We start from the raw sequence: 234980 nt of genomic DNA, 5'->3' as shown, positions 1-234980 counted from the left end.
CCCGTATTTACATTTACTATGTTACGTCTAGTCTATGAGACCAGGCTGGGCCTACATACTATCAAATCAAATGTTATTGTCACATACAAATACTTAGCAGATGTTATTGCAGGTGTAGCAAAATGCTTGTGTTCCTAGCTCCAACAGTGCAGTAAGTGAGTACAACAACGAGTACCCTTCCTACACCGTAATTCCACTGCACCTGTCTAAATACAGGATGTAAAGTGGTGCCAAACATGAAAGTGATGCAAAACTGGAAATGTAAACTACAGATGGGTCGATTTATACGTTCTACTCCTAAAGTGGCCTACTGGACACGTCACTGCACCTGTCTGCCACTCAATCAAACTAAGAATAAGGACCTCGATTAAGAAAAACTGATACAATATCAAACGTTCCAATCTCAGCCGTTCGAGTGGAATAGGGCCTACAACTACCCCCACTATTTCACCAGCTAGGCCACATTTATTTGGGGGAAATAACTGTATAGCGAATCCTGAGAATTAGTTATATCTTGTTCAGTAGGTTAATATTCTTATTCTTTCTCATAGTATGCTAGTATGTAGGGCACCAGGAGAAACTATCGAAGTCCACTTGATGCAAGCGTAACTAAATTAGCTAAAGATCATTCACGAGCTGGAGTTGCTCCTCCAAATAGCAAGTTGGTTGTCCAATGAGAATCCGCTTAGTTATTTTAAACTATTAACTCAAATATCACATGGTATAAACTTGAAACATAAATGAACTACGCAAGAACAGGATATGCGTATGTTATACCTCTTTTGGAATAAAATACAAGAACTTGTGTGATACGTTTTTTCTTTTACGTGAAATGGTAACCTACTCAATAGCATTCACTAACGCTTTTGTGGCGCTATTACGTGTTACTCGTCGCGAGACAGCGTTCCTTTACGAAAAAGAAACAGAGGGCAAGCAACAAAGCATTCGTTCAACTAAAAAGCAGACAAATTGACTTAATAACATAGACATCTGAAATGGATGACTGTCCGGTAGTTCGTTACACAACAAAATACATTATAATTGTGCTTTGAAATTCTTTGCAAACGGTGTTTTTATTGTATAACAGAGGCGTAAAGCTTAGCGCAAGTTAGAATCAGCCCCTTTACGCACTACGTTCAATGCCCTCCAATAGCAAGGCACTTATAAAATATCACCCAACTCCTAGAATATGGATATATGAACAAAACGATTGCTCAGCGACTGCTTTCCTTCGACTAAAATGCGAATACACTTGATCTAAAACAACAATATTAATCAAATAATAAAGAGAGTAGCAGAGATGAAAATGAAAGTTCTTATAATAATAGAAAGATCCCGAGATGTTCTTACCCTCCTCTTTTACTCACTTGAGCAGCAGCCAACCCTGCTCTTCTCACACAAATTATTTAAATAAATATTTACAAACACCGTAGTACTTCTTCACCGAAAAACGCCCAGAGCGTGTATTTATCCACTTAATATCCAAATACACTCCATTGCATATGATGTGATTTTCCCGATAATTTTTCCCACTATTTAATTTGAGTATAAAGAGAAAAACTGAGATACAGAACAAGAACTCTTCGTCAATCTCATTCACCCCCCTATCCTGAGCACATTGCACATCAATGCGCGTAGGAAGAGTGAGCGAGAACGGGGCAGGGAAAACTAAGGGGCACTTAGCAGAAAACAAGTCACAAATGGCTCTGATTGATTTAATAATATAATTAAAGTATTAAATCGTTTCAGTATATTGTGATTATATGCATAAATACAGATTAAATCGCATTTAGTAGAGGAACTACTTTATGTGACGGTGCGGCGAATTTATTTCACTTTGCCTAAGGAACGGAGGTGATATGCCTCCATTGCCTAGGAAAAAAACCCGGATGTAGACTTGATGAAACGCTTCGTATGTAAAGTAACAGACCACTTTCACGAATTGTCGGACACAATTACCCCAACTCTTTGCAATGATATATCACATTCAGGAGCTTTGATCATAGTCAGACAGACAAAGACGTACAAATCAGACATTGTTACTTACAAATGTGAATAAATGTGCTGTTAGAATAATTGAGGTTGATAATGATGTAAGACTTGACCAAACTATCTGACATCAATAGGCGCGGATCGGGTGCGTGGCCTATTGCTGTCAGTAGTATAGTATGGTCAAATACATGTATATAGCAAAAGCCTTCAGAAAGTATTCACACCCCTTGACTTTTTCCATATATTGTTGGGTTACTGATTGAATTTAAAATGGATTACATTTGTGCCACTAATCTACACACAATACCCCATATTGTCAAAGTGGAATTATGTTTCTGAAACCCCTTTGTTATGGCAAGCCTAAATACGTTTAGGAGTAAAAATGTGCTTCATAAGTCACATAATAAGTTGCATGGATTCACTCCGTGTGCAATAATAGTGGTTAACATGATTTTTGAATGATTACCCCATTGCTGTACCCCACACACATATTATTATCTGTAAGGTCCCTCAGTCGAGTAGTGAACTTCAAGCACAGATTCAACCACAAAGACCAAGGAGGTTTTCCAATGCCTCGCAAAAAGGTCACCTATTGGTAGATTAAAACTTTATTAAATATATTCACATAAAAAATTATTGATTAAAACACACTGTTTTGCAATGAAGGTCTACAGTAGCCTCAACAGCACTCTGTAGGGTAACACCATTGTGTAGCCGGAGGACAGCTAGTTTTTGTCCTCCTCTGCATACATTGACTTCAATACGAAACCTAGGAGGCTCACAGTTCTCACCCCCATCCATAGACTTACACAGTAATTATGACAACTTCCAGAGGAAGTCCTCCAACCTATCAGAGCTCTTGCAGCATGAACTGACGTGTTGTCCACCTAATCAAAGGATCAGATAATTAATCTAGTACTGAGAGTATAAACTACAGCTAGCTAGCACTGCAGTGCATAAAATGTGTGAGTAGTTGACTCAAAGAGAAAGAAAGACGATAGTTGAACAGTTTGGAACAAATTAATGCATTTAAAAATGGAAGGAGAAGCAAGAGAGAGAGAGAGCGAGAGCTATACTTCGTACTATTTTCTTTTTTACTTTCACTTAGCTAGCGAATGCAGCTAGCTAGTTTAGCCTACTCAAACACGCATCTCAAACAGAGAGGGATGCTACAGTATGTTAGCTAGCTAGCTATGGCTATCCATCACTGGAACACTATCAAGTCAAGGTACGTTTTGGTTTTATACATTTATTGCCACCTGGGCCCGTTGATGTAACTGCTCAATTTTAACGGGTTTACTGACGCCGTTATTTATTTTTCTTCTTTTTAAAAAAAAATTATTATTATTTTTATTTTTTTTAAATTTTATCCCATTTTCTCCCCAATTTTCGTGGTATCCAATCGCTAGTAATTACTATCTTGTCTCATCGCTACAACTCCCGTACGGGCTCGGGAGAGACGAAGGTTGAAAGCCATGCGTCCTCCGAAGCAGAACCCAACCAAGCCGCACTGCTTCTTAACACAGCGCGCCTCCAACCCGGAAGCCAGCCGCACCAATGTGTCGGAGGAAACACCGTGTACCTGGCCCCCTTGGTTAGCACGCACTGCGCCCGGCCCACCACAGGAGTCGCTGGAGCGCGATGAGACAAGGATATCCCTACCGGCCAAACCCTCCCTAACCCGGACGACGCTATGCCAATTGTGCGTCGCCCCACGGACCTCCCGGTCGCGGCCGGCTGCGACAGAGCCTGGGCGCGAACCCAGAGACTCTGGTGGCGCAGTTAGCACTGCGATGCAGTGCCCTAGACCACTGCGCCACCCGGGAGGCCTTTCTTCTTATTTTTTATACATTTTTCGTCATATCCAATTACGATCTTGTCTCATTGCTGCAACTCCCCAATGGGCTCCCGAGGGGCGAAGGTCGAGTCATGCATCCTCCAAAACATGACCCGCCAAACCGCGCTCCTTAACACCTGCCCGGTTACCCCCGAAGCCAGCCGCACCAATGTGTCAGAGGAAACACCATTCAACTGACGACTGAAGTCAACCTGCAGGCGCCCAGCCCACCACAAAGAGTTGCTAGAGCGCTATGAGCCAAGTAAAGCCCCGCCCGGCCAAACTCTCCCCTAACCCGGATTACGCTGGGCCAATTGTGCGCAGCCCAATGAGTTTCCCAGTCACGTCGGTTGTGATACAGCCTGGGATCAAATCTGGGTCTGTAGGGATGCCTCAAGCACTGCAATGAAGTGCCCTAGACCACTGTGCCACTTGGGAGGCCACTAACGCGTTATTTCTAGTAGCTATGTTGACTTTGACGTTAGTTGTTTTTGTCTGGTCACAGACAGCTGATGAGTTGTGCACTAAAGTCCTATGGAATGCTTTCAACACCTTGTAGAGTCCGTGTCCCGACGAATTTAGGCTATTCTAAGGGCAAAATATGGGGGTGCAACTCAATATTAGGAAGGTGTTTTGAACCAAAATTCATATACTATCTTAATCTATCAGACAGATTGAGTTTTGTGACCAAGGTGATTCCAATATTGTTTGTTTAAATCTATTAAAAGTAGAGAACTTTACAGACCATGAGTGGTCTTGTTGCACTACATGTAACTACGAAATGAATAAGGGGTCCTTATGGTACAGTATAGCTGACCCTGCTCATTCCTGATTGATTTAGGATTTTAGACAAATCTCCAGACACATCTTTTAGGAATCACATTTTCGAGATAATTATTAAAGTCACAGAGGGCTATTGCAAGAAACTATGTACATAAGATTATTTTTCAGTTAATAATCATTATTGCCAGTTTTAAGCATTTTAAACTTTGCTCCGGACAAGGGCATTTCCAGGCATAGAGCCAACATGAATAATATTGAAAGTATTTTGAAAATTCCCAAAACAAATATTTTCCATTATCAAATTCCCCTAAATGTACATTTTAAGCTCAAATAATGCAAGAAAATTAATCATTTTCAACTATAAAAATACATTTCCCTGCTGGAGAAGGATTTTCCCGACTTTCAAGAATCTCTGAACAAATGTTCTGCTTTTCTACAAATTTTGCCATGAGGCTGAGAGGAAATGTTGCAGTTTTAAAGCAAATTCATTTTTGGGGGTTGGGGGCCCTTAAGGTCGTGGGCACCCCCGCCTTACGGGAATTGAATGCCAGGACAGGCCAATATATAACAGGCCCGTCCTACAGCCTAGATTAAACTACACAGTAGCCCCTATCACACAATTAGTCAGAAAACATGCCTACAAAAGAAAATATGCCAATTTACTTGAAAGCAAAGGATTAAGACATATTAATCATATCCACAAAACATGTGGATATTATCATATTCAACATCTGCAAATTCTAGAGTGAAATACTTTGAATTCCAGATACATTGTATTTTGTTGGAACACCTTGAAAATAATCGATCCATTCTTCTCAAAATGTCAATGTTTGTATGCTAAAAGGGTGTGTATATTTTCCCGTAGGCTAACATGCAAGTTGGGTATTCTAGTTTTATTTTAAAAATCCTGTTCACACAATATGGAAATTACTATTGTGATTAAGTAATATATGATGTTTGAACATTATGAATGAGACAAGTTTGTATTTGAAAGATGTACCATACTTTTAGAGGTACTCTTTCATAAGGACAATAGGCAAACAATTACCTGATAAAAAAGTTATATTTTGGCCTATTTTGTTGTCCACAAATGGCAATTATTTTTACTCTGTTGTCTTGTTCAAGAAAGGTTAGCCTCGGACTTGAGTCAACGAGATGGGATTGGAAGGATTGCAACACAAGACTTATGCAGTCTTATAAGATATTGACCTGTTGAAATTATCAATCATATGCGTTATGTTGGAGATTGGATTGTCCACAGTGAGTGCCTGCAGCATGGTTATTGTGTACACCCGTAGTAGTTCTCTTTTTCTTTGACCTCCGATTTGGCACAGAGCACTCTAAATGCACAACATCTCATGGCTGTAGACTAAAGTCTGTTCGCTCTTTGGGTTTGAGATTGATCTTGCAGCCACTTCAGCAGTGCTCATCAAAAGTGCTACTGTGGCCCTGACATCTCCTTTGTGAGCCAATGTATCCACCACTGTAACAGCCAGAGAGTGGTGATGATTAGTGCAGACACAGCATGCCTATGGACAGAATCTGCACAAGTAGAACCTATAGGGCACAGGTGTCAAACTCATTCCACGGAGGGCCAAGAAGTGTTTGCAGGTTTTCACTCCTTCCTTGTACTTTATTGATGAATTAAGGTCACTAATTAGTAAGGAACCCCACACCTGGTTGTCTAGGGTTTAATTCAAAGGAAAAAACAAAAACCTGCAGACACTCGGCCCTCCATGGAATGAGTTTGACACCCCTGCTATAGGGATCACTGAAGACAGTCTTGTGTAGCCTACTGATGCAAGAGCAGGGTGCTCAGTTGGTATAAAATCACATCAGATCTTGACCCTGGCCTGCGGCATAGTAGGGTTTATGAAGAAAGGTAAAATGTACTCAATGTACTCCGCAACTACAATTTAGGACACTAACATGTATTATATGTCATGTACGAATGGCTTAAAATACAGTATGATGCAAAATAGTGGCACACAATATGACAGGGTTAGGCAACTACATTCAGCCGTGGGCCGATTTATGTCAGAGCCGATGTTCGGGGGGGCGGGGGGGGGGGGGGGGGGGAGGGGGGGTTGATATTGAAATAAAAACAGCTGCATTGGGAATTTAATCATTTATAGATGCAGTGCTATGTGAAATATAAAGTTTAGTTATCATCGCATAATATAAGTGTACCTATTGCAAAACTTATTGTGTGGTAAACATGCATAGAGGCAACTCTTTCACAAAAGCAGCAGTTTTGGGATCTCAGCAAGGTCACAGCAACAATCAGGTGAGTGAGTCACAGAGTATAGTACAGCCCTCAGCTCAGAGTCACTCTAATGACATAGACTGTTTCAAATAGTGCCTTCAGAAAGTATTCAAACCACTTGACTTTTTCCACATTTTGCTGTTTTACAGCCTGAATTTAAAATGGATTAAAATGAGATTTTTTTTGTCACTGATCTATGCACAATACCCCATAGTGTCAACGTGGAATTTTGTTTGCAGAACATTTTAGAAATTAATTTAAAAAATTTAAGCTGAAATGTCAACAAGTATTAAAAAAAACACACGCTGTTTTTATATTGTCTTTTAAGTATTCTATTTGTCATGGCAAGCCTAAATAAATTCAGGAATAAAAGTGTGCTTAACAAATCGCATAATAAGTTGCATGGACTCATTCTGTGTTTAATAACAATGGTCAACATGATTTTTGAATAACTACCCCATCTCTATAACCCACACATACAATTATCTATGGGGTTCCTCAATCGAGTAATGAATTTCAAGCACAAATTCAACCAGGGAGGTTTTTCAATGACTCGCAAAGAAGGGCACCAATTGTAGATGCGTAAAAAAAAGCAGACATGGAATATCCCTTTGAACAAGTTATTAATTAGGCTATGGATAGTGTATCAATACACCCAATCACTACAAAGATCCTTTCTAACTCAGGTGCAAGAGAGGAAGGAAACTGCTATGAGGCCAATGGGGATTTTATAACGGTTACAGAGTTTAATGGTTGTGATAGGAGAAAACTGAGGATGGATCAACAACGTTGTAGTTACTCCACAATACTAACCTAAATGACAGAGTGAAAAGAAGAAAGCCTTTTTTCCTATCACAGCCATTAAACTCTGTAAACTGTTTTAAAGTCACCATAGGCCTCATGGTGAAATCCCAGAGCAGTTTCCTTCCTCTTCGGCAACTGAGTTTGGAAGGACGCCTGTATCTTTCTAGTGACTGGGTGTATTGACACACCATCCAAAGTGGAATTAATAACTTCATCATGCTCAAATTGATATTCAATGTCTGCTTTTTTTTTACCCATCTACCAATATGTGTCGTTCTTTGTGTTAGGGTTGTGTACGGAGGCGAAGTCAGGTGCAGGAGATCAGAGTGTAGTAAACAGACGCACTTTAATTCCAGTCCAAAAACGACAGCACATAAAAACATAAAGGTGCCAAAAACACGGAACATAACAAAAGTATAGCGCCTGAACAATATCCACATAACAATAAACAATTACACACTAAATACATGCAGTTGATTATGGAATGAAAACCAGGTGTGTATGGAACAAGACAAAACAAATGGATATATGAAAAATGGAGCGGCGATGGCTAGAATGCCGGTGACGTCGATCGCCGAACGCCGCCCGAACAAGGAGAGGAGCCGACTCCGGCGGAAGTCGTGACACTTTGCAAGACATTGGAAAACCTCCCTGGTCTTTGTGGTTGAATCTGCATTTGAAATTCACTATTCGACTGAGGGACCTTACAGATAATTGTATGTGTGGTGTACAGAGATGAGGTCGTCAATAAAAAATCATGTTAAAAACTATTATTGCACACATACTGAGTCCATGCAACTTATTATGTGACTTGTTAAGCACATTTTTACTCCTGATTTTAGGCTTGCCATAACGAAGGAGTTGAATACTTCTTGACTCAAGACATATCAGCTTAAATTGTTTTATTAATTTGTAAACATTTAAGAAATATATGGATATATTTTAACATTGTGGGGTACTGTGTGTGGGTACTGTAAAGCATTATAAACTTTATTAATATATTTCATTTGTATTTCATAGTCAAACATATCAGAGAACAATGGCTTCATACTCTCATAGATACATGCCCTCACTAACGAAAAGGCACTTGAGTGTTCTAATGAAGCTGTTCAGATACAGAAGTGCCCCTATTATGTGCTTTAATGATGGAGAAAGGAAGTGAGAGGCCAATCCCCAGCTCTGGGTCCTATCAAATCGCTCATGCCCTTTTCTCTTCTCCACAGATTCCTATCTACACAGGAGAGAGTAGTTAAAATCTCAGTCACGGCAAAATGCACACCTGAGAGAAATGACAGGTCTCTCACAGCTATATCAGTAATCTCACAGGAGCTCAGCTGCTGTCTTCTTTTCTCTGTCCTTTAACCATGTTATCACCAAGTTATTAAACCATTATTTCTACTCTTACAGTTGAGGGTGGTTTTAAATGTTTGTTCTGTAGATAAAGCAATGGAGTTACATTTTCTGCACCGTGCAGTTTTCACACTGAGAAATGTCTCTACTAGTATTTATAATAATTCAGTGACATGTTTTGAGACTATGTGTGGGTACGTGAGCGCATCCGCTGTCAGTCCGGGGATGCTGTATCTTTGTGGTTGTGTGATTGAGGGTGAAGATGTGATAAACGTGAGGATATGTATTGTTGAGTTGCAAAGGAAATGTATGACAATCCTTGAAATATTTTCCTTCTCGAGTATAGACAGTCAGTCAATCAGATATATACTGTAAGTCAGTGAGACTTTGAAACATTACTGTTGATTGATTGTTTTGTGCTACAGAATATTCACTTCTGAGTTCAGCTCATCATTGCAGAGCGTTGAAAAGGCCACTAGTGGGTAGTAATGCAAAGGCTATTACTTAGAAGAGTATAAGTCAAGGGCCCATTTTAGAGCAATGACTTTCTTTTAAGTTTTCAAAGTATGGCTTTGCCATTACTTCCAGTTACTTTTTTCAATCAGTCAAACAATCAAATGTATTTATAAAGCCCTTTTTACATCAGCAGATGTCACAAAGTGCTATACAGAAACCAAGCCAAAAACCCCACACAGCAAGCAATGCAGATGTAGAAACACGGTGACTAGGAAAAACTCCCTGGAAAGGCAGGAGCCTAGCAAGAAACCTAGAGAGGAACCAGCCTCTGAGGGGTGTCCAATCCTCTTCTGGCTGTGCTTGGTGGAGATAGAACATGGCCATTAAGGCCAGATTGTTCTTCAAGATGTTCAAACATTCATAGATGACCAGCAGGGTAATTCAGAGGTCGAGACAGCAGGTGCGGTAGAGAGAGAGAGAGAGAGAGCGAGAGAGAGAGAGTCAAAAACAGCAGGTCCGAGTAGCACGTCCGGTGAACAGGTCAGGGTTCCATAGCCGCAGGTAGAACAGTTGAAACTGGAGCAGCAGCACGACCAGGTGGACTGAATTAAAGGGAGCACACTTAAATTCACACAGGACACCAGATAAGACAGGAGAATTACACCAGATATAACAGACTGATCCTAGCCCCCCGGCACATAGACTATTGCAGCATAGATACTGGAGGCTGAGATGGGGGGGGTTGGGGTCACTGTGGCCCCATCCGACGATACCCCCGGACAGGGCCAACCAGGCAGGATATAACCCCACCCACTTTGCCAAAGCACAGCCCTTACACCACTAGAAGGATATCAACAGACCACCAACTTACTATCCTGAGACAAGAGTTTAGCCCACGAAGATCTCCCCTTACACCACGAGCCCGAGGGGACGCAAAACCGGACAGGAAGATCGCATTTGTGACTCAACCCACTCAAGTGACACACCCCTCCTAGGGACGGCATGGAAGAGCACTAGTAAGCCAGTGACTCAGCCCCTGTAATAGGGTCAGAGGCAAAGAATCCCAGTGGAGAGAGGGGAGCCGGCCAGGCAGAGACAGAAAGGACGTTTCGTCTCTCCAGTGCCTTGCTGTTCACCTTCACACTCCTGGGCCAGACTACACTCAATCGTAGGACCTACTGAAGAGATGAGTCTTCAGTAAAGACTTAAAGATCGAGAACGAGTCTGCGTCTCTCACATCGATAGGCAGACCATTCCATAAAAATGGAGCTCAATCATATTTAATGTATGGTCCCTATATTATTTGTTATTCCTGTTTCAGTTCTTTTGTAGTCCTGGCTTCACTTATATTTTTAATATTTTGCATTATTATTTATGTATGTTGTAGCCTATGTCTATGCCGTCGTACAGTATTCACCATTATAACTGACCCACAGAATTGATTTTACATGTTCATGAATGAGTTCAATAAGTCCTTTTAATCAATAACCTCTGCTGCTGGTTTCCATTCTTCATCTGTTATAACTTTGATGATATGCCTATTGATTTTCAGGCCAAGTGCTTGTTTTCGTTCATAGGATCTTTAAGTTATTGATGTAATCTTTCAAGTAGCAGCACACAAATATCCACCTCTCAAGTTTGCTGGTTGTGAAGATGCAGTACTGTACATTCACTGTGGATGGAGCCATACTCCCATCTACATGGTCTTGGCTCAATTAACTTGTTTTCACATCTTCTTTTTTACCAGACTGAGCAGAGATGAATGAAAAGTCATGAAAAGTAATTCATTTGGCCTAATAATTTCTCTGGCTGAGCAGTTAAACAAACATCCAAATAGTCAGGCCAATGTTCAACTTGATGTTTGAATTAATATCTCTGCATCTTCATCCAGTTTCAATAAGATTAAAACATGACTTGAAACAAGCCGATGGGCTCGCAAACTTTTTCTTCAGCCATTAATCAACATGTCAACATTCAACTTTAATCAGGATATTTCCTTCATAATGAGATATTCCAAGAAAAGCACATGTTCAAACTAAGAACTATGTTTTTATATGAACTTTGCAAGAAATGGTGACACACTGTCACCAAGTTGTATATCTGGCAGGTTTTATAACATCTTCTTGTATGTCAGGCCTTCAGAAAACGCTAGTCGTTACAATGCTTATAATCTCTTCTTGGTCTTTTGAAGGGGATTTAAACTGAAAGATTGTACCTGTGGATGGAAGGGAGTAAATATCCTTGAACTCTTCAGTAAACTGAATTACATCTGGGTGGATTGGTATGACCACACAATGAGGACGGAGAGCTTCAATTCCCAGACCCAAGGCCCCCTGCTTGCATTTGATCCGTAGCTCACCCTAGGATACAGCTTTCCTTTGTTCCTTTTCAAACGTCACTGACTTCCACACACTTTCAACTTCCAAACACTATCATCCAAACAAACATAATCATATATTTTACTTGCCTGTAGTGTAAACTTACGGTGTGACTCATCTTTGTGGTCACAAAAGACGGAGATGCCTATCACTCATGCTGCAGTATTCTCCATGGTATGGTCTTATGAGCAGAATGAGACAATTTGGTCTCTGAGACAGGTTGAGATGGAGAGACAAAAAGAGAAAATCTTCTACATTGGATTAGACTATTCTTCAGAGTATGGCATATTAAACTGCTGGAGATTTTCAGGTAAAAATAATACACGTTTTCTGTATAAAATATTAGACAATTCAAAGCACTCATACAATTTGCACAACCTGGTATGATTTTTGCACGACTCGTTGTGAGGCATACTTTTAAGTGATGTAAGACTCTCAAGATTTAATAGTCTCAACATTCAGCAAATTTAAGCATGCAATTCAAAGCTTGTACTTCCTCTTTTATGTTTAGAACAAAAAAAGTAGGCTTGTTAAAACGAGACCTCAATAAAAATACTATTTTACAAGTTTTCTTTTTAAACTTCACATGGGAAGCCCTGGTGTGTAGTGGGTTTGTGGGCGGTCCTCAGTAACGCTTTCGAGTCAGAAGCTCAGCATGTCATACACACAAACATATTATAGTGGGTGTCAGATACACTGTGGAAATTCTGTGAAACTCTTAATAACAAAAAATTCTACGCAACTCATGTAGACTGTGTATGATGCAACAGCGTGTAAGAATATCTCTCCCCTTCCATTCTCTGATACTTTCTTTAACTTGACGCCATGTTAAGTCAAAGAAACCCAGCCTCGAGCTGCCCAGTGACGCGAGCCTACCATACGAGCTAAATGCCTTCTATGCTAGCTTTGTGGCTAGCAACACTGAACCATGCATGAGAACACCAGACAACTGTGTGATCACGCTCTCCGTAGTCAATGTGAGTAAGACCTTTAAACTGGTTAACATTCACAAGGCAGAGCCAGACGGATTACCAGGACGCGTACTCAGAGCATGCGCAGACCAGCTGGCTAGTGTCTTCAATTACATTTTCAACCTCTCCCTGACCCAGTCCCTATGCCCAAGAATGCAGAGGTACTGCAGCTTGTCTAAAAAACTATCGCCCCATAGCACTCACATCTGTAGCCATGAAATGCTTTGAAAGGCTGGTCATGGCTCACATCAACACCATCATCCCAGACACCCTGGACTGACTCCAATTTGCATACCGCCCCAACAGATCCACAGATGATGCAATCTATATTGCACTCCACACCGCCCTTTCCCACCAGGACAAAATGAATCTACGTGATGACACTGTTCATTGACTACAGCTCAGCGTTCAACACCATAGTGCCCACGAAGCTCATCACTAAGCTAAGGACCCTGGGACTGAACACCTCCCTCTGCAACTGGATCCTGGACTTCCTGACGGGCCACTCCCAGGTGGTGAGGGTAGGCAACAACACATCCGCCACGTTGACCCTCAACACGAGGGCCACTCAGGGGTGTGTGCTTAGTCCTCTCCTGTACTCCCTGCTCACCCACGACTGTGTGGCCATGCACGACTCCAACACCATCATTAAGTTTGCAGACGACACAACGTTGGTAGGCCTGATCACCGACAACGATGCGACAGCCTATAGGGAGGAGGTCAGAGACCTACTCGTAGTGTAGTGCCAGGAAAACAACCTCTCCCTCAACGTCAGCAAGACAAAGGAGCTGATCGTGCACTATAGGAAACAGAGGGCCGAGCACACCCCAAATCACATCTACGGGGCTGTATTGGAGCGGGTCGAGAGCGTCAAGTTCCTCTGTGTCCACATTACTATGGACCTATCATGGTCCAAACACACCAATACAGTTGTGAAGAGGGCACGACAACACCTCTTCCTCCTCAGGAGAAAAGATTTGGCATGGGTCCTCAGAACCTCAAAAAGTTCTACAGCTGCACCATTGAGAGCATCTTAACTGGCTGCATCACCGCTTCGTATGGCAACTGGCATCCGACCATAAGGCGCTACAGAGGGTAGTGAGTATGGGCCAGTGCATCAATGGGGCCGAGCTCCCTGCCATCTATGACCTATATACCAGGCGGTGTCAAAGGAAGGCCCTAAAAATTGTCATAGACTCCAGCCACCCAAATCATAGACTGTTCTCTCTGCTACCGCATTGCAACCGGTACCGGAGCGCCAAGTCTGGGACAAAAAGGCTCCTGAACAGCTTCTACCCCCAAGCCATACGACTGCTGAATAGTTAATAAAATGGGTACCCTGATTATTTACATTGAACCCATTTTTATTTGCACTGACTCTCTTGCACCAGCTCTATGCACACTCACTGGACTCTATCCACACACTCACACATACTACACTGACACATACACACACTATATACGTTCACACACACACAAAAAACACACACACATGCATATTGACACCACACGCACACACACACACACACACACACACACACACACACACACACACACACACACACACACACACACACACACACACACACACACACACACACACACACACACACACACACACTTCCTAGTCACTTTACCTCAATTACCTCAACTATCTCGTACCCCCTGACTCGATACCAGTACTCTAGTATATAGTCTCGTTGTTTTATTGCAAAACAAAAACATACTTTTTAACTATGCGTTGTTGGGAAAGGGCTTGTATGTAAGCATTTCACGATAAAGTCTACACCTTGTAACAAATACAATTTGATTTGATTTTTCATGTTATGTCTCTTTTGCCGTTGTCCATCTAAATTGTCTATCCTTTCCCTCACTAGCGTTCTCTCCATCAGGCTGTATTGCTCTCTCCAGATGTAGCCCAGACATGCTGCTCTGGAGGTCCTGGTCTGGAGTTCACTGAGAGAGAAATAGGGAGAGAGAGAGTGAGAGAGAGACTGTAGCTGGCTGGCTGCCTAGTGGAGCTGGTACTGTGGGGGAGGGACAGACTGCATCCACAGGAATGACAGCATATGGAACCTCCTCATCAATCACGTGCTATCCCTGATGTTGTTTCCCATCTCATCTCCACTGAAAGCATATACTGTTTATACTGTATATACGGTCTCTGTTTTAGTACATTGTGAATAGGTTGGATATACACTGAGTGTAGAACACATTAATATTGAGTTGCAACCCATTTTGCCCTCAGAACACCCTCAATTCGTCGGGGCATGGATTCTACAAGGTGTCGAATGCGTTCCACATCGATGCTGCCCCTGTTGACTCCAATGCTTTCCACAGTTGTGTCAAGTTGGCTGGATGTCCTTTGGGTGGTGGACCATTCTTGATACACACGGAAAACCGTTGAGCGTGAAAGAACCCAGAGAGAGAAAAATACTGAGAGAGAATTGCAGTTCTTGACACAAACCGGAGCTTTCACCTCGATTCACCTGGTCATTCTATGTCATGGAAAGAGCAGGTCTTCATAATATTTTGTACACTCTGTGTATAGTACTTCAGAAGTATACATTTTCTTTAGGCATAGGTCCTCATAATACACTGTCAGTCACGGCATCGAAACAAACAAAAAAACACAATGCATGACATGCCTTACTCTTCTCTGCTTTGTTGTGGTTGTCAGTCATGAGTCAGCCCCATCTAAACGTTAGAATCAGCAAACCCTTACCTCATCCACCAGTGAGATCAATGTGAAGTTGAACCACTGCCTCATCAGGGAGAGAAGTTGGGGCCAACCACGAAGTACCACGCCCCGGCCAGTCTCTGGGATGGATATAATTATTGATACACCGGGGGGAGGAGAGGATGGTTGGATGGAATCTACAGCCTCGCCCTTTGCCTCAGCCTCCCCAGACAGGCAGACAGAGTGACCCTGAGGCTTGCTATAAATACCCCACTTATTACTGGGTGGCGATGGGGCTATGGCCAGAAGGCTCTCATTTAGGCTTTTCCAAGACCAAAATAAAAAGAAACACTTGAGGAGAGAACCTCTGAACCTAAGTCTGGGAATAACTTCAGTGGGGGGTGGACTACCAAACCGAACGTTCCCCTCAAACAATGGGATAAAGGAGCTACCTGGATGCCTTCCAGGCAGTGGTTTGATTCGTGGTTTGTCAGTCTTCTCTGTGTTAGGCTTCCAAGCTACACAAACCATGTCATTCTTTCCTCTGTTCCCAGTGCTGTCGTTGTTGAAGTCAACTAAAGGGAATGGAAGAGTTCTGAATGCAATACTCTAAAACAGCCACCAGCAGTTACGTTCTCCTGGAATTCTATCTTTCTTTGGTCTGTATAACCAATAGAAATAGACTGCCAGTGCCAGGCTTTCAACAATGACAGAGATCAAAAGTTGTGCCTCTCACTAAACAATATCATATCGACATGCAGACTACATAAAGAAATTGATTTTTGTAAAAAAAAAGATGTTTCAAATCCCAGCTCTAATAGGGCACGGAGGACAAGCGCTTTGTTATTGAAAAAAGGCTTGGTTAATAAGCGTCTCTCTGACCACAGCATGTCCAAGTCAGTGTGACGTCAGTCTGGTGAGTCATCTCTTGTCAAGAGTGTGAGAGCAGGTCTCTTACGAACAAGATATGCTATTAAAATGAATAGGCTGCAGGTGATTCAGGGGACTATAATCAGCCTCAATGTGGACACACTCTGCTAAGAGGAATCACATGGGTTTGAATGAACTCACAAAACCTCACACCCCTGCTTTATAGAGTTGATCTGTGAGGCAGAAGGCTATTGACATGCTCAAAAATAACAAGCAACAACAAAATAAAATACACTACATGACCAAAAGTATGTGGACACCTGCTCATTGAACATCTCATTCCAAAATCATGGGCATTAATATAGAGTTGGTCCCCTCTTTGCTGCTATAACAGCCTCCATTCTTCTGGGAAGGCTTCCCACTAGATGTTGGAACATTCCTGCGGGGACTTCCATTCAGCCACAAGAGCATTAGTGAGACTGGGCACTGATATTGGGCGATTAGGCCTGGCTCGCAGTCGGCGTGCCAATTCATTCCAAAGGTGTTCGATGGGGTTGAGGTCAGGGCTTTGTGCAGGCCAGTCAAGTTCTTCCACACCGATCTCGACAAACCATTTCTGTATGGACCTTGCTTTGTGCACAGGGGCATTGTCATGCTGAAACAGGAAAGGGCCTTCCCCAAACTGTTGCCACAAAGTTGAAAGCACAGAATTGTCTAGAATGTCATTGTATGCTGTAGTGTTAAGATTTCCCTTCAATGTAACTAAGGGGCCTAGCCCAAACCATGAAAAACAGCCTCAGACCATTTTTCCTCCTCCCCTAAACTCTATAGTTGGCACTATGCATTCAGGCAGGTAGTGTTCTCCTGGCCTAGATTGTCCCGTCAGACTGCCAGATGGTGAAACGTGATTCATCACTCCAGAGAACGCGTTTCCATTGCTCCAGAGTCCAATGGCAGCGAACTTTACACCACTCCAGCCGACGCTTGGCATTGCCCATTGCGCTTCGTGATCTTAAGCATGAAAACCCATTTCATGAAGCTCCAGACGAACAGTTCTTGTGCTGACGTTGCTTCCAGAGGCAGTTTGGAATTCGGTAGTGAGTGTTGCAACCTAGGACAGATGATTTTTATGGTCTACCTTGTGTGGTCTACCACTTTGTGGCTGAGCCGTTGTTGCTCCTAGATGTTTCGCCTTCACAATAACAGCACTTACAGTTGACTTGGGCAACTCCAGCAGGGCAGAAATATGACAAACTGACTTGGAATGGTGGCATCCTATGAAGGTGCCACTTTGAAAGTCACTGAGCTCTTCAGTAAGGCCATTCTGCTGCCTATGTTTGTCTATGGAGATTGCATGGCTGTGCGCTCGACTTTATATACCTGTCAGCAACGGGTGTGGCTGAAATAGACGAATCCACTAATTTAAAGGGGTGTCAACATACCTTTGTATATACTGTATAGTGTATCTTTATATCTAGTTTAAAAGGTATATTTAGCTTGTCTCCCTCTCCACTGTATATGATTTTATTGGCAACCGCTTAGCTCACTGCTGACAAGCTTGGTGGTGTAAAGTGTATTTCCAATGCAGCATTTACTGGTAAGCCACAGACATACAGTTGTTCTGTCCATAAACATTTGCTGCATTACATATTTATTGTATTTCCATTGGTTTAATTCTGTGCTATATATATCCTCAGTAGAATTTTGGGCAATAGTACACATCATATGGTCCAAGCTACAATGGTTATATTATCACCAACATAAATGCCCAGCCTCTGACGTACATGATAAGTACATTGATTCAACGTTCGTTGTCCATAAACATCAAGTCTCAGTGAGTTAGCTGTATTGACTCAACTAAAGGGTTCAGAGCGGGGAGGCAGAGGCAACATTTTCCGATCTGATCACCATAATGCGTCTCTGTTCTATCACACAGGAAACAGGAAAGGAAAGGTCACCGCTTCACAACGTGTGTGATCAGATGGGTGACTCATCCGCCGCTAGTATCCCTGTGAATATAGAAACAGAGGTTTGTTATGGTCCGTTTTTGAATGAAAACGATGCAGGATGTGACAGCATCATAGACTAAGGCTTGCAACCTCACGTCACCTCCAAAGCAATTTTCAGAAACATGACAAAAAATGCTGATGAATATCTTGTGCATTACCTTGTATTCAAAGGGATACACCTAGCAAAATACCTGTATCAAAACAGTTCTGAGGATCTATTCAGCCCTGGGTGAACTAAGAAGATCTGGGTTTAGGCTATGAAGATGTACAGTACTGTATGTGTGCATTATCTTTGTGAGAGGAAAAATGATGTCCATGCTTACAGTACTGATGAAAGCTTGCTTGGGGGGTTTGGGTGGTGGTTAGGTAATTGTCTTGCCTCTGGCCCCCTCACTGGTCTGGTCTATACCCTGAGCAACACGATGCTGTGCTGAGGATCAGTCAAATCCAGCTAAAAATAAGAACAAGTTATTACTCCTGAGCTTTCACAGGAACAAGAGCAAAAGCTGAGACCAGACAGAGCAGGTCCCTGAACAGAGATCAAAACTGTTCGATACAGACCCTTCAGCTTGCCCAAAGGGTGGAGTGTATTACGTCTATGAGCGATGGAGGTGGACAGACTACAGGGCTCTGTGATTGATTAGACACAGTACGTTAGCTCAGGCAGGGCGCCTGGAAGGAAAGAGCCAAACATTTAGCCTGGGATCAGGCTGTGTGACATGGCCTCATGAACAAGGTGTTGTCCAGGTGCTATGACCTCTTGTGTTGTTCTCCCCGACCACGCACAACATCCTCACCACTGTGCTCCTGTAGTAACTACAAAAAGTGGGCAAGGTGGCGGGAGTGGTCTTGTCATGTATGCTCCTTACATAACCTGACCTTGGTGCAGACTGTAGACGATTTGTTGGCAATGGTTTTGAAGGAGCTCTTTTGAGGCCTATTCCAGCTGGCCTGTGCAGTGAGCACCCATCCAAGACCTTGATTACCATAGGATGCATCCAGTCACTCACACATCGCCTTGCTTCATCTGGCAGTTTCACTCTGCTGCTCAGTTTCCTTTAGAGAACAGGTCATGGATCTCTGGATCCTGACCATCTTCTTTTACTGTCTGTGCTCACACACCATAAGCCCCTTCTCTCAAACAAAAGCTTTTCTTTAAATGAAAATGTTGTATTTCTTGGACACAGATGTTGCTACAAAACAAATTGTTTTGTTTGTCCCCATGTTGTCCGAAATCTGGAGCACATTTTCTAAACCTTTTTATGTCAATTTCATCAATTCAGGACAGCACATGGGGAAACGGAATTGCAGAGTCTGTGAGTTTTTTATTGAGGTTAAATATAGTTTGAGAATATTTGTTTGGTGCAATATTCAAGAGATGGAGAAATGTCCTTTATGACATAAAGACAGGTAGAGAGTAGTCAGGGCAGTGGTGCAATCCAATGCCAATCTGATATAGAACTGACCTGAAGCTTTCCCTTGTGTGTTCAAACAGACAAAAAATGTGTATCTCAGTATTGTTTTCAAAATCTGACATGTAAGAAAATGTCATTGGATATGTCACATCCAATACAGGAAAAAGGGAGTAAATCACTATGCTAGATACAAATATGAGTAATTCATAGTAAAATGAAATATGGAGGAAAACACCAAATCTGGCGACTTTTGCTGGGTGGGAAGTAGAAATCGTGAGGGGAATTAACCTCAAGCTACTGTAACAAATGAGATTATACGCACATTACCTTCCAAGTGGTAAAAATATTCTTCAGGAAAATAAGAATAAAATGTTGACTCAGTGGGGAATCTGGGAGTATGTTATGGTCTCGAAAACAGGATTTTACGCATGGAAAGAAAAAAACATTGAATCTCATTCCATGTTTGTGTGTAATTTGAAGTGGTTCCATTTGTTATTGGTGTCACACCCTGATCTGTTTCACCAGTCTTTGTGCTTGTCGCCACCCCACTCCAGGTGTCGCTCATCTTCCCCATGATCCCCTGTGTATTTATACCTGTGTTCTCTGATTGTCTGTTCTAGTTCGTTTTGTTCATGAAACCTACTGTACCAGCGTTTGTTCCCCTGCTCCTGTCTGTTTCTTGCCCCTGTTTCCTAATCCTTCCCGGGTTTTGACCCTACTGCCTGACCTGACCCTGAGCCAGCCTGCTGTTCTATACCTTGCCCCACCTCACTGGATTATTGACCCCTGCCTGCCCTGACCCTGAGACTACCTGTCGTTCTGGACCCTCCGCACCTTCTCTGGATTACTGACCCCTGCTTGCCTTTGACCTGCCGTTCGCCTGCCCCTTTATTAGAAATAAACGTTTGTTTCTTCGACACATTCTGCATCTGGGTCATACCTGAAACGTGATAGTACGAACTGGCACTGACTGACCCAGCAGACTCGGTCCAGCTCCGCAACACCCTCTCCTCCCAAGGAGCCTCCATTGGAAGGGACGAGGAGTTGCTTCGTGGTCTTATGGAAGGGTTCCAGACCATGGCCGAACGCCACAACCAAGCATTGAACATATTGCTGGAGCAATTCCGTGGGTTGCCTACTATGCAGCCTACCACGACGGTAACCTCCCAGCCCCTCAGTAACCCGGCTGTTAGCAGTAACCCGGCTGTTAACCCGGGAACCCCGCTTACCTCCCCCTGGAGCGCTTCGATAGAGAGTCGGGCACCTGTCGGACGTTTCTCGCTCACTGTTCACTCATCATCGAGCTGCAGCCCTCCTCCTTCCCCTCGGATCACTCTAAGATAGCGTACCTCATCACGCTGATGTCCGGGAGGGCTCTCGCCTGGGCTACGGCAGTATGGGAACAACAGTCGGCCGTATGCTTCAGTCTTTAGGAGTTTGTGGCAGAGGTAACGGAGGTTTTCGATGCTCCATTGTCCGGGAGAGAGGCCACTCTGAGTACCTGGTCATGCCCTTTGGCCTTACCAACGCCCCTGCTGTGTTCCAGGCTCTGGTTAATGATGTTCTCTGTGACATGTTGAACCGGTTCGTCTTCGTCTACCTTGATGACATCCTCGTCTTCTCCCGCTCCACCCAAGAACACGTGCTCCACATCTGACAGGTTCTCCAATGCCTCCTGGAGAACCAGCTTTTTGTAAAGTCAGAGAAGTGCAAATTCCATTGCTCCACCATCCCCATTCTGGGATACATCATCGCTGCAGGGAGCGTACAGATGGATCCCGGGAAGGTGAGAGTGGTGGTGGATTGGCCCCAGCCTATGTCCAGAGTACAGCTGGAGCGTTTCCTGGGTTTCGCCAACTTTTATCCCTGCTTTATCTGGGGCTACAGCACCCTGGCTTAGTAACCCGGCTGTGTCTGCACTCACCTCTGCTGACCGTTCCGGGATCTCAAACACCACTTCACCACAGCTCCCATCTTGGTTCATCCTGACCCGTCCCGCCAGCTCGTGTTGGAGGCCGATGCTTCAGATGCCGGAGTGGGGGCTGTCCTGTCCCAGCGGTCTTCCCTGGATCTCAAGTTGCATCCCTGCGCCTTCTTCTCCCACCGCCTCAACACCACGGAGAGGAACTCCGATGTGGGGAATCGTGAGCTTCTCGCGTGAAGATGGCGTTGGAGGAGTGGAGGCACTGGCTGGAGGGGACGGAACATCCATTCATTGTGTGGACTGACCACAAGAACCTGGAATATCTCCGCACCGCCAAGGGCCTCAATTCCAACCAGGCTAGGTGGCCCCTACTGTTCACCCTGTTCAACTTCTCACTCTCCTACCGGCCAGGATCCAAGAATGTCAAGCCGGATGCGTTATAGCCCCACGACTGCTACCCTGGATCTTGAGACCATCCTTCCCACCTCGTGCATGGCGACGGCACTCAGCTGGGGAATAGGGAAGCAGGTTCGGGAGGCGCAGCCTGACGCGGTCCACTCCACGGTCCTGGAGTGGGTCCACTACTCCAGGCTTGCCTGCCACCCGGGCTCCCGTCGGACCCTGGCTTTTGTGCGACAAAGCTTTTGGTGATCTGCCATGGTTCCTGACGTCTCCGCATTCATAGCCGCTTGCATGGTCTGTGCACAGAACAAGACTCCTTGGCAAACTCTGGCTAAACTCCTCCAAACTCTGCTTGTCCCTCACCATCCCTGGTCTCACATGTCCCTGGACTTTGTCGCGGGTCTCCCCCCGTCTGATGGCAACACTGCCATCCTGACCGTTGTGGATCGGTTTTCCAAAGCCGCCCACTTCATTCCTCTCCCCAAGCTACCCTCTGCCAAAGAGACGGCCCAGCTCACGGTGCAGCACGTCTTCCGGATCCATGGACTGCCAGTTGACATGGTCTCCGACCGGGGTCCTCAGTTCTCGTCCCGGTTCTGGAAGGCGTTCTGCACCCTCATTGGGTCATCGGCCAGCCTGTCCTCCGGGTTCCACCCCCCGTCCAAAGGCCAGTCAGAGCGAGCCAACCAGGAACTTGAGACTACTGTGCTCTGCCTGGTCTCCACCAACCCCAGCCCCTGGAGCTAGCAGCTGGTGTGGGTCGAATACACCCGCAACACGCTTCCCTGCCTATCACCTTTTGAGTGTTCCCTGGGGTATCAGCCCCCGCTCTTCCCTGAGTAGGAAGAAGAGGTCGGCAAATCTTCTGCCCGGATGTTTGTCCGCCGCTGTCATGGTACCTGGAGGAGAGCCCGGTCGGCCCTCCTCAAGACCACCTCCAGGTATCGACGACAAGCGGATCACCATGGGGACCCCAGCTCCCCGGTATCATCTCAGGCAGAAGGTATGGCTGTCCACCCGGATCTGCCCCTCTGGGTGTAATCCCGCAAACTCTCCCCTGTGGCTGGGATCACGGATTGTCCTGGGTTTGTGGCTGTCTAGATCCCTGCTGCTTGTTGTTTTCATTTTTCCCATGACCTGCCCTGTCTGGATCTGCGAGTAGTAACAGCGTAACCTACGTTGCTAGCTACCATGACAAAAACCAAAGCCGGCGGGAGTACCATTGAGGAAAGTGGTGTCTCTATCACACATGAAGGATATTTTAAACGAACAAAAAGAGACCTGCAAGCAGTTGTTACAATAACAAGAAAATAGCTTCAAGTGTTTTGTCCAAATATTTGTGATTCTACTAATAAAATAATGGATGACCTGACCAGAGAGGTCCAGGACCTGAAGAACAGTTTGCAGTTCTCCCAGGGTCAGCTCGATGAGTTGAAACAGGAGAACGGCAAGATGACAGCAATCTGTAAGTCCTTGAGAGAGGACATCAGTTCTGTGTGTAAATCCATGATAACAATGACAGATAAATCTCGAGGGACAATCAAGGCGGAACAACATGGTTGTGGATGGAATTGCAGAATCTCCACATGAAACCTGGATGGAGTCTGAGGACAAATTGAGGGAAATTATCTCTGAGAAATTGAAGATGGACCACAGGAAGATTGAGGTGGAGCGCGCCCACAGGACTGGAAAACCCACCACTGACCCAGGTGATTGGCCCAGGCCAATAGTGGTCAAGTTCCTGAGGTTCAAGGACAAGGTAGCTGTTCTGGAAAGAGCCAAGAACTTGAGAGGAACATATATCTTCCGCAATGAGGACTATCCTTAAGCTGTGCGCCAGAAGAGGAAAGAACTGATCCCAGCCATGAAAGCTGCCAGAGTGCGTGTGGACATTGCTTACATCTGCTGTGACAGGCTCATTGTCCACCCTCCCTCCCAGAAGCCTGGAAGGGATGAGAGAGCCAAGCATATGGGTTTGTAGCTTCAACCTCGCAGCGCACACACACACACACACACACACACACACACACACACACACACACACACACACACACACACACACACACACACACACACACACACACACACACACACACACACACACACACCAATTGATTAATGGAATGCTGAATGTATATTTTTTTATCTTGCTTTGTTTGCTCTTTTCAGTATTATGTATATCTCTGATAAGCTACCCAGGAAAGGGCTGAAAATATACCATATTAATATATGTAGCCTTAGAAATAAGGTTCATGAAATCAATAAAATCAGATAACATTCATATATTAGCCATTTCTGAGTCTCACTTAGGTAACTAATTTGATGATAGATCAGTAGCAATACAAGGATATAACATCTATAGAAGAGACAGAAATGCTTATGGGGGAGGTGTTGCTGTATATATTCAGAGCCATATCCCTGTAATGCTTAGAGAAGATCTTGTGTCAAGTGTTATTGAAGTGTTGTGGTTGCAGGTTCACTTGGCACATCTAAATCCTTTTTTTTGGGGGTGTTGCTATAGGCCACCAAGTGCTAACAGTCAGTATCTAAATAATATGTGTGAAATGCTTGATAGTGTATGTGATGTAAACAGAGAGGTAAACTTTCTTGGAGACCTGAATATTGACTGGTTTTCATCAAGCTGTCCGCTCAAGAGTGAGCTTCTTACTGTAACCAGTGCCTGTAATCTGGTTCAGGTTATTAATCAACCTTCCAGGGTCTTTACAAACACTACAAGAACACGATCATCCACATGTAGCGATCACATTTTACTAGTGCTGTAGAACTTTGTTCTAAAGCTGTATCTGTACCCATTGGATGCAGTGATCACAATATAGAGGCTATATCCTATAAGCCAAAGTTCCAACAGCTGGGGCAAAAACAGTGTATAAGAGATCATACAAAAGATTTTGCTGCGTCTCATGTGAATGATGTTAAAAATATTTTTTGGACTGATGTGATGAATGAGGAGTATCCAGACGCTGCACTTGATGAATTTATGAAATTGCTTCTTCAAATTATTGATAAACATGCACCTGTTAAGAAACTGACTGTTAGAACTGTTAAGGTTCCATGGCTTGATGAGGAATTGAAAAACTGTATGGTTGAAAGAGATGGGCAAAAGAAGTGGTTAATAAGTCTGGCTGCACATCTGACTGGCTTACTTACTGCAAATTGAGAAATTATGTGACTAAACTCAACAAAAAGAAGAGTAAACTTTATTATGAAGCCAAGATCAATGATATAAAGAATGATAGAACAAAACTTTGGAATACTTTAAATGAAATTATGGGGAGAAAGACACATTCCACTCAGCTTATACGTCACAAAACCATTTGATGTTGCCAATTATTTTAATGGTTATTTCATTGGCAAAGTGGGCAAACTTAGGCAGGAAATGCCAACAATGAAGAGTGAGCAATTGTATTCATGCATAAAGAAAAGCATTGCAAGTTTGAATTTTCTAAAGTAAGTGTGGGAGAGGTTAAAAAATTATTATTTTCGATTTTTTGTCAATAATGACAAACCTCCTGGCATTGACAACTTAGATGGAAAGCTACTGAGGATGGTAGCTGACTCTATAGCCACTCCTATCTGTCATATTTTCTATGTGAGCCTAGAGGAAAGTATTTGTCCTCAGGCCTGGAGGGAAGCCAAAGTGTGGTAAAGTGGCCTTTACTGGTTCTAACAGCAGACCTATAAGCTTGCTGCCAGCTCTTAGCAAACTGTTGGAAAAAATTGCTAATTGCTAATTGCTATGCTATTTCTCTGTAAACAAATTAACAACAGACTTTCAGCATGCTTACAGAGAAGGACACTCAACATGTAATGCACTGACACAAATGACTGATGATTGGTTGAAATAAATCGATAATAAGAAGATTGTGGGAGCTGTACTGTTAGATTTCAGTGCAGCCTTTGATATTATTGACCATGACCTGTTGTTGAAAACAGTTATGTGCTATGGCTTTTCAACCTCTGCCATAATGTGGATTCCGAGCTATCTATCTAATAGAACTCAAAGGTTTTTCTTTAATGGAAGCTTCTCTAATGTCAAACATGTAAAGTGTGGTGTACCGCAGGGCAGCTCTCTAGGCCCTCTACTCTTTTCCATTTTTACCAATGACCTGCCACTGGCGTTAAACAAAGCATGTATGTGATGATTCAACCATATACGCATCAGCAACTACAACTAATGAAGTCACTGAAACCTTTAACAAAGAGTTGCAGTCTGTTTTGGAATGGGTGGCCAGTAATAAACTGGTGCTGAACATCTCATCTCTAAACATCTCATCTCTAAGAGCATTGTATTTGGTACAAATCATTCCTTAAGTGCTAGACCTCAGCTGAATCTGGTAATTAATGGTGTGGCTGTTGAACAAGTTGAGGAGACTAAATTACTTGGCGTCACCTTAGAGTGTAAATGGTCATGGTCAAACATATAGATCCAATGGTTGTAAAGATGGGGAGAACCGTATTAAAAACCGTATTAAAGAGATGCTCTGTTTTTTTGACACCACACTCCAAAAGCAAGTTCTGCAGGCTCTAGTTTTGTCTAAACTTGATTATTGTCCGGTCCTGTGGTTCAGTGCTGCAAGGAAAGACCTAGTTAAGCTGCAGCTGGCCCAGAACAGAGCGGCACGTTTTGTTCTTATTTGTAATCAGAGGGCTGATATAAATACTATTCATGCCAGTCTCTCTTGGCTAAGAGTTGAGGAGAGACTGACTGAATCACTTCTTCTTTTTATAAGAAACATTAATGTGTTGAAAATCCCAAATAGTTTGCATAGTCAACTTACACACAACTCTGACACACACACTTATCCCACCAGACATGCCACCAGGGGTCTTTTCACAGTCCGCAAATCCAGAACAAATTCAAGAAAGCATACAGTATTATATAGAGCCCTTATTGCATGGAACTTCCATCTCATTTTGCTCAAATAAACAGCAAACCTGGTTTCAAAAAGCAACACCTCGCAGCACAACGCCTCTCCCCTATTTGACCTAGATAGTTTGTTTTTATGCATTGATATGTAGGCTACGTGTGCCTTTTTAAAAAATGTATCTAGTTCTGTCCTTGAGCTGTTCTTGTCTATTGCTGTTCTGTATTATGTCATTCTGTATTATGTTTCATGTTATGTGTGGACCCTAGGAAGAGTAGCTGCTGCTTTTGCAACAGCTAATGGGGATCCTAATAAAATACCAAATACCCGGTTTATCGGCCCGTTTCCCATCTCCAAAGTCATTAGCCCCTCTGCTGTTTGTCTTCTGTTGCTCCGTACCCTTCGTATACATCCCACCTTTCATGTGACCAGAGTTAAACTCATGTCTCACAGCCCTTTGTCTCCTGTGCCCTGACCCTGAGACTGCCTGCCATTCTGTACCCTTTGCACCTTCTCTGGATTACTGACCCCTGCCTGACTTTGACCTGTCGTTTGCCTGCCCCTGTATTAGAAATAAACGTTTGTTTCTTCGACACTGTCTGCATCTGGGTCATACCTAAAATGTGATAATCGACTCATTAAAAGCCTATTCAATGCATGTTGTCTTGTAAAACAACATAACCCCGATTTGACCTAAATTCTTAAAACACATGACGTTTCGGAAATTATTACTCCAATTATCTCAAGAAAACATAGAACGAAAATGGACACAATAACGGTTCTTAGCCATTATGATATGATTGTTTACTGAAAGTATACACCTCAGTTGGTGTTTTTTTTCATTAAAAAAAGACAATATATTTAGCTATATAAAGATATATTTACAGTTATTTCACACCTGACAACAAAAGCATATGGCAAATATTGTCCGTCATTCACTAGATTCACTCTATGTTCATTCATCCACCATGCTAAATCTGTTACCATGGCATCCGAAAGGCTGGTGTCTGGAAAGCAGAGTATAGTGTTCCCGTAATGACAGCGGAGCCATCTCAGTCAGAACTGGATGCTACCAGAGTAAGTGGTGAGTCATTCAGGGTCGTAGTTTTATCAGGAGTCCATCCCCTTGAAAACAAAAAAAGGTAAAGCAATGACATTGATAATAGTGCCAGTTCTTATGCAGTCAAAAGGTGCCTGCAAACTTCAAAGTTCTAGTTAGACCCTTGGTTGATATGACGTCATTGCTTTGTACTTTGGTTATGTACATCGCGCCAAAAAATCGGAGCAAGTGATGGTCAAACATGAGTGTGGGGGTAGATACCTTACAGGACTTATGGATCCATGCGAATGGTCAGACATTCTGACCTTCAAAAATGTACATTGGCCTAGTAAAGCCACCATTGTAAATTGGCTACCAGGATCAATTGGGCATTGTCATTGGATCTACCTCTCAGATAAACCTGTCAAATCAGACATGACTGTTTCTGTACATACCTTGGCAGTATACAGTAGAAGCAATTTCTCCTTATCTTGTGTTTCAAAATGATAATAATTACAACAGATACAGAGGCACAGTATTAGTAAAGGTTATGTAATATAATGTATCACAATCTAAGGTGTCAACCCAGCTTCATCACATTTCCCCTGCTAGGAAAATATCAGGTAACTTCATGATGAAATCAGTTCTGCCTCAAATTATTCCCTTTGGAAGTGTTCCTTGGTAAGCCCTTTGTTGTATTTTTGCCGTTGTTGTAGAAAACCTGTCCTACTTTTCTCTGTTTTCTGCAGCGTGGAGACCTACCTGAACTGAAATCAGCTCTCTGTTGTTGCTCAGCCTCTGGGTAGCTTCAGAGACATAAAGGTCAACGTGTTCAGAGCTGAGGGGCACATTATTTGGAGGGGTGGGATACACCTGTCCTCTCCAGTGACCCTCTTTCACTGTGATAATGATAATGGGATGGGTGTAGTTGACAGGCTCTTTTCCTCTCTTACTGGGATCAGAGGAAAATGCGGGACAGGCAGCCTATTGAAATATTGGACTACATTGATCAGTATCAGGACTCCTGAGGTTTTAGCTGTAGAGGGCGTGTTACACAGGTGTGCTTTGTCTACCAGAATCCATGACAGTACAGGGATATTGTTACTTTCCTCCTGCACATAATTGCTTTTGTGACTCCTCTCGTTTCTTTCCACCAGGCCCTGTCATCATGTTCCAGAGAGTTCTTACTGGTAAGTACTCTCTCACCCTGTATATATACAGGTTATTGTTCTATACATGTTCTTCAGTATGCAAGAAAGAGGCTTAATGGTTTGCTCATTGGAAGTATAAGAACAAGTCACTGTACAGTACACAATGGCATACATGTTACATAAGGGTTTCCTCCCCAGAGTAAACTACATAGATGTGCCATTGAGAAGAGGCAACAGAATGTGTTGTACTTTTGATTTAGATGGCTGGTTTTGGGTGTCAGTATATTATAGGAGTAATTCATATTTTATTGTATTTTATTCTTCAGTCCTTTCGGGTTTCATGTTTTCATTTAGTGGTAATTTCAGAAACCTCTGAAACAATGGGTACAATTAAAGGACTTCTGGACAGTACGAGCATTTGATTTACAACTTTCTGATGCGCATGTGTGTGCGCTGACAGGATGGGTGCAACTGAAAGTAATCTGTAGCTTGCTTGAACTCAATTGGGAAGCCAAGTTGTACCCGGTTACACCACATACGACAGTATAATCACAACCCACTCTCTGTGCAGCCCTGTCATTACGGGCCAGAGAGCGACATCAAGTGCTACTCTCTTCTGAAAGGCAGTGATCATACGCTGTCTCTACATGAGTAACTGCTCTCCACACTCTATGTCACTAAATCACTCTTTGAGTCCCACTTTTTGCTATCCCGGTGCTTCTCGAGTTGAAATCCTTGTAAATGTCTCAGTTGGACAATACCCCTCTTCATCCGTCATCGATACCCTCTAGAGATAGAACCTCTAATTGGACATACATATTAAAGACCACCACGACAGGGACAGGTAATGAGTGTTGTTAATGGAGAGGATTTCACACACTGATGCCATCTGGTTTGTCACGTACATGGGTGTCATGCACCCTCTCTTATTCATGCATTGCTCTTTTGTCTTTCTCAATAAGTTAGGGATTAATCTTTCGTGGACGTGACAAACATTTGCGCAAATTTTACTTCTGGGTAACCGAGATTAGGTAGGGAATATACTTAGTGGCCAGGCTAACAGAGTTGGCAGATGATACAGCCACAAAAGGGACATAAATGGAATAATATTGGATGGCAATCCCTAAACAATATTCCGCATGGCTCTAGCTTTGGCTTACCATTCATTCTGTGAAATAAGAAGAACACAGAAGATCATTGAGGACAGTCAGTTATCTTTGGTAGGAGTCAAAGTACTGGCAGCAATCAGGCGACATAAAAATGTGCTCCATGGCAGCAATGCAGTTTATTAAGCTCTTTTGTCAATAGGAGAATAAGTAGTATCTATTGCTCACCCTTTCACAGTCCAACCCCTCTGTGCCTCTCTCTCTTTCAATCCTCCTTTATAATAATATATTACATGTGATAATCACAGGTGTCTGTTTCACAGAGTTAAGTTTCCACCCGCAGTTATGTAAGAGGCCGTTTGTAATTACATAATGCTTTGTCTGCGGTGGAGACAAAAGGGGAAAAGCTGAGGGAGATGCACTGTGGGTATGAAGAGGTGAGACCTTTAATCTTCTTGGTCTTGGTATTCAAGCCACACTGTGAACAAAGCAGTGAGGTGTGTGGACAAATAGTAATGTTGTGGCAGACATGTTGTCATGTTTTATGCTACGTTCCACTATTCACCTCGTATTTGCATTTTACCAAGGTAGCGCTTGGTGAAATTCGAACTACATAGTAATTACATAATAACTAAGCTTTTGTTTGTCTGGGGTTCACAAAAACCAGCACTGCTTAGTACCATTGTGCACCAGCTACTGTAGTTGATTGCAATTGAATTCCTCATAGTCCAGACCTGGGGATTCTATCCTTGCTGTAGCCTGCAATAGCATCATCAGCATTGGACGTAATTGTCATTATGTAGCATGACAATGGTTCCACCTTCCTGCTGCTCAGTCTATAAACCCCCATGATTACATGACATTGTACATTCAGTCATACAGTTCCAAACTCTTTCATCTTACAGTTAACCAGTGTTGACAACTTTGCATTTGATGTCATATGTCACCTTTGCATTTGATGGTAATTTCGGCAAAATCTGGTCAAGGAAACTTCAGGGGATTTATGGTACATTTCTAACCAGCCATCATCTGTAGTGGGATGGAGTTTACAACCGTACAGGGCGGACGTAAGAGCTGTGGAGAGGCTTCAGAGAGGCAGTAAAAAGGCCTGAGGCAGCCATTTGAAGCAGCGTTAACAGCCCCCTCCTACCAGGTGTTTTCATTGCTATGGCATTTTGTTTTAACTATCATTAGCTACAAGAGTGAGAGGAAGCTATGGTATACCTGAAGTATTTAATGTATGGCCTGACACATGAAAGGACTGGGAATATGATGTATGACGTATGAAGCCCAGTGCACATTGGTGAAATTTGTGTTCAGTTTCACTCCAAGCCACGTTCTCTCATCTTGTCTTGTTGCTACTTTCATCTTGTCCTGTTTTAGTCACACTTTCATCGTGTCTTGTTGCTACAAAGAGTAATTGGTGAGAATATATGGCAGTGAGAGTCGTGCTGTCCTGTATAATGACAAAATAGCTATGTTCCTAGACAAAGACAAAATGAAGAAATCTAACAGTGTCCTCATCTCATCTCTGGTCCTGCTGCTTTCCACCAAATGTTGCCCCTGTCTGTATTCTAATTGACCAGGGAATTATAGGTAATCACTGAGCTACTTGAAGCCACTCTTACTCTCGACAAGCGATGGCTTCATCAGACCCGGGTGAGGAGTCATTTCCAGTTAGAATGGGCTCCTAATTAGGGATAATAAGCTCACTTCAAGAAATACAGAACTGTCAGCTTTAACTGTTCCTGTCCCTCCTCATCTAATTGACTTATTTTAGAGGGGCACTTGCATAAATACCAGGCGAGTCTTGAACAAGATCACTGCTTTTTAAAACAGCCACTGTTACAGCTGCCGGTCTGGAGCAAAAAATAAACAAATGGTCAAATGACAGAAAGTGAGTGGTGCGTAAGTGATTACTAATTATGTCCCCCTGTTAGCATGTCAAAAAGGTAAGGAGAGACAGGTAAACACGAAGCAGAAATTCAATATGACCTGCCTTAGGCCACATATCACAGGATTTTGTGAAATTTCTGAGGATTTAACACAGAAATTAATTATATCAGTGGGTGTTAACTTCTCTGCGCTACGAATCCCGTTAGCGGGATCACTTTCCTAAACAACCGCTAGAATTGCAGGGCACCAAATGCAAAAATATTACTAAAAATATTTATAATCTTATAATCATGCAAGTGAAATATACCAAAACACAGCTTAGCTTGTTGTTAATCCACCTATCGTGTCAGATTTTGAAAATATACTTTACAGCGAAAGAAATCCAAGCTTTTGTGAGTGTAGCAATCAATGCTACAACAGCTAGCCCCAAATTAGCATGGTCACGAAAGTCAGAAAAGCAATAAAATTAATCGCTTACCTTTGATAATCTTCGGATGTTTGCACTCACGAGACTCCCAGTTACACAACAAATGTTCTTTTTGTTCGATAAATATTACTTTTATCACAAAAAAACGCCATTTGGGTTGCGCATTATGTTCAGAAAACCAACGCCTTGTTCCGTTCGACAAATTCCAAAAAGTATCCGTAATGTTTCAACCGGATCATAACCTATTCATTAAGAGACAAAAGGAAAATGGAGAGCTCCTCTCGCGCGCGCAGTAACTATTCGGAGGACACCTGACTACTTTTGATAAATCACGCTCATTTTTCAAAATAAAAGCCTGAAACTATGTCTATAGCCTGGTCACAGCCTGATGAAGCCATTGGAAAAGGAATCTGGTTAATACCCCTTTAAATGGAAGAAAGACGGTCCAGGAAACACAGATTTAAAAAATATATATCACGTCCGGGTTAGATTTTCTCAGGTTTTCGTCTGCAGAATACGTTTTGTTATACTCACAGACAATATTTTGACCGTTTTGGAAACTTTGGAGTGTTTTCTATCCTAATCTGTAAATTATATGCATATTCTACGATCTGGGCCAGAGAAAATGTCTGTTTACCTTGGGAACGTTATTTAAAGAAAAAGAAAAATTCTGACCCCTAGCGCTAAGAAGTTTAAACAGTACTCATTACAATGTAAGCATACTACCAAATATACACTGAAAACCTGGGGGATAGCCTACTTGACAAAACAAGGGTTCAGAAATACAGCTGCAGGTTGCATTCTGTTCATATGCTGGTTTGAAATGACCTAATATCACACCACGCGCAGTTAACAGCACCTTCACACAAAAGAATGAGTGTGATGTATCATGGGGCAGGTTTTTACAAATTAGGGCACATAAACAGTCCCTGAAGGAGGGGACAGAGAGTGGAATGGTAACATTAGCTGAGGATCTGGAGGAAATGGTGGAGAGAAAGAACCACATGAATGGGAATATTTTCTCTGTCCACTTGAAGTGCTGTTAAAGACCATTGCATAAAAATATTCATTATTGCTCTCTCTTGAAAACCACCAGAGCTGCATAAAGATCCAGATCATCTGTTTACAGTGACACTGTGATTTGTTTGACTGAGTAATAACAGGCTTAGTGTTCCATCCCCTCAGTGGAGGTGGTAAAATCAGGTAACCAGGTGTGAACTGAATCCCGCCCAGTGATCAGAGACTACAATCAGCTCGGTGCAAGAAGTGAGAAGTGTCATTGTCAATCGTCTCTCAAGATAAATGTGTTCTTCAATTCATGTCTTTAAGTCCTGCAAAATAGGAGGTCATTATCACGCAACTAGGCAACTCATTTTAGCCTGTGATCAGTCAAGGATGTTATCCAACTCAATCAAACTAACTCTCACACTTTCTGGTTATGGTAGTGGATCTGAACCTGACGCCCTGCTGCGTAAATTAAGCCTGGCTGTGAGCTGAGACAGCTCGGTTCACCACAGCACTATACCAGAGTAGCATCCTCTGGCTGACACACTCAGCCAGCCACACTACACCACTCCTCTCATGACGCACGCACACACACACACACACACACACACACACACACACACACACACACACACACACACACACACACACACACACACACACACACACACACACACACACACACACACACACACACACACACACACACACACACACACACAGTCAGTCAGTATATCACTGCAGTCAAGAACACACTGCTGCATCAGGCCAGACAAGGACAGCAGGGCGTCCAAAACCTCAAATCCACACTCTCGGTCAGTTAAGATGTCTCTATCATTCTGATGTATTTACTATATACATAGTACTGTATACTGTAAGAAGGTGCACATAAGAGACATTAGAATAAGTATGCTCTTTATTAAATGTATGAATCACCTCACTGCATATCGGAGTTCCTATTGAGTGTAACAGTGCAGCGCATGCAGTATTTTAATGTTTCACGATAAAAGGAAATGTTAGGGAATGAACGTTATTTATAATAAGGGTTACATGGAGAAAATCAGACTTCTCTGAAATGAAAATGGATGGCCCTCCATTCAACAAAATATATTTGACCTAAACCATCCCTGAACGCTTGAAAAAAAACAAGTGACCCTCCCCTATACAGCCCCACATTGGAGGTGTCACAATACACATAAAACCTAGCAGTCAAACAGGGAAATGGTTCCAATCGTTTTTCCACCAATCATTTTTCCCATAGAGAATTTTCAAAATACTTAAAATAAGGCCTGTGTTTCGTGTAGGCTTACTCTGGCGTGACATTTCGAAAAGCATGTAAATCTCTCTCGGACAAGGTGACTTTTACAAATATATTCGGCTCAATTTACTCTCAGATTCAAAAATGCTAATTCACATCAAAATAGACATCATGCAAGACTACAAATCCCTGCAAGGTCCTGCACGTCATCTCTAGCTGACACCTTTGCTAACAGGTATTGTGTAAATGTAAAACTTGCACAAGACAGTTCACAGAATTGTCAATTGAAAGAAATGTAGCCAATTTATTCATTACAAAATTGTGCTAACATCAGAGGGTTAATCCAGAGATTCTTACTTTTGCCTCGATTTGGCAGTCTCATCCAGATCATCATGGCATTTTTTGTTTTTTATGATAGCCACATTAGCATCTAATTAGCATTTCTTTTTGGCGGGGTACATACAGGCAAATATATTTATAGTCACCAGATTTACATGGTTATCAGAAAAATGAATGATGGAAAAATGATTGGAACCATTTATTGTTTGACTGCTAGGTTTTATGGGTATTTTGACTCATACTGTGGTACTCTATACCCAAAATAATAATTAAAACCAAGCGGATAGCAGAGAACATGTCTTCCTTTTGCCCACACTTCTTGGACAGGCAACAGGGCTGCGGGCCAGAAGGTTGTGGGTTCACAGACCACCGTGGACAAGAGTAGGGGTGGAAAGAGCCCCTTTATAGTAAAAGCATTGCATGAATATATTATATTGTATTTGCAGGTGCGAGAAAAAAATTGCTTTTATAAACATTTCTTGCAATTCTACGTAATATTCCATATTAGCGGACATTGCAGGCTAAGAATGGACAAAGAGATAGGCCTATGTGTTATCATCTTATCATATTTCTCCAAATGCCAAATCAGTGTGTCTTTTTTGCAATGAAACTGTCCCTGTTTGCAAATAATTAAACCTGAGACTTAATTTAGGAATCTGAGCATGGTACTTTCAAAAGTTAGGCCTACCTTTCCACCCTAGGCAGAGTAGGCCTACCAACTTAGAAAAATGTAAGCTTTAACTGCTGGCTTCTCTTCTTCACTGGCTTCACCCAACGAGAGAAGGTTACACGTGTGTCCCTAAAAGCTGTCTGGGTTTAAACACCTTCTGTTGTAAAGGAAGTGAATAGCTTTAATCAATTGATAGTGACATAATTAGATTACCTCACAAGCAAAGTCAGCCTCTGAATGTCAAAGAAACAAAACAATGATATCCCCATGTGCATCAGTGTCACCACTTTGCCAGGTATTCTACAGTGTCACGATCGTCGTAAGGATTGGACCAAGGTGCAGCGTGGTAGGGGTACATTTAATTTAATTTAAATGAACACCAAACAAAAACAACAAGATACTGAACGAAACGTGACACTACTGGTGTGCACACAGGCAACTAACTGTAGACAAGATCCCACGAAACACAAAGGGGAAATGGCTGCCTAAATATGATCCCCAATCAGAGACAACGATAAACAGCTGTCTCTGATTGGGAAACAAACCAGGCCAACATAAACCATAAATCACCTAGATGACCCACCCTATTCACTATCACGCCCCAACCAACAGAGAATAGACAGCTCTCTATGGTCAGGGTGTTACATACAGCTTGTTTCTAGCATAAGCATTGTGGACCAAGGCAGTTATAGATCAATCAATATAATCGGATCCGTTTTATTTTCTTCCAAATGTTCTTATATCTTTAACTGTAATTTTCTCGAATAAAAGGTATGCCTATTAGGCCTCCTGAGTGGCGCAGCGGTCTAAGGCACTGCATCACAGTTTTGCAGCGTCACTACAGCCTGGGGTTTGATCCCGGCTGTGACCGGGAGTGTGACCGGGAGTCCCATAGGGCAGGGCATAATTGGCCCAGCGTCGGGAGGGTTTGGCCGGCGGAGGGGAGGGGGCTTTACTTCTCATTGCGCTCTAGCAACTCCTTGTGGCGGGGCGGGCGCCTGCAGGCTGACTTCAGTTGAACAGTGTTTCCTCCGACACATTGGTGCAGCTGGTTAAGTGAGCGGGTGTTAAGAAGTGCGGTTTGGCGGGTCATGTTTCGGAGGATGCATGACTTGACCTTCAATTCTCCCGAGCCCGTTGGGGAGTTGCAGCAATGAGACAAGGTCATCACCTTCACCATCACCAAGATCATAATCATGAAATTGGGGACAAAAACAGGGGTAAAAATTTAAAGGAAGGCCCATCTCATACCACCTCAATTCAAGTCTTGGTTTTAACTTAACAGCCCTTCACTGACATCGAGGTAGGCTATTTAAAGAGTGCATGGTGGGTGGAGGAATTGACCAACAATTCTATGGATATAGCAGTCCATAGCCTAATTTTGTCTGTCAAACAGGTAGGCCTACCTATTTTCTTAAATAGGAAGAAATAGGCTGTCGTTAGTAAAGTCTAATTAAATGAGGATGGTTGAAATGAATTATACCTACTCAAATGTATCTACTTTCAGCCCCATGAGCTGTCCATTTCCAATTGATTGTGTTTCAGCACCACAATGTAAGTTACTCAAATCTGGCTTACTGTGGGGTCATTTACTCTGATAAATACATCATGAGAAAGAAACATATTGTATTTAATAAATTAATTATAGTAGTAGCAATCTATCAAAGTTTACCTCCGGTCCTCCTCATCTTCGCGTTCTCCTCAAACTGAACAGAACAGAACATAGACTATAGGCCAGTCCGTGCAAAATATGTTTTTGGACTAGGCCTAATCAAAAATGATTTTCCTCCAGGTAATCATTCTGTAAATATCAATCGGTCCATTTTTTATCCAGCAGCATACCACCCTGCATCCCATGCTGGCTTTCCTCTGAAGCTAAGCAGGGTTGGTCCTTGTTGGTCTCTGGATGGGAGACCAGATGCTGCTGTAAGTGGTGTTGGGGGGTCAGTAGGAGGCACTCTTTCCTCTGGTCTAAAAAAAAATATCAAAATTCCCAGGGAAGTGATTAGGGACATTTCCCTGTGTAGGGTACTCTCTTTCAGATGGGATGTCCTGACTCTCTGTAGTCACTAAATATCCCATGGCACTTATTGTAGGGGTGTCAACCCTGGTGTCCTGACTCAATTCCCAATCTGGCCCTCATACCTTCATGGTCACCTAATCATCCCCAGCTTCCAATTGGCTTATTCATCCCCCTGTAACTCTTCCCCAGGTCATTGCTCTAAATGAGAATGTGTTCTCAGTCAACTTATCTGATTTTTTTACATGTTGGGGTCATTATTGTGATACATGTGTTATAACTGCTAATGCTGTGAGATGACCTTCACAGAGATACACCTGAAGTTTTTTAATTGGAGATTTGCACTTTCTACATGCCACTCAAAATACCCCAAAAGCTATGAGAAGAGTCAGAGATTACCGAGGCTACTGCTTCTTTAAAAATAAAAAAGAGGCGGGGATGAGTGCAGAGAAAGTGGGATGGTACCATCATGAATATTAATCAGGTGATTTGTTCCTTAGAGACAGAGCGCAGCTGGATGTCACTGATTTGATTGAACTAGAGGACACCTCGCATCATAACAACGCATATAAAATCTAAAATCATATCTTAATAAGCACAACAACCTATTGAGTCGCGGGATGCATAACAAAATCATAGTTGTATAAGAGACAGCTCAGAACAGAGTAGCCTAAAACAGCTGTTGTCATCGGTTTTTAACATTTTTAACTATTTACCTTCTATTGCTTTTGTGAAAAATATTTTATCATAGAGTTTAATTATAGCAATTGCACTTATGGACACCATTCTGGACAATTTCGCCCCGGATAAACTTTTCCCCAGTGCCAACCTGTTGGACCTTGAGGATTTGAATGAAGGGGATTTTCTCAACAATGTGGTACGTGCAGATGTTATTTTTTCTATTCTACATATTATCAACACTTATCTTTACGCACACAGTGATTGACAAACTGTAATGCAGCGTAAATCGTGTGTCGCTGTTGTTCCCAAGATGTTTAAAATATATTATTCGGCTTGTATGCCCATAGCCTATGCAATTAATGCTTCAATGTCTACAGTGTCAGCAGTGTTCTTCTGTCTCGACTGTGATAGATGTGTTAATTACGCTGTAATAAACTGATTTATGGATGAATTAAGCTGTGAGACTACACTGCAAATATCCAATGCGCGTCAGAGAAAGTTGCTGGGTTCGTCACATGCGTGTCTGCAACGATTACGAAAGATAAACAGCCGGCATGTAGGCTATTGCTGTTTAATTTGCTCAGCTGTGTAATTCAGCAAATTCTCTTTCCCAATCGTGCCGGACCTAAAGTGGGCGTGTTAGCTGGAGTTGATCCTGCTCATGCATCCGGCTTCAGTGCATTTGTAAAGACTGTTGTGACGTATGTGAAAACTATCACACTTTTATGATGGCCCTCAATAAATGACTCTGATCCAATTGAAGAGAATATTCCTCATTTATTAGTTAAGTTAAATATTCAGCACATTACACACAGGGATCAAGAGCACATGTCACTGGAAAATGACAAACTGTACCAAGACTAAACAAACCCACCACAAAGAGATGGAGTACATCATTGTTACTAGGTGGTGGAAGACTGGACCAGCCAATGGGCTATTGGAGAAATGGTGAGCAATCTTGAAAGGATCCCATTAGGATTTGAATGTTCCATGATTACTCATTCTTCTGAGGAGAGAGTGGTGGTGGTTTGTATCTTCAACTACTCCCCAATGGGTCAACATTTCATCTAATCCAAACACCTATTGGACATAAAGAAGTGTAACTGGAAATGCTTCACACAGATGAATGGGAAATCATGTGACATAATGGCATTCACACTGAATCAGCACATCAGCTCAGCTAGTCATGCACTTGGTACACTTGAGGATGAGGGTGTTCTCAATGGGGATTTGACAGACTTATAATAGACTCAGATGTCCCTCCACATTCTCCCAGCTGTGAGGGTATGTATCAAGCCTGGCCCCTGGCCCTCAATGGCTTGATTGTGGTTGGGGGATTTCTAGGGGACAGAGACAGGGAGGAGAGGACCAGTCTGTCATTGGTGTGAATGCGTTCAGATTCTAGCAACTGACTGCCGTCTCAGTGCTGTGTGAGAGTGAATGGGGGCCTGTGTGTGTGTGTGTGCTGCGTGCACCCCTCACCGGTCTGCCGCTGCTTCCCCCTGCACAGCCCTCTGTTGAAGCCCATCTGTAGGCAGAAGTGATGAGGCTCAGCCCGGGGCCTCTTCAGTGAAAGAACCCTTTTATGCCTTTAAAAATTACAACAAAATTACACACTGACAGCCTTGGAGGAAGGGTGGGGGGAGGGGGGGGGGGCAAGTAATAGGCGGTGTTTGTTTTACCAACTATTATGGGGGTTTAAATATAGGTGGGTCATTTAAGGATTTCAACTGTTTAGGTTTCTGTGTGCTACTTTTTTATTTATAGCTTGGAGTTAGAATTTCAATGGCTGCCTTGGGGTTTTCGTATGCTGCCTTTGATGACCCTCTTGCCAAGCTCTTACCCTACATTTTAGGTAATTGCATGGGTGGGTAAATCAGATAAGCTGCAGGCTATTGTGTAGCTTTTAAGATGAGAGTGTGGCCACATTAACTAGGATGCCCATGGGTGGAGATTTGCATATTCTTATGATACGACTTTCAGAAATGTGTCAGAGGGTGTTCATTCCTTTTAAATGGATTACAGACTGTAATGAGTGCGCAGGTTATCTTCATATTTGGCTGGTCTGGTCAATCCCACTTTATTTGAATGATAAGAGAAATTCCTGTCGGATAAAAAGTCAGTAGCATACTGTAGTTGACTGCAGAAGTTAAATATTCACTTATATGGATGCACAGAATAGAACTGCACCTGCAAGTGCTGCATTGCAAGTGTGTGTCTGTGTGTCTGTGTGGAAGAGGGGGGATCCCAGCTGGCAGGTGACTGGCCGACATGCCTGTGTCCCACACATGCCAGCAGCTAGTTCTGCTCATAGGTGATGGAGCGTGACTGGGCATGCCATAAAACTCCAGCAAGTCGAGGCCTTGCTGTCGAGACACACTAATGTAGAGTGGGGGTGGAAAGGAGTTTTTGGCAGGGGGAGGAGGTAAAGGGACCAGCTAGCTGCATTCCTTCCCACTAGGTTCCTACAGGGACTCATTGCGCTGAGCTTTCTACTGCTGTTTTTGGAGCCAGTCCATAATGGATGGCTATGACAAAGTTATGTAATATTTTGAAAATTCATGTATGCATGCAAAAGAAACCAGTCTACCAAATGGCAGGCCATTGGCTCTTAGTTCTTCACAATCATTTACACTTTCTGCTACATGTGTTCTCCGCTAAGGAGAACATGCTACAAACTTCCACTTTCAAGTGGTCAATAAGGTGATTCTACTCTATAACTTGATCAGGTGTGAGGTGAGGTAGTTTGATTTATACACTCTGCTATCAATCAAGCATTGAACTAATTCAGACGAAATGCTAGTATATAATAGTGTATCAGTCAGTGATTAGCTTTATTGCAGCCTAAGTTGCTTAAATCAAGAGGACATTGAATTTCCTGAGTGGCCTAGTTACAGTTTTGACTTAAATCGGCTTAAAATCTATGGCAAGACTTGAAAATTGCTATCTAGCAATGATCAACAACCAACTTGACAGAGCTTGAAAAAAATATATAAGAATAATGGGCAAATATTGTACAATCCAGGTTTGCAAAGCTCTTAGAGACTTACCCAGAAAGACTCACAGCTGTAATCGCTGCCAAATATGTTTCTAACATGTATTGACTCAAGGAGTTGAATACTTATCTAATCAAAATATATTCATATTTTATTTTCCATGAATACAATTTTTGGGGGAATTTTTCTTCCACTTTGACATTGCAGAGACATTGTAGATCTTTGACAAAAAATGACAATTAAATCCATTTTAATCCCACTTTGAAAAAATCTAAGGGTATGAATACTTTTTGAAGGCACTGTACTGTATATACCAGGGCTGCCCAACCCTCTTCCTGGAGATCTACCGTCCTGTGGCTTTTCAGTCCAACCCTAATTTAACATACCTGATTCTACTAATTAGCTGCTCAACAAGACCTTAACTAGCCGAATCAGAACTGCTAAATTAGGGTTGGACTGAATACCTACAGGACAGTAGATCTCCAGAAAGAGGGTTGGGCAGCCCTGGTATATACTGATGTGTGTCTGTCATGGAAGGATCAATAAAGAGATACGTGACAAACTAAGATGTCTTGAGAAAGATTAAGCATTCAAGGTGCTAGTGTCAGCCCTTCAACTTTGTCTCTGAGGTGAATATCAAAGGCGTGGTGGTGCCTTTCAGTCAAGTGCGGAGCACACACCCTGGAAATAAGCTCTAACCTGCGGTAGTTGCAGGCTGTGATCAATTTAGAAAGCATATACTGTCAAACCAGTCAGTATTTTATCTTTGGTGATGGTGCGTGTCTCTTATATTGTCCTCACTGAATTGTTAAAAATGCCGGTCATTCTTGTTTTGTTTTTTTAAGTATACCCATGTCTATTGCTCTTAGAAGAAAAAAATCTGTAGGCCCATGAAAATGTGGATTATAGAACATCTTAGAACTAGAAATGTTGTGTTTTCTATCAATATACATTTGAAAAAGATTTCTGAAATAGTATATTGATTTAGACATCTGAGTAATAGGAGCTTCCACAAATGTTGAACTGGACCAAGTTCTGGTGAGCCTATAGCCTATTTTCAGGGAAGTTCTCATGTACTTTATCTTATATCGACATGAGTATTTCCTTCACCCATTTCCTTCTCATCACATCCTTGAAGGTATCCGTTTGTTTATCATCTTGTAATAAGAGGATAATGCCCATTGTAGTTGAAGTACCCACCCATCCTCCAAGCTTACAAAGAGTCATATATCTGCAGCATTATATCAATCTGTTGCAGGTTATTTTCACACTGGTATGACATTTTAATTCACATTATAAATGTTATCCTTGTGGTTTCCGACTAGCCTATATGGTACTAAATGGAACTGTGAGTTGTTTGGCTTATTGAGTGTCCAGAGACAAGTAGATGTGTCTATTTAATCTATTTTATTTTGTATGAAAGGCTGGTGGGCAGTTCTGTCAGTCTGTAAATCAGTCCTCTGTTGTAGTCTCTGGCAACCAGCTCTGTAAATGAAACAGCAGAACAGAAGAAGCCAGACTTAATCTGGAACACATTGTTAGGATGGAGCGTTCAGGGATAGATTTCAGGGAGAGGCTTTCAGGAGACATAGCAGGGACAGTTCTAGGCAAGTCTTTTTGTCATATCCACCTACACATCTCTATTGGAGCAGTAGGACTGGCTGTACCTGTCAGACTAAACCTGTCTGAAAATCCACTTTCCATATAAGTAACCAAATGAATTCAATTAGCTATGTGTAGACCTTGCCGTGAAATACTTACTTACAAGCCCTTAACAAACAGTGCAGTTCAAGAAATTAAGAAAATATTTACCAAATAAACAAAAGTAAAAAAGAATAAAAAGTAACACAATAAATATCAATAACGAGGCTATATACAGGGGGTACTGTTACTGAGTCAATGTGCGGGGATACAGGTTAGTTACAGGTTAGTCACAATGTTACAGGTTAGTCACAGGTAGGTCACAATGTGACAGGTTAGTCACAATGTTCGGGGATACAGGTTAGTCACAGGTTAGTCACCTTTGAATGACTGTCACACTGATATGAATTGGATTCAAATATAACAGTTGGATTCCTGTTCCCTGACCCATTTCAACCACAGTTCATTCATACCTTGCCTCGCTGGTTCTCTCAGACCGAGTCAACATTGTAGACTGGTGTTAACCTTTGCTGGAACAAGGCTGTAAATTCTTTCAAAGCTTCCAATGGTTCCTCTTAAGGATCCGCCCTTTTTTAAATTTTCCCCTAAAATGACATACCCAAATCTAACTGCCTGTAGCTCAGGTCCTGAAGCAAGGATATGCATATTCTTGGTACCATTTGAAAGGAAACACTTTGAAGTTTGTGGAAATGTGAAAGTAATGTCGGAGAAAATAACACAATAGATCTGGTAAAAGATAATACAAAGAAAAAAACAACCGTTCTTTTGTATTTTATTTGTAACATCATCTTTGAAACGCAAGAGAAAGGCCATAATTTATTATTCCATCCCAGGTGCAATTCAGAGTGTGGCCACTAGATGGCAGCAGTGTATGTGCAAGGTTTTAGACTGATCCAATGAACCATTGCATTTCTGTTCCAAATTTGTATCAAGACTGCCCAAATGTGCCTAATTTGTTTAGTAATAACTTTTCATGTTCAAAATTGTGCACTCTCCTCAAACAATAGCATGGTATTTTTTCACTGTAATAGCTACTGTAAATTGGACAGTGCAGTTAGATTAACAAGAATTTTTAAGATTTCTGCCAATATCAGATATGTCTATGTCCTGGGAAATTTTCTTGATACTTACAACCTCATGCTAATCGCATTAGCCTATGTTAGCTCAACCGTCCCGTGGACGGGACACCGATCCCAAAGAATATTTATTTTTAAGAAGATAGTACTTGAAGTTCAGACTAGTCAATTAAGTGTACTAAGGTCCATTATTAGTCTCAGGACCGGCTGTGAGAACCGGCTGTGAGAAATTGTCATTGTCTTGAGTGGGAGTCAATGGGAAAAGCAGCAACTAAATTACACACTGCAAGACCAAGCTGAGCACAGGAAGTTGGGGACAAACAGTCAGAGAGAGAATGGTTGGGACTGTGAGTTTGCAAGCTGGAGAAAGTATTGAGAAGTGATTAAAGTGACTTTGGTTTTGCAGTCCATTTGGTTGGGCACAGATGCCACAGCAAAGTAGAACTCCAGACTCTCAGGACCCTGGAGCTTCAGTGAGAAGGTGATCCCCCCCCCCCCCCCCCCTCAACAATAATATTTTCTGGGCTTCCTCTAATCTATCACAGACTCTAAATGAATCCAAACAATCCCTTAAAGGTCAGGAAACCAGTCAGAGTGACACACAGAAGCCTGTCTCTAGTGGTTGTGGTTTTCAAACCCCTCTGCTTGCTAAAGAAAGCATCTGCACTGGAATTAAGAAACCAGGCCTTTCCACTCAGGGAATGTGGGGGATGGGAGCTCATGGGTCTACTCTATACTTTAGGGTGCTCCCTCGCTGCTCATGCAGAGGGAAATTCAGGCCATGGGACTGCTGACTGCTGCCTCAACACTAGATGAATAAATTAAATGTTGGGCTCAGTGAGGAGCAGGAGTCAGTGAGTGTCAAGTCTGGTTGATTTGAGAGCTTTGGAAAAACCAGTGATTACATGCATAATACAGTATGTCAAGCAGTATGTAAATTGTGTTTAATACACATATGTTGTTTTGTTGGACATCATTGTAATTCTGATTTAAACGGAAGCGCTACTTCCAAATGTCTTCCTCAAACAGCAGGTAGTAGGTGAGAATCAGGGGATACATTCAAAACCTCCCTGTACCTTTATCCTAAGGGCTTCAGGTGTGTACACTTTAGCATTATGCACATCAATTGTAAGTCGTTAAAAGCATCAGACCCATATCAGGCTCATCTTGTAGCATCTGGTCCAATTTGGGAGCCAGCGGCAATGTGACAAGCGAAGACATGTGACCAGGCCCTTAAAGTTGCAGATGTGAACATTTGGATGCAGCAGTCTCAAGTCCAAATGTTTGCACGCAACTTAAGAGGTTTTCAATGGAGGTCAGATTAGGTCAAGCTGTCAACTTTATGGATCACAGCTGATTTGAACGCGCTGATTTCAAGCTTTTCGCTTGGAATTTCCTCCTCTCTTGTACTAATGTAGCGTGTGTCCTCTAGATATTCTTCCTGCATGTCAAACTTAACATAGTCCAGATCATAACAGTCATATTGTGCTCATCTTTTCTGTTGATTTTCAGTTTTTAACTGCATCTTTAAGCACAATTCTTCAAATAATAATTGTTCTTATAAGAACAAACTGTATTAACTGCTGCTTCTATTCTTTATCTTCTCACAGCAACAAGGGCAAATCTCCACAGAGCAGCCACATTTGAACTGCATAACAGCCATTCCGGCAGATCTGAGAGTCTAGCAGCTTTCTTGGCTTGGGTCCCCGGCCCAAACTTTTATTGGCCGATTTATTTTTCCTTTTACAAACGCACATTTTCTCCTGCTGCTGAGCTTCTCCATGCAAACCTTGCACTCCAGTTTTCCTTCTTGCAAGCGCCTGGCTAATTTGCATGCGTTGCTCTGATTGGTCACAGAGCTGACAGTTTTTGTATCACCACAAGCTATGCTGAGAAACACATTGGTATTACTATGAGCTGCTTGACTTCAGTGCAGCGTTTACTATGTCTACTGCATAGACATTTATTTATGCTCTCTTTTCACCAAATGTGATACTGTGTGCCAGGAGAGAGTGCAATACTTGATATGATTATGCCTCGCTAGAAATAAAAGCACCACTTCAATGACAAGAGGGTAGGCTTAAAGGGCTTATGTAGTGTGTGGTAGAATGTCTAGATTGTTTCAGATAGATATGGTAATGTTCCACCCCTTCTGAACAAGCCAAACAAAACACTTTCCTTGTTTCCAAATCAGTTAGTACGATACTCCCAAGAATTCTGTACATTTATCCCTGTGCCTGTGGTTTCTAAAAATACAATATTTGGTTTCCAAATCCATAACTGCAGTGGGAGCTAACATATTTGGCATCTATTATCATAGTTTGCTTTAAAGGGCAAAGCGTTTAAACGGGCTGCTAGGTATCTGCACAGACAATGCTCCGGAGCCTGATTGCTCAGGCAGTGATGTAGAGTAGGGAATCGAGTTACTCTGGAACATTTTAACCTCTTCGGTTCCCTATAGCATAGTGGTCTATCTTTCTCTCTCTCAGCCGCAGAGAGTTTTAATGAGAGGTCTTCCAGAAAGAGTAGCACCCAGCAGCCCTTCCCCCTCTATGGGGCTTCCTGTCTGTCCAGACCTGTACCAGCTGCCCCAGCTGGAGAGATGGGCCGGCGAGGGCTGAGGGAACATCTGGGGCAGCAGAAAGGGTCTTTTCTCCACCCCAGACAGGGAAGATATGATTCCCTCAAGGTGCTTAAGTGTGTTTCTCTTCCCATCCCATTCTGACAGACCTCTGTAATTATTGTCTGCCATCGTTACCACTAAAATGATAGACGAGAGAAGAACTTGAGTGCCAAAACTATAATGAATTCTCATTACCTGTTTGCTGTTCAAAAAGCAAGCTTTCTCTGTCTCATTCTAAGCGGAGAATTAAAATATTCCCTCAGTCATTATGCATGCAAGTACCGTCCTGGTATGACTTGGTGTACTTCAAAGCCTGCTGTCTGGTGCTCTAGCCAAAACATAATTAGCAATCTAGAGAAAATGTCATATGAGGGGCAACTCCCAAAGAATCTGTGATCTTTTTGGCTTTCCGGCTTACATTTCTAGTGGGTTCATGTGCAAACAATCGTCATAGTAACTCCACCAAGAAAAAGTGTAATGTTATTTTTACTCCGTCCCAAGTATGACCCAAATTCAGTAACTGGGTCTCTTTAAAAGACTATTTAAGTGCCACGAGGGAGAAAAGGCCCCTGTCTGCCTCTGAAATTCTACATCTTGGTCTCTGGGATGCTGAGGAGAAGGCCATATGTGAAACTTTTGAGGGATTGCATCATCATCACCACCACAGACTGAACCAGAGTACCGAGAAACTCTACCATGGGAGCATGCGTTTAAATTATATTGTGTCGACTTCATTAAATAGTTTTCAATTTGTTTGTGTATTTGTTCATTTTCAAAAGGAGCTAACTCCCCAAACCAAATTTCAAATTTGCTTAGGAAATTCTGCCAGTGTTCAAACCGAATGAGGCTACAGCCTGCTGCCTGCAAAAACCAACCATTTATCTGTGTAATATACACATTGTGATTGTGTTTGTCTTTTCCAACCACCATAATGGCCACCTTCTTCTTGGCTTGGCAGTGAAACATATCACTCAGTTCAGTCTGGATTATCTCGGGCCGCAAGCACATCCGCCGCACACGGTGCACAACAGGAACCTCCTGCTGTAGATGAAAGGGTCTGGGTGGGACTGTTTATCCTGTTGCGCACTCAGCCATAGTGGTTAGTGTGCCTGCTGACGGCAATGGTGTTGCATCAAGTAAATAAGCCGGATCATCTAGTATTGCCAGTGTGCCTTTCTTTATTAAGCATACACTGCTCTCGACCGACATCAGCTCTATTTAATGGTGTTTGATATCCGGTTAAGTTTTGTGTACATAGATAATGTAGGAGCAAACTAAGGAGAGTGAGCCTTTTATATACTTCCTTGCACTTTATCCAAATCCTTATCATGAGAACATGACAAGTAGGGTGAATGTGTAGTACTGTTTGGAATTGACTCACCTCCACTAACAAGATCATTTCATCTGTTAGGCCTAAATACTATCAGCAAATGTAGATATTTTGTCTGTATGATGATACCGCCTTCCGTGGGAACACACAGATGGCCAGGGCTTGATCTATGTTGGTTTTCCTGTCACAGAATTCACAATGTTTAGGCGTGTGAGAGGCCCAGCAGATAGTGAAATGGGGATGTCTTTGGTGCTGTGGGCGGCGTACACTGTGTTTTGTTTGACGGCTGTGCAGCTCTCATGCCTGGGTTACAGGTCACACCTAAGACACTCCCCTCTACAGCAAACAAACTGCCCCACAGGTCGCTGTACTGTGAATAGTTGCGCGCGTCTCATACTTGTAAAGCTATGCAACTTACGTACATTGGTGAGGGACATGAAAAACTTTAATCACTTTGGTAAGAGATGGAGTGATGGTGCCTCTGGAATTCTCTTCACTGTGATTAATGTCAACCTACCTTCAAAAGCCATACCCAGAAGCAAGCGTTTATGTGCAATTGATGTAATTAAAGATGTAGATGTGTTCAAATGAAACACAGATCTCCACAAGTTTTCTTATTTCCAGGATGATTCAACATGTCTCAACATGTCCGTGATGGTGATGTCCTTCAATGCGAATCATATAGCCATTCGGGCTCTGGATTGACTAATACAGTCATTGTATTGACTCCACAGTGCCGCTGCCATCTATGGGGTTTTCTATTATTTCTGATCTGTAATTAAATGCATTTTTCCCCCAACCAGATAATGGGCCTGAAATAATCTGCGTTCTTCACATTACGTTTACTGTTGTAACAATGCATTTTATAACAGCTCTAGCTATTATAAACTCCCTTGATTGTATTTCCCCTCTGCATATCATGGATGATAAAAAGTCCTGTTACACATCTGGGAAAACGAGTGGAGCCTGCTGGCCTGTTTTTAATTACAGCTAGTCATGTTGGTCATTGTGCCTGACATGCAATTAGTGGTATGTGTTGTTGGGATTCATTAGGCATAGCTGGTTTGAGAGGAGGTGGAGTGTAGAGAAAGTGAATGTGAACTGGTCTGTGATGTGGAATACAAGGGTTATCTAGAACACTACAGCCAGAGTACCAGACTGTGTCCCTAGGGATTTTAATGGAGCTGTTCTGATTCTGCACACCAGCAGTGACTCACTGTCTGCTAGCTAAACAAAAGTAGTGGAAAAACTGAAGCATGCACTGGTGCCCTAATGCATAGAACCCAAGGACTGCATGTGTGAAATGGTACGACTCATAATTCCAAGAGCAGGTCTACATTTGTATATTTTGGTATGGGATTCGATTACATGATTTTCTGATTAAAGGCGGTTCGATGTGATGAATGTTTGTTGGTGATTTTGTTTTTGCAGCACTTCTCGGAGCAGATGGAGGACTTCTCCAACGAGCTGTTCAGCAGCTTCTTTGATGACCACCTCCTGGCCGACAGGAACCCACTGCTGGACATGGAGATGGACCCACCCAACCCTGACATCCAGCAAGAACACAGCTACTCCCTGAGTGGAGACTCTGCCCCCCAGAGCCCCTCCATGTCCATCAAAATGGATGAGGAAGCAGGTATGAAAAGCATTATTTTTGGTCCTTCTTCCTTGATCTTGTTCATCATGGGTTAACCTCCTCCCAGAACCCCCCCCCCCCCCCCCCCCCAAAATTAACAAGAAGCAATGCATCTACAGCACAATGCCTTGGCTAAATTTTACTTCAGGACAAAAACAAGAGATCCACCGACACGACTGCTAGGTGTACAAGGTCTATAGTTTGATAGTAGTGTAAGTCCTGCGTCACTAGAATAGCTATATCAGATCTGTGTCCGCGCTCTCCGCTCCTGCCCTATCTCCTGACGCTCCCGTGCCGCACAGAGAACCCATCCAAAGGAGCCGAGCTCACATAGTACACTCCCAGCCAAGCCCTGCCCACCCTGGAGGAATCAAGGAAGCAAGTCAGGGAATTCCAGGCAGTCAGCCAACACACACACAAACACACACACATCATGTGGCTTCTGCAGCCCTTGCAATGACTCCAAGCTGCAAATGTTTCTCCTTTATTTCCCTTGTGCTCGGGGCCAAGGAAAAGAAGAGCCATAAATAAAAAAGGAGATCTGCTGGGGGGGGGGGGCAACCCTTTCTGAGAGCCAAGGCAGACGGACAACTGCCTTGGCTCTCAGAAACGGTTGCGTCACAAGGCTTAGGGTAGACTGAATGCATGACATTGGACTAAACAGTGTGTTAAAAACCACAGTCTCACACATGGAAATCACTGTTAAATCACTGGCCCAAAAAAGTATACACAGATCCCCAGTAAGATGTATGGAACAATGGATGAAATCCACAAATGGATGGAATCTAATGAAATCGATTCATATAGGACCATGGCCACACACATTCCTTCCACTGAATGTCAACATGAGAGTGTGCATGTAGATGCACAGCACTACCATAGCAGTCAAGTTCACAAACTGTCGACAGAGCAGAGGCACCCAGAGAGCCCTGCTGCCAACGCAGATTTGATTCCCCATCCCCTTTGCACCAATCACTGTGAAATGCCCATTTTTAAAGAGGTTGGCTGTTTAAAGGGGGTGTCTAGCTGCTTTACTGCTCTCCACCTAGGTGTAATGTGTGGAGATCAAACTGCCATTCCCTCTCATAACCTGGCTAATGAGCTCCCAGGCCTTGCCCCAATCCACTCAGATGCTGAGTGAGGGGAGTCCGACTAACTGTACTGACCTGCCTGTAAACTTCAAAGGCAACCCTGATGCTTTCTCAGGGCCACAACACATGGTCTCATGGGTATGGGCAGGCTGTAGCCATGACATCCCATGAGATGTGAGCTACTGTCTAGATACTGTACATAAAATGACCTGGATGCTCTGTTGGTTTGCATTAATTATTTGTGATGACATACCAGTTACAGTTAGTGGTGTCCTTGGTCGCATTCATTCAGTGCATCCTGTTGCTTCCCTGATGGAATCCTCCCATAGAAAAGCCAAGGCCTCATCATAATATATTGCAAGCCATGACTTGTTGATGTAGAATCCAAGGGAAAGTTGTTACTACTGTAAAATAAGTATTTGCAATATTTCACTCATCTTACAGTCCATTATTTATTGTGTTTGTGGACAATTTAGAATGTTGCCAAGGTTGCCTATACAGTAGACTTTGCTGAGTGGATTGAAGATTTTGATGCCACTTCGGGTTTCCCCCATGGGGTAAAGTCTGTGGACATAAAACCCCAGTGGGGGAGGGATTTACACCCTCCCTGTAATCAGTCTCCCACTGCTCCCTTTCCCCTCCTCGCCATGGGAATCTCGCCCACACCCCAACCTGTCTTCTGTTAAGGAGCACAACTTGAAAGCTTGCTTACTACCTTTTTATAAGCCTCTGTAATGTTTTATCGATCCAATCGGGGTGCCAGCAAACAAATGAGGGAAAAACCAGGCTGCTAACGAGGACCACTGGTTGTGAGTGCTTTTACTCCTGACTTTGAAACTGCAGGACGGCCCCTCTTCAGGAGAGGCTTTGTACTCACTGGCCTCTCACTGTTTGCCATCTTCACAGAGGTTATTAACGGAGGAGGAAACTCATTTCGGAGGCAGAAAGTCCTCGAAGTTTAAGCTATTGGCTTTCACAATCAGCTGCTTCGCGTTAGCCCTGGACCATAAAGACGATCCATTCTGTAGATGTGCGTCACACCTGCTGCTTTAATGTACACTGATCTGTCATCCAATCTTGCTCACCTCTAGTAGTATCCCAAGGGTGTCCCTTTGAAATACACAGGGGGGCTTCTTGGTTTGATACTCTACTTCACGTAGCGTACTAGTTATGTAATGATATCCCTTGAGACATACAACTAATTAGTTTACCATGTCTTCTTTTTTTTCTCCCCAGAGTTTGAAGGAATGTGGTCTTTCAGCCAGGACCTGACGGCCATCCTGGTAAAGCAGGAGCCTGATCAACAGGCAGAGCCTTCCTCTACAGTCCGCTCCATGGGGAACTCATGCTTCCAGCCTCTCAACCTCGCCCCACCACCTCACAGGAGCTCATCGGGGGACACAGTAAGAAACTGCAGCCATAGAAACTATCACCTAGAACCTATCCTGATCCATTACCAGGGAAAGCATTTTTCCTGCGTGTCAAGAGCTATGGAAGACTAAGCCTCTTTATAAGCCATAGGGATCTCTCTTGGCTTTCTCCTCTTCGACTAAAACTTGAGCTGTTTGAAGGACATCTATGAATTTGGAATTTGGAGTCTAGTGTCTTGCAGGAACGGTAACCTAAAATCAAATTTTTGACACAAAATGTAGGTCAAAATGTGATTATTAAAAGGAAAAGAAACTGAGTTTGTAAGTGGAGGAAATAAACCATTCACACAGTGCACCCCTACAGGACCAGCACTGTGACTCATGCATCATTGTCCATGGAAGTAATTCATGGTTTGTGGGGCTGAGGTGGGGCTTAGCAGTCAGATGTGAACCCCAGCACAGCTATTACCAGTTATCACTGGTTACCAGGCCTCTAGCCCAGCACACATTACTACAGTACCGGTTCTTTTCACAATAGTTATTTTAGTTTGAACATCTTCAAATTCATAGGATATTTAATGTTCTGTGAATATTTAGGATTAGGGCATGGTCATCCGATTTGTTCCAGCTGTAAGAATGAACTATATAAGTCTCAAATGGTGAGTGTCCTGGCTAAATGGTCCTCAGTTGGATCCCTTCCAAGAACCATTGGTGGAGATGGATTCCCTTTCTTCAGTTATATAAATAGTTTTGAACTGTCTTCAGCTGTGTTTACTGTCAGAACCACTTGGAATGTCTCTTGTCCTATACAAATACTAGAATGTTAATAATACTCTTATTCCAGGGCTCCAAAGAGTTGAACCTCAACCCCACACCTGCAATCAAAGATGAACCCAGAGAGGTCAACCAGTTCCTCAACATCCCTTCAGGTGAGAACCATGACAATAAGCAAGATTACATTAAGGCATTCAAACATCCTTAAGGGCTTATGTATCCAGCTGTTCTAAGAAAGGTTGGATTTTAAGTTACCATTCATTCCATTATGTAGATGCCTCAGTTTCTTTTGAGACCTTTACACACTCAAAGACCCACCTCTCATCTTAAAGGTCATGTGCAGGTGTCAAAAGGCGCTTACCTCCAGTTGATTCCGCCATAGTGCCTTTCTACGAGTGTGTTATTTACACGGGGGGGGGTAGAAAAACCTGTCATGAAGCGTGCGTCACAGTGACTCACTACAGTGTATTCCTGATGACACATCAGTCTTCCAGACAGTGGTCTGCATGTTCTTTCTCTCTCTTATTCAGCTGAATTAGTCCATCTTTGTTAAAGTGAATGGCTAGGCTGTGGTAGATAGGAAGAGCAATTACTGCAAGCAAGTGTGACACATAATGATGTATAATGTGCTCTTTTCCTAATAGGTATTTCACTATGCAACACTATTAGTGATGGCTCATTTCAGATATGAAGTGTTTCCAATTATAACCTGCTAGCTTTTCTTTTCCCATTTTTCGCTTACACACACGAGACGAGACTGCCTCTGTTCATTCATGTAGTGTTTTTCTGATCTAATTGCTAATGAAGTTAGACGGAAAAGCCAATTGAGGCGCAAATCTGCAAGTATATTATTAGAGCAGTGGTGCTGGTGATTGAGCGCTCTTTTTTGGGGCGTTGATCTAACCAGCTAAGTAAGATTCTGTTCCCTCTCTTTTTCTATCCCTTCCTCAAGTATGGCAATATTTTTTTGTTCTGCACATTAATGCCTTTTTCGATGTACCAAGACACTATCTGGCATTTGCATTTTCAATATTTCTGTCTGGAGCAGCAGATCTCTCAATCCTTTTAAAGAGTGTATCAGAGAGACAAGGAAGGGCTACCCTCAGCTACAGAGGGATTCAACTGGAGTAGAAGCTAGAACTGACCAGATACACCTGTAGAGATACAGCTGGACCTGTTCAGCCACCAGCCTGCAGATTACAGTATCCCAGTTAAAGAGACACTTTTACTGGTTCAGGGGCAGAGATGGCCTTCATGGTGCAGAGGAATACCTCCATATAAGACTGAATCCCATCTGGTTGACCATAAATCTTATTTTCAATAACCACAGCCAGCAGCACCACATGTCCAGTCTAGCCCTGCCTCCCTTCGCAGAGCGCAGTCTGAACAATAACGTCTGCATTGTGTCTGCCTCTGCCTTTAACAAAGTCCACTTTCTCCCATTCTTCGCCTTCCTATCCAGTAATAACAGAATAAAACCTGGGTCCTGTGTACTCTGGACTCACACCAAACTAAATCCATGGGTCATACCAGCATGGGTCTGGCCTGGTGTTTGGGAACTATGTTGGGGGAAATTCTGCCTGGCACAGATATCTTAAGAAAACACAGTCCTCACTCCATCCCTGTCTGAGCTCAGTTCAGATACTTACACAGAGGCTACTGCTGACAAGTGGATGGGAGGATGGGATCAAGCAATAAAAATAAGAGCAGGCACTGGCTGCCTTACTTACTGGAATTAAGCGGTCTCTCTGTTTGAACTGACTCTGTCCAGGAAGTCATTTGCCATTTTAATTATGGATGTCTTGGCAAAACTGACCGTTTTATGAGGTCTGGATTTGCACCGCTGCTTTCCACTGTTTAAGTTAAATTAACTATTTTCAGCTCGATCCCACACGACAGATGAAGTCAGACTTTTGTCCCCTCTGTCTCATTATACAGTGACTGTATATCATCATGAGGTTAGATGGGCAAAGGCTTTGAGCATATGGGTCATGTTGCAAGTGATGCATTTCATAACCATTGGAACCCTATTTTCTGCCCCCCCCCCCCCCCCCCCCACACACACAGATGATCAGCTGCAGCTCCCGCCCACCCCTCCCAGCAGCCATGGCAGTGACAGTGATGGATCCCAGAGCCCACACTCCATGCCCCCTTCCAGCCCAGCCCGCCTACAGGCCCGCTCCTCCGCTGCCATATCCTCCTCACCCCTCCTTACCGCCCCACACGTAAGTACTGAGGCCGTCCCACTCGCCACACCCCCCAGCAGCGTACCGTTTGCCTTTTGGTAATGGTGCCAACCAGAGCGAAAGTGAATTTTCTTTGTACATCAAGCTGTTTGTAAGTAACAGGAACTATGTTTATGTTAATACTGAGTCTGTGAGTGTGTGTGAGTGAGAGTGAATGTCAGTGAGTGCATGTGAGTCAGTGTATGTGCGTGCACATGCAGTATTACAGTATCTAAGCCCATGGCTGATCTATGGTTTGCCTTTCCTGATGACTTTGGGCTGTGCTGTGGATGGTTCCCTATCAGTGAAGGAGGTTCCCCCGGCCTAGCTCCAAGCCCTTCCCGTCAGTAGAGTCAGAGCCACCCACGATGAGTTGGGCTGCAGACAAACCCAGCTGCTGGACATATTAGGAGTTCATTTCCACATCCTCACACTAACCCTGACCGCCACCCTAGTCTAGTCTCTTCATTAGGAGCTGCCCTGGTGTACAGATATAATACACACAGCACCTCAGATTCTCCAATTCATAACCAATTCATAAAAAGAGTCCTTATTTCTCCACAGAAGCTACAGGGCACTTCAGGGCCCCTGATGCTGACAGAGGAGGAGAAACGCACCCTGATCGCTGAAGGTTACCCCGTACCCAACAAGCTGCCCCTCACCAAGACCGAGGAGAAGGCACTGAAGAGGGTTCGCAGGAAAATAAAAAATAAGGTACCCACTCTTACATCCTGGAAAGTAAAATGTAGATTCAGTCAAAAAAAGCTGTACGATTTGCTTCCAGAAAATGTGTAAACCTATTTGTACTTTTAAAAACTTTTTTACCTGTAATCTCAAAGTAGTGTTTCAGCAATATTAATATTTTAATATCCTCCCTTTTATCATATGAGCTGTTATTGATTTGGGGACCCCTCTCTCCCTTCTCTGTCTAGATATCTGCCCAGGAGAGTCGCAGGAAGAAGAAGGAGTACGTGGAGTGCCTGGAGAAAAAGTAAAAGCAGGACACTCTCCCCTTTCTTGTCTGCCAACTTTTTTCCTCCTCTCTCATCGTCATTCCTGTTCTCCACTTTTTTCATTTCTCCACTCCTTCATTGTTTGATTGTTCCTTAGCTAATGCCAATGGCGTTTGTCCATTAAAGCATGCGGTCACACAAGGCCATCTGAGTCACACACAATCACTTAATCCACTCCAGCAAAGGCCTCTGTAGACCACTGTTCCTTACCAGGAAAATCCCTGACTTTCCATCCATGGTCATTGTTGTTTTTTTAGTTCATATTTAAGACCTAAATACATTACAGAGTTACTATAGCATTACCATTATGCCTCCTATGACCGCAGACTGTGTTGTGTTAGCATCCAATATTCAAGCACTGCATTTCAATAGCCCATGTTGTCTGTGATTATCAAGAATGTATATTCCAAATTGTCAGATAGCCAGTCAAACAGCCTAATTATCCAGCACAGCAAGCATTTGTGTCACTCTTCTATTTTGTTCTATGTGCAGATCGAATGTATGGATGTGACTTTGTGTCTTACAGGGTGGAGAACTACACGTCTGAGAACAGTGACCTGTGGAAGAAGGTGGAAACACTGGAGAGTGCAAACAGGTGAGCCATGACTTTGAGTGACAGACTTTATGTGTCTGAGTGTGTGCGTGTGTGAGCATGCTCTGAGTGATCCTAGACACATCCCTGAACCACCAGTTTCAAGCAAGCCTTGGATAACATTTTTCTATTCATGATAGCTGTCTGTGATTTGACTGCTTCTCAGCAGTGACTACGACAGCCTTCATTAGGTGGGGACATTTTCCCAGTGTTGACCATTGTGCAAGTGCAAGTGATTGGGCTCAATAAAAGGCATCACAGACTACACAGACTCTAAAGGCATCACAGACTGTGCCAGCCTCTAATTTACAATAGGCATTTAAAGTTGCTTGGATCAAAGTAACAGCGTGACAGTATACCTCTCCCTAATTACAGTACAGAGTGAACCATCTCAAAAAGTGCTCACTCAAATCTGCCTCATAATAATTTGAGGCCCGAGAAGGAAACCACAGGCTGACTCAGCTCCTAGCAGGCAGTCCAAATGGAACACACAGGAGCCAGCTAGCAACAACGTGTGGGGCGCGTGTTCCAACAGCATATGCCTTGCCTTGGCTGGTAAAGAGGGGACAAAATGAGCTTATCTGTCAATGCGAGATGGCAGCCCAACAAGCAATCTGTTGTCCTAATGTACTCAAGTAAAAAAAATGTGTTTACTAGTGATGTATGCATCTCGCATACAGTTAGCTGGATGCTAAGTGCTTGCTGTACTTTAAATTATAACGTCCTGAAAGGTTTGGTTCATGAGGAGGGCCAAGGTTGCTCTTGAGAAGTTGAAGGAGTCACAGAGTCACTCATGCACATGTTTCCCAGTCAAGATCGACTCGTGTTTTTTCCTTTTCTTTTACACAGTCTATTTTAGTCCCTTGGGAGCAATATGGTTTATAGATCACAACTGTGCAAGCACTGACCAACCATGATTCAATTCAAACGTGATGATGCAATGGACATTCCTCATATGGGACGTTAATGTTCCGTTTCCAGAGTTTCCATGAGAATTTTCCTGTTAAGATTTGACCCAAAAATTATAATCACCTTCATATCCAAATGGACCATTACATGAAGCTCTTCTTCTATCAGAATTTACTGTATTTTCAGTCTCTGGTATTAACAGCATGCAAATTGTTATTGTGCATCTGGGGTATCCCAAAGGACCAATATAAAGTCAGTATAGCTGTTTGCATGTATTTGAACTTTATACTAGTGTTATAGTCACATATTGTGGTTATGGCAAATAGTTTCATGGTGTTTGGGTTATGTGAAGGCTAAGGTCTTTTCTACCATTAGTGGAAGACATGCTCCCTCTCGTGGTGAAAATATGAAAGCTCACCAGGTTTCATTTCTTATTGCAGCCTGACCCAATACTCACGCTTGTCTAACATACAGTAATTCATGTCTAAAAAGAGAGAGAGAGAGAGAGAGAGAGAGAGAGAGAGAGAGAGAGAGAGAGAGAGAGAGAGAGAGAGAGAGAGAGAGAGAGAGAGAGAGAGAGAGAGAGAGAGAGAGAGAGAGAGAGAGAGAGAGAGAGAGAGAGAGAGAGAGAGAGAGAGAGAGAGAGAGAGAGAGAGAGAGAGAGAGAGAGTCCGAGTGGGCGTCTGCATTGCTTGTGGTTTTGAATTGCTTTCTATTTGGGCAAAGCTTGTATTTTGTGGTGAGGGGGAGGGACTGGGAGAGCATGGTTCACACACTAGAAATACAGACGTCTTACATAATTTCCAGCTCTAATTCCTCAATGTGTTATCCTCACATTATCCTTTTTCTCAGAGATGAACTTCAATGTCCTGGATGCTCAGGAGAGCCAGACAATCATGATTGTTTTTGTAATTGTTTATTTTATGTTAAATCTTAGTTGACTTTGTACTCACTCTAAAGTCACGGAAATAGCCAGATGGAGAGGGATTATTTTTGGGATTTACAATACATTTCTGTGAAAATTCACTGTCAGTCATCTGTGTGTGTTTGTGTGTGTAACGGTGCTTGCTTTGTGTTATCCGACAGCTGGAGTTAAACTGGATCATTGTAATGACTGACAGTCATTAGATTCTGCTCTTCTGGAGAACGTTTTAAGTTCACATGAGGATCATTATTGTAGATTCTGTAAGTGAATACAGTTGTATTATTAGTCAATCTGAAACATGTATTATCTGCCTCCTCTCTCCAGAACTCTACTCCAGCAGCTCCAGAAACTCCAGGCCCTGGTCACAGGAAAAGTTCCCCAATCCTACAAAATGGCCTCAACGCAAACAGGAACATGCCTTATGGTACTTTGCATACTATTTATTCTCATACACACATGCACCAGACATGCAAAATCCCATAAAAAAGTGGGGTTTTTCTGTGCTCCCCACTGACCTAAGATACTGTGTATTTAGTGTTCCTTGGACTGGATAGTCATGCCTGTTAAAAAGGGAAAACGACTGCTTTGTTTGTGAAACGACTCACAGCAATGTACAGGGACACTGGCTTGTGGCCTGGCCTACTCTACTATAACACACTGAGGCGACCCCATGAACTCAAACTGGCAAAAGCCTTCTCAGCTGGAGAACAGAACCTCACTAGCACACTGTTCTCATGTCGCTCATGTTGACCATGTGCTTTTGTTGATGGTTTCTGGTTCCCTCCCGCCAGGTGGTGGCGCTGTGCTTTTTCCTGGTGCTGGGCTCCCTTGTGCCTTGTCTGCCTGAGCTCTCCTCCCTGTCCCAAACCGTGAAGTCCTCCTCGCCCCTCCCCTCGGCTGATGTCTACACAGCCAGCCAGGGTATGTCCCCTACCCCTCACCTGTCACCTAGAACAGAGTTTCAGGAAACTCGGTCCTGGGGCCCCTCATGGGTGCACGTTTTGGTTTTTGCCCTAGCACTACACAGCTGATTAGAATAATCAACGCTTGATGGTGACTTGGTTATTTGAATCAGCTGTGTAATGCTAGGGAGAAAAAAACTAAACGTGCAGGGCCAAGTTTGGGAAACCCTGACTTAGAATAGTCTACCATCTACAGCATGAGAAACACAAAGCCTTTAGTTTGTTGTCCCATACATATCACATATTTTCAGGTCACATGTTGCTTGCCTACCAGCATTTCCAGAAATAATGTCAAAGGGAACATCGTGTAGTTGAATTAGACGTCAATGTGGCATTACATCTTATCTTGTAGTATTTCAAAAGCAACAGACTCAGGCGAGTATGTTAGCTGAAATCACAATATCCTTCCTTCTATTATAATATTCAGCTTAATGACCACAAAATGGAAATCATACATGGACCTACTGGCTACTCAGAATTGGTGGGTGAGGGCTGGGTTGCTTTAGAAACCCAAAGTCAGCATGGCACAGGAAGCTGTAATGAGTTGTTCTCCCTGTAAAACTCACATGATCGTCACACACCTGCTGAATAAAGATGACCGTCCTGCTCAAAACCATTCCGTTCTTCAAAAGAAACCTACTTTTTACTGTTTGTTTTTCATTTTTTACAATATAGGAATGGTTCTATGTTCCTTTGTAGTGTTTGGAGGATCAAGGCAGTGATTAACATCCTCTATTTATCTCTGTCTGTGTCTGTTTAGTCCGCTCCCGCAGCCTACTCTTCTACGACGAGAGCTCCTCGTTGGAGGACGGTCACGGGGGCTTCCTGAAGATGCAGGGGGACGGCTCGGAGGGGGCGCCCCTCGACTACACCGAGGACCGGTCGGCACATGACAGCCACGGAGGCGAACACGAGAACACCAAGTACCTCAGCAAGGCTCACTCCGATCCGGTGGACTACAACGGGACCGGCGCCCAGTTCCTCCAAGAAGAGTCGCAGTACCACAAAATGTAAACTGAGGCCAGACAAGTAGGGCTGTAGACTCTGTCTCCATCTTTGTTAATGAGAAGATTCTCACAAATTGCTCTTCAGAACAAGGGACTAATTATTTTATCAGTGCTCCTTGTAATTACTCAAACATCAACAAGAAGAATGTATTTTAATTAATGTGATTGTTAGGTTACCAGAGTTTGTTGTGATACTGATGGACTATTTCTCCCCTCCACAGAGAGCCAAACCCCGAAGGAGAGGAGTACTTTTAACCTTTAGGGGCGGAGCTGCCAAAAACACACGGCTCTCCAGACTTACCCATGTGGATGTGTAGTGACACTACGGCGCCCCCTAGTGTGCCATCCCCAACCCACCTCTCCCTGCACTCCCTGACCTCCTGCAGTAGCTCCCTGGCCTTCCTGTTCCGTCTCATTCCCTGAAGTCCCACCTGATAGAGAGGATGAAGAGGGTATGTGAAGAAGATAGAAATGACGGGCAACTCCAATCAAAGCTCCACAGCCACTTTTCATCTTTGACTGCCGTGTTTGACTGGAGGCAGAAGCAGGGAGTGAGAGGAGTTTGAATTTAGTAACTTGTTGAAACCTCTGTGTGCTATGTGTGTCTGTCTGCACGTTCAACTGGGTGAGTGTGGTTGCAGTGCTTCTGTGCAGATGAAGTGCTCCTCAGATTCCATCACACTGTTGCTTTTTCAAGGACTTCCACAAATATTTAGAACACGGGGTACTTCAGGTGAAGGGTGATCTATAGCGGATCTATAGCAAATTGGATAGGAGGGTGGGGGGATAGGGATGTGGGGTGGTGGGGGGGGGGGGGGGGGGGGGGGGGATTTATAATTCCAGTTGTTCTGTTATAGAAATTCCCTCTCCTACTTCACAATTGGTCATGCAAATATTTGAATAGATACTTTCCAAAGATTGTCCTCTATTACCTTTCGCTTAAAGCGCTTAAAATGCACTCTATTGCCTCATGCTAGAATTATACATCTTTCAAAGGCATTTATTTTCCATTTGACCACATTTTGTCCCATAATGTTTAAGCTTGTATATGCATTGCACTTTTTTTGTCTTCAGGTCGACCTTGCAAGCTAATGGGCATAAGTGCCTTCAAACTCTTTCAGTTTTTGTATTCTCACGCCATCCACATGGGGTTGTTCATTTGATTATTTGACTCTTTATGCAAACTAAATCATATGTAATATATACGTATTATTGGCATCAAAAAAGAGCATATTTATTTTATGCAAAAAAATATTGTGAACTTTTCTTTTTATGAATATCAATTATGATGTAATGTTTACATGATCTTGTTGTCTTAACTGTTACACAGTTTGTCTGTTTTTGTATTTATTTCTGTATCAAGAAAGTTTTGTATATATTGAAAAAACATGAACAGGGACAATCAGTGTAAATACATACCAAGGGTGTACAATACTTCCTCACTGGAGCAAAGCCTTCTCTAGTCCAAAAGACTCAAAACTGCCCATCTTTACAAAAATAGTCAATACACTACCAAGAGAATACATTTTCTCCACCAAAAAAATGAATGAATATCATCATTATGCCAAAAGTCCATTCAGCCCTAATGTCATTGTGAATGTGAAAATAGAGTATATTTTAAATTGAATATCAAAGTTCAGAATCCACTGGGGGTAAAAAAAAAATCACATCACGATTTACAGTAGTGCCCCAAAAAACTGTTCACTCTAAAGAACACTATTCTGTTGATAATGCTTCTAAAAAACAGTCACTCCGGCAGCAAAATAATACAAAAATCTTTTCATGCAGAGTTTTTTGTTGTGAAGAACCTTGTTACATTGAATAGAATATATTCTGGTGTTCCCTCCTCTTCCTGCTGTGTTGTTTGAGGGCGAGAGAGGGAGAGAGAGATTGTGTAAGGAGTGCGTGGGGCGGCCCACTGACACTAAATGAGATTGCGTAATGCTAGGTAGGAGGGTTTGAGTAGACGGCCCAGGCTCTGTGGAGGAGGCATGGAGGATCTGAGTCAGCCAGTGGCCTTGGAGTCTGAGCTTAACGTCCAGTATGTTGCTTTTCATAGATTTCACTTGCTTACTCACAACTGTGGCTTGTCTGTGTATGTTCAGGGGAGGCCAGACTCACAATCCTTCCATGTAATTAATTTTTTTATTTTAATTAATTTTACTCTAACATGTCATTAGATTTGCATTATTCATTTTCTGTCAAATGGTTTGTAAAATCACTACCTACCCTATTAATCAGAACCATATCATTTCTTAGTCGGTTTTGTTTCCTAGTTGTCGCCTGTCATATATCTTAGTGCACATTACCTGACAAATGTAGAGTTGGTTAACTGAGTACACTGATAATGTGTGTATATTGAAAATGTAGATTGCTTCCTGTCAAGATACTGTTTGTCTATGTTTGTCCTTTCGTTTGATTAATAGATGTGTAGCTAAGGTTCAACCAGATGCTCCGGAAGCTGTCCAGCCCTCACCCACTTGCCTTCTATAAACACACCTTTTACTGATCAAATGGTTGCTTAGTTGTCCCAACCCACCCCAGCCCCCTCTACCCTACCTGCTCCACCATCTTTAGGTTGTCTTAAAGCAGTACCTGGTATAAATGACTGCTACTCTATATTCTATAATCTGTCCAATGTGCTGATCTTGAACAGGCTCTCTGATGACTGTGACAACACGAAACCATTGGGATCATGCATAACACAGTAAATCAAGTCAGACTGAGTTATCTGGTTGAACCAGGGTCAATCTTTTGTAATTTGTCCCCCAAATGTGTGGTAAAAAACCTGCTTCAAAACCTGCGTGAGGGATTTTACAAGGCTATTATAATTCAAAGTGAAATGATGCAAATCTTACCAAACATTCCATGTGTTTGTTGGCGTTCATAATGTGTGCCCTTTTGTACATAAGACAAAGTGAATGCTTTTGCTGTAAATAAGGGGATGTATTTTTGTATTTGAAATGTATTTTGGTATTCACCTGGCGCCTTTGGGAAGGAACTGGCCAGTTGCTGACCTTTCACACTGTGGCTGTACAAGTAAATTGCATGTATTTCTGGGTAAGCCACAGGAGCCTTTCTGTATTGCCTTTCTGTATCAGTCTCTTTAATAGTAGTGTTAGTAAGTAGAGTTAGTATCAAGCAAAATATAAAAAATTGCATCAGCATAACACCGTCTCCTTCGTTACTGTGTCTCTGTGCCCTGATATCATTGAGAAATGCATTCGGCGCAATCATTTGCATTCATTGCAATCTAGTTTTTGTGCCTAGTGGTTGTTATATCATTGGGAAGTGCAGGCAAGCTTTATTCTCAGTATCGCCACAAGAGGTCGGACTTTGTTAGTCCATCCATTTTGGCTAACCTGATTCTAACCGCATCATCCCTCAAAAAGTAGACCACGGTTTGCTTTCTTAACTGAATCATAAAACACTAACACACAAGCACTTACCCAAGTGGCTGTCTCCACTGTATTATATCAGAACCTAGCGTAGGTGTTTGTTTGGTATCAATATCGAAATATGAATAGAAAATCAGGTCACTTACTCCCTGGAAACATAATCACAGCTTTAAAACGTGTGAGAGCTTGGAACAAGCCACTAAATCCAGAGGTGGTGAGCCAGTTCAATCACAAGTATTCACTGCCAATCCAGTGGCAGAATATCACGTAAACGTGACAGAAACCTAAATGTTTATATACCCCCTTCAAATAAAGTGTTGGTGTAATTTAGGGACCAGGGTATAGTATTGTGCATAGGACGGCTTGAAACTGCACATTTGTCATAGATAGCACACACTTTTTTTTGTTGCTATATTTTTTATTTCATAAACACATCGCTTCCATTGAGTAGGAAACAGAATGTCCTCTTTCCGCCTTGTTTACCGCCTATATATCAACTACATGTCAGTGTAATAACTCACTCTTTCGATTAGAAAAGGGGAAAGGGCTTTGTCCCAATTGCGTTTACCATGCAGTTTTATGTAATCCTCGTACAGTCCTTGCCTTAATCTCTGTATAAAGGCCAGAGAATGGTCTTTCGTTTCAGTTTTTGCATCCTCATGTTTAGGCGTTGCTCTCCTGTGTGAATCTTAATATAGCTGTTTGTTTTGCACATATAAAAAAGCCTCCTATGCCTGATATATGACAGTGAAGTATTTAGATTGATCAGTTTGCTCTGAGCATTTGCTCTGTTTTATGGAGAAGAATATTGAATGTATTATTTGTTACCATGATAGTATGCAACAGCTTTGTCCTGTGATGGGGTATTTGATTCAGGACTCAAGACTGGGCTGCTGTGGCGAAGAGCAGACAATTATAAAGACTGGAAAAACCTGGCTGTCTGAGTTCCTAGTCCTCTCATTTCCATGGCAATGTCAATTCACAGTCTAACCTAGTTACCTCTTCTTCATCCAGCACAAACCACCTGAGCACACTTCTCACCACAGTACAATACAATGATTCTTTGTAAAAAAACAACAACTAAAAAAACAGACTCTCTAGATTGAATATGCACTGCATGAAACGTCTAGTATGAATAATGGAAATTGTGGAGTGCATTCTTTGGACTGGACTAGCAGTGACACACTGAATAAATAAATGTTCAGCTTCACTCCAGCTCCCAATATATCACAAACCGAGGTAAGTAGTAGAGATTATTCCACTATCTTCGCATGCTGAAGAGTCTCTTGATAAACACCTTTCTCATATAGCTAAAACCTAATGTCTTATCTAAATAAATTAAAACAGCGTTTAATCTGCTCCATTACATTTCCAAGGAAGTCGATTCAAACTGTCACTAAATCGACTGTCACTAGTCATTTACATGCCCCAAATGCTTTGCATATACAGTCAAATTAATTTTTGTATTTATTTGTATTTAGTCTGTTATTTAAGTCAGGGCTCTATACAGAGGTGTGGCTCCCTCCTATTGACTTTGGGTGGTGGAGCAACTGTTCCATCCAAGCTGTAATGTAAATTAACTGTATGCATATGCATGCCTGATTACATGACTATATGTTTGGAGAGTTACATTGTCTATGGCGGGTACATGATACTTTATATACATGCACATTATTTATATGTTTTTATTTAACATTTATTTAACTAGGCAAGTCAGTTAAGAACAAATTCTTATTGACAATGACGGCCTACCCAGGCCAAACCCTAACCCGGATGACGCTAACCCGTGGGAAATTGAGAGATTAAAGGACGTACATTCATGTAGTGTTTTCCACATACATACATACCTGACATGATATCTGCTTTAGTTCACTGTGATAATAGTGAACTGGTGGTGGTGCTCTCAGATGCCAACCATTAGCCAGCGTCTTGGTCTGCCACCAGAAGATCACACAGTGAATTTAGAGTAATTCCCTTTTAACCTCCTCCTATCCTACATACGATCCTTAGCTGGAGTAATCGACCGCAGCCTAACGCCCCCATAAACTGACCTTATAGCTGTGCTCTGTGCCGCATGGATTGTGGGTATTAGAACAAAGTTATCTGTTCCTGTCCACATTCAACTGTCCCCTTTTGATAAACTAAAACATGTTCTTGCCTATTTGTAAGTAATATTTTAACTCCCTGGTTAGGAAAAATGGTGGCATAAAATTCAGGCATATTTCATCTTGTGGCTGTGATGGTCTGACTCACTGGGTAACACCAGGTCACATACTGTATAACAAGAGCCCAGAAGAGGTCAGACATTGATTGCCCCAGTTCCAGTGTAACCGTTTTCATAACCATCATTGTTGTACTAATCATTCAAATAGTTCTAAATTGCAGTGGGTCCAACAACTAATTAGGCCTATACTATAGTCTACCTATAACAAAATGCTCAAAATAACCCAATCAATTGCAAATGATCTCATGGCACTGTTTTGGTGTAGTTTTCCTTTGGGTCATTTGTGTAGGGCAGCTTCCTGTTTCCTAAGGAATTGTATTAACCAGTACAACCAGTTTTACAGCCCTTTGTAAGAACGATTTGATAAATGGCTTAAAGTAGGCTATATTGTGTGTAGCATACCATGGTTGACTAACATAAGGTTATACAGGTTAATCATCACTCAGGCCTTTTCAAAGTATTGTTTGAGTTAGGCCACCACAGTGACGTAGTCTTCCTAATAAAAAAGCAAACGGCCAACTGTGAACAATGCAATGGATCAATGTGGTAACATACCCAATTGAAGAAGAGTAGCCTATAGGCCTAATTGCATGTTTGGTTCACTGGAAAATAGAAAGTAGGCTGGAACAATTCCAGTTTAACCTCCAATCTTTTATTTGATTGGAAGTATTTTTATTTTCTCAGAAAGAGTTTACAGAGGTACCGCCCGACGCCCGTGAATGCAGAAGCCAGGGGAGAGACGAGTGTGTTGTGAACAACATAAGCACGAGCAACAATAGTGGAATCGGAGGTTTGCCTTCTAAGTCCTCCATTGAAACTGATGCAAACTGATACAAATATTTAAATCATGCCACAATTGTACTACATAATGCTAAGCCAGGTTGGAATGTTGTTATTTCAATTTAACGAAAGACAATAGTTAATTAATTTGACACCAAATAGTAAAAATCTGTTGAAATCGCACTGTGGATGTATAGACTCCAGGATTTCCTGAATGCAAACATTCTAATAGTTTGACTAATTACAGTTTATGTGTCAAAACAAGCATAGAAAATGTAGAGAATCTTGTACCATCTAAACTGCAGTGAAATATCGTTTCAATAGCCAAAAATATTGTATTTTCAGCTGTTTGAAGCTGGTGTACAACACTGAAAGTAAAAACGGGAAGCATAGAAATAGAGCACATAGAACAGATCTACAGCTTCTTAGACTTGCTTTCAATGAGAATGGCAGATCTGCCTACACACAGGTCTATGTGAATTTAGTCATGTCCATTACGAAAAAAGATTGCAGTCAGAGTGCACTAAAAACGAACAGTTTTTTTACTACAGTAATTTTGCTGTGTAATTGCAGTTACAGTGCAGTATAACGGCAGTTCAACTGCAGTTATTCTGCAATTACAGCATCCAAAATGCCACAGTCGACTGCAGTTACTGCACATTTACTTGTATCTTTTTTTGTAAGGGGTCGCTCAAAAAGTTACATATTGCAGCTTTAAATAGGGTATCAGCCTACTCAGTGACACTCACAGAACACAGCTAGTGTCAAATCTCTTATTGCAGGACTATTGACTATACATCCACAGTGATTTCAACTGAAATCTTTTTTTTGTCTTTTGTATAATTTATACAACAACACTCCAACTTTGTTTAACATTATTTTGTACAATTGTGTCATGATTCCACTATTGTCATCCCTTTGCATCAGTTTCAATCCGGGACATTTATTTTGAAGGCGAACCGCATATTCCACTTTTGTTTGATCACGCTAACGTTATTCACTACCCCACGTGTGGTTACGCGCAGAGATCAGAGACATGAGAGAGCCGCACAGCAGTAAAACCGGGTTCTACTAGTTATCACAACCGCAGAGTCATAATTGGCTATATTGTAAAAATTCATGATATAACAAAAAAATAGCTTTTTGTTCTTTATTTAAACGTAGGGTTAAGCATACGCTTAGAAGTGTGGTTAAGGTTAGGTTTAAGAAGAAGAAAAAAAATAGGCGGAGTTTATAATATTGTGGCTGTGGTAACTAGTGACGACCCTGTAAACCTATAGGTTTTCCTTCTTCGCGTGAATACTGGCGACTACAACTAGGTATATTCTGCCTAACAAAGTCAGTATCTGTAACCATATTTGTCACATTACAAGACGAGTCATAGTTTTGCTTTGGACTTCCAGTGTTGGAAACAAGCTTTTTTTTTTTAGGTTGCCGCGCTCCACAGTTACTACACAGCACGGTGTCGATGGCTGAGGCACCGGATACCGGGGACCGTATAGTCCATAGCTCTACGGATTCACCCACGGCGATACTGGTGCCACCAACCTTAGAAGAACTGGCTGAGGAGGAGGACGTTTTCCTGCCCGAAATGGTATCACCTTGTCCAGTCTTCAAGACGGGAGATTGTCCAGGAAAAGTGTCAACGCGGTTGGAAGGTGCGGGGGCATTGACAGCGGATACCTGCTTCCTCACTATTAGGAAGCAGGTATCATACAGGTAACGTTAGTACATTTTGAATTTATCCCCACTTCCTATCCCAAACCCGCACGATATTTCATATAACTACTTCAACTGGCTACCAGATGTCTGAAGTTTTCTCAATTGCAACTTGTGAAAATAAACATCACCTGCAGCCATGGGTGGGTATAATTTGTGGAACGTTCCAACAGGAATCTGTCACAAAAGTACAAGGTTGCCAACAAACAACGCATACAAAGTAGCATGATCAATTCAACTAGCTGACGAATAGGCATCAACTCACCACGTAGCTTGTTCTTGATAGTTGTCCATAGGCTACCAGAGTGAGGACAGACATTTTCAGGGAATAAACGTGGTGAATGAAAAACTGAAAACTCCCTACCTGGTATCTCATTCTGCCGCTATACAACTTTGTATGCGTTGTTTGTTGACAACCTTGTCATTTACGAAGTTTTTGGAACAGATTCCTGTTGGAACGTTCCACAAATTATACCCACCCTGCAGCCATCACTATCTTAGTGTGGCAGCTACTGTAGCCTATTTGTAGGCAAGACAACATGTGTTCATGTGAGCTGACACTCCATTTTAATATGGTTCTTCATCTACTAGATAGGCCTACATTAAAGTTATCATTAGGCTACATAATCCACTATAGCATCATATAGCAAAAGCAATATCACATCTGTCATCAAGGCCATCATAATGTTCATTATCCACACTGATGGGTATCATTATTACTAAAAGCACCTGCTGATGTCCTATGGTGTATAGTAAATACATGCTCATTCATGTCATGAATGGGGATATCAAGAAAACATACTTCTGTGTCCTCCTCAGTCATAACATAGACCTCACCCCATTAATTGCTGAGTTTTTGGATTAAATACGCCATCCTTCATAATCTCAGACTAGGGTTTTAGGACTGCACGTCTTGCTGCTTATTAGAATCTGGGCTGTTTCAGCTGGTTTATAGTGTTGTAAATTTGGCTGGCTGCCCGCAGGCTATTGACTGTTTCCTGACCCTGTTTGTTGCAACTCAGTCTGCTGTGCAAGTGAATGACATGACAGAGCAAGCAACATGAGGCAGTGATTCACAGAATGACCTTTGACCATGACCCCTTACACATGACCCTTGGACACGTTTTATTAAACATTCACACAGACATTACTACCACACGCTGTTACATTTTTACATGTTAGGCATTTAGCATACACTCTTTTCCAGAGCGACTTATAGTTGGCGCATTCATCTTAAAATAGCTAGGTGGGACAACCACATATCACAGTCACAGTAAGTACATTTTCCCTCAATAAAGTAGCAATCAGAAAAGTCAGTTCTAGAAGGGGGGAGGGGAGTAATGTGAGCGTGTTAGTTCACCAAAGCTAAACATAGAAAAAATAGGATTTGGCTACAGTACAGGATTTGGCATACAGGATGGTTTTGACTGATATACAGCATATAATCTGTCATTGTATAACATCCAGTAGACCACGTCATACAAAATATTTGGTTTGCAATGAGACTGTTAGTGTAGTTTTTTTCTTCTCCACAATCCCAACTATTTGTAGCTTGATTGTAGAGGATGGCACAATTGTCTGTGCCCCTGACTGACTCACATTCCATCTTTTTCGTTTTATGTAAGAATTCGAGGGACTCTTTCTGTGCAGGCTGTGTAGAATGATGTGACTCTGGTCCCTGGGTGTTGGTTATTGAGAGTCTGTCACTGCCAGCGGATGCTGTGATGTGTTCGTGGCTCTTATGTAACGGAAGGAGAAGCAGCAGCTGCAGCAGTAAGGGATCAGGAGTGTTTTTTTGCATTGTAAATAAGAGGCACTTATGAAAGGGGCTTAGTGAGCAGAGCCCTGGGCTGGCTGCATCCACTGGCTGACTGGCTGGTCCATAGAGGCCTGATGATGCTGGATGGTTAAGACTGGCCTGGCAGTGAGTGAGGCTGAGGCCATGTCAGTCTGGCTACATAAACACAGATTACCCATCTCTTTCCTTGGTGTCTGTGACTAAGAGCGTCAATATAGTGACTCAAACAACAAGGCCTGGGGTAGTGAGCTCATGTGTGATTCAGATGTTATTAAAGACCAAACAGCACCTGCAGCAGGGGGACAATGATGACAGTTAAGGAGATAAGTTATTGCGAAATGTTATGTGCATCCATTCTAAAAAATTGTGCCCCCCTCATCCGCCTATCAGAATCGAGTATTCACCAAAGCTGTTGTATAATTGCATAGTAATGATAACTACCTTTTTTTGTTTTGTTTTTGATTAATAATGCTATTTTATGTTCCTGGCAATTTTTCCCCAGTCCCACAAAAAAACACAACAAAGCGCCTATGCATAGTCCTCACTCTGTCACTCGGAAACATTCTAGTGTCTGCCTGCCAGCTGAAAATCTTTGCCAGTGCGTGTGTAGGCTATATACCTGCCCATCCCCCTCCGAAGTATAGGCTACTGTAGCTTACTGATGTTACAAGTGGGATTCAGAAATTAGAGAGATTTTTAGAGAAGAATGGATTCACTTTTTTTTACTGCTAGTTAAGGATACTCTAGTTATCACATTTCACGTTATATTTATTAACTACAAAAAGATAAGACGTGTGTTATTTTAATTCTAGTGCTGCTCTGCACACATAAGCTTGTTAGCTAGCTAGCTCTGGTCCAACGTAAGCCAACTCTCGGAAGTTCAAAGACATTAAAAGTTCCTTCATAGAAGCCGCTCCTGCGTAGGTATAATTCTGTGGGCCTAATTCATATAATGCATGTCATAACAAGATGCCCAGTGCTTCAAGCCTCCTCCTCCACCCTCTCTTGCTCTCTCCCACCCGCAAAATTTCAGTCGCATCTCGCACCCTACACTTGTCTGTCCAATGCATGTAATCAACTGTATAGCTTGGCCGCTCCATGGCATGGTGAAGTAATTTAATGTCGAGCCAAATGTCAATATATATATATATATTTCAGTGATTTAGAAAGGAATGATATAAACCATTACTTTTTTGGGGGTTCGAACCGGTTCAGAACTTTATTTTGCTGGTCGGAACAGTAGAATGGAGCAACAACAAAAAATTATGGTTCTGTTCAGAACGAAACGATTGGAAAATAATCTCAGAAAATAATCCCAACCCCTGATTTTATAGTAACAGTCCTGATCATTTGGACCGCCAGGCATTCCGCTGTCTGAATGCTGAATTGTTATAGGTTGTTATTTGAAGCAGACTCACAGACTCAGACAAGTGCATGCTCTTCTATCCAGCAGATTAAAACTGTGGGAAATCAAAAAGTTACAAAATGCACACATCCACAAATGGCAGCAAATTTGAAGTCCCAAGTTTTCTCACAATCTTTATACTAGGATGAATTAGTCCTAGTTTCCCAGACAAATGGAAAGAAACCTATTTCATCTCAATGGGATTAACCTGGTAAATAAATGATGCCATGCAGTGTAAGTAAGGGTAAAGGATGACTGAGAGGTTACAAATTCATCCCTTCAATTTGATACTAAATAGAGGGAACCTGTGGCATACTATATTGTCTGATGGAGGAGAGCTTTGGTGATCTCTTACTGTATATGCAAATAAACTGTGCGGATTTTTTTTAATGAGAAGCTGGGGCCAGTTGTACTGTTAGATGGGCCAGTTACATTAGACTTTATTGTTGTCATATCGTTTTCTTCACTGCATTGCAGGCATTAGCAGGCAAAAGACCCCCCCCCCCCCCCCCCCCAGAACCGCTAGTGCCCGTAGCTACGCACGACCTAACATTTAAGACCACATTTTTTACACCCAACTGGTGCAACCGGCCCTGCAGATGATTCGCAGAGACCTATGATATATTGTATTCTGTGGAGACAGTGTTGACCTACGTAGATAATACGCGTCCAATACCGGACCAGATCCATCCTCAATGAAATGAGCCAGCACCAGCTGTGCCTCCCTCTGTAAAGCCTGCACGACGACGTGCACCACACGTCCTATTGAAATGCATAATGACATTAAAGCCACCAGGCCTCTCAGAAAAACAGATAATACCCTTTGTACTCCTTTCCTGAGTCTTTGCATGTTATAAAGATTAAGGAAATTGTCATCCCGTCATTGAGTTTGGGACACTCAGTGTTGACACAAAATCTAATTTAAAAGGCTGTATTGACACTGAACAAACAGACAAGGCTAATTTCAGCTCATTTTAGGTCCTCTGTCTCTGAGTCGTACGCCTATAAGGTAGGTCCTTATGGCTCTACTGACACTCTCTGGTTAAGGTTGTTTGTGGTTTGATTGAGGGAGATGCAGGGCTACAGCCTCTCTAATGAAGGGAACGAACTGTCTCGTCTGGACTCCCCATCGACCACTGGCACTAATGGATGCTGATCGTAAACCCTCCTCTACAGAGTTATTTGTAATTACCCGCATTCAAATCTATTTAGAAAGCCCTTGTTTCATCAGCTGATATCTCAAAGTGCTGTACAGAAACCCAGCCTAAAACCCCAAACAGCAAGCAATGCAGGTGTAGATTTAGCAAATTACTTGTGATTATTATGCTGCACACCATTACTAACATGGTACATTTCTATTTAAACAACAAAAGAACTGTGTCGGAAAAATAGGTGTGGGCTAGACAGAGGTACGTATGTCACATATCTCTGACCACCACAGGTTGTTGTTCTCTGACCATGACTCTCTCACAACTCAATACACAAGCTTGAAAGGTTCCGGTGGCCTATTTTATTCTGCCAGGGCTCTGAATTGTCTGATTCTACAAAGGCTGTCTGTGGGAGTCATTTATTATTTCTCACAGTCAAGTAATCTGGTTTTCCAGGAAGTGTCTGCAGCCATAAAGGACCAGTTAATACTGTAATAATATTTAAGCAACAGGCCATTGTCTGTTCAAGCTCAAAATCAATACCTGCTCTATGGCAGTGTTTCCCAACCCTGGTTCTCGAGCACCCCCAACAGTACACAGTTTCGTTGTAGCTCTTGACAAATACCTCATTCAACTCATTGAGGGCTTGATGATTAGTTGACAAGTGGAATCAGGTTTGCTTGTCCAGGGTTGGGAAACACTACTCTGTGGAAACAAAAGTTCTTAGAGAACATTGGGGAGCAGCTGGTATGCAACTCTCAACCTCATCATGAATGACTCAACTCAGGCCAGAGCTTTGTTTGCTGTGGACTAGATAGGTTGGTATGTGAGAGTATTCAGGCCAGCCGCTCCCAGACTACAATTGAAAAGGAAATGACAGCTGACAATGAAAGGATGTCCGGTTGTCATGACGCGCCTAAGCAATCAATGCACCATTCAATCGAATCAAATTGTGTCTGTCAAATGTGCGCCGGATACAACAAGTGCAGACTTTACTGTGAAATGCTAACGTACGAGCCCTTCGCCAACAATGCAGAGTAAGAAAGTTGCTAAATTAGAAAGGAAATAGTAACATAATAAAATAACAATAACGAGGCTATATACAAGCAGTATCAGTACCGAGTCAATGTGCAGGGGTACGAGGTAGAGGTAAATTATGTCAAATGTATATGTACGTAGGGTTAAAAAATGACTAAGAAATCAGGATGGATAATAAACAGAGTAGCAGCAGCATATGTGAAGAGGGTGAAAGTGTGTCTGGGCGAGAATTTGACAGGGTGCAAATAACGACGAGCAGAGGAAGAGACTGAGCAACTCAATTTGGACTCACTGACTGGCCTCTCATTTCCTGTGTTAAAAGTGAGATATGCCTGGGGAGCGGAGTACCGCTTTGTACCACTCCAGCTGAGTTACAGCTCAGCTTCCTCAGGAAGAGAAATTGAGACTGAGAAATATCGAGGCAAAAGAAGACTAGAAGACTAAATGTATATGGACCACCAAAGTATGCACTACCAATGGGCTTCAGAGTGATATAAGGATCACCAGAAGATAATGGTTGTGAGCGTTCGTTAATTGAGACAAACTGGTCTGCCAATGTGGCCTTCCATTTCCTTCTCGCTGCCTCTGCACCTTTCCATAGCTGCTAAGAGAGCATTTTGTTTTTCGGAGTGCTGCCCTCTCCAACTCTTTACTGTTGAACAAAAAGGTGATGTGATGTTCAACGCGGTTTATTTGTAATGTAAATAATGTGTGGGGGAAGTGTACGGCTTCTCCATGGGGAATCAACATTCAAATTAACAAGAAAAATGTGATAGACAAAAGAGAGGGAGAGAGTGTGTTCTCTGATCATGTGGATTATGTTAAATGTTGTTATTGATGTTACCTGGCAACTGATAATTGACCTTTGACTGTTGGCCCACCTCTGGCTGAAATTCTGCTCTGAATGTAGATGTAGTCGAGCAGCATTCAGTGCAGTACATCGCATCTAGTGCAGCAGTTATTCTATAGGTCTAGCTATGATAATGGCGCCGGAGGAGAGGGCTGCCATTTTACGGTCCCCTAACCAATTGTGTTTTTTTGAGTTATTTGTAACTTATTTTGTACATAATGTTTCTGCCACCGTCTCTTATGACCGAAAAGAGCTTCTACATATCAGGACAGCAGTTACTCACCCCGTACTGGAAGAAGATTTTTTGTTTTTCTTTAACGAGTTGGACGCGAAGGATTTACTCACTCCAGACACCCGACAAGGCCCTCATCCCCGTCATTCGCAGTAGAAAGAGACAGATATCGGAGATGTATGTCTGGGTGCCTTGTAAGGATCCGACGGCGAGTGTGTAATCTGCCTTTACCATTGGTCCTATTAGCCAACGTACAATCATTGGATAATAAAATAGACGAACTACGAGCATGTATATTTCCTACCAACGGGACATTAAAAACTGTAATATCTTATGTTTCACCAAGTCGTGGCTGAACGATGACATAAATAACATACAGCTGGTGGGTTTTACCCTTTTTCGGCAGGATAGAACAGCAGCCTCTGGTAAGACAAGGGGTGGCGGTCTATGTATATTTGTAAACAGCTGGTGCACGAGATTTAAGGAAGTCTCTAGGTTTTGCTCGCCTGAGGTAGAGTATCTCATGATAAGCTGTAGATCACACTATTTACCAAGAGAGTTTTCATCTATATTCTTTGTAGCTGTCTATTTACCACCACAAACCAATGCTGGCACTAAGACCACACTCAATGAGCTGTATATGGCCATAAGCAAACAGGAAAAAGCTCATCCAGAGGCGGCGTTCCTAGTGGTCAAAAAGTGGTCAGATGAAGCAGATGCTAAGCTACAGGACTGTTTTTCTAGCACAGACTGGAATATCTTCCGGCATTCTTCCGATGGCATTGAGGAGTACACCACATCAGTCACTGGCTTCATCAATAAGTGCATCGATGATGTCGTCCCGACAGTGACTGTACATACATACTCCAACCAGAAGCCATGGATTACAGGCAACATTCGCCTTGAGCTAAAGGGTAGAGCTGCCGCTTTCAAGGAGCGGGACTGTAACCCGGAAGCTTATATGAAATCCTGCTATGCCCCCCGACGAACCGTCAAACAGGCAAAGTGTCAATACAGGACTCGTACTACACTGACTCCAATGCTCATCGGATGTGGCAGGGCTTGCAAACTTTTACAGACCACAAAGGGAAGCACAGTGCTACCCAGTGACATGAGCCTACCAGACGAGCTAAATGACTTCTATTCTCGTTTCGAGGAAAGTAACACTGAAACATGCATGAGAGCATCAACTGTTCCGGACGACTGTGTGATCATGTTCTTCGTAGCCGATGTGAGTAAGACCTTTAAACAGGTCAACATTCACAAGTTCGCAGGGCCAGACGGCTTACCAGGACGTGTACTCTGAGCATGCGCTGACCAACTGGCAAGTGTCTTCACTGACATTTTCAACCTCTCCCTGTCCGAGTCTGTAATGCCAACATGTTTCAAGCACACCACCATAGTCCCTGTGCCCAAGAACACTAAGGCAACCTGCCTAAATGACTACAGACCCGTAGCACAGAAATCTGTAGCCATGAAGTGCTTTGAAAGGCTGGTCATGGCTCACATCAACACCATTATCCCAGAAACCCTAGACCCACTCCAAATTGCATACCGCCCCAACAGATCCACAGATGATGCCGTCTCTATTGCACTCCACACTGCCCTTTCCCACCTAGATAAAAGGAACACCTATGTGAGAATGCTATTCATTGACTACAGCTCAGCGTTCAAGATCATAGCGCCCTCAAAGCTCATCACTAAGCTAAGGATCCTGGGACTCCCTCTGCAACTGGATCCTGGACTTTCTGAATGGCCGCAGGAGGTAAGGGTAGGTAATAACACATCTGTCACGCTGATCCTCAACACGGGGGCCCCTCGGGTGTGTGCTCAGTCCCCTCCTGTACTCCCTGTTCACTCAGGACTGCAGGGCCAGGCACGACTCCAACACCGTCATTAAGTTTGCCGATGACACAACAGTGGTAGGGAGGAGGTCAGAGACCTGGCCGTGTGGTGCCAGGATAACAACCTCTCTCTCAACGTGATAAAGACAAAGGAGATGATTGTGGACTACAAGAAAAGGAGGACCGATGTGGCAAAATGGCTTAAGGACAACAAAGTCAGGATATTGGAGTGGCCATCACAATCCTATAGAAAATTTGTGGGCAGAGTGAAAAAGCATGTGCGATCAAGGATGCCTACAAACCTGACTCAGTTACACCAGCTCTGTCAGGAGGAATGGGCCAAAATTCACCCAACTTATTGTGGGAAGCTTGTGGAAGGCTACCCGAGTCAATGTGCGGGGGCACCGGTTAGTTGAGGTAATTGAGGTAATATGTACAGTTGAAGTCGGAAGTTTACATACACCTTAGCCAAATAAATTTAAACTAAGTTTTTCACAATTCCTGACATTTAATCCTAGTAAAAATTCCCTGTTTTAGGTCAGTTAGGATCACCACTTTTATTTTGAGAATGTGAATGGTGTTGATGTGAGTTTGACACAAGTTAAACAATTTAAAGGCAATGCTACCAAATACTAAATTAGTGTATATAAACTTCTGACCCACTGGGAATGTGATGAAAGACATTAAAGCTGAAATAAATCATTCTCTCTACTATTATTCTGACATTTCACACTCTCAAAATAAAGTGGTGATCCTAACTGACGTAAGACAGGGAATTTTTACTAGGATTAAATGTCAGGAATTGTAAAAAACGTAGTTTAAATTTATTTGGCTAAGGTGTATGTAAACTTCCGATTTCAACTGTACATATTACTTCAATTACCTCAACTAACCGGTGCCCCCGCACATTGATTCTGTACCGATTACCCTGTATATAGCCTCACAATTGTTTTTTTTACTGCTCCTCTTTGATAATTTTTTTATTATCTTTTTACTTATCTATTTTTTTACTTAACCAACAATGCAGTTAAGAAAAATAAGTGTTAAGGGCTTGTAAATAAGCATTTCACTGTAAGGTCTGCACCTGTTGTATTCGGCGCATTTGACAAATGACATTTGATTATTACTAAATCTACAATATCAGTGAGTGACAGGAGAGCCCATCTGGTTTGCACTGCTGTCACTGAACCATGGCAGATCGATCAGTCATTCTTCCAGGTTTCTTATAATAGAGATGTACCTGTCGTGTCAGACCGCCCTAGCATTTGGGGAAACTTTAATATCACACCTAATGGTCTCATGCCTCTGTCCTAAAGATACCTACTGGCCTACTGTGTATAAGAACATGTCAGTTCTACTGTATGACCACCCTATCCCGTGCTGCCTGAAATGAAACCAGAAAGGGATGAGGATAGAGAGAGCGTGGGCACACTCTCAAACCCCACTGCTGAGTGGGCTTCAGTTTTGACTGCACAACTCTCATTTGGATAGGTGAGTGGAGAGAGAGAAAAGGCCTAGCTGCTGAAGCGTGCCCACACACGGAACACCCATTCTTGGCAGAGGTCCAGGTTTACCTTGAGGGGATGTTTTTGTATTGTCGGCACAGTGAGTACACTACGGAGAAATAATCACAGAACAACTGACTTTAGTGAAACAGCCGTAGTATCTCTCTCTGCTCTCAGGATTAGACTACAGTGAATTACATGAAGCGTTGTCCTAGCAAGTGTTCTGTGTTTTTCTACCAATGAACCCGATTTTTCTGGGCATCCATCTCAGTTCTGTTCTAATGGCAGATGAATCACAGGCGGCTGCTGTAACTGCACTGAAGCGCCGTCTTCGGGTGTTATCGACTGTGTTTAGGACATTGCATTCGCAGTAGACAGTTTGTACAAGTCTTAATCGATGTAGCTGCATATCCAGATCTACAACCTCCAAGCTTTATAGAATACCAGCTCTGTAGGTTTGGCTGGTTGAGGAAACATAAAAGACTTGGAACATGAAGCGTTGACTTAATTTTGAGACCGTTTCACTCTTCAAACAGAAATCGGTCATCGTCTCGTTTCCCCTCCTCCACAAAGGGATCAATAAATGATGAATCCATCTGTTTTTATAAGTTGTCTTTACAGTGTTTTTCTGCAGGACTAGGAAGCTCTGGGTTGTTCTAGGAAAAATGTCCTTTCTATGTGAAGCGTTGACGTAATGTGCCCAGGTAGGAAGCAGCTGTGGTTCAGCTCCTCATTAGAAAGTCTCAGGGATATTCCGCCGTATAACTCCGACTCGGCAGATTTCTCTACTGCTATAGTTTCACCCTCCAAAGTGCGGTCTCGCCTCATGCATTACACATCCCACCCAGTTACTTATTCTGCGTAATGTTCTTTCAGCTGCCGTACAGCATACTTACCCACCACTTGTAATGTACCACTTTATTGAAGACTTGCACCTGGTGGTGTTCAGTAAGGTGTTGTGTCTCTCTGGTCCTCTCTGCCACTGAAGAAGTTGTCACATAACAGTAAGTGTTGGACTCAGTGGGAGGTTAATGTGCCGCTGGGTCAGATCGCTGGCCTTCGATCAGGACCCAGCTTGCAGCGCCCCAGGACGCCGAGACGCCTGATGAGACCGAGTCTGGTTGACAGGTAAAAGCAATTGCCAATCTGAGAGACGGAAGTCTGCCTCAGACAAAGTGGATTGGTTTATTCGTGACCATGGAGATGAGGGTTTGACAGGAAGATCCTTGAAAAGGAAAAGGTGCAGCGTTCGCTCACCATTAAAAACACACTTTAAAAAAAATCGAAGCAACTATTAAAAGCTTGACGCTTCGGCTTTCGTCAATGTCCTTCAAAGGTGACAGAAAGAGACACTTTCTAATAGGAGAGGTGTGTTAGACCAAAATGATGGAGGCTACACACAGCCATGTTTTAGGGCCATGTGTTATTTTCTTCCATGAACTATGTTGGAAATTGCCGGTCCTTTTGGTGATGGGTCTGATTATCAGATTTGTTCTGCTCACTAGGTGGGTGATCCAGTCTGCTGCTTGTTCTGCTTCAGCAGGTCATTGGCTGCAACTGGAATGTAATGAGCTAGGCCTATTGAAAGATTTGGGTATGGCAGAGTGTAGTTTAGTTCTTGCTGATTGGATTGGAATAGTACAAGAGAGCTCGGAGTGTTCTAATATGGAACATTGATTGGCAGCATGGCCCTTCGTATTCAACAAAATATGGGACATTTTTATTCAAGATTCTCTCGGAAACAAGATGACACATGTAGGGTCTTATCCTATCATGAAATTGGTGACCCCCCACACACCTTAGCGTGGTCCCAGTTCTGTTTGGGCTTTCTTGCCAGCACCTATGGTCGTTGTCATTGCCGAAGCTTGTTTGTCCATGGGTGGAGAGGATATTACAATCCCCTCTAGTGGATATAGTTTGAAAGACATGAAATATCCTGAAGTGGCCCTGAAGTGTTAATTTGTTGAGTGACAATGGTCACCTGTGCTTTTAAACCAGACATGCACTGTGCATTTAAAATGTGTAGGTTTTAAGTACTTCAAGGCCTTATCTTTTTTTTTTCAGACTAAATGAGTCTGTGTATAAATGCACAGGGCCAATAATGAGAGAGAGGAACAGGTAGACATGGAGTGGGGTAGAAAAGGGAGGGAGAGTGATTCTCTTTCATCAGGAGAACATAAGAGACAGAGCAGAACCCTTTGGTCGGCTGAAATTGGCCAAATAGAGATGAAAGTCTAGGCCAAAACGCGCGTGTATCATGTCTAGCTAACCAAAGAGACTGTACAGAGAAACAGAATGGAGAGCCATCCTGCAGGACAGGCATCACTCCACCTTCCCACGTCATCTCATCTTTGATCATCTACACGTGTGTGTGTGCTGCATGTATTAATTCAGTAATTTCGCAATGTTGGTGGATTTTCTGTCACCCGTAATACATTTCATCAAAGGGATTCATTACACGTGATATCTACCACCATGTACATGTCTGCATTCCTTGCTGGTGTTAAAATCAGCCTGGTGGCGGTGTGAGTTTGAACTTTGCCTCCCACGCACTGCCGCATCAACCCAAAGAGAAGTTAGCTCTGTACTGTACTAAAAGCAGAACCATACAGCCACTCAACTAAAACAGAACACTGTGTCTTGTCTCGAAAGGTTTGATAAACTGCTAAAAGTGGCACATGGCAGAATGTCAGTTCACAGACCGAGAGCCTGACGTGACTCTAAGGTCAGTGACTCAACAACAAATAATCGATCCATTTCTAAACCCCTCTGGCAGTAGGGCTTGAATGCACAGCACCGTACAGTCAGAGAGGGAGTCAGAGAGTTCAGACTGGTATTTCTTTTCGCAGCAGGGGTCTGAGTGGCACTTGGCTCAATGCAGCTATCTCTCTGTGGTCTATGTGACTGCTAACCTATCTCATGGTTCCTCACTTTAACCCCCTATAAAATTCAGTCAGCGTTTCTCAAGAAGCCGGCATATAAATATCCTGCAGCCCTGAGCTTCACACACTTAAACAGCTCTGACACTTCAGTTGAAGTAGCATAAGGTCTTTCGTAACACATCCCCATGAAATTTTTCTGATGGTAACGTCTGATGGTAGAAAGCTCCGAGAATAAGGGATTATGTCAGTTGCTATGCCATGGACAACTACACGTTACGAAGAGCTACTGTGTTTCATGCTGACAATAGTATGTGACAGACCATCTCTAATATACACTGAACAAAAATATATAAACGCAACATGTAAAGTGTTGATCCAATATTTAATGAGCTGAAATATAACACCCCAGAAAATTCCATACGCACAAAAAGCTTATTTCTCTAAAATTGCACACATTTTGTTTACATCCCTGTTAGTGAGCATTCCTACTTTGCCAAGATCCACCTGACGGGTGTGGCATCTCAAGAAGCTGATTAAACGGCATGATCAGTACACAGGTGCACCTTGTGCTGGGGACAATAAAAGGCCACTCTACAATGCCACAGATGTTTTGAGGGAGTGTGTAATTGGCATGCTGATGGTAGGAATATACACCAGAGCTGTTGTCAGAGAATTTAATGTTCATTTCTCTACCAATGTCATTTTACAGAATTTGGCAGTATATCCAACTAGCCTCTCAACTAGCCTCCCAACCACAGACCACGTGTGACCATGCCATCCCAGGACCTCCACATTCGGCTTCTTCACCTGCGGGATCGTCTGAGACCAGCCACCCGGACAGCTGATGAACTGTCAGAAACCGTCTCCGGGAAGCTGTGTGCTCGTTGTCCTCACCAGGATCTTGACCTGACTGCAGTTCAGCGTCGTAACCAACTTCTTCAGTGGGCAAAATCTCACCTTCGATGGCCACTGGCACGCTAAAGAAGGGTGTTCTTCACGGATGAATCCCGGGTTCAACTGTACAGCGCAGATGGCAGACAGCGTGTTTGGCGTCGTGTGGGGAGTGGTTTGCTGATGTCAACGTTGTGAACAGAGTGCTCCATGGTGGCAGTGGGGTTATTGTATGGGCAGGCATAAGCTACGGACAACGAACACAATTGCATTTTATCTATGGCAATTTGAATGGACAGAGATACCGTAATGAGATCCTGAGGCCCATTGTCATGATATTCCAGCGCTGCCATCACCTCATGTTTCAGCACGATAATACACGGTCCCATGTCGCAAGGATCTGTACACAATTCCTGTAAGCTGAAAAAGTCCCAGTTATTGCTTGGCCTGCATACTCACCAGACATATCACCCATTGACCATGTTGGGATACTCTGGATCGACGTGTATGACAGCGTTCCAGTTCCCGCCAATATCCAGCAACTTCGCACAGCCATTGAAGAGGAGTGGGACAACATTCCACAGGCCACAATCAACAGCCTGATCAACTCTATGCGAAGGAGATGTTGCGCTGCATGAGGTAAATTGTGGTCACACCAGATACTGACTGGCTTTCTGACCCACGCCCCTACCTTTTTTATAAAGGTATCTGTGACCAACAGATGCATATCTGTATTCCCAGTCATGTGAAATCCATAGATTAGGGCCTAATGAATTCATTTCAATTTATTGATTTCCTTATATAAACTGTAACTCGGTAAAATCTTTGAAATTGTTGCATGTTACGTTATTACATTTTTGTTTAGTGTAGCTATACCCCCAATCGTTCAAAACCTAGAGGCAAACTACTCTTTTTGTCTCAACCGCTTTAGCGGACATTGGATGTTACTCGCATAACCACGGATCGATGACCTAAGTGACATTCACCTGACTACATAAAACAAATATATTTCAAATGTCCACCGCGGGCTACTGTTAACCTGCTGCCCGGGACGGATCTAGTCTGGTGGGCGTATTTGGCTCAGGCCTGATCTATATGATGAGAAGGGACAGCCTGATGCCTTAACTCTAATTTCAGACTGAAGTGATAAGAGACCAGATGGTCACCATGACAGATGTCGGTCTTAGCTTTTTTTCTCTTTCTATATTCTGCATGTCCTCTGTCTGTATCTGTCACTCACACTTCCTCCTTTCTGTTTCTGTCTTTTCTGTTTGTCTGTCTCTGTCCATCTCGCTCTCGCATACTCTTATTCACGCTGTCTTTTACAGCAATCCCTTTTCACATGTAAGGTTGTGCAGCAGGCCCGGTCTGCTCTGCTCCTTGTCTTTCTGCTCACACAGCGCTACACTATCAGCCAGGAATGCAAGCTAAATCAAGGAGGCTGGGAGACAAACGGAGATATCTCTCCCCTCCGTCCTCTCACTTCCAACTGTTTATTGTTGTAATCCGTGTGCCAAGCAATAAGTGAAATTCAACGGAACTTGTCTGCCCGTTAGCTTTTACAATTACGATGCTGTCCAATCCGTGAACAACACTGAGGTCAATAGTCTAGGCATACTGTAACTCCGTAGATATGACAGGTACTGTAGGATTCAAGGCTTTACTTTTTATTGCTACATGCTGTATAATGTTTCTCATTGCCCTCCCCATCAACTATCAAAGATGAACATTGGGGGTAGGGGGAATCTCCTCCAGCTGTCTAAAAATAGCCTTTTTTCTTTTTTTTCTTTCTTCCCCTCTCTCGGTCTTTCTCTTTTTCTTTCTTTCTTTCTCTTTCTTTCTTTCTCATTTTTCTTTCTTTCTTTCTTTCTTTCTCAATCTCTCACCCTCACTGGTTTATGTCACAAGCCACGAGGAAGTCATGAAACAGGAAGTGGGCAGAAGTGGATGGGGGGGGGGAGAGAAATAAGATAGTCCTGAGAGACCGACCGACATCAGCACAGTTGTCAGTTGGACTGGAGCTCTGTAACTCGTTGCCAGGTTTGTGTTGTGGGACTGACAGGCTGACACAGGATAAGGAAGCCCGCTCTTTAGTGAGCCACCACAAAGGAAGCCAGAGAGGGGACAAAGGACTGGATATGTGGGGTCACCGGGGGAAGTGGGACGTCCCTCCAACCCCTCCGCTTGCCCCCACTCACAGGTAGTGGTGTGTGCTCTTTACTTCTCTTGGTATGTTGGTCACAAACCACTAATGGCTAGAACGTGGTGTGAAACCTAGACTATGGAAACATTTCTCTATATTCTTGGTTTGATTTGTTCCATGGGACTTTCAGTTTAGTATGTCTAAGAGTGTACTCCGTAAAGCTTTACTTGGGTTATAGATGCTGAACACTAAGATGGCTTGTGAACGGGTGTTGGAGATCATTTTTATTTTCTGTGTTGTGTCGAACTTAGAAATGTAGTTTTGGCGTGTCCACTTATAAAGATCTTGGCCATCGACCAGTATGGGATTCATTTATGAAATATAACAGAGCTGTATAAGATTCTAGAAAGTTGTCCGTTGGCCAGCGAATTTGACTGGGATGAACCGAGTGAAGACTAAATGTCATGAGATGCTGAAGTTGTGCTGTTTTAGGATGATGCTGCTTGTATGACAGCGGGCAATAGTCAAGGTCTGGATATTTGTCTTGTTCTGGAAGAATTAGCATTTTATAGTCCTCATTTCTGCCACATCTGAAATGTGCAACATCTGACTTTCTGCTCATTTAAATCGGATGCACAATTCTCTATTAAAAAAAAGATGTATATCGTAACATTCACACTTTTTTGGGGGGTATATTATCCCCGTTTTGTCTTAAGGCTTTTCACTCATCTTACAATGTATCCACATGATATTTTTTAGTACATGAGTGTGGGTCATTGATTCACCCCTGGGGGGATTAACGCAGTTGCACCACATCCCCATGGGGTGGCGCCCTAAACCTCTACCTGTTTTGTACCGTATCTCCATCTGCTTATCTGTCTGTCTCACTGTCTGGGTTTCTGTTTAGTCATGCAGTCATCCATCATCCGTGTTATAACTGCTGTTCTTTTCACTGTATGTCCTTCTGCCTCAAATATTGTGTACCTTAACTAGAGACAATATAGAGGAAATTCACTATTTTATACAGTGGGCCTATAGTGTGAAGCTTTCTCTATCTGTGACTATTCCTTTCTTGGAATAGAAGTTCCTATTCTCTTTGAGCTGTTGCGGGTCCTCTACTTTTGACAGTTGAAACCATGCTGTGTGTTGCTGTTTGGATGCTTCTCCCACATGTAACACAGCTTAGGGGTATACTAAAAAGGAGGATCAATGAGTTAGCCAACTAACTTCGATAAACAGCCAGAAATAACTACTACAAAAAAAAACAAGCTCAACATAGATATGTATTTTTGGTTGTTTAAGTCAATTAGACCATGCCCATTTCTTAAAAATAAAAAGTTATTTCCAAATATTTAGGCAAGTTAGCTAATTGATCCTGCTTTGTAGTATACCCCTCTGATGGAAAGAAATGGGACCAAAACAAAAGCGAATGGAAGAAAAGCAGGAAGTACCTTGCCGTTCGTGGTTCAGTCGTAAAGTGAGTACAACTCCCCCGCTGGTGACATCACTTCCTTCCTGTCAAGTTAGTAGAAAGTGACAACAGGACAGCTAGAGGGGCCATGCTGCTGCTAGTGCCCTAAGCTGCCCAGGAATGTGGAATTTTCAGGTAGACCTAAAATAGAGGCCTGCCAATCCCGTCATGCTTATCTATTTACTTGTTGACAGATCAGCCACTTTGCTGTCTGTGGACTCTGCACCCCTTGTATTTACTGTATGGCCACAATGTTGTAGCCATGCGGTGGCCTGATGACTGTTTCAAGTGGGAAATACGGATTTTATTCAATCTGCACAGTAAAGGTTGTCTGCTCAGTGCTCAGTATGAGGCCTTCTCCCTCAACCCCACAGGTCCTGGTGCTCCCCAATAATCTGTCTGCTTCTTTACATTCCGCTGTTCCTCCTCACCTGTAGAGTCCTGTCCCAGTCTACCTCTACCTCTCTACTACCACTCCAATGCTCCCCCTCTCACCCTGGGATATACTAGCCTCTGCATGAATTGCAGCTCTGTTTGGCCCCTTCTCCCAGTCCCAACCGCTAATAGATCTCGCCAGCTTGTAGTCCTAAAAAAAACGGAAATGAGTTAGCATTTTCTACCTCTGGTTCGTTGGCCATTCCTATGGGGGAAAGAATGGGGTTTTGGGATGAACACCGAAAATAAGGTCTGAGGTTATGAGACGTCAGTTAACAGGACGTTTTTTATGAATTATGAAGCCTTTATGTGCTTGTTTTGATTACTTAAATGCTTAAATATTCACAAACGTGTGACGTTAGCTGATGGAGATGATCTCCTAGAACCAAATGTGTAATATGTCTTAAGCCTGTGTTAACCACAGACCTTCTGCGTTTCATCCAAAAACCCTACAAAAATCCTATTAATTTCCCCCTAGTCTTTGGCCAACGAGCCATGACGGAGTTAGCCTCCTTTTTAGTGCCTATAAAAACACTGCATTACTAATGCTCTCATTGGTCAGCTAATCTAATGACCAACCAACCACATCTACTGAGATCCCAATCACAGATCCTTCTATAATCTAAAGTACTGCTGTCTCGTAGTTTGATAAGATTTTCCCAGTGATCCTCCGGAGCAGGTTTTCATGTCCAATCAATTGAATTTACCGCGGGTGGACTCCAAGTTATAGAAACATCTCAAGGATGATCAGTGGAAACAGGATGCACCTGAGCTCAATTTCGAGTCTCACAGCAAAGGGTCTGAATACTTACGTAAATAATATATTTCTGTTTTAATTTTTAATAAATTGGCAAACATTTCAAAACTTTTTGTTCGCTTTGTCATTATGGGATATTGTGTGTAGATTGAGGAAAAAATGCATTTAATCCGTTTTAGAATAAGGCTGGAATGTAACGACGTGGAAAAAGTCAAGCGGTCTGAATCCTTTCCCGAATGCACTGTCATAAAATATTGACCAACTATAAAATATTGCTGTGACATTGACCTACGATGATGTTAGTTACAAAGAGATTGCAAAGCGGACAGAAGACACTTGCTGTTTGAATCACAGGGGATGAAAGGTCTCTCCACAGAAACAGCCCACCCCCATAATGTAATCGGGGTGTGACGTGGCCCCAGATGGCAAGGCACTCCAGAACCCCATATCCTGGATCTAACGCTTCCTAATTGATCCTGTTAACTGCAGTGTGGTCCGTTAGGCTGAGACTGTGCCTGGTGTGACCAGTGCTGGGGGGGCAGCAGAGCGGGGAGGGGACGATCAGAGCCTCTTAAGCCTGGACCTGCTGCTTATCGGTGAGGTTCCTCTTCTCCAGCTCTCGATGGCGTGACTCACATTGACACAAAAACTCTCAATTGCACATGTAGTAATATATGTGCAGTGGTAACATCAACCGTTGTCTTGCTTGGTAGCCTATGTCTGGCTTAGTAACGTGGTAGTTGCTTGAGGATCTTGTAGGAATCTTGTGTCTTTCCTCACTGTTGTTTTGTGACTAATAGGTTGTCTGGTGGACTAACTGGAGCCCTGTATCCAGCCCTGTCTGTGTGACGCTCCCATCTCTCTTCCTCCCCGTGGCATGATGCATTATTGATGCAGAGGGCGCTCTAAAACCTGGTGATTGATTCGCTTGATTAGAAAGGGGAGCAGGACGAGGAGCTAACTGGTTTGTGACGTGGCATTTGGTGTGGATTTGATCCCCAAGTATGAAGCCGCACGTACACCTTCTAGAGATGGCGAGTCTGATGAAAACCCTATTTTTACCTGGTTTATTTGAAGGATATTCCCATTTGAGGACAAATAAATCCTATTTTCTGCCCAGCAGACACAGAGGAGCCTGTTGCAGGGATCCTTTGATGGTGTCAGTCCAGGGTCTCCTTTGCCTGATCATTTTGGTGACTCATATCCATATATGATGGTGGGTGGACACTTTCCTCTGGCTATCTCAATCTGGTGCTCATGTAATAGAGGCGGGAAATCACTATTTGTGTGTGAGAGAGGGGGGGGGGGAGAGAGGACTCCCCAGCTGAGGCTGTTACTTCATAGACGCCACAGTTGACATTTTCTAATTAGACAGAGTAAAGTTTGTGCTATAACCGTTATCAGCTGACTCGGGGGCCTGGATGAAGGAACAGCAGTGTTGCCGCATTGCACTCTATAGTGTGCGTTTTTTAAGCCATACCGAGTGGATGGCGTGGGCTTTCTATCCGTCTTTTATGTAATGTTTGAGTAGGCTGGCAACTGAACATGCTGCAGAGCTTGGTGCCAAAGCTGGAAACTCTTATCCACACAGAAAAAGTGAGCAATCGACTGGATCAACAAATGGAACATAGACATCACACACACACACACACACGCGCCCCGTCCATCTAGATTCTCTCCACATCTGTCTGTCTCTGATATTTTTGTGAGTGAGGCGGAGCAACTTGGCGACTGAGCGAGAACAAGGAGACTGGCTGTGTCAGTGGGAAGTGTCTAGCACAATACTCACACTTCCACACTGACTAGTCAAGCAGGCACAGGGAGTTTGTCGTACTCCCACACCACACAGGGCTTATGGTGGAGTGTTCTGGGCTCTGCTTCTTCGCACCCTCCTTCTCCCTGTCTCTCATGTATTTCTAATGAAACACCGGAGGGGAGAGAGAGAGAGAGAGAGCAGTGAGTGGAGAGTAGAAGCTACACACTGAAAGACAGGAAAAACAAGCAGGCAGCTGAATAGGCACCTAATCTTGGGGTCCTATGAGTGTCTCTTCTGGATTTGACACTTCCTGGACTGTTGCAGTCCTGAGAGAGGGAGCTGTGTGAGTGCATAATTGAGCGTGAGCAGCAGGGAGAGCAGTACGGGCAGCAGAGGATCAGGGAAACAGGAGACAGAGGTTCTCAAAGGAGGGGGGATGTGAAGTGAGAGAAGGAGCAGAGGAGAGGGGAGGAAAAAAGGAATGAAGGAAACCACAAATCTTAAGAAACAACCTCTGCTTCAAGCCAATGGATCAAGGACTCCGGGATTGAAATCTGCAGCAGGACGTGTGCTGGTGGAAGTGTGCTGTTGGAACTTGAGGGAAAGAGAAGGGGAGAGAAAAAAGAATAATACAGGACATAGCTCAAAGGATTACCTCTCCCTCCGGCAGAATGGGACGCTTACTCCACATGGAGGCTAATCAGGACCTGGGAGCCTGAGTGTCTCTCTCTGACTTTTCTCTTCTCTGTTATCTTGTTTGGTCTAAGGAAGGTGGGAGCGACTGAGGTAAGCCCGGTAGAGCTCCGGTAGACTGTGTACTCTTTCACATGGGTATTTACTCGTGAGAATTACTGTTGCCATTTTTGCTGCGGCTACAGCCATGAGGACTTTGTGACTCCTGGAGCACTTTGAGCCCCTACTCTGGAGTGGACCTGCGTTAGTGGCTGACGGCGAGACTGCCATGGAGCAACAGTGTGACCAGGGGGCAGGGCCTGGCCTGAATGGGTCCGACTCAAACCCGTGCTCCCTGTGGGACGGACAGAATGCCGTCACGACCACCTCCGCCTCCTCTTCCAACTCAGACCTCCCCTCCGCCCTCTTACCTGACGGGGAGCACCCGGACACGGGCCGAAGGCAAAGCAAACCCTTCACTGGCCTCAAACTTTTCGGCAGGAGGTAAGACACAAACCAACGTCTCACTAAGCCACTGAAGTGCGGTGATCACAATGCTGTGGAGCCTGTAAATGTTCGCTGGTCGATTTTGATACCTGGATGCTTATTTAGTAGCAGCACCAACAGGTGTGAGTTTCCAGCACATGCCAATAATGACTGGGCTGTGTGTGAGCGGGTTAGTTTCCATGCAGTTGTCCCTCTCAGGCAGCTGTAGTACTGGTATCTGCGTTCCTCATGTATGTATGTATGTATGTATGTTAGTTATGTATGTATGTATGTATGTAGTGGTTACTGTATGGGGGATTGATCTATGTCCTTAGAACAGAGCCTCTGTCTATACAGTACAGCCTGGTCTGCTTTTGGTCTGACCTTGATGTACGGTCCACACACGAATCAAAGACTAGTTTGTTGTTTCCAACCCTTGCATAACCTGTCGCTGAGTGTTGCAACGTAACACCATGGCACAAATGAAGCACTCGTGTTTCAATATGCAGTATTGCTAGTCGGCGAAACACTACCTGGGTAGGCTACAGCATGGGATGCACTTTGCCCGAACTAGCTTCGAAGGAGTGAGGACATGTAGGAGGTAAAGACCGCAGAGATTAACAGTCAAGGATTGATTTAGTAAGAGTGAGCGAGTGTTTCCATGGCCAGAGGGAGAGTCGAATCTTGATTAGGAAACTCTGATCATCTCCTCTGCTCTCTGAGAGGGCGTAAGACTCATTCTCATCATAGCAACATAACGGTCACACAGTAGTGTCAGTGTGTCCCCATGGTCATGACACACCGAGAGACAACGCCAACGTCAAATCCCAGAATTCGCCCTACTCTGTCATGCACATCTAGCTCCGGTATGCTGTCCGCTGTTCTGTCGAATTGGTTTCCCTAATAGCGCGGAGATAGCGCAAACCTGGCTATTCTATGTTCGTCTTTTAACCCACAGGTGGCCAGAGCCAGTGAGACTTCGAGGCCTTGCACCCTCCGAGCAGAACAGGACGAGAACGTTACATGTCTCTCTCCCCGAGAGGTTATTTTTAAACCTAATTAGCTGCTCTGTTTCCCTCCTGCCTTCCCTGAAAGCCTTTCAAAGCGCAAAACGCAAGATGAAAAGATGAAGGATTTCCAGAGATGTTTGGGCTAATCTGAGCCAGGGCGCTGAGACCCGTGTGATGGAGTTTAGATGTGTGTGTTGTTCCGCTGAGACCTGGGTCCACAGACTGTTGGCTGGTGATTACAGAGGGAGATGTGACTCAGATCAATCAGTCACAATGGCACTTACCACAGCACCGTCCTCGCTAACTGAGTCACCGCTGAGTTCATCTTAGCGCTCATACTTAGTTCACACAATATTTTCTTTGATGCAAATGAAATAATGAGAAACAACAAGAAGGGAACAGCGTGATACCGTATCACTGTTTGTTTGCGAATGAACAGAGGAGTCCTTGATGATGTGTTGCTGGTGGATGCTAATCTAAGATGAGCCTTTGTGTAGAGATAGGGTTTGAGGGCTGAGAAGTCATGTCAGCCGGGCTGTCCTGACGGATTTCAGATCCGTGTCGGAAGTGAAGTCAGCAGTGACACAAGATGTGCCTGGCAGTGATGTCATTAAAACGAGACACATGACATGCCTCCCCGCTGCTGAGAGCACCTGCAGTACTCCCGACGTTATGGTACAATAGCTAATGAGCGATTACATACTATCCTAGTTAATTGAGGTAATCAAAAGCAAGACTCAATTTAAGAGCCCAGTTCAGTGCGTTGATATAACCAAATATGGACATATTCAGTCGTACTCGTCTTTGCTTGCAGCGTGCAAAGCAATGTTCTGACCACTAATGACCTTCGTCCTGATCAGAGTGCTGTAAAACATTTTCTTGTGCTCTACCTTTGCGAGACACCATTGCTGAGCGCAACAATGAGTAGGAATTCCATTTTAGTCCTCGTTTTGTGTTTCTCTCTCTCTCGCTCGGGCTGTGTTTGCTTTCCTGTTGTTTAAGTGTGTTTATCTCTGTGGCCCTGAGTAAACACATGCTGCCCGTCGGCTGTGATGGCGCAAAACGGAGAGCATTTGTCGGGGGTCTCCCGCCTCTTTAACTCAGTGGAATTTTAATGAGCTAGAGCTGGTGGGGGCTACCTGGATCAGACCTCTTAGCCATTCACCCCCCCCCAATTCTCCCTCTCCTCACAAGGATATATCTCTCCTTGACGTCGACAGACACTAAGGCCCATTTGATTTCTAACAAGGTGCTATGGTGTCAAAAACACGATTATTTATTTGTCCTTTCTGAAGCAACAGGAAGTGCAACATCAGTAGCTCATGTGTCTACTGTAATCGAACTGACCTGAGGTAATTAATTCATTTGGGACCATTTATGTGGACAGCTATAGGTTTGTGTTATGTGTCAGAACCTGGCTGCCTGGGTTAGGGCCTTCTACGGGTCACAAGTCAGGACCTTTAACAACCTTTCACCCTTTACAATACCCAACACATGGTTTGCCGCTTTGCTAGAGAGAGGCCCCGACGCTCAGAAGGAAGGATCATGGAAAGGAGAGAGAGGAGGAGAAGAGACCAAAAGACATTAAGAATGGAAGAAAATGTTATAAAGAGGCTATTTTAGTTCCGCTTCGGGCCTCTGATAAGGAGTCACTGATGATGTGTTATAGGACAGTGTCCATATGGTTTGTGGAAGCAGGCGAGTGAGAACAGTGGGAACACACTTCTTCCCTTTGTTAAACAGTACTGACATTTGTCGACGTGGATTTCCAAGTCATAAGGATGTGGAAATAGGGAATGAAGGAAAAGAGAAATTGAGAAGGATTTTTTTCAAGACTATAACTATAGCCCACATGATCTCCAGTTCAGTCTTCTTACAAAGCTGACATACTTAGTCTTAGCCTGGTGAGAAATAGCCAGAAAAGTCTAGCAATCATTGAGGCAAATAGTCCTGTGATGTGCTTTCATGGGATTCACAATAGATCAAATAATGATCTAATCCGATCCACGAATAGAGACGCGTTATCTCTATTGGGGGCATAGTCACGCGTGTCTTACTTGCTCTTGCTCGCTATTTGAGTTGCATGTTGTCTGGGCATTCTAAACATGCATCCATTTACACCATATACTGACTGGTTTCTGATCCACGCCCCTACCTTTTTTTAAGGTATCTGTGACCAACAGCATATCTGTATTCCCAGTCATGTGAAATCCAAAGATTAGATCCTAATGAATTCATTTCAAATGACTGATTTCCTTTATATGAACTGTAACTCAGTAAAATCTTTGAAATTATTGCGTGTTGCATTTATATTTTTGTTCAGTGTAATATCGTCCAAAAATAATATTGCGATATGTAACTATCGATTTCCCCCTCCCCCACGTCACTATTAGCTATGAGAATGGTTAGCTTTGATGGCCTGATGATGGGATGTTTTTTTATTATAAAACACTTGCCTTGTAGAAATTGTTACCTAATTTTCATTCATCCACCATCCACATTGGATAAGCAAAGATCTGTCTAATACTTTCCCTTAGCTATAACAAATTAACCGAGAATGCCACTGATTGCCTGACACCTCTAGCAGAGAAAATCAATCTCGAGGTGTGTTGACCCAGAATCTATAGGTAAACAGGCTTTAAGGGTCCATCAGTGCCTCAACATCCATTTCCCTGGTAACCGAAGAGACACTGGACCAGAGCCAGAGCCTGCTCACAGGGGAGCGACACCACAACACACAGAGAGTCTATATTACTCTGCCTGTTTCAGGGGGTTTTCTTGTCAGTTGGAACACCAGGGATAACCGTATATGGACAATGCATTCAAAGTATTCAAACCCCTTTTTCCCACATTTTTTTGTTTTTTCCCCCTCGTCAATCTACACACAATAACCCGTAATGTCTGATTGGTGGAGTGCTGCAGATATGGTTGTCCTTCTGCAAGGTTCTCCCATCTCCACAGAGGCACTCTGGAGGTCTGTCAGAGTGACCATCGGGTTCTTGGTCACCTCCCTAACCAAGGCCCCTCTCCCCCGATTGCTCAGTTTGGCTGGGCGGCCAGCTCTAGGAAGAGTCTTGGTGGTTCCAAACTTCTTCCATTTAAGAATGATGGAGGCCACTGTGTTCTTGGGGACCTTCAATGCTGCAGAAATGTGTTGGTACCCTTCCCCAGATCTGTGCCTTGACACAATTCTGTCGCGGAGCTCTTCGGACAATTCCTTCGACCTCACTACTTGGTTTTTTTCTCTGACGTGCGCTGTCTACTGTGGGACCTTTACATAGACAGGTGTGTGCCTATCCAAATCATGTGCAACCAATTGAATTTAACACAGTTGGACTCCAATCAAGTTGTTGAAACATCTCAAGGATGATCAATGGAAACAGGATGCACCTGAGCTCAATTTCGAGTCTCAAAGCAAAGAGTCTGAATACTTATGTAAATAAGAGATTTCTGTTTTTATTTGTAATAAATTTGCGAAAAAACTATAAAAACCCGTTTTCGCTTTGTCATTATGGGGTATTGTGTGTCGATTGATGAGGAATTTTTCTAATTTAATTTCTTTATTTTTTAAAGGCTGTAATGTAACAAAATGTGGAAAAATGGAACGGGTCTGAATACTTTCGGAATGCACTGTATTATTGAATCAATAATCATTGTGTTTTCATATGTCTGTATGGTCAAAATAGTGCATTCATCACTCTCCAAGAAAGAGGCATTGTAGGGCCTGGAGGCTGAGCGTCTGAGCCACCATTGACGTTGTGGCTGATTTTTGTTTTGATGGTTTTCAGTGGCCACAGGGAACGTGATCTGCCTGCGGTTGACCCAGAGATCAGTTCACGGAGTAGGTCACTTACTGCTCCCTTTGCTCTGTTGAGATTGGCACAAGGCTGTCAGGCTGGTGCCTACTGCTATTTTTTATTTTTTGCTAAAAGTTTTTATTTTTTTACCTTCAAATATCACACTGTGACGCATTTACAGCCCCATACAAATGCAGTTGAAGCAATTTATAAAACCATTTTAAAAGTTCAACCGTAATGTTTATTTCTGGGATTGTTCGAGACTCATGGCCCTTGATGGTGCCCAACAGTACAACATATGGTGGCCTATATACAGTGTGAGCTCTTGTTTTAATTAGCTACTGATTTAAATGGAGTGATCTGTGATCCCAATCAGGAGGCCAACCGTCCATAAGACTCCAGAGAGTTTGAGGGCGTTGAGGTCAACGAGGAGTCTCAACATTTTTAAAAGCAAGATCAGGATGATCTGAGTGTCTCTTTATTGACCAAAGGCCCCAAAACACTTGTGCTGTACTTGTACAACACTTGACTGTCTTGAACCAAAATACTTTCCGTACCAATCCTCATTGTGCATATGGGCCTAGTAAAATTGCACAACAACCACCACCAGCAACTAGTAGTAACTCTATACAAGAAAATTAGGTCACATACGCCCTGCCTGACAGAGGGTGGTGACGGGAGAGCATCACTGTGTCCCGAGATACAACTAGAAAGGGAAAGAGGAGCAGAAGCGGATTTTTTTAGCAGCCAAAGATGAGACCGGGAACGCTAGGAGCGGTGTCCTCCTAACATATGCGAAGGGTCTCAGCCCATCTGCCAGACTTACATCTGCTCTCTCTGAGGGACGGGGGCACAGACGTCTCTCTACTCAAGCCCGTCTTACCTTAGCCAAGCTGAGTCTCCATCTGCCTTCTTCCATACGTTTCAAAACAACCGACCCTGTTTAGAAGCCAGTATAGTGATAGTTTTACGACTTTGGGAGAAGCCCAAATAACCAGTATCTTAAGTTCAGCACTAGCTTCATATTTCAATTCTTTGACAGATATAAAGCCTTCTTGGCAATTATTATTGACTCCAGAAAGTATTTTCAAATCTCTGCTGTAGCTCCGCTAGCAACTTTTATAGTGCTAGTGTATGACAGTTAATGCCTTCAAAACTGCTGTATTGACTGTGTTCCCGGGATGTACATTAGGGATAAAGTAGGCTAAATGGAAACTAGAGAGGCACTCTCATACAGTTGAGGTACATCAGAAGCCATCACAACGTAGCCGACAGACAAATACAGATACTGGAACTGAAACATTAAAAGCACTCACACATACATATGGCCTGTGCTTAGCCAAGAGACCTCTTCTGGGAATGTATTTGTTTTAGATTAAACCTATGCATAGTGTATTGTGACCACCCACCACTAGCATTTAACCACAGTCTTATATTGGGATTGGAAAGTCCTCAGCAACCTCATTAGAGTACTACAACTGGCACCACGCCTTGAAACAAAGACCTTTGAACTGGCTACCCTGGTCAATCATTCATCTGACTGGATTCAGACCTGATGGACAGCATTTGTGAGGTTCTGCTGAGCTTTTAAAGGCCCAGTGCAGTCAAAACGATATTTTCCTGTGTTTTATATACATTTCCACACAATGAGGTTGGAATAATACTGTGAAATTGTGAAAATTAAGATAATGCCTTTTAGTGTACGAGCTGTTTGAAAAGGCCGCCTTAAATTTCAGCCTGTTTTGGTTTAATTGAGTTTTGGCCTCACTCGTCACAGCACCAGGCGATACATTTGTTAATAGACCATGGCAGGTAAGCCAGTAACTGAAAAGTCACTGGTTTGAATCCCAGAACCGACTAAGTGAAAAATGTGTCCATGTGCCCTTGAGCAAGGCGATTAACCCTAATTGCTCCTGTAAGTCGCTCTGGGCAGGGGCGTCTGCTAAATGACTCAAATGTCATTTTAAAAAAGAGTTCCAAACCTGTCTGCCATTAACAGCTCGTTCTTTTGTTTTGACCTCCCCACCCAGACCACTCTCAGACAGTCCTCGCAAAATTCTTGCTTGAGAAATTGCTCTTTCCTAAGACAATATTTTAGTTTCTTTTTGACATTTTTAATTGAAAGCAATCACAGTAGGGTACTTTACTTTTGACATTTTAGTCATTTAGCAGACACTCTTACTCTTTTTTATTTTTATTTATATGAGATACAATATCTCTACATTCTGTGGGTCTTCAATTTTTTCACCAAACAGGTAGTTTGGATCCTGTATGCTGATTGGCTGAAACAGCATTCCAGCCATGTGTAAATCAGTCTTAGTTCTGTGTAAGAGTAGCTTGACGCTGTCTTGATGTTTCACTAAACGGAAAGGTCCTATGTTATTGGATGAGCTCTCAGTGCTGTGTTTCCTTGGTTCTGCAATGGAACAGCCTGGACACAATATAGTGATGAGTCAGAGGCTGATGATATAAGCAGTAGAACATTTTACATGGTTTTCAAGAGCTCCTTCACCAATTGATTTGACCTTATTCAACCTGAACTAAACTGTTCTGACATTTTGTTTAAGGTCAACCTATCAGGGAAAAAATAAACCAGGAAGGAATAGCCTTCCTTGAGGGATTTGTAAGTGATTTATATAGGTCATGGGACTATACACCTGCGGGCATCTCATTTTACTGTTAACTCTGCCTGTCTTTCACTTGTACGTCCCTGAGAAGTACATTGGGATTTAAAATAATTCCCCTGTTGACACTAAGACAACAACTTGAGGGTTAAATCTGCGAGCTCTCAAATATTTCAAGGGGGAACAAGTTTCGGGATCGACCCTTTCGGCACCTTCTACAAGCCAGGAAATACAGTTATGATATATAGGGAGAATGTTTACACTTGCCCAGTGACTGATAGGCTGTCATTTTAACAGTGTCCACAACAGTGACTACCAGGGCATTAGCTTGACACAGTCTGCAGTGGGATATCATTTAAGTTGTTACTTAGTGATGGCTTGACTCATCTGCTGTTCGTTCGTAGCCTTGACATTACTGGAGAGCTCAGATTCAGATTGGTGTACAGTAAGTTAGCTAGTATCCATTCCTGGTACAGTGATTTAGCTGCAAACAGATTCCTAGGCTGGCTAAACCAGACTGAATGCTGTCCTCAACCATGTACAATGGTGAGAGTAGTGTTCAGTCGGGTTTGACCAGGCTAACAGAAACAACCGTGGCCTCATTTAATTTCTATCCTAATTATTTGTGCCCTCTCAGTGAAACCTCAAGGCCATCTGTTCTGCTAAAAACAGCCCAGGCTACAGCCATTCACACCAATCCTCTCTCCCGCCCAGCCCAGGGCCCAATCTATCTGGCTGCACTCTAAGGTGACTTCTCCCAGGGATACACAGGATATTAATGCTAGAAACCCTCCTGCCTCTCCATCTAACACATTGATGACACCACCGTTCCCCCTGGATCAGGTCTAATCCTGGTAATGCCAGCGTAAAGCCAGCACATACAGGGCGCATCAGCACCTTGGCTGAAACAATGACGAGGTGAGACACAGAAAGACTGGATGCAAAGTAGTCAGTGTCAGCTTTATAGAGGTTGTTCAGTAATAGTAAAATAAAAAGATAAAAAGTAAAAGATAGTGTTATTAAGCAATACTAAAAAAAAAAGTTCTGAATTTGTGTTTGATGTTCTCTTTGAGCTTCTTATCAATGTAAAAATAGTGTCATAACTTATTTTTAGGGAACACGTGTCAAATAATTAATATTTGATAATGGTCTAGTATTTAGTTTCTAAATGTATTCCAGGCTCTGAAAAGGAGACAATTTTATCACGCTTCTGTTATCTGAATAACATTTGAAAGAATCTATATTTTCAACTCAAAATGTCATCAGTTGTGGAAACTGAAATGGAAAAAGAATGTGGAAAAATAATCTATTTCTGCTTTTGAAATTAAGCTAAAAGAGCTAGTAACAATGTCATTCAGTTTCCTGTCTCGTAAAGCGGGCATGGTACATCTTTTGTATTGTCTCACCCCTGTTTGCCCGCCTGTCCTGTTGTAAATCTTCAAGATAAGGGATATGTGTTGCGTAACAGTTAAGAGGGTTAAAAATAGCCTATAAATGGCCCGAGCTTTAAAACCTAAACCAGCATGAAAGATAAAGGATGGACTGGAAATGTACTTAGTGTCTTGTTTTTATACTTAGTTGAAGGCCTCTTTTTTACCTGAATGGGCCTCTGTGACAATACATTATCAACATAAGTGTTCTTTCCTAAAAAATATAGCCTACTGTATTAGAGGTCGACCGATTAATTGGAAGGGCCGATTAATTAGTGCCGATTTCAAGTTTTCATAACAATCGGAAATCTGTATTTTTGGACACCGATTTGGCTAATTTTTTTAAACATTTTTTTTACACCTTTATTTAACTAGGCAAGTCAGTTAAGAACACATTCTTATTTTCAATGACGGCCTAGGAACGGTGGGTTAACTCCCTTGTTCAGGGGCAGAACGACAGATTTTTACCTTGTCAGCTCGGGGATTCAATCTTGCAACCTTAGTTAACTAGTCCAACGCTCTAACCACCTGCCTTACATTGCTACGTGAATGCAGTAAGAAGCTAGCTAGCATTAAACTTAACTTATAAAAAACAATCACTAGTTAACTACACATGGTTGATGATATTACTAGTTTATCTAGTGTGTCCTGCGTTGCATATAATCGATGCGGTGCGCATTCGCGAAAAAGGACTGTCGTTGCTCCAACGTGTACCTAACCATAAACATCAATGCATTTCTTAAAATCAATACACAGAAGTATATATTTTTAAACGTGCATATTTAGTTAATATTGCCTGCTAACATGAATTTATTTTAACTAGGGAAATGGTGTCACTTCTCTTGCAACAGAGTCAGGGTATATGCAGCAGTTTGGGCCGCCTGGCTTGTTGCGAACTGTGTGAAGACTATTTCTTCCTAACAAAGACAGCCAACTTCGCCAAACAGGGGATGATTTAACAAAAGCGCATTTGCGAAAAAAGCACAATCGTTGCACGACTGTACCTAACCATAAACATCAATGCCTTTCTTAAAATCAATACACAGAAGTATATATTTTTAAACCTGCATATTTAGCTAAAAGAAATCCAGGTTAGCAGGCGTTATTATATTATTAACCAGGTGAAATTGTGTCACTTCTCTTGCCTTCATTGCACGCAGAGTCAGGGTATATGCAACAGTTTGGGCCGCCTGGCTCATTGCGAACTAATTTGCCAGAATTTTACGTAATTATGACATAACATTGAAGGTTGTGCAATGTAACAGAAATATTTAGACTTAGGGATGCCACCCGTTAGATAAAATACGTAACAGTTCCGTATTTCACTGAAAGAATAAACGTTTTGTTTTCAAGATGATAGTTTCCGGATTCGACCATATTAATGACCTAAGGCTCGTATTTCTGTGTGTTATTATGTTATAATTAAGTCTATGATTTGATAGAGCAGTCTGACTGAGCGGTGGTAGGCAGCAGCAGGCTCATAAGCATTCATTCAAACAGCACTTTCGTGCGTTTGCCAGCAGCTATTGCGCTGTTTGACTTCAAGCCTATCAACTCCCGAGATTAGGCTGGTGTAACCGATGTGAAATGGCTAGCTAGTTAGCGGGGGGTGCGCTAATAGCGTTTCAAACGTCACTCGCTCTGAGACTTGAAGTAGTTGTTCACCTTTCTCTGCAAGGGCCACAGCTTTTGTGGAGCGATGGGTAACGCTGCTTCGAGGGTGGCTGTTGCCGATGTGTTCCTGGTTCGAGCCCAGGTAGGAGCGAGGAGAGGAACGGAATCTATACTGCTACACTGGCAATACTAAAGTGCCTATAAGAACATCCAATAGTCAAAGGTATATGAAATACAAATGGTATAGAGAGAAATAGTCCTATAATTCCTATAATAACTACAACCTAAAACTTCTTACCAGGGAATATTGAAGACTCATGTTAAAAGGAACCACCAGCTTTCATATGTTCTCATGTTCTGAGCAAGGAACTTAAACGTTAGCTTTCTTACATGGCAAATATTGCACTTTTACTTTCTATTCCAACACTTTGTTTTTGCATTATTTAAACCATATTGAACATGTTTCATTATTTATTTGAGGCTAAATGGATTTTATTGATGTATTATATTAAGTTAAAATAAGTGTTCATTCAGTATTGTTGTAATTGTCATTATTACAAATACATTTTAAAAAATTGTCAGATTAATTGGTATCGGCTTTTTTTGGTCCTCCAATAATCAGTATCGGCGTTGAAAAATCATAATCGATTGACCTATATGCTATTACGCAGGATTTTCAAATTGGATGGCCAGAGTTGGTGATTACAGGGATACTGGCAAAAGATGAGTTTATTGTTCTAGTACTGAAGTAACACTACTGTAACAGTATAGGAGTCCTGCTGTTGTTTACAATCCCTTTCACAGTATTGATCAGTAGCTCAACCCTCAGGCATCTGCGGATGACTGGAGGTGGGTGAGAGGTGAAGGGGATGGGAGGGAGGAAGGGAGGCATCTGCTGTTCCAGTACCTCAGCGCTCCTTTAGCAGTAAGCAGGGGGCTCTTGGAGCATACTGACCTGAGAACTGCAGGACACCTCACTGTGGGAGTGTGTGTTTTAATGAGCATGTCATGTCATTGTCACAAGGTGTGTGTGTGTGTGTGTTGCATTTCCTTCAAAAGGGTCTGAGTCGGTATCCTTTCATTATGCATTCACAACACAATATTTCAAAGTTGCTCGGGGGGAAGGGGGGGGGGATTGATGTTTTATGCTCAAATATCCACCTCTCATCACTAATACTGTACCTGTCTTAAAGGGGAATAGCAGCAAATTTTGACAATTTGTCTATGTTCCTAAACCCCTCGTTGTTGGACTGTCTGTCAAAGTACGCGCCTCTCTCACTCAGGGAGAGCGAGGTAGACCTAGAGCGAGAGCTACGTCACAGGGTTATACAGCCTCACACTCACTGCAGCTCTAGACAGAACTTTGTGGAATAACGCATATCTACGACAAATATAAACGTTCTGTCACAGCGAAGATACTAAATTCGGGAACTCCGATCGATTGTGAGATGGCATATACGTTTGTATGCGATAAATTTGGGTCACATTCAGTACATTGAGGTCTCTGCCAAGCAAGGAGGAAACAGCAGCCATCTCATGCAAAAACAGACACACTGGCAGCTTTCAAAATAGCCTATATTATATTTAGCATTTCACAACACGCCTTTTACTATATAGTCAGAAGCGTCATCAGGCCTCGGTAGTAGCCTCTTTAATTTCTCTCTTTCAATGCTCTTGAAACCAAGCAGAAAATGCTATGCTCTAAAGATGGCAACGCAGCCAAACAAATACATTAGAAGATAATTGTCGATCGGATCAGAAACACTGTCCTCACAACCTTAATCTACTAAATGATGTTGCTGGTGTATTTTGTTAGAATTTGGGGATTTATTGCGTGAGTCCATCCAGGCTCAAGTCCTGTGCGCGAAACACACACACCGAGTGCTGAAGCAAAGTTTCACCCACATTTTAGATAAGAATATCAGCCTACCTTTGTCACGTCAACCATCCATCCAACTCAAATAATTCCATGTGTCTGCCTTTTGTCTTTATAAACTTTCACACAGCCTATTCCATGATCTGGGGTAATCCAATGAGCGATACTGCAGCTGTTGATTGCAGTGGTCATCATTCATCACGTATGCTAAATATAATCACTACACAACTTTCAAGGAGTAGTGTATTTGATGCAAGAGTATTTCATGCATACATGCTATAAGAATACTTTTCCACTTGATAAAATGTGCCAACATTATCACTGTCACGGCCGTTAAAAGAAGAGGACTAAGGTGCAGCGTGGTGAGCGTACATACTTTTAATAGTAGATGTCGCCAACAAAACAATAAACAATACCAAAACAAACCGTGAAGCTTAAGGCAATGTGCCATCAAACAAAGTTAACTTCCCACAAAGACAGGCGGAAAAAAGGGCTACCTAAAGTATGGTTCTCAATCAGAGACAACGATAGACAGCTGCCTCTGATTGAGAACCACACCCGGCCAAACACAAAGAAATAGAAAACATAGAAATAAAGAAACTAGAATGCCCACCCTAGTCACACCCTGGCCTAACCAAAATAGAGAATAAAAGCCTCTCTATGGCCAGGGCGTGACAATCACATTTTCTTGCTCGCTCGAGGAATGCAATTTGGCACCGGCTTGCAAACAAAATCCTCTGCATCATTTTGTAAATGATTTGTCATTATTCTACCAATTTAAAAAAATATTATAAATGTAGGCTAATAATACATGTAATAATAGCATATTTGATCTAGCCCAATGAAAACTTGGACAGTGAGCATAAATCGCATTTCGATAGCCTAGGTACTAATGAAGGCATCTATCTATTATATCTGCAACAGAAATTAATTTACATGGATATTTTCGCTGTCAACAAGCTACTGTTGGAAAGTTACAATCTAATGAAACATTGTTTATAAAAATTAGCCTTATAGCCCATATGTGTCATCCTAGGAAGTGGATGTTAATGTTGCACTCTCACTAGTCTTTCCTTCTCATTTTAGTAGATGTATTTTGGTGTGTTGATCACACCATGCAATGAGGGATGTAGCCTACAGTCAGAGAGAGAAGATGGACAATGTTCATTGGCAGGTGAAATTAGTTCCAATGGGGTTGCAAGGTAAAAGGGGGAGGGCCGGGATTAGGTTGGCTCCGTTCCTCCTTGCTTAGCAGAGGTCTCAGAAAAGGAAAAGGATGAACCCAGCGACCCAAATTCATCACATAAAATATTTATGTCATATCTCACAATCAAATTTAGTATTTTCGCTGCGACAGAACGTTTATATGTGTCGTAGATTTGCGTTATTCCACCAAGTTCTATCTAGCGCTGTAGTGAGCGGCGGGGGCTGTATCACCCTGTGATGTAGCTCCTGCTCTAGGTCTACCTCGCTCTCCCTGAGTGAGAGAGGCGCGTACTTTGACAGACAGTTCAACAACTAAGGGATTTAGGCACATGGACACATTTGAGAAACTTGCCGTTATTCCCCTTTTTAAAAGTACACTATATACCATGAAAGCATACTGCTCACACAGTGAGTGCAGTAGGCTTGGCCATTAGCCAATACATCAACATGTCCTTTAAACCAGGGTTGAAGTCTCCTCCAACAGATTAGACCGATAAAGCTGTTTGGCTAGAGAGAGCCCTGTTGTGCTACTCTACAGATTATACTGTATTACTTGCACAATCTTGAATCTATGATAAACCAATTGATCTAGGGGTCAACAAATTACAAGCCATGTTAAGCATACAATGAATACATTTTCTGTGTTTCTTTGCTCAACAGTGATAATTGTTATCGTCATCAATTGTCCTGTCTGTGAACAGGCTCTGAGCAAGAACAGCAATAAGTCTGTCAACCCCTGGCACTATTGTTCGGAGTGGGCCAATAAGGAAACAATGGGAGCTCTGTGATAATTGATGTGGACTGTACGGATAACAGATATCTCATTGATATCCAGCTACAGTTTCACACAATACTGTATAACTGTTAGCCAAGTACTGCCTTCAGAAGCTTCAGTACTACAGCCAGTGATCATAAGAACATGCAGAGGAAGTACCTACCTACATGATGATGATATTAGAACACAAGTCCTCAGACAATCACCTGACTCTCCACCTTTACACGGCACGCTGTTCTTCTCAGCAAGCTGTAGCTGGCAGAGAGGACGGTACCTTCTCTGCGGGGGGACACATCTCATTCACACCTCTGTTCAGCCCACCAGGTGCCTGTCCCTGTCACAACTACTCCCTGTCACTGCCCCAGACTGTGCTCCAATTCCTGTTATTTATTATGACTGTTTGCTTGTAATTGCTTGTAATACACTTATAAAATGAATGTTCTCTACTAGAAGCCAGGATTCACACTGCAGCCTTAACGGAGCATGTAGTGTCTATTTCAGAGGAGCATAGACCTAGACAGCTGTTCTCAATGTCGCACAGCCTTGTAGCCCTGACTCTAGTTGGGGCCTCACAGTAGAATTTGGAACGTGAACTCTTCTGACAATGCATTCCATTGTTCAACAGAACCGTCTCCCAACCACACACAGAGGCTCTGCTAATCACATTAGCGCACGTTAGCTCAACCGTCCCGGGTAGGGACACCTATCCCATGTTAAGGGCAGAGAGAGGATTCACTGGGGGAATAAACTGTGTGCTTCCAAAGAGTTTGGGGGTAAACGGAAACCCCTATCCTTCCTGATGTGTGTTCGCAGAGCTGATCCCATCCCAGTCGTCACCTTCCGGCGTGTTCTGGCTTATTTGGCAACATCTCGTAGCATTGGGACCAGGGCTGGCTGCGTGTCCCACTGAATGACAGTGTTGAGGTGCCAGGGCGGATGGGTCTGCAGACAGCGAGGGGCCTGAAGGGAGAAAGAGGGACCCATCTGAGGACTGACAGAAATAGAGCCAGTTTTATCTTTAGTTCGCTCATTGATGTGACAGATGTGACAAAGCATGCCCATAGCCATTATATGTGTCACTCTAGCCATGCAGCAGCCGTATCAACTGTAACCCAACATTGTGGTTTCGCCTAGAAAATGTGTCAGTTGAGCTGCTAACAAGTTGCTTTTATGGGCAAGTTACTGGTTTATTACGATGAAATAGTGAGCTATGAAATAAGAGGATGAATAAAATTGCTAATGATAACAAAACCATCAATGTTTCATAAAATATTCAGACATGTCAATACTGCTGTTGGCTTTGTCTAACCTACTACTGTTCAGTGTTTCACTGTGTTCCTCATCAGTAATGCAGTATGAAGTCCATCCTCTACCAGTTTCAGGGGCTGTTGACAGGAACAGGGTCACCCAGCATGGGTTCCTGTCCTCGCACGACAGGATATTCTTTGGTACCAACGCAAAGGTAAAAATGTGTCATCGTGAGCCTGTCCCGTTTTTACAGCTTTCCCGAACAATGACCCAGAGCACAGCCTCGAGTCTTACACTTCTTGTTGTTTTTGTTAAAGAGGGCCCTTAATCATATTGCTATGTTCATAGAGATGAATTAAAAACCCAACAGAAAATGGCGGAGTATTTGCGCCCATTGTCAGTAATGATATGGGTCTGTGGTTAGAGCCACTCTGAGCACTAATTCCATTGAGTTAGGCCATTCCCCACCCTCGTTAGGAACATATACACTAGTTGCAGTTCCCTGTAATTCTTTTACTTCCTGTTCTGCTACTAATTAACTGGTTAGTTGATGCAAATCCAACTCGTGATGTCAGAGGATTGCTTTAGGAAAAGATGCCCCCTGTATTGTATCTAGCGTAGGAGATATTTCCCACTCCATACCCAACCATCATGGGGTGAGATGTAGAGTGAGAAAGCAGAACAGCCAGTGTTGATGAGGAAGTTAAAAACATGGCAATATCTAGTAGTGTTATTACCAAAGCATGTGTGTGTGTAACCTTCACTTGACTCAGGATCTTTTGGTAGTGAGCCAGTTAATTTCCTGTCTGCGTAGTATGATACAACATGCCAACACTACCAGACAGATAGAGAGCCTAGCGATAGCAGAGTGAGGATAAAATTAGCTCAAATAAACCCGCGGTGACTCTGTAAGTGAGTCTATTTTGGAACTAAATCAATTACCACTTAAAAGTTATTGATTCATTATGGCTTGTCATCGCTCTGGGAATCATGGAGTTACATTTCAAGGAAATGTCTTTCAAATGTTTTGTCAGATTTCTGAGTTTTGAATTTTTTTATTTACTGTCTTGTTCTGTTAGCGCTAATACAATACTGTACCCTGAAGGAAGAATGGAACCCTATTGGATAGAAATAACTGGTTAGAAAACCAGACAGTCCCCAACTCTTCAATCATGTCTCGTCTCTTTCTATCTGCCCAGAGCAATATTAGTCAGGGCAGTCCCGTGTCTGATCTTTAAATAGACAGATCATATGGTGGGTGGCCTCACAATGAATCAAAATGTAATGCTCATTACTACAGTTTCTGAACATACAGTTGAAGTCGGAAGTTTACATACACCTTAGCCAAATACATTTAAACTCAGTTTTTCACAATTCCTGACATTTAATCCTAGTAAAAATTCCCTGTCTTAGGTCAGTTAGGATCACCACTTTATTTTAAGAATGTGAAATGTTAGAATAATAGAAGAGAGAATGATTTATTTCAGCTTTTATTTCTTTCATTATATTCCCAGTGGGTCAGAAGTTTACATGCATTCAATTAGTATTTAAGTAGCATAGCCTTTAAATTGTTTAACTTGTGTCAAACGTTTCGGGTAGACTTCCACAAGCTTCCCACAATAAGTAGGGTGAATTTTGGCCCATTCCTCCTGACAGAGCTGGTGTAACTGAGTCAGGTTTGTAGGCCTCCTTGCTCGCACACGTTTTTTTCTGTTCTGCCCAGAAATGTCCTATAGGATTGAGGTCAGGGCTTTGTGATGGCCACTCCAATACCTTGACTTTGTTGTCCTTAAGTGATTTTGCCACAACTTTGGAAGCATGCTTGGGGTCATTGTCCATTTGGAAGACCCATTTGCGACCAAGCTTTAACTCTTGAGATGTTGCTTCAATATATCCACATCATTTTCCATCCTCATGAAGCCATCTATTTTGTGAAGTGCACCAGTCCCTCCTGCAGCAAAGCACCCCCACAACATGATGCTGCCACCCCGTGCTTCATGGTTGGGATGGTGTTCTTCGGCTTGCAAGCCTCCCCCTTTTCCCTCCAAACATAACGATGGTCATTATGGCCAAACAGTTCTATTTTTGTTTCATCAGACCAGAGGACATTTCTCCAAAAAGTACGATCTTTGTCCCCATGTGCAGTTGCAAACCGTAGTCTTGCTTTTTTATGGCGGTTTTGGAGCAGTTTCATCCTTCCTGAGCGGCCTTTCGGGTTATGTCGATATAGGACTCGTTTTACTGTGGATATAGAGACTTTTGTACCTGTTTTCTCCAGCATCTTCACAAGGTGCTGCTGTTCTGGGATTGATTTGCACTTTTCGCACCAAAGTACGTTCATCTCTAGGAGACAGAACGTGTCTCCTTCCTGAGCGGTATGATGGCTGCGTGGTCCCATGGTGTTTATACTACTATTGTTTGTACAGATGAACGTGGTACTTTCAAGCATTTGGAAATTGAACCAGACTTGAACAGGACTTGTGGAGGTCTCCAATTTTTTTTCTGAGGTCTTGGCTGATTTCTTTTGATTTTCCCATGATGTCAAGCAAAGAGGCACTGAGTTTGGATTTAGGCCTTGAAATACATCCACAGGTACACCTCCAATTGACTCGAATTATGTCAATTAGCCTATCAGAAGCTTCTAAAGCCATGACATAATTTTCTGTAATTTTCCAAGCTGTTTAAAGGCACAGTCAGCTTAGTGTATGTAAACTTCTGACCCACTGGAATTGTGATACAGTGAATTATAAGTGAAATAATCTGTCTAAACAATTGTTGGAAAAATACCTTGTGTCATGCACAAAGTAGGTGTCCTAACCGACTTGCCAAAACTATAGTTTGTTAACAAGAAATTTGTGGAGTGGTTGAAGAACGAGTTTTAATGACTCCAACCTAAGTGTATGTAAACTTCCGACTTCAACTGTACATGATAAACAAGCATTGTAATTACATAATGAGACACACAATCAGATGAATCCTTTTAGTAAGCTAAAGAGATTGGTTTTATATAACTAATACAATCAAATTAGGGTTTTCATTGTTAGAGACCTCACAATGTTTATTTATTTACCTCTACAATTGAGACTAACACTTGGGCCTGTGAGAGCTCAGTGCCAAAGTCAGGATAGAAAGGAGACTTGCAAAGGACTCTAAATGGGCCGGGTGGGGAGAAATATCATGTTGCCTGTTTAGGAGGTCAGAGTGCTTCGTGGAGCAGGAAAGACCCACAGAGTCTGGAGCAGAGGCCTCTACAACACGACTTCATGCCATCTCCCTGGGGCCATCCAGCTCTTAGGGGCCCCTGTATCAGCAGATGACCTCTCCTTACACCGCTTATGGCCCCATTGCTCTTGTGCTTCTGTATGAGACACCTGTTTTTTTCTTGTACAGACCCAGCATCCTCTATCTCAGAGCTCTCCAACCCTGTTCCTGGTAACCTGATTCAGTTTATCAACCAGCTAATTATTCGATTCTGGTGCACTAGATTAGGGTTGGAGTGAAAACCTACAGGACGGTAGCTCTACAGGAACAAGGTTGCAGAAACCTGCTCTAGCTATCCTCTCCATCTTCTATCATAGTCCATACAAATATAAATCCGTAAGTGCTTCATTTTACCACTAGGTGTCATATTTGCCTCATGCTTATCTTTACCTAAGCTTTAGAATATGTCATGTTTTGTCTTAGGCCTACTGACCCAGGAAATATACAGGGTTGTGAAAAAGTATTTGCCACCTTTCTAATTTTCTCTACTTTTGCATATTTTTGATACCGAATGTTATCAGATTTTCAACCAAAACCTAATATTAGATAAAGGATACCTGAGGGAACAAATAGCACAAGAATTACATACTTGTTTTTTTTTATTTCATAAACCAAATTATGCTAAACCCAATGCCCCTGTGTGGAAAAAGGAATTTGCGCCCTTACACTCAATAACTGCTTGTGCCACTGTGAGGACAGGCACTGGAAGACGAGAAGCAAGTACAGGGAGTGAATATTTAATAAATGACAGACAGGAAACAAAACACGGACAGCGTCTGGACAGGGGGAAAGAAACAACATTAATTCTGACACGCGGAAACAAACTGAGGAACAGACAGAAATAGAGGGGGAAATCAACAAAGTGAAGGAGTCCAGGTGAGTGCAATGAAGCGCTGGTGCGCGGAATGATAGTGACAGGTGTGCGTATTGATGGGCAGCCTGGCGCCCTCAAGCGCCAGAGAGGGGGAGCGGGTGCAGGTGTGACAGCCACCTTTAGCTGCAATGACTCCAACCAAACACTTCCTGTGGTCGTTGATCAGTCTCTCACGTCACTGTGGAGGAATTTTGGCCCACTCTTCCATGCAGAACTGCTTTAACTCGGCGACATTTGTGGGTTTTCAAGCATGAACTGCTCGTTTCAGGTCTAACATCTCAATTGGGATTAGGTCTGGACTTTGACTAGGCCACCTTAGCCTATGTCACAACAGAAATACGAGGTGAGTCTTGGTGGGTATTAGACTGTAGACACATCCCAGCTTGACTGTCTCTGTGACTTTTGAATATCATCATCACATGCTTACTTGACCCACAGATCTCACACACACACAACCGTTGGGGTTGTTGTTTGCTTCCTCACAACGTAAGTAGATCATAATTGCTAATAGAGAAACGTGTCGCTGGTTTCTGAGAATAATTTCAATACTTTACCCACATATGGCCTGAGTGGTATCGTTAGTTGCGCTAATCGTACAGCGAAACATTGTTGTTAATGTGTTATAAAGGCCTGCAGGGGTCTTAGTGAGTTGAGGGGAAACACAGTCCTCTATCTCATCTCAGACAGGAAGTATGGTAGCTACAGTTGTCCCAACACAACACCAAGACTGTATAAAGGACTTATAGCAGGCAGAGCAGTCATAACTTTGAATGCTGGATATTTCTGCAGACTTACTGACTTTGCTGTGTAGTTAACAATAGATACTTCCTCCTATAGAGCATAATGAAGTCGACCATAATAGTTTCTGTTGGGTGCTTCCCCTGCCATGAGGAACATTGGTGTCTTCTTTTCCCCATAGCTTACAATGCTGTTAACACCTGGGAAAGTTTTTGCATATCTATCATGTGACGTATTGATAACGAAGCTACCTAATGTCATGTTGGAGTGCAACACAACTTCAAGGATAACAACTTCAAGCATAACAAGTAGGATAACATCCGCATATTAACATCTCCTGAAGGACTGTGCTATTGACTAAATAGTTGTTTTAGTTTTTCGCATTTTAATGATGCTGCAGATAGTGCCGTTGTCTTTGAGTCCAAGAGGATATTTCTGCTATTCCTACTGTGTTGTGAGGCTAGTGTTAAGGAAATGCCCAATCAATTATTACTCTAGTCTAGGTGCTGTCTGGCAGCTCATGCAGTATATATCCTCTTTGTTTTCCCATAGCTGTCTCTCTATGCCCCCCCCCCCCCCCCCCCCCACACACACACACACCTCTCAGTGTGATATGAGTTTAATCCCTTGCAGAGTGCTTGTGGAAATCTGTCTGGTAGTAGGAAATGTTACAAGCCTCTGTTACTCATCAAAGCCCTGGGCCAGGACACTTTCGCAGCTGGTGCGTATAATCACTGTCCCTTGTAGCAGTGGGAGACAGGTTAGATCTTCAATCCAATCAGAGCTCACTCTGAAAGGGCAGGCCTGACATCACCCTTTTCTCTCTCTATCTCTCTCTCTGAGGCTGGAGGGACTGTAGCAAAGAGCTAGAGACCGGGTTTAGGCTAACAGTGGCTGAGGACGGCTCAGTGTATGAGGGGCTAGAGGGGTGATGGTCGGGGAGGGGGCTGGAGTAAAGACACAAGAGAGTCATTAGGTTAGGAGAACTATGCAGCAGGTTAGGAGAATTAAAATTGCAGGTTAGGAGAATTGGGTTAAGGTTAGGAAAGGGTTAGGGATAGCTCAAATTCTTTCCTAACCTTCTACAAAAAGTCACTTCTGTCCGTAGCTGTACTCCCATCTAGTCACAACTGTGGAGAGGGGCGTTTGTTAATGTGAGGTAACGGACACTCAGAACCTCCACTCTGTTGCTACAGGTAATGGATCAAGGTAGCACGGTCAGGTCATGACGCCGCCCCGGTCTCAGTCACAGTGCCGGACAACTGTCCCCTGGGTGCATCGCTGGGGGACAAACGGACCCGTCCAAAACGGTTACTTCCACACTCCCTCTCATGACCATGCTGCCCCAAGGGCCTTGGCAGGGAGGATGGCTCTTGTAGTGAACACTTGTCTGTGAGCTTTTACTCATGGAGCCTACATTGAAAAGGCAGAACTAAGCCATGCTTAGAAGTTTAAAATTGATGGACCACATAGAACAGCTTCTACATGTAAATGTGCAAAAGAGCATATAAAAATGTATGACTTGGTATGCACTATGCATGGTTGATTGATTGATTTTTATTTGCCAGTTAAAAAAAAAAAAAACATTATACACAGTACAATGGTTCTTTTTATAATTATTGTGATATCTGCCGATAGTATATCGCCGATAGTATACCCCCTCTACCCAGGCCTCGGTGGTATCTACTTGTTTGTGTGGTGAGTCATGCCTACCTACGCCAGCCTCCATCCCACTCAATACAGACCGGGTCACCAAGTCTGCTCCTCTGTGTTCAAGGCCGCCTGTGCTGCTGTGAGTGACTCACTGCCTCTCTCCACTCCTTCCATTAAGAAGGTTATGGCCTAAAAACATATATTAGACCCTGGATACGCATTTCGGCAAATTGCAAACTGCAGGTGGAGAGGGGCCTGGTTTCCTGTTTCCATGACAACATATTTAAGTGAGATCACAGCATCGATCAGACACAGTGGGTTTCTGACAGACTCAGGTCTCCAGTTACAGAAGAATTGGAAGGTAAGAGCATTTGGAAGAGGATGTTGTTCTGGAACTTTGTAAAGATTGACGATCCTAGAGTTATAGTGCCTTCAGAAATTATTCATACCCCTTGACTTTTCCACATTCTGTTCTGTTACGGCCTGAATTCAGAATGGATTAAATAGATATTTTTTCTTCTTCACCCATCTACACCCCATAATGACAAAGTGAAAGCATGTTTTTAGACATTTTTGCAAATGTATTGGAAAGGAAATCAATAAATAGCTAATTTACATACGTTTTCACACCTTTGAGACAATACTTTGTAGAAGCACCTTTTGACAGCGATTACAGCTGTGAGTCTTTCTGGGTAAGTCTCTTAAGAGCTTTCCACACCTGGATTGTGTAACATTTGCTCATTCTTTTTTTTTAAACATTCTTCAAGCACTGTTAAATTGGTTGTTGATCATTTCTAGACAACCGTTTTCAGGTATTGCCATACATTTTCAAGTCGATTGAAGTCAAAACTGTAACTCAGCCACTCCGGAACATTCACTGCCTTCTTGGTAAGCAACTCCAGTGTAGATTTGGCCTTGTGTTTTAGGTTATTGTCCTGCTGAAAGGTGAAGGCAGACTGAAGCAAGTTTTCCTCTAGGATTTTGCCTAGATTAGCTCCATTCCTATTCTTTTGTATCCTGAAAAACTCCCCAGTTCTTAACGATTACAAGCATACCCAAGACATTTCAGTTTTCATTTTTAATTAAATTGTAAAAAACAATAAAAATAAATTACAACAGAATTCCACTTTGACAATATGGGGTAATATGTGTAGGCCAGTGAACAAAAATCTCAATTTAATCCATTTTAAATTGAATCTGTAACACAACAAAAAGTCAAGTGCTGTGAATACTTTCTGAAGGCACTGTATAGAATCTTCTCTAAAAGTTGAATATCTCCCCTTTTCTAGAAACCTCTTTGTTGAGTAACTCTTTGAAGGAGATTGTGGGCATCACCTTGGGAGTCATAGGATGCGTCATCTCCATAGTAGCCTCTGCTTTGCCCATGTGTAGAGTGACTGCCTTCATCCCTCTGGCCATCTGGGAGGGCCTGTGGGTGAGCTGATTGCTCATGGGACAGTAAGTTCTACGACTCCCTCCTTCCCCAGGACCTGCAGGCCGGCCTTAGCCATGACCATCATCGCCATCATCTTGGGGGTTCTGGGGGTGATGGTCTTCATCATCGGAGCCAAGTGCACCAAAGAGGAACCATCGAAGGCCAAGTTGATAATAAACACTGGAAAATTCTTCATCCTGGCTGGTATACTCATCATCCGTGTCTCCTGGACAGCTAGCTACACCACCCGGATGAGAAGTGTTCTCGATGAAAACTGGCTCGCTCTACTTCAGCTGGGGGGGGGGTAGCGTCCCTGCTCCTGATCGGAGGAGCTATACTGTCCAGCTTGTGCCCCGTAGTGAGATTGGCATCATTCTGGTGGATAGTCTCCCTAGTGTCCTGTGCCGTCGATTTAGTTTTTTCTTCTGGACCCTCCCAGTGGGGTCATATGGGCCCTGATGATGATCACCTCCATCTCAACCGTCCTTTGATCTCTGGGATTGATTGGGGCCATCTTTGGTCCAGTGCACCAACTGCGTCAAGAGTAACTGGTCCAGGGCCAAGGTGATGTTCATCATTGGGATATTCTTCATCATGGCTGGTATCCTCCAGCTTACCACTGTCTTCGTGGTTGCCCATTACTTGATACCAAATATTCCTAAATACCAGCTGGATTTTTTGGGGTCTTTTGGCTGAATTCAGTCAGTGCACCGTCTCCATACTCTGCAGGTGCATCTTCAAGAGGAACTACTAACGGCTCTGTCCAGAGACTGTACTTTCTTGTAGTGAAAACCATAGAGATTCTATAATTGTGATTCTATAATGTAATTCTATGATGAAAACAACCTCTATCCTATCTGTTCATGATCTGAAATGACCAGATAAGTGTGTACTGTAAGCAACATTAGTGTTCAGATTTTTTTTTAAATAATAGCACCTTTCTTGCACCAACACTCGCACTTGTCTTTCTAGCAGTGACTTTGCTCTTAATTCAGGAAAAATGTAATAAGTAGCTATGATATGTGGTCTCACCTTGCTACCTTAAAGGACAATTCTGCCACTTTTAAACCTTGTATTCATTATCTCCAGCACCATACCAGTGTCTACATATGTGAAAACGGCGGGTTTCTATGATCTGTGTGGTTAAAAAGATATGAAGAAAAGTCCTAAAAGATGATTCTCTGTGACATGACGGGTTAGGATTAAATGTTAGTTTTTTTTAAACGGGGGTTTTCAAAACCTGCAACAAGTTTCTAGCCAGAGAGAGGGTATTTTCTTGCTCCCCACGACACCATGTCATCGGGTAGAACTTTTTAAATGTATCGATTTTTTTCTACAAAATGAAGAAATGCGAAGGTTTTCACATGTGTAGACAATGGTATTGTGCTGAAGTAATAAAAATGAGGTTGAAAAGTGGTGGAGTTTCCCTTTAAAGATGAATGCACTAACTTTAAGTCGCTCTGGATAAGTGTTTGCTAAAATGCTGTTTATTTCCCTGTTCTCACTTTAAATAAAAGTCCCCATCCTGAATATTGCACCGCTACCATTTTGCCTTGCTTCCTCACCGAAACCACCACTACAAGAGTACCCCATCACAAAACATCCTTCTTTGATATTTGTGTTTCTTCCTATGTGAGAACACAAGACACCTGGATATCTCTATTTCATTTTGTTATATCTTATGACTTATATTAGTGACAGTATCGTCCTAGCTTCTCCTTATTTAGCACAGTGCACACCCCACCACAGCATTGCAGGTGTCAGCTTCAACAAGCCTCTCACCAAAGGTTACAGGAAGAGAGCTTGCAATAGGACACGAAACGATCACTTTTGACTTCCAGTAAATGAACCCAATACAGCATAGTAATGTGTTACTCCATTCGCCCACAGTGCAGCCGAGCCGTGTTTGATATGGAGAAGGTGTCTCAGTTCAGCTGTCTGTGGCCTTGTGCTCTTAACAGTGTCAGGGCTGCCAGGGCTGCAGTCTGAGTGTGCGTGTGGTCAGCCCACACAGCGCATCACGCGGTCTTACTCATCAGCCATAACAGCTCTGGTCGCACAGAGCAGGCGTATGAGTGCTGAGTGTCAGTTTACCGGCACTGAGACATGAGTTGGTTAGTAATATTTGTGGTTAGTCATCCCTGCATAGCACAGATGTGCAATATCGGTAATTTGACACTAATCGCTCAACTTCAGAACGTAGCGTTCTCCTAAGCCAATACACAGCCACACAAACAGTGAAATTCCATATCCCCCTTTTTATCTCTCCCTCTCTGTCCTTGCCTATGGTTAGATCTCTCTCTTTTTCCCCCTCAGCTCTAGTGGTGTGGCCATAGAAGCAGAACTGTGGACAATGCCTCTGTAAGGGGTGCCAGCCCATGCCCTCTGCCGAACCAGAGGGGAGTCAGGGGAGGCAGTGCAGGAGAGCAACGTGGAGGCCAGGATGGCAGGAGTGTGTGTGTGTGTGTGTGAGATCTTGCTCTCTGTGGCCGATGTGAGCAAAACGTTTAAACAGGTTAATGATCTGACGAAATAACAGGACGCGTTCTCAAAGCATGCGCAGACCGGCTGGCAAGTGTCTAAACAGCTACCCAAACCGTAGACTGTTCACTCTGCTACCATCCGGATAATGGTACCGGAGCATCGGCTCTCAGACTAAGAGGCTCCTTGACAGCTTCTGCCCCCAAACCATAAGACTGCTATATAGCCAGACTAATTAGTCATTTAATGCTACCCTAACTATCTTACACCGAACCTACGCACATTTACTAGACAATATACAGTGGGGCAAAAAAGTATTTAGTCAGCCACCAATTGTGCAAGTTCTACAAGAAGAGTCCTGTAATTTTCATCATAGGTACACTTCAACTATGACAGACAAAATGAGAAAAAAATCCAGAAAATCACATTGTAGGATTTTTTATGAATTTATTTGCAAATTATGGTGGAAAATAAGTATTTGGTCACCTACAAACAAGCAAGATTTCTGGCTCTCACAGACCTGTAACTTCTTCTTTAAGAGGCTCCTCTGTCCTCCACTCGTTACCTGTATTAATGGCACCTGTTTGAACTTGTTATCAGTATAAAAGACACCTGTCCACAACCTCAAACAGTCACACTCCAAACTCCACTATGGCCAAGACCAAAGAGCTGTCAAAGGACACCAGAAACAAAATTGTAGACCTGCACCAGGCTGGGAAGACTGAATCTGCAATAGGTAAGCAGCTTGGTTTGAAGAAATCAACTGTGGGAGCAATTATTAGGAAATGGAAGACATACAAGACCACTGATAATCTCCCTCGATCTGGGGCTCCACGCAAGATCTCACCCCGTGGGGTCAAAATGATCACAAGAACGGTGAGCAAAAATCCCAGAACCACACGGGGGGACCTAGTGAATGACCTGCAGAGAGCTGGGACCAAAGTAACAAAGCCTACCATCAGTAACACACTACGCCGCCAGGGACTCAAATCCTGCAGTGCCAGATGTGTCCCCCTGCTTAAGCCAGGGGGACACGTCTGATCGTCCTCGCAGTGGCAGCCACGTGTAACAACACCTGCACAGGATCGGTAAATCTAAACATCACACCTGCGGGACAGGTACAGGATGGCAACAACAACTGCCCGAGTTACACCAGGAACGCACAATCCCTCCATCAGTGCTCAGACTGTCCGCAATAGGCTGAGAGAGGCTGGACTGATGGCTTGTAGGCCTGTTGTAAGGCAGGTCCTCACCAGACATCACCGGCAACAACGTCGCCTATGGGCACAAACCCACCATCGCTGAACCAGAAAGGACTGACAAAAAGTGCTCTTCACTGACGAGTCACGGTTTTGTCTCACCAGGGGGGATGGTCGGATTCGCGCTTATCGTCGAAGGAATGAGTGTTACACCGAGGCCTGTACTCTGGAGCGGGATCGATTTGGAGGTGGAGGGTCCGTCATGGTCTGGGGCGGTGTGTCACAGCATCATCGGACTGAGCTTGTCGTCATTGCAGGCAATCTCAACGCTGTGCGTTACAGGGAAGACATCCTCCCTCGTGGTACCCTTCCTGCAGGCTCATCCTGACATGACCCTCCAGCATGACAATGCCACCAGCCATACTGCTCATTCTGTGTGTGATTTCCTGCAAGACAGGAATGTCAATGTTCTGCCATGGCCAGCGACGAGCCCGGATCTCAATCCCATTGAGCACGTCTGGGACCTGTTGGATCGGTGGGTGAGAGCTAGGGTCATTCCACCCAGAAATGTCTGGAAACTTGCAGTTGCCTTGGTGGAAGAGTGGGGTAACATCTCACAGCAAGAACTGCCAAATCTGGTGCAGTCCATGAGGAGGAGATGCACTGCAGTACTTATGCAGCTGGTGGCCACACCAGATACGGACTGTTACTTTTGATTTTGACCCCACCCTTTTTCAGGGACACATTATTCAATTTCTGTTAGTCACATGTCTGTGGAACTTGTTCAGTTTATGTCTGTTGTTGAATCTTGTTATGTTCATACAAATATTTACACATGTTAAGTTTGCTGAAAATAAACGCAGTTGACAGTGAGAGGACATTTCTTTTTTTGCTGAATTTATATACACACTCACTCTCCCACACTACATTAACACTCCCACACAAAACCACATACACTACATACGCACACACACACGCGTAACACACACAACACATGCATACCGACACAACACATACACACGCACACATTATACACACGCACACCCACACTTTTACACTCTTCATTTTTATCTATCCTGATGCCTAGTCACTTTACCCTACCTTCATGTATATACACAGTATCTACCTCAAATACCTCGTACCTCTGCACATTGATCTGGTACTGGTACTCCCTGTATATAGCTACATTCTTGTGTATTTTGTTTTATTCCTCCTGTGTTACTATTTTCAACTCTGCACTTCACGGTAAAGTCTACACCAGTTGTATTCGACGCATGTGACAAATAAAATGTGATTTGATGTGTGTGTGTCAGATACAACCTTGCCTGTGGGCCAGTTAAGGGGAAACGGGACACTCCAACGTGGAGAGAAGGACATCTGTGTAGCATTAAAGTCACGTGGCACGCAACTCCTTTTTAGAGTCGTTTCTATTTATTTTAATACATGTGCAACACTGGGACATTAATATCACTGAACATACTTGCCATAGCTAGACCTCAAAAACATGTTGGTTTGATTTTGCAATGTTGGTCAGTGATTTGGTTCTGATGGGCATAGCATTGTTGTCTTGACTATTATCTCTGACATCACTGTGGATTTGAGCAAGTGCATTAGAGAGATTAAATCCATTTGAATTTAATCCCTTTTTGACAGCGTCTCTTTGATTTTAAACAAAACTTTCCAAGTTTGCCCATGGAAAAAAGTGGAAAGAAAGTGACTTTTTGGACCTGAATGCCAAAACATTCAGGAGATAAAGGTTCTCAAATTTCAACCATTTTGCACTCACTCTACCATGAGACGTCCATGTCTTCATCACTGGAAAAGATCAACGGTTGAGTTCAATATCATTAAAACAGTTACAAACAGTGTTGCCAAACTATTTAATTATTTATTGATTTTTTAATAAATATGGTAAGATTTAAACGTCAGTTTAAAAATATCTTAATGTGTAAACTCCTATTTTTCTTTGTATATGTTGTAACTTAGATACTATTTCACATCATCCGAGGTTTTTGTGTTGTACCCTCCGTTGGTTGAGATATTTCATGCTCTTGAATACGGTGTGGGTGCATTTCAATCATAGGTCAATTCTTTGAATTCTATCGATTCAGACAACAGCAATTTAGCTGGTACACCATTGAAATTTTTATTGAATTGAAATTGTAACTTCTAATTACTAACACAAAGATGACCTCCGGTCCACCCACTGTTGAATGTCAACTTAAATGGTCATGTCTATTCTAGTATCTATATTTCTATGATTTCAATAGGTTTCCTATGGAGGATTGACAGTATATTTTAAAACATCTCTTGGTGGTACCATTTGTATAGGGGAAAGGATTTTATGGAAAGGTTATGGACCAGGCAAGGCTTCTGATCTGATCCTGGACCAGTGACCACAGGTCCAGTATGGTGGTACCATTTGAAAGTTGAAATTTTTATTGCATTTTAGTACATTTATCAGCCAAAACATGACACCCACCCTGTATTCAAGAGCATGTGGTGTCTCAACCAATGGCGGGCACAACACCCAAACCTAAGATGATGTAAACAAGGTCTAAGCTACAACATACAGTACCAGGCAAAAGTTTGGACACACCTACTCATTCCAGGGTTTTTCTTTATTATGACTATTTTCTACATTGTAGAATAATATTGAAGAAATCAAAACTATGAAATAACACACATGGAATCATGTAGTAACCAAAGAAGTGTTAAACAAATCAAAATATATTTGAGATTCTTCAAAGTAGCCACCCTTTGCCTTGATGACAGTACAAATAAAGAAAAACCCTTTAATGAGTAGGTGTCCAAACGTTTGGCTGGTACGGTATGTGAATATGAAAAGAAATCTGAATTAATGTTTTTTTTTTTTCTTCCAGAAATTATAAAATATTTTGACAACCCTGTTTGTAAGCTTTTAAATCAAATCAATATCAACCGTTTCTCTTTTCCAGTGATGAAGACATGCTTGTCTCATGGTATGGTGGGGTATGCAAAATAGGTCCGTTTTGAGCACCTTTCTCTCTTGAGCACTTCTACAATTGGCAGCTACTGTATATATGGAAGGTTTCGTTCAGATCAAATGGAGAGAGAATTTAAATGGATTTACCCTAGAGAGTGACCGACAGAGAGGCAGAAGGGTTAATAACCTTGATGCAACCAGCTAATACAGTTTGTTAAAGAGTTTGTTAAAGTTTGTTGAACACGCCAGTTGGCACGTGTGTTTTTCTGTTGCTCATTTGATTTCAGTCTTGGAGGTGTGTTTCCTGACCTATTCCGCGTTTGGTAAATGATGTTTGTCCCACATGAGACACTGTAGACGCTCTAGCCTATTTCACTTCTTCAAAATCCCCAGAATGAATCTAAGATAGCTCAAGAAATCTGTATTTACGTTTTCCGAGGATGTTTAAGTTGCGCAATTTTACATCAAACTAAGGTGTTTGGTGCAGTATTTCTTAAGATTTTATTTTTGTGATGTCTTGTCTTTATGTAAACAAAGTCATAATTGCTGGGCAGGTTTGTCTCACTGTCATAGTTATTGGATAGAGAGCAATCACCGCGGCTGTTCACCCCATGTTATTGGGCAAATGGACATTATCAAATCAAAACCCAACCTTCATTTATCCGTTGTGACACACAGATGTTCCAAACTCAGTTTTAGACGAGACTGACTTTATGACCGAAATGATCCTATTTACACTTTGTAATAAATTGACGCTAGAATAACTGTTTCTAACTCATATCGATACCACACAAGCTGTTTTCAAAGGTGTTCGTTGCTTTTTAAAGGCAGTCGCTCTTTAAAGCTAAATGAAATCCTGTGTTAGTGTGTGTGTGTCTGCATTCAGTTTACGTATGTATGAGAGAGCATGAACACTCAAGTAAACGGCTCATCAAGGAAGTGTGCTCTATTACCAGAGTTATTTTAGTGTAACCGTTCACCCCCGCCCGACACTCCCCCTCCAAGTCTGCCTGGCTGTGACACACATTCTCCCTCCACATGAACCGCTCTGTTGTCGCTCACTCTCTTTCTCTCTTTCTCTTTCCCTCTCGCTCCGTCACACATGGACTAAAAAAGTTAGACAAACTGGGGAAAGGCGTGGATGGTTGTTTACCTGCTTCCATCAGGTTGTATTTTGAATCATGACTATTTCATTGACTTGTGTATGCTGTGGTCTTGCCAAATATTATGTTGTTATTGCTTATACTATTTCGGATGCAGTGCTGTATCTTTTTGCCCCTTGAGGGCTTCAGTTGGTTGTGTATTCTGTGGATATAGTGGAGCGGCTAATCTGCCGTTTGATTTTCCACACGATGCTGTACGCTGCCAGAGAAGTGTTTTTGTTGATGGAACAGAGGCATTGCGGTGGCAAAGAAAGTGTTTGAACTAATGATACAGCTGTCTGATGGTGCTCTTTTGAAGGGTGTCACTCACTCTATCCGTCTCTCTTGAATGTTTTGGGAGGCTCTCTACAACACACAGTGATTCATGTGTATTTTCTGAGAACAGCATAGGAAATACGGCCAGAGTAGGAACGACTGTTCCGTTGTGCCTTTTTCTTTGTGAGTTGTAGTTGAGAAGATGTGTACAGACCTGTTGTATATTTGAAAAAGGGCATACTAAAATGTCTTAGTTTTACTCATAATGAAATGACACTGTACTCAGAGGAAAAATGCATTCGGCTGCCATATAAGTGGTTATCTAGTGTTTTCGATTCATGTGGTTTGTTTTAAACTGTACACCCTGTCAAGACAGAGGGGTTTTGTGCATTACACAAACCATATTTGTTTTTCATTAAGTGAGTTCCAAAAAATTGACTAACCGTAAAATTGGTTGCCAACCATTTGCAGTCAAAGAAAACAAACTATATCTAGTTGTGCTGAAGTAGATATTGCTTTCTATGGAGATGGACAGTATTAGGCGAGAGATCTGTTGTACCTTTTCCCAGGAGCCCCTAGCAGTTTGGTTGTGTAGGGTTCGATGACAGACAAACAGACCGACAGAGACAACCTTGGACTTGTAGTGACATTGTTTTCCCCACGCTGGCTGATCAGCAGACCAGGGGGCCCAATGGGCCTCTGTCAGGCAACAGTTGTACCTCATGATACTCATTTTAGGGTTACGCCATAAGGTATGTGAGTAAGAGTGTAATGTAGGCTACCCTAGAACAGCTGTAGAGTAGTGTACACATTGGGGAAATGTCTTGAAGAAGGAGTATTGTAAAAGAGAAATAACTTGCTGATAGGTTACAATCGAATTACAACATTATGGTAATCATGTGGAAAATGTAAATGACTCAGTGTCCTCTTGACTAATTGTGCATTTGTATGGGCATGGAGCAAGGTGGGAAAGACCAGTGTTTAAGATCTGCAGCCCACAGTAGTCAGTGTAATGAACATAGCCATAATGTCATCAAGCATGCAGATACATAGGAAAACATCAATATACATTACCAGTCAAAAGTTTGGACACACCTACAGTACTCATTCCAGGGTTTTTCTTTATTTTTACTATTTTCCAAATTGCAGAATATTAGTGAAGACATCAAAACCATGAAATAGCACATATGGAATCATGTAGTAACTAAAAAAGTGTTAAACAAATCAACATATATTTTACATTTGAGATTCTTCAAAGTAGCCACCCTTTACCTTGATGACATCTTTGCACACTCTTGGTATTCTCTCAACCAGCTTTATGAGGTAGTCACCTGGAATGCGTTTCAATTAACAGGTGTGCCTTTTTTTAAAGTGAATTTGTGGAATTTTTTTCCTTAATGCGTCTGAGCCAATCTGTTGTGTTGTGACAAGGTAGGGGTGGTATACAGAAGATAGCCCTATTTGGTAAAAGACCAAGTCCATATTATGGCAAGAACAGCTCAAATAAGCAAAGAGAAACAACAGTCCATCATTACTTTAAGACATGAAGGTCAGTCAATCCAGAAAACGTTGAATGTTTCTTCAAGTGCAGTTGCAAAAGCCATCAAGCACTATGATGAAGCTGGCTCTCATGAGGACCGCCACAGGAAAGGAAGACCCAGAGTTACCTCTGCTGCAGAGCACAAGTTCATTAGAGTTACCAGCCTCAGATTGCAGCCCAAATAAATGCTTCACAGAGTTCAAGTAACAGACACATCTCAACATAAACTGTTCAGAGTAGACTGCTTGAATCAGACCTTCATGTTCGAATTGCTGCAAAGAAACCACTACTAAAGGACACCAATAAGAGGAAGAGATTTGCTTTGGCCAAAAAACACGAGCAATGGACATTAGACCGGTGGGAATCTGTCCTTTGGTCTGATGAATCCAAATTTGAGATTTTTGATTCCAACGGCCGTGTCTTTGTGAGACGCAGAGTAGGTGAACGGATGATCTCCGCATGTGTGGTTCCCACCGTGAAGCATGGAGGAGGAGGTGTGATGGTGTGGGGTATGCTTTGCAGGTGATACTATCAGTGATGTATTTAGAATTCAAGGCACACTTAACCAGCATGGCTACCACAGCATTCTGCAATGATACGCCATCCCATCTGGTTTGCACTTATCAATATCATTTGTTTTTGAACAGGACAATGACCCAAAACACACCTCCAGCCTGTGTAAGAGCTATTTGACCAAGAAGGAGAGTGATGGAGTGCTGCATCAAATAACCTGGCCTCCACAATCACCCGACCTCAATCCAATTGAGATGGTTTGGGATGAGTTGGACCGCAGAGTGAAGGAAAAGCAGCCAACAAGTGCTCAGCACATGTGGAAACTCCTTCAAGACTGTTGGAAAAGCATTTCTCATGAAGCTGTTTGAAAGAATTCAAAGAGTGTGCAAAGCTGTCATCAAGGTGGCTACTTTGAAGAATCTACAATTTCAAAAGGCACTCGCACATCTGAGCAATCTTTTTGCAGGTGCATTGCAACAGTTGAACAAGATGAAGGAAAAAGGAAACCGCACACTGCTCTTGATAGTATCACTGATATTTAATAAGCTTACGTACTTTGAAGAATCTAAAATATAACATGTATTTTGATTTGTTTAACACTTTTTGGTTACTACATGATTCCATATGTTAGTTCATAGTTTGGATGTCTTCACTATTATTCTACAATGTAGAAAATATATATATTTTTTTAATGTAAAACCCTTGAATGAGTAGGTGTGTCAACTTTTGACTGGTACTGTATATAAACACAAATCAGGACATGTACATAGTGAACGCATACACATTGTAAATATGAAAATAGAATACACTATTTCAGAACGTGACCTACCGCTTGCATAACAATATCAGGCTGGGAAGAATTGATGTTCGCAATCTCCCCCCATCTGCAAGCATGACCAACGGCATAACACCTTATTGATGTGTAAATTCAACCAACCAATAGGAATGTCTTAACATCAGATAAATACACTGAGTGTACATACCATTAGGAACACCTTCCTAATTGCACCCCTTTTTTACCCTCAGAACAGCCTCAATTCGTCAGGGCATGGACTACAAGGTGCCGAAAGCGTTCCACAGGGATGCTGGCCCATGTTGACTCCAAGCTTCCCACAGTTGTGTCAAGTTGGCTGGATGTCCTTTGGGTGGTGGGTCATTCTTGATACACACAGGAAACTGTTGAGCGAGGAAAAACACAGCAGCATTGCAGTTCTTGACACACTGTCGTGGCAGAATCAGATTTAGCTAAGTAACATAGATGGATAAGATGTTATTTTCATCATATGCTAGTGAGATACTTGTCATTAGAATGGTGCCCTTTGGAATATAGGGTTGGCAGTGCATTTTCCCCTTCTGTGATAGGACTTAGTAACTTGTGGCCAGAGAGGGGAGAGGTCAGGCTTGTCTTCATAAGTCAATGTATCTGTTAAACCATGTGGTGCTATGTAGAATATCAGAAGGGGAGGAGGACAGAATGGAACGTTGTTTTCTTATGAATGTGTCTGTAACTATTCCTAAACCATGTGACGGGATGGCGTTATTAATGGGGAACCAGTTAGTTATCTCATACAATGTCTGTACGCCAGTCACTCCCTACTTTTCTCATAGGGGGAAGGAGTTTGGCAGTGTTTGGAACCATTGTATTTCCCCTCTGAGGTTGCCCTTATCTTGACCTAGTATTTGACCTAAGAGGCTCACTGTCTGATTTTGAGTTTGTCCAGGTTTGGGAGTATCTAGAAATGACAATTGATATATGCCATTGGATGAGGTAATGTTTTGGTAGACAGTGAAGTATCAAGTATAAGATTGAAACCTTGTCTTGGGAGATCAAACTGAACGATGATTTATAGCTGATGCTGTCTAGCGATGGGATACTCCTCTTTCGGGTAAAGGATTCTTTGTAAGTTGAGAGGGGTGTATCTTGGCTATAAATGAAACTAAGAATTGTTTTGTAAGGACTCTCAGAGAATACATTTATAGACACTGAATTGATCTGAGAGTCAAAAAAGGGCTTTGGTGAAGCTTGTATATATATTAAAGATGGAACATATAATTTAACTCTGACTTGTGTGTGGTTGGCTCTCTCTCTCTCTCTATTGAGTAATACAGGAAATTACCACGACAACACTCCAACCGGTGTGCCTGGCACCTACTACCAAACCCCGTTCAAAGGCACTGAAATATTTTGTCTTGCCCATTCACCCTCTGAATGGCACACGTCCACAATCCATGTCTCAATTGTCTCAAGGCTTAAAAACCCTACTCTAACTTGTCTCCTCCGCTTCATCTACACTGATTGAAGTCAATTTAACAAGTGACATCAATAAGGGATCATAGCTTTCACCTGGTCAGTCTATGTTATGGAAAGAGCAGGTGTTCCTAGTGTTTTGTACACCCGGTGTATAGGCATACTGACTGACTACTAAACTAGAGAGAGGGGGATAACAACAACCATCACTGATACTGCTGTTGTAGTGCAAACTCCTGCCTTGAGCCATTGATCAGGGTGACCTGTGTTGTCCTGTGCTGAGTGACACCACAGTATAGGGGAAAGGATTATGGACCAGGCCAGGCTTCTGATCTGATCCTGGACCAAAGGGTCTCTGGTCCAGTCTGTCTGCCCATTCTGTCCAGTCTGTGAGAAACCTCAGTTGCCCTCTACTACAGATGAGCAATTTAATTTTCCCTCCATAAATGACAGTAGCCCGGTGCTATTCGCCGTGCTAGGTATGCTGACATGGCTGTGGAAATGGTGTGCTCTCTGAGCTCCCATCAGGCTGTGCCAACTAGCCAGGCTGTTCCAGTGCAGTCCCTGTATTGTTGTGCTGAAGCTCAATGAATGGATGTTTATGTTAAAGGGAGGGAGAGAGGAGACAGACCTATATAGGGATGGAGAGAGGAGACATGCAGTGCACAGAGCTCTATGTTTGTGAAATCAGCCCGCGATGCATCATTTTTGCGATCTGTGAATTATTCCACTCCATATCTGTTAACAGACCTTCAGGCAACATTTCAGTTCACTGCACATCCATTATATAAGGGTAGCTTAGTTATTTGACACTGTCCTAGAGGACGACCTCGCCTGGGAGAGTTAACGCAGTCTAGATTAGGCATTTCCCCCAGAGGCTTTCTAGGACACATCCAAGTCTCCCTCTCCCCAGGGGGGATTCATCATCAAGACAAGTGCCTTCAGAGGATCTAAGGGAGATGTATCCACAGACGTGCCAAGATGGTGACATTTACTTTTGATTACAGTGGAAGGAGAAGTATAAATTGATGGTCGTGCTGTGAGCTCCATTATCCTCATATAACATTGGCGTGTTTACCAAACCGAGAGCAGCAGGGTTAAGGCTTCATTCTTGACAGCCGCTGTTATCACGCACTATGCGATTCTGGAGGACAAGAGCTCCATGGCTATTTATTCCTTCTGACCTGTTGTATGTTTTACATGTAAATATTTAATTGAATAGGCTAGTTATGGTGATATTTTCCAGTGGTGGTATTTGCTGGCTGTAACCCCACCTCACTTCTCTCTTCCCGTGGAGGATCCAACCGAATAACAGCTCAACTGTGTTTTCCTCTGCTGTCGCATCAACTCCTCCTCCGCAGAAAGGAAAGTCAATAATCTACTAATTACTAAAGAGTAAGACATTCTGACTCAGCGTTGGGCTCACAGCGGAGTGACTTCATTTGCAGGTGGAATAGATTTTTTTCCGGTCAAACAGTGCCTTAAGGCTGGGCTTCGAGGCCTAAGGTCCCTAACTCCGAATGGAAAAATAAAACTGTGCTCCTCTTTCTCAGGTCCACTGGTAAACGCACTGTAACCTAATTGCTTTTTTACTGACACTCCCTCTCGACTCCATTCTCTCACACCATACTGTCAACATGGCTCAGGCTCACACTGAGCACAGCTCGCATACTGCACTGTACTGCTGCTTTGCAGGGACATTTGAAAGCTACCCACGTGAGAGTGACTTTTCAAAATTGTGACCATGTTACTGCAACTTTGGTTCATCCGTTTTGCGACATATTGAAACGTTAGAAAATCAACTTCTCCCCCCCCCCCCATAAACATTTCAGTGCCTATATGTACTGAGGATACATACGGTTCACGTTTAGCCTACTTCTATCTGAGGGTACCTTGAATGAATTATTGTACATTTTGTTTGTTAACGATTTGGTGATTAACTCCTGCATTTGCGGAACCTTAATGGGACAACTAATCACTTTCAGCTGCTTTGGGTGAAAGGGTCAATCCTAAGGCTATAGGCATGTGCAATTTATCACAGCAGCAGGCTTATCAAGACCCTTTCAAATCTCCCTGTTCAAATCACAGCACTCTACTGAGGGTCATAACAAAGCCATAACATTTACAGTACAACAGTAGATGTGATTACACTCATCCTTCGCCATACAGGTTGTCAACCTAGATGCAGCTAGTCTTGATGCAGCTTGGTTTGAGGCATGATGCTTTGCTAGAATCCGGTACTGTCTATCTCATTTACATTCGCCCCTGTGGTATTAATGCATTTAACAGACCAGGATGTCCAGATCGATCAGGGGCCGGGGTAGTGGGGGCACACACTTGGCCTGATGCCCATCCCTAACCCAGGCACATTGACCTGGATGATGGCTCCATGACACCGCCCTCATTGGAGCACGCCTCAGTAATCTAGGGGAACAGGTTGCTGTGGTTACCCAGCTCGGACTGGGTTGATAAGCTGGTGGGCTTATGCCTCAACCCAGCAGGCATGGAGAGCTTACCCTCCTGTAGGTTGACACTCCAACCCGAGTTGTAACTAACTTGATTCAGCTTCACAACCAGCTAGTTGTTAGAAATCAGGTGTGCTATATTAGGGTTGGAGTGAAAACCTACAGGACGGTAGCACTCCAGCACAGGGTTGGAGAGCCCTGGTTTATGGTCTAGGAGGGAGAAGTCTTTCTGTCTCTCTCTTTCTCTCCCCACCCGTTCTCTCTCACTGGTGCACACACACACTCTCCCTCTCTATCTGTCAGACATAGCAGGAGGTATCTTATCTGTGATGTGTACATGTGGGGCCTGGCGGGATGCAGCGGGCGGGAGGCGGCAGCAGTGAGAGAGCAGCCAGGAGGATATAAACAGAGGGGGTGCTATAAATAGCCCAGTACTCTTCCTGTCCCACATCATACACACTACATGATCGTCGAACATTTCATTCCAAAATCATGGGCATTAATATGGAGTTGGTTCCCCCTTTGCTGCTATAACAGCCTCCACTCTTCTGGGAAGGCTTTCCACTAGATGTTGGAACATTGCTGCAGGGACTTGCTTCCATTCAGCCACGAGCATTAGTGACGTCGGGCACTGATGTGGGCGATTAGAACTGGCTTGCAGTAGGCATTCCAATTAGTCCCAAAGGTGTTTGATGGGGTTGAGGTCAGGGCTCTGTGCAGGCCAGTCAAGTTCTTCCACACCAATATCGACAAACCATTTCTGTATGGCCCTCGCTTTGTGCACAGAGGCATTGTCATGCTGAAACAAGGAAAGGGCCTTCCCCAAACTGTTGTCACAAAGTTGGAAGCACAGTATCGTCTAGAATGTCATTGTATGCTGTAGCATTAAGATTTCCCTTCACTGGAACTAAGGGGCCTAGCCCGAACCATGAAAAACAGCCCCAGACCATTATTCCTCCTCCACCAAACTTTACAGTTGGCACTATGCATTCGTGCAGGTAGCGTTCTCCTGACATCTGCCAAACCCAGATTCGTCCGTCAGACTGCAAGATGATTCATCACTCCAGAGAACGCGTTTCCACTGCTACAGAGTCCAATGGTGGCAAGCGTAACACCACTCCATTCAACGCTTGGCAGTGCACATGGTGATCTTAGGCTTGTGTGCGGCTGCTCGGCCATGGAAACTTATTTCATGAAGCTCCAGACGAACAGTACTTGTAATGACGTTGCTTCCAGAGGCAGTTTGGAACTCTAGTGATTGTTGCAACTGAGGACAGACGTTTTTTACAGGCACAGCACTTGGTGGTCACATTCTGTGAGCTTGTGTGGTCTACCACTTCGCGAATGAGCCGTTGTTGCTCCTAGACGTTTTCACTTCACAATAACAGCACTTACATTTGATCGGGCAGATTTAGCAGGGCAGAAATTTGATGACCTGATTTGTTGCAAAGGTGGCATCTTATGACGGTGTCACGTTGAAAGTCACTGAGCTCTTCAGTAAGGCCATTTTACTGCCAATGTGTGTCTATGGAGATTGCATGGCTGTGGGCTCGATTTTATACACCTGTCAGTAACGGTTGTGGCTGAAATAGCCAAATCCACTAATCTGAAGGCGTGTCCACATACACAAAAGTATCTAGCTACCCACTAATCTCCTACATAGTAGGGTAGATCGCCAGTGCCACCCTCCTTCCCCTGATTCGGATTCCCCATGTTGTCCCAGCAGTGTTGCTGTTAAGGTAGACTGATGTTGCGCACGCTATCAAGGTGTGAACATCTATACATGAACTTTCATTGAAGTGTCCAATGTTAACACCACTGTAGCAGTCTGTGGTAATTGGTTAAATGTAAATCAGCACTTAGGATGGGGTTTTTCTTCCCTCTCATCACTTTGTCTCATTGAATGCTTAGTTGAAGATGAATTCCAAAGAAGGACCAATGGAAAAAAACAACTAAATATATATATTATAAATATAAAATGTAAAGATATATGTACAGTTGAAGTCAGAAGTTTTACATACACCTTAGCCAAATACGTTTAAACTCAGTTTTTCACAATTCCTGACATTTAATCCAAGTAAAAATGCCCTGTCTTAGGTCAGTTAGGATCACCACTTTATTTTGAGAATGTGAAATGTTAGAATATGCAGGATGCATAAAGGGAGGAGAGGAGGGTTGAGGAGGCAGAATCAGGAGATAGGTTGGAGAAGGTTTGAGCAGAGGGAAGAGATGATAGGATGGAAGAGGAGAGAGTAGCGGGGGAGAGAGAGCGAAGGTTGGGACGGCGCGATACCATCCGAGTAGGGGCAGAGTGGGAGGTGTTGGATGAGAGCGAGAGGGAAAAGGATACAAGGTAGTGGTCGGAGACTTGGAGGGGAGTTGCAATGAGATTAGTGGAAGAACAGCATCTAGTAAAGATGAGGTCAAGCGTATTGCCTGCCTTGTGAGTAGGGGGGGAAGGTGAGAGGGTGAGGTCAAAAGAGGAGAGGAGTGGAAAGAGGGAGGCAGAGAGGAATGAGTCAAAGGTAGACGTGGGGAGGTTAAAGTCACCCAGAACTGTGAGAGGTGAGCCATCCTCAGGAAAGGAACTTATCAAGGCGTCAAGCTCATTGATGAACTCTCCAAGGGAACCTGGAGGGCGATAAATGATAAGGATGTTACGCTTGAAAGGGCTGGTAACTGTGACAGCATGGAATTCAAAGGAGGCGATAGACAGATGGGTCAGGGGAGAAAGAGAGAATGTCCACTTGGGAGAGATGAGGATCCCAGTGCCACCACCCCGCTGACCAGAAGCTCTCGGGGTGTGCGAGAACACGTGGGCAGACGAGGAGAGAGCAGTAGGAGTAGCAGTGTTATCTGTGGTAATCCATGTTTCCGTCAGTGCCAAGAAGTCGAGGGACTGGAGGGAAGCATAGGCTGAGATGAACTCTGCCTTGTTGGCCGCAGATCGGCAGTTCCAGAGGCTGCCGGAGACCTGGAACTCCACGTGGGTCGTGCGCGCTGGAACCACCAGGTTAGGGTGGCAGCGGCCACGCGGTGTGAAGCGTTTGTATGGTCTGTGCAGAGAGGAGAGAACAGGGATAGACAGACACATAGTTGACAGGCTACAGAAGAGGCTACGCTAATGCAAAGGAGATTGGAATGACAAGTGGACTACACGTCTCGAATGTTCAGAAAGTTAAGCTTACGTTGCAAAAATCTTATTGACTAAAATGATTAAAATGATGCAGTACTGCTGGCTGGTGAAGTAGGCTAGCTAGCAGTGGCTGCGTTGTTGACTTTGTTTGAAAGTGTTGCTGGCTAGGTAGCCTCGATAACTGGCTAGGTAACCTCGATAACTGGCTAGATAATTACTCTAAACTACACAATTATCTTAGATACAAGGACAGCAAAGACAACTATGTAGCTAGCTAACACTACACTAATCAAATCGTTCCGTTGTACTGTTTCGGTAGAAGTTGGCTAGCTGGCTAGCTAGCAGTGTTGACAACGTTAGGACGGCGAAAATAGCTGGCTAGCTGACTTTGTTTGAAAGTGGAGCTGGCTAGGTAACCTCGATAACTGGCTAGATAATTACTCTAAACTACACAATTATCTTAGATACAAAGACAGCAAAGACAACTATGTAGCTAGCTAACACTACACTAATCAAATCGTTCCGTTGTAATGATTCGGTAGAGGTTGGCTAGCTGGCTAGCTAGCAGTGTTGACAACGTTAGAAGATTCGATAATTCGATAATAATCTAAACTACACAATTATCTTTGATACAAAGACGGCTATGTAGCTAGCTAAGAAAAAAAGTGCTAAGATCAAACAAATCAAGCCGTTGTACTGTAATGAAATAAAATGAAATGTAATACTACCTGTGGAGCGAAGCGAAATGCGACTACTCGCTCCAACCCGGAAGTGCCTTTATAACTTGGGTCAAACGTTTTGGGTAGCCTTCCACAAGCTTCCCACAATAAGTTGGGTGAATTTTGGCCTATTCCTCCTGACAGAGCTGGTGTAACTGAGTCAGGTTTGTAGGCCTCCTTGCTCGCACACACCTTTTCAGTTCTGCCCACAAATTTTCTATAGGATTGAGGTCAGGGCTTTGTGATGGCCACTCCAATACCTTGACTTTGTTGTCCTTAAGTGATTTTGCCACAACTTTGGAAGCATGCTTGAGGTCATTGCCCATTTGGAAGACCCATTTGCGACCAAGCTTTCACTTCCTGACAGATGTCTTGAGATGTTTTTTCAATATATCCACATCATTTTCCTACCTCCAAATGCCATCTATTTTGTGAAGTGCACCAGTCCCTCCGGCAGCAAGGCACCCCCACAACATGATGCTGCCACCCCGTGCTTCACGGTTGGGTTGGTGTTCTTCGGCTTGCAAGACTCCCCCTTTTCCCTCCAAACATAACGATGGTCATTATGGCCAAACAGTTCTATTTTTGTTTCATCAGACCAGAGGACATTTCTCCAAAAAGTACGATCTTTGTCCCCATGTGCAGTTGCAAACCGTAGTCTGACTTTTTTATGGCAGTTTTGGAGCAGTGGCTTCTTCCTTGCTGAGCGGCCTTTCAGGTTATGTCGATATAAGACTCCTTTTACTGTGGATACAGATACTTTTGTACCTGTTTCCTCCAGCGTCTTCACAAGGTCCTTTGCTGTTGTTCTGGGATTGATTTGCACTTTTCGCACCAAAGTACGTTCATCTCTAGGAGACAGAACGCGTCTCCTTCCTGAGCGGTATGACAGCTGCGTGGTCCCATGGTGTTTATACTTGCGTACTATTGTTTGTACAGATGAGCATGGTAACTTCAGGCGTTTGGAAATAAGTCCCAAGGATGAACCAGACTTGTGGAGCTCTACAATTATTTTCTGAGGTCTTGGCTGATTTCTTTTGATTTTCCCATGATGTCAAGCAAAGAGGCACTGAGTTTGAAGGTAGGCCTTGAAATACATCCACAGGTACACCTTCAATTGACTCAAATTACGTCATTTAGCCTATCAGAAGCTTCTAAAGCCATGACATAATTTTCTGGAATTTTCCAAGCTGTTTAAAGGCACAGTCAACTTAGTGTATGTAAACTTCTGACCCACTGGAATTGGGATACAGCAAATTATAAGTGAAATAATCTATCTGTAAACAATTATTGGAAAAATTACTTGTGTCATGCACGAAGTAGATGTCCTAACCGACTTGCCAAAACTATAGTTTGTTAACAAGACATTTGTGGAGTGGTTGAAAAACTTGTTTTAATGACTCCAACCTAAGTGTATGTAAACTTCCGACTTCAACTGTCACTTTTGCATTCTATTCAAAGTTGGCAACAATACCACATTGTAAGAGCCACAGTACGCAAATCAACATCATTTTCAAAGGATGTACGTGCGTGAGATAATGATCTGGTTTATATTTACATGCTTTTGATGCATGATGTTCGTGTTTGCAGTATAACAGCTTCAAACATACAGTATGTATACTTCAACGATTAAAGCCCACCGGACCCCAGCTGTTATACTACATGCCCCAGTCACGTACAGTTCTGTATTATTCACAATATCGCTTGCTGCATTCCTCCGTTTGACTTTTTTTTCCATCCCCAATTTTATGGTATCCAATCGGTATTTACAGTCTTGTCTCATCGCTGCAACTCCCGTACGGACTCGGGAGAGGTCGAGAGCCGTGCGTCCTCCAGAAAACAACCCAACCAAGCCGACACAATGCCCGCTTAACCCGGAAGCCAGCCGCACCAATGTGTCGGAGGAAACACTGTGCACCTGGCAACTGTGTCAGAGTACACTGCACCCGGCCCGCCACAGGAGTCGCTAGTGCGCGATGGGACAAGGACATGCCTGCCGGCCAAACTCTCCCCTAACCCGGATGACGCTGGGCCAATTGTGCGCCGCCTCATGGGTCTCCCGGTCGCGGTCGGCTGCGACAGAGCCTGGACTCGAACCCAGAATCTTTAGTGGCACAGCTAGCACTGCGATGCGGTGCCTTAGACCACTACGCCACTCGGGAGCCCTCCTCCGTTTGACTCGCTAGGTATTAGAGGGAGTTTTGTAACAGCTGATGCTGGGTCAGTCTACGCTTTGTTAATCCCGATCCGTATCAGGCAATGGGAAGAGCCTGTGACTAATTCATCTATCAGGAATGGAGGCCATAATACAAACAGGAATGTGTGTGTGGGGGAGTGTGTAGACCTGTCTGTGTTTATGTATTTTTGTTACGTGTGTGTATGGTATTGTATATGTTTTTTTCCCGGATGCATTGTATTTCAAATTGATTTGTTTGAGAGTGCATGGACTGACCGTTGTGACAGTGTTGTGCCATAGAAAAACCCAATGCTTTTAAGCAGTTCTAAACGAGGAATCTATTGAGTTAATGCACAGCATGCACTCACTGTGACGCACGGAAATAATGCTAAATGCACATATTTGAGAGGATGTAGGCCTGGAGAGTCTAACGGTGATGTGTTGAGCTTATTTTTTGGGGGGGGGGGGTAACCAGTCTGTTTCCATAACCTTGTTATCTATCTGTCAATCGAACAGTCAGTATTTAACTCTTCATAGAGTTAGTATGCAGGAGGGAGGGGGAGGAAATGATCAATCTAAGGACTTGCGAGCTCGTGTTTCGAGCATATCTTAGCCATAGAGTTGATGCAGTGACACTGACCTAGTTTAATCATAGCCACCTCAGGGGTTTGCTAAATGGATCTGTTGGCTACCGTACAGTCTATTGTGACTACCTAGGGATAATAAACATAAGTCACCGTTTCTAGATAAAAACATTCAAGAACTGTACAGGAGTGTGATTTACATTTATCATAGTTTCAGTAGCCGGGAAGTCAAAAAGTGGCAAAGACCGTGTCTGTGGTGTCTGTTTTGAAAGACTAGCATTTTCCCTGATCTATGATTTAAACGCTACTGTACGTGAATGCAGCCACATATTCTTGAGACCTCAGCCAGATGACCTTTGACCCTGACTCCCAGAATGCTCCAGGGGTGGGTGTGGGGGTGGGAAACCCAGGCTGGGAATACACACTGAAGAGATGGTTCATGTTAGAGCCAGAAACCCTCAGTATCCCTCTTGTCCTCATGTGCCGGATTCCCGAAAGTTTTTTCAGTATGTACTTTCATCATATTTGTTTAAAGTGCAGTTAAAAATGTGTTTTCCTATGTTTTGTTTGTACAGTATTTCCACACTGAGGTTGGTTAAATAATGATAATGCCCTTTTAGTTAAAGAGCTGTTTGAAAAGACCGCCTGAGATATTTGATGGGATGCAGTTTTGGCCTGCCTGGTGACTAACCAGGCAGTAAATTAGTTAATAGACCAATCAGAAAGTGAGTTCCAAACCTCTCTATCAACAGCTAGTTTTAAATTTCCCCCTCCCCACTCAGACCACTCCCAGACAGCAAGAGCAAATTCTCAAACAATAATTCTGCTAGGACTAAGAAGCTATTTTAGTTTCTTTTTTACATTTTACTTGAAAACAATCACAGTAAGGTACTTAATTGTGACCCAGAAATTATTTGATATTGAGATGATAACTGCTGCATTGGACCTTTTTTAAATAAATGAATCTGACAGCTACAGTACACAGTCAGGGGACATCAAGCTAATAGGCCTCAGTCCTGCTCACTTATGGTGAACTAAATATCTATGTACAATAGAGAGTAAGTAAATGTCTCTCTGCATATACATTGCCTTCGGATAGTATTCAGACCCGTTGACTTAGCCATATTCTAAAAAAATAAATAGAGATATTTTAAATCCTCAGCAATCTACTCACAATACCCCATAATGACAAAGCAAAAACGTATATTTTTTTAATTTAAGAAAACTATTAAAAAAATTAAAAAACAGATACGTTATTTACATAAGTATTCAGACCCTTTGCTATGAGACTTGAAATTGAGCTCAGGTGCATCCTTGAGATGTTTCTACAACTTGATTTGAGTCCACCTGTGGTAAATTCAATTGATTGGCAATGATTTGAGAAGGCACACACCTGTCTATATAAGGTTCCAATGTTGACAATGCATGTCAGAGCAAAAACCAGCCATGAGATCGAAGGAATTGTCCGTAGAGCTTCGAGACAGGATTGTATTGAGGCACAGACCTGGGGAAGGGAACCAAAAACTTCCTGCAGTATTGAAGGTCCCCAAGAACACAGTGGCCTCCATCATTCTTAAATGGAAGAAGTTTGGAACCACCAAGACTCTTCCTAGAGCTGGCCGCCCGGCGAAACTGAGCAATTGGGGGAGAAGGACCTTGGTCAGGGAGGTGACCAAAAACCCAATGGTAACTCTGACAGAGCTCTAGAGTTCCTCTGTAGAGATAAGAGAACCTTCCAGAAGGATAACCATCTCTGCAGCACTCCACCAATCAGGCCTTTATGATAGAGTGGCCAGACGGAAGCCCCTCCTCAGTAAAAGGCACATGACAGCCCGCTTGGAGTTTGCTAAAAGACACATAAAGACCCTCAGACTACGAGAAACAAGATTCTCTGGTCTGATGAAACCAAGATTGAACTCTTTGGCCTGAATGCCAAGCGTCACATCTGAAGGAAACCTGGCACCATCCCTACGGTGAAGCATGGTGGTGGCAGCATCATGCTGTGGGGATGTTTTTCAGCGGCAGGGACTGGGAGACTAGTCAGGATCTAGGCAAAGATAAATGGTGCAAAGTACAGAGAGATCCTTGATTGAAAACCTGCTCCAGAGTCCTCAGGACCTCAGACTGAGGAGAAGGTTCACCTTCCAACAGGACAACGACCCTAAGCACACAGCCAGGACAATGCAGGAGTGGCTTCGGGACAAGTCTCTGAATGTCCTTGAGTGGTCCAGCCAGAGCCTGGACTTGAACCTGATCGGACATCTCTGAAGAGACCTGAAAATAGCTGTGCAGCAACGCTCCCCATCTAATCTGACAGAGCTTGAGAGGCTCTGCAGAGACGAATGGGAGAAAGTCCCCAAATACAGGTGTGCCAAGCTTGTAACGTCATACCCAAAAAGACTTGAGGCTATAATCGCTGCCAAAGGTGCTTCAACAAATATCAATTAGCAAACATTTCTAAAAACCTGTTTTTGCTTTGTCATTATGGGGTATTGTGTGTGGATTGATAAAGGGGAAAAAACAATTTAATACATTTTAGAATAAGGCTGTAACCTAACAATGTGGAAAAAGTCAAGGGGTCTGGATAGGTACTATACGTGTAAAAACCCTACTATGAGTAACCAATCATTTGCTTTACATACTGCAGCTGTAAGACCTGTGGATGAATCCCTGCGGTTTAAGCAAATGTTTGAATCATTTGAGACTGACGTTGATCAATTTCTCACTAGGTCTTCTCTCATGTCTCTCTTCATGCTGCATTACAGATGGATTAATGATGCTTGTGTGGTGGAAACAATCTCTGCTCAGCCTGGCCCTTTTATCCCCAGCCTTGGTCGTGCTTCTCTCCCCTCCACATCCCACCTCACCCCACCCACACCACCCTCCTGCCATTTTATTATTACCTTATTTTTTGAATGTCTAATGAATAGAATAAGAGATGAGAAGGATCAAAGGCTCCGTTGGCAGGTTCTAGGAATCCATTCAGATTGAAATGAGGAGGGTGTTGCTTTATGTATGTGTGCGGTTTCTCCTCCACAACCAGCCTTAATCACAAGAGAGATAGAGCGAAGCGAGAATATCCATGACATGTATCATATTTCAAAGGAAAATAAGCCTTTCCGTCCACTATACTTCATCCTCAACACTTCATTGACAGGGGGCCTAGGATCTATCTGTCATAAATACTTCACCTATCTACTTAGTTTGTTGTTAGCATTAGCTGCCTGGCACAGGATGTGAGAGGACACTGGTCTCTGATGTTGGTGCTCGTCTTCAGCTTGAATCAAAGCGTTGACAGGCTAATGCCGCTGAGCACCTCCACTGCTTATACACATGTCACTTCCTGTGAAGAGGATCTGTATAAGTCTGTATGTAATCAAAGGAGGAGGCTCTGGGTGATTTTATGATGGTCTGAGATCAGTAATACAACAGCGTGGCATCCTGTGGAGGTTGCCTGAGCCTTGCCCCACGTCTCTACATCGCAACTGTGTAGACAATGGTTTATGAATTCACAATTCAGATTGTGATATCGAAGTAAAGATGATCAGAACAATGACTTCCTTTTATGACGTTGATATCCACCCTTCCCTTTCATTGTTGGCAGAGGGAAATGCGCTGTATGCAGTTGAGGTTAATGGATAATGACACATTCTTTGATTCTGTCAAGTGGCATATCTGATGAGGTGATTGGACAGAATATTAAAGGCAGTTGCTAAGTATATCCTCTGGCTTTGTGCCGTAGGGGCGTCACAATGGCTGTCGTGTGATAGATGACCTGGACTCGGCTCTACTTTCACCAGACAGAACACTACCGAGGTATAGCGTTACAGGTGGTGAGTTATTGAACCGGGGCGGCTGGTCACGTTGCTTGTACTGGAGAACGGAACTGTTATCGCTCGAGATGCGTTGACTAATATCCCTTTTGTAAGTAGATTCAGTTACTGACAGTATCACTAGTCAGCCAATTGACGTTGCTCTTTGAGCATCTAGGCACGGATTAGTCTCATGTGCTTTACCTTCTCTGGCAGCAGTATACGAGTTCAGACATTTCACTTGCAACTTTTCCACACGGGGGTGAAAAGAACAGTACTGTATCCCTATTGATAACAGTTGGATAGTGGCTTGTGTACAGTTTTTGAAGGTTTTGCTGACAGACTGATTTTTCGTACCAACAGCCACTGCAGAGGGACAGTGAAAAGGGGACCCAGAAGCTGTGGGTTGTCATGGACACCTTTTTCCGCCGGCACTTTAGACTGAAAGGGGCGGAGCAATCCCGACACAGACGGCCTGGCGTGGCAGTGCCCACAAGCAAGGCTCGCCGGCGCTCCAGTGTAGGACTGCCCTCTGCTGGCCTGGTCCAACGTAGACGCTCTAGTGTGGGACTGCCATTCACAGGTCCTGTCAGACACAGAAGGTCCAGTGTAGGCCTGTCGCCGACGGCTCAAGCCCAACGAAGACACTCCAGTGTTGGCCTGCCGTCAGGTTATGTGGGTCGTAGATGCTCCAGTGTGGGCTTGGCCTGCGCTGCTCACAAACAACGCAGGCACTCCAGCGAGGTGCAGGTGTTACCCCAGGCCACCGGGGGGCACTGTTGTTATGGAGGCGGGAAGCTAGTGAGGACCAGATACTACACCAGGCGTCGCTCCAGCACCACCGTGGCCTGTGTCAACCCCCGCTTCTCTGTCCGCCGCCGGCAAGCCAGCAAGCTCCGCACCATCGACACCCACCTGCTGGGGCCCTCCATGCTGCTGGCCAGCCTGGTCCAGATGAGTGAGGAGCAGCAGAAGGGGGCACCAGAGGCGCAGGGCGGTGAGGGGGCGTCAGGAGAGGACACTGAGAGCTGCTGCTCCGAGTCAGAGGGGGACAGCTGCAGTCAGAGAGAGTGTAGCACCAGGTCAGAGGGCAGCGGGAGTGAACGAGAGGGGACTGCGGCATCATCATCATCATCATCATCATCATCATCATCATATCCAGAGGGAGAGAGGACGTGGGAGGACTGGAATCAGGCTCATAGTATGGCAGCCTTAACGATGGAGAGCATCCAGCCCCGGCCCCTGAGCCGCGCCCTGCGCTGCCTGCGCCGTAACTCCTCCCAGCTGCTGCCGGCGGAGGCGGTGCACCGTAGCAGGGCGGTCTACGGTGGGCGCGGGCGCTACCGACGCTCCAGCCAGTTACGGAGGCCTTCCACCATCCCCAACAGCGTCTGGCCAGGCAGGCTAGTCCACCCACCCAGCCGCAGGAGCTCTATAGTGGCCTGCCACTCCTCCCGTTCCCTGTATAGGAACTGTTCCGCCTGCTGGAAACCCAGGGGCCGCAGGGAGTCCCTCAGCCCCCTGCAGGGCATCTACTATGACCCCCGCCTGGAGACTTGGAGTGGGTTCGTCTCGTATGTAAACCCCCTTACCTTCGCCTGGGTTACAGGCAATGCTTTTGTGTGTGTGTGTGTGTGTGTGTGTGTGTGTGTGTAGGAGAGGGGGGCATCTATGGCAGAATACACACAGAAAATGTCTGTTTACACAGCGCATGTTTTAGACCACACTATTTGTTTTATCCAAACAATAGAAGGGGGAAATGCATGCCAAAGTCACTGGCCATTCCTGCCTGTCCAACCATACCAGCACTTCCTGGTCTGAAGTGTTGATGTCAGTTAAGCAAGTGTTTGTGTCTAAGCCTGCTGCAGTATGTAACTGCAAACTGGAAAATCTTTCATATTTACACTTAACTCTGCTGATCTTTTGTGTTGCTGACATGTAAGCTAGGATTTTTGTTGAGTGACTCCTACAGCACCTTTCATGCAGGGTCTCAGTCACATAAACCTGTCAAATACCCACCTAGACCTCATCTGTACCTAACTGCACATCAGCTCAACAGGGTGTTGTCCTACCGAAGGGAAGGACAAGCAACCACTTCAAAAGCTGTATATTGCATGGCGTCAGATGTACCCATTTCATTATTCATCATGTGTGCTAAACCTCTCTCTTTGATCAGGGCCTACCTTTTTTCATCAGTGAAGAGTGGGTTTACCATTAGGCATTTCAGTTTACTGGTGTTGTGATGCCGTATCGCACTGGGAGTGTCATCTCAATGATGTTATTGCAATCATTCAAAGGTGTTGTGTCTGTGTCATTTCAGGAAGGCCATCGCTAAATCGGGTCTACAGCACCTGTCTGCCCAGCCCAGTGCCTCAGCCCTGGCCAAGTTTGACCCAGACAGGGAGATCCGGAGCAGCTGTGACTGGACCGTAAGTGCAGCCTCTGGCCCAGCTTATACATTTTTTTGTTACCTCATAATGGACTACATGCCCCTAAATGAGTTTCAGAGTAGTGTACTTTATTTACCCAGAGATACTGTTTGGTAGTGGATTCTATGAGCTGAGATTCCTATTTGTCAGGGTAAAAAAAGGGTGTATTTAATCGACTCTGCCTTTTCCTCCAGGAGAACGCCCTGTATGGGGAGCACATCTGGTTTGAGACCAATGTCTCTGGGGACTTCTGTTACGTCGGAGAGCAGCACTGCTTCGCCAAGACGCTGGTGAGTGTGTTTGTGTGCAGCTACCCCTGGCCCTGCCTGACATTGCAAAGCCACAGATGCTGTGAGAGGAAGAGAGGAAGGGAGGAATGAACTCATTAGAGGAGATGTATTTGTGGTGAAACCCTAAAACTCCTTGTCACGTTGTTTTTTCGTCCGTCTGTGGATGATACTGTCCAGATTTTATACCGGTACCATACAGTACACTTCTAGAGAATGCCGGTTGCATAGCTCAATAGCTCTCTTCAACTGTAAACATTACAGTATGAGATGGTGCCATGTTATGAACATAAACACGGTCTCTTCCTTGTTTTGGAAAACTGATGGGGTTATGGAAAGTGGCCAACTAGGAAGAGAACCTGTAAAACGAGCCCAATCTTTTTTGTTTCCCTCCAGATGATATGCAGAAGTCTTTTTTGATTGCATTATTTGTATGATATTTAGTTCTGATAGGCACAGTGTGTGACACTCAAAATAGATGTTATGCAATGCTGTATACCAGGGGTGTCAAACTCATTACAAAGTGTCTGCTGGTTTTTGGTTTGACACTCGACCGTAGACACTCGACCCTCCGTGGAATGAGTTTGCCAGCCCTTGTGTAGAGGCTCCCTCTGGTGTCTACATAAACCTAACACACTTCACCGAAGAAGTGGTGCTGCCATCTTGAGGGTGTTGCACCCATAGAGGTAGATAGAGGGCCCTTCTTTGCATCTGTGCCATATGGCTTCTGTGACAACATCGGAAGCTCCATTGAGAGCTTTCTTCATTTTAAAGTAGTCAAAGGTGGATACTGCCACCTGGAGTGTGTTGTCTGAACAGGTATCAAACCAAGATTTGTAATTTACTGCCACCTGCAGTTAAGGAATGTTTGCTCAGGTGTATAATGCATTGGCTGATCCTTTCTGAGGACTTTGATGGAATTATGTGATTCTTCCGTAACCCATAGGAAGTCCCACCAAGTTGACTACTTTAAACTGGTGAAAGTCTTCAGTGGCACTGCCTATGCTAAAACAGGCTTTGAGGCATTAGAGCAGTCTATCTAAGTTTATGGTTGTGCCCTGAATTATCAAGTTAAATAAAGTAATTTCATTACGAGAAGGGTCATTAAATAATATTCTCTCACTCTCATCTCTTGTCACCACAGCAAAAATCTGTAGCCCGGAAAAAATGTGCAGCCTGCAAGATAGTGGTTCACACAATCTGCATAGAGCAGCTAGAAAAGGTAAGTTTCAAGCTCATTTTCCCAACAAATGCTTCACAAACTTTTCCTCCAGTGAACTGTGCTTTCACTTGGTAGCAGATAGATGTTAAATTATGTATTATCACAAAAGTTGTGGAAATTAGTTAACAGCATGAATACCAAGACCAAATGAGTTGCAGATGTTGAATCCCGAAAATACCGTAATATCAGCATTTTCAGATGTTGTCTGTCAAGGAGACAAAATGTTTCCATCACATCAGGTAAGATGAGATTGAAATGGTAGCCTGCCAACCTAACCCATCCTGCTCCTCTCCAGTTATTCGACACCGAGGCTATGCCAAATGAAGCCAGCCTGCTTATCGAAGACCCCGCCTTTAGAGTGAGAAACTCTGACCTCTCTCAGGCTGCGTTGGGATATAACAAGTGCTAGATCATACTCCTTCTCTAACCCTATCTCACTACGCTACCTGACCCATTGACCTGACCCTCCAATGCTGCACTCTGATTGGGCCGTTCTCTGGATAATCAAAGTTGCTTTCCAAATTGGGCTACTTTGATTGGTAGTCGAATAGATTGGGTCGCTCTTTCCTAGAGATTTTTAGTTGCCGAGTTGATTTCCATCTCTGTTTTCCAAAACGTCTTTAACTTGTTCCCACAACTCTTCTAATCTGAGGGTTTGTTTATATTTATCGTTTATACTTTATCTGATGCTGTTACGGTGGAGGTGAAGGTGAAGAGCTGGTTGTGTCACTGACATAGTAACACATATTGCATCACAGGTTTCCCTTTTCAGTAAGTACTGTACTTCTAGGTGAACAAGAACTTCAGCATGTTCAGTTTAACCTGAAACCTCTCCTATTGGCCATTTTGGATTACTGACTCTGCATTTTATTTTGGCGCAGGGGGTTGTCTAACATTATTGAAACAACGACAAACAAAATAAATCAATGTTTTAAACAGTTTGTTTTCTCTACCCCGTAGATAAACTTTAGGTGTAAACCGTCATTCAGGGAATCGGGGTCTAGGAATATACGAGAGGTAAGTGCCAATAAACTGTCATTTACATCTGATCAGCATGATCATGATACTCGTACTCATACTTTATTTTCACAACTTTTTCATCCTCCTTTGTCTTGTCATTCTATGTGTCTGTCTATCTCTGTAACCCCTCCCTCTCATCCTGCTCCTGCTTCCCTTTTGCCCTGTGATGACCTCTCTTGACCTTTGACCTTAGCCAGTCCTCCAAAGACAAGGCGCTCTAAAGGGCCACAGGCGGATGGCTAACTGCATGGCCACCCCTTTCCTGAGCCAGTCCCAGGTACCATCCCACCCTAACTCCCCAGATCACCCCAACCCAAAGCCACAGTTATGGGGGCAGTAGGAGAGTAATGTCTGACTAGTTTAATGAATATAAAGACTGGGTAACCCCTAAGGCCTATGGTCCTCCAGAGCTATCTTTGGGTGTCCTAGTTAAAATTCCCTCATCAAACATTTGCATTTAGACATTTTAGTCATTTTAGCAGACGCTCTTATCCAGAGCGACTTACAATTAATGCATTCATCTTAAGATAGCTATTTCTTTTTCACCTTTATTTAACCAGGTAGGCCAGTTGAGAACAAGTTCTCATTTACAACTGCGACCTGGCCAAGATAAAGCAAAGCTGAGCGACAAAAAACAACAACAGAGTTACACGTGGGATAAACAAAAGTACAGTCAATAACACAATAGAAAAATCTATATACAGTGTGTGCAAATGGAGTAAGGAGGTAAGGCAATAAATAGGCCATAGTAGCGAAGTAAGAGACCATGACATATCACAATCGTATCAAGTACATTTTCCCTCAACAAAGTATTTATCAGCAGTCAGTGCTGGTGGGACAATACTTTTTTTGTGTGTGTGGTTTTTGGGGGGAGGAGGGGGTGTCAGAGGCGCCGTGAGAGTTATTTACGATACTCTTCAAAGTGGTATGGTTTCAGACATTTTCGAAAGATGGGCAGGGACTACGCTGTTCTGACTTTAGGGGGAAGTTTGTTCCACCATTGGAATGCCAAGACAGAAGAGCTTTGACTGGGCTAAGCTGCCCTCCCGTAGTGGTGGGAGGGCCAAGAGACCAGAGGTGGCAGAACAGAGTGCTCGGGTTGCGATGTAGGCTTTAAACATAGTCTGAAGATAAAGAGGTGCAGTTCCCCTTGCTGCTCCGTAGGCAGGCACCAGGGTCTTGAAGTTGATGCGAGCTTCAACTGGAAGCCATTAGAGTGTGAGGAGGAGCAGGATGACATGGGAGAACTTAGAAAGGTCGGGACACCAAGCGGGCTGCAGCATTCTGGGTAATTTGCAGGGGTTTGATGGCAAAGCGGGGAGAGTTGCAGTAGTCTAGACGGGAGATGACAAGTGCCTCGATTAGGGCCGTTACAGATGTTGTAGAGCATAAACCTGCAGGAGCGAGTCACTGCTTTGATGTTTGCAGAGAACGACAGGGTGCTGTCCAGGGTCACGCCAAGGTTCTTTGTACTCTGGGAAGGGGACACCATGGAGTTCTCGACCGTGATGGAGAGGTCTTGAAATGGACAGGCCTTCCCTGGGGGGGAAGAGCCGTTTTTGTCGAGGTTGAGCTTGAGGTGGTGGGCTGACATCCAAGCTGAGATGTCTGACAGGCACGCAGAGATGCTTCTCACCACCTTGGTGTCAGAATGTAGGAAGGAGAAGAGAAGTTGAGTGTCATCCACATAGCAATGATAGGAGAGAACATGTGAGGATATGACGGAGCCGAGTGACTTTGTGTGAAGAGAAAAGAAGAGTGGGAGCTTGTAACGGAGCCCTGGGGGACACCAGTAGTGAGATCACATGGTGCAAACACTGATCCTCTTCACGCCACTTGGTAGGAGTGACTTGCCAGGTAGGATGCAATCCAGGAGTGTGCAGCGCCTGAGACGTCCAACCCTGAGAGGATGGAGAGGAGGATTTGATGGTTCACAGTGTCGAAAGCAATGGATAGATCTAAGAGGATGAGAACAGAGGAGAGAGAGACAGCTTTGGCAGAGCGGAGAGCGTCTGTGACACAGAGGAAAGCAGTCTCAGTTGAGTGAGCCGCCTTGAAGCCTGACTGCTTAGGGTCAAGAAAATCGTTCTGAGAGCGATAACGAGAGAGTTGGTCAGAGACAGCACGCTCAAGTGTTTTGTAAAGAAAAAAAAGAACAATACCGGTCTGTAGTTTTTGACATCAGGGGTCGAATGTTAGTTTCTTGAGGAGGGGAGCGACTCTGGCCATCTTGAAGTCAGAGGGGACTCAGCCAGTGGTCAGGGATGAGTTAATGAAGAAAGTGATAAATGGGAGAATGTCTGCAAAAATGGTCTGGAGGAAGGGGATGTTGTCAGGCGTCCGGACCTCACTAGTCGCAGGATTTCATCTGTAGAGAGCGGGGAGAAAGAGATCAAGGCATATGGTAGTTCTGTGTGTGGGACCAGTGGACTCAGTAGGCTGAGTGGAAGGGGAACAGATGTTGTCAACCTTTTTTTTCAAAATGGTTGGCAGTCATCCGCAGAGAGAGAGGAGGGGGGTGGAGGATTAAGGAGGGAAGAGAAAGTGGAGAAGAGTTTCCCAGGGTTGGAGGTGGAAGCTTGAAATGTAGAGTTATAGAAAGCGGCTTTATCGGTGGATACAAAGGAAGAAAAGGTAGAGAGGAGGGAGTGGAAGGATGATGAGTCCTCCAGAAGTTTACTTTTCTTACATTTCCACTCAGCTGCCCGAAGCCCTGTTCTGTTAGCATACTACACTTAGTCATTATTACCAAAGAACTGGGTTTGTTACGGGGTCCTATACACAATCATGTTCACTGTGTCTGTCCAAACCTCTGACATTTGCAAATTATAAACCAATAAACTCAACACAAGCTATCCTTAATCTCACTCACCATTGTCTACATGAACAAAAAATAGGAAAACCACAATCTTTTAAATCGGGCAATTGTGAGTGAGTTGATTAATGTGTTTATGAACGTCGGTTTTCCAGCCCACCGTAGTGCGGCACCATTGGGTGCACCGGAGGCGCCAGGATGGGAAGTGTCGGCAGTGCGGGAAGGTGAGCATGGCTATAATATCAATTAATTAATTTCTGCCCTATTTTGCAGGATGAATGATCTGACAAAACATGTTCTTCTTGAGGGTACATTACATCTTAGATCTGATTTAATTTCTCTACAGGGTTTCCAGCAGAAGTTTGCCTTTCATAGCAAAGAGATTGTGGCCATCAGCTGTTCGTGGTGTAAACAGGCAGTAAGTTGGAAGGTTGGTTGTACTGTACAGATGTAGGATCTTAATTTGACCAGTATTGTCACAGCAACTTAATCCTGCAGCAGCGTCACCTTGTCTGAGAGAGATTTGCATGTTTATCCAAACTGTGTTTTGTGTAAGCCTACACGAAACACAGTCCTTATATTAAGTGTTTCTAAAATGAATGAATGGTAGGGAAACGATTGGGACCATTTCCCTGTTTGACCGCTAGGTTTTATGGCTATTATGACACCTCCACTGCACTATTTGATAATTATATATGATTGATGGTATGATTGTAAATTGGTTTATTATAAATTCAGTCGATGACTGAGAAACCAATACAATCTACTACTACTACTACTACTACTACTAATATTAGCTAGTCAAAACTAGGCTACATGAAAAGTGTAATACTGTTAATACAGCTGTGTGCTATTGCCTGTTTTCAGGGAATTTATGTAAATCATGAACTTCATCTGCATTTGGAATTTCTCAGCAACAAAAGAGTGATACAATTATGTTCTCAGAGAGAGTCTGATGCCTACCTCTGTATGGTTTTAGTGCTGCTGTGCCTCATAAACTACGGATGATAATGATGTGTGTACGTATGCTTGTGCGAGTGTCTGTGTTGAATGAAAACACTTCCAGTGGATGTACGTGATCACTGATGTGTTGTGTGTACATGAGCTGACTTCACCCTCTGTAATGGTATACGTATGTTTTATGTGTATGTGAGACAGTCGTGTGAGGGTCTGTGTTGAGTGTTTTTAAGTGAATGACGTGTGTGATGTGTGTGTTGCGCTCACACCGCTGCCGTCCTTTCCTCCGTCCCCCTCCCTACTGTAGTATCACAACAAGGTGTCCTGCTTCATGCTGCAGCAGATCGAGGAGCCCTGCTCCCTGGGTGCTCATGCCTCTGTCATCGTACCCTCTACCTGGATCCTCCGGGTCCGCAGACCTCAGGTAAGAATGTTTTTATTAAAATAAAAAACTAGATGTATATTGTCACATATACCGGATAGGTGCAGTGGAATGTGTTTGTTTACAGGGTCAGCCATAGTAGTACGGTGCCCCCCGGAGCAAATTAAGGTTACGTGCCTTTGCTCAAAGGCACAGAGATTTTTCGGCCTTGTCTGCTCGGGTATTTGAACCAGCAACCTTTTGGTTACTGGCTCAACGCTTTAACCGCTACGCTACCTGCAGACCCCACAGTCACATATACACTTACAAGTATTCAAATATTCACTGCCACCCATGTGAGTTTACAACGTGCAATGGCATGTTTTCCCAAATACTTTGTGGTGCCATTGCACTGAGAAGCCAACAGAGGGTAGCAGTCATCCGTTAGTTTGAGCTGTAAGCCATGCATTTGTATTATATTTTTTTATGGATCCCCATTACCTACTGCCAAGGCAGCAGCTACTCTTCCTGGGGTCCAGCAAAATGAAGGCATTTTATCCCGTTTTTAAAACATTACAATACATTAACAGATCTCACAAAACACTGTGTGCTCTCAGGCCCCTATTCCACCATTACCATATATCTACAGTACTAAATCCATGTGTACGTGTGTGCATATTGCGTATGTTATCATGTGTGTATGCATGTGTCTGTGCCTATGTTTGTCTTGCTTCACAGTCCCCGCTGTTCCATAAGGTGTTTTTAATCAGTTTTTTTTAAATCTAATTTTACTGCTTGCATCAGTTACTTGATGTGGAATAGAGTTCCATATAGTCGTGGCTCTATGTAGTACTGTGGGCCTCCCATAGTCTGTTCTGGACTTGGACTGTGAAGAGACCTGTTGTGGCATGTCTTGTGGGGTATGCATGGGTGTCCGAGCTGTGCCAGTAGTTCAAACAGACAGCTCGTTGCATTCCACATGTCAATACCTCTCATAAATACAAGTAGTGATGAAGTCAATTTCTCATCCACCTTGAGCCAGGAGCGACTAATTCATGCATATTATTAATATTAGCTCTCCGTGTACATCCAAGGGCCAGCCATGCTGCCCTGTTCTGAATCAATTGCAATTTAAGTCCTTTTTTGTGGCACCTGACAACACGACTGAACAGTAGTCCAGGTGCGACCAAACTAGGGCCTGTAGGACCTGCCTTGTTGATAGTGTTGTTAAGAAGGTAGAGCAGTGCTTTATTATGGACATACTTCTCCCCATCTTAGCTACTGTTGCATCAATATGTTTTGACCATGACAGTTTACAATCCAGGGTTACTCCAAGCAGTTTAGTCATCTCAATTTGCTCAATTTCCACATTATTTATCAGAAGATTTAGTTGAGGTTTAGGGTTTAGTGAATCATATGTCCCATATACAATGCTTTTAGTTTTAGAAATATTTAGGGCTAACTTATTCAACAGTTATGATAAATGACATTTGTATTATTTAAAGTTGATCAATTGCTGTTCCTTATATAAATGGAATACCGATGTGACATTTTAATCCTCGTGTGTTATTCTTTCAGACCTCACTAAAGTTGAGTAAAAAGAAAAAACGGACCTCGTTTAAGCGCAAGTCCAGCAAAAAGGGAGTAGAGGTGAGTTTGAATTGTTGCTTCATCCATCGCAAATGGCCTTTCCCTACCGTTTGTATTGTGAGGAGACGTACATAACTAAAACATCCTTTGTTGATTACCCTGAGGGGCATCGTTCCTCTTATACTGCAACTGTTGTGAACTGTTGAATTGGTTTTACATTGAAATAAAATGAAACACATACTTATGAAATGGTAACTAAAAAGACAATGTCAAGCTGATGACAAGGTATTATCGATGTAGACAGGTCTTGGCCCTTATCAAATCACTGCTGACACAACCCAGCCAGGGACATCGGATGTGCTGGTCAATACGTACTTCCTGGCGACATCCAGTGTCCAATACCTTGGCTTTACTGCATTTACACGACAAGTGCATGTACAGAAATAATTCTCTCTCTTGTCTGGCCTTGCGTTGGTTAGCCAGCCCTCCAAAGACAAGGCGCTCTAAAACGCCTCAGGCGGAGCCAGTCCCAGGTACCATCCCACCCCGACTCCCCAGATCACCCCAAAGCCACAGTTCTGGAGACCGTATTGATCAATTCAACTGTTAGACAACTATATACTCTTTGGCTTACTATATCTCATAGAGAGTAGGAAGTATCCACGCAACATCAGCTCTATGCCATTTTCATTTTAGTGAGTTCATTTGGCATAATGTTATACGAGTCTGACACGATAGTTTCTAACACAACATCAGTACAAGCAGTAAGAGCTTAGTGCTTCTTCCCTTAGGTAACCAACACTGTACATCGGTCTCTCATCTTTCAACCGTCTAAATGCATCCCTTTATTTCCTTTGTGCAGGAGGCGCGCTGGAAGCCCTTCATAGTTAGACCCATTCCCTCTCAGCTTATGAAGCCGCTGTTGGTGTTTGTCAACCCGAAGAGTGGGGGGAATCAGGTGAGAGCCGTGCTGTCTGTGCTGGAGCTGTCAGTGCAGGCCCGGTGGACCGAGGCCAACACCAGTCACAGGTGTAATCCTGACTGGTCTATAAGCCGTCTGTGAGATGAAACCCTGTCTGCATCTTAAAGAGTCTTCCAGCAGTCCACTCAGGGCAGCTCATACCTCACTCAATCATATACTAGTCAGTTAATCCAATACTTGTTTACTGTGACGACGATGAGGACTCGGTAGTAATTGTACTCCTGCTCATTTTTCAGGGAGCCAAGATTATCCAGTCGTTCATGTGGTACCTGAACCCCCGCCAGGTATTTGACCTGAGTCTGGGAGGTCCTAAGGACGGGTACGTTTCCCAAACTTTGTACTAGTACAGTCTTCTTTTTTTTTTACTGACTCTGGCCTTTAAACATCAATATCGTCATCATACGTCTATGTCTCGGCGCTCTTCCGTTACTCTGTGCTCCCTGACGCAGAGCTTCTTCTCGTTACATCTGATGTATCTGAACCAAAAGAAGTCGTTCTAATTCCAAAGTATTATTTTGATATTGTTTTTGTTCTTGCTATGGATACCCTATGCTATTGTTCCGACCTTCGTTAACAGGCTTGATACTGTGGACTGACTGGGCCAGAAAACTAGAAGTTGATTTTGTCTCTTGCTCTGTCTCTCCAAGGTTAGAAATGTACCGTAAGGTGCATAACCTGAGGATACTGGCATGCGGAGGTGATGGCACGGTGAGTAGGAACACGCTTGTTGTACAACGGCGGTGCCCAATGTCTTTTTTTAAGCAATACACAGACGTTCCTGAACTCTTTAAGCAGCAAACTTGACTTTGTGATCATTAAAATAACAGCGGACAGTGTCTGGTTTTTTCCCTTAAAGGCATTTGACCCCATCTTAGTGATCTAAGCCCTGAACTATGTGTGTAGGTGGGCTGGATCCTGTCTGCTCTGGACCAGCTCCAGTTGAACCCCCCGCCTGCAGTAGCCATCCTGCCTCTGGGGACAGGCAACGACCTGGCCAGGACCCTCAACTGGGGTGGTGTGAGTATCTCAATCATGTCTGGACAACATATACACTGAGTTTACAAAACGTTAGGAAAACTTTAATCTTGAGTTGCACCTGCCGTTTTGCCCTTGGAACAGCCTCAATTCGTCGGGGCGTGGAGTCTACAAGGTGTCGAAAGCGTTCCACAGGGATGTTGACTCCAATGCTTCCCACAGTTGTGTCAAGTTGGCTGGATGTCCTTTGGGTGATGGACCATTCTTGATACACACCAGAAACTGTTGAGTGTAAAAAAAAAAATGCGACATTGCAGTTCTTGACTCAAAGCGGTCTACGTGTGCCCTCTGAATGGCACACACGCACAATCCATGCCTCAATTGTCTCGAGGCTTAAAATTCCTTCTTTAACCCGTCTCCTCCACTTCATCTACACTGATGGAAGTGGATTTAACAAGTGACGTCAATAAGGGATCATAGCTTTCACCTGGATTCACCTGGTCAGTCTATGTAATAGAAAGAGCAGGTGTTCCTAATGTTTTGTACACAGTGTACACCCTCAAAGATGGGCTTTTCCATAGTCGGGAAAAGTTGCATTGTTGGGCAATGCAGATGCACAGTTAACTCTCTAGAGGACACCAGAATCATGACAATAACCACTTGTTATTGCTTGAAAAATGTCTTGAAGAATTTATATATCTCAGGAGGAACTAGATACTTTCTACAATGAACTGTGTTTAATTGCTCTTGGTGTTTTCCCTTCTCTATTCCTCCCCTCTCCAGGGTTACACAGATGAGCCGGTGTCTAAGATCCTGTCTCATGTAGAGGATGGGAACATCGTCCAGCTCGACCGGTGGAATCTAGTAGTGGAGCCCAACCAGGATGCTGGTGCAGAGGAGAGGGATGAGCAGCAGACCGACAAGGTGAACAAACCCCCTCTCACCCCTCGTCCCAGATCCTGCACTGTAGTCATGGACTGTCAACAAATGATGGTGTGGTGTGTGTGTGTGTGTGTGGATGGGTGATGCAGAGAATGAGGATTGATCAAATTTTAACTTAGTGCTAGCACCTTACCTATCAGATGGTGTGTTTGTAACAGCATCGTAAATCAGGTCGTGACTCTGAGTTTTCATTGAGCCCCAGAGAATGAACCTCTCTACAAAGTCACAATATCATTTGTTTATTGGTAACAGGGTCATGGCTGGTCACACACCAAAATACCTCAGTGACCTTTACATTATTTAATGGTTAGTTACTTCTAAAAGTTGAGATATATTGTCAACTAGAAGCACAATGTTGCTCTGCGACCTTAAACATCATGTATTATTTTTATTTATTTTTTATTTTATGGCAGTGAGGGTAGTCTGGGGTACTAAAGACCGTAGGACTGAGGATGGAGTTGGGGCTCAGCGGCATACTCCGGTTTAGTGTTGAAATGTCAACATTTTACCTTGTGATTTCTGATGTTTTGGTGATATTTCATCTGGGGATTAACACTTTTTTTTTTTTTTTCGTACATATTTTCTTTTCCACAGCTCCCCCTCGACGTCTTCAACAACTACTTCAGCCTCGGCTTCGACGCACACGTGACACTAGAATTCCACGAGTCTCGAGGTTGTATTTCTGACTGATCTCTTAACGTTGACCACCCATGTAATGTGGCCCCGTGTGGCTCAGTTGGTAGAGCATGGCGCTTGCAACGCCAGGGTTGTGGGTTCGATTCCCACGGGGGGCCAGTACAAAAAAAGTATGAATGTATGTACTTGTAAGTCGCTCTGGATAAGAGCGTCTGCTAAATGACGTAAATGTAAATGTAAATGTAATGTCATTGTTGGGGATTCATCTGTGCTATCCATCTGTGCTCACGTCGATAGTAACAAATGATGCTGTGTGTATCTACTGTATGCCAAATCATTGTGTCCCATTACTCACACTCCATCATGCTTTCTATAACCAACGCTCCTCAGAGGCCAACCCTGAGAAATTCAACAGCCGCTTTCGGAACAAGATGTTCTACGCAGGGGTGGGTACAGTTGTTTTCTAAACAAGAGAAAATAACTAATACATTCATAGTTTCTCACCATGTATCATCACTTTTATCATTAGTAGTGATAGTAATTGTTTGTATTTGTGGCCATAGCTTTAGTTGTGTCAATATTTTCTATGGATAATCTACAAGTTTGATTCTCTGGTGTTCCTTCTAACCAGACGGCCTTCTCAGACTTCCTCATGGGCAGCTCCAAAGACCTAGCCAAACACATCAAGGTCGTGGTGAGTTCAACTGACCTTTACATGGACCTTGGCTGCAGCTCAGATTGTGTGACGTCATTCCACAAAGGGTTCAAGTTAACATCTAAATACGTTAACAGGAATTTCCCCACTTCATAGTAAAAAATTGTTCGTGCGAAATAGAAATTGACTCTAGTTTCAGAGCCCGGGCTCCATTCTGAGCTTTGTGATCCTTACAACCGACCCTCTACATCTCATTAGACTGACAGATGTGTTCGTCTTCACTGTCAGTCAGTCAGAATGTGGCACCTTTCAAACGGTACATTTTATTGGCCATGTGAGAACTCTTCCAGGAATGATCTGAGTGCGTTTGTGTACAGTAATGGAGATGCCTGTCTGTCTGTCTCCTCTCATTAGTGCGACGGCACCGACCTCACCTCAAAGGTTCAGGATCTGAAGCTGCAGTGTTTGGTGTTCCTCAACATTCCCAGGTTAGCAGCCTCAATGGGGAAACGGGTTATATATGACACTGTTGTAATGTAGGCTGTAGGCTAAGTTAGGCACATAACCATACGTGTGTGTGTGTGTGTGTGTGTGTGTGTGTGTGTGTGTACTAGATACTGTGCTGGTACCATGCCATGGGGAAACCCAAGCGAGCACCATGACTTTGAGCCACAACGGCACGACGACGGCTGCATTGAAGTTATCGGCTTCACCATGACCTCTCTGGTATTCACCTATCAACTTGAATTTGTCTGTGTGTTAGAACATAAGAGTTACTAGATGAATGACATGGATGAGTCCCTTTCTTTACATTTGTCCTAGTCATAGCCTTGCTCTGATGGATGATCGTCTCGTCCTCCCTGGTGCTGTAGGCAACACTGCAGGTCGGAGGTCACGGTGAGCGGCTGAACCAGTGCAGAGAGGTGACCCTCACCACCTACAAGTCCATCCCCATGCAGGTAGATGGGGAGCCGTGCAAGCTAGCCCCCTCCACCATCCGGATCTCCCTGAGGAACCAAGCCAACATGGTGCAGAAGGCCAAGAGGAAGACCTCTATACCACAGCTCAACGAGTGAGTAATACAGTCCAGCATGGGAACACCATTTTAGAATTGAGTTTCTAAAAAGAGACCAGAAAAGGGGTCCAGTCAGAATCCGAACATCAATCCACTATGGAGACTTTCTAATGTGTAACTGTTTAGTCTTTGCGCTGTCGGCAGGTTGCCTCTGTTGTCACAACGGTGTTTGTGGAGTTGGAAGTTATTGTAATGCATTCCACAAGTCATGACTAATGTCCTCAACCGAGCCGAAGGTCGTTCTTCAATTTCTTAATGTGTGATTTAAAGTGGCACGCAGGAGTGGGAGACTGACAGGCCAGACAAGGTGGGATTCATTTGCAGGGGGTGGCTGAAGCGCTGACAAAGGCTGGTGCGTGTAAAATAACCCAAGCCGACGGAGGGGAAAAACAAACAAGAAAGACACACAACAACATTCATCAAAGTCGTCATGGCTTTGCGGCCATCTTCCTTTTCTCTCCGTCGGTAGTCTCAGTCATATCAGTCTGTCTGTCTACAGGCTGAAAATCGAAGATGTATCATCAGAATGAACAGCCCTATTTATTTTCACGGTAATTGCATTACCTTTTTCAATCCTGTTGTAAGGTTTTTTGCTAATTTCATACTTCTCTGATTCTCGCGACAATGTATTGACTTGCTGGCGGAGGGGAATAATGAGTCCTCCATCTAAAGGATTGATATGTCCGGGGGGGGCTAATTCAATGATTGTGTTTACAGAAGCCTGTTTTAGCTGAGATGAAGTCGTGGTCATCCAAACCTTATTTATTGATACCCTTCTTCCTTTTTGGTTGGAATGGCCTAACCTTCTGTGCTGCAAAAACACCAGGCATTTGGACAGAAAGTAAGAATGCTAAGATGCAAATGAGCCTGGAATTCAAGCAAACGACCCAGCTGTATTCACTTCTACGCTGATTACATTGTTTGAGATCATACCCCGACATGAGATCAAACTGTTCTCCCAACTTTTTTCCAACAACACTCCAGTAAGAAACCTATACAACTTGTGTTGTTGTCAGGTGTCTATTGTCCTCGAAACAGAATGGTAAGCTATAGTCACAGCGTTGTTTTTGGATCTCCCACACACTGCGAACAGGTCACATTCGTCACAGATCACAACTGTTTTCATGAATATGTAATCATCCTAGAAGCCATCACGGTGACAAACGGAAGGGGGGGAAAGCTGTTCTGAACACCTCTGGCTTCTCTCAAGCTGCTGTGCTTGTGAGCCCAGGTTGTCAGTGTTGTGGTTGGAGGTTGATCCCCTGTCATCAGCTTGCTTTAATGCTCTTCCCGGGTTGCAGTCTTTCATTAAACTTATCTTCATTTATTTCCTTTTTTTTTTATACCTTCATTTATATCATTTTTTTTCTTCTCTCTCAACCGAGATGTTTCCAACTCCCAACTAGTTTACGAAGTTAGAAATTAATAAGGAAAGTAACTGATTCTATACTGTATAATGGTGTACTGATCTCTAGCATAGGTTATGAATAATCATGGTTACGTGTCAATTTGACATGATTTGGTTGTTTAAACCTCAGAGTTCCTACAAATATGTACACTGAACACAATTATAAACACAATATGTAAAGTGTTGGTCCCATGAGCTGAAATAGATCCCAGAAATGTTCCATATGCACAAAAATATGATTTCTCTCCTTAGCCAAGATAATCCATCCACTTGACAGGTGTGGCATATCAAGAAGCTGCTTAAACACCATAATCATTACACAGGTGCATCTTGTGCTGGGCACAATAAAAGGCCACTCTAAAATGTGCAGTTTTGTCACAACCCAATGCCACAGATGTCTCAAGTTTTGAGGGATCATGCAATTGAAATGCTGACTGCAGGAATGTCCATCAGAGCTGTTGCCAGATAATTTAATGTTCAGTTCTCTACCATAAGCTTACTCTAACGTGATTTTAGAGAATTTGGCAGTAGGTCCAACTGGCCTCACAACCGCAGACCACGTGTAACCACGCCAACCCAGGACCTCCACATCCAGCTTCTTCACCTGCGGGATCGTCTGAGACCAGCCACCCGAACAGCTGATGAAAGTGTGGGTTTCCACAACCAAATAATTTCTGCACAAACTTTCAGAAAACGCCTCAGGGAAGCACATCTGCGTGCTCGTCGTCCTCACCAGGGTCTTGACCTGACTGCAGTTCGGCGTTGTAACCTACTTCAGTGTGCAAATGCTCACCTTTAATGGCCACTGGCATGCTGAAGAAGTGTGCAATTCACGGATGAATCCCAGGTTTCAACTGTACCGGGCAGTTGGTAGACAGTGTAGTGTGTATGGCGTCGTGTGGCGAGCGGTTTGCTGATGTCAACGTTGTGAACAGAGTGCCCCGTGGTGGCAGTGGGGTTATGGTATAGGTAGGCATAAGCTACGGACAACAAACACAATTGCTTTTTATCGATGGCAATTTGAATGCACAGAGACACCGTTACGAGATCCAGAGGCCCATTGTCGTGCCATTCATCCACCTCCATCACCTCATGTTTCAGCCTGATAATGCATGGTCCCATGTTGCACGGCTCTATACACAATTCTTGTAAGTTGAAAATGTCCCAGTTCTTCCATGGCCTGCGTTCTCAACAGAAATGTTACCCATTGATCATGCTCTGGATCGACGTGTACGACAGCGTGTTCCAGTTCCCGCCAATATCCAGCAACTTCGCACAGCCATTGAAGAGGAGTCGGACAACATTCCACAGGCCACAATCAACAGCCTGATCAATTATATGGGAAGGAGATGTGTTGTACTGCATGAGGCAAGTGGTGGTCACACCAGATACTGACTGGTTTTCTGACCCACGCCCCTACCTTTTTTATAAAGGTATCTGTGACCAACAGCATATCTGTATTCCCAGTCATGTGAAATCCATAGATCAGGGCCTAATGAATTTATTTCAATTGTCTGATTTCCTTATATGAACTGTAACTCAGTGAAATCTTTGAAATTGTTGCGTGTTGCGTTTATATTTTAGTTTGGTGTAATTCCAATTTTGGAGAGATGGTACCTAACTAGTTATGCTTCTTCTGTTGTCTTCCACAGCCAGCAGCCCTTCCCGGAGAGATTAAGGATCCGGGTGAACCGTATTAGCATGCACGACTATGAGGCCCTGCATTACGACAAGGAGAAACTTAAAGAAGCCTGTGAGTATTCCATCTCTGTCTAATGCACTGTAACTCCATCATCCTTCAGGTGTCGCCCAGCCCGTTCAAGGAGGAATGCAGCAGGCCCTTGAGCACTGCTTCATGCAGGGATGTTACTGAGAGCCAGAGGTGTTTTCAGTGACGTAGAACTCTGTAGTCTACACATTTTAGTTGTTTTTTTTACTGCCGTGCAGTTGAATTTCAAAATGTCAGGCTTGTTTTATAGAGTTAAATCCTGGCCATATGCACTGTAACTTGAGCCAGTTGACAAGAGCTATTACCTGAAGATATACTACACGTATCCTTGTGCCATTTTACGGGCAAGTTTTCCGACCCGAAGTAAGAGCGTAAATGGAAAATGATTCCCGTTCTATGCACTTTTCTCTCTTATACGTATTCTGACCATGAATTTAAGCATGGGAATAGGATGCTATTCACCTGCTATTTGTTTGGGGCGTACAGTAGATTGAATACATGAAGGTGTGGCAGAGGTGTGTAGGACTAGAGGTGTGAGGCAGAGGTGTGTAGGACTAGGTAAATGAGTAATCCATTTGGGTAAGGGTATTGTAAATATAAATGATACTTGTTTTATAACTATTTTACCTTGTAGTCACTGGAGACAAATGTGAAACCCGTTATATGGCAGCAAGCTGAAGCATATCAACTTTCCCACAGTGAAGTTGCTGAAATGCTGTGGCATTATGCAGAATTTAAATTGTACTGCCTTTTAACTCGCACGGATGGGCACGCTCGAATGTCTTCATTATTTCCTATTTCTGTCATGTTAAATATTCGCCACCTATCCGTGTCGACCGTCAGTAGGCCTAATAACCACACATATTCAACTGCCAATTAGATCCCATCAGTAGGTATAGCTTACATTATCATTCCATTTAATGACATAGTTTTGTTTACCTTCATTTGCTTCCTCTGTAAAGCTGAGGATCATTAGTAACAGTTGATCATATCGACTATTCTCCCTATTATAATTCTATGTACACTAATCTTCCAACATTACTGTGGGTTGAAGAACTGAATGAGGCAATTTTCAGAATGAATCAAATTAACGTTTTCTTTATTTTATGCGTAAAGGCTCTCCAAACCATAAATACTTTCCTTAATCTAAATAATATACAAGATCTGGTTATTTTGAAATCCACCAATTGGTGCTGAAACTGAGATGAATATGCATATATTTATATTCTAGTGAGTCTTGACAAAATTCGAACTTAAAGCTACACCGTATTTAAAGGGATGGCTTAAAATAGATGTAATGAAAACTCCTCAAGAAAATCTGTTGGCCAGCAAGTGGGAGGGTTTTCAGCTAAATGTATTCAGTGCCCGCAAGGGAAACATGCCTGCAAATCCAGTTACGCGCCTGCATAATGTAAATCTGAGTACCAACTACTGAGAAGTGCGTAGGAAAGGTGTGCACTCTGTCACTGTCAAATGTAGGTTAGCACAAATATATTTAATGTGGAAGGAGACACCAGGCCCTTGATCACCCCTTAAAGGATGCTGCCATCAACTAGCCTCGCTTATTACAAAGGAAAAGGAAGTCCCTTTTGATTTATATGGTACTTAGCAGAAAACCCCACAGAGATGGAACTCTTTCATTTTCTCTCTTCCTGGCTCCTCCTGGGCAGGGAGGAGGGGAGGTGGGCATTGGCTCCAGGTTTTGCTATCCGTCCACCCTGAAGCCCTCCTCCCATCCTCGTCAGGCCATTCGATTGCTTTGAGTTTATCAGTGTGGGCCTCCCTGCATGTGACTTTGGCTAGATATCAAGTGTGTGACTGTGAGGCGATAATGAGGTAGCTACCCATTACTGTCTCTAATGGATGCCCTGGGGGCCCAGAGGGGCTCTGTCAGTGGTTCTGTGTTCTACAGCCTCCTGCAGCACCTGTGTGCTAGGACGACACTGTAATCACCTCCATAACACAGCTACAGCCCCCCCCCCCCCCCCCCCCCCCCTCCCACTCTTAATTGTTCTCACATTCGCATCCGCATGCACAAGCCTAACTGTTCCAGACAGTGTCCCAGACAACAATTGCAACAGTTATTGGCCACAAGTTATGTAACTCTTGATATGCAAGTGATGCTGTTTGGGGCTGTTTTGGTCTCCGATGGTACAAAACCCAGCTGCTGTGGACCGACTCGAAAAAAGTATGTGAAATAAGAAAGTATGATACATGTATTAGGTTCTTCCTGAACTTTTGCAATTATATAGCCTCGTATTACCATCCTGATGACCGCTGTGGAATTTGTGTAGCGAAACAGGATGTAAGCTCGCAAGATTTCTGGAAGGTCGTACGAGGTTTAGCAATTATAATACCTGACATAAAACCTCCCTGTAGGCTCTCGGGCATAATTGGTAGAGGTCCAACTGTTTTCTAACAGTGCCTACCATTTGCTTCACGGAACGCTGAAAGTAGTTTTATTCTTTGTTTTCCACCACTAGATGTCAGAACGTGCAACTAACATAAACTAATATACGTTTTTAAACCTGAAGCACACTCTAACTGATTCTATAAATAAACTCAATGTCCATATTAAACTGTCATACAGTGGTCCAATAACATACTTTGTACCTATTGCACCCTCGTGCTTGCTGACGTACAAGAGAATTCCAGGGCTGTTTTTGATAGGCCACTCGTAAATGTTAAATGGGAGCGAACACATGAAAGTGAACAATCGTTCTGTGATTTGCACATTGGTTAGCTTCTTTCTAGATAGCACACTCAGACCTCCCTCTGGCTAACACTGAATCAAGTTAGGTCCCTGATGTTTCACATGGATCTTGAGGTACAAGTGATGTTAGCTGTCATGGCTGAGGTTAATGCTCTATTCCCTCGTCTCTGATCCAAAAATATAGCATGCGGCTGGTAGCAGTTACACAGTTGTCTCAGTTGCCTGACACCTATAAAGAGTTTAGACAACTCCGCTGTTGCAGAGTGAGGACAGCAAAAGAGAAGGGGGGGGGGAGAAGAGAAAGAAGCGGAATTGAATTAGAGACAGACTGTTCCAAGGTCGCTAGGCAACAGCACATTCCTCAGTGGAGAAATCTGCCTGCTTTTCTCTCTCTCTCTCTCTCTGCCTGTGAAACTTGCTGCTCAGAGACACTTTCAATTCACAAATCTCAGCCTGATAGTCCACGAGTCATTCACTTCTGTTCTCTTCTGATCGGGAAAAAGAAGGCCCTGTGGATGGCCCGGACATTCATGATCACATAATGTGGTTTTGATGCACTCACTGATACATAGCGTATCTGCTCTCTCACTTGCTGCCCAGTTGTACTTCAGGCCTAATTGCCTGACTCTAGTTTAGCACAAATCAATGGGCATGGGAACTAATGGCAAACATGTCGCCAGACAGTTTGCAGACATCACATTTAGAGAATTCTTCCTCTTATTGTTTTGCATTGCTATTAGGTTTATACACTTCACCTACTTTGACAGCCGTTTCAAAGGGGTTTGAGTGCATTGGACTTTGCGTGGCGCTCTATGAAACACAAGCCATCCAGGAAGCCCAAGTCTCTAAATATATCCTTGATCTATTGCCAACAAAAGGAACTTCCCCCAAAACATTTCTGGTTTCGAGTTGATAAATGGACACAATCAGATAGTCTTGTAGCTTGTGTCTATCAGCTACCTGTAGAACGTTTTTTTCATGTCTCGATCACTAGGCGCCTGCAGCAGTGTTTAACAGCATGTTGTCTCTCATCATCTCTCCCTACAGCTATCCCGCTGGGCCTCATCGTTGTCCCGGGAGACAGTGACCTGGAAACATGTCGCTCCCACATCGAGAGGCTCCAAGAGGTGAGAAATGAAGGAAGCAGGTGGGGGCAGCGAGAAGGGGACAGCGGAGAGCGTGTTGGGTTGATGAGGTAGATGGAACACTGGGTAAAGGAGAGGGTAAGCTGATGAATGACAGGAAAGACGGAGAGGGGAGAAGAGGAGAGCGAGTTGATGAGATGGAACTCTGGGTAAAAGAGGGACAGAGGGGATGGAGGACATGAGGCAGAGAGCATTTAAAGACAAAGGAGCTGTGAGGTAACTAATACCAGGGGAGAACTCCGAAATGTCTGTGATGGAGGACAATTCAGGCAGAGAGTAGAAGAAGACGACAGAGGGAGTAGGACTGAGCTAATGACATAAGAGGATGGGGGAAATCAGTCTGATGAAGTTGTGAGAGTGCAGAAGAGGGAGGAACTTGCTGATGTCAAGAGCAATTACTTTCAGGCTGGTATATGATGGCTCATCTCGACAGACAAGCCCAAACCTGTCGTTAATGTAGGAAGGGATTGCATGTGTGGTTGTTTGTGAAATGGGGGAGACTGCGATTTTGCCAAAAAATGACATCCTTGCCCATCTAGCCCCCTCGCTGTCCCGTTTCGGTTCAAAACCCATTGAAATAAATAGTGCGTGAAATTTGTTGCCGATTAGCGGCACCGCCGCTTTGCGATCATTTGATTATTATATTCCTCCTTATTTTTTAACCACAATCCCTCAACGGCTGTCTCTCATTTGGGATTCCCAAACAGTATGTTGTTTTGTTGCTGTTTTCATCAGCTCATGTCATAAGAAAAGGCTTAAATTATATTTAGGTTTTGTCTGCTACTAATGGAGACACGATGACTAAAATACTGTTGCAGAATGGTAATTAGTTCTGTTATATGTGTAATCATCCACTTTCATTATATTTTACTCTCAAAAACATATAATCACCCAATAATAATACTGTATTATTGGTAAGTAGGACTCGTAGCACACAACAAGACGGCATAAATTGAGGGGGGGAATGTTTCTCCCACTGCATTCAACCCATTTTCTGCAATCCAAAACCAGTCATTATAGTAACTTCAAGACGAGATGCTTATTTTCCTATCCGCATGTGGTGATTTACTTTGGTTAGGGGCATTAGACAGGAAGGAGAGTCTCCATTTATGGGATTACAGTGTTTTTGGGGCTATTCCGCAGGACTTCGTCTCCATTCATCCCTCCTTCAAGCGACTGGTGCTCCAGGTTGGTAAAATGAGACAGGACATGGAGCCTGTGGCATGGAAAGGAACAAGTCTGAAAAGGAAACATTCCCCTAATCAAAAACGACCTTTAGATCACAGATTACATTTTACATTGACATTTTTGGTCATTTTAGCAGACTTTCTTATCCGGAGCGACTTTCACAGACGGAGCAAACCATAACCATAAAATATAATTGAATTCAAAAACGAGGATGAGGCCTTTTAATCACAACCGTGTTCTTGTTACGAGAACACACTGTTTGAGTATGTGATACATAGGCTTAAAGTCTGAAGAAAACACTTGTCAAAGCTGTCCCGCCCTGTGCATAACCCGTCAAGCACATACAGTACAAAGGCAGAGCTGCAACCTGCAAGAAAATAATCTAGAGCACAAATATACTGCTCACATCCAGTAGTTCCTTGTTGGCTTCAAAACAAATAAGCTGTGCAATCAGTCAAAGGGTGTGTCGCATCAATGTTCAAATATCGTGCCCTAGTCCTTTTACAAAGTGATTTCACCACACCGCTCTGAGTTGCATACCCAGAGAGCGAGAGGCGCGGGTAGATGCTGAGACTGTCTGTCTCCAGTGGTAACCACACACTCCTCCCAGCTACCCTGGCCCTCCTTCAGATCCCCATTCACAGCTCAGCCAAACCGGCTGCATAATGTGAATGGCTGAATAATAGAGGCTGTACTCGGGAGACCCTTTTTCCTCTCTTGTCTTTCTGTAGTGGCCCTGTTCCCCTATGCAAACCAACCCAAATTTGTATCTCTGGGAAGAGTTTTTCTCCTTGTTCCTCTGTGCCCCTAAGCATGGTTTAGATGTGTTCTTTAGTGTTGTGTGTTAGTTTGTGATTGTGGGTGTTTACTCTCTCTCCCTTTCTGTGTGCATGAAAGAAAGAGAGACATTGTAATCAGGAATATGTTTGCTTCTGATTTTTGTATGCAGCAAGCGTCCAATGTTTAAGAAGCTGCTGTTAAGGTTGTATTGGCTATGTAACTGCAGTTAGTAATACCTTTGCTGAATATAAGAGAGCACTACGACCTGGACCAGTTAGTGGACTAGTTGATACTGTCTCGTTTGGCGGTTGCATTTTTTGGGTTCCCTGTTCGAGACCCAGAAAACCTGCCGTTTCTTAGATTGGCTACCTTGTGTTTGTTTGTGTGTGTGTGTGGGTGTGTTTTTTTCCTTGTAGGTGGTATCCAGTATTTGTGCCCTAAGCTAAGCATGATCTTTCAGCATAGTTCCTCAGCGCATGTATCATAACATTCTGTACACTGCCTATCCTCCTGGTCCCTTTGGAAGTTAGATGGACTGGTCAAGTTTACCTTTAGATGGGATATCAGTACTAGGTTTTCCTGACCACAGTTAAACTGATCAGGAAAAACGCTCTGCCCTAGATTTAGCCTATAACTCTAACTAGGGCCTGGAGTTTTCCTGGCCAAGGCATGTGGTAAGGAGAAACTCATGGCCGTGGAAATGACTTCTGTTGTTGTCGTCACATTCCAACAGGTCTCTTTCAGTCTGAACATTGAATAGACAAATGTCCTTTTTTGTGGCTTGCCTCAGCCCATTTTCCTCTAAACATTGACTTACCTTCAAGATCAAGTTCTGAAGAGGATTATGCCAATGTATCTCATTGCATAAGGTCACTGGACTATGGTACCTTTGGAAAAGCTTGGATTAAGTAGAGTTCAGCCAATGCACAGAACAGTGACCAAAGGAATTGTAGGTCTTTGGACCAAGGAATCTCTGACTGAGGCACACATGGGGGGTGAAACACCTGCCCTCCTAAACTCATGGAACTCTATATGAAAGAGTAGGGGAGGGGTTAATATGCTGGGCCCATTCAGTGAACTCACTGCCCAGAAAAGTACTTTTCATTTCAAAAAGCCTATGTCTGAACACAAGACTCAGGGCCTTTACATCTTGCCCTACATCCAGCAGAAAAGGTTTTTATTATTTAAGTCCTCTGTTTTTCAATGGACCAGTAAGTTGGACAAAACCGAGTCAAGGCCTTCCAGTCTCATTTATGTTTCGTGCAAAGAGCAGGCTGTTGTGGAACTAATCTCATTGGTCCCATTTTTCTTTCTCAGGAGGATGAGGGAGCTAAGTCAAAGACCATTTCCTCGCAGAAGCTTTCGCCAAAGTGGTGCTTCTTGGACTGTAAGTACCACTTCTTATAAAGAGCGCTGCTGTTTATTCCTTACACTTTCTACAGTGTGGCATTCCTCTTGTGCCTCCTCTTTTAGTCCCCTGTCTATCTTCAACGTTTTAAACGAGAGTGCTTCCCATAATCTGATCACTGCAAGTGGGAGCATCTGTCTCTCACAAGTCGCTGTTTTCTTGGTTCGTTCGACCACAGAATTTCATGCTTTGTCGGAGGTAGACTTAATTTGATAGAGCATTGCCATTTTATGACCTTACGATGAGTGCATCAGTGCAATTTCTTCTGCGGGATAAAGGATTCACATTTGCATGACACGCAAATATACCCAGCATAAATGTAGTTCTTAATGTTCAAAACAGAGGTTTTTGAGGATCATTTCAACATTTTGTTTTAGCTAATTGTTTAGAAGAATTGAAGATGAGTCGAGCGATCCTACAGAACAGGATTTAACGCAGCCGTGCTGCATTTCCGTGTGACACAGGCTCTGCCAATTCAATTAAACCAAGCTCCATCTTAACATTAATTTAGATCAACAGCTCTGGTGCAAAGATACAGAAATCAATTCGATAATAATGCCACTGATTTGCTTTGAATGTTTCTGCTCTCTGTTGCATAGCAGAAAAGGAATCTTCTGGTCAGATATTCGTAAGCATACAGTTTTATAATATTTCTGTAAATAATCTGTGGTACTCATTCCACTGTAGTTATTCCACTGACAGTCCACAGTTCCCATGAGATTTTTTTTTCTTTCTTCAGTATTATGAATGACATGTTATGTGCGTTGCTAGGAATAGCTGTGCATAACACGGTTTACATGTATGATGTACTCGTGCTGCTCATCGGCCACTCCACCTGCAGTGAAACTCACAGTCTTCCATCTCGTCACACTAGACTGATATGATAGCTGATCTCTGAAGGGGGTCATTGCTTGAATGCTCAGTTAATTCACTTACTAACTAGTGATAGTTGGTCGAGAAGGGAGGGTGTTGGAGTCTGCAGCCACATTTTCTGTAGCTTTTCAAAGCGTAATTAAATCCCATAGCTGCTCTATTGAAATCAGCACAGATTAGCTTCTATTCACTGGTAATAAAGCAGCCCAGACCTTAAAGGCGCCATCCAAAAAAGACTGTTGTAAAAGTCTCGTGTGGAAAAATTCTAATTGTTTTCTCTCTCATCAAAACAGCATGGCTAATTCTTGATTAGAAGCATAGCAAGTGAAATCCAGCTGTGTTCTGATATGACTGATTATTTAATTAGAACGACGGGGGAACCACATCATACTTTTTGATACATTCTGATAAGGATTCAGAAAAAACACCTTCCCGGATATGTCGGAAAAGCTGAGAAACATGCGAGAGCGCAGACCTGCCCTTAAAGACCTTAAGAAACTCAAGGAATCTTCTGGGCAAACTTGATGCTTTTCTGTGAGATATTCTTAAGCATACATATTTTTTTTTATATAATAATAAGAGTTGGATTATTCTGCTCAGTGAAGCTGGCAGAAATTCAATTTGCAGTGTCCATGGAGGAGTCTTTCTTGGCATCTTAGATGTAGGGGAAGAAGCCTGGCAGATCTACTTAATTCCAGCGCACACCCCCTTTGAGTCGGCTCCCACTGGGCTAGAGAACAGCTAATTTCCACTCCCTTAGACAGAATGGCAGCGTGAAGCTTAATTACTGGTACAGTCCAACAGAATGAGACTGGGGGGTGGATGGAGGGGAGAGGGGGGAGACAGAGTTAGTTTAGTGGAATTTCTGCTGACTGGTGGGAAATAATCATCTGTAGTAAGTATTTGATCATCAGACCACAACCATGTAAAGATTTCTTTTTTCCCCACTCACTACTTCCCCTGTCTTAGTTTCTACGCTGAGATGTAGTGTTGTACATACTCATGAGTCTCACACTAGTGTGATTTTCCTTTGAGAAGCACATACAATTATATCGACATATGATCATATCCAGTCTCCTGTGAATCTGTTTGTGACTAGTTGGCTGGCTACCGTGTGAGATGTTCGGTACAGTCCCCCAACATCTAGAATTACACCCACTACCAGAACCCTTTGACTCTCCTTGTAATGTCCCCAAGTCAATGGGCCAATTATGTGGCCCTTTGCTCTTACTTGTTCTGTTTATTATACAGGTTATCCGTCTTTTCCTTCATTTAACAACATGTGGCAAAGGCATGGTGCGCTTCAGAGCTGGTCTAATCAGGTCACCGCTTTGATTAAGCTCCTGCACAGTTACCAGTCCTCGCTGGCCTCATTAGAACACTGTGTGTGTGTGTGTGTGTGTGTGTGTGTGTGTGTGTGTGTGTGTGTGTGTGTGTGTGTGTGTGTGTGTGTGTGTGTGTGTGTGTGTGTGTGTGTGTGTGTGTGTGTGTGTGTGTGTGTGTGTGTGTGTGGTTGTGTACAAGCCTATGTTCATATTATTTACTCCCTATAAATCTCAATCTATTTATACATAGATTTTTCCTTCTTGTTTTCCTTCTAGCCACAACTGCAGATCGATTTTACAGAATTGATCGTGCTCAGGTGAGTGTGTGTCATTGTATATAATAATACATTCAGGGATGGAAAAAGTACCCAATTGTCATACTTGAGTAAAAGTAAAAATACCTTAATAGAAAATGACTCAAGTAAAAGTTGAGTCACCCAGTAAAATATTACTTGAGTAAAAGTCTGAAAGTATTTTGTTTTAAATATACTGAAGTATCAAAAGTAAATGTAGTTGCTAAACTATACTTAAGTATAAATCATTTGAAATTCCTTATATTATGCAAACCAGATGGCGTAATTGTATTGTTTTGTAAATTTACTGATAGACAGAGGCACACTCCAACACTCACACATAATTTACAGACGAAGCATTTGTGTATAGTGAGTCCTCCAGAACAGAGGCAGTAGGGATGACCAGAGATGTTCTCTTGATAAGTGCACGAATTGGACCATTTTCCTGTCCTGATAAGAATTCAAAATGTAACGAGTACTTTTGGGTGTCGGGGAAAATGAAGTGCGTAAAAAGTACATTGTTGTCTTTAGGAATGTAGTGGAGTAAAAGTTGTCAAAAATAGAAATAGTAAAGTAAAGATACCCCCAAAAAGTACTTAAGTAGTACCTTAAAGTATTTTTACTTAAGTACTTTACACCACTGAATACATTGACTATGCAGAGTAATGGAACACCGATAACAAAAGCAAAATAAACAAGTAACATGTTCGATGGCCATTATGATCTGTACATAAGTGATTATGATTTCTCTCTCCATAACAGGAACACCTAAACTATGTGACCGAGATATCCCAAGACGAGCTCTTCATCCTGGACCCTGAGCTGGTCGTCACGGAGACGGTGAGCACCTCACCAGGGATGCCTGATCTGGTTGATTCTTCTGGTGAATTCCCGGAGGCGTCTCCCAAGTTTGGATTCCCATCCTCCTCCTCCTCTTCTCCTCCCCCCTCACCGGGACCCAGGTAAGCGAAGCAGCTGCTGCTCACAGCTTCTAATGGGCATTTCTGTTGGAGATCATTTTAGAAACACTAGATAAAAGATGGGGCAGCTCCACTGGAGCTTTCTGGGGGTTATAACAGTGAATACATATCAGGTCATTTTCTGGGAACCAGTCTGTTTTTTAAAGTGGTTTCCAGCAGTGCTGTTTTGACAGGCTGAAATAGTGTCGTAATAATCAGACTGGAGTGCCCCAGGTCCAGGACACAAAAGTAAAGGCAGAGTAAACCGTGGGCTGAATCTGTGTTTGGACGAACCCTATAACACAATAAAACCGTACGCTCCTCAGGGAGCTGTGCTGATTTTGCCCTACTGAATTATTACTGAGGCGACAGGGAGGAATGCAGGGGCCATGCTCGCCCATTAACCCCCCACCCCATTAAATCTATGAATCATTTAAGTTCTAACTACTGGTCTTCCTAATCACCCTAGGAAGGAGAAGGGCCACACTCACCTTAGAAACGCTCCGCCTCACTATATACTGTATGTTCATCTTTTCAGAAGAAAGGATGTCTTGTGTGCCAGGTGTGGATAGTTCCGTAATTTTCCACAACCAATCTCCTGCACGTGTTGTAGCCTTTTGTGAACGACACAAGTGATGCACACGGAACGAGTCAACCAAGTTACTCGAGTAATACCTTTGAGCTCAACCTTTCCATCCTGTTAAATCGTCTTAAAGTGTTAATAAACTGCCGTGATAAGCCGTCTCTTCATATCTGCTGTGCATTCATCAATATTTCATAGAATCATTTCCGACGTGCATTAGAAGCTGTCAGTCATTTAAAACCTTTGCGTTTCTCCCTGTCATTCTAGCGTATCAACTTTTATTGCTCTATGTTATTCCTAATTGTACAGTAGATGGTTTTCTGTGGAGTTCTGTTCTACAGGTAACTTCCCCTTAGTGGAAGTCTCTCTTCTCTACACTTTAGCTCGGGCCCCGGTCCCCCATCCATTTAGGGATTTAAGGAGAGTTTTAAGAAGAGGGGGTGTGGCAACAGGTTCATGGAGTTCAAACATGACAAAGGCAGATCCTAACCCGGCCCACACGTCCCCGTCCCCCTCCAAAGTAAACATGGTGGGGCTATCTCTGAGGGCGTATGGGATTGTAGCCTCTCTCTTCTCGCCCTGTGGTCTATTGGCACGTCTTCTACAGACTGTCTTTTGATGCTTTCAAAGCAGAGGCCACGTTATTTTTGCCATGTTCTCTCATGCTGCTGGCTGGGGCTTGAAATAGAATTCCTAATAAAAGGATCCCTGTAGTCTAGAAAGACAGGCTGTGGTTGATGTGTTTGGATGTGCAGTGGGGGGTGGGGGCTTGGTCCAGGGGTTTTGGGGGTCTTCTTCAGGTCCTGCAGTAGTAGTTACAATACTTGAAACAGGAACACCTGGACAGTGATGTTTGTGTTGGAGGTAATTTGTCATAGAAGAATGCCACCTTAGTCTCTTGGTTATGTATCAAATCATCAAAGGAAATTTAAGACGATGCACATCCTAACTGTTACATTATTTGCATACTAGCATAAACATCTTTTTTCTCAGAACCAATTAATTTGCTGAACTGATCTTGTACCATTTCTTAACTATTCCTGCTACTGGCTCTGAAGATCCCCGGCTTCTTTGTCCTCCTTTCCCTAATCACAGATCAGTTTAAATGTATATTTTAAAAAAGTGTTTTTTGGGGGGGGGGGGGGGGGGGCAGTAAAGTAAAACATCTATTTCCCTCAAAAACATAACACTTGGATCTTTTGAAAATTGATACTTCTGCAGCCATGTGTGTGTTGCCAGGGCCAATTTATTTTTCTTTCTTCAAATGCAAAGTTGATTGTGTGGGTTGGAATAGGTGGAGGAGGATGAATGTGGGAGGTGATGAGCAAAAACCCAGCGTTCCATCTTAAATGGGAATGAATACAGTACCAATCTGCCTCACTGCTTATGTTTCACTCCCACCTTCCTTAGAATCAAGATTCTATTTCAAAATCACACAAACCCAACAATCGAACATCACAACTGAGATTGAGGGTGGGAGTTGCTCACTCCCAATCTGATTATCCATTTTGCGTTTGACGCTCTTGTCAAAGCAGGATTTGTCTCCATAAAGATGTCTGTTTTTTTTTTTTGTGTCATCGCTGTTTAACTCTTTTCAATAATGTTTTGATCTTCGTGAGCAGGCAGCCAGAGAGTGGGTTGGGCTCCAAACGAGACATGGGGAAGTGGCCGGCTGAGCACGGGGTTAGCCTAGGGTAGGTTTAGGGTTTGGGGGATCGATGAGGTCTATGTCAGGGTCAGATCTATAGTAAGAGCAGTTAGATCAATAAACACACATTCATGAGTCATGATGCTCTCGAGTAATATTGTCGTTTTCTGTGTTCAGTGCTCTTCCTCTGTCGCAATGAATAGCTGCGGTTTTGTAAGCTTTGTTTTGGTACTTCCGTAGTCCTGGAAAGACAAACTAGTCAGATATCAGCTTTGGATCTTTGGAAAACAGTCTTATTAATTTGATGTCAGAGGCTTTCATCATCTTTGTTTCTCATATGATCAGTATTTCATAAATCACCAATCCGATTGAACAGACAATGTGTATGCAGCTGTGCACATCTCGATTAGGACACAAGTGCAGACTGTTCACTCCTGAGAATCTCTACATTTTCTAGGCTCCGCACTTCCCTGGTTCAAGTCCTGCCCTTCAACTTTTCCCCCTGCAAAAGCATCACTGTTTTAGTGAGTTGCTTACTTTCCCTAATTGATCTAAACAACATCCCTACTCCTATATTCCAAAAGATTTTACCCATCAAAATTTTAACAGCTTTTGCATGTTATTTTAGCATTGCAGACACATTTCCTGTATGCCGGGTGTATGCTCTTTGTTCCACTTACCTCTGGTCCTGGTTGGAAGTCAGACATACTAATGTGACGAATGTGGGAGAGATGGAGCGGGTTGGTGGTAGACAGACAGACCCAGCACCACAGCATGATTCAGATCATTACGCTCCACAACAAGACCCCAAGCGTTTAAATAATGATCCACACAGCACTTCTGCTCTTTTGTCGCAGCTCTTCAGTTCAAATGGAATATAAAATGACATTCAATCGAAGTAGAATGTTATTGTTATCTATTATTGGTTGTATTAACAATTTAACACCATTTTATCATTTTAACACTCTCTTTTGCCTTTATTGTAGGAAAACAAGCTTCAAAGCGAGGTGCTGGATGACAGGAACATTTATATTGCATATTAGTGTCTTTTAACTGCAACTTTTTACCATTTTAAGATTTCTCCTATCTTCCATCGCGAACCTTCTTATTCGTTCTTTAGACCCCCATCATTCTATAATTCTGTCTCATATACACAAGTTCTCTCTTTTGCTTTATGCACTCTGCTCCCAATGGTTGAAATGTTCTAGTTTCAATCTTCCAAGTGGGTTCATCTGTACAGTGTGTAGCTTTTTGTACTTGCACTAGATCCCCCCCCCCCCCCCCCAGCAATGTAAACACACTTTATTTTTATATATACAGTGTACAATATATACAAGTACAAAAAACTACACACTGCCCACCTCTGTACATTTGCTTTATTATAATGACAAGAAAAGGCTTAAATGTTTACCTCTGCTTCAGGACCCGGCGGGAATAGATACAGTACTCACTACTTTCTTTCCGTAATGTATACAACGTGTGATGCCATCTCAAACCTCATCATTTCTTATACATACTGTATCTCTCTCTCTCTTCTCTGTCTCTCTCTCTATTTCTCTCTCTCTCCCCTTCTCTCTCTCTTTCAGGATCATGGAGCTCCAGAAGAACACTCAGAGGAAGCGAATATCCAGCGACAGCTCGGTGGTTGAGGCACTGGCACACAACGACTCTCTCAGGTCCAGTAAGCCTGCCCTCACCAGGTGAGAAGAGAGACTAAAACGCAGGGGGGGGGGGTGCCCGGAATTAGGCAGCCCGCCAATCTCCCAAATCACATATTACAGCTTTGATTTTGTTGTTGTAACACACTTCGATCTTTGAAGCTACTTAACATACAATGCAGCCAGCCATACTAGCCTCACACTATGCTATGGTAAGAGGGCTTTAAACACCGTGTTTAACTTCCACTGTGTGTAGGTCCGGCAGTGCCAGACTGTTTTAAGCCTTGGCCATATCCCTGGCAGGGTGTGATATGCTCAGGAGTAGATTGAGGCTGGGGGAGATTTAGCCAACCCTCATTATCGGACAGAACCGGTGTAGCCTCCATCCGCTTTCCTGTCACGCTCGCCTGGACTGAGTAGGAAAGGGGTCGGCCATTAGGAAAGGGTATTGCCCGTGACACTGTTAAGAGTATGGCTCCTTGCAGGTGTACAAATCTACTTAGGCCAGGAATTGTTCCATGAAATAGTCTGCGGTGTCATAGGGTCAATAAAGCAACATTCCATTCTAATTTTTGCAAGGAAATGCATTCTTCACAGTGGAGTTGTACGTATTTGTCATGGTCCATCATTTCAGAAAAGTGTCACGGTTCACCTCCTTGAGTCTCATGAAACTGAGATGACAAGCAGTGAAATATCGTTTTTTTTTCACGGGCAAACGCATCGAAACAACATTTTTGTTTTTGCTTTTATAATATCATTCATTCTTACTACGTGTTTGAACTGAGAATGGTTTGTAGGACTTGTTTTTAGTGCTGATTGCGCTGTGTTTATATTACGTCCCTATATTGGAGCCAGAGAGGAGGGAAAATGACACAGTGTATAACAGCATCCGCCACAGACTCGCCCTTCCAAATTGAATCTGCCATGATATATAAAGACGTTAGGCTGCTCTTTGATATTGTGGCCACACCAATAACAGGCCGCTCACCACCACATACAATACAGGCACTGGAGCCCATTTTGCCATGGCACCCTGAAGGTAAAATTAGAAAATCACTTAACATAAAACAGAGGGTTGGCTAGCTGCGCTCCATTGCTGTACCTATAGCTCCGTCATGGTCTTTGTGCCGGGGCTGCAGCGGGCTGTGAAAATGCAATACAGTCACAAGGGGTGAAGCACTACTATTCCTTTGAGTGAAAGTGCACTTACTGTAAGTTATGCGTACTGCAAGTCGTATTTTTTTTTTTACAGCTGTTGAACTTCAAACTCAACCATACCATCTCAATGTCAATAACCCGTTCTCGAAATTAGGTTTTGTTTGTAGAGGCTTTCCAGTTGTTTCTGTTTCTATTGTTTATCTTGCATGTTTACACATTTATGATTTATCATTTCTGTGCTCATCTGTTTTTTTTGTTGGTCCGTCCATTTGTTTGCTGTTGTCTTAAAGGGCCGGATGTATCCATCGGTCTAACACTACTGCAGCTGAGATCAACCCAACATTGAGGTGAGATCAAAGCCCCCCTTTCACCACATTCACTTTCTTTCTCTTCACCAAGTCACTTTCTCAATTCTGCCCTTTGCATTCTCTGTCACACAAGAATGTATTTACTAAGCAAAGTCTCTGCTTACTAGTTCCTTGGTCTGGAGTCGACACAATATCACAGACCTCCACGCAATGTGCCAGACATGGCATGTTGTCCAGTAGCATCCCAGTGAAGAGAGAGAGTCAGATCTTTGAAACTGAATTTCGAAGGGAATCTTCTTTTTTTTATGGTGTGTCATGGTAACATTGTCCTTAAAATAGTATCATATTTTCCTCCCAGCTTGGCAGGATGCTTGTGAGAATGTGGGGATGGCATTCAGCTGCTGATGGAACCATATGGCACAAACAGGCCCATGTGCTCCCTCTCGCTGTCACCGTGCCTCATCCCCTTTTTTACATACAAATAGCTCCATTTGGACAGCTGAGAGAGAGAGCGAGAGAGACTGCCTTAGAGTATTCACATTTGGCACATCCTCACATTTGATTTTACAATGAATTATGTGTCATTGTTTTTGCCACTCTTGTTTGTCAGCGACGCTAATTCACTGTTGATTGAGTCTCGTCTGGAGGCAAATTTGCATGATGGATCCTCTCCATGTCCACTGAGATGACGAATGAGAAGTTGCATCTTCTGAACGCTGTCATGCAGCACCGCAAAGCCACTCCAAACAGGAGCCGCATGAAATTACTCCGAATTTAAGTTTTGCTTGTCACTTCAGTGATCTGCCAAACAGACTGATTAATGTATTTTGTCATTTTTCCTTGCCAGATTTTTCCCTGTGTAATGCTTCCCTGTCGTGCAATTATAATTATTTCCAATGTCGTAATTCATTTGAGATTTGGAGCTTTTCTTTTTTCTTGATGTCCGGGTAAAATGCTAAGGATGCTAGCAAGGGATTTGTTTTTATATTGAATGGGTGATTAGACAGTAATCAGCTAGTCTTTGAAGAGAGGTTATTTGAGCCTTGATAGAAAGGCAATCACTGTCAGCTTTTCCTCTGATGTTTGGTTCAACAAATCCGCTTAAATGAACATGTAACATCCACCAAGGTGGCGTTAGAAGATGTCACATTTTATGTTCTTTATTCACTGTATTTTGTAATGATCGTGCTCATCTGTGTGTAATGCATGTTCCTACTATAAAGGAGGTTGTTATTTGCAGAGTGTGTCTTGACTGCATGGACAGTAGAAGGTAATGGCAGAAGATGTAATCATGTTGATTTGCACAGCAGCTCCACGTAGATGGGCTCAAGCTCTAAAATGTAAGCTTCCCAGGGCATCACAATCAATACATGTGTACAGTATGACGGAAACCTTGTATTTACCGTTCAATAAATACTGTAGGGAGCTCTGATAGACCAGAGCACACAATCCAGCATGCATCAAACATTCTGAAACATTGTTAAATGAACGATGGTAAGAAAAGATGGCACCCCCATACCATTGTTGACTCAATGTTTGTGTTTTCGAAAGATCTATGTGCTGAAACGAACCACCAGGTCCTCTAGTTGCCTAGCATACCTTATTCTGAGACAGACCGTCTTTTCTCACTTACGCAGGAATGTACAGACTGTTTGCATTAACGATCTGCGGGATGACAAATTGTTAACAGCTTTGGCCTCTAAGCATCCAGCAGGCTTGCTTTTCACTTCCTAATAAGAAAAGATGATCCACCATTTTTAAAACCACATTCTGGAGTCTGTTTTTCTGCCGAGCTGCAGCCCTGCCACTTTGCTTGGAACCGAATGTAATTCATTGAAATGACCATTCAACAGCAGTGAATCTTGCAGCGTGTGTCTTTAAGGGCAATCCTGTTGCTTTGGCTTTAGCTCAATTGATTAACATTGTCTATAGTCATGCAGGCAACCTTGATTCTATGATGCAGATCAGTTGATGTCTATCAGCTGCTGGGGTCATTGTGGAGAGGAGGAGGAGGAGGAAAGGGGGGGATGAGATCACATAATGAGTAACCTTGCCTGAGACCTGAAGACTGATGTTTATTCACAGAGCTAATGCCTAGGCATTAGTTTGACTGTAGAAGGGCACACATAAAAGCTTCTGAAGTCCTTCTCCCTGTGATTGGAGAATAACTGTCTGGTTGGTGGAGATGTATGTGTCTGGACTGTAGAGGCTAGGCTCCTCTAATTATGAGGTGAAGCAGATATTCGAGTAAACTGTGTGTAATCTGCCCTGGATCTCCCTCACACTGACAATCCATTAGCGACAGAGGTTAGGCCAGTGGTTTGGGGCTTGATGTTGCCTGGCACATCTTAGCTGCATATTTTGTTCCCACTCTCAAAGGAAATTGCTGCCAGGATCCCAGGGCTTGAACATATGCTTTGCCCGATTGTGATCACTTTTTCTTAACTTTAGTCTGCTTCTCTTGTTTCCATACCAACATATATTCTTTTTTAAACCCTGATAGTGTTCTGTTTGTCACAGGCACTGTAAAGGAACTGATAATGTAGTTTGATTTAATGTAAGACTGGAATACTCATTACATTTTCATGAAGTGTGGGTGAAACTGAATGGCTTTAGTAAATCAAAGCACACTTTCCTCTTAAGATATATCTTACTTGCATGGTTCTTTTTCAGGAACTGTATCACACACAATACATGGCCTACATGTACAGTTGAAGTCGAAGTTTACATACACCTTAGCCAAATACATTTCAACTCAGTTTTTCACAATTCCTGACATTTAATCCGAGTAAAAATTCCCTGTCTTAGGTCAATTAGGATCACCACTTTATTTTAAGAATGTGAAATGTCAGAATAATAGTAGAGAGAATGATTTATTTCAGCTTTTATTTCTTTCATCACATTCCTAGTGGTTCAGAAGTTTACATACACTCAATTAGTATTTTGTAGCATTGCCTTTAAATTGTTTAACTTGGGTCCAATGTTTCGGGTAGCCTTCCACAAGCTTCCCACAATAAGTTGGGTGAATTTTGGCCCATTCCTCCTGACAGAGCTGGTGTAACTGAGTAAGGTATGTAAGGCCTCCTTGCTCGCACACACTTTCAGTTCTGCCCACAAATTTTCTATGGGATTGAGGTCAGGGCTTTGTGATGGCCACTCCAATACCTTGACTTTGTTGTCCTTAAGCCATTTTGCCACAACTTTGGAAGTATGCTTTGGGTCATTGTCCATTTGGAAGACCCATTTGCGACCAAGCTTTAACTTCCTGACTGATGTCTTGAGATGTTGCTTCAATATATCCACATCATTTTCCATCCTCATAATGGCTATTTTGTGAAGTGCACCAGTCCCTCCTGCAGCAAAGCACCCCCTCAACATGTGCTGCCACCCCTGTGCTTCACGGTTGGGATGGCGTTCTTCGGCTTGCAAGCCTCCCCCTTTTTCCTCCAAACATAATAATGGTCATTATGGCCAAACAGTTCTATTTTTGTTCCATCAGACCAGAGGACATTTCTCCAAAAAGTATGATCTTTGTCCGCTTGTGCAGTTGCAAACCGTAGTCTCGCTTTTTTATGGTGGTTTTGGAGCAGTGGCTTCTCCCTTGCTGAGCGGCCTTTCAGGTTGTGTCGATATAGGACTCGTTTTACTGTGGATACAGAATCTTTTGTACCTGTTTCCTCCAGCATCTTCACAAGGTCCGTTGCTGCTGTTCTGGGATTGATTCGCACTTTTTGCACGAAAGTACATTCATCTCTAGGAGACAGAACTTCCTGAGCGGTATGACGGCTGCGTGGTCCCATGGTTTTTATACTTGTGCACTATTGTTTGTACAGATGAACGTGGTACCTTCAGGCGTTTGGAAATTGCTCCCAAGGATGAACCAGACTTGTGGAGGTCTACAATTTTTCTTCTGAGGTCTTGGCTGATTTCTTTTGATTTTCCCATGATGTCAAGCAAAGGGGCACTGAGTTTGAAGGTAGGCCTTGAAATACATCCACAGGTACACCTCCAATTGACTCAAATTATGTCAATTAGCCCATCAGAAGCTTCTAAAGCCATGACATCATTTCATGGAATTTTCCAAGCTGTTTAAAGGCACAGTCAACTTAGTGTATGTAAACCTCTGACCAACTGTAATTGTGATACAGCGAATTATAAGTGAAATAATCTGTCTGTAAACAATTGTTGGAAAAATTACTTGTGTTATGCACAAAGTAGATGTCCTAAACGACTTGCCAAAACTATAGTTTGTTAACAGGAAATTTGTGGAGTGTTTGAAAAAGGAGTTTTAATGACTCCAACCTAATTGTATGTAAACTTCTGACTTCAACTGTAAATACCACATGGCTGGCGCTCTCTCTTTCATCGAATGTGGCACGGTAGCTGTTGCCTTCATGAGGAGCTTACTTTATGATCCCCTGAGCTTATGAACACTGGACCCATAGCTACCACTTTTTCTTGCTAGCGTCTGCCTCCTCCACAGTCAACCAGCCTAATGACTAGTGATGGGGGGAAATTCCCAGCCCTACCAATGACGTGTGCTAGAAACCAGCTGACAGGAAGCCAGCTGCCTTTTGTCAAGAGTTTTAAATATGGAACTTTGACAAGATGCTCAACGTCTTTGATCAAAGTTTTATCTAGGGAGTGAGACTGTAGTGAGGGGTGGATGGAGACAGACTGGGTAGTTGTGAGAGACTCCTGGGCTGATGAGAGAGACTGTGGGCTCTGTGTGGTTTAATTACCTCTAACAGGGGAAAGCAGGCCCATTAGTAACCCACAGACACATAGGACTCCCAGACCTTGGGGAAAGACTTGTTACAGGGATTATTTTCTCCTCAGATTTACCATGATCAGAATGTGTTGCTTTGCACAGCAAGCATCTGCTCTGTTGCGTCTAATTGTATTGTTTTCCAAGTCCAGGTGATTGTACTGATCAAGGTTTCCAACAGATTAGACCAGGTCTCTCCAACTCTGTTCCTGGAGAGCTACAGTCCTGTAGGTTTTCACTCCAACCCTAATCTAACGCACCTGATTCTAATATTTAGCTGGTTGATCACCTGAATCAGGTTAGTTACAACTGGGTTGGGACGAAAACCTACACGAGGGTAGCTTTCCAGGAACAGGAATTTTCAGACGGTTTCTAAAAGCGTATACTCTGTCTGATGAAGATTTTTCCTTCTAATTCACTACCATTTTCCCAAACCAAACTAGTACAAATACAGCTGTATTCCACCTGAAAATCAAGATGGGTTTGTTTTGTAAGATTGTAATAATGCTTTATTTATTCACCCAAATGTCTTAATCTTTTAATATCGATATGGCTTTACTAAATGCTTGTTTGGCCATTAATCCTGGTAGATGGCCACTCAGAGCAAGTGGTACAACATCTTCATGACCAGTATAGTATCTATTTAGGCAGGGATTTTTTATTCTCCATGAATACAATTTATTTGATTTATTTAACCTTTATTTAACTTGGCAAGTCAGTTATTATCTACAATGACGGCCTACCAAAAGGCAAAAGGCCTCCTGCGGGGATGGGGCTGGGATTAAAAATAAATGTAAATAAAATATAGAACAAAACACATCACAACAAGAGAGACAACACTACACAAAGAGAGACCTAAGACAACAACATAGCATGGTAGCAAGACATGACAACAACATGGTAGCAACACAACATGGCAGCTACACAACATGGTAGCAGCACAAAACATGGTACAAACATTATCGGGCACAGACAACAGCACAAAGGGCAAGAGGGTAGAGACAACAAGCAAAGCGGCCACAACTGTCAGGAAGAGTGTCCATGATGGAGTCTTTGAATGACGAAATTGAGATAAAACTGTCCAGTTTGAGTATTTGTTGCAGCTCGTTCCAGTCGCTAAGCGGCAGCGCACTGAAAAGACGAGTGAACAAGGGGACCTTTACCGGAATGTGACTGGCAGAACGGGTGTTGTATGTGGAGGATGAGAGCCGCAGTAGATATCTCAGATAGGAGGGAGTGAGGCCTAAGAGGGTTTTATAAATAAGCATCAACCAGTGGGTCTTGCGACGGGTGTACAGAGATTACCAGTTCACAGAAGAGTATAGAGTGCAGTGATGTTTCCTATAAGGAGCATTGTTGGCAAATCTGATGGCTGAATGGTAAAGAACATCTAGCCGCTTGAGAGCACCCTTACCTGTCGATCTATAAATTACGTCTCCAAAATCTAGCATGGGTAGGATGGTTATCTGAATCAGGGTTAGTTTGGCAGCTCGGGTGAAAGAAGAGCGATTACGATAAAGGAAACCAAGTCTAGATTTAACCTTCGCCAGCAGCTTTGATATGTGCTGAGAGAAGGACAGTGTACCGTCTAGCCATACTCCCAAGTATAAGGTGACTACCTCAAGCTCTAAACCCTCAGAGGTAGTAATCACACTTGTGGGGAGAGGGGCATTGTTCTTACCAAACCACATGACCTTTGTTTTGGAGGTGTTCAGAACAAGGCAGAGAAAGCTTGTTGGACAGTAAGAAAGCTTTGTTGTAGAGAGTTTAACACAAAATCCGGGGAGGGGCCAGCTGAGTATAAGACTGTATAATCTGCATATAAATGGATGAGAGAGCTTCCTACTGCCTGAGCTATGTAGTTGATGTATATTGAGAAGAGCGTTGGGCCTAGGATCGAGCCTTGGGGTACACCCTTGGTGGCAGGCAGTGGCTGAGACAGCAGATGTTCTGACATTATACACTGCACTCTTTGAGAGCGGTAGTTAGCAAACTAGGCCAAAGATCCCTCAGAGACACCAATACTCCTTAGCCGGCCCACAAGAATGGAATGGTCAAAAGCTTTGGCCAAGTAAATAAAAATAGCAGCACAACATTGCTTAAAATCAAGGGCAATGGTGACATCATTGAGGACCTTTAAGGTTGCAGTGACACATCCATAACCTGAGCGGAAACCAGATTGTATACCAGAGAGAGTACTATAGATATCAAGAAAGCCAGTCAGTTGATTATTGACAAGTTTTTCCAACACTTTTGATAAACAGGGCAAACTAGAAATAGGCCTGTAACAGTTAGGATCAGCTTGATCTCCCCCTTTAAATAAAGGACAAACCGTGGCTGCCTTCCAAGCAATGGGAACCTCACCAGAGAGAAGAGACAGGTTAAAAAGGTCAGAGATAGGCTTGGCGATTATAGGGGCAGCAACCTTAAAGAAGAAAGGGTCTAAACCATCTGACCCAGATGTTTTTTTGGGGTCAAGTTTAAGGAGCTCCTTTAGCACCTCGGACACAGTGACCGCCTGAAGGGAGAAACTTTGTTGCTGGGCAGGGGAAAAAGAGGGAATAGCATTTTGGCTTGTTGCATTAGAAGCGTTGGGAGATGAGGAAATGTTGGACGGGCAAGGAGGCATGGCTGAGTCAAATAGGAATCCTGACTTAATGAAGTGGTGATTAAAAAGCTCAGCCATGTGTTTCTTGTCAGTAACAACCACATCACATGGGCAGCTTTGAGAAGGAGGGTTTATTCTCCAGGTCTTTAACCGTTTTCAAGAACGTCTTGGAGTTAGACCCACAGAGAGAGAGAGAGAACTGCTCTTTAAAGTAACTAACTTTGGCCTTCCGGATAGCCTGAGTGCACTTTTTTTCTCATTTGCCTGAATGAAAGCCAGTCAGCGTGAGTATGCATGTGCATGTAACTCTGCAAGATCATTGTCGAACCAGGGGCTGAACCTGTTTTTCATTCTCATTTTCTTTACGGGGGCATGTTTGGTAACAATATCACTGAAGATATCAATGGTCTCTGACCCTCTAATGTTCTTTATATATTCACACCTTTCATACCAATTATTGTTTACCGCTTCTGCTCTGTGCTAATAACAAAGATGAAGAACCAGTCTTTAGCCCAGCCTGAGAGGGGTGGGGTTGACCAGGAAGTCAGTAGGATAATCTGTCTGGTCAGTACAGGGCCTGCTCCTCAGACAGTCAGTCTCGGCTTCACTGTTCCTGCCTGTGTGCGTTTGATGTTACAGTCTTGTGTCAGTTCTCAGTGGATTAGTGTGTGGGGGATTTGGCTTCCGGCAAACAGACAGCCCAGCCAGGATCAGACAGTAACATAACCTGGAGTGACAGCAGGGAGGCCTAAGAGCTGCCTCTCCGTCCACTCACACTGCCTTACTGACACAGCTCTGTGTGCGTGTGTGTGTTTGGCTAAAACAGAATGGAGGAGAGGGAGGGAGGGGTAGCTCCTTTGGCTGCAAACACACGTATTAGAATCTTTTACCTTGGGCTAGTTGGCAGGCAAGGGACGCCTGGAAAAACAGAGCACATCAATGGACTGTCTAATTAACCCCACCATCTCTCCTCTGAACCAACACCAAATCCATGCAACCGAAGTAAGTCTTTTTGTGGGACATTTTGTTTTGTGGATTTGGTTTGTTTTAGTTTTTTTCCTATCATGGATGCTTGCTATGAAAACCCAAGGGGTGCAGAGAGGTGGGCTTTGCATGCATTTGTTTTGTAGACTGAGAAGTTAACTGTTTTATATTCCTTTAATTGTGTCCTGTTCTCGATCTCCCCCAGGTCGGAGAAGAATACACTGTGCAATACAGACAAAGGTAAAGCAAACACATTTTGAATTGTTAACACTAGGTGATTATAAATTGACGCAGTTAACTTGGCAGCAAGTGGATGTGGGCCAATCGGTGCCCACAACTGTTTTGCTCTCGTGCTTGATGTTTTGAAAAATCGAGGTTTAAGAAACTGATATCCACCGCCAGCTAATTCCTGTCAGAATTAAGTTTCACTATGAATAATGACAATGTCGAACGATTAGAGCCTGGTGTTTATTTGAGCTGGATTCAAGAGGTGGCTAAAAAACGTCTTAGCCTTTGTGGCCCTGCTTGAACAAGCCCCCGCAAGTTCACTTGCCATCATGCAAAGGGTCCCCCCCCCCCCCCCCCCCCACCCAAAAAAATCTTGGCCCTTAAGATATGCATTTCACGGCATTTGAACTAGAGTGCTGCGGGGAAGGGTTATTAAAATTCACACGAAACATTAGCGTTCAAGTCCATCCCTCAAAGATTCTGGCGTGAGTCCAGTCGGGATATATTCTCAAAACCTGACTTGGCATCTCTCGAGTTGTTTTCTTAAAATAAATATACATATATATTTCCAGTAGCAGCCCCTTTTTTAATTCTGGTTGTTCAGCTCTGACAGCAGGAGTCTCGAGCATATCTCCAGACACAGACGTCGTGGTAGCAACTGTTTGACTTGCAGAGCTGGCTAACTGAGATTTGGGAGAATGCTGTGGGGAATTTTGAGTTGACTGTTTTCCTGCCTCGACGGAAAACATGCAGATGGGTGGATTAGGGTGAATAATCTACAAAGGGCATTTTGGTGCTTTGAACAAGGATTTGCCGTATTGAGACTGAACCCAAGAACTCAACAGCCGCTAATGTGATTATCTGTGTTAATTTAAAACCTTTCATGATCCAGTGTTTAAATACTGAGTCTCTACTGAAGGCAGCAACCTGCATGTTGCTCTCATTACTGTCCATGTTAGCTGAGTAAATAGATTGATGTTTTTGCGCGTCAATTCAGTTTGAGGTTCCTTTCCCAAGACTGTCAGTCTTACGTAAGATATATAGTACAGATAGTACTAAAACAAAACGAGCAAGTGCCCCATAAAGAACTATTAATGAACACTGGCACTCTGCTCAGATCTTTCCCCAAAGGACACTGTCATGTATTATGGTCTGCTATTGTTATGACTACTGAATCTATAGCCTCCTCTCATATCTCTACCCTCTTACTGTACACATATTTCTCATTACTTACAGTATCACCAGAAGTGTTGATTGAATGTGTGAAGAGCAAGGACCATCTGAAGGTGAGTGGCAGCCACAGTGGCCAGTGGATATGCTCACTGCATATAGGTCTATATACTGTATAGCGAATGTAGGCTCACTAATTGATACATTCAACAAGGGAATGATGATCACTTCTGTCATGACTTTACCTCAGGGTAAGCATTTCTCTAGTCGGCTAGGAATAAAAATGCAGTCTATTCCCCCATTCCTCGAGACATGCGGTCACTTTCCCCACGCCTCCAGACATAACAATGTGCCCTCTTCTCCCAGCTGAAGGAGCTGCACAAACTGGGAGCCGACCTGTCACTGCAGGACCCCTCAGGATGCACCCTGCTCCACTATGCTGTGGACACTGGTAGCAAGGACACTGTCAAATACATCCTGGACAATGGTAGGGACAAGGCGATACATATATGTGTTCTATTAAAGTATGTGGGTAGGACCTCTCCCTTTCATTATTTATTTGAGGCTAAATTGATTTTATTGATGTATTATATTAAGTTAAAATAAGTGTTCATTCAGTATTGTTGTAATTGTCATTATTACAAATAAATAAATAAAATCGTCCGATTAATCGGTATCGGCTTTTGTGGTCCTCCAATAATCCGTATCGGCGTTGAAAAATCACAATCGGTCGACCTCTACCTTGGAGCATTGTAATTGGTTTAGGGATATGCTTTGAAATGTCTCTCCCCCCCCCCTCCCAAAAAACAGCACCCACAGATATCCTGGATGTAACAGAAAAAGAAAAGTAAGTTTAAGACATGGATTTTGAAATGCTCATTTTACACACATTCTGTGTGATGTATCTAGTTAACGTTTTTTAAATAGAAAGTTACACTCATTGGATCTACTCTGTCTGTCTTCATCTCTCTCGGTCTCAGTGGGGAGACAGTGTTGCACAAAGCAGCGTCACTGTGCCAGAGGACTATCTGTCACTACCTGGTAGAGGCAGGGGCATCCCTCATGAAGACAGACTTACAGGTGAGAGCAACGCTCCCTCTTCCCTCATTGCTTTACTCTTTATTCGGCCAAAATAAGCCAAGTTGATGCATAGGTTACCCCTGAGAAGGGTTTTATACAGTGGATAGGGCGGCAGGTAGCCTAGCGGTTAAGAGCATTGGGCCCGAAAGGTCGCTGGTTCAAGTCCCCGACCTGACTAGGTGAAAAATCTGCCGTTGTGCCCTTGAGCAATGTACTTAACCCTAATTGCTCTTGTAAGTTGCTCTGGATAAGAGCGTCTGCTAAATTACTAAAATGTCAAATGGATAAGTGGTGGGTATAGAATGGCCTAATCATCATCCAGAAGGAAAATTAGCTCGTCTTTCTTATGACAAGCTAATTATACACCGGGTGAGGGAGCATTACAGCGGTGCCCTACACGTCCCCTCTGAACCAAACTTGCCAGATGTCTGCAAAGTCAATTAAAGTACTTACCTCCCAAGTGGCTCCATCATAAAATGTCTTATGTGTTTACCCTCTCCTGCAGAGATAGCCAATTGGATACATTTGTTTCAGTGTGTGGAAAGCAGTTGGAGCATAAGGCTTACATTTTTTTACTACAGTATTTCACACGCATCCTCCTTCTGAAGACCCCACAAATGGTTTTTATCTCCGATTTCTGTCCTGGAAGGCTCAGACGTTACCACATATTTAAGATTTCTTGATTCTCATGTCAAGGCTTGAAGAATTTTCTTGTACAAAATCTCACTGCCAAATGGTGTGTCTTCAGTGTAGTCTCTCTCGTACTGTAAGCGACTGACAGAATGCTTGAGGTGTCACTAGGGAGGATTGTAGTCCTGGCCAGTCGGTTCTATCATGCATTGAACGTACTCTGGTACTGTAGCTCTCCTCGAAATGAAACATTCCCATGACATTCAGCAACTCAGCAACCTCCCTCTATCCTGTACCCCCCCTCTCTCTCTCTCTCTGCCTTCAGTGAGCTAGCAGTGAGTATAAGCAATGATGAAAAATGTAATCTTTCAGGATTTGGGGCAAGTCTGATTCATACCCTGTGGCCTTGGGATGCAGTTCAGCCTGGCTTTCTTTCCTCTCCGCCGTCTCTTCATCCTGCCACCCTTTCTGCCTGTCGGTCTTTCTCACTCACAGTACATTCACTCTTGGCCTTGAGATGTCAGCATATCTTAGCAATTACTTTTCCTGTCTTTTTGTCTCACCCTCTCGCCATGTTCTCTGCTCTCTCTTCTCTCTTCTTTCTCTCTTATGAGTTTTGTTGGGCTCAGCGCTTAAAAAAACAAGCACTTAGAAATAATTGATTTTGTGAAATCTTAAATGGTACAGGAGCTCTGGGATGAATCAGAAAACCTTTATTGAATCTAAAAACATTCTAGATTTGCTTTTGCACACCGACATTTGGTGCATATTCACTGTTGATAACTGGAAATATTAAATCTAAACCATGATGAAATCTTAATACAAATGATTCCTACATCTCAAAAATAATTGCAGACTGATCTTTGACTCTGCGGCTTAATGTTTAGACCTCAGGAGAAATAGATGCTGCCTTAATTAAAGTTGGGTTCTTCATTGCAGTCTTTTATGTTGAGCAAGTTGCCTCTCTTGTGCTGCAGGGTGACACACCAAAGCATCGTGCAGAGAAGGCCAAGGATGCAGAGCTGGCTGCCTACCTGGAGAACCGGCAGCACTACCAGATGATCCAGAGAGAGGACCAGGAGACAGCCGTGTGACTCTGCTCCTTGACCTCCAGCACCACTTCCCTATCACCTAACCCTGTGCCAAACCTACTTTAGCTAAAAAAAACGTAAACTCGCCGGAGAAGACGGTCAAAAGGTAGCCAGTGTTGTATTCTCCTGCCAGGGAGTTGGTTGGAGTTCTACCAGATGAGAGACTTGTCAGATCCACCATGTGAGATGATTGTGACCAGTGGACTTGATTATTGCACTGCCCCCCCCCCCCCCCCCAAAAAAAAGCGGATGTTTTTTGTCGGAACGCTTGGAAGAGATGGTTCTTCTGTTTCATTTTTTTCCCCCAGCTTGTGTTGCGCTTGCGATCCACCTAGACTGAATGTTGAAATGGTTATGTAGAGAATTGTGCTCCAAGGTTTTAGGACAGGGTCCTGGCTAATTGAATGTCTAGGTAATTGTATTATTATACGCTCCGATGGAGCTGTATCTCTCTGTGTCTATAAAAGCAGCATGAGCGTTTCAACTGTACGGATCACAATGACTCAGTGGATTTCAAAAGGGTATTAACACTCTGATCTGTAGGCCAGCTGTCTTTAAGGCTACCAAAAATGTCATTATTTTGATGACGTTTTTATTTGTTTATAGTACTGCTGTTGATTTCTTTATTTTTTATTTGTTGACTGATTTGTCCACCCATAATGCAGTGTAATGGGATAAAACTATCCACGAAAGTGGGGAATTTTTTACGTAACACTTTTCTCATTACCAAACGATTTGAATTGAATACATCAATGTTGTTCTACTTTATGATCACTTGGCAAATGTTTATTTTATTTCTTAAAGTGTTAATAAGGATATTTGGTACTGTACACTTATCGTAGTAGCTCTGTGTTCAAGCAGTTTATGCACTGCAGCTCCAATTGCCTTGATTTTCTTATTTTGTTGGCTGATTCGTTTGTATTTAATGTACTTAATTAAGTCATGGTGTATTTTTATAGCATTTTTAAGCAGATTGATGTTTATATAATTTGTACATATTATAAATTTAACATTTTTGTGTTTGGTCATTATTTACTATAAAATGTGCGTTTTATATGTATTTGTTTCAGAACTACAAAGCATTTCTTCTCTCATATTGTTACAGAAGTCAAAGACGTATTTATTCACCTCAACGTTTTTTTTACCGATTATTTTCAGCGAACTCAAAAATGTTCCAAAGGTTTGGGTTGTAAATTTACAAAGTGTTTGTTGTTGTTTTTTTTACATAAAACAATTATAATTTGTCTAAATAATAACCATCAATTTGAGGTTGCTATTTATTTTCAATAGTTATAATCTCTGTTAAAATATGGCTGGTCATTTAAAACAGAAATAGAATCAAACTTAAGTTATAAAGACCTGTGATGGTGTTCATGTTACATTTACGTAGAGAGTGAGGGGTAGGAATTGGTCTCATTCCAAAAGCTATCCTACTGTATAACTAGCTGACTAGTTTAATGTAGAGCCACAGTAACTGTATTTTGTCAGATTGAAATTAGTTGTTTCTCTGGATGTTTTCTTTAAATTATTTAATCGCTAAACATACTTGTAAAACATACTTGTAAACACGTTAACAAGGTACACTATTTCATATGCAAATTTTTGCTGGATTCTATTTGTTGTCAAAAGTTTCTAGTTTTGACCTTTAAACAATCCATCATGCCTACTAAGATGTATTTCATTGTAAATCATTGCTGTTCTCTATTATGGCCAGATACATGAAGAAATGTAGCCCTGAATCAGCTTTTGTGATAGGAAATATATTGTCAGTGAAAGGCCTCTAGTGTTTCTAATGCCAGACTGAAGATATCAACATATTTTTTATTTGATTATGAAAAGTAAATGAATTGTGTAGTTCTACATCGGTTATTACACTTCATACATAATCATATGTTCCCACATCCATTTTTTGGGGGTACACTTTTTTTAAATTGAATTTTTAACAATAGAAAACATACACATACGAAACGACAACACACAGACGCACACAAACATCCATAACATCACCCCTGCCCAGACCCACCTGCTCACACCCCCATCTCCAGCGCCCGCATCACTCTCCGCCACACAGCCTCAAACTGCACTATTTTGTTTCATGGTCACACTGATTGTCAGTATTTTCATTTTCAATAATGAAGACAGTAGGCCCCCATTTAGTTGACTTCACTATAACTGAAATATTATGTTAGCCTTGAGGCTGAGAAGATTGGATATCATCATTGAGGCATTTATGATTATACTGCATACTGAAAGAGGTGCATATTTGATCAGGTTATGTAACATATATCCTCCTGTTCAGAGACTGACATGGATTTATATAATTTGGATGTATATTAACATCAGGTTTTTATTGAAGCCTATCTACCCGCACTATTTTCTATGTTTTATGTATTTGAGGATCCCAGTTAAACAACTGTAGTTCACTGTGATCTTGGAAAGTACACTGTGGGATCATTTATAACAGGATTTTTCCCAACTTACAGTATATATTTGTCCATTTCCAATGGAAATGGAGATTAAAACAGCATTAGGATATTCACATTTATCAGAGGTTTTCTAAATCAGTTTTCAGTCTAATACCATTGGGGATCCTGATTATGTAGTATGCACAGTGCATGTTATTGTTGATTTGACAGACTTTTATGGAGGCCTTGCATGATCTTTCCTCGAAGAGATGAATTGTGCCACAAAACACAAAAGAATACATTCTTGTAAATGTCTTTTTTATTTTATTTTTGTATTCTTTTTATTTATTTTTTACTTATACAGGTAAGTCGATTAAGATTTATTTTATTTTTTTAAATGACGACTTGTCAACAATATTGAATCAATTACGAAATGGTCAGATTTCTAATGAACATATACAGTGCTTTCGGAAAGTATTCAGACCCCTTGACTTTTTCCAAATGTTGTTACGTTATGGCCTTATTCTAAAATGGGTTAAACAGTTTTTTTCCCTCATCAATCTCCACACAATGCCCCATAATGACAAAGCAAGTATCACATTTACATAAGTATTCAGACCCTTTACTCAGTACTTTGTTGAAGAACCTTTGGCAGTGATTACAGTCTCAAGTCTTATTGGGTATGCCGCTACAAGCTTGGTACACCTGTATTTGGGGAGTTTCTCCCGTTCTTCTCTGCAGATCCTCTCAAGCTCTGTCAGTTTGGATGGGGAACGTCGCTGCACAGCTGTTTTCAGGTCTCTCCAGAGATGTTCGATCGGGTTCAGGTCTTGACTCTGGCTGGTCCACTCAAGACATTCAGAGACTGGTCCCAAAGCCACTCCTGCGATGTCTTGGCTGTGTACTTAGGATCGTTGTCCTGTTGGAAAGTGAACATTCGCCCCAGTCTGAGGTCCTGAGCACTCTAGAGCAGGTTTTCATCAAGGATCTCTCTGTACTTTGCTCTGTTCATCTTTCCCTCAAACCTGATTAGTCTCCTAGTCCCTGCCACTGAAAAACATCCCCACAGCATGATGCTGCCACCACCATGCTTTACCGTAGGGATGGTGCCAGGTTTCCTCCAGACGTGACGCTTGGTATTCAGGCCAAAGAGTTCAATCTTGGTTTCATCAAACCAGAAAATCTTGTTTCTCATGGTCTGAGTCCTTTCGGTGCCTTTTTGAAAACTCTAAGTGGGCTGTCATGTGCCTTTTACTGAGGGGTGGCTTCCATCTGGCCACTCTACCATAAGGCCTGATTGGTGGAGTGCTGCAGAGATGGCCGTCCTTCAGGAAAGTTCTCCCATCTCCACAGAGGAACTCTGGACCTATGTCAGAGTGACCATTGGGTTCTTAGTCACCTCCCTGACCAAGGCCAGCTCTAGGAAGAGTCTTGCTGGTTTCAAACTTCTTCCATTTAAGAATGATGGAGGCCACTGTGTCTTGGGGAACTTCAATGCTGCAGAAATTGTTTGGTACCCTTCCCCAGATCTGTGCCTCAACACAATCCTTTCTCTGAGTTCTATGGACAATTAATTCGACCTCATGGCTTGTTTTTCTCTCTGACATGCACTGTGGGACCTTATATAGACAGGTGTGTGCCTTTCCAAATCATGTCCAATCAATTAACTTTACCACAGGTGGACTCCAATCAAGATGTAGGAACATCTCAAGGATGATCAATGGAAACAGGATGCACCTGAGCTCAATTTCGAGTCTCTTAGCAAAGGGTCTGAATACTTATGGAAATAAGGTATTTCTTTTTTTATACATCTGCAAGAATAAAAAATAAAGTTTTTGCTTTATCATTATGGGGTATTGTGTGTAGATTTATGAGAAAAAATATACAATCCGTTTTAGAATAAGGCTGTAACGTAACACAATGTGGGAAAAAGTCAAGGGGTCTGATTACTTTCCGAATGCACTGTATGTCCAAACCTACCACTGGAATTAAACATGCCAAAATGTACAGAAGAATACGTTGCTCAAACATTTTACATTCTAAAAGTCAGAGACACTTGTTGAATAAGTAAGATTGCTCATGATTCATCTTGACATCACTATCTAAGGGGCGATGCATTTATTAATAATCATGCCTCATTTGATATCCTGGTGAAAGTTGCCTTGGAAACTAAAGACAGCATCTCTCCACAGCATCTTATCTATCGTCTATGATCTCTGATTGAAGCAGTATTTTTTTGGTGTTTAAGTTTCATCAGAAAATATTTCGACAACAGCAGAGGAAAGGCAAAACGGAGCATGTAGTACAAAGTTACCTCTTGAAATTGAGTTGAATAACCTCAGCCTTACAGTAGTAAATTTTGTGCGCTTGTACTACAGTATACAGATTTTAATCTGGCCCAGAGACTTGCTGTCACATCCCAAGCTATTTTTTGACAAGTCCGTCGCTCCATAATGAGTTTTGCTGTTGTCATGTAATTTTCTGTACATTAACTCAACCATTTCGACATCTCACATTGTCACCGTAGCTTTGTGTAGTGCCTTTACCCATAGTTCACGTTGAACCGAAAATACAAGGCTATTATTATCCGACACTATTTCATGTCATGAGCTCTATCCTGTTATGGGGTGTGCAAGAAAACGCTTCCCATAGGTGTTATCACCAAATAATTGATTTTCTATTTGAAATGACACATTCCACAACATGATATTTTAAATGCTAATTTAAAGATGCGGTATGGCCCCACTTTCCATGTTGTCAATTACTGCAAAGAGCACCCTCTCCCATCATTTCCGTATGTCCAGTTATTTTAAAAGTACTATATTCAGTAGAAATCCACAGACGTTGAATTACATACAAGTGGAAAGTGCTATTTGGAATGGCAGGAGCGTGGAACTACCAATGTTATAACTGCATTAATGCATGAGTGCAATGCAGGCATGGGGCTTTCAGTGACTGAATGGGGTCAGACAACTTAAATGCCTCTGACATTTTTAAGGGAGCTCCAGTAGAACAAGGAATGGTAGTTTATGTATATTATCTGTGCTTTATTTTGAGTTGCTGTGCAATTCAGGTGTGAGAGTATCACAATTAAAACAAATAAATAAATATAACATTTAAATGACTGTGCAATATCGTTTTTTTCTTTATTCAATTTCTTTTTCTTTTTTTTTTTACTTCATATAAATAGTGACCAAAACGTGATGGACAGACTGGTGTGCAATGTTGACGATATCAATCTGTATATTTGTTTCTATTGGCTGATTTTTGGTTTTGTTTGTTATTGTCTGCTTGGGGGGAAAAAATAATAAAGGATGGTACTTAAACAACTGTATTTATTCTAATTACTTTCTTGTGAGTGTTTGACTTTATTTATCCTTTCAGTAAAATTGCACTCCTTAATAACCCTGCATTTGTATAAGGTCCTATTCATATTTATCAGCTACCTCAGGTGACCTACTGTACAGGTGATGATTGGCACTGTACACTGACTGATAAGAATGGAGTCCCAAACACACAATGTTTAAAATGGGTTAGAAGGTCACGGTGGGACTGTACCCTCTTGTGTTTGAGGAAGACAGCCTCAATAATTACTGATGAAATCCAAGAACTTGTGATGTAATACAAATGTTTATTCCTCACAATTAGAGGCTATCAAGATGAAATGCCAGCTAATCTATCTATTAATTTGATGGACTCATGACAGCAATCAAAATCAAACTATGTTGCATCGTCATTTTATTCTTGAGCCTTTATTTGGCCTTGCAATGTTACATGCTCTGTCTGGATGACAGCATTGGCTCATATGAGACACTGGTTACAAGTCGAACAATCCTGAACACGCAACCACATAAAGCCATTGCAGTGCAAGTATTGAAAGCCTTTTGAGACTGCACATTTTCCCCTCGTTTGTTGCAAACCATAAAGCTACCCACACCTGTAAAACATTTTTTTTTTTTTTACAAGGATCTGGTAAAAACAAACCGTCCTCATAGGCCATTCGCGGCTCCCTAATCCCTGGCTGCAAGACCAGCTCAAAATATATAAACAACTGAGATAAAGACCTCAAAGATTCCCTGAGGCCTAAACCCAGGGATAGAGCAGCGTATAGAGAGTGGTATGTAAGCAAAGCTTGATGGTCCAACCCAGTGAGACAAACTGCCATTTTTGTAGAATGTCTGAAGGAAAGTAATAATGATAGTTAAATGTCTCAGTGTTGCAACATGCAATGTGTTTGAAAATGATGAGTCATGTAAGTCAGAGCTGATTCATAGTGCACCGTCTGGAATGATTAAATACTGTAATTGGATACTGACTAGTTACTGTGATGTTGTATTGGATGTGTGTTTATCAGTTTGGTCCATTTGTGAAATTAAACAGCTTATTTCTCCTTGCTCTGACTCATTGTTGGCATGCTATCCAACTGGCAATTGGAAATGTCCCTGTCTATGGTTCAGATTCTGGTCTGATCGCTATTGTGGTCCTGACTCACCTCCCCTGCCCTCCTGGGATTACCCAATCACACGGCCCGAGGTCACAGAGTCATCTTGTATATACTGTACATCGATACTAGATAACATGTAGACACATACTGTATAAGTTGTATTTCATCAGTACAGTCATCTAGTTATTGAAAATGTGGTTATTTACTGTAAAACACTGTCAGCCTATCTAGGCACCACACTGTTACTCTGCCTTGTGGTGGAGCATTTGCTTACACCAGAGGAGGCTGGTAGGAGGAGCTACAGGAGGACGGACTCATTGTATATGGCTGAAATTGAATAAATGGTCAAACCATGTGGTTTCCATATGTTTGTGTTTGACACCCTTCCATCAATTCCATTCCAGTCTTTACAATGAGCCCGTCCTCCTATAGCTCCTCCCACCGGCTTCCTCTGGCTTACACTGGTGTTTATAAATGGCTCTTATCCAGGGTCCCTGTCTAATGGAAGCTGTTGTGTGACAAGCTCTCTGGGTACAAAATTAGAGGTGGCCAGGAATTATAGGGCTAATGACTGGTCAGTCCCTCCTGTCCTCCAGTATACCATTTACTGTGGAGTGGTGGAAAAAGTCCCAAATTGTCATACTTGAGTACTCAAGTAAAAGTAAAAGTCACCCAGTAAAATACTACTTGAGTAAAAGTCCAAAAGTATTTGGTTCTAAATATACTTAATACATGAATTGGACCATTTTCCTGTCCTGCTAAGCATTCAAAATGTAAGGAGTTATTTTGGGTGTCAGGGAAAATACATTATTTTCATTAGGAATGTAGTAAAGATTAAGTAAAAGTAGTCAAAAATATATATAGTAAAGTAAAGTACAGATACAAAAAAAACTACTTAATAAGTAGTACTTTAAAGTATTTTTACTTAAGTACTTTACATCACTGCATTTCTGATGCATACATCCCTAAGCATTCTGTAGGCACCATAGAATAATATAATCTGTCTATAGTAGCTAGTCTGAGCACGTCATTCTGCTTTCCTTTCTCTGTGGTAATATCTGGTAGTGAAATTGATATGGGTATATATAGCAATCAATGTATTTTTAATTTGCAAGCAAAAAAAAATACTTGTAGCTTCAATAGACTAGAACAATGACTGAGACATAATAATTTAGGCTTCTAGGGATTCACAAAAATAAAACATCAAGAAGTTAGTACACTAGACTAGGGGTTGCGGTTAGGTGTCTCTTGACCCGTAATCATCACGTGGGTTAGTGATGTCACTAGGTGGTTAATTTAATGTGGCCCTAATGTTACCAGCTCAAACTAGTTTTGGAGAAACAAAGGGAGGGCGACAAATAAGAGCAAGCTGGTCGGGATAGAGGTATTGTAGGACTGTAGGACTCTCTTGTGGCTCAGAGTAAGACCTTTAACTCTCGCCAAGAAGTACGATCAAAGAAACAAGTAAGTTATATGTGTATTTGTCCAAATGTATAGTGATAAAATGATTACTTTGTGTCACTCAACACAACGTTGTCATTACTCACATTTAATAGTTCAAATATATAGTCTCCATCATCGGAATCCTCTGGAGAATAACTGACATGTCGTGTGTAATTTCTCAATTAGTTATTTTTCTTGGGAGGTTTTATTTGTGTGTAGGTTTATTTATTGAGTTTTTATTTTTAGTTGTATGGTCTTTTAAGTAATTTATGCACCATGTGTTGACTTTACTGCATATATTTATAACTTTACGTAACGAACACACAACTTTTGTCCCATACACGCGATTTGCGCAAAAAGCGCAGTGGCACTGCGTATTGTCATAAACGTTCGTTGAATCTTAAATATGAAGTCAAGTATTGCATAAAAAATACTGAACAGAACGAACTTGTTTGAATCTACAACGGTTATGTTTAGGACTCTGAAGAACTTGTGGCCAAGATACGTTTTGTTTTAATAACTTCTTTGCTTTGAGTTTAATAACTTTCTAATTATGTTAGCTATTTTTCACTGTGTGACAACGTCCTCAGGGGTGACACATTCTAGTTTTGATGATAATAAGAAGTGTGTGAGTGTGCACCCTCTGTACTTCTTCCAAACTCAAGTATCATAGCTCAAAATAGTTACAGTAACGTGACTATACATTTAGAACTGAGATAAATCCTGCGAAATATAAGAATATTGTTTAATATAAGTTATTATTGTTGAGTTATTACTATTTCAGATGTAGTGAAAGCTACATAGTTTGAAAGTGTACTTTTACATATCTTTGTTCATCTTAAAGTAGCCATTTATTCCACAATCTTAATTGTGTTCATGTGCCAGACATCTTTTGCATTAAGTTTGGGCCATTGAATGGTTTTTATGACCAGAACCCTTCACATGAGCAATAACTGTAAGTGACTCGGGATAAGAGCTTCTGCTAAATGACTAAAACGGATGTAAATGTAAATCTCTTCCACCTCAAGAATATGTCCATTGAAATCGACTCCAACCTCAAGTACTTGCATTCACTGCTATCCACTCCACTCAAGAGTTGTTCTCCTTTGTTTTGTCTTTCACTGCCCAGGACCTTTTCACCTGACCACAATTATTTGCTTTCTCCCCCGATCCAAAGTAGGGGCTGTGTAAGAGGCTGTAAAAGATGATTTGCAGTCAGAGATAACGACCAAAGCAACATAACCTTAGAGAGATGAAATGGGAAAAAGAGAGTCCTCAGTCTGTTGTTATCATTGTTTTTCCTGTTGTATTTTTGTCTCTTTTAGAAAGCTATTGGGCACGCTGGATACAGATTGTGCCTCGGGGTTAGGTTTTTAGAAAGGGAGGAGGGGTAGCGTGGGGCTTTACAGCTTGTGTGAGCTTGGCAGATGGACCTTGAGGCAATGGCACAGATAATCAGTGGAGAGAAAACAGCTTTGAAAAGACAGATAAAACTCTCCCTGGCTATTCAAATGCACCGTTCAGCCTGCAGGGCCCCTCAACTATTCTCTCACTGCTCATGGGTGTGATGGAGTCTGTCATTGGTTATGTTAGCGTATCGTGAAATAAGAAGGAATGTGACATAAGTAGGCAAGTGCCATTGTCTCTTTTAGAGAATAAACCATTCTGTCATGACTGCCATGCCTCACCTAGAAGGGATAATATTTCCACGTCATTGACGGCAGGGAGGACGTTTAGCTGTTGACCATATAGTAGATAAAGTGCACTCATCCTATTTGAGTCAATCATGTGAACCATTATGTCCTTGCACTGTTGGTCTCTGACGACCACAATCCACCTATATTTTGTATATTAGATCAAATAAAGCGTGTGATTCCGCCATTTGTTGGCCACTAAGTGTTACTTCCTTAAGTAGGCCAGGACATTCTGGGTCTTTGTTAACTGTCTTTCTTTGGAGTGACCCTCGACCCCGCAGCTTCTCTCTTATTGGTCTTAGTGGGCATTCCATCCTTTTTTTGCGGTCCGTGGCTTTTCTGAGAAGACGAGGAATGCTGCTTTGCAGTATAAACAAGAGTGACTTTAACGCTTTATGCTTTTCAGGTTCAGTGTGGTCCTGCTTTCCATGTGTTGTTGTTATTGTTTCGTTGTAGAACTGATCTCGATGTGTGTTTGACAGTAACTCTAATGTTATCTATTTGACCACTATGAGATTATTAGCAAGAGGAAGCATCATTTGAGTCAATTTAATTATGATGGTTACGGTATCTGGTCCCAATTTGACTATTTGGTTTGCTTTCTGCTTGGCAATAAATATTATGTTCATCCCATTGTGTGATGGGAGGATGGTGGTAGTTGGGTGGGGGGGTGAATAGTGGGCGATGTTTCATAATGACATGTTTATGGTTGGGTAAAGAAGATCTCTTACACACCCATACCTAAGTATTCTAACATTCTTGTTACAGCTGCATTACTGATGGATAAAAATTACTGGCACGGATAAAAATAGCAATGTTTGTAGGCATATTTAGCAAGTTTTTCAGCATGCTAGCTCTTGTAAGCTGTAGTATTTTAAGATGACCTTTCTCCCAATATGCTGAGTTCACATTCAGATGTGTGGAACAAAGACTCTCTGCATGGGATATCTGTCTAGTGGCCCTTTAGAATGGAGTGAAAGGAGACCAGGAAAAGGCTCTGTTTTGATACAGGGAGTCTGCATTAGCAAAGAACGATGAAAGATTTTGAGGGCGCTCCGGGCCTCACCCATGGCAAGGCTCAGTGGGTTAGACGAGGCCCGCTGGGTGTTGTTTCATCAAAGACAAATGTGTTGCCTGGAGTAGCCCCTCGACATTTATGACCAGGGGAAGAATGTCATTGGAACTGCTAGCTGGTGCGGGGGGGGGGGAAAGCCAGCTTTTACTTGAAAATGGGACTCTATCATTTTTAACGGTGATACAAAAAGATAGAGATTCAGTGACTGGTGGGAGTTGACAATGGGGAGTTTCCAGAGTTTTATGGTTGCTTGGACTGTTTAGTTATGCTTACTGGCCACTGGCGCTTAATTACTTTTTTGAGGACAGAAGACAGATTTACTGGGTCAGCAGAATATTTGATCAACTGGCTTGAAGCGGAGCAGTAAGCGTGTGTGCCAAAGGGCCTGCTGGCCTGGTCTTTGTGTAGCCATCGCGTTCATTCTCAGTCCTTTTGATGAGCAGTCAAATACAGATATAACACTTTCAGAAGCCAATTGTAAAATTGCCTGATAAAAGGATCGTGCCTTGGTAGATTCTCAGGTAGACCAGCTCCCTTTCAGTAGTGAGTGCACGGCAGCCACTTATGGCATTCTACCTCACACAGTACGAGGCCATAGTTCAGAGAGGTGATAACCTCTAATGGATTGGACTTTTCCAGTGAGTTGTTGTTTCATCAGCTGTAGCTGACCTTTCTATCCAGGGTTGCCCGCAGGCAGGGAAAGTTCAATGCGAGCATACTGCAATGTGAGAGGATGTGACTGCCATCTCTGCTCGGCTTCTGGACATATTGGCTCAGGCACAAACCAATAAAACAAATGTTGCTGTTAGATGAGTTTGCGTGGGCGACGGGCAATACACAAGGGTGCTGTTCATCAGAGACTTCCCAGCAAACCGGGAACATTCACAGAACATTATCTAAGATTGCCGTTAAGTCGACGTGGGGGGGAGGGTTTTTTATTTAGATTCATCAGGGGGTGCTTCCTGTGGCTATGTCCTTGGAATCTTCTCCCAACATTCACTAACATTTTCTTCACAACATCTGTAAGAACTGCAACAGAACATTCCCCTAAGGTTGTCATTAGGTTGTCATTAGGTTGCCAGGGAATGTAATAACACAATGTTCCGGTAATGTTCTTAGAAGATACTGCCGCAACAAAATGTGGGAGCAGTGGAACTGGTTCTGAGGAAACATTACAGGAACGTTCTGCTCATGTTGATGGATATGATTTTCAAAACACCCATAACAAAAAGCAGGGAATATTCATTCCTACAATGGTTTCAAAAAGGTTATAGTGTGACATTATGACATGATGGTTTTAATAACGTTCCCTGAAAATACTTAAGCAATATAATGTTGGAGCAATAGAAGTTGTTCTTAAAAAACATTCCAGGAATATTCAGCGAATGTTGATGGAGATATTACTACTAACCCCGATAACAACAAACCTTCCTGCAGGACTCTTATAAAGCTATTCTGTAAGGTTATGACATGATGATCCAGAATTGTTCTAAAAACATACTTCAACGATAATGCAATTATCTCTGAAAACATTGCTGCAATGTTCTGCTAATATTGATGTGTAATGTAACATTATTATGCTGTAGGAAGATGCCAAAGTTTTAAACGAATGGCATTCCTCTCCTCTTACATCATTATATTATATTAGGGTATTGTCCAAACAAAGCTATAGCTTTTTTCAACAATGGTAATCAAGTAGATTTGAACCTGCAATCTGCCGTCTTCAAGCCCTGAAGGCTACTTAGTTTGCTACTTAGTTTGCTACGTAGTTTGCTGCACCACCACGATCTTAATGTTTCTAGTGGATCTTTAAAGTATGATCCAAACTATGGCTACAGTATATGTCTTAGTGCGTATGCACATCTGTGTACACCTCACCACAATCGGCCAGGAAACAATTGAACATGAATTCTGAAATCAAGTTTGGAGGGAAAATAAAAGTAAAACTTTACAGCATATAAAGAAAATTGGCAGAGAAAGAAATAATAGAGGTTACTTATTTTTCTCGATTTTGTTATTATATATTTTGCGAAGAGGAAGACCACAACCTGGAAGTCAGAGTAAAGGTGTGAACAGTCCAAAGCCCAGGTTTGATCCCTGCTTGCGACTATCAACCAATTATGGTCAAATCATGTGATTCTAAATAATTGCCGTGTGTTTCTACATGGATTGTTGTACAACTAACTTCCTCAACAGTAAGATAACACTAACACATGAAAGAAACATCTATGGACTGTTCCAAACTTAATTGGATAATTCTGGGAACATTGAGGGCATGTTTTGTGCTCCCTGATACAAACATTGTAAGAAAGTCTTCAAAACTGGACAGATTTTGTGTTTTTGGAACCTATCTTGTCATATCCCCACAATGTTCCCATAACCTAAATAAATGTTTTAGGAACCTTTTAAAGAACATAATATGTTCTGGGAACGTTCTTGCAACATCAGGCAAATGTTTTTTCAACCTAATAGAAACCTTGTAATTATCTGCACAACTGGACAGTTGCGTTTTGGGAATATGTTTTTTGCCATGTTACCACAACATATGTGTTGGGAACTTTTAAACAACATTAAAAAATGTGTTCTGTGAATGTTCACGTAACATCAGGTGAATGTTTTTTGCATTCTCAAATTGCATAATTGCATAAACATCGCATAATCATCTGCACAACTGGACAGTTTTTGTGTTTTGGGAACAGATCTTTTGTGATGTCCCCACAATGTTCCCACCAGACTGTTCCCACAACCTAATGAAACGTTCTGGGAACCTTTAAAGAACAGACCAAATGTGTTCTGGGATCATTCTTTCAACATTAAGCGAATGTTTTATACAAACATTGTATAATCTTCAGCACAACTGAACTGTTGTTGTATTATGAGAACATTTGCCGCAACCTAACAAATGTTCTGGGACCTTTCACAGAACCAATTTTGGTTTGCTGGGTTGGCGTCTTAGTTTGTGTTGTAGGAAGATTCATTGTAACGTCCACATGGCATATCGTGAACAGCCCAGAACGTGACATCTTAGTTTCCTGCTGCTGTGTGATCTCAATTCATTGTTCTCGATGGCTTCATTGTTTGTGTTCCATTAGGACACTAGTATGATTTGTGCATTTTGCCAGTCATTAATGAGGGGTCCTAATTAATCCTAGCCAATAATCAGGCTATGGTACAGAAAACACATCTTGTGCCTTGAATGTTGATTGTATGTCACAGAAATAAACGGAATAATATTCCAAACACTTCTTTGCGTAGTGAGAAGCAATGTTTCAGTTTTTATTACCCTGGGAAGCAGATTGATTGAATAGGGCCACTAATCTTTTGAAGGGAAAGCGTGAAATACTTTTAGATTCCCACCACAAAATCAAGGATTTGGTATTATAGGCAACCTTGTTTGGGTAATTGAAGTCAGATTCCTGGAATGAAAAGAGTTACTCTTTGTGGGTGTTCTTCAAACTAATACTAGACCTGTCTGTCCCGGCACATCTCTGAGCTCTTCTAACCCAGACAGAGACAAGCAGTTCCAATGTGTCCCCCAGAAGAATTGCTTCAAACCATCGAGCTCTCCCTGTCAGGGAGGCCCCTATCACCTCCCAGCAGGTGGGTTAGCCTTCACCATGGTGATCTGGTGCTGCCGTCCATCCCCTGCTGCTAGCTCTGGGACTGTTGGCAGAAAGAATAGACATGAACTCAATTAATTCAGAGAATAAATAGACACTCAGAACTTCAGAGTCTAGGAGGATGCCTTATAGACAACCAGACATTTCAGAAATAGAGGGCTATTTCTTTATCTGTGAGTTACTGTCCTTTTCTTTTGAACTTAAAGCTGAAATCTGTAACTGGTCACCCCAGTGCCTTTGTTTTCAGGGGTTTAGCAGAAACATACCTCAAACAACATGGCCAGCCTAGCTAACCTGTAAAGTAGGGTTGAGTTTGGCCACATTGTGGCGCTGTTGGACATGCAAGCTCATTGGCTCATAGCGGCCATATTGTTTCAGCTAGTCTTGCATTCATAGATGCAATATACCAAATTTGATCCCGATCGTTCCAGCGGTTCTGGAGAAGAAGACGTTAAAAATGGTTCAACATACATCAAAAGCATGATTGCATGATCAGTTTGATTGTGAGTTCTGATATTTGGAAAGTACCGAAGTAACTCGTCCTTGGGCTATGTGTCCAATTTTTCCTGATGGTGGCACGGTAGGCCCATAGCTGAACTCCACCATTGGTGCTTGCAGCTATATATTTTATTGTTTTGTTGATAAAACGGAGGAGAATGTCCGGCAACGTGGTAAAAGAAAAATTGCGGTACATATCCTGGTGTTCTATTGCGCGTGCAACGATGTCCGAGTAAAAAAGAACACAGAGTTCGTTGTTTGGAGTAACTTTGTTGTTGTAATAGCCAAAACGGACATGATAGCTTCCCCCTTTACGGATTTCAGCTTTAAACATGATACACAATGATGGGAAGCGCGATTGTGACAACAAGATGACATGAATTGTGTTTAATGTGTCATCAACATGAGCAGGATAGATTTATGTTTTCGAACATATTCCAGGCACTGCATGTCACAAAATGAAATGTTGTATTTTGTTTGGTGTTCATGTTGGAAAACGTGTTGTTTTGTGTAAAGGGGAAGTGAAAGGGTGGAGTGGGTAGCTCATGACCCATTGATCCTCATTGCTGGTTGTGTGCCTCACAGTTTGTCTGATTGACCCTAAATTGAGTCATGAGAGCATAGGGAAAAAATCGATATAATCTTTCAGCCCTCTCACATGTATTTTCCCAGTTCTCACTCTCACAGGCTCGAGTGTCGAGCTTTAAAACTGTTTCATGTAATTCATTTTATATAACGTGAAGTGTTTTACTCTTTGACCATAATCCTTTATTCACTTTTCACCTCCTAAAGTAGAGAACATCTCATTGTAATGTGCAGACTCCTCATGAACGGACAGGGGGAATTAGTTTGACATAGCTGGCAACGATCAATATTTGACCTTGATCGTGCTCTTTCAACTCTCATCTCGATTATAGATACACACCAGAGGGACAATCAGCTTGACAATCAGGTTGACCTGGAACAGCAGATGTCACCTCAAATGACACGCAATATAACCTACAGAATGGCAACATTATTTCTAGTGCCACAATTGTAATGACATGCTTTTTTAAATTTTCCCTCTTTTTTTCTTATTTTCTCTCCAGTATGCGGGGTTTGTTCTCAACAGTTGTGGTGCTTCTGGTGGCCTTGATGATAGTCACCACTGAAGCAGGGAAAAACAAGAGAGGTAAGGGATTTGCAGTGTTGCTTTAATTTGCCGTGCCCAGTTTTAGAATTAGCACGGCAGTTGCACCTTTCATGAGGTTCATAAAGCCTCATGAAAGGTTGGAAACCTGTCCTTACTAATTACTAATTGTAATATTGCTGATATTATTTCTGTCATCTGTATATATTTTTTTTTCATAATTACATCTTGACATTTTTGTTTCACAGAGAAGGGGAAAGAGGCCAAGGGTGGTGCCACTGAGTGTGCGGAATGGCGCTATGGTAGCTGTGTGCCTAACAACGGAGACTGTGGAGTCGGTGTCCGAGAGGGCACCTGCAACGACCAGATGAGGAAACTGAAATGCAAAGTGCCTTGTAACTGGAAGAAGGAGTTCGGCGGTAGGAATTATACATTGATAGATTCCATTTCCCTTGATATACCCTGTAATTTCTCAAAGTGTAAAGTGGTGGTCAGTCAATCAAAAATAAAGCAAATATGTCAAACATGTCATGTCATAGCTTATTACTACATAATTAGAATTGTATCATGGAATTTCTTAGTAAATACCTAGTAATTTACACAACTGCAAAAAACTATGAACAATTTCTTTAGAATAAATTATGTTCAGACTGTTCTATGATAGTCTGATGACTCACACTAAATTCTTCCGCTGCTCTGTCGTTCACGACACACTTTAGTCTGAGACTGCAATCATTGAAGTTGTTGGGACGAGGGGCACGAGGGGCGTTGTGCAAAGCAAAGTCATCAGCGATTGGATTGTCTCTAACCAATCCGAGTACCAAAGCCAATGCCGAATTTTCAAACCGTCGCTTTACCCTCGTGTGGTCTGGCTCTGGCCCAAACCATCGGTTTCTGGACCAATCAGACGGCCCGAATGTGTTCGCATTTGATGAAGGGTCGGGGAGGTACTCAGATCCAGACTCGTTGCGGGGAAGAAACGAACGTACTTGGGCGTGGCATAGCGTTTGGCCAGAGCAAGGAGTCTGGGTAGCCAGGCAAGCTCTATGGTGGTGTGTTTCTGATCCCTTTTTTAAAAAAATGTACTATTATACTCAACGGTTTTCCCTTCTGAACTGTGCAATTTCAGCTGACTGCAAGTATAAGTTTGGCAGCTGGGGTGAGTGTGACACAGCTACTGGATCAAAGAACCGGTCTGGAACCCTGAAAAAGGCCCTGTACGACGCAGAGTGCCAACCCACCATCCAGGTGTCTAAGCCATGCCCCGCAAAGACCAAGACAAAGGCCAAAGGTAAGAAGTAGAAATGTAAGTAATGTAATAAAGTAAAATTCCTATCCACAAATGAGTATGTCATATTGAGCAAGGAATCTATGATGAATTTACCCTATTGTTTCATCATTTTTTATTGTCTTCCTACAGGAAAGAAGGGAAGAGGGAAGGAGAACTAGAAGGTGGATAAGTCCACATTGAACAAGTGATTGGTTGGATTTTATTACGCAATATCCTTTGCTTTTTCAACAAACATAATATGCACAAGTGAATTATGAGATATCAAGTGGGCCCTTCCTTCAAATGCAGTATAACAAATGCTAAATGTCTCTGAATATTGACCAAATATCCCACAAATGTAGACAAACACACACAAAAAAATCACAAAAATGTCCAGCTGTCAGTGGCCTGGCAATTTGGCGAGTAAGAATGCAGTTCTGGACATGCTGTATTATGCAAGATATGCAAGAAACAGATACTCTTGACCTCAGCGGTGTTTTAGATCTACCTGAATAACCTTGTGATGTACAACCCGAGTTTGTTGTATTTTTTGTACGCTCTCAGTTCCTTTACATTAGTTCAACTGGAGTCAAGGCGGAGCTCCTTGTTTGAGATGATTTTAACCAGTAGATTTGGTATACTTTAGTTTTTTTTTTAATTCAAAATGTTCATTTTACATTGTTGTGATTGTTATAGTTTTCTCTTGACTACCAATTAGTATTACTAACAGAGTTGATGAGTGGATTTTAATTGCGTGTGCCAATTAGTAAAAGTAGAGAGATGCAAATCAACAATTTTTCTAGTAAACTGAGGACTGTCAGCTCAATGTGTTTCACGTACAATACAAAGCTGAGATTGAATGCTCAAGAGAAGGCAGTCATTGTCTTTGTAAAGATAATAGTGGTATTGTTAAAACAATTTGTTTTATAATATATATACTTCAAAAGGTGTCAGGCGATTTTGAGTTGAGCTGCTGTGTTCATATTTTTGCAAACACATACATTCACCTTCCCGCAGTTCATCTGTACTCTCATTTTTGTAATTACTGTCATTATTATTACAAACCCTTGGAACAGAACAAAAATCAACCACTTTAAATAAACTCTCCGAATTTTGACTATTGGTTGTTTCGTGTTTCTTCTTAATAAAGGTTTGTTAAGTCTCTGCTTTTGTTGAAATATACAGTGGCAGTTTAACTTACTACATTTATGCTATTAAAGAGAGACTGAATCAAAACAACTACGTCTCTGGTTGAAAATGGCCTATGTGGCATCGATATGTGTCAGAAACATTTATTCTAGTGTCAACATGGACGACAAACTGTAAATATGATAATTTTGGTCATAAAGTCAGTCTCGTTCAAAACTGAGATTTGCGAGATTATTAGGAAAAAAGGGTTTGTCATGGCATGAAGGGTACCTAACAATTTTCCTTCGGTTGGGTTTATTTAATTCCTGCCTACAGCTGACAGCACCCAAGTAGTGCCCAGCACACTGACCATTGTACATTTGGTTTGACTTTGGATATCCCTATGGGGCTAGTTAGGGACCATCAGTAAATTACACAATGTACATACATGGGACAATATTTTAAGATGTCAATAGCTCCAAATTAGTATGACATAAAAACCTCAACCAACTATAAATTGTAGAACTTCATACACAAATATTGCACACATTTAATGAGATCTAAAGGGTGTGCAACATTTAAATATTTTCCCATTTACATTGTGTAATATATTGACGGTCCCAAACTAGCCCCACAGATAGATTATCCAAAGTCAAACCAACTTTGCCACAGTCACACACCGTCTGGCTGAAGCTGATTGGCGAAAGAAGTTGGCTAGCCTAGGCTACTTCCAGACACAAGACCTGGTTAGACTGTTTCAAGTTATCTAGAAGGGTGAGTGACTGTAACTGTGTACAGTTTTGGCAGAATGAATGTGCAAACGCCTCCCACCTGCAAACACACATAAAAGACACCCACATCAAAGCACGCCTTCAAGACCCAAATCTCATTCTCAGTTTCATTTGCTAATGAGAACTATTGAAACCGAGGCTAAATCAATACGTTCAGCCCCCTTTAATAAGAACATGCTTTCATTTCTGGACCTGTCATGTTCACTACTATGTTGCTGTTGACCTGTAAGATCAAGTAATTAAATGCATGGCACTAGTTGAAAGATAATGATGTCAAATGTCAGGTGATGCCTCATCGTTATTGCGAGAAATAGGCATGGTTGAATGAGTAAACCAAATGGCCCTTAAAACAGGGCAAACTAGAAGATTTGTTATAAAGCCCACAGGGCCTTGCTGACCTGAAGTCGTGGTGCCATAATTTGTGCTGCTGTGTTTTGGCTCTGAGGGTCCTGCAGGATCTGGCACTCCCCTGGGCATTTAGCACAGCCATTAGCTCATACTGTGTCACTGTTCGGTCACCGGCCCCAGCTCTCCTCCCATTGTCTCAAACAGATATCACTAACTGTCAATGTTAACTCTATATTCCATAGTATGACTGGTAATAGTCGTAGTGTGCAAAATATATTCCATTAATACTGTATATTAAATCAGAAAGCATATTGTACATGTAAAATCATTTCAAAAACTATTCCAATGGTACACAATCTTTATTAAGCATTAGAAAAAGATACAATCCTCTGTACACTGTCTCTGGATAGTTGTTTTATGGGAGGGCCATACTACAGGAAACTGTGGTAATGTTTTACACTCTCCCGTACACCCCTTTTTTGGGTCGCACCCAGCCTGTCATGCCAATGTTATGTTCATTAATTAAAGAAGGATTATTCAATAAGCTTTACCAACACAGTAATCACCTCATGATCATTTCAAAATCAGTTTTATATGGATGCACATCCGTAGCTGGTCATTTTACATTACGAGGTCATGCCCAAACAACATCCGTTATTTTCTCACTACTCCCTAAGTTCTTTGACAGAAGGTCCTTCTTTGAAAATGCATTGAACCAGTTAGATAAGCTAGTAATATTACGCACCTATTTATTGGTGTGACCTCATGAATATGGATACAGGCTGGGGAGGTACAAGCTGGACTTCACACATTGTAATCCAACATGGAGAATAATGACAAAGTTACAAATATAAGGGACTTAGTCACCGATGGCATTCGAAACAAAAACAACTGCTTAAATGTTTTCCCAAAATTCTTTACATCAATTTAGAAATACACTCTCTTAATATCTCTTGCATATACATACAGTTATATATATATATATTTTATATTCAATTTGTAAAATTAGGTGTAAACCACAAAACATAATACAAGAGAGGTACAAACATTCAGATATGAAATGCATGAGAGAAACTGCACTTTTTAGAGCATACAATGGCCTTCTATTTACACATTTCTTAATTAGGCAGGAGATAACATAGAAAATATGTTTAATACTCTCGAGATAAGTATCCCATATAAACAAGTGTTTGTTTTTTTGTACCGGTAGTTCCATTCGCAGTGAAGGCTAAATAAATAAATAAAAAACACTTTCATAATTGTGAAGCTGGCAAGGAATTAAAGCTTTACCGTTGCCTGTGGGTGTTTCTCCTTATAACATAACAACAAGATACATTAATTGTTTGGAGCCAAACACTGGTTGTTAATTTATGCCATGGCCTTGTACTGCCATCAAAAGTTTGTCACTTTTGAAGATCACTTCAAAACAGATACATCAATATTTTGGTCAGTGGGAGGTGAATGGAAATGCATACTCTACTTTCAGGGGTAACAACTTATTCCAAGTCACCAGCAGTATTTTGCAGTACTTGGACGTACGTGCAACTAGCCTTGAGGTTAGACAGTCTGTGACAACAAAGAATCCATATCGTCTTTGCTCTCCATGTTATGACCACATATCACATTATGATAATGATTCACTGATGTGAGGGAGTGCCTCCATTTCCACAAGGAGTTAATAACTCTCTCAGTAATAAGGAAGAGGGAGAGGAGGAAATGGATAGTTGAATTAGACATCTCATGCTTGTTTCATTTTATACTGTTGTATAAAGGAAGATTTCCAAGCTCCTTTTTAATGTGTCTTTTGCCGTACACCCAGACATGATGTAACACTGCCCTCAGTGTCTCTGGTTAGGTGGTGGTATCTTGGAGAGGGATGACTCAGGTGTTGGCCTTAGTCTACTGACATTCAGCTGGGCTTTTTGAAGATTGTCACCACATTTCAGTGGATACGAATTAGTCCTTGTTGGTCTTCGCGTTAAGGTCTCAGATTCTTCATTTGCCCCATTCTCACATTGGCCATCATATTCATACTGTATCATTTGGACATAGCCATGATGTTACTATCTTCTGTGGCCAAGACATCTCAGAGGAGCATTGAGTGTGACATAATTTCATAAGCATGACTGAGGAGGAGGCTCCCTGTGGAGGCTCCCTCCTCCCCTCCTACTCTACCACTCAGCCCTCCAGATGTCTCAGTAATATTACCCCTCACCAGCCCTACTACTGTATGTGTGCTCCAGTTCATCTTGTTCCAATATTCTTATACTGGCACATGAGGAGGTTCTTGAAGGTCTTCTTGAAGGTGGCATTGCAGAGGGCGTAGCAGGCTGGGTTGATGGTGCTGTTGACGTAGCACAGCCAGTAGCCGATGGCCCACACAGTGTCCGGGACACAGGAGTGGCAGAAGGTGCTGATGAGCACCATGACATTGTACGGGGTCCATGTGAGGATGAAGGCAAGCAGGATGGCGAAGATGGTTTTGGTCACCTTCTTTTCCCTGGCTGCCATCTGGCGCTTCCTCTTCACCTGGCTGCGGGCAATACTGGCAAACTTGCGCGCCACCTTCCGGGGACGGTTGACTGGAATAGAGCGGCCCTCGCTCCCCTGGATGGGTGGCTGAATCTCGATGGCAGTAATGCACTCGTCACCAGCTTGCTTGGTTACAATCTTGATCTTGGACCATTTAGAGGCAGGGTTGAGTTTGACGGTTGCCGCTGCAGGTGCAGGTTCAGGTGCAGGTTCAGGTGCAGGAGCAGGAGCTGGTGCAGGAGCAACGCCAAAACCCCCCCCGACAGTGGCTTCACTGTTGGCCCTCTCCTTGGCATTTTTTGGGGCAATGCTGGCTGTGCTGGAGTCATTGGAACTCTCTTTCTCTTCTCGATTGACACTAGCGTCAGCCTTGGTGGAAACAACAGACTCATCAATCTTGCCATTCTTCACAGCTTCACCAGTGTTGCAGGACTCCAGACTGGGCTTGGGGGACTGGTTGTTGTTATTCTGTCTGTTAAGGATGTGGCTCTTGAGTGGGTTAGGTATCTTGAGGCCCTTCTTCTTTTTCTCAGCCTCAGGCTTCTGCTTGGACACCCGGCTGCGGCTGGCCAGAGAGATGTGGATGTAGAGCACCATCATGATGACCACAGGCAGGTAGAAGGCAGCGATGGCTGTGCCGAAAGTGACGGCAGGGTTGGAGAGAAATTGGATGTAGCACTCTCCTGGTGGAACCGTGCGCTCTCCAACAATAAACTGCCAAAACAGGATAGCAGGGGCCCAAAGAATGAAGGAGAGAATCCAGGCACCTGCAATCATCAGCCCAGCCATTTTGGTGGTCCTTCTGGCTGGATAACTCAGGGGCTTGGTGACACAGAAGTAGCGGTCAAAGCTAATAATAAGAAGGTTCATGACAGAAGCATTGCTCACCACGTAATCCAGGGCCAGCCACAAGTCACACGCTACAGGTCCCAGGGGCCAATAGCCCACGATGATGTAGACAGTGTAGAGGTTCATGGAGAACGCACCAATGATAAGGTCTGCACACGCCAGGCTAAACAGGAAGTAGTTGTTGACAGTCTGGAGGTGCCGATTGACTTTAATGGAGAGCATCACCAGGATGTTGCCTGTGACAGTGACAAAACTAAGGGAGCCTGTAACCAGGGCGATGAAGACCATCTCCACGGCTTTATAGGGGCTTCCCACCACCTCCTCCCCCGCCACACAGGTCTCATTGGTGCCAGATTCATTACAGCTGAGGTTGGCTGAGAAGACATCACTGGAAATGTTGCTCAAGGAGCCTGAAAAGGAAGCACAATGATAACAATATGTTATCTCTGGATGCTTAGCACAAACCTCCCAACATATCCACTGTTATGTAACATATTGCCCTCGGCGAAATGTTCTTCGCCAAGACATTTCATTCTTGAAACGTGATACACAGTATGAAAGTCTGAAGACATTATAAAGCGCATAATACTATATGTTTATACTTCCAAGTGAAGAATAGCCTGGTTGGGTTTTCATCCTTGGTTATGTGTTCTGGTTTTATGGGCATGTGCATGTGCATATGCAAATGAGTATTTGCATTCCAAATGAGATATTGTAGAAAATGTTTAAGCCGTTGACGACTTGAGCTAGTGAATATGCATGCCTGAGTTATTTTACAGATCCTTCAGTTTACCTAGCTCCTATGAAAAAAATGAGTCGACAAAAGGTTTATGACATGAACATCGGCCTGGACAGCATTCCTGGTGAATGGCCTTGGGTGAGGAGGGTTGGGTTCGTATTGCATTGCTCCTCAGTGATGTATTCTCCAGCATGCTCTGCGCAGCTCTCTGTTCATTCAATAAGACATCACAGAGAACTACATTAAGCACAGCACTAAACATCAATGTCTCTTTCTGGTCATTTAGATTGACCCAAAGGTTAATTATTAAACCTCTCTAAAACAGTTGAGATTCTAAGTACTTAAAGGTATTTCCCCCTTGCATGCTAATGAAAAACAACGGATGGAAATACACAAGCCAAGCCTGCGATGTAACATTGATGTGTAAGAAAATGTGACTCTGAGCTCAAATTATGCATAATTAGCCTACCATTAGCATTGAATTGTAATCCATTTAATTTCTATCACGGATAACTATCTGTGTCAGCAATGGATCCCCCACATTAAATATTGAGGGACTGTGAATATAAAAGGCATTTCCCTAAGTTTTGTCATCATCGGCACAGCACCCCGATACTCAGCGGAAATGCTCAGTTCCCAGCCAACTGTAAAGCTTTGTAATGCAAAACAGAAAAGTTACAGGGGTAAGTCCTGACACAAGACACTTTCGCTGTACAATACTAGCTTGAGGAGGACATACGGTCTCTGCTCTGTCCAGGGCTAGGCTCTACTAAAGCACTATAGTTAAGTATATTCTGTTTGTGGTGTTGTAGTTTGGAAACCCAACTGTATAAAACATGATCAAATAATTCAAAAAACAACGGTACAAATGCAAGGCAGGGCATAGAACGACAAACAAAGCCCATTCAATAAGGAGATCAAATTATACAAAACGCTAGCTAACAACTTGCCATAATCCATATTACAACTATGTGTTACTGCAACGTGTGAATGTCAGTGTGTCTATAGTAGAGCTTGATGGTGTGATTGTATGATTCCATTGAAAGGCTGCCCTCTAATGGCAAAGCAGCGTTTTGCTAGGGGTTACAGGAGATCTTATCAATAATGATCAAAGATATGGCCCCTGTCTTTCAGTCAGAATATAGGATGTGACATGCTGCTTTTAATGCTCTCTGTCTTCTGTTGTTGTATACTGCTCTGACCTCCAGAAGGTGGAACAGAGAATGAGAGGATTCGGTCCATAACTGAGAGGAAGGAATCAAATGAAACCACCTATGGTCATATCGTAGGTTTGTTCTTTTTCACTGTTCAGCCAACTTTGAAGTTAAAAATAACTCAGAGGAGATCAAACCAGTCTAAAATCCATATTACGCACTTGTGGGGCGGTGACTGAATAACCCATTCTTTTTGATTCCAGCCAGACAGAGATGCCGGCTGCTAACTTTAAAATTGCTCTTAGTTTTAGTATCTTGCACTGTTCGGGCGTGGTGAACTACATGTACTGTAGTTCAACTAGTAATTTAACTACAATATGCAGTGGCTTGGTGGAAGTAGCTTGGTAGTGTTCCAGTAGTTAATTACTTTTTTGCCATGTAGCGGTGTCGCTAACTACTGGAACTACACACTACGTTTTTGCTAAATTAAAAGAAAATAGGGTTGAAGAAGGCAAGAATTTCCTTTATTTTTCGGCATTAGACCTGCGTAGTTCTCACTTGACACATAGTTTTGTGTTTACATTACACATTCTGTTAACATCTGACTGCAGAGTGATCTGTTCTTGCAATTTGTATTTTAGATATGATGGTTTTTCACGAAGTGGTTTGGATGTAATGAACTACTTTTTCCAAAGTAACTTTAGTCAAGTAAACTATATTTTTCTGAAGGGTAGCTTTTGTATAGCTTAACTTTTTCTAGTGTGAATTAATTGGTAGCTTTAAAAACTACATTCAGTGGCCAGTTTATTAGGTACACCACCACATTCACGAAAATGGTCCATCCATTCAGTTACTGATCGATTAAATGTCATAATGGGCAAAACAAGTGACTTAAGCGACTTTGAGCATGGTATAATCTTCGGTGCCAGGTGAGCCGGTTCCAGTATATCAGAAACGGCCGGCCTCCTGGGCTTTTTGCGCACAACGGTGTCTAGTGTTTACAGAGAACGTTGCAACAATCAAAAAACATCCAGTCAGCGGCAGTCCTGTGAGCAAAAACAACTCGTTGATGAGGGAGGTCCAAGGAGAATTGCAAGAATCATGCAAGCTAACAGGTGGGCCACAAACAGGCAAATAAACGGGCAGTACAACTGTGATGTGCAGAACGGCATCTCGGAACGCACAACTCGTCGGTCCTTGTCACTGATGGGCTATTGCAGCCGACGACCACACAGGGTTCCACTCCTATCAGCTAAAAACAAGAAGAAGCGACTCCAGTGGGTACGTGATCATTAACACTGGAAAATTGAGGAGTGGAAAAACATTGCCTTCCCTGACGAATCCCGGTTCCTGTTGAGTCATGCTGATGAGTCGGGATTTGGTGTAAGCAGCATGAGTCCATGCCCCCATCCTGCCTAGTGTCAGTAGTACAGGCTGGTGGTGTAACGGTGTGTGGAAGGTTTTCCTGGCACACGTTAGGTCCCTTAATACGAATAGAGCAACGTTAGAATGCCACACCTTGTAGAATCCATGCCCTGAAGAATTCAGGCTGTTCTGGAGGCAAAGGGTGGTACGACCCGGAACTAGATGGGTGTACCTAATAAACTATTTTAGAGTGGCTTCCCCAACACTGGTATCTTGGCTGAACGCATTTGTGTGAGGTTTGTGTTTTTACCTGCCTTCAAGCTCTGGAAATGTGAACCTCTTGACAACATGGTCCCAAAAGTCTGTCCGTGAGGGATTCCTCAAATAAATGAATGTGTTTAGTTAACTGATCTGAATGATGTAAAAATGTACCTCTGTTAAGTGGGGAGCTAAAAGACTCTACATCCCTCAAAGCCACCCAGCTTAAGGAGAACAGTGACTTGGCTTTTTTCAGATGTGAATAACTGAGCCCACGTTGAGCCCACTGATCGAGGTTCTACTGTTCGGGTGTAAAACGTTGTAAGCGTGTAAGAATTTCAGGGGAGTATCCATAATTAAATAGACAACTTTTATGTATTTCAGTCCCTGCCAAGGAATTATGCAATTAGAAAGAAATAGTTAAATATACAGTAGATAGGTGATTTTTTAACAGTGTAAAATCTCAGAATTACTGTTCCTGGCTCGAGCAATGTCTTTACATTTTGGCATGACTGTGATATCCTTATGTCTAGCAAGAGAAAAGCAGATGCACTCCACTTGAAAGCCCTTAATGCCAAAATTGCTAAAACACAGCCGCCAAGGGGCCAGATACTGTGATTAGGCGTTTTGGTCTTTGATGCTGCATTTTATTATTTTATCAAATACAGGTACATATACATGACAGGTCATTTATCTCAGTGATTTTATATCAGTTTCTAATAAGTTTGATCCAGTTCCTGTTTGACCAATATCAAGAAGATGTCTACTTTAAAGACAACGGCTAACTATATACAGTTGAAGTCGGAAGTTTACATATACATTAGCCAAATACATTTAAACTGAAACTTTTTCACAATTCCTGACATTTTATCCTAGTAAAAATTCCCTGTCTTAGGTCAGTTAGGATCACCACTTTATTTTAAGAATGTGAAATGGGAAATTTCTCCTACCAAACTTTACAGTCGGCACTATGCATTTGGACAGGTAGCGTTCTCCGCCAAACCTAGATTCGTCCGTTGGACTGCCAGATAGCGAAGCGTGATTCATAACTCCAGAGAACGTGTTTCCACTGCTCCAGAGTCCAATGGCGGCAAGCTTTACACCACTCCAGCCGACGCTTGACATTGCGCATGGTGATCTTAGGCTTGTGTGCGGCTGCTCGGCCATGGAAACCCATTTCATGAAGCTCCCAACGAACAGTTATTGTGCTGATGTTGCTTCCAGACGCAGTTTGGAACTCGGTAGTGAGTGTTGCTTTTTACATGCTATGCACTTCAGCACACCACGGTCCCATTCTCTGAGTTTGTGTGGCCTACCACTTTGCGGCTGAGCCGCTGTTGCTCCTAGACATTTCCACTTCACAATAACAGCACTTAACAGTTGACCGGGGCACCTCTAGCAGAGCAGAGATTTGACAAACTGACTTGTTGGAAAGGTGGCATCCTATGATGGTGCCGCGATGAATTTCACTGAGCTCTTCAGTACGGGCCATTCTACTGCCAATGTTTTTCTATGGAGATTGCATGTCTGTGTGCTAGATTTTATACACCTGTCAGTAACGAGTGTGGCTGAAATTGCCGAATCCACTCATTTGAATGTGTGTCCACATACTTTTGGCAATGTAATACTTTTTGGATAAGTATTTCCCAAGAGAAAGCTATAGGCCTATACCGTAGTTTTCCAGACTGGTACGGTTCCAGAGCCACGGATAGTTATTTCTCTACATAACTTGCCAAAGCTGAACAGCAGGATGCCACAAACAGCAGATGCTGCTGACAAATACTTTCATTCATTAATCAAGAGTTCAAACAAGAACTATAGTCACTATTTAGCAAAATAGGATTACTCCAACTTCAGAGACACTTTCATTTTTATGAAGGATTTGAGAGTAGAATATTAATCCTTGTATGCAGTATCATCTCTTAAATTAATAAACAGAACGTTGAACACAGGGACTAAACTAAGGCCTAAATAAAGACTAAACTAAGGGATTAGGGCAATCACATGCAGAAAATCAACAACGAAAATATAATTTACTAATACGCAGAATACACAGAATATGCACTGGACTGTTATGCATTTCAAGTATAGGTTAATCAAGCTATTCTTGGGTAAGCCTACTTAAGAATCAGTTGTAGCAAGAACACATTGTTATTGTCTACATCTACAGCAATTAAGGTAATGCTAGCAAACAGTATGTGCAGGAATCATGCTCTCTTGCGTTGGGTCTTCTGAACTATTGGTACTGCACAACAGGGACAGCCTCGCAATCCTTGTAAGGCAAAACCGGCCCGTGGGTGGTTTGAGTTAAAAAATTAAACAAGATATATATTTTGGGTCAAAACGATCTCAATCGACATTTAAATGACTAAAACCAAATCAAAACCGTGTAGAAATGATAATGGACCTACATTTATAATCTCTTCACTCTGTCTAGCTTACTAACAGTCATCGAAACAAAAACTAGAGAGTCAAGGAGCGTCGGAAATCCCAAAAGTGATGGATAGGGGAATATTTCTTGCAAATTTTGATGGAGATTGATTATAATACATTTTAAGCGCGGATGCAGCCAGTGGGGCAAATGAGTTTGACACCCCTGCTGTAAGGGTATATTTTGATGGGAACAGACTCTGAGCTCTAAACAGTAGGGAGGGTCTAATAATAATGCTAAATATAGGATGCATGGCTCAGTGAACATCCCCTCTGCATGCTGTAGGGATCCTCTTATGTGCTGTAAGCTGTTTGATATGGTACATGCTCTACCTTTGATTCCCTTTATTCCCTTTATTCTCATTATCCAGGCTTTCATGCTGTGCCATGTAACTACCTGCAGAGAAACATCCCTGCCACGGGCACAACTCTGCTGGGCCGTCAGGAATGTACTGGTCTTGTTAAAGAGAATGTCAAACATAGTTACTGTATTCATTACCAAATAAACGTATATTTAAGAATTATGCGAAACTTCTGATGGTGTGGTTAAAGGATCATTTAGTGAAAGAGTGAGAAAGAGAAAGAGAGAGCGAGACAGATAGGGGGAAAGAGGAAGGTAAAGTCTGTATGTCATGTCCATATGTCATGTTGACATACATCATTCAAATTCAAATGTACTGTAAAGACATGTACTGTATATGTGATTATTAACTCTCTTATCTAACTCATTTATATGACAAGGTGCCTGTTTCCAGTCACTTGAAGAAACTTTCAAATTCTTGACATGTTCTGGATTGATTGACCTTCATGTCTTAAAGTAATGATGGACTGTTGCTTATTTGAGCTGTTCTTGCCATAATATGGACTTGGTCTTTTACCAAATAGGACTATCTTCTGTCTACCACTTCTGTATACCTTGTCACAACACAACTGATTGGCTCAATCTCATTAAGAACGAAAGCAATTCCACAAATTAACTTTTAATAAGGCACACCTATTAATTGAAATGCATTCCAGGTGACTACCTCATGAAGCTGGTTGAGAGAATGCCAAGAGTGTGCAAAGCTGTCATCAAGGCAAACGGTGGCTACGAAAACATCTTTTGATTTGTTTAGCACTTTTTTGGTTACTACATGATTCCATACAGTACGTGTTATTTCATAGTTTTGATTTCTTCACTATTATTCTACAATGTAGAAAATAGTGCAAATAAAGACAAACTCTTGAATGAGTAGGTGTGTCCAAACTTTTGACTAGTACTGTACATGTTTTAGTTCTGTTATGGTCTTGACTGGCTGTTCTCCCTCCGACTTTAGTGTGGATTTTGTCTTTGTCACAGCCACTATGCCAACTTGCAACAACGATGCGTTAATTAAATCTGATCTTAGTTATAATGTCAGTAGCTACTGTGGCTTTGATGAGAGAGGATGCTATAAATAGAGGACGTGGCTACAAACAGGTGTTGCGCAACGCTGATAGGCAACTGCTGACATTACAATAAGAACCATGCTTTCTTCAATTAAACCGTACGTAATTAAAGCTGCTGCTGGAGCACAGCAGCATTATGAATAATGAGGCTCTCCTATGATATAGCAATGGACATAAACGTTGTGCTACTGTAGCTCTGAAATAAAGATAAAATATATAAGAGAGGGAGAGGAAGAGAGGGAGAGAGAGATGATCACATACCATAGAATAGTCTCGTTATTGCTAACCATTGTCTTGAAATAATCGGTATCATGGAGGGAACTAGTGCTGAGCCATTAGTGCTTTTTGAGGTTGGTTCAGTTTTGGTTCGTTATTACAAAATAATCCGTTTTTGATTTTTTTCAACATTAAATGCATTATGAAATAATGACATTACAATTATTTTAGAGCTTTTTAATGAAAATTCCAAAGCCAAGAATAGTGAACATTCAATTGCCAAAATGTTCCATTGTCTCTGTCAGGTCCACATTGGCTAGACATCAATAGAAAATGACATAATACAATATTATTTTTCATTCCTTTAAAGTCATAATCTCATCTCTGCTCAGGCAGTAGCAGCCAGCCAGCCAGACAACCATCTAACGGTATCTCTGTGCTCCCCATACTGTACAGTCTTTGAGTCCTCCTATTTAGCTAGGCTAGCTGGCTAGCTGTCTGGTTAGTAGCTGTTTAAGTATGCTGCAGAGCTGTTTTACAAAATCACTTGACTAGTTATTCAAAGAATGTTTCAACTTAAACTAGGTACACAGGCAGGAGACTACAGTAGCTGCTGGTAATGTACCATAACGTTGGATACCAAACGCAGATAAACCTCACAGAAGAAGAAGACACAGGCGGGAGGCGGGGGTGACACCACTAGCTAGCTAGGACACCGGCAGACAGTGTCCTTCGCCCTTGCCTGCCGAACACTGCTTTCCCGCAGTTCTGTTAACTTTACGGCGAAGGCAGGCGCTTGGCAGGCGGGAGCGAAGGACACTATGTAGTAGCTAGCTAGCTAACTAGGACTCCGGTACACAGGTGAGAGGTGGGGTGTCTTTCGTCCCGGTAGACAGTGTCCTTCGCTCCCACCTGCCGATCACTGCATTCCCGCAGTTCTGTTAACGTTACGGTGAGGTTGTCTGTGTCTGTGTCTCTTTATTTATTACATCCCTTCCTCACAGCGTTGTGTGGCGGATGAATCAGAATTAGTTGGGTAACATAGATAATTAAGATGTTTTATTTGCATAATATGCTTATGTGAGATACTTGTCATTAGAATGTATCCTTTTGGACTAAATTGTTGGCAGTTGCCCTTTTCCCTAAGCTGGGGCTCAGTCACTTGGGGCCCAGAGAGGGGAGAGGTCAGGCTTGTCTTTCACATGTTCCTGGTGCTATGCAGAATATCAGAAACGGAAGAGAACAGAATGGAACATTGTCTTCATATGTGAATGTGCCTTTACCTATTTTTAAACCATGTGAAGGGATGGTGTGATTAATGGGGAAACCAATTACTTGTCTCCACAATGTCTGTGCACCAGTCACTCCCTCCTTTTCCCATTGGGGGGAGGTCTATGGCAGTGTCTGGAAACATTGTATGTCCTCTCTGATCTTACACTTATCCTGGGACAGTGTATGACCTAGAGGCTCACTCCCCTCAGTGAGCTTGTCCAGGAGTGGGGTCAAGAGGGGGTTTACTTGAGATGGGAGTATCTAGAGTTGATAATTGATATATGTCATTGGATGAGTTGGTGTTTTTGTACTATGAAGTACCAGGAACGAGATTAGAACCTCGTCTGAGGGACCAAACTGAACGATAATTCATAGCGAATGTTATCTGGCTAAGGGATACTCCTTTCTCAGGACAAAGTCTTTCATTGTGAACAGTTCCTAAGATCTGTGGTTCGTCATGTAAGTTGAGAGGGGTGTATCTTGGCTATAAAAGATCTTTGTATTTTTCTGTAGTCACTTTTCAATGGTTCATTAGAGATAGCGCATCATTGAAAGTCAAAAAGGCTATTACAAAGCTTATTATTATTAAAGATGGAGTTTAAGTATAACTCTGACTGGTGTGTAGTTTGTAACTCTCCTCATTTGGTAAAGCAGAAATATGCCACCACAGTTGATAGAGGGGTGCATTGGTGGCTGGTATATCTGTTACATCTGCTATCCAACGCATCAACAGATTATACATACATTTTAAGATGAAACATCGCATATATTATTATACTACAATGATGGCATAGCTTAAACGAAAAACTCAGATAATACTTTTATTTCCCTTTTGACCCACATTTAATTGCATAGACAATCATGACCCACATGCAGGAACCAATGGAATGCACAGGGGGGGTTACAATTCATTGGAGGCTACACCCACTTGGCACAAACTGGTTGAATCAACGTTGTTTCAATGTAATTTGTCAACGTATTGTGACATGGAAGATACATTGGATTTGAAAAAAGTAATCAACAAACTGTTGTTTTGAGGGTGAAATTTCAACCACAGGATTATATCATCATGGTAACCACATTTCGGCCTTGACAAACCTTACATAAAATATGTTGAATTTCTACCTTTAAAACAATCTTCAATGTTATTTCCACTATCAACATTTTTTATACAGTAATTAGCCTAAAGTTAAAGCTATTTTAGAAACGAATGTAAAATTCAAACTTAAAATGACTAACACCTCCATGTCCACATTTACATTTAGAGATTTCTGTAACAATAAATGTCTTCTTATGTAATTATATTTTAAAAAGTGTGCATGTTCAAGATTGCATGCATAGGTCCTCGCAGGTCTGTGGCAATCTTCACAATTGCTGTAATAATCTGTGCAGATTCTTGAACGGCATTGATCACTTGCACCATGGACTTTTAATGCAATCTCAACTGAAATCCAAGTCGTTTGGTTCTGCTATTATATGAAGCACAGAGATAGCACGTTAAATCAACAAAATATCTAACATTGTATTCCCATTTGAACTTCGTTGTGCTTTTAAATGGTTGAAAGCATAGTGATAAACATTTGAAATTCAACTAACTTTTGGCTATATTTTTGAGCTGGTGAATATAGGTTGTAATCTCATTAATCAAGGTCTCAACCAAATATTACCCAACTGTCCATGTTGAAATGATGCGGTGTGCCCAGTGGGCAGTCTCATGAAATCTAAACCCTAGGAAAGATGATCCATCTCTCCCTGAGTCAGAGCTGACTAAATTCCTGGAGCTCATGAATCTGAAGAGGGCATGAAATGTGTCCCCTAGGCATCGCTCTACACCCTGGCCTCCGTGTTAACTCATCCAGCCCAGTCTGTGCCCGTTTGTGCCAGTGTGAAACATCTGTGCCCAGCGTTGGCACACAGCAGTCCTAAAACTAGGTTATGAAGCAGGCAGACAGGGAGGGGAGTATTGGGGTTAATATGGGGTTTGGGTGTAGCATATGACCCCATTAAAGGAGGAAATGTATACACTACATTATCTCTCTGACTGTAGTGTATACCTATGGAGTTTATTTTGTGCTGAGCTAATTTCACCCTAGTAAACATCCTAAATAGGTTCCACACATGTCCTAAATGATTGAAATTCTGTAGGTGACTTTACTTTGACTCTTTCCCAGAGAACAGGCAGTCAATTCAAGAACTATACTAAAATTGCAAACCAATAATCGGAGAAAAAAAAGGGAATTTATTTTCAATAACTTCTCAGTAAACTGAAAAGTAGAAGCTATTTCTGAATTTTTGATTCAAATCACTTCCTGAATTGACTGCCTTCAATTCGAATTGAGCCCAACCGTGGTAGAAAAGGCGTAACCCTGACCAGGGGGTGGGGCAAGGGGGTGGCCAAAAGAGCATCACAGATCTCTCAGCCTCTCACGCTCAATTAGCAAAATGGCTCCCTAATTGATGTATCTGGGTTGAAGGACAATGGCTTGCCTGACCCCATCCACAATCTGTCCCATGCAGTTAATATCAGACCAGCTGAAAGTGTCCACCACGCCAAATTCAGGAAAGCACAACAGCCATGGACCAAAACAGGGACAGGATTAGAACCCAGCACACCATTAAAACCCAACCACACTCCACTCCTAGATTGTCACTAGATTGAGTCATAAAGAGGACTACTGCGGTCCCAGCTGTGAGACATTTGATGAGCTCTGGGTGTCTGACTCTGTGCGCTGCTGCCACTGATGATTGTAGAGGGGACACAAATCCTGACAGTCAGGATGCTCATTTCCGAGGGGCTGCAGGGAGAGCTTTGCATCTCAATGAGGTTCAGGCATTTCCTTGCACCAAAGCTGCCTTTAGCAAGTTTAAAACAGTTTAAAGCAGGTCTCTCAGGGATGCCTGGCAGCTGGGACAAAGAAGTGGAGGGGGGTAAGATGAATTGTGAAATGGCTTTGTGTCAGTTGCAGGTGCAGTGAGTATAAGGGACTGGGTATCTGCACTGTGATGCAAATGTCAATTGTATAATATTTACATCAACTTTATCTTAGACTACGGATGAATGTAAATTGCATCTGTTAGATGTAAATTAACATCAGCACAGTTTTTGCATTGGGAGCTTTGGTTGAACTGTGGTTCCCTATACGATCAGCTATGATCTAGAAACCTCAGCACCCCCAAAATGACAAAAAGAAATGCATTCATTCAACAGCAGCAATGAGTCGGACATTTTAATAGAAGCAGAGAGAGAGTCCAAAATGGAGAAGCAAGTGTCACGCATTAATAATGTTTACATGAACTTCCTCAGAACCAGACGCATTCACCTCTCATAATTGGCCTGAACTCCAGTGGTCAAATATACACCCAATTAACTCATCAAATTATCTGAAGAGCGCTGTGAAATAATAGTTTGGTGCCGTCTTCACGCGCCCGTTTCCATAATGGGCACGTTCCATTCTTTCATTAGAACAACACTTTTAGCAATTGTGTCTGAGATTTCAAACTTCATCATCTACGACTACTTAAACTGTTAGTTAGACAAACACCACGAATGCAAGATGAAGATCACCAGTTAGTACACATTTGAATATATATTTTTTTTAGATAAGAATATATAGGCTACAGTTTATTTACTTCAAGTCGGACCATCTTTTAAAATTGTTTAGCCTCATATAGCCTACTACAACATCACGTCGATAGGACCACAACATATTGAAAAACATGTTTTTATTTATTTTTATTTGTGCACATGGCAAGGGTTTTTCTATAATAGCCTAACCCAAAGACTGCCTACTCAGATATCACAGCCGAACCATACAAATTGATCAGCGCACCTAGTTGCGCGATCTTTTCTCAGTCACTTTGATGTGCTATCAAATGGTGGAAATCATAAGGTGTGACACGGTGGTATTTCTGAGAACAATTAATGTAGTTGATTCCGTTATTGTTAATACATCTGCAAATAGTCTATCTTTTGGGATTCTAAAATAATGTTCATGATAACTCGGGGACAGGTTATTTGAACAGCCTTCATTTGCAAAAGTGGATTGTTCAGAATGCACACATTGTTTAAAACCTACAGACTTATATTGTTTGCAGGGGAGTTCGATTTCCTCCACTTTCTGTCTAATAGCCCATCTTTCCCATTTGTCGTATTTCAAATGCGAAAAGTGCATTATAAATATGATAACTTACTGTTTAAGTTCCAGGGCGCAAGCCCACCAGCTCCAGTGCTGTTAGTGGGATTCATATTGCATGTTTAGATGGTACTCAACCAGGCAAAAATCCCTCTCTCAATCTTACTGTAAGAAGTTTTTCCTGAAGGATAGAGATGACGATGTCCTAATTCTGTGCGATATCATAATAATTGGCACATATTGGATAACATCATGCATTTTCATGTCAGAATGTCTTTCGGCAGGTACCAAAGAGAGCCTTGATAAGGAGAGTACAATTCCAAGTGACTGGTGACCGAAACGCCCCGAGCTGAGGTGTGGAAGTCTCTCTCGAAAGAGGCAGTTCGGACTCCGGCAGATGTGCCCTCATCTGTGAGAGACTGATTTTTTTCTCTCTCAAGTTTGCATGCTCACAGACAACGAGAGAACGGACTGTTAATGATGTCATGCAAGTCTAACCAATCACCTGAAGGCCTAGTGTTATTCCTTTTCGCTCAATCTTCGCTTTGCCGAACTGAAAACGGGTGTAGAGGGCTCCAGTTAAAATGTAATTTTCCTGAGAACAGATCTAACTAAATTGTGTATTATGATCTAAAATGGTTGCTTATATTTGGTCTTTTCTTCGAAGTGGCGTAAAAAAAAGTTGTGAATTAGTGGTCCAGTGCTGTGTTAGATGTTTGTTGCAATCAATGGTAACTGTCTGATTTATTTGCTCTTTAGCCTCATCTAGGTATTTCAGTGCACTTGACAATGTAGCCTTGTAAGAAAAAGCTAATTAAATCTCTTGAAAAACGTTAGCTAATACGTGCAGTGACAGTTTCACGATATTAGGTACTTCAAATAACCAAGTAAGATAACAGGATGGTGTCTGGAGTTCGACAAGACGAGTCGTTTTAAAACAGGCGCGCCGTCCAGTTTTCAGCACCATGGCCAGCTCCCTTGTAAATTGAGTTTACGCGCTTCAAGGAACACACCAAGAATATGCTACTGTGTTAAACTCATACAGTTAACTTCCAAAATAAAGGAAATACCAGCATAAAGTGTCTTAATACGGCGTTGGGCTACCACGAGCCGCCAGAACAGCTTCAATGCGCCTTGGCATAGATTTTACCTATATGTGTCTGGAACTGTATTGGAGGGATGCGACACCATTCTTCCACAATAAATTCGATCTTTTGGTGTTTTGTTGATGGTGATGGAAAACGCTGTCTCAGGCGCCACTCCAGAATCTCCTATAAGTGTTCAATTGTGTTGACATCTGGTGACTGAGACGCACGCACGTACGCGCGCACGCACGCGCGCGCGCGCACGCACGCACACACACACACACACACACACACACACACACACACACACACACACACACACACACACACACACACACACACACACACACACACACACACACACACACACTTTAAACCTCCTATGCTCCTTTGAGACCCCTCTTTCAAAGTCACTGAGATCTCTTCTTCTAGCCATGGTAGCCAAAATAATGGGCAACTGGGAATTTTTATACATGACTCTAAGCATGATGGGATGTTAACTGCTTAATTAACTCAGGAACCACACCTGTGTGGAAGCACCCCACTGGGCACAAACTGGTTGAATCAACGTTGTTTCAAGATAATTTGTCGACATATTGTCACGTGGAATCTGCGTGGAAAATACATTGGATTTGAAAAAAGTCGTCAACATAAACTGTTGTTTTGAGTGTGAAATTTCAACCACAGGAATATGTCATCATGGTGACCAAGTTTCAATACAGACAAACCTTGTATAAAATATGTTGAATTTGTACATGTAAAACTATGTCAGATCTTCAACTTTATTTCCACTGTCAACAAAATATATATAGTGTCTTCAGAAAGTGTTCACATATCTGAATATGAAATGGATTACATTTATATTTGTCATTGGCCTATACACAAAACCACATAATCTCAAAGTGGAATTGTTTTTCGAAATTTTTCGAAATGAATTACATATTACAAGATGAACTGTCTTGTGTCAATAAGCAATTCACTTTTGTCCTGACTACCAAGTGTTATGTTTGGGGCAAATCCAATACAACTCATTACTGAGTACCCCTTTCCATATTTTCAAGCATAGTGGTGGCTGCATCATGTTATGGGTATGCTTGTAATCATTAAGGACTGGGGAGTTTTTCAGGGTAAAAATGAAACGGAATGGAGCTAAGCACATTCATCCTAGAGAAAAATCTGGTTCAGTCTGCTTTCCACCAGACACTGGGAGATGGATTTACCTTTCAGCAGGACAATAACCTAAAGCACAAGGCCAAATCTACACTGGAGTTGCTTACCAAGAAGACAGTGAAAGTTACTGAGTGGCCGAGTTACAGTTTTGACTTAAATCTACTTGAAAATCTATGGCAAGACTTGAAAATCGTTGTCTAGCAATGATCCACACCCAATATGACAGAGCTTGAAGAAAATAATGGGTAAATAAAGTACAATCCATGTGTGCAAAAAATGTATAGAGACAGACTTAGAGAGACTTAGAGACTTACCCAGAAATACTCACAGCTGTAATCACTGCCAAATGTGATTCTATTGACTCAGGGGTGTGAATATTTCTGTATTTAACTTTCAATACATTTGCAAACATTTCTAAAAACATGTTTTCCCTTTGGCATTATGGGGTATTGCATGTATATGGGTGAGAAAAAAAATCCATTTAATCCATTTTGAATCCAGGCTGTAACACAACAAAATGTGGAATAGGTCAAGAGGTATGAATACTTTCTGAAGGCTGGGCAGCACCTCCTACTGGAGCAATGATCTTTCTACAGCTACCCTTTGGTCTCCCATCCCAGGGTTTTAACCAAGCCCTGCATAGCTATGATTTTGGTTACAGACTATTACCAATGTGCTATCGTAACAATGATTGTTGAGAGATCTCCACTTAAAAACTAAATAGATTCAGTGTTGCTATCAAAGTTATTCCAAAGGGTAGGTCTAAAGGGGACAAATGAAATGTGAACATACTTTATCACTCATCTCATCCATTATACTATTTAGGCTTACACGTAACTGCCAAAATAAAGGAAACACCAACATAAAGTGTCTTAGTAGGGCATTGGGCCACCATGAGTCAGAACAGCTGGTGGTGGAAAATGCAGTCTCAGGCGCCACTCCAGAATCTCCTATAAGTGTTGAAATCTGGTGACTGAGACACACACACGGCATATGGTTTACATTGTTTTCATGCTCATCAAACCATTCAGTGACCACTCGTGCCCTGTGGATGGTGGCATTGTCCTCCTATGGGGGCATAGCCATGTTAGAATCAAAAATGGCCTCACCAGCAGTTTTATACATGACCCGAAGCATGATGCGATGTTAATTGCTTAAGGAACCGCACCTGTGTGGAAGCACCTGCTTTCAATATACTTTGTATCCCATTATTCCATTATTTTGGAAGTTACCGGTATATAGCATTTACAAAGTCCTTAACAGCTATTGTTTCAATTCATCCTAGGATTCAACTTGAAATAGACAACAATATCGACATTTGAAGGAGGTGTATCTTCTGCTTGGATAGTTCCATCTGTGCCACTGACTTAGTCGGGCTTTCATTTAAGTTTGTCTACAAATTAATAAATGATATGTTGGAGGTGGCACAGATGGAACTATCCAAGCAGAAGATACAGCTCCTTCAAATGTCGATATTGTTGTCTATTTCAAGTTCAGGTCTCAATCTCAACCAAAAATCAAAGGTAAAGAACAGGACTAAATCAAATCAAAGTTTATTTAAAGTGCATTTAAAGTTTGTCTTGACTTGCCGCCACTCCCCCATTGCGCACCCTCTCTCTCTCTCTCTCTCTCTCTCTCTCTCTCTCTCTCTCTCTCTCTCTCTCTCTCTCTCTCTCTCTCTCTCTCTCTCTGTGTGATTGTGTAGGCGGAGACAAGTGTTCTCTCTCTCTCTCTCTCTCTCTCTCTCTCTCTCTCTCTCTCTCTCTCTCTCTGTGATTGTGTTGTCTCTCTCTCTCAGGTGTGCTGGACTCAGAGCAGATCCCCACCAGCTGCAACCTGTTCCATAATCAAGACCCCTACTAATACTCAGCCCTGCCACTTCCAGCGCTGCCCGATCGTAGCCTCGGCTGCATAGATCCTGTTTTCATGTTGTGCCTGGTTTCCCTTGCCTGACTCTGTTTTCTCTCTGCTACAGGTCCGTCCACTCTGACTCTGATCCCTGTCTCCAGACCCATGCCTCCGACACCGGGGTAGGTGCTGTTCTGTCTCAACGTTCCTCCTCTGATCAGAAGGTCCACCCATGTGCATTCTTCTCCTGCAAGCTCTCACCTGCAAAAATACATTTTGACATCGGTAACCGGGAACTTTTGGCAGTGAAGCTAGCTGTTGAGGAATGGCATCACTGGCTGGAGGACTCGGTTCTCCCCTTCATTGTGTGGACGGACCACAAAAACCTGTCCTACATCCAGACCGCCAAACATCTGAACTCCCGGCAGGCCAGGTGGGCATTGTTCTTTGGGAGATTCAATTTCACACTCACTTATCGCCCCGAATCTAGGACTACCAAGCCTGATGCCCTCTTCCGCCAGTTCACCGCCGACAACACAGGTTCCGAGCCAGAGACCATTGTGCCATCCACCTGCATCGTTGCCGCTGTCTCCTGGGAGATCGAGTCCCGTATTCACCAGGCTCAGCAGAAATTGCCTGACCCAGGTAACAGTCCCAGAAAGGCTCTGCTTGTTCCAGATTCAGTTTGCGCTGAAGTTCTTCAGTGGGCCCATTCTACTCACCTCACCTGTCACCCTGGTATGAACCGGACTCTTGCCTTCCTGCATCAGCGCTTTTGGTGACCCACTATGCAGAGAGATGTCCGGGAGTTCGTCTCATCCTGCTCGGTCTGTGCCCGGAACAAAACCTCCACTAAACCCACTTCCGGTCTGCTTCGCCCTCTTCCCATACCCAGTCATCCCTGGTCACACATAGCTCTGGATTTCATCACTGGCCTTCCCCCATCTAACGGTAACTCAGTCATCCTCACCATTATCGACAGATTTTCCAAGGCGGCTCACTTCATTCCCCTCACCAAGCTTCCATCCTCCAGAGAGACTGCAGACCTGCTGGTGTCCCATGTGTTTCGGCTCCATAGCATTCCTACTGACATCGTTTTTCAACAGGGGACCCCAGTTCACATCCCAGGTATGGAGATCTTTCTGTTCAGCACTTGGCATTAATGTTAGTCTTTCATCTGGATATCACCCCCAGATCAATGGCCAGACTGAATTGGCCAACCAGGAGATGGAGACTGCCCTACGCTGCATGACTTTGGCTAACCCTTCCTCATGGAGTGCTCAGCTACCCTGGGTGGAATATGCCCACAACACCCTCATCAACGCCTCGTCAGGTATGTCACCCTTCGAGTGTGCTCTGGGTTATCAACCCCCCTTGTTCCCTGCCCAAGAGGTCGAGGTGGCGGTTCCCTCAATCCATGACCAAATGCGGCGTTATCATCACACCTGGAGGAGGGCCCGGGCTGCCCTTCTCCATGCCTCCACCAGGACCCAGTCCCAATCCAACCGTTGCTGTGCCTCAGCTCCAGTCTACACTCCAGGACAAAAGGTATGGCTCTTGTCAAAGGACTTGCCTTTGAAGGTGGCTTCCAGGAAACATTCCCCCGATTCATTGGTCCCTTTAAGATTGATCGTGTCATTAACTCCTCTGCTGTGCACCTGAAACTCCCAGTCTCTCTTAAGATTCTCCCTACCATCCATGTATCGCTGATTAAACCTGTCAGCTCCAGTCCCCTGTCTCCTCCTGCAGCAGCTCCTTCACCTGCAAGAAGCCGTCCGGCGGCTTCTGGACGTGCACCATCTGGGCCGCGGCTGGCAGTACCTGGTGGACTGGGAAGGATACGGGCCTGAGGATACGGGCCTGAGGAGCGTCACATTCTATACCTCACACCCAGATAAGCCAGGTCGGGCGCCAAGTGGGGCTCGTAGAGAGGTGGGGTACTGTTACATCTGCTCCTGCCACGCCCTCTACTGCTCATCCTGTGTCTTCTTGACCTGCCGCCACTCCGCCAGTGCGCTCTCTCTCTCTCTCTCTCTCTCTCTCTCTCTCTCTATGTGTGTGTGATTGTGTGGGTGGAGACAGGTGTGCTGGAGTCAGAGCAGATTCCCACCAGCTGCAATCTGTTCCATAATCAAGACCTCTACAAATACTAAGCTCTGCCACTTCCACGCTGCCAGATCGTAGCCTCTGCTCAGTCAGTCTGCGTTTTAGCCATTGGCTAATGCATAGATCCTGTTTTCATGTTGTGTCCGTTTTCCCTTGCCTGACGCTGTTTTCTCTCCGCAACACTTCCGTCCGCTCTGACTCTGGTCCCTGTCTCCAGCCCCACATCTCGTCAGTCCTGCCACCCTGCCCAGAACACCCACTACACTGCTTCCTTGGAATCCGTTCCGGACCTACTTACCCAGCCCCAACTGCCCTCGCTCCAGCCTCAGCCTCAGAACCTGGCTTCCTGCAACCAGCCCAAGCCTGCACCCCATCTTTCCCCTGCTTTTTAATAAATAACCTTGGATACCTTATCCCAATCTCCTCGTCTGAGTCTGTTCTTGGGGTCACCTGCTCTGCTCCACGTAACAGAATCCATCCCTAAGTCAGTGGCACAGATGGAACTATCCAAGCAGAAGATACATCTCCTTCAAATGTTGAATCCAATTCAGGTCATGGAAACAATCTTAGCATTCTTCGCGCATCAATTCCAAATCATCTGATAGTATCTCAAATATATTGTGAAGCTCAACAAAGTCACTTATAGATGATTTGAACATGATGTGTGACAAATGCTAATATAGGTCCTATGACTTGGATTTGATTTGTGCCACAATGCTAAAAGGTGGAAAATAGTGCCAGGGAAAATAATCCACACCATTGATTGTTGTCATACCTTGTCCATAGACTGTTTACATGGTAAGGAAACCAATATGTAATATGGGTGATCTATCCCTTTAAGGCTATCTTACAAACTAATGTAACACCCCAAGGCTACGGCTGAGGACACAAACACATTCAAGAAGTCCAGCTACAACCTCTGCAGAGCCATCAGACAGGCAAAAAGACAATATAGGAACAAGGTGGAATCCTATTACACTGTCTCCGGCGCTCAAAGCATGTAGTGGGGGCTACAGTCCATTACGGATTTCAAACGAAGACCTAACCATGATCTGCCCAATGACGTCTCTCTACCAGTCGAACTTAATGCATTTTATGCACGCTTCGACAACTTCAACACAGAGCCGTGCATGAGGGCTCCCACTGTCCCAGAGGACTGAGTGATCTTGCTCTCCGAGCCCGACGTGAGTAAGGCTTTTAATCTGGTCAACACTCGCAAGGCCGCAGGGCCGGACGGTATTCCAGGGAATGTTCTCAGGGCTTGCGCAGACCAGCAGGCAGGAACCTTCAGTCATTTTCAACCTCTCCTTGTCCTAGTCTGTTATCCCCATGTCTCAAACTGACCACCATAATTCCTGTTCCCAAGAACTCTAAGGTTGCAACAATGACTACCTCCCTGTAGCACTCACATTTGTAATCATGAGGTGCTTTGAAAGGCTGGTTATGCCACACAGCAACTTCATTGTCCAAAACACCCTAGACCCACTCCAATTTTTTTTATACCGCCCCAACAGATCTACAGACGACATCTACAGATCCACATTTCCCTCTCCAAGAGCTGATCGTGAACTACAGCAAACAGGGGGGCTGCCCACCCCCATCCACATCGACTGGACTCAGTGGAGAGTGTCAAGAGCTTCAAGTTCCTCTGTGTCATAAGACTGTTAAATAACTAACAACTACTGCTCTCCCTCTCCGACAGTCTGTCCACACTGACTATGCTCATCCACAGGTCTCTAGCCACTCAAACACACACACACACCCTCACTGTCACTCTTACTCCCATACACACACACCCTCATCACTGATGCCACACGCTTAAACCCACACACCCCTTCACACCTACGCTGCTGCTAAATTTATTCGATTTATTATTTCCATTGCGCTGCTGTTTACCATTAGTACCTATCTGTTTATCCTGCTACTGGTCACTATCACGCCTGTTTACATGTATATATTACCATTAGTAATATTTATATTTATATTTATATATTCCTGATACCAGCCACTTTTCAGCCCTGTTTACATGTACTGCATATCCACCTTTCCCGCCTACACTGACACTCTTGCACACACACACACACACACACACACACTCACATACTCACACAAATACTGTACACTCACATACACACACTCACCACCACGCACACAACCACCCACCACTTATACTGCTGCCATATTGTTTGTTATTATTATTTATACTGCTATCAGTCACTTTCTCCTAATCTGTGCCTACATGTACAGTACATACAGTATATGCCTCAATTACTCCAGTATCACTGCACATTGTACTTTTGGTACTGGCACTGACCCTGTATATAGCTTACATTCAGTTCTTTTCTTCCTCTCTTATTTCTCATGTTTTTTTAGTTATACTATTTTGATTTGGGATACTGCACTGTTGGGAATGGCTTGCAAGTTAAGCATTTCACTGTGCATGTGACAAATAAAACTTGAAATTGAAACATTCAACCACATTCATGGCCACATTTTGAGTTTACTGTAAGTAAAGGTCTTATGTAATCATATAAAGCATGCATGTTCAAGAAAGCATGCAGAGATCGTTGCAGGTTTGTGGAGATCTTCACATGCACTGTAATAATCTGCACAGAATCTCGAATGGCATTGATCACTTGCACCATGTACTTTTAATTGAATCTCAACTTTAGTCCAGGTCATTTGGTTGTGCTAGTAGATAGAGCACAGTGATAACACATTCATCTGTTGCATAAATAAACAAAATATCTGACGTTGTTTTCCATTTGAACTTTTCTGTGCTTTTAAATGGCTGAAAATGCAGTGATAAACATTTGGGTGACAACTAAACGAAAAATTTGACATTTTTCAATTGGAATTTAGTTGTGCTTTCAGATGATTGAAAGCTTAGTGATAACACATTGGAAATTCAACTAACTATTTTCTGTCTTTTTGAGTGGGTGAACGTTAGTTGTAATCTCATTGATCGTCTTAACCAAATATTACCCAATTATTCACGTTAAAATGACGTGGTGTGCCCAATGGGGCAGGCTTTCAATATACCTTGTATCCCCCAATTACTCAACTGTTTCCTATATTTTGTCAGTTACTTGTACTTTTGTAGTAAACGTTTGGCTTTGACGTCGGACCAGAATTAAACATGCTATGCTTTAAACATGAAACTAGCGGGTAAACAAAACATTAATATGACATGCACGGTGGTAGAGTTGGGGGGGGGGGGGGGGGTTAGGCCTACCAGAGGAGGCTGGTGGGAGGAGCTACAGGAGGACAGGGTCATTGTAATGACTAGAATGGAATAAATGGAACGAATATGGTTTCCATATGTATGATGTGTTTGATACCGTTCCAATATTCCATTCCAGCCATTACAATGAGCCCGTCCTCCTATAGCTCCTCCCACCAGCTTCCACTGAGGCCTACCTTTTAGTCTTTGACTTCATAGGATTCAGAGGGCATCCTGATTGTACGCAACACTTATTCATCTTTAATTTCTTACCGGTATGTTGAGAGCTTTCGACGAATTTCACACACTAATCCAAACCCACCCTGGTAGCGACTGATGAGTGTTTCATGGCAACCGACCGAGCGAGAGAAACATTTAATTTGAGCACTGAGCATAATTATTAACACCGACAACTAGAACTATAAAAGCTCTGAAATATTCATAGATTGTTGATTAAACGTGCACTCAATTACTAATATAGGTAGATTTTTATTTGTGACACGATAGTGAACAAGTTGAAGAAGAGAGGTTTCAAAACAAATGTGATGAGCCTTGAGTATAGGTTATATGCTTGCTGTGATGTAAATATTATGATGTATAGGATTATGTAAATATTTTCATAATGGCTGTCTATTGCACAGGGCACTCTGAACAACAATAATGGATGGAACGCATTATCTTACCCGAAAGGCACAGCATAATCATTTCAACACTTCATAGATAGAGATGTGAAAATGTGCCACTTGTCTCCTGTGGCTTCCATCACTGCATTTAGCAGTATCCTAATCTAAGATGACAATGTTTACCAGGGGCCAACCCAATGTAATGTTCAAAGTAACTGGGAATCTCTGAATCATCTAACAGTATTAGGCAGGGTCTGTGGGGTTCTATCTGACACACAGAGTAACGGAATGCCTCGATGCCTGTCCGCCTGATTTATACAGCAAGCCACGGCCACGTCTCACTGTCTGTAGGAGCGATCCATTTTGGAGGGTGGTGTACCTAATAAACTGTGCGGTGCGTGTATATTCGTGCATCGTAAAAAACAGTGGAAGACACTCGTGGTATTGTCAAATATCTATAATTTACCCTTACTGCTATCACTAATTGGTGGCGTGATCCACTAATGCGGTAAGCCTAGAGATGGCAAGGTACGACGATTGAATTCCCTTTTGAGGCAAGGTTTTTATTTGAGGAAAAAAAGCTCCACTGTTGTCACATAACAAAGTAGATGATTATAAAAATGCATATAAATAGTTGTACATGTAAGTGTAGCCTACACGTCTATGCCTATAGTAGCGACAGTCATTTATGTAGCAGTGCAAGTAGCCTATGTGTTGGTCTGCAAGAGGGACTTCAACAAGAAGATCCACATAAAATGTAATCGTTATCTTCATTTACAAGGTTTCATTTCTGCATTTATTTTCTCTTTACAACATACTACCACAATTAGTGTAGGCCTAATATGTAGGACTAGATTTGAATGGTAGCCTTAGCCTACAGTGTGCCACCCCTTGTGAGGTGAGTGATAAACTTAAATAACTAACACTGTTATTGGAATACTGCCATCTGTACGATTAAACAAGAGAGCTTGACCTTGTTAAGGAAACTCTTCAAATCAAATCAAATTGTATTGGTCAAATACACATGTTTAGCAGATGTTATTGTGGGTGTAGCGAAATGCTTGTGTTTCTAGCTCCAACAGTGCAGTGATATCTAACAAGTAATATCTAACAATTTCATAACAAAACACATAATACACACACATCTAAAGTAAAGAAATGGAATTAAGAATATATAAATTGTCAGAGCGGCATAGACTAAGATATAATAGAATAGAATACAGTATACATATGAGATAAGTAATGCAAAATATGTAAAACATTATTCAAGTGGCCAGTGATTTCAAGTCTATTTATAGGGCAGCAGCATCTAATATGCTAGTGATGGCTATTAAACAGTCTGATGGCCTTGAGATAGAAGCTGTTTTTCAGTCTCACAGTCCCAGGTTTGATGCACCTATACTGACCTTGCCTTCTGGATGATAGCGTGGTGAACAGGCAGTGGCTTGGGTGGTAATTGTCCTTGATTATCTTTTGTCCTTCCTGTGACATTGGGTGCTGTAGGTGTCCTGGAGGGCAGATAGTTTGCCCCCGGTGATGCATTGGGCAGATCGCACCACCCTCCTGCGGTTGCGGGCGGTGCATTTGCCGTACCAGGCGGTGATACAGCCCGACACGATGCTCTCAATTGTGCATCTGTAAAAGTTTGTGAGGGTTTTAGATGCCAAGCCAAATTTCTGCAGCCTCCTGAGGTTGAAGAGGCGCTGTTGCACCCGCCTTCTTCGCGACACTGTCTGTGTGGGTGGACCATTTCAGTTTGTCAGTGATGTGTACGACGAGGAAGTTTGCAAACTTGATGATTGAGTTGGAGGTGTGCATGGCCACGCAGTCATGGGTGAACAGGGAGTACAGGAGGGGGCTGAGCATGCACCCTTGTGGGTCCCCAGTGTTGAGGAGGAGCGAAGTGAAGGTGTTCTTTCCTACCTTCACCACCTGGAGACGACCTGTCAGGAAGTCCAGGACCCAGTTGCACAGGGCGGGGTTCAA

At 42.8% G+C, this 234980-nt stretch overlaps 4 protein-coding genes and 1 long non-coding RNA gene across 10 annotated transcripts; 4 read left to right on the top strand and 1 right to left on the bottom strand.

Moving 5' to 3' along the window:
- Nucleotides 1-38709: 38709 nt before the first annotated feature.
- On the top strand, nt 38710-61229 carry LOC120052124 (cyclic AMP-responsive element-binding protein 3-like protein 1). Its single transcript, XM_038998971.1, has 12 exons — nt 38710-38811; nt 49734-49938; nt 52266-52432; nt 53244-53328; nt 55241-55398; nt 55963-56112; nt 56331-56389; nt 56938-57006; nt 59162-59261; nt 59629-59758; nt 60560-60809; nt 61124-61229. The coding sequence occupies exons 1-12, from the start codon at nt 38710-38712 to the stop codon at nt 61227-61229; spliced, it is 1581 nt and encodes a 526-aa protein (XP_038854899.1).
- A 7024-nt stretch (nt 61230-68253) lies between these two features.
- LOC120045774 (diacylglycerol kinase zeta-like) lies at nt 68254-187974 on the top strand. Of its 6 annotated transcripts, XM_038990708.1 has the most exons (36): nt 121518-121592; nt 139401-140611; nt 141358-141466; nt 141661-141756; nt 142898-142975; nt 143271-143333; nt 143936-143992; nt 144189-144272; nt 146966-147034; nt 147157-147228; nt 148075-148191; nt 149707-149778; nt 150581-150676; nt 150937-151019; nt 151348-151408; nt 151604-151717; nt 152459-152599; nt 153212-153290; nt 153644-153699; nt 153885-153947; nt 154323-154396; nt 154523-154634; nt 154781-154980; nt 158044-158144; nt 161881-161960; nt 165264-165333; nt 167829-167869; nt 168608-168807; nt 172622-172735; nt 174142-174198; nt 182725-182759; nt 183984-184033; nt 184284-184404; nt 184728-184764; nt 184898-184997; nt 186605-187974. In XM_038990708.1, exons 2-36 carry the CDS (start codon nt 139449-139451, stop codon nt 186719-186721), a joined length of 4182 nt encoding a protein of 1393 aa, XP_038846636.1. In that variant the 5' UTR covers nt 121518-121592; nt 139401-139448; the 3' UTR covers nt 186722-187974. The 6 variants fall into 6 exon arrangements, with proteins under 6 accessions (XP_038846664.1, XP_038846671.1, XP_038846636.1 ...); XM_038990714.1 differs by lacking the exon at nt 144189-144272 and having other exon boundaries at nt 147157-147240; XM_038990730.1 differs by lacking the exons at nt 143271-143333; nt 144189-144272.
- Nucleotides 110193-115316, top strand: LOC120045816. The gene is made up of 2 exons (XR_005476760.1): nt 110193-112707; nt 113636-115316. It is a non-coding gene; the product is annotated as an uncharacterized LOC120045816 (long non-coding RNA).
- A 6905-nt stretch (nt 187975-194879) lies between the features above and the next one.
- LOC120055820 (midkine-B-like) lies at nt 194880-205413 on the top strand. Its single transcript, XM_039003810.1, has 5 exons — nt 194880-195031; nt 202986-203068; nt 203275-203445; nt 204156-204317; nt 204447-205413. Exons 2-5 carry the CDS (start codon nt 202987-202989, stop codon nt 204473-204475), a joined length of 444 nt encoding a protein of 147 aa, XP_038859738.1. The 5' UTR covers nt 194880-195031; nt 202986; the 3' UTR covers nt 204476-205413.
- Nucleotides 205414-208807: 3394 nt separating this feature from the next.
- LOC120055812 (muscarinic acetylcholine receptor M4-like) lies at nt 208808-210250 on the bottom strand. Its single transcript, XM_039003800.1, has 2 exons — nt 209350-210250; nt 208808-209280 (listed from the first exon to the last, which is right to left on the bottom strand). The coding sequence occupies exons 1-2, from the start codon at nt 210230-210232 to the stop codon at nt 208808-208810; spliced, it is 1356 nt and encodes a 451-aa protein (XP_038859728.1). The 5' UTR covers nt 210233-210250.
- Nucleotides 210251-234980: the final 24730 nt, after the last annotated feature.

Source organism: Salvelinus namaycush, chromosome 1, assembly GCF_016432855.1.
Source record: "Salvelinus namaycush isolate Seneca chromosome 1, SaNama_1.0, whole genome shotgun sequence".
NCBI classification, from domain to species: Eukaryota; Metazoa; Chordata; class Actinopteri; order Salmoniformes; family Salmonidae; genus Salvelinus; species Salvelinus namaycush.
This window is presented reverse-complemented; position numbering and strand designations above follow the sequence as displayed.

What these genes read in the sequence shown, in the direction of transcription:
- LOC120052124 (XM_038998971.1), top strand. Translation starts at nt 38,710, where the DNA reads ATGGACACCATTCTGGACAATTTCGCCCCGGATAAACTTTTCCCCAGT. An exon ending in CCCTCCTTACCGCCCCACAC is followed by an intron (nt 55,399 to 55,962) that starts GTAAGTACTGAG and finishes ATTTCTCCACAG; the next exon opens with AAGCTACAGGGCACTTCAGG. An exon ending in TGTCTACACAGCCAGCCAGG is followed by an intron (nt 59,759 to 60,559) that starts GTATGTCCCCTA and finishes GTGTCTGTTTAG; the next exon opens with TCCGCTCCCGCAGCCTACTC.
- LOC120045774 (XM_038990708.1), top strand. Translation starts at nt 139,449, where the DNA reads ATGGACACCTTTTTCCGCCGGCACTTTAGACTGAAAGGGGCGGAGCAA. An exon ending in CCAGCAAAAAGGGAGTAGAG is followed by an intron (nt 149,779 to 150,580) that starts GTGAGTTTGAAT and finishes TCCTTTGTGCAG; the next exon opens with GAGGCGCGCTGGAAGCCCTT. An exon ending in CAAATACATCCTGGACAATG is followed by an intron (nt 184,405 to 184,727) that starts GTAGGGACAAGG and finishes CCCAAAAAACAG; the next exon opens with CACCCACAGATATCCTGGAT.
- LOC120055820 (XM_039003810.1), top strand. Translation starts at nt 202,987, where the DNA reads ATGCGGGGTTTGTTCTCAACAGTTGTGGTGCTTCTGGTGGCCTTGATG. An exon ending in AGCAGGGAAAAACAAGAGAG is followed by an intron (nt 203,069 to 203,274) that starts GTAAGGGATTTG and finishes TTTGTTTCACAG; the next exon opens with AGAAGGGGAAAGAGGCCAAG. An exon ending in GACCAAGACAAAGGCCAAAG is followed by an intron (nt 204,318 to 204,446) that starts GTAAGAAGTAGA and finishes GTCTTCCTACAG; the next exon opens with GAAAGAAGGGAAGAGGGAAG.
- LOC120055812 (XM_039003800.1), bottom strand. Translation starts at nt 210,232, where the DNA reads ATGGTCTTCATCGCCCTGGTTACAGGCTCCCTTAGTTTTGTCACTGTC. An exon ending in TGAAGCCACTGTCGGGGGGG is followed by an intron (nt 209,281 to 209,349) that starts GTTTTGGCGTTG and finishes CTGCACCTGCAG; the next exon opens with CGGCAACCGTCAAACTCAAC.